Source organism: Lonchura striata, chromosome 2, assembly GCF_050655825.1.
Source record: "Lonchura striata isolate lonStrDom1 chromosome 2, ASM5065582v1, whole genome shotgun sequence".
Taxonomy (NCBI): domain Eukaryota; kingdom Metazoa; phylum Chordata; class Aves; order Passeriformes; family Estrildidae; genus Lonchura; species Lonchura striata.
In genome coordinates this window covers 102,190,070-102,478,427 of record NC_140704.1, presented here as the reverse complement: position 1 = coordinate 102,478,427, position 288,358 = coordinate 102,190,070, and the positions used below count along the sequence as shown (strand labels likewise).

At 35.5% G+C, this 288,358-nt stretch overlaps 2 protein-coding genes across 5 annotated transcripts; both read right to left on the bottom strand.

Annotated features, from left to right (window-relative positions):
- Nucleotides 1–54,513: 54,513 nt before the first annotated feature.
- On the bottom strand, nt 54,514–56,325 carry LOC146768357 (uncharacterized). Its single transcript, XM_085571894.1, has one exon. It carries the CDS (start codon nt 56,323–56,325, stop codon nt 54,925–54,927), a length of 1,401 nt encoding a protein of 466 aa, XP_085428020.1. The 3' UTR covers nt 54,514–54,924.
- Nucleotides 56,326–90,577: 34,252 nt separating this feature from the next.
- DSEL (dermatan sulfate epimerase like) lies at nt 90,578–228,253 on the bottom strand. 4 transcript variants are annotated; one of them, XR_014952851.1, is made up of 6 exons: nt 227,977–228,253; nt 224,903–227,419; nt 133,945–134,030; nt 115,941–116,008; nt 102,807–102,896; nt 90,578–92,177 (listed from the first exon to the last, which is right to left on the bottom strand). XR_014952851.1 is itself a non-coding variant. In XM_077784520.2 (6 exons), the coding sequence occupies exons 2-6, from the start codon at nt 226,458–226,460 to the stop codon at nt 113,708–113,710; spliced, it is 1,791 nt and encodes a 596-aa protein (XP_077640646.1). In that variant the 5' UTR covers nt 226,461–227,419; nt 227,977–228,253; the 3' UTR covers nt 110,636–113,707. The 4 variants fall into 4 exon arrangements, 3 of the variants coding, with proteins under 3 accessions (XP_077640646.1, XP_085428019.1, XP_021386561.2); XM_077784520.2 differs by lacking the exons at nt 90,578–92,177; nt 102,807–102,896 and adding exons at nt 110,636–113,711; nt 118,292–118,366; XM_085571893.1 differs by lacking the exons at nt 90,578–92,177; nt 102,807–102,896 and adding an exon at nt 110,636–113,711.
- Nucleotides 228,254–288,358: the final 60,105 nt, after the last annotated feature.

The following is a 288,358-nucleotide window of genomic DNA, read 5'->3' as shown; positions in this document are numbered from 1 at the left end:
ACTTTGCTTTCCAAGCCACACTCTGTTAAGCCTTAAAAGTCAGTCATGTATTTACTCATTTTAACTGTTTTAAAACCAAAACAGAGCAGTTCTACGTTGTCAATAATACAAATGGTCAAAGTGCATTACTCCAAAACTGTTTTGATTTCCTTGACCTCTAATAAATGACATGGTTTTATGAGTATTTAAGTACCATTATTTAAAAACTTTTCTAAAACATATCTTTACTGTTCATGTAAGACAGTTTTTAAAAAGAACCTTTGTGGCTTTGTGACCAGGCCAAAAGCTGGTGTACAGGCAGGGGGGACTACTTATATATTAGTATTATCTGCAGAAAATATATGTCTTTGACTGAAACATGCAATCATCAAATAATACTTCTGGGTTATACCTTTTCATCAGGCTATGAAAGTATGTTGCAGGAAGAAATAAATATAAAAGCAAGTAGGAAGAGAATAACTCTGTATATGGTGAATAGTTTTTCCATCATAATTCTGATGAGCATGGAATCCATCCATAGGGATTTTTGAAGGTTCTGCTGCTAAAGGGCTGTACAATGCAATTTAACAGTGTAAACTACTTTCATCCCTCAGCCTATATCAAATAAAAGGTTGTGGGTTTAACAATGCCTCTCATATCCATCCTCATGGAAGAATGGTTGCCTCCAAAGTTAAGTTGCTTCATCTTGTAAAGGAAAAGAGGACGGGATGTATATGCTTTTTTTCCCCGAGGGAGAAACAAGATTGCTATTGTAAATTCAGGAACACAGAGTCTGAAATTATTTTAAAATGGCAGATTTCTTACTTTTCAATATGCTGTCAAAGTATTTTCTCTGAAAACTCTCCATGACAGTCAATATCACTTGCAGTAATGAACTACTTTACTCAAAGGATGGTAAAGCACTGGCACAGGTTGCCCAGAGAAGCTGTGGGTGCCCCATTCTTGGAAGTGTTCAAGACCAGGTTGAATGGGGCCCTGGCAACCTAATCCAGTTGGTGACACTCCTACCCATGGCAGAAGGATAACTGGATGATCTTTAAGGTTCTTTCTAACCTAAAGAATTCTATGATTCTGTGATTTCATGAAATCAAAATAATATGGGGCAGAAAGAATTTCACATTCACTCCAGACACTTCAAGGATGATCTCTCCTAATTTGTTATCGTTCATCCTTATGGCAGTTACTTACTTAATCATTGTTTATTCTTTCTATTGTGTTTCAAGAAAGTTCTAATTTTGTTTTGTAATTATTCACTTTATATGGACGTAAACATTAATGATTCCTAAGAAATTAAGACTGAAAATATGATCAAAATCATTGAAAACCAGCATTCTTATGATGTTTTTGAAGGGATCTCAGGGTCAAGTTAAAAAATAAAAACAAATAAAACATGATGATAGCTGAACGTGAGTTTTGCAGACCAATGAAATTATTAATGCAACATGTTGGTGCATGAAATAAACAAAAAGGTATGACAGATAATTCAGTAACAAAATATGTGTTAATATATACCACTGTATTCATAAATTTTAATACAACTATTTATCATAGCAAGAATTGTTAAGGAATTCTGTAGGCTTTCTGCCACTGTGGTAAGATGAATGATGACTCTGATGCAATGCAGGGTTTTTTAATAATTTATAGGGTCATGAGTTATGGTTTTATTCAATTGAATATTATTAGATGGGTTTGCCCTAGGCAGTGAGCATGGCATATGAAAAAGAAAAATAGATTAAGCAAAAACTCGATGAGTTTAATCATTTCAAACAGGGCAGAGGATAAAGGCACTGGCAGATTTGTCATTAATTCAGCAGATGTTTTTACCTCCACACAACATAATCACAAGATGATAGTTGTCAGTGAAGCCCTGAAAGTATGATGATAATAATTAAATAGTCTGCATAATCTATTATTTTCACACAATTGATTTATTTTCTCCATGAGAAACAACAAGGGATGGAACAGAGAGTAGAAGGTCTTTTCAAGAATGGTGGGATAGGAATATTTTTCTTCATTCCAAATCCTTATATCAATTTTTTGATAAAATAGTGCCATTCAGCAAAATGATAGCTGGTGGTGATTTTTCCTGACGGAGAATGGAATGAATCATCATTGCTGTACTTTATCCACATTCTAATGATGTCTCACCACAGAGACTATCCATCAAATTTTTATCAAGAACCATTATTACTGGCTTCCCACTCAAAGCCTTACCTGTAAGATGCAACCAAGTTCATTTTTCTATAAAAAATATTAAGCTTCTACTGAACTATAGTAGAATAAGATGTATGCCTTCTGTACTGCTCAAAAAAGTATAGGCAGATGTCAAGGTGGTAAAAGACTGATCTTGACACCTGCAAAAATTCGATTTATTCATTGCATTATTATTATGTTTATGACTCTTGATTTATCATTGAACTGCTTTTTCAACATTAAATGAAAGAGCCATAAGTGTCTCCATTAAATAAATTTCTGTTTTCTTGATCATTGCCCCAGCCATATAAATGCTGAGTATTTTCATAAATTTCATTTGCAGCTATAATTCATCAACACTTAATAATCTTTTTTTTTAAATATGTATCTTAAACTGCTTTTCTAGAAAGAAACAAACATGCAGTTCATGAAACAACACTTTGCCTTTCACAATTACTCTGGGGCTACACAGGAAGTGTTTGACAAAGCCCAAGTTAATATTAAACTCTCCTAGTCAATGCCTAGCTACCTAATTTGCAAATTACTCTATTTTTTTTTCTCAGTTTCTTGTGGGAAATTCCAACAACAGTGCTAATCCATCACTTTATGCACATCTGACATTTCTTGAATAGTGATTCATTCCATGGCTTTTAAAACGACATCCAGACCCTCTGAGTAGATCATAGAAATAGAAATTCTGTGGACCAGTACATAGGAACTGAATCACATTTATGATAGGGGGAAAAATGTCAGTTGCTTTCCTTGGCCAGAAAAATATACTTCCTTTTCCATTAAAGCGTTTCATTGATGAAACTCCAATCCTGGTTAAGTACTTTGTTTTTAAGCAAAGAGAAGCAGGAGGTTATTATTAGGTCACCCAGAGTCAACCTTTCGGCATGTTTGATATTATATAGATAAGCAGAAAATATGACAGTTTCAAAAGCAACTTTTTTTATAAGCAATGTTCATAACCTATGAGATAGGAATATTTTTGCTTTCAAATTTTTTTATTGAACATTTTAATGACTATTTCTTTTTAGAATGGTCAAAGAAATATAAAAAAATTAACTAGTGTCATCTCTCTCTCATCAGAGTAGGTAATAGCTTAGATAGATCTGTGTTGTTGTCTTTAAGTCTCTGAGTCGTTAAACTACAGTCTGCCCTTCCTTCTCAAGTGCTGTAATAAAAATGGCAAGGAATTTGCAGACCAAAGATATGTGAGTCACAGGAAAAGAAAGACAATTTCACTGTGTTTTCCAGTCAGAATGGATGTAAGGTTTCCATACCCTGAATCTCAGAATTGTTAACGAACATTTCAAGAGCAGATTAGCTACTTAATGACTCTATAGATCACATCTGCCATTCCACATCAATGGCAGCTACTGCAAGACTGACTATTAAGAAAATATCCATACCTGCCATAATGACAAAAATATGTCAGTGTTTGCCTGGATTAAGTATCTCTGGGGATAGATGTATACTTTTAAAATGTTGCAGAAGAGCTCTTAATAAAAATAAAAATAGTAACAACAATGGTTTTAGTAATCATGATTATATATAAATGTTTTATTCAGAACTTCAAACTTTTCTTTCTCTCCTTGTGTTTCTTTTGCTGCTTTTATTTTTCTTTAAAAGCCTGTTTTCAGAATAATTCTTATATCAGTATATATCTCTTCGCTTTTTAAAAAATATTTGATGATATTTTAATTTCATAAGAAACCATATAAACATTTGTCTTGAATCTATTACCATTTTGTATGAATATGTTATTTTAAATACACTTTTTTTTTAGCTAAAGGAGGAGGGAGGGGAAAAGTACACGAATGCCCAAAGCTAAATATGGGGGAGTTAGGATAGAATGCAATGTGGCAGCTTAAATTTGCTGCCGCTGTGCATACAATGTAAAATGGTCATTAATGCTATTCAGTAAGGAGACTTGCATAAAATAATTAAATGAACCCTAAGGATACCTGTCAAACTGTCATATACTCACTAGCAAGGAAGTCACCAAGTAAAGCTGTCAGTCAGATTCTGACATTCTGAAATCCTTCAAAAAGTATTAAGCATTCAAAACTCTGCTAGCAATAAACCTGGCAACAGTAAGATAAGCTGGTCTGCCACAGCCTCAGGGTTCTTTAGCAAATGACACTGTGATATGACTCAGTACCCTTACACTGGAAAGAATGTAGTTCATTTTTTTATTTGTTCAAGGAAGAATCAAAGACATGCTTTATTGTTCCCTGCAGCAAGCACGCTTATTTTCCAATTTGTAAATAAAGTGAATATTGGCTTTTGGCGAACTGCAGTGCATATTGACCAGTCTGTGTAAATCAGCTTAGGGGACATGTAAGCTGTGGCAATTTACATCAGATAAAGATTTATCTGACATTTTTCTTTTTTTCTCTTTTATGAACAAATAAATGTATAAACATTAACAGCTATATGAGACCGTTTAGCCATTGATGCTGGAAGGTTAATTTCAGTAAACCTAGTCCTCACTGGAATTAAGGTCACTTGTAGTAATTACTTTAAACAGAGAGCTAGTAATGATCAGAAAATTGTTACTGCCTAATCTAGCATATTATCACTGTCATTTCCAAAGTGCCCATTAACAACAGTGTCTTTGTGCCAACTGTGCAATTTAGAATCATTAAATGCATAAAAAACACTTCTTGCTCTTTATTGTTCCACTGAGTAGAGTTTAGATTTTTTGTTTTCTGTTTCCACCTTTGCTTTCTTATCTTTCATCTTTCTTATTCCTTAATATTTTTCTCTTCACTTTCTCTTTTCTTTTTTCCATGTTTTTTCTTTTTATCCTTTTTCCTTTATTATTTCCTTTCCTCATTTTTTCATGCGTTCTTTCTTTGAGTCTCTTCATCTCTATCGATCTGTTTGTTTCTTTATTCTTCATAATTTGTCTCTCCTTTACTTTTTCCCTTTCCACTTCCTTCTCTTGTCATAGCTCTTCTTTTGCAATTTACTAGTCTTGTTAAATTTGAAACACTCCTAAAAGAAATGTGTGGCACACTATGCCCTGGTGGAGGAGCTTGTAGGAGAAAAAAGTCCAAGGTTAACCCATGTCAGGACACTTGGTCTCATCTGACTTTGTAAATCTAAAAGATAAAAGGTGAATGTCTAAGTCAGGACCAGTCACCTGACCTCCTTTTGTAGTCACTGAGGGAAAGTAACATCTATAGAGTTTCAGTCAACCCATCCTAATCAGGTTGTCTGATCTGGGTCAAAAAACATCTCTGAAAGTTGTCTCTTTCTTTCTTCTGTGTATGAAAAATACTTGGAGAAGTATTATAGACTCAACTGTCTAAATATAATGTGAAGTTGGGTAATTTTAAACACACCTTTTGTAACTCCTTTGTTTTCAATGGGCTGGAAAAAGAATTAAATCCTTATTCCTCTCTCATCATCAGGCTGATATTTTTCCACTCTCTTTATGCCTAAAACTGCTAAAGTAATTTTCTCTTGTATTAGCTTCTTATTGTTTGTGATGCCTTAAACTTTGAGGTATCCCTTATTAAAGAATCAAACCTTATGCAAGTTTGATTTGGAAAATATGGACCTCAAGGATTGCCCAGGATAATAGTAGAACTGTGTCAAAACAAAAGTAAGAATCCAGATCTCTCAGCTACCAGGAAACAGGAATTTTGATATGCAAGTAGCATGGAGTGTATTTGCTTTCACATCTTGGTAAGTGAATGACCCACCCACCTACCTTTAGAGGTGAATGAGTTTTCAATGATTTTTACATAAATACTTAATTCTATATCCACATATATCAGAGTGAAGGGTGAAAGAATTCACTATAAAGAATTTCTAATTAAATATCAATGCAGTATCAGATAAATAGATTGGTGGCTAGTGCATTTAATTATTTTCTATTACTATGTAATTCAACATTTTAGGTCATTAAGGGATGAAAGTTAACTAGCACTAGTAATCAGTGTTTCCATCCATAATATAAGGTTTATTACTGAATTAGAAAATTGATCAAAACTGATCCTCTTTTCTTGTTTTTTGAAAATGCATTGGCCTGCTAACATCAATATTTAGCATGTCACTAATAGAAAATAGTGATAAATTCTTTTCTTAAACTGTACATCTCATCTCCAATAAAATTTGACTAGTTTTATATCAGCAATTTTTCAAGGTAAGCTGTTTGCATTCCTTTGCAATTAAAATGTGCAGTTTACTTCATAGTGATCTCCCTAAGGGATTTTAATGTCTATCATCACTATAAATTCATGTTTCCTAGACAGTAAACAAGAATTGCATTGTTTTCTGCTGAAATAATCATTTTTGGAGAAAGAGATTTCAGTTTGTTTTAATCCGTTTAGCCTGAGGCTGTTGTCCCTCGGTCATTATCGCTCTAACTTAAGTTTATTTTGAGTAGCACATGAATCTTTCTAGTCCAATCCATTTCCACACCATTTTTCAATGGCAGTCAAGCTTAGCTAGTAGGAAACAATGAAAAAGATGTTGCTTTAAGCACTGGTGAGTTTTCTATTACATCCCTCATTAAAATAGAATTAAAAATAGATAACATTATAGATCTGTGTGCTGGTATGTACAAAGCCCTATAAATATCATTTCCAAAAACTTAAACCAGCAATTCTTGCTTTTCAAAGCTGCCATTGGTTGTCTCTTTCCAGGATATGATAGTCCTTGATCTCCAAAGTGAAATGAGAATGCTTGATCTCGTTTTTTTTAGTAATTAAATTCGAACTTTATATTGGAAGAGCTCGGTATAATCAAAGTATATACTGACTTTACAGAATGGCCATGAGGAAGCAAAACGCTGCCTGAAGAGATGCTGTGGTCTTCTATAATATGATTATCTGCTTGATGAGTTGCCTTCATGTTTGTAACCCGCTTTTTGGCCAAGTGCCAAAAATGTTGCAACACTGAAATAAAAGGCCAACTCCCATTCTTCTCAAGTTTGGATAATGAATTGTCACTAAGCCCCAAAATTCTCTAACAGACATTAATTTTCTTTGTTTTATTTATGTGTGGTTGTGGCACCAAAATATAGTCTAAAATCTATGTCTGTGTTGTAGTCTAAGGACTATATGTACCCAGAAGGGAGTGGTATGTTATCCCACAGACAGCAAAGGGAACAATCACAGCACCTATACGACTGGGCTTTAAAATTAAGCTCTAAAGCTGAATCAGGATTATAAACCCCAGAAAATGTGCATGAAACAATAATGTACACAAATCTTTAGTCTTCTTCTTTAGAAGCAAAATCTTCATGAAACAATAAGGTTTTTGAAAGCAGAGAAATGGGCAAAGGCACTCATAGCAGTGCTGCCACAGCACTGAATTCAGAGTTTGCTTCAGGGATTTCCTTAAATACTAAAGTTAATGTAATTTCGCAGGCTTTATGAGCAATTACTTTTTTTTTTTTTTTGCCAATGGCAATTCAATATTCTTGCAAGCATGTTTATTTTTCACAGGTAAAGACAGCACATTAAGTATTTAGATCAAAATAATTGCTTAGTCCCTACTCATTCAGACTAAAGCCAGCAGTAATAAAAGACATTAAGGGAAAATATGCTTTGGGTTTCTTTCATTAAAACTTCCATTAAAATCTGCTTCTTTTTTCTTTTTCCCTTTTATCATAATTCCTTGTCTAGGTATTTATCTTCACCTCACTTTGCATTTTTTGTATGTTTCTTTCAGCAGACTCCTTCCTCATGCTCTCACCCCTCTCAACATTCTCTTTCTTTCTCTCTCACTGTCTCCATTTTTTTTTAACTTTTCTTGCATATAACAAATGAGTTCATTTTCTCCTAGTCTGAACCCAGCCAAAACATTTGCATGTCACAGAGTAGAATGCAGCCTACTACACTGGAGAAAAAATGATGAACTAAAATCTTTGAACATAGGACAGCAAAACAGGCTTTTATATCATTATTTAGGGAACTACATAAGGCACCTCATTTCATAAGATTCTGCATGACCACAACAGGCATTCAGCTCTGTTTGCCAGAAAAATATGCTGAGTTATCTATGCTAGAAAAATAAAACAACTATATACTCAGTTTGCTAGAAAAATAAGCCACAGTTTTTCAAATCATTTATTTATTTATTTGTTTGTTTGTTTGTTTGTTTTATGACAGGTTTCATTATGGCATCTGAAATATTATAATAATTCCTAATTTTCTCTCTTTTCTGGAAATCTGACTGCTGGTTTGACAAAAAAAAAAAAGAAAAAAGTGCTTTGAACTTATATTTTACTTTCAAGTTCTGACGCAAAGTTTTTTCAGACTGAGTAATTATTTTAGCAATGTTCATTCTTGAAGGATTCAAAGCATTGTACCGACATATATGCTTCATCATACTTTCAATGATTAAGCATAACTTGGAGTTCAATATAATCTGGAATTAAAGTGATGACACTTTCAATCCTCTCTCATAATTATTACTCCTCTGAAATTTATACTGCTGTAGACTCTTAGGATTTCTGAGAACTTTTCCTTGGAGGTTATACAAGAAGCAGGACTGCTATTTAGATAATTCTATAAGAGATTTGTGGGAAGACAGAGAGATGGTTAATTTCAATCCCTGTGTACATATTAGCCTGCAGAAGTGATGTCAATAGCACGAAAATGAAACTGCACCCTTTCAAAAATAGATGTTCTCTGAGAGAACTACAGATGACAAACTGATGAGGGGCCTGTGACAGAAATATAAAAATACTGAATAAAACTTTTGAACTAACAAGAAAATCTTCTTAGCACGCTGGTATTATAGCAGCATCACTCCTGTACTTCTGTACTCCTATATTTGCATCAATGTTTTGCTGCCTCAAAACACTTTTTTGCTAAGAAAACAGGTCACAGCCAGTACATCACAGAACAAGAGATATCAGATACAAGATTTTCACTTGAAGTCAGTCTATCCACCATTCCATATATAAATCCCCATGATTTTTATATGCATGATAAAAATCCCTTCTACCAAGATGTTACAATCTGGTTTAAACCACCCAGAAGAACAAAGAAAATTAAGTCTCTGTGTACAAAACTGAATGAACTTTGAAGGTTCAAAATATACTCAAAAAATGTGATTAAAACCAAATGTGGTTAGATGTGTGTTCTGAAATTTGATGTTTCATATAATAGTAAAAGAGGAACATAGAAAGAAAAAGAGAGAAAGAGAGAAAGAGAGAAAGAGAGAAAGAGAGAAAGAGAGAAAGAGAGAAAGAAAGAAAGAAAGAAAGAAAGAAAGAGAAAGAAAGAAAAAGAAAGAAAGAAAGAAAAGAAAGAAAAAGAAAGAAAGAAAGAAAGAAAGAAAGAAAGAAAGAAAGAAAGAAAGAAAGAAAGAAAGAAAGAAAGAAAGAAAGAAAGAAAGAAAGAAAAAGAAAGAAAGAAAAAGAAAACTATAGAAATAAGTGTGCGTAGGGGTGGGAGGACAGGGAGAGAGTAACAGGGATTATGGTGGAAGAATATCACCTATCCAAGGGTCCTGACAACGTTTCGTTGCTCCCTTCCATCTGATCTTCTTGGTGGCGAGGTTCTCACATTGTCACTGCCATGTAGTGCCACGCGGCCACACGCCACAAGCCAAAGAGTACAGAATCCTGTGGATTAATATACACTTTTGGGCCAGGTGGGAATGCCCAGATGCTTCCCTTGCAGGAGGCTGGTTTGACACTGTCCCTTGAAACACTGAGGGCCTACTGCATCATTTGAAGTGCTCTGATGCCGAGTCTGGGACAACTTTGGGGGGCCCTGTGATGGTTTGTGTCACCCCATTTGTTACTCTGCCTTACTTCCATCAGTGAGTCGTTCAGGGCCCAAGTCAATAGGCCTGTTAAGGGGGTGGTCTTCTCTGCAGCTTTTGTAATACAGTTTTCAAAGTTCTTCATTAAAATATTTAAGTCCTGAACCATTTCAGTGTCTGACACAGGGCAGAAAAGTAATCAAAACCAAACTCATGAGATATATAATTTACTCTTACTGCTCTTTACTTTCACAGAAGCTACCAAAGATTAACTTCTGGGTTAAATGCCTCAGAGAAGCAGAAGCTGACAGTTACAAAGGGCCTTTAATTTATTCTTTTCATCTCATAAGTACAAATAAACTGTAATATTTGTATATGTATAAAATAGCTCTTAATTTTGGAGCAATTTGCACTTTCCATATAGAATGCATAGCAAATAAAATCAATCACTTTAACAAGCAAAAAATAGTGATTTAAAAGTAATTTGGTCATAAAATTAATGAATTAGCTTATGCAATGAAAAGACTGAAAAAGGAAGAATAAAGTAAAACAAATCATCAGACTCTGATCAAAGGCATGGGGAATTTACCTACAGCTTTATAGTAGCCCACAGTTTTATAGCATTCAAAGTACAATCTTTCTGCAATAAAAATAAACATGGAGGGCAAGAGGAGACGTTTGTGTTTGGTTTTTGGTTTTAGGTTGTTTGTTTTTGTTTGGTTTTGGTTTTGTTTTGTTTTGTTGTGGGTTTTTGGTATGTTTTTTGTTTCTTTTCATTTTAGTTTAGGATCTCTTATGGTCTATAAAACCTTCCAAATATCATTTAATTTCATGTGAAGGGAATAATTTTCTCTCCATTTACTTTGAAGTTATATTTACAAAGGGGACATATCTTTAATGAATGGTTAAGATGGAAGGAGAAAAAATAGTTTTCAAGATATTTAGTCTAAAACTAGTTAAATTGGTCTTTTATTTGGAGAAAGCAGAATAGATATTACTAATTTTAGTCATGTTTTACAGAATCAAGATTAAGGGCAGAAAAGCCCAAAAAATAAACCACATCAACTAAAAACCCCAAATCATCATTTTCCTTGCCAGACATATCCCTAGAGAGTTAGAGCTGCAATTTTTGCAAACTTTAAAAAAGACTTATGTTTACTGTGAAACTTTCATTGCAGATAGTAACTTTTACATCTTTGAGAATGTCTGTCTTGAGACACCTTAAAATTATACATAGTGTAATAACAATTTAAAGACATTTGGACAGGAAATAATGACTTTTACCAACTTTGGAGAAGTGAAAATAGTCTGAAAAATCAAATTTACACAGTGGGCTAAAATAATCCTGATTGTGAAATTTATTGCTACTGAACTGCAATAAAACATGTCCTGAAGAAAGGTAATTCTTGGTACAAAGGGCTTTGTGAAGACAGAAAAAGAACAGATAAGTTAATTTTAACTCAGTGTCTATTCAATGAAAAAAAAACATCTGGAACGACATTACTTATGGTATATACTGGGAAATAAACATGGATATTGATAATTATTTTTATTCATACCAGAAGAGTTAAATAGAAATTCTAGTAGATCTCTTTTATTTTTAACACCTTTTATGCATGTCTCAAAGACAAAAAATTGGCCAATATATCCCTTTGATGAATTGAAGAGGAGAAATAAACAATAACACTGGAAGCAGCTTTTTATTTAAGGCAATCAATAAATATAAACAAGAGAAATCAAGAACTTTAGGTGAACATTTCTCTTATATAAATGCAATCTGGAAATAAACACAAGTTTTGACCACAAAATATTTTGTTGTTTAAATCAGCCAAATAGAAAAAAGTCTTCAAAAGGCAAAAGGTCCCTCTCCTGAAAGGCATCACACCTAAAAGTATTCAAAAGCTAAATCTTATAAAGCTGAAGAAAGAATGAAAAAAAACTATATGTTTACCTAAACAATAAAATCTTAGTTTTGTTTACATCAATTTAAAGATGCAGTAGACTTAAACAGACTTTATATGAAACAATTGAAAAGATAGGATGAGAGCTAATAAAAAGAATCAGAAACACTCAGTTACCATTTCACTGTCATCTCCCTTTATACAATGTATGGGAGAATTAGGCACCTAAATTAAGATCAAATCCAACCCAGTGAATTCAAAAATACCAGTGTGCATCTGATGATCTCTAAGACTGACCTTTAAGTTACCTGTCTCTCCAAAGACTTGTTACTTTCCTCCTGTCAAGGCTGCAAGCCTTTCAATTATTTACCTATGATTGGGTACCTGCTCTAAAATTTCAGACCAGACCAGATACTGCTGAGGTTGCTCAAGCTTAGAAGTTAGGTTTTAGCATTACTTCACAAAATACTTCATGTCCAAAGTATGAAAGAACGTACTTTGCTCTTTTTCTGCCCGAAAGTCTGAACTGAACAAGTGATTCAACTAATCCTGAAATAGAATGAACTCTGAAGATGTAGGAATATGGTATTTTTCTGGGATGGATAATATTGCAACTGAAATTGTAAATTTTTTTTGTACACTGTTTGTTACATTTGTTTTAAAACAGATGTGATAATTAAATTATATATTCTTATTTCTTCAGCTTGAGGTCAAAGCAGAGCTGAAGAACTGCTCCAGTTTCATCAGGTAAACATTGGCAGGTCTTTCCAAGAGCTATGTAAAGCTTTTAGGACCCTGTATACAATTTAACGTATTATTTCAAAAGTAGAGTGGTTTTAACCCACTCAGGAAAAATATATAATAGAATATTTTGTATAACCTAATGAAGCATTCTGGTTTTTTGTATTTAAGTGTGGTTTCCACAAAACTCAGCAGAAAATGAAAAATTATTTTGATCACACAACTTACACTTTTGACAGCTCCAGAAACAATAGAATATCAACCAAACAATTGGAAAAAAAACATTTCAACACCATAGCATGATACAGCACAATAAAATGGTCTTATTTTTTAAACCAGCTTTCATTGAATATTTGCTTATTTAATTAACATACTGGTGCTTAGGCTTACATTCTCCAGAAGCTGAATCTATATGTTTAAGAAACTGACTGTTACTACCTGCCATCTCTTCTATAAAAACAATCGAACATATGTGCACTATTCTAAAATATCTGCTAGCAGAATGCTAAAGACATTTGGCTCAACTTGAAACTCCCAGCAGAAGAAAAATAATTACTTTTATTTAAACAATAAACACATTTGCAAGAATAACAGGAAAGTTTCACACATTTCTGGTTACAGATTGGTTAGATCACAAATATCTTCAGCTTTTTCATATCCAAAACAAAAGGGAACAAAAGGTTATGTACTTTCTCTGATCCTCTTTATTTATTGCAAAGTAAGTTAGAGAGCCAAAAATGTCAGCCACTTACAGACAAAGAAGCTGGGAAAGGAGCAAGTAGCTCCATGAACCATGAACTATAATGAATACATTAGCATTAGGGATTACTTCTAAATTCTGGAATCTGGATAAAATTTTGTTATGAGGACCAATTCTTTGACAAAAAGGATCACAGAAACACAGATTCATAGAATGGTTTGGGTTAGAAGAGACCTTGAGATCATCTGTTCCCAGCCCCTGTGCTGTGGGCAGGGACACCTTCAACTAGACCAGGTGCTGTCAGGGTGGTTGAAGTTTCCCAAGAGGACCAGGGTTGTCCAAATGTGGCTGTTCCTGTCTGTCTGTAGAAGGTCTCATAAGCTTCATCTTTCTGGTCTGGTGGGGTTGAGCAGACCTTCACTCTAGTGTCACCTATCCCTGCCCTCCCTTTAACCATGACCTATAAGGCTTTGATGCATCTCCAAGTGAAGTTCCATGCACTCCAGATGGTCATTGGCACAGAAGGCAACACTGCCTGATCATTTTCCCTGCCTATCCTTCCTAATGAGCATGTATTCTTCCATGCCAACACTGCAGTCACAGGAGCCATCCCACCAGGTCTTTGTGATACCAGCAAGATGGTAGCCCTGCAGGTGTGCACACATCTCTAATTCCTCTTGTTTATTCCTCATGTGGGGTAATTTGATTAAAGACATTGAATTTGGGCCCCTAATGAAACCAAATTACTGAACTGAGTGGGTGCAATTCCTTTGCACTGCCCTTCAGGTGCTCTCCTGCTGACCTGAGATCCATCTCCAGGCTATGGACATCTCTCATTGGCCTTGGTACCCAACTGGTAACAATAGGATTGACTCCTAGGAGTAGGTACAACTGAGGTTCCCCTCCCCCAACAACTTTCATTTAAAGCTCTCTTCACCAGTTTGTCAAGCCCAAGACTAGAGATGCCTTTCTGTTTTAGGACAGAAAGACCCCATCTTCTCCCATCAGAGGTTTCTCAAAGTGAATCCCATGGTCTAAGTAGCTGAAATTTTGGCTGTGGCACCGGTCCTTTAACCACTTGATTTACCACATTCAACTGGCCCTTTCAAACCCCTTCCCTTTGACTAGGAGCACTGATGAAAATCTACCTGCACACCAGAGTCCTTATGTTCTCAGATATGCATTCCAGATTTTTACCTTTGACATTCAAACCAGCCATACTGACATTAATTCCATCTGATTTCTACTAGGAATAGCACTGAGATCCCTCCAGTGTGAGGAGGGAATGGAATGACGGAAACAGTTCTATGAAATACTCCTATCCTGGTCTGGTTAGCCTGTCAGTGGCATGAGAATCAGAATGTACTACACTTAAATTGGCAGAGCTATGAAGAGGCATATTATCTAATTGAATATGGCCTTATCAAGCAATGAATCAAATGTAATGTCTGTTAAATCTGTGCCTCAGTAGGTTTTAAAATTTATTCAGCAATACAGTAATGAGCAAAACACAAACACTCTTATGGAGTTAAGAGCTTGCAAGTTGAGAAGAAACCTCATCATTTAATCTCCTGTGTGTTAACTCTGGTTTATAGATTCTCTCAAGCATTTAATGAAAGATACATATTAAGCTTAATTTAAGTAACCATTGTAACTGACAGAAGTTGATATTTATACCACATTTAAAACAAATAACTTTCTTCTCACTGAATGCATTTGCTGGCATCAGAATATGTTTTCATAAATCTTAATTAAAATTTTCTAATAAAGAAAAATATGCAATAGAAACCAGACATCTGGTAATACAGTATTTCTGAAAAGAAACAAAGTGAAATTAAGACAACAAGAGTCATATGATTTAAATACTTTATAAGTTTTTAGATTTCTTTCCTTTACCCTTTGATCAAAGATAAATCTTGTAGAAAATAACTGCTTGTATAAGAACAGTATCTGTGTATGGAAGCAATGTTTGTAGAAGCCAAGTCTTAACTTGTCTATATTTTAAATTGAAATATCTAAATTATATGCTAAAGATATACAATTAGTCCTTTTATAAAAACTATACTTTTAGAAAGGAAGTAGAATAAATGCATTCAACCTACTTAGATGACTGAATGTGCCAGACAGTAATAGTTGTCAATTTATTTCTATACATTTTTTTTTTTTTTTTTTTTTTTTTTTTTTTTTTTACCAAGAGCTTTTAAGTAACTTCAGGAGAATAAAAGTACATTTTTTTTTTTCTCCTTTTCTTACAGTTCAGAGACAGAGGCTTTGATACTGGCTTTTGTTGGGTTTGTTGGAAGGGATTAACTTTTTGCAGTGGCTACAATGCTTTGTAGGTAAGACTGGTTACAAAACATTATAGATTTACTATATATTACTATATATATTTTTAAAATACCAAAAGAGAAGAACAAAGAAGGAGAGCTGGATGGCAGAACATGTGCTTATGTGTTTTACTGTCATAAAAACCTATATGGCTTAGGTTCATAAACTCAGTCTTTCAAAACAAACATAAATAAACATTGATATGGTTATGATTTTCAAATAGACAAGGTTATGTTAGTGGTTCATTAAGTTTTGTTCTTGCTGCTGTTATGCTTATTTATCTTTTACCATTTGTTATTATGAGAGTATTAAAAACTCCATAGCTCTGACAGAATCATTCAATTATAACTTCTATTATGAGATACATGGAACTGTTATATTTATATTCTGTAGGGTATATTAAAATAAGTTTTACAGGGACTTTTCATGAACATGTATAACTAATATAGATGTCACTTTGTGTCGCTTTATTAATTACTCAACAACTGTAACCTCTGTTTTAAGTGGGTTTTGGGTTTGTTTTAATAAAAACCAGATTAACTTAGAGGTTGATAAGTAGGATATGCTGCTTCTACAAATGCCACTTCTTAACTTGAACTAGGAATTTAGAAAGATTTGGATTGTTTAGATTTAGAGAGGTTTAGATTATTCTCACAATCTACACTGACATAACCTGTACTTAAGAGCAGAAAAGACTGAAAAAACACAGTATAAAACAAGGAAAAAGAGAAATTAATGTATTCCTAACTTTTCCTCTTCACTATCCAATGTATAAAGATGTTAATGAGACAAAAAGGCTTGGAGTTTTAAAAGACAAAGTATAACTACATTGGAATTATTCAAATTCTCAACATTTGCTCCCTGGATCCTGCCTAAGGGGTCAATTCCTTCCCCTTCAGGATATTCTGACATCACCTTACTGAATACCCAAGAGATCAATAGACTTAATTAGAAAATAAAGATATTGATTGGATTAAGATCAAAATGCATTAAAATAATATCCTTCAAAAATTAAAAGCCAATGGTTTCAATGTTGATAAAAATCGCTGTTCCTTTTCAAATTAAGCTTTTTTGGTTTTTTGCCAGTGATACAGTACTAAAAAAGACACAATAAAAAAGCAAATTCAACCAAAATCACACTTTATGTAGATTATATATTTTAAAATTATAAACAGGACACATATGGTAGCTGCAAACTCCATAATTTTTAACTTTCTTTTTTCACAGTTCTTTTCATTTTCAAAACTCAGTTAGGCAGTAAGCACATTTAAGTTGTGAAGTTAAAAAGTCCAATAAAAGTCCGAAGCAGACTAAAAGTTTTTCTTGCAAGAAGTTATTTAACATAAAAAGTTCACTGCATGTATCTTTATTTTGCCTTTAAAATCCTCCTCATAAAGGTAAATGGAAGAGGGACTCCATAGAGCACTAGTAATGCCACGATAAAGAACTTACAAGAAATGTCCATTGAATGACCTGCACTGAAACAGGGAGAAGTAAAATCACTCCCAAAATGCAACAAGCTGATTAAGTCTTCTAAGCTCTTAGTTGCAGTGAGGAAGCAGTTGAGTTTGAAGTTGAGGAAAGATTTGTCTGAAGAGAAATTATATGCTGTGTGGCAGGAAGAGGATTTACAATAAAGTATTTAATAGCAGACTAGTTAACACATTGTGTGTTAACCAGTACTCTGTACTGGTTTGTACTCTCTGTGGCTTGTTGTGCCACAGAGAGTACAAATCACACATGAAACACATTTATTTAGGTCTTTATTAAATTTCTAGGGAATTATAACAACAAATTATCCTAAAATATTTTTTTTTATAATTCTTATGATTTGGTTTGCAATTTGCATAACATCTTGTAGCTGCTCCTGCTAATCATCATGTAGAGTGATAGATTAACTTACACTACTTGCATTCTATCATATGTCCAGAAAATCTCAGTCAGAATAGCAAAGATACACTACCACAGTACACACTCAGGACCTTTGAGACAGAAGATAACTGTTAAACCTTGGAAATCATTTAACTGTAACCATCCAGATTTGTTTTATGAGTGAGCAATGGAACAGAAGCTGTTCCAAGGAGATGTACATATCCCCACAGTAGTAAGAGAGCAAAATAGATAATATTCCTCCTGTGCATTTTGTATTAAACAAAAAAAGGGACCATTGCTCTGATAACAACATCCGTGAATATCCAAGAGGATTACACTTTCCTGCATTCTGGCCAGAGCAATAACCAATAATGGATTTTACAAACATCAGTTGGGATCAATAACAGGCAGCTCTGAATTTACTATGTAAAATCCAGGATTTCACTGTGATTTTTTGCCCTGGCTGCTTTAAGTCATTTCAGTTTATCTACTGCTTATGAAATACTGCTTTGTGTCTCAGGCTCCTTTGAAAGCTAAAATCTTATGATGGCAGAGGGAGAGAAAAATTGGGAGATATACTAGAGGAAGCAAATTGATTCAAAAGACATTTATGTTATATTCAGAGGCCAAACAAAGGTGCCTAAATGCTAAGCATTTCACATAGTCCCTGGAGAGAAAGAGTAGATAGGGGTCCAAGCTAGAAACACTTCTTAATTTGAGTACAATTACACAACATGGATTCAAAACCAATTTTCCTAGATTAACCCTTTCCTCTGAATCATTGTAGCAAAGTCATGAAAATAGATTTTTTTTTTAGTACTTCTCTGATATGAGGAGTGTTTTGGGATTTTCTTGAGTTGGTTTAGGTTTTCATGTGCCATTATGGAAAAAGCAGGTGTAAGTCATTGTGGAGACTTAGAAAACCAAAGTTCTTGCTTTATGGAGTAGGGCAGTCAGACTGCACTTTAATATGCATAATGAATTGCCTTTTATATGAAGATTTCTTCTCTTTCCAGTCTTCATTAAGACTAGGTTAACTAAAATTTGTAATGGTGGCATAAAGCAGTTTTGGAAAAATATATTTTTGTATGAATTACTCAAATATTAACTAGCTGATTAGTTTTTCAGTTAGGGAAGAATACTTTCAATCTTGAAAAAAAAAATTTAAAAATGTTTCTCTATATAGAGCTAGAGAATTTATTGTACGTGTATCAATAAATATAATTTTTATGGAAATTGACATAACAGTAATGGGATACAAGCAGATGCTGAAATTTTTCTTGGACTGTGTGTGATATTCACTGAAGTATCTAAATAAAAGACCAACCACATTATGTTTAAAGTAATGAAGGCTGTTTAAAATGATTATACACATTTTCCTGTGCCTACATCAGTCATATTCAGGAATACTGTCAGTACAAATCACTTTATCAATTATTAACAAGTCAAAGGATCTACCTACAGATTTCTCATAAAGCCTTATTGTATGAAATAGCATTAAGAGAAGCAATAGGAACTTTGACAAACTTCAGCTCATCTGTTGACAAGTGTTCTGTTTTTTCTGTATTGTGTTGTCAATAGCGTGAATCAATAGCTGAGAATGGCTGAACCTCTCAGTGTGTTCTATGTAGCAGCTGTCTGAATGCTTACAGCAGGAATTTGTGGTGCAGTTTTAGAAGGTATTTACATTACTTGAAGTCATAAAGAAAAAAAAAAATACTTAAAATTTTATTTAGTATCTTCTGCAAATGAATAATTAAAAAAAAGCCCTCACATGTGAACTGATTGTAACCAGCAACTAAGCCTACCCAGCTCCTGGGTCATGCCCTTCGGGTACTGGAAGGATAATCAAGTAATGGGGAAAACAGGTTGCTTCTAAAGAGAGAACCTCAAACTTGAGCTCAGCAGAGGTGGCAAAATAACTTCCACATTCCCTTTGTGAATTTCCTTGCAATGGATAAAACTGAGCACTGCCAACACTAACCACAGTACCACCAATACTTCATCATAGTGTTACACCCCCCAGCAGACTCTTCTACAGAAAAGATCCCAAAGAGCATCTTTGAATCATCTCTATTTGATGCATGCTGAAATAATCAGTTTCTCCCTTTTGGGAATTGTTTGAAGGCCATCTATCCCCCAGCTGCAAATCTGCCATATAAAATTAAAAACACTGTTAAAAAAAATGTGTGGAACTGGATAACAGACTAGAATAAGTTTGGTGGTTTTTTTAAGATTAATAGTATATCACAAAATTAAAACAGTATGTTTCCTTTGGACTAATGATGAAGTGGGAAGTGGGAAGGGGTATGATTTTCTACATACTTCAAAAATTACCTCTGTGAAAATCCTTGCACCCAGTACAGCACAAACTTGTGTTCTTATGAATCATTTCCCTACATAGCTAGAACAGGTAGAGAGAACAATATATCAATAGTAACAGCTCTGTTTCTAGAGGTAGATCTTTGGCTATGTCTTTAGTGATGTTCAGAGAGCAGCAACAGTTACATTTGGCTTTCTACATCTGAGTCCATGATCAGTTCTAAAATATGCTGTAAATCCCATCTACTATGTACAGCATTACAGAACAGAGACATAAATTACGATACTCTGTTGTCTTAAAGCCATAAGATTCACATATATACAAGAAATACAAATTTTATTAGGTGAACTTAATAAATTATTTTCTGAAGAAGGGAGTTCCTTCATGGATCAGACCTGAACTATCACAGCAGAACCTTTATTAAAGGCTTGGTTCATCAGAGTTCATAAATCATCAGTGGCTTCAATGTGTCTGACTAGTGCAATAGTGTAATGGAGCTTTGCTAATTTAATTGAAGTATCTGACCTATATGTCTTCCAGAGCCCCCAGCTCAAGAGACTATCCAATCAAATGAAACTGCTTAAAAATGTGCTGTGTTTTAGTCCAAAGAAATTAATGGGATCACTTGAAGCTGAAGTATCTGAAAGGCAATGAAACTATATTTCTCAAGTCCTCATCTCAAATGATAGGTTTATGATTTCACTAGCCTGTAGAACCATCAGAGACAGCAAAGACAGGACTATCTGACTGAATACATGAGCTGAACCAACTTTCCAATGATTGATTGTGTGCACAGACAAAGCAGTGATGACACAAATCCAATCTCCTAACAATCCTGTTGTAGCTGTTGAGCATTGTACAAATATTTGGGGAAAAGACAAAATCATATTAAGGATAATAAATATGCTTTCACTCCACTTCACAGTTGATGAATTATTAACAGCTTAACTTTTCCAGATGATGTGCCTATGTAAGAAAAGCTTCACTAATTTTCATGACTCTGTAGACTCACTTCCTGGCAGCAGCCTCCAGTTGCCTTCCCCTGGTACCTGAGAACCATAACTCAACAGGATAACTGTCATGGCAGAGGACTAAAGGACACTTTAAAATATGTCATTAATTAATGAGTACATGTGTGGCACAGTAAAAGCACTCTGTACAGTGACTGGAAGAAGAATTTATCTTTTTCTTGATGGAGCTTTTGCTCAATGAAGTTACAAGGGAATTAAATATTCAGGCCAACCATACACTTGCACAGACCCAAAGAGCATTATCTATGTCAAATATTTATATATTTGACAGTAGTTCAGACCAAATGGTTTACTTATGTGACTGGAATATTCTGCTAATGTCTTCAATAGTGATTGTCTATTTGAAACAGATAATGTTTTAGTTAGCCAACAAAATGTTAATCATAGTAGAAGATGGTCACAAAAATAGATATGCTGGAGCTTAGGTATAAAATATTTCTATTTCATTCGTATTTGGATATAAAATTCTTCATTTAGATTTTCAAATAACACCTCTCTTGGTAAATGCAATTATATTATTTTATGTGCAATATCTCAAATTCTATTTGGCCTTTGGAAGAATTTGATTTTGCATTCAAAATCAAGTTGTTAGGTCAGATTATGTGGAGAAAAGCAGATGGGTGCCTACAAGGTGCCAAAAACTCTACAGTCAAGTCTCCTTACTGATCTTCTTCAGTAGCCCACATTTAAATAAGGCAATAAACTAGATGGAAACATAAAGAATATTGATAAATAGCTTTGGAGAAAAAGGCTAACTGCTTGCAATTTACTCTTTGCAACCACTTGAGAATATAGCTACCCAAAACCAAGTTTAGTAGCACCCTAGTGTGAAGAAAATAATATATATATCTCATGATAGATAAAGAAAATAAGTATGATTTCTAGCAAACAAGGGGGACACCACTCAAGAAAATGAGTATTTATCAATGCAATCTGTACAGGCAGCATATCTTGTCTATGAATACTCAGGGAAATAATGCTACAAAAACATGAAATTAAGATGTAAAAATTTTGAGAGATGGCAGGGAAACTACTGGCAGCACAGCCTTAATCCAAAAGGATTATATGTATAACAAAGAATTACTTTCTTTTAGATATGTTTAACTTCTGTGTTCTACCACTTCTTTCTTGTCTTATCACTTCTGCCTGTAAAGGCAAGACAATCTCATGTTCTATAAGTGCACTTATTGATGCAATTTATTGGTTTATGTAAATCTGAATATGGAGATATTAGAAAAATGTGTCTAAGTAAAGTTGTTGCTTTAAATTGCATGGAAATCATTAAACACTAAGTATTTATCACAAGTATCATTAATAAAATATTATTTTTCTTCACCTTTTTCATAATCTATACTGGCAAAAGAGTATTGGTTAATTATATTAAATGAAAAGAGTGATAGAAATCTAAAAATCTTTAATCAAGGAAAAAAGGGGAAAAATTAAAATAATTTGTGCATTGACTAGCATCAGATCTTAAAATTTCTTTTTTCTTTTGAGATGAAAAAGAAAAAAATAAGTCTAAACTTTACCTTTACCAGCTCCTATTTCAATAAACAATGCATTAAAACCCAAATATGTTTATTTTATTTTTGATTTATTTTCTGAAACTACTTTGCTTGTTCTTGTAATATTCTATCTATCTCTTCAGAAAACCAATTTATGTGTTTTGAATAAGTTATTTCTCTATTTAATAAAAATCAATAGCTTCCTTAAAAAAGCATACTACTGGGATATGAGGATATATTTCTGTTAAATTGCTGTTACCAACAACAACAAAAAAGTTGTGTTCAACCTTGATTTTTTGAAAATTGGATAACTCGTTATAAAAAAGACATCAAAACAGTAGAAAGACTGATATTCCCTGCCACTGAGACTTCCTCCAATTAAAATAATGATAATATATTTTTGACTAAAACATATTTACAGAAATGAAAAGAAACCATTAGTTCTCAATGAATAGCTAAATGTAAATTTAGCTATTATTAGTGAACATAAAATACCAAAAGTATTAAATTACTAGTTAACATAAAATACCAAAAGTATGAAAAGCCATTCAGAGTAATTAAAACTTTTATTTTTTCTAATGCAAAGACACCAAAAAACCCAGATATGAATAAGATTATAAACATGATTATAATTACCTTCTAGGTCTATGATTAGAACACAAATACAATATAAACTTTTAAGCAGATGCTAAATCAATTTTTTATCTAAAAGATAAAAGTTTTTGATCTAAAAGATAAAAATAGAAATTATAAACACAGACATATTGTTGACTTGTATTTCTATTCATCCTGTTAGGCTATAGAGTGGAATAACACTTGTTCAAAAAGAGACACTACTTGAAAATATAAACCTTCTTATTCATCCACCTATACTGTAACTTGCATTTTTCAGCATAGAAAACAATTGAAAAATATTTTGGTAGAGTATCAGTCAAAATAGTTGGAGAAAAGAACTTGGTAATATTTTAATCATTAAATAAATACCTTGTAACAATAGAATGCAGAACTCGACTGATTATTCTTTCCTTTCTCTTCCTATGACACATTATAATTGAAGCTTTGGGGGTTTATTAAAAATGCAATGTTACCAAGAAACATTTTGTAGTCTGCATTATATAATATAGATATTCTGTAGATTTTTTGACAGTACATGTAAACAGCAAATGTTCTGGCCATTGAAAGGAGTTAAGCTATTCCTCTTCTATTCTACATTTCTAAATAGACAAGCTTGCATGCAAGTGTCAGAAAGCTCATATCCAATTATGATAGGACTCTCTTTCATGGAAATATTTCAGCTGTCTTGTCTATACATCCTTCATTTGATGTAATTGCTTATCCAGTCATGAACACAAAATATATCTTTTTAATGGTTGAGTATATAAAATAGACTGTAGTCTAATTAATTAAGTGAAAACTACTCATACCATACTGTGGAAAGATGGCTGGATGTAAATCTAGAGGAAACTGAAAAGTTACATTCATATCCTAACATAAGTTATAATATTATGGAAAGCATAGGGTAAAACACAGCTGATATTCACTGAATGGAATGTGGCTGGCGTGTTCAAACCTATTCCATAATGGTTCTCCATACACACAATCTGCATCCATGGCACCTGCACTCAAGATCCACCTAAGTACAAAGTAATTGCATAAAACTAAGTTGAGAATGGGGAAAACTTAGGAAAGACTCTATCCTAGCTACTCATATCAGTAAATGGGCTGAAACTGCCTTCTCTCCAATAGGGAAACCTATTTGGTAAGAACTAAACTCAATATGCACTGAATATTTTTATTATGGATTAGAGCTTGTCTGTGTATTGCTTTGAATACATTTTTGCAGTCAGGTATTATCACTGACAATGTTCAATTCTTAACCTGCCACAGTTTTATATTAATAAAGATTTTTATTCTGTAAACTCGGTATGAGTCCTTCATGAGCACTGACATTTGCTGGTAATGGGTAGCATACTGGAATAACGTGGAAAACAAATTGAGGGAAGGTGGGAAGATCTGCTGAGAGGTCTCCCTTAGGCTGTTGGTGTGTGTCCTTGACTAAGTCAGTCAAACTGCCCTGTGATCCACCAGGATTGGTCATTGAAGGATCCTCAATGGCAGACTGGTAAGCTACAAGGGTCTCAGCTTTTTTGGGGTGCTGACAGACAAATCAAACACTAAGGGTCAAGGAAATTTCCACTTTTCACAAAACACATGCATTTTATTTTTGGTGCAAACCATAACAAGAATAAAAAGTGCTTAAAATAGTTTTCATTTTTCCTGTGAAAGACCCAAACCAATCCAGTCTTATGTTTAGGCCTTTATTTCTTAGTTAAATATATTAAACATTGTTTAGTATGGCCACTGGGGGAAAACAATCTGTAAAGAAAAAGCCAGAAAACAGAATTTGTGTGTGAACAAATATTTAGTATGCTTGCCATAGAATAAATACCATGCATGGAAAATTAATAGTCTAAAGGGTTAACTGCAATTTTAAGGGTGACAGGGAGGGAGGGCAACTGAACAAAGAATCAAATTAGTGCCTAGAGACATGTTGATGATTTCTAATGAAGTTACACCTTCACAGATTGCAGTCAGGGCATGGTAGGTCTGGGGATAAGTTTACATTATGTGCATGACGTTATCTGTTTTATTCAGCTGCTTTAATTCTAGTAGTAAAATAAACATTACTTGTGTCTGTTCCATCACTTGTACCTACAACTGTTCACCAGCTTCTTGAGCGAAGTTATGTAGGTATTTTATGTAGCCAATATCGACTAAAGATCTGTAATTACTATAAATTGATGCAAAAATCAGAGAACTGGAAAATTCAAATTCTATTTGGTAAGCAAATGAGAAGGAGTGGCCTGAGAGAGAGCAGTAATAATCCAGAAAGACCAGTGGCTCCTCTGTAGTCATGTATGAATCTCTACTGCTGTGTAACTGGGCCTATGTGAGTTGAAATTAATCCAAAGTTTTCTATATTTTAGAGGATTTCTCTGATTAAATTACAGAGTAATTGCACATATTCTGAGATATATCTCAGGTATTGGAATAGCTTTTGATCAATAATTAGTTGGATCAGTGTTTTTCTGACTAACTAGCTCTTCACTTTCTGCTATCAGCAAAAGAATTCATAAGAGGGTCAGTGACTGTAGGCTCCAGACTACAGGGAATATCAATGGACTTTCAGTAGTTATAGTGGTGGATGAGCAGAGCTAAAATATACATCCAAACAAAACCTACTACTGCATCACAAACAAAGGAAGTAAAATAGGAAACAGAGCTCCCATGCTTCAGAGATCTCCACAGTTGTCCCCTTTGCAATTTTAATGTTCATTTGTCTGATGCCGTCAGATGCAGAACATATGTAAAGATTGGCAGAAGTTCCAGGGGCATATATTTAAAATTTATAAAGGCTCTGTAAATTTCTTTGTATACACTGCAAAGAATGCTTACACATAACTCCAAATCATAATTGAAAGGAAAATAGAATCTTCTCACCTACAGGATGTTCTTCAGCTGTGCACAGGCTGCATGCATGTTCCAGTGTAGTGAATTATTTTAATTGCTTTTGACAAATTAAGATGCACTCCTTCATTGAGTCAGCTGCAGCAGATTGGCTGAAAATGACAGACAACATGATAATGATAGCTAAGAAATTAGGCATATAAGAAAGGTTCTTTAAAACATACCCTGTAACTACTTTGTGTCACGCCAGCCTTTCTTGTCAATGTGAGATTAATTAATCAACACAGACACAGAGAAACATCCTTAATAAATGAAAAGTGTGGAAGCTACATGCTCCTCCAGAGCTCTATAGGACTGTTAAGAGGTAAAGGAAGAATCTATTTTCTGTTTTAAATTAGAGCAGATGTACTGTTTTTAACAGTTAAGGTTATGATTTTAACAGTTATGGTTAGGAGTTACCTTAACTGAAATCCCAAGAGTCTGCTTACTCCTTCTTTTTTGTTCTATCTAAAATTTGTCTGGAAATGCTAAGAGAAATCTAGAGACATTCTAAAATTCTTGCATATCAAAACATTCTTTTTTTTATGAGCTGACAAGAGGAATTTCAGATGCATTGATCCATGTTTTTTTTTCAGACAAGATGGACTAAAGTCATAAAAGGAGAGGAAAGGGCACAGAATCTGTGCAAGCTGCTAAACATTACAAGCCAGAACAGAGAGAATAGTACTGTCTATTTGACCTTCTACTGCTCTCTGTCTCCTCATCTCTGGTAATACCTATTTAAATATTTTTATATGTGTAATATGTTGTGGTTGTTTTACCCCATCAAGAGCCAAGCCTCGTGTAGCCACTTTTTCACTTTGCCACCAGTGGGATCAGGGGGAGAAGAGGAAGATTAAAAGCTGGAAAACTCAGGTTGAGATAATGTCAGTTTAATAGAGAAAACAGTGATCCATGCAGGCTAGCAAAGTAAAACACTGCTTCCCACAATTAGGTAGATGTACAGCCACCTCCAGGAGAGCAGGATCCCATCATGTTCAGTAGCTATTTGAGAAGACAAATGTCATCACTCCAAATATCCCTCCCTTCCTTCTTCTGCCCTTACTTTATATACTCAATTTATGTATTATAAGTATTATGCCATGTGGGATGGAATAAGCCTGTGGTCAGTTTGGGTCACTTGTCCCAGCTGTGTCCCTTGCTGCCATGCACATGCAGTCTCCTCACCAGCCTGGCCATACAAAAACAAAAAGGACTTGACTGTTTATGTCCTGCTCAGCAATAGCAAAAACATCTCTGTGTTATCAACCCTGTTTTCAGCACAAATCTTGGCACTGGACACCACAAAGAAAACCAACTCCAACCCAGCCAAAACAATCACATATATACACAGATATATTTTCTCTCTACCATGAAGAAGTTATTAGAGGAAGAATATTTATTGAAGTAAGAATTTCAAGACGCTCAAGTGAATTAGATATTTGAACAGAATGTAAATGAATCAAACATTCTCTAATTGCATATGTAGGAAAATGTGAGTTTAATCTAACAGACAAAATAATTTCTAGAGTAAGTATGTGAAAGCTGATGCTGGAACAATGATCTCACTTTTTATTAATAAGAAACTTAAACACAGAAAGAGCATACCAATGGCAGTGAATTTCCCTTCAGGTGAGTATGGAGAGAAGATTGTGTCAGAAAGAGGTAAAATGAGAAATCCTGAAGCTTGCTTGACTGCAACTAAACTATAATGCAGAACATATTCATTTAGCAGGTCAAATTACAAGCAGGCCTGACTGGTTATTGACCAGACAAGAGAGTCTTGTTAAATCTTTCCAGGGTACTAAGATAGGTGACATTGCACTCACTGACTGCTTAACCACAACAAAACTTCTTAGTATTAAAACATTGAATCACTTGTGGTGTTTTATGGGAAGGCTGAGAATTAACTTGGAATGCTAATGGATTCCTGGGAACTGATTTCCAGTGCAGGCCTGCAACCAGCCTGATGAAAAGTTGCTCTGAAATTTAGTTGCTGAACAGCTGTGGAAGGGGGTATATACTGGGCTGCATGTGTAATACTTATCACATAAAAACCAAGGTACTGACTTATAGAAACCTGCTATAAATCACATTTATCAGGCACTTCTGCCCTAACTGTGTTTGCCCTGTAATTCCTTTCCACAATCTGTTCAATCATGAAATACCAGGTGGGAAGGGAATTTCAGGATCATCTAGTCTAACTTTTTTTGGCAAAAAAACATAGCATAGACAAACTGGCCTAGCACTTTTTCAGTTTAAAATGCTTAAGCTCTTTCATAAATTTCAGTGAGTAAATATTGTGCATAAATTGTTTACAAAGAAACAAATTTTCTGCAATTATTGTGGGATGTAGTGAACTTTAGTGTAAACAATGTGGATGTTCTGATGCAGGTTTGAATGACTTGAAAAGAATTATCTATGCCTTGGAAGTAATCCAGCCATCCTTATCATATTGTAAAAAATCTGAGGGCTACTTTTTGTTAGTACTTCTACTCAAACCCACCATATTTTCACTTTGTATTTCTGTCTTACATTTCAAGCAAAGTAAACAGTCTCAGAGCCCAACTGGTCTCATCCACCAAATGGGAGAAAAGGACACGGACCATCACTTTCCCAGTACAGAGAGGAGAACAAAGATCCAGCGACAATATATCCAAGCTAAGAATAAATTCAGAACCTTTCTGCCTGGCCATGTTCCCCCAGCTACTACTCCACAGCAGTGAAGAGATAAGGGGATCAAACTTTTTGGAATCCAGTTGTAGAAAAAATAGAAACTTTTTCTGCTCTGGCTGCTAACAAAAATCTGCTGTCAATAGCTTTCTTTGATCCTGCTGTTGATTAATAATAATTTTCCTCTGTAGACAATAGGAAAAAAAAAACCAAAAACCTGTGCAAACTAGATTTTTTTTCCTATTCTGGATAATTTGATTAAATCTTAAATAAAGACTAATCAAAGACTATTTATGAAGCTGTAGAAGCCATACTGCCATTCTGGTGTGCTACACATTTTATTAAAATTAATGATAAACTATCAACAACACAAGTGTTTTAATCAACAAAAAAAAAAAACAACAACAACAAAAAAACACCCAACAAAAACAGTTGCTACAGGATAGACTTCTCAGTGAGAAGTGAGTTGCACAAAATCACTAAGTCAGTTTGCTGTTACATCCAATCATAAACATAGGAATTATATAGGTAACCACCAGGAGCTGAAGGCACCTGCCTAAACTTCCAGTCAATATGTTATGCTAGTCTTTCTCTCAGCATCAAAGTTTCTTATAATAAATGGGACAGTGTTTCTCAACTGAAATTTTATCTTGTTTCTTTTAAGTCAGCAACAAAATTTTCATTCACTTAAGCAATGCAAATAGCAGGCTTGATTGTCCTAATTAAATTACTTATAAGTACGAGAGTAGTACAATCTGACCTTCACATGTAAAGTGAATATATACGGACTTTCCACAGATAAATTAATTGGAAAAATGATTAAGAGGAAAAATGGACTTACATCACCCCTGCATTATGCTAATACTTAATACTACAGCAGCAGTAGAAAGCTTACCTATCATACTTACATCACCCCTGCATTATGCTAATGCTTTTTGCTTCAGTAACATCAATCTGACAAGGCATTAACATGCTCTATCTCTGAAGTGATGTACAGAAGCACTAATGATATGTTAGTTTAAATCACTGTCAAAATGATACTGCTGCAATACTGCTATGTTCATGATTTGATCTAGTGTATTGCTGGAGAAACACCATGCTGATTTCATGCCAATGTAATAGATCATTATTTTCCTGTCACTGTGAGGATACTGTACAATAATCCATGGAAAAAAAAGGAAGACAATCTGACCAAAGACATCTCTTAGAGAAAAAACTTAAGAATTCATTAAAATAGTGTCTTCTTATTTTGCCACAGAGAATTTAAGAAAAATATTTTTGCCACAATCAAGGATAGAGGCATATAAGATTCCTAAATTCCTTTTGCAAATACAAAAATATTAAAATAGAGGAATCATGTTAATTTACATTTTTATTGGTCTACAAAGCAGACCAAAAGGAGAATTAAAAGCACATGAGTTGATCAGTAGAAACTGAAGTAGTTAAAGAGTGACCCATAAAAATAACTAATACATTGGTTCTTTGGACAATACAAAGCTGATGTCCTTGGTGTGCAGGTGGATAGCTAATGACTGTCAAGAGACATTTCTCCTTGCCCTTTAACCTGGTAAAACTCAAACAATTTTTCTCTCCTTAAGCTCTCAATAAAGCAAAACAGCAATAGCTTGTGGTTCTTCAGATGCATAAAAAAGTATGTGGGAGGAGGATTAACAAAGGTCTCTGACTGTATTTGAAGTGAGTATTTTGGAGACACTTTGAATTCCTCCAGGGAATGCTGGCCCAGGAAAACCCTAATGCTTTGGTATTTCCCTTTCCTGCCAGGAGTCCAAAGGCTTCATATTCTTTGACAAGGAAAGTCTAGAGACCTGAATGACCTTACTTGAGATGATATCCACACAGGTGTCAAATTCAGGAAAGTAAAACTCCCTGGAGCTCCAAACTTTGGGCGTTCTGAAATTCCTGGCTTCCCACGTCTGTATTTTTATAAGCAATTATCTGTCATGAATCACTTTTTTAATAACTTTTTGCGCTACTTTTACCATCACTGCCTGTTAAAAAAGGTTAAGAAAAAGAAATCCTCTTTTTAGATGTCCCTTCCCCAGATGAGCTCCCTATGCATGATCAGTGTGCAAAAATCATTAAAAAGTCTATGATTTACTGTTAACACAGTCATCTCTAGTGGAGTCTTCCTTAAAATCCAGTGTGATTGCTTCTATCTTGTTGTAAAGGTCAATATCAAAATAATAAGAAGAAAATGAAAAGTAGGTATGATTGCATTTGCTGGTACAGCTCATGAGGAGCTAGTCACAACCTCAAGAGCTCCTGAAGCTCTGGGAGGTCACAAGGTCAGCCTTTATGGCAAGCTGACCTGTTCAAAGCTAGTGACTTATAGTCACCATTTTTATGCTTCTTAAGAAAAACAAAAAAAATCCAAATATAAGTCACTGTATAACAAAGTGTTTGATAGAGAAAAGAAGCTTTTTTCTCTTTCCAGGCCTATTCCTGCTTGAGTGTGTTTGGGTTTCTGCTCTCTGTAACAGTTTTCTATAGTCTTACGCCTTTACTGTAGGCTTTCTTTTATAGCAATATGTCACCGTAGAGAATTTCATTTCTAAAATATCATGAGAGTCTAAAGATTCCATTCCTACTGTTACAGTCACTGCTATGGTGACCTGTGTCCCCAGTTGAAGCTATTTTAGACTTTCTTGTTCCCTTGTAGCCAGAATGGATGTTAAGAGAGAAGACCATTGCTTGTGATACTTTTTAACTTCTTTATTAAACACCTGTTTTTCAATCAGACTAAGTATCTTTCTCTTCTATGGAGAAGCTGAGGCAGTTGTCTCTTAGAGTAATTGTGGCACTCATTGAGATTCAGGATATGGGAATATTTCTATTTAGCAAGTAATCATCAATCACCTTCTGCTGTGCTGCTGGAAGTGACATTTTCTGTATGAGATGGGAAATTAATGTCTTCATCATTTTGATATTGAACATTTTCAGGAACTTTCACAAAATTATCAATGTTAGTGCCTAGTTACTAGCCAGATTTAGGGTAGATAATTATGCCTTTCTAGCATAAAATTAATTCTTAAGTTTCATCTATATACTTTAACTTGCTGATCTGCTCAGTGCTTCTCTGGTTGGCTCAGTGGTTATTGTGTTCCCTGCAAAATGACCACCTGACAGCAGCTACAAATTGATACTTAATGTAATTCTGTGAAGGTTTTATTTAAATTCTTTCTACTTCTGATGCTTGGCTAAGATTATCTCAAACACAGTTAAGACTAAGGACGATTTTAAAGCCAAGAATATTTTTCTTCAAACACTTGATTATATTTCTACAGTATACCTCCAATACATTTCCTTGTTTATCATTCCTGTTTAGAACATTAAAAACAATTTTAAAAAATCCCTTAGAAAAACAATGAAGATAATTGACACAAGTAATAGTAGAATTTGTCATGGACTAAGTTCCTCAGGAATGTCTACGAAAGATTTTCTGACAAATATATTATTGTATAAATCTGTGCTTATTTCTGAAATATTACTTATGCTGTTTGAGCAAAAAGATAAGGAAGAAGCAGGAGGTTTATACTCTAAATATCTCCTGCTTCATATGCTGTCACATATTTGGCTGCTTGAGTTAGAGGTACACACATCAGTGGGGATCCCAAACCAGAGTCATGGATTCGTTTGATCTCTGCAATTCCTGCTGCTCACACAGGATGCAGTGACTAGAATAAAGCCTCAGAAAAAAGCTGTGCTATGGTTTAACTATAAATATAGCACTGTTGTTACTTGTGTATAGCTTTATAACAAAACTGAGGAGACAGCTTGGCAGTCTAGCAGCAGTGCATTAGGTTGTTATACAGAAATCAATGTGTCATGTGTTCCTTACTAAAACAAAGCTATTCCTTCCTTCTATAGCCAAACAAGGAATTTATTAGTGGAAAATAATTACTTTGAAACTTCTCTCCCTGTGGGCAATTTCTGTCTCTCACACATTCACTGTGGAGTTTTTCTCCAGAGCAATCACTACTTCAGTCTGCTTTCCCACTGCAAAATAACAGGTGTATCTTCATACTTTGAAACTGAGTGTAACATTAAGCTTCTGTGTGCACAGTCTGTAGATGTTCCATCTACAATAAGAAGGCAAACAAGAAAATTGTGACAGTTTTGTCCAACCACAAATCTTTCAGATAGATGAGGTATGTGTAAAAAGAATGCTCTGAACAAAAAAAAAAAAAAAAAAAAAAAAAAAAAGTAAATTATACTAATTCATTACTAATGAAGAAAAGTGAGATATCTTGCATTATATAGGAAGAACAAGAGCCCTTCAATGTTTCTTTAACCATATATTCAGTCTTTACCAACTAGTGATAGTGATTGACTAAGGAAGAATTTTAGACCAGGACAAGCATATAGGGATACTTCCCTAGTGCGTTCTCCATAATTTTAGTCTGTGAGTTAGTTTCACATTTTTGTAATTCAGGCTCAAAAATGTTTCAGTGAAATCTTCCTAGCCCTGAAGGGAAAATGGAGAGTATTTTTAATTAATACTTATCAGAAAAAAAAAAAAAAAATTAGAAGAAAAATACCCCCCAAACATCCCCATCTGCCTCTCCAAAAACTTCAGCCAATCAAGCCAACCAATACAGAGCAACCAAACACCCAAGAGTATATAACAGAAAGGAAAGATATCAGGGTCAGAGTAAATGTAAATATTTTCACTTATTTATAAAATAGGAAAGGAGTGAGGCGAGGGATATCCTTCATCCAGATGCTTCTGAATCCTTCACAGATTCCATTTTTAGGGAAGAGTCCTTGCTACATACAGCACCATTTTCCACAGAAGGGGAAACAGCATTGATCATTTGCTGCTTCCTTAATTCAACAGGCAGATATATAGAGTTGTAATAACTGAATAAAATGAAAGAGCACGCCACAATAAAACCAAGATAGAATACTGATTCAGTTCTGTAAAAAAACCTCACTTCCTTCCCTTGTTATGAACTTAATGATGGTTATTTTACTCTTCCCCTATTTTTTGCATGTATGGAATATGATTCAAACTTTGAAGTCTTGGTGAAAAAAGCAGTATTTTTAAATTACCAGTGAATGTGGTTCACCTTTTTTCCTGATGCTGGATTTCTGAAGCAGGAATCTACAGGAAGCATATTATCCAAATAATATTCTACTGTTATGAAAGGAAAGAGCCAAATCTAAATGCTTACTCCAAGAACATAAACAACATTATACCCACAACAAGCAGTCATCTAATATGTTTGGTTATATATTAAGATTTTCTTGCCAAGTTTAGTTCCTCCAGGAGACAACAAAATAATTGCTGCACATCAGCTTTCTAGTGCTGCTCAAATGAAAATATCCCTGCAGCATGCTACTTTACATATTATTTTGCAAACATTTGATGTATTTCTAACCAATAAAAAATCCTAATTAATCAAGGAGAATTTTTGGATCAAAATTAGTATAATTTATAAAAAGTATTTTTTAATCTATATGTCCTGCTCCGGTTTTTTAAAAATACTTATTGTATTCAAAACAGTATATGCAAATGTTTGCTTTAATTAAAGTAGCATTATATCTGTTTTCTGAAATTTTTGTGATGGTTGCTGCTGAAAAACTGCCCTTCCATACAGAGCACCAAGGGCATTCAAGTTTGTTGAGTGAACAGGCATTACAGGCTGATTTCAATACATTGTTTTTACCCTTGTGAGGGAAGGCATTACTTAAATTAAATGACGCTGATTGTCAATACCATGCCACAGACCTTACATTTGTGTCAATGAATAATAACGTTTTGTGGAGGGTGGATAATCTTCAGCGCTGATTCTAGTTACTGCAATTATTACCTAAAAACATAATGGTCAAGTTCTGCTCAATCAAATTTTATGGCTATCCTCGCTTGCCCTGTGGCTGCTGCTCTGCCTCCAAAGGCGGCGGGGCAGTCTAAAGTTTGGTGTGCAGGGACATCTAGCGGCACAAGGATTGCAGCCCTGGCGACAGGCTGATCATTCCAGTGCCTGAGACTCCTTCAGGACACCCAGAGAGGAGCGACCAAGCAAAGGGATGTGAATCCTTCCCGCTCTCGGGGGCTGTAGGGGAGAACAGGAGCCGCTTGTACTGCGAGCCGCAGAGCCCCTTTCACCAAACGACCCTTGCTAAGCAGGTAACGGGGCAGAACCTTGCCAGCATTTCAACCTGTCATGCTGCTCTAGTTTCTTGTATCGGTGAGCAAGTCAACACAAGGCACCGCTGAGACTGCAGTTCGGGAGTGGTGTTATTTATTCTAGTGACAAGTGTCTGCTTTTCATTATTTTATGTCCTTTCCTACACGTTTGTGTCATCAAAATAACTGAACAACTTCCCTGAATTAATTTTAAAATACGACTAACTTTGTCATGCTTTGTTTTTTCCTTTTTTCTTTTGGAGAGGAACATTGATGGTGAAAATACTTCCAGGCAGGAAAAGCTTGCTTATAACTCTCTGTTTTAATATATGTGTTACTAAACAATTGCACTACATGAAGCATAAAGGGTGATTCACTTATCCTTAGTTTGTCAAGGTAGAAACAGGTGAGAATTTGCTCCTTTGAACCAGACTTTTAAGATAGTTCTGACTTCTTAAAGGCAGTACTTGATTTAACTGCAGATAGTTCTGTTATGCTGAAAGAACAGAACTGTCATTTGTGGACATCAGTGGTTGCGCATTTTCTACATCTGATTGCAGCTTACTGCAAACAAACCTCACTGACATAAGGTGTCTTTCTGACTTTAGTTATAACCTGGTTTTAAATGAATGTGGAACATACCCTGGGGTGTCAAATTATGCTAAGCCTTTTCAGTGTAGGAAATTGTAGGAACAAAAAGGAAAAAATAGACATAATATATATTCATGCGACATATCAAATATTTGGGCTGATTTGAAAAAAAAAATGTTCAGCAATGAAATATTCATTATAAGCACACAGAGAGTGTGCAAAGGAGAGAGAAGACATAGTTGTGTTATGACCAGCTCCTTTATGTGTACCAAATAATTTAGGCTACATCAAAAGATACTACTAAAGATATGATTTTGAAAGTCTATTTATATTATTAATGTACTTTCCTTCTGCCATGCAAAATTTTCTGTAATCACAAAAGTTTCAGAATGTTAGAATGTAAAAACAAAAGGAATGAAAATGATGATAAGAGCCTGCACAACCTGTACTGATTTCTAATAAATTTATTGATATTATTTTACTGAGTTAAGAAAATCAGGAAAAGAAAATAGTCTGGGTTTTGTTGGGTTTTTAAATTTTATTTTCCAATTACAAAAAATATAAACACCATTGTCCTGTAAAGGTTAATTCTTATATTACATAGTAAAAGACTATCAATCAAATTATTTCTATCACTTCTGATTGTCACATTTTCAAAATGCTGATATTATTTGGGAACATACATCAGAAATTATCTTCAAAATGTGAATTATAAAACCAGTCCCTGGCAAATCTACAGTTCATAAAAATCCATAGCATCTCCAACTTCCAATATATCACTTTTTCTGTAACATTCCTGTGTTCATTTTGCACAGCCTGGTTTTCGGTGGTAGGGAGGCCACCGAGTTGGCTTCTGTGAGAAGATCCCTGATGGCTCTGAAGATGGGCATGTCTCTGGCAAAGGCTGGGCCAATTAGAATAATGATAATACCACTGTAAAAACATATTTAAAGCAAAACAAATGTAGTGGTGCACTTTTAATTCTAGCCAGAGAAACAAGGAGGTAAGGACATGTGAGGAAAACAAGACAGAGACACCGAGATCAGTGAAGAAGGGGAGGAGATGCTCTGCAAGCCGTGGTGAGACCATGGTGAAGCAGCTGTGCCCCTGCAGCCCATGGGGATCCACGGGGGATGCAGAGATCCACCCACAGCCCATGGGGGAAGTGCCCACACTGGAGCAGTTGGATGCCTGGAGGAGGCTGGGATCCAGCGGGAGACCTGGTGGAGAGAGAGGCCCTGCTCCCAGGCTGGAGCAGCCTGTCATTGGAGAACTGCATCCCATGGAAGGAGAGAGACACGTCACAGCAGTTCTGGGAGGACTGTTTGCCTGTGGCAGGGACTCACATTGCAGCAGGTGTGGCAGGACTGCTGCTCCTGAGAGTGGACCCACACCGGGGAAGTTCCCGGAGCACTGTCTGCCATGGGAGGGACCCCACGGTGCAGCAGGGGAAGGATTCCTCTCCTGGAGCAGTGGAAGGAAACCTCCGTGATGGACTGACCAAACCTCCATGCCCTGTCTCCCTGTACTGTCAGCCTGAAGGAGGGAGAGGTAAGGGAAAAAAAAGTTCTTTAATGGTTTATTTTTACTTCTTATTATCCTTCTTTGATTTTGTTACCAACAAGCTCACTTTTTGTCTCTAAGATGAGCCCGTTTTGCCCTTGGATTGTTTTCTCCAGGTCCTTATCTCAAATCATTAACCTTTTTTTCTCCTCTGCCCAAGTGTGGCAGAGAAGGTGAGTAAATGGCTTTTGTAGGTGCCTGGCCTTTGGCCAGTGTCAATCCATGACAGTTCTTAATATTTCTTTGTTGGCTTCAATTAGAGGCTTCATCCTCTAATCTTAATACAATAATGAATATTTGAGAACTCCATCTTTCATATTAAACAGCCATCTTTCTCCTTGACATTTCATGATACATCTGACAACAGGCAAAATGTTTTATTCCCATGCAGAAGAAATGTCTCTGACAGCTGATTATGCTGTCATATTTTCCCCTGTAACTCAACTTATCATTAGCCAGCATTCTTGTGAATCACCAAGGCAATATTCACCAGATGTAGTATCTGCAATAAACTAATTTTAGATAATAAACTAGGGGGGGATTAGGGATTGTGATTGCTGTTTCACTCAATATTCATATCATTCATATGAATAGTCTATACATCCAAATCTAGTTTTTAGAACTATAGGAAAAAAGTGGATAATGGCCAAGAAATCCAAATGAATATCATATGAATATGAATGGTATGATATATGAATATGAAGTTCAAATGAATATGATCAAGAATTGTACCTCATGTAGTTTAGAAAATTATTTAACTACATTCATTAAGTCTTCACATATGCAATTGAGCAAAGAGCTCCAATCAGTAAAGTATAAAACAGATTCTCTTCTGATGCTTGGAGCTCAGAACCACCACTGTTGTCCACAGTACTGGGAAAAGAGGATAATACAAAACACTGAAATTTTTATTTCTGCTTAAGTAACATTTTCATTTGTACAGCGATGCAAAGATTTAACAGACGCACTACAATGTAATTAACTGAGATCATATGCAATATTCAGGTAATGGACAGGTGTTGGGTGAAAACAGCTGCACTGAAGGAAAACGAACAAATTGTAACCAAGAGTTTTTCCTCTATACTTGAGAGAGGAAAAGCAGCCATTTATTCTAGCTACCATGTAAAAACATTTATAAGATCACTAGGGCCCTGGATGTTACAAGTACTGCAGTGTTCATCCTAGCCCATTCCTCTTCCTTCCCCTTCTGGGCCTTGGGAGGGAGGTCAGAGCCACTTCTGCTGCCATTTGGCAGTGACTTTGGATAAGGTCTGGGATCAGGCTCCATGGGTCTTCTCCTCCCATGAGGGCTGTGCTGGAGCTCAGTCCCTTAGCCCTGGTCCTTGCCTGGGCTGTGCTGTAGGGACACATGTAGGGATACATAACCAGCCCTTTATGATCCTTGCCTTCCTGATTTGCCCTCAGACATCCCTTGGATAGTCATCCTGGGGCAAGCTCTGTTTGGACCTGCTCTGCTATCCTTGATAAGGGCTGCAGGACTATATTCCATGTCAGGACTCTGCAGCAACCCATGCAAGGTGCGTAAACATTCATGTGCCTTTGAGAGAGTGTAAGAAGGCAATACAGAAATACTGCTGATAGAAATACTCTTTACCTCTGTTGGATAAATCTGACCCATTGGGAGGAACTGTGGTAATTTCTGCCAGCAGCTGCTGGGGAAAGTGAAAAATTACTTGTTTCTCCGGTCTCTGCAGAAGCCCATGGGCAGATGGCTAAAGAGTCATAAATGGAGAAACTAGGAGTGGAAATTTTCAAAACTTCCAAAATTATTGTTTTTAATTTTGTTACAAGCTTTTTTCTCTGTGAAGGAAAATAATTTAAAATTATTTCCTCCCCATGGAGCAAATTTCTGCACAGCTTTACTTGTTACCTAATCTTTATTAAAAAATAAAAGCCTACATATCCTGAAATTTAAGCCCAGACCTCCAAATATCGTCTCCATAGCTCTTTGCTGTTTGACTAAATGAATCATGGCTCTTGCTTCAGTGTGAAGTATGTTAATGAGTATTTATTTCCTAACATCATAAGTTATGTAAAATAACCTAAGGGTGTGGATGGTGTGGGAGAAGGGTATCCCAAGACACTTAGATTTGGCCTGGTTTTACTCTGACTGAAGTTAGTGTGAATTTTCCAGAGTTTAACAAGAGCATCAGTAAGCTAATATAACTTCCTTTTAAAAACATTGTCCTTAGTACTTCTAAGCTGCTTTGAAAGCCTGAAAAGAAAAAGCTCTTAGAAGTGCAAAACTGCAGTATTATCACTATGCTGAAATTAGTTTCCTTTTTTAAAAAAACTGTTTAAAAGAAATGTTTTCAATGCATTGGAAGAGTTAGGGCTTCCTGAGAAGAATGGTACAAGTAAAGTTTAATTTAAAAGTCACAGGTTAATATTTCTGGTTTTAGAGAAAATGAGGTTATGCACATAATTCTTTATTTTGCATACAGCAAAAAACTCGCAATCTGATATAAACTTCCAAACATAAATGCTGTTTTTTTTTCTTAACCAAGAAATTCATTTACCTCAGCAATAACAGTATTATTTTTCTATGAGAATTAGAATAAATGTCATGCTGTAATTTCAGAGATGATCAAAATGTTAATATTAATACATAATGTCGAATACACCATTTGGATTTCTGAAGAATATCTGAAGAAAGCACAATGAAATATGTCTTTAATCTGTAATGAGCCTTAGAGAAAATATTTTTAAAAATCTAAGAAGATGGTTGAAGTTCAAAAGAAATTAAACCTGAGCTTTGAAATACTGCAGGTTAATATGATTGGATAATAAAACTCTCTTAAATATAAGAAAAATATTCATCTGAGGTGCCCTTCATTGGGCTTTTTCTCAAGTTATAGCTATTTTCCATAACATTTTCCAAGCTAAATTAAAATCTGCTGTTAAATTTGTGTTTTCTAATATGATATCCAGTAACCTTAGGGCTGGATGGGAAGGAGAAAATTGCATAATTCCAGGGCTGCTCCCTTTTATGTGAAAGGGAACTATTTCAGAGGGCTGCTGAGTGTAATCCTCTCTTAAAACACTTTCATTTGGGCATCCTTAATTGCACTTCAACACCGCAAGAAGTTATTTATACTCAATTTTTGTGAACATGTAGTTTAATCATGAGTTAACAGCCATAAGAGATAGCTTAGACTAGTATGCCACAAAGTTAAACACGAGTATGTTCACTGCTTTTAGTGCAGGCACCTAATCAGAGTCACTGCAGGCCAAAGAGGTCATGAAGATGTAGGCATCTGTAGCTCCACAGTATAGACAGATCAATCAGCATTGCTGAATTGCTCTCTTCCAACTCTGACTTTTACTCTGGATTGAGCAGTAGGATAGATTTATCAAAAATGACTTTTTTTTTTTTTTTTCTGAAATCCTGGTGTTACTAATACCAGTTTAGCAATTTCACTTGTGTCACAAGGTTGGCTTTATTTGTTTTTTCTCTTATCTTGAATGTTTTTAATTTATTAACAGTCAATATCATAACTCATTATTTATTCTAGAATTCAGATCATTCACAATTAAGACACATCTTTGGAGATTCCAATTAAGTGGAGAGAGTGTCAGGAGGGGGACATAAGTTTTGAAAACCAAAGATCAAAGTCACTCATCTAGTAGGATAACTTCAATGAGAATTCCAAGAAAATTGTACAAAAGAAGTAGAATAAGCACTTGCACTACTTCTTCAGGAAATCTGAGTTCCTTCTCAAGCAGAGCATGGGAAGATGCAAAAGCAGATAATGGGAGTGAGTTACAGCTTTGTTAATATAGCCCTTAACATTTTTAATTATGAACAGCAGAAATCTCTCTAAAGTTATCTGTCATCTCTTACCCCTCTTTTTCTTCCCTAGTAGCAGGAATAAGAGTTTTCTTGCCCCCACAGAAATTTTAGAAGACACTACAGGTTATTTGAAATATGCCTATCTCCTCACAGCCTTCTTCTGCCACCCACAGCTATTCAAACTTGTTCCCTGTACTTTCTACTGTTCCCTAGTAATTACTCTTACCACACTGGAAATCAGCTGTTCTTCCTCCCACCCAGAGACATTTCCTGTGAATTGCATTTTCCCTCTGCAACTGATCAACTGTTGTAAGGACCAAACACAGATCATAAAAAGGGAGCAATCAGGACTTGTGAATATATTTCCAAGTTACAATAACTGATCAGAAGTAAGTAAATAAAATGTCATTGTGCTGCCAAGATTTTGTAATTAATTGAAGGGAACATTAATTATGATGGAACCCAGTAACACAAAATCTAAGATTTATTTACTAGGTAGAATGAGTACAAGAGTTAGACAACAATTCCTATTTTATCTCATATATGCACACACATAAGTCTGTATAGGCTGCCCACATCAGACAAGGCATCAAATCCAGCTGTGACCAGCACCATGGTCTCAGGGGCACAGGACTACATTCTACCTGCCTGAGATGTCTAAACCCTGGATGGCAAAGTGAGTTCAGTCTTTGGCAGTGATGAACACTTTCATAGGCATGCTTTTCTCAAAAGGAGCTACTGTATTCACTATTTATTGCTTTCTATTCTAAAAATTCTGTGTAAACCACCAGAGGCACAACCCAAGGCCAATCTCTTGACTTTCTCATGTTGTGTCACAACCCATTGGTAGGGAGTGTGATGTTTGTTATGAATTCTCATCAGATTGAACAAAGACACCAGATGCATGTTGGGGAGCTCTTATAGTCTACTGTTCTGTCACCTTAATTCTGGCAACAAGTCCACTTTTTAAAATCAAGAGGTATTAGCTAGTAATCCCTCAAATTCTTACAATACACTTTCGCAATAATGGTGGCTGAAAAACCCTTTATTTTTTTATAGTACCCTTCTATAAGTTCTTGACTCTCACAGCAAACTCCTCAAAGGTACTGGCTAAAAAGCCACAACAAACTTCTACGTTTCCCCCATTCCCGCAACAGATTTCAGTAAGGATTGAAAATTATGACTGTGCTCTGCCCAGGCAAAGGAAGGGGGAAGAGAAATACAGAAAAGAATGAGACAGAACAAAAAAAAAAACCACCAAAAAATATCACCAGTCCTTAATGTGCTGTATTGGTCCTGCATCCATTATTATAATGGATGGTCTGGAGTTGGGGCACTGAGACATAGAATGTGAAAGAGAAAAAGGAAAAAGAGAGTGGGAGGTCCCAATCCACTTCCCTTTATAGTTAACCTGGTGCCTAAACTAGATTTGTTTGTATTTTTTTTTCATTTGCATATACAACATATATGCATATACATATGCATATGCAGTTCTTTGTGCCCTCCTCCAGGGCAGAGGCCTGAGTCCAGGCAGAGGGCTGAGTCTAAAGATGGAGCAGGAAGCTGACTCAGAAGAGTGTTGCCCCAGTTTAACAGGACACTCTCTTCCAATCCCATCTGTCCAGTTGTGGCAGTGAGAATGCATGACAGAAAATACAAAGTCCTTTATGCTAAGTCAATTGCCTATTGATAATTAAGTCTCTGCCATCTTCTGGGGCCCTACCCTAGATGTACTACCTGGATGAAAAGCTGTTAGCACTTTATCTATGAATATTTCTTTCTTAAATTATTGAAGAAAGGTAGATATAGTCCACCTCTTTAGAATAAACCTTCTCCATAATAATCATCTGTGCTCTGTTAGTGATCCCCAATAATTTAACATGGTAGAGCTGGGCAGATATAGCCAAGGTCCTATTTAAATGATGCATTTTTATAGGCTTCAGCCTATGATATTCCCTGTCTAATTAATGTTATCTCCATTTAACATATCTGTAATTTACCTTTTTCCTCTTCACACAATGAGCTACATCTGGAAGCATAATAGGTGTCATAGGCAGTAGTTTTTATTTCATTTTTTTAAGAATAAATTCAAACAATATAGAGAAAGCCTTAACTTTTGTTCAGATTTTAGAGTGTAATGGATACACATGCCTGAAAATAGATATCAGTTCTTAAACAAATAGTAACCTGAAAATTATCCCATGGTGAAGGCTACCACCTGCAAAATGAGGAGTTAAAATATTTGTCCTCAGTTTACCATTGTCATCCTTTGAGTTCAGGGGTGTAAGGAAAGTGTTAGAAAATTATGAATGTCCACTTATCCCAGTCTATTCAATATATAAAATTATAACCTTCATTGAATACAGAAAAAAAAAAAAAGATTGAAATATTAACACTATTAAATTAGATGAAAAGCCGTATACTGGTAACTGATCTCTTGGTACAGTCATACCCCCTGTAAAAATTAAGGAAAGGTCATCTATAATCTAGTGGATAGGAGAATGTTAGAAGGATAGAATAGGCAACAGTTAATGTCTATGAATTTAGAAATATTTATTTCTGTGACTAGCAGTCTTCTTACCATTTTTACCACCACTTCTTCTTAGTCCTTACCTTTGTTCACTCACTCAGAATTATCTGCCTCATCTTTAATGCTTCTCATCTATCTAGCACTCATGTTTTTCAACTAACTTTTGGTTTTCTTCTTTTTCCTCATTCCTCACCTTAATAAGTAGAAAAGAACAGAAGGCAGAAAAAAGTGATTCTGTTGAGCTTAAGAAAGAGCACACCACAACAAGGTGAAATTCTGTGTTCTGTTCCTGAAACTGATTACAAACAGATGTTGAGAAAAGAATATGACCGGGATAATAACACTACCTCAACACTACAATTGTGTTACCTCAATGTATTTTACTTTTAGAACTGTAGAAGTACCATGGATTCCTTAAGCAGTATTAACTTTTTACTGTCTGCAGCAGGTTCTAAGGCTGTGTGAACAGATTTTCCCTTTTGTTTTGTATTGTTTTGATTTTACTGGTTGTTTTGTTTGGTTTTACCTAAGCCTGGAATTCTATATTACTGATGTACAAAAAGAATAATTCACATGCTATATGGAAGCTAGAAAAAATAATGAGGAGACAGTTTCAGCTGCTATGATTAAGGATTTAGGAAAGAATTTAGGAGAAATCATGTGACTATAACCTCTAGTCTGCTGATAGTATTTTGTTGGTGGCGATTTTTTTCCCTTATTCCTAAGACCTCTCTTAATGTTAATATGTATCGGGGAAAGCAATCTGGGATTCAACTAGCAAAATAGTTGAAGTTTGTTCTTGCTATTTATACCCATATAAGTTCTATTTTACATCTGTTTTCACATTCCTTCTCATTTCAGAAGGCAGTAACTGTTCATAGGCATGCATGACACATGGGTAATCTCTTCTGAAATTAACTCTTTAAATTCACTGCAACATGAAATTATAATTTATAACAATTAACTCATGGTTACATTTTCCTTAACTTCTGTTTTAATAAATTTCTTTATACAATTTTCATAAACTTCATTAATTTTAATCTAGCATGTCTAGCTGTTTGTTTTTTTTTCTTGGCAACAGGAAGTTTGTTTTCCTTCATCTATAGTACAACTACTCTACTCTGTACATGGAGAAGAAAAGAGATTCTCTATTGCAGCACTCATAGAAGTTGAAATGTTCCAAATTTGCAAGTATATCTATTTAAGTGGAAATAAGTCCAAGTTATTTTGTACTTGGTGACTCTTGTCACTGATATCTTGAAATTTAACTAGTCTTTGTCTGACTAATATATGTTAAGATAAACACTTTCATTTTTTCTTATTTTTTGTTTGTTTTCAAATCTTTACTTCAAGAAAAATAGGAAAAAGCACAAGAAAAAAAGCACCAGATACCAACAATGATGAAACAAAAACAGGTTAATTTTTTTATCTTCAGTATAATTTAACTTCTTTTACATAGAAATTTTTTTCTCCTTTTTTAAGCATTAGACATCTTCAAATGCATTCTTCATTTTGAAATTGCATCCCACAATACAAAGGAATGATGTCACATTGATTTTCCAATTTTAAGATTTAAGAAGCCTAAATATTGTTTTGAACCCAACTGTTTATTTCAGGGAGCCTATACTGACAAATGGAAATCTTCAATTTGTACTTCAATTAGAAAATTCCAGAGAAAGCAAGCTGAATTTCAAGGTTATGACTGCAGTTTTGTTGCAATCCAAATGAATCTCCTAGAAACTCCTAACTACTACCTTCCAATAGGTATAAAATATATATATCATTCATTGAGATTTAATATTTTCTTTTTAAGTTCATAAGTTTGTAAATATTAAAATTTATTTGAGGTGCTCTACTACTCCCGCAGAGACATTGGTGTATTTATTTAATTCTTCCACTTCCATTCACTTAAGACCACCTGAGAACTCTCACTCAGTAGGTTTTGCAGAGGGTATAGTGAAAATATATTTTAAAATCTCAGTAGTGACTACAAACAGTTTATAGGACTTTGAAATTAATGATCTGAAGCTGAAATTCTTAGATCTAACCATGTTAATATTTATTCATACCTTTCATGCCATCATTAATGCAGTGGAGCACATTCAAACAGATACCGAGCTTCTAAGACTGCACTCATGAAGAACTAACAAGAAACTCAGACTTATTCTCATTGGAAATGAGGAAACCTTGTGATGTCCTAATTAAAGTACTGCTGGTTCAAAGATGGTAAATAACACTGATCCAAGTAAGAATTAATAGTTGCAAAGAACACCATGATATCAAAAAGTAGTAAAAATCCCTAAATCATTTATTCTAAAATATTTTCTTCCTTCATATGACAGTGTTGTACATAGGAAACAAATGAAAGATGTATTTTTTACATCTATATTCAGAAAATGTTCAAGAATTACAATTATTAAAGAATTAGGTAGGATTTTGTTTGGTTGTTTTGGGGTTTTTTTCACATAAGCAATAATAAAAGAAAGTTGTTAAGCTTAGTTATGTACTGAAAGCAGATTCTGGTGCTCCTTTAATGTTTTACTGAAGAGGGCATTCCAGGGCTGGTGCAGACTGAGCAGATGATTGTGAAAAGACCCACTGTTCAAAAAGGTGTCAAAGTATTTTTGATTTAGCTCAGATCTTTTTGTAATAATGGATTTCAGGTACCTAAAATAAGACAAAAATGTTCCATTCTTGTTTTTCTCCCCATAAGTCTGAGAAGCAAGTCTTGGGCTGTTTCTGTCTTAAAATTGGGATCAGAATGAGGGACTGTTGGCAGATCTTGGATATTGTTATGAAATTTTTAGACTGGAAAGATTGCTTGGTGTCCTTTCAAGAGTTTTTAATGAGATTGCAAATTCTTCCAAGTAGTGCTCTTAACATGTTAATGACCATATTTTAAAAAAATAATTAGTTATAAATATAAATGCTCCTAAATTGTAGAGAGGTGGCTAGTCCCAGTCATTTCAAAGAGCTGAAAAAAAATATCAGAGTGTGCAAGTTCAAAATGGTCCTAAACCACAAAATTATTTCAGTATCACACAAACCAGCTTAATACATCTTTATTTTATAGGTGAGAAAGTTCAACATTAATTTTAGATGGAATTAGCTTTTTCAGCAATAAGAATACTGCAGATTGTTTCACCTGGACAACTTTGGCAAGGACTTCAATAGCAAACCTGGTGGGTCAATTAAATGTAAGTGTTACACTGAACCTGTCCTTTGAGAGAGGAAATCCTACTGAAGAGAAATTTCTCCAATACAATGAAAATGGGAAATTGATTTACAGTCTAAACGTGTCAGTTCTTATAAATACAGTTATAACGAGGGTCTATAGAATGTCAGATAAAGAAACAGAGGACTGTATGGAGGAACAGATAACACATCAGTATAAATGAAGTATAATTGTTCAATCAATAGTTTGCTTTAAAGGTTTAGGTAAGATTTCATTAGACATAGATCAAACAGGTGTCCCTTTGTACAGAGAGCAATGAACTATAGTGGGAAAACACTCACTCAGAAAAGAGTTAAAATGATTAAAAGCAACTAAAATGCACTGAAACAGATCATGGTAATGGATAGTTTTTAAAGTCAGCTAAATAGTATCCTTTATCTTTCTTTCCCTCTCCTTCCCTGCCCTACTTTTGTGTCAGCAAAGGTAGCCACTGAGGTAGGCTGGTTGCTACAAAAAGCTTTCCATTTCAAGTATTGTTGCAACATGGCAGGTGTCATTCTTTACCTATGAAGCTGCTGCTGAGATTAAAATCCGTAAAATGAGTAGAATCACATTCAGGCTCAATGCACTGCATACAAATAGATATTTGCCTACAGGGTCATTCCCCAGGTATCAATGCAAACATTTTTAACTGGTTTAAATAACCCTCCTCCTGCTTTCAAGAGGTTCAGCAATCTAATCAGGGAGCAACAGCAACACTGTGATTTACAGCGCACTTAAAAAAGCAAATACTCAAACAAATAATGGGAACAGACATGATTGCTCTCTATAAATACTCCAGGAATGAGCAGGGTAGTAAAATGCCCAGGAGGCGACAGAACTTTTTAAACTAAAGGACAATGTTGGCAATTGGCAATAAATAAATTTAGACTGGAAATTAGGAGATTGCTAAATATTAGAAGAGTCAGACGATGGAAGAGACTCCCAGAGGGAGTAGTGAAGGAAAAATATCTACTATATTTAAAGACACTTACAAACTTTTGTGAAAGCTATTAGAGAATAATAGATAAATATAATAGAGAAAACTGGGGATTAAGCCAGTTTGCCCAGATTCTTTACAGCCTTCTGTCATATTTAACAAGCATGATGAAGAGAGGAACAGCAATTCATGGGGTGATACCAATTTCCATCTCTTTCAATTGGCTGAAAACAGTATTTTAACTTGGAAAAAAATTGCTATATTCATTGAATGTGTTGCATATAGTTTGAAAATCTGAAGCAAAGAATAATTTGATTTCATAGGCCTATTTCCCATGTACACCCACCATATATTTCAGAACAGGATATGCAAATGAACTGAAGCTTATGCCTATTTCTCTGGCTAGATGGTATGATATATTGAGGGCAAAACCCCACATAGTTCCTCAGGAGCATCCCTTAAATCCCCAAAGTACAGCATTGCTTAACCTACTTATCATTCTCTAAGAGAAATAAACTGCAAGATATGTATTGAAAATCCTGACACCTACTTAAGTCACTGCTGGAATATCCACAGACTTGAATGGAGTTTCCATTCCACTTGAAGCTTTCCAGGGCAGTAGTTTAATTGCATATCAAGATTTTCAAGCCATTGAAGCAAGGTTTTGCCAACTGGATTCAACAACCACATAGTGCTGTGCTAGATGTACTTGTCTAAAAGTCAAGCCTTCCTTTTTGGTTGATTTATGTTTCAGCACAAAATCAAAAAAATGAAAAAGAAAATCATAGGTGCCTTCAAATATTTAGCAGAAATATAGAAATTGAAATTAAAAGATAGTGGTAGTCCATCAACAGAGGATGCTACTCCAAAATCAACTTCAATAGCAAAAAAATATATCCAGTGTGATAGATTGAAATCCAGCACTAATAAAATTATTATAATGTCCTTTGCAGAAAATGTCAGTATGTGATATCAAAGCAATTTTGCTGACAGTGCAATAAAGAGCACTGATATTTTAAATGTTTATTGGCATTTCATTTAGAAAGTTTTATGACATAACAATAAGCCTTATTAGAAGAACAAGCAGTTAATCATTATCCACTGACACAAGACTGCTTTAAGCCATCTGTATCCTTACATTCTTCTATATACTTTACCTTTTTTCTTGAAGTTTGTCTTAAACCCACAAATACTTATCCTGAGAAGAAAGGGAGATTGTTCTCTAATTACTGCTTCTAAAAGCCACATCCGTTTGGTGAAGTAGAGCAGTCTAATAGTCCCTTACACCCTTGAAAACCCTTGAATGGATTTCATACCTGGCAAAATTCTAAAAATTAGTTACGAGAAATTGTCTTTCTCTTAACAGTAGCAACTTTATTATTACATGTACTAAAGGATGTCTTAGAATTATTTAAATTATATAATTGGAAAAATCATACTGGATATTTATTAGTCAATCTGCCAGGTGCTTCTTGCAAACACATGAATGCAATCCCCACATGTGAAGAATTTCTGAGAACTTGTTAGGAAAAATGAAGATGAGTTTTTCCTCTAATTAAGTTATATTGTAGATATGCAAAAACTACAACAATTTAGCAACTAAAGAAAAGAATGATTTTTGTTTTGACACTGCACATTACTAGGAATAACATCTATGTATCTAATTTTCTGAAATGAACAGTTAATGGCTAAAACATAAATCATCTAATTAAAAAAGAAGTTATAATTATGATAGCACTTGGCTTCCAAATTATTTTAGTCATTCTTTAGAGTTTTTTCTCCTTCAATACTGCTTACAAAGGTGCACTATATTGCTGCTGAGTTATAATCAGTTTAGCATTTTTAATTTTTAATAACAGATTCTGTATTCATTTCAGTTTGTGATGATGATCCCAGCATGCTATAATAATTTGCATCACACTTATAAATGAGAATTGATTTTGTTTGCATGGGTAATTTCTCAGCAATTCCCCTTAATTTCAAAATGAATGTGTTTTTCAATTTTTCCAATTATGTAAAAACAAACAAACAGCCCCTCCTCCCCACCATGGCCTCTCTCAGCATTCCTAAGACCTTTATATCAATCAGTTTTCAATTAATTGTCTTTAACTCTGTGGGAGATTGTTAAACACCAGCAGGATTCACTGAGGTTGTGGAGTCTCTTTTGGTTAGACACAGCCCTGGTCAACCTGCTCCTGCTTTGAACCAGATCTACAGCAGGATGACCTCAAGTTCTCCACCCAAACTAGATCTTTCCATGGGTTTATGAATCCAATCATTAATGAGATTATATATTGGTGCCCTTTTATATTGAAATTTACAGGGAAGCAATTTGCACAATTCAGTCAAACAAGAAAATGGCAATAAATATTTTAAAATCTCTACATTTTTTAACATTTTAAAGTCCATGTCACATTTGTGCATGTGTAGTTTTTTTGCATACATATATATATATATATATACATGTATGTATATTTCTTTCTATTGATACACGTAATTTTACACATTCTATTATGTTAAAATAGTCCTTTTTATACACCAGATTTCTATGCTTTATACACTGACAGTTTTGAAAAAACATTGATATTTGTATTTTATTTCTAGCTCATTCTAATTATATTTCAGTGTAGTTTAATTAATCATCATCAAAAGTAAAGGCTGACACAACGAAGAATGAAACTAGAGCTAGTCCACAAATGAATAATTTTGTTTAAGAAAAAGAAAAAGCCTATCCAAAAATAAGAATATTTTATTTCCCTTAGAAAAAACACTTACTTGATTTAATTTCTTTTTTTAAATGCTTTTGGCTTCTTAGTTATTCTAAATAAAATTATCAGGAAATTTCTGGTCCCCATAATGCCTGTATAAGTTGAATATAAAACTATGATATATACAGAGCTACAGCTGCTGGTGTATTTATTCAAAATTCAATATGACTCATTTATACAACTAATTATAGAGAAAATAATGTTGTTTTTATAGTGAATTTCATACTATTACCATCTGTTACATATTTCAGAGCAGGTTTTTAATCCAGAAGGTGCTTTTTCTTGGAATGGTGACAAATGAATCTTTGTCTTTATTACAGGACATATTAATTGCATTACAGCCGTAATGCATTAGAATATCATATAATGTCAAATTCTTCTTTCTTGCTTCCATAAATCCATACTGACTTTATATTCATTACAAGCAAAATACCTCTGGAAATCACACCCAGCACATATCATACAATATACAGTATTGAAAGCACAATCTGTTCCTAGAAATTGTCGTATTAAATATTTCCTAAAAGTTATTTTTTAACTACAGGAATAGATTTTTTACAGGAAGTGGGGCACTTAATGAGGATCTCAATTTTGAGCAGCCTTAACACCTCTAGATATTATTTTTTTTTAAAAAAGTATTTTCCATTCTTACCTGGAGTTTGTTTCCATTGTCCCTGAGGCTGATTGTTATGTTTAATGATGAAATGATACTCGTGTCTGTAAAACTTTCTGTGTAAGTATTATCAACAATTAATATACATGTATTCAATGTACATTCAAAGTACACTGTATGTGTACATTTTACACGTGAACATACATGTGTACAATGTACACATACAACGTGCATTGTACATGCACAATGTACAATCTGTCTGCTGTCTGTAGGATAGCACTTTCATTCTTTTCTTTCTTCTTTCTTTTATTAACAACTAAACAATAATATGAATCCATTTTAAAATAATTTGCAACTTGGGATACATTTTGCATAGTTTTTCCAGGGGAAGCTCTGATTTCAGGCTGCAACTTTCCCAGCTTCAAGCTGATGAAGATACTCCACTTCTGCTCCTCAGAATGTGAACCTCCGCTGTCCTATTTTATTCTAGAGTTAATTTCCATCTCAAGGTCTTTGCGGGGAGGGCAGGGAGGGAAACTCTAAGGAATGGAGATTATTTTAGGTGTTAGAGATAATCATATTCTGCTTGACTTGTGAAACTATTTGCTTAAAACATGTTAAGACATGCTTAATTTAAAAGTGGAAGAGATAATCCTACTTGAGCCTGATAAGGCCTGAAGTCTTTATCAGCTACATCCCTGGTAGAGAGAGATCTGGGATGGAAAGGATTAACTCACCTGCTTCCTTTCAAGCAAACTATGCTTGCAAAGGAGCTTTCAAGAGAATCCAATCACATAACTGTGAAGTGGACTTCTGTCAGCTGTGCCACATTTTTCAGACACCTGCAGCATTAGTGCAGGCAGCACAGCTAGAATCAAATGGATGCTGCAGAGATTATATTTTGTCATGTTCTGCTCTAAGCATCTGCTTAGCATTTCAAGTACATCGATCCTGCATTCTAGAGAGGCTGCTTTCCTTCTGATATAAATGGTTATATTTTGCGCCTCTGAAATGTTGTTATATTAAATATGGTTCACTATATAAAATGCTTAGTTTAATGTAAAAAAACACACTGATGCTGCAGCCAGCCACACACCCCTCCCATATTCAGGTTCCACCTAAGCCAAACAAGGTCTCATTTGCAATCTAATACATGCGGTTTGCCCGGAGATGGGCTGTTCCGGGAACTGATTCTGGGACACCTGGAAGCTGATCATCCCAGCAACAACTCAGATCGAAATCTCTGGAAACCTCCAGGCTGATACAGCTGAGAGCCACAGTTCCTGTAACGTCATCAGCAAGATCGTCTACACATGGATTTGGATTGTTTGGACTTGGCCTAGAGAAAAGGACATTATGAATATGAGGAACTCTGAATGGAAAGAATAGGCAGATGGCTGAAATCCTCTCCCCGGGCAGAAAATTTCCTATAAAAACCATGGGATCCAAGAGGGTGGTGTGGGTGTCTAGAGGAACCTCGGCTGTGAGGCGCCCTGTCGGTCACTCACCCAGTGCCGATCCCAGGCTCGGCACTGCCTTTTTCCTTGTGGCTGGTGAGATAGATTTTAATCATAAATAAAAGTATTTTTATTTCATTTTTAATTTGGCTGGACAAATTTTCATTTATAACACTTCTCATTCAAGATAAATTTAAGAAATAATAATTGGTTTCTGTAAACATGTCACTGCAAATAAGAAGGTCCTTCTTCCTCTCTCACATGCATCTAGGTATGCACTTGAATGTAAGATGAATGATTGAATTTAGCACGTAAAACATCAACCTTGGATAAAATTTCAAAATAATTCAAATTATGCGGCCTGAGACTTCAGGATAATAATAAATAAATCTATGCCACATACCTAAGGTCTGGTCCATACACTTTCTTATTCCAATCTCTAAAGACATAGGTCTTCTCACACAGCTCTTATATCCATATATTTTTAATTTTTGCCATATCCCTTACCCCTGCCCTTCGTGGAATAGAATAAACTCAGACGTGCTCACGTCTGCCCCTCAGCTAGTGTAAAAACTTAACTCTGTCACAGGTTCACAAGGTCACTTTCTGTATCCCTTCTAGTATTTACAACATGAAAAAAGCAAGAATAATGCTAAGGATTTACATTTTTAGAGTCTCAAGTAGGAATAAGCAGTTGAATGTTCTTAGCAAACAGACCAGAGCCTATTCTTAAGATAAAGGCAGAAATTCACAGAAATTCCTTTTTGACTAGAAAAAAATCCTTTTTTTGCCTGTAACTTTGAAGCTTCCTGAACCACAAACATGAGAGAAACCTATCAGGCACCTCAGAGATTCCCCAGACTATTTGAGGCACCATATTAGTTCCGTTGACCATAACCTCCTTGGATTCTGGGGTTTGGGAGAAAGGCTTTCCTCTTATTTCCTGTAATTTCCACTATTAATCCTTTCCTTAATTCATGCAATGACCTACTGGCAGGACATCTAGATAAAAAAAATTAATTTAGACATTGATCAAATGAATGAAATCTAAAGAATTATATTGCCACTGCACCAAAGAGCATCAACTGAGAAATTGCAGAGCATAATAAAACTGTCAGAAATAAAAATATTCCATCACAATCCGTCTAGAATTACTCTGGGTTTTTAAAGGACAATTATGTCCAAGAAAAAAATCTCAAAGAGATATTATTATTTTCATGATCTGGGGAAAATACTAAAAAATGTAGAAAACAATTCACAAAATTTTGCAAAGATTTTGACAAAAATTGTCTAACAAAGGAGGTAGACTAAAATAAAAGTCAATATATACTTGATGTAGCATATATACTTATTGTTATTTCCCTTGCATTTAGAAAAAACTGTTCTTTGTAAATTTCAGTTCCCTCCAGCTCTACAACAGATTTTCTACTTACTTTGGGAGGCAAGTACCAGTTTTGCCATAAGTTTTATCTACCCCTTAGGCTTCAGTATCTTTGAGACACTTTGCAATTTTAAGATCACAGACAGAATATCATGAGGCAATTTGGCAAAAATAAAAAAACTCATCATTGTAATACTTGCATAAGGAAGTGTTATAAAAGACAATTGTTCCAAAAATGTTGAGGACAGTTTGCATTTGCACAGAAAGAATGAAATAGTGTTCCTGAAAGGAAACTTTTGTGTGGTACAGATTTTCATTGTTTAATGATAATTGTAATTATTATTTTTTTTTTTTACCTTGTTAGTCTTTATTCGCTTAAGGAGTATATGCAAAGCAGATTAGTGGACAAAAATAATTTCCCAAAACTACAACCATGTCTTCAGTAAAGTAGGCAATCCTTTTGAGACTGACGTCAGTGCTATCAAAAATTACAAAACTGTGGGCAGTCTTCAGTCTTCACTTATCTCATATAAAGTAAAGAGAGAGGAGGAGAAAAGAAGTTACAAACTTTTGGCTAAGGATTTTGTTTTATTCCTCTCCTCTCCTCTCCTCTCCTCTCCTCTCCTCTCCTCTCCTCTCCTCTCCTCTCCTCTCCTCTCCTCTCCTCTCCTCTCCTCTCCTCTCCTCTCCTCTCCTCTCCTCTCCTCTCCTCTCCTCTCCTCTCCTCTCCTCTCCTCTCCTCTCCTCTCCTCTCCTCTCCTCTCCTCTCCTCTCCTCTCCTCTCCTCTCCTCTCCTCTCCTCTCCTCTCCTCTCCTCTCCTCTCCTCTCCTCTCCTCTCTCCTTTTCTCGTCTCTCCTTTTCTTTCTCTCACACTCAGGGAATTTACATCTACATCTTTTGGCACAAACTTACAGAGTTGAAGAAAAAAACTAGACTGGAGAAGGTTCTGTGAGGGCTTCTGGGTCTCTGACCACTCTGCTTGTCAGAGAGCCGAGTCCTCGGAAGCCGGATAGCGTAATGAAATCTTCCTCTATGAAGGCGGGACGGCTCACAGGCGGCTTTATTTCCAGAAGGGTTTATTGAGGAACAGCAATTCAGGGAGCGAAGGGAAAACAACCTCTCCGGGAGGGAGCTCGCTCTGAGAGCCTCGAACAGGGGGCGGAATCGGGATTATAACTGGGACAAGAGAGGGAGGGTCCAGGCATGAAGCGTTCAGTGAAGGAAGGCTTCGGGGGCAGAGTCAGGGTCGAGTGGCAGGGTTATAACCAATGAGGGTAAGGGGAAAGAGCGGCTTCAGGGAAGGAACCAATGGAGGTATAAAGAACAAAGAATTTTCTAGAACCAAGGGATGACAGACATACTGATTGATAACAGGGGAGGCGGGGAACTACACACCTGTCACCTCCCAGGGTAATTCGGGGGGACAGTTTCCCAAGTCCCCTCCCACATCTCCCCCGTTCTTGTTAATTAAATAAATATTTGCCAAAGTCTTGGTAAGCGTCTTTTTGAAGATGGTTAAGGCAACTGAAATGAGAAGGACAATTATGAAAATCCAAAAGAGTCCTTTTAAAATGGAGGCTGCCCACCCGGGAATGCCCCACTGCATCAATAGTTTGTGGATGGGGTCCACAGCCGAAGTTTCCGTTTTGATGTCCTGTACTTCGGTCCGGATCCGCTGGATGTTGGCTTGGATGGAAGTGCTCCGTGATGTTAAATTGAAGCAACACAATCCTTCGAAGTCTTCGCAGCTGTGGCCATGGGCGAGCAGCAGGAAATCAATAGCCGCTCTGTTTTGTAATGTGGCTTGCCTAGTGGTTTGCTGGTCTGCCAGAAGATCGGAGAGGGCGGCAGACGAGGCGTTGGCATGCTTACTTATCCAACACTCCAGGTGAGAAAGCTCACCAAGGGCCTTAGCTGCTGCATACCATGGTAAAAAGATGGATACAGCGACCCTCTTTGTTTTTCCCCAATCGTAAATTTCGGAGTCACAATTTTCGTCGAATTGAGCATATGATCTTTTGGTGCGTGCCAATTGTCTTTCTTTTTTCCAATCTAGAATTTGAGTTCTGTTTGGAGTGAGGGTAGCAAGCTTGCCAAGGCTGCATGGGCCTCCCTGGAGCCGAGATGGAATTCCCGACCATACTCTGTCCCCACAGATAAGAAACATCCCCCTGGGCAATGTCTTGGGATGAGTGGATGAAACCGAAATCACCTGGCTAGTATAATTGCACCAGGTTTGGCTGTTATATTTTTTACTGATAGGTGTTACATCTTTCCGGTATGTGTTTTTGGCCAAGTCAATTCCGTGCCAATTTTGACTTGGCCTCCTATAATAGAATTTGACACAATATCTAGCTGTGGAGGACCCCAGTAAGTCCAATTCTTGGGGTTCCTCTTTGCTGTTGGGCAAAATTTTGGTCCACTCATCCCAAGTATCGACCGGGTTAGGCCTCCTACCCGTGGTTCGGAGCAGGTCGGAATTGGATACCGGCCAATCATCAGCTACCAAGGGGACCCCTACCAGGCAAGTGGACAGGGGATTGTCCACGTTGCCCATGGCCAGACATAGGTTATCCTGCTGCAAGGACTTTGCCAGCGTGATCCAGACGTTTTCTTTCGGCTGTGGTACCACCCAGCCATCTGCTACATGCAGCCACAGGAGGATGGAAAGCGTGGCTGCAACCAGCTGGGCGCAGTGGGACATCTTCTGTTGTTTCTTTTGGGTGAATGATGTTCTGGCAGCCATCCTAGTACTAAAATTAAACAAAACAATATTACCAACATACATTTGGTTCCCTCCCCTCCCCCAGCTCCCCCTTTTGGGTTAAAATAAAAATAAATTTCAGGACGGAGGGGTAAAGGGATGACGGGTTAGGTATGAGGGTAGAGGGAACGGCACAGGAGGGGATGGGGTGGCGGAAGTTGTTAAGTCTTGCAGAGGTAGGTATGTCCTTGTGATGAGGACCCGGGAGACGATGTTGGGTGGTCTTCCGGTCCTCTTCTTTTTTCTCCGTCGCCACGCCACTGCATTATCTGGTGGTGATTGTGATGGGGTCGCTGGGTTGCTCCTCGCTGGGGGGTCTGTGGTAGTGCTCTCCAGGTACGGTTTGACGTATTTTCCAGGAATCCATTTGGGACCCTGGGCTGTGGAAACACAAGCGTACCCTCTCCCCCACGTTATCAGAGGGTACGGCCCTGAGATGATTTTTGATTCTGGGTCTCTGATGAGGACTGGCGGACGCTCTTTCAAAACTGCCCTGGTGTTATTGCAAAAGTGTCTGAGTGCAGGGGGATTCGGCTCCTGGTCAGAACAATTTAAGAAATTAAGAACATAAAGTGCCTTGCATAATCTTTCAACTGGTGTCATGGCCAGAGCCGAATCGTGTTGTTGTTCTAGCAGCCTTTTTAACTCTTTGTGGGAGCGTTCAACTATTGCCTGTCCTGTGGGGTTATGGGGAATGCCGGTGGAATGGGCAATTCCCCATTGTTGTAGAAATTGTGCGAATCTTGTCGAGGTGAATCCAGGCCCATTGTCCGTTTTGATGGCTTTTGGGACTCCTAATGTGGCAAATGCCATGAATAGATGTTTGATGATATCTTTTGTTTTTTCACCAGTGTGGAGTGACGCGAACACGGTCCCAGAAAATGTGTCTATGGACACATGCAGGTATTTCAGGCGGCCAAAAGGATTATAGTGAGTGATGTCTGTTTGCCACAGCTTCAATGCTGCCAACCCTCGGGGGTTTATCCCCGTTGGCAGCGGTGGAAGGGCGAAGGACTGACAGCTTGGGCATGTGGCTAGTATGGCTTTGGCTTGTTCTTTTGATATTTTAAATTGTCGGGCAAGGGCAGGTGCATTTTGATGGAAAAACGCATGGCTGAGCTTTGCCTGTGCAAAGATGTCTGGTAAGGTTAATGAAAGTGCAGGTGCAGAGTAATGAGATGTCATTGCAAGGAGGTCGGCCATCCGGTTCCCCTCTGCAATAGCTCCTGGCAGGTCTGTGTGAGCCCGGACGTGCATAATATAATAGAGTTGCTCTCGGTGGGAGATCAGCCAGATTAATTCCGTGAGCAAATCGAATAACTGTTTGTTTTGAACTTCTTTGAGCAGGGCGTGTTCTGCCCGTTCTGCTACCCCGGCAACATAAGCCGAATCTGTTACCAGATTGAAAGGTTGCTGAAATTTTTTGAATGCTCTCACGACCGCAGCAAGTTCTGCGATCTGAGGGGAACCCTCAACCAGTTGGATGTCAGACTCCCACTTCTGACTCTCCGGGTCCTTCCAAGTGATCACCGATTTGTGGGATTTTCCCGACCCATCGGTGAACACCGTGAGAGCACCTTTAATAGGTGTTTTATTTTTGAATGACTTTGGGGCCAAATATAACGTGTCTTTGAATATTTTATGTTTAGGGTAATGAATGGAAATCTGTCCAGGGTAACTGTCTAAAGCAATTTGCAAACTTTCGTTTGTCTGAAGCAGGGATTCCAATTGTTCCAAATTAAGAGGTAGGTAAATGCACGCCGGGTCACACCCTGCGAGGGTCCGGAGGCGTTGTCTGGCCTTTACTATTATCCTAGCCATCAACTCTGCAGGAGTTGAAATAGTTTTCGCTGGCTGGTGCGGGAGAAACAGCCACTCAATGATAAGGAGTGGGTCCTTCCGCCCAGCGTCCCATTGAAAAAGCAGACCATGGAAGTTTGGGCACTTACCCAGTATGGCAAGGGTGACGGGAAGGAGCCGATCCACACGGTGGGCCTGACGGGATCGTATGGCCTCAGCGACTCTCTCCAGGGCTCCTTTGGCGGCAGGTGTTAGCTCGCGAGGGGAAGCTAGGTCGCCATCTCCTCGTAGCAGGTTGAAGAGCGGCGCCAGCTCCTCCGTGGTGAGTCCCAGGAGAGGTCGGATCCACGTGATGGTACCGCAGATCTGCTGGAGATCCCGCAGGGTCCGTGGGTCGTCTTTGACGGTGACAGATTGGGGCGCGACAGTCCTTCCCGTAATGTGAAAGCCCAAATACTTCCATGGCGCTGACAGCTGGATCTTTTCTTCAGCAATTTCAAACCCTGCAGCTTTAATGGCCTTAACAGTTTTGGAAAGTGTGATCTGCAGATAAGTTTGTGTTTCAGCGCAGATCAAGACATCATCCATATAATGCAGGATGATCGCTTCAGGGAACAGCTTTCTGATCGGCGAAAGCACCTGGGCCACAAAAGTTTGGCAGAGCACTGGAGAATTTTTTATTCCCTGGGGCAAAGTGGCCCATTGGTACCTCTTATAAGGCTCCGCCCTATTGATGGAAGGGACGGAGAACGCGAATCTGGGGGCATCTCCGGGATACAATGGGATGTTGAAAAAGCAGTCCTTGATGTCAATGACTGCGAGCTGCCAATCCCGGGGAAGCATGGAGGGTGAGGGAAGGCCAGGCTGCAGGGGGCCCATGTCCTCGATTACCTCATTGACCCTGCGCAGGTCTTGGAGCAGGCGCCATTTGTCTTTGCCAGGTTTTTTAATAACAAAGACAGGAGTGTTCCAGGGGCTGGTGGAGGGTATTAAATGCCCCAGGCGGACCTGCTCCTCTACTAATTCATGGAGCGCTTTTAATTTCTCCTCCACAAGGGGCCACTGGTCCACCCACACTGGAACATCGGTCTTCCAATTCAGCGGTGGGGAGGTGCGCTCCGCAGTGGCCCATACTAAAAATCCCATGCAGGGCTAGGGATATCGAGGCGGGCACCCCATTGGGACAAAACGTCCCTGCCTAATAACATGATGTTAGATGAAACAACAAAAGGCCGAATGGTGGCAATCTGTCCCTCAGGGCCCTCCACACTTACCAGGTGTTTGCTGCGCATGGAGTTGACAGCTCCTCCCACTCCGGAGATTGTGCCACAAGGGGGCACCAACTCCCAGTCGCGGGGCCACTTTGACCGGGGAATGATGGTGACGTCTGCCCCGGTGTCCGCCATCAGGTCCAGTTTGATGGACTTTCCCTGAAGCGATAAAACAGTCTCAATCATTGGTCTGGATTTGCAAACATTCTGTGTGAGGAAGACAAAATTGTCTTCCCCGGGGTCATGTCCAGCGAAATAGTCCTGTACTGGTGGATCGGTGAGGTCGGTCACGTCGAGGAGGTACATGGCAGCGAAGGGGAGCCCCTTGGTGATGGTGCAAGGTGGTTGATGGCAGACGACCGAGACGGTGACCTCGGACCCCGGCTGAAAACACACCACTTCAGGAACGACGGTAACACGGTCTGGTGTGAGCCTGCAATCTCCGAGTATTAACACTGTTACCTCACAATTACGGTAAGGGGGTTCCAGGAACCCAGCGGGAACTCTCACCAGGTCCTCATCCTGGAGAGTCACAGTGATGGAGCTTTTGAGGACCCGGTGAGTGTCTGAATCTAAGTTGCGGATTCTACGGAAGAGGCGGAGCCCGTCGTCGTGGCTCCGCCAACCCTCCGGAACTGTCCGCTGGGCCACCGGTCCTCCCGGATGGTGGGGAGGCCTGGGCGCTGTGAGGGGCCACTTGTTGTCCTTGCGCGGCCCCTCCCCGCGCTCCGCGACCCGTTTCCCGCCTGCTGATGGTAGGGCATCGGGTTCCTGGGTATTGGTCTTGGGGAGGGTGTGTACGAGTAGTGTGGTTGCTCCGGGGGCCAGTATGGGCAGTTGGCTTGTATGTGGCCCATCTGGCCACACCCGAAGCACCGGATGGTGTTCATCGTCAACATCGCCTCCCCAATCCCCTTACTTACTGCAAGGGCGACAGTGGTCTCGGTGGAGGCGGCTTTCGTGCAGGCCTCCACCATCTGTGCGATGGTGGGTTCGGGGTCCTGAGGTAAAGTCCTTAATATCTTCTTTGTCTCGGCTGTCGCGTTGGTCATGGCCATCTTTCTCAGGAGCTCTTCCCTCGCTGCAGGATGGTCTATCTGCCGGTCGATGGCCTCCCTCAGCCGGTCCACGAATTTTATGAAAGATTCCTCTGGGCCCTGGGTAATAGCTGAAAAGTTCTGGAGCGGGGTTTTCCCATCGGGGATTTTTAACAGTGCCGCTCGGCCAGCCTCCTTGATGTCATCTAGGACCTCCGTGGGTAACAGTATTTGGTCCTCTGGCTGGCTGAACTCCCCCTCCCCTGCCAGGGCTTCTATGGCTTCCTCTCCCTCTCCAATTGCCTCTGCTAAATTGTGTTTTTTCAGAAGAGGCTTGAGGAGCTTTCTCCATTGAATGTCCCACAATAAAAGCTCGGTGGGAGTGAGCAGGGACTTGGCAATATATTTAACGTCATGCTGGACCAATGTATGGCCCGAGAAAGCGAGGTCCAATACATTCTTAAAGAAAGGAGAGTCTCGACCATAGTCTTTGGCAGCCTTCCTCAGTTCTTTAATCTCCACATATGGGAGTTGCTCCCAGTGTGGCCGCTGCCCCCTGGTCCTCACCACAGGTGCTGCGAATGGCCCCAGATCTCTTGCGAATTCCAAATCCCCATCCTTAATTGCCTCTGCCCTGATCCGGGCCCACCCACCTCCCGGCCTAGGTGTGGGCCGGGGGCTGTCGCTGTCCTCATCCTCATCGGAGGATGAGGCAGGACGAGCAAGGGCTCGGACCTTCCCCTTGGCCGGTGGGCTTCGGTGGCATGAAGCCTGGCAGGCCAAGATGGCCTGCTTCCGGCCAGGCCGACTTCCGGTTCCGGTGGCGTGGGAACCAGAAGAGGCCTGAGGGGAGGCGTGGCCAGGCTCACCCACCGGGGTGTGGCATTCCGGCAGGGGGTTCCCTCCCACCGGGGCGTGCCCTTCCTGCAGGCCGGTCCCTCCCACCGGGGGCCCACCCAGGGGTGTGGCCATGGGGGCTGGAGGGGCGGGTCCCGACGACGTAACAATCGACGCGGTGGTAGGGGCGGGACCCGACGCAGGGGCGGCACTCGACGGGGGTGGAACCTGAGGGGGACTGGCAGGGGCCCGAAGGGAGTGAGGAGGTGGAGAGGAGGCGCCATTTTGTCCCTCGGTGGCGGGCTGCTCGGCCATGTGGCCGGCGCCATTTTGTGAGGTGTGGTGACAGAGATCGGGAATCGAATAACATGGTTTTAAACTGGGTACAGGGGTTTGAGGGCTTTGGGGAGAGGAAAGGCTCGCACTGGGATGGCCAGTCCCAGGACGAGGAGAGGACAGAGTGGGGCGGGGAGCAGCAGGGAGACGGTAGCAGCCCTGTGCCTGGTTATGGCAGGATCTGCTGCCCGACCCACCCTTAGGGGAAACCGGGTTAGGAGTGGGGGGGGCGGAATGAGGGTTAGGAGAACCGGGGACCCAACTCTCACCCTTTTGTTTAAATAAAGTGTAAATAGAATGAAAAAGTGGAAAAAAATGCCCCACAGAAAAATTCCCCTTTACTTGTAATGCGTATAACAGTTTCCCAATATTTCCCCAGAAAATAAGAGAAGAAAAATCATCCCTGGAGGTGTCAGGGAAGTTATCGAAAATAAGATTAACAAAAGCCTTAAGGTCCCTCTTTTTAAAAGAAATGTTACCCAAAACAAGGGAGGATTTAACGTGGAGGTAAAAATCCCGCCGGGCAGGAGACAGGCGATTGCCCATTCTCACTGCAGAAAAAAGGAAATCCCCAAAGAGACAAAGAGAGAAACGAAAAGGAAAAGAGACAGGGTCGGGTGCCAGACAGGGCACCAGGAACTCACCACAAAGAAGACCGCTGTGAAAACGAAAAAGCCTCTGAGGGGGAGAGGAAGCGCTGCAGGTCTCGTCCCGTTCGGAGTCTGCTCCCAAACTCGAAGTCGAACCAGGACGAGGTGTCTGCAGCCCGCGAGGTAGGCGATCTTCTTCAACGAAGAGCAGCCGCTCGTGGAACTGGCGGCGAACGGCGCTTTCAGTCCTCGGGCAGCCGGATCACAGAGCCGAGGCAGCTGAGGAGACGCTCTGCGGCTGACTCCTGAGAGGGGCCAGTCTGTTCGGGCGCCAGTTGAGGGCTTCTGGGTCTCTGACCACTCTGCTTGTCAGAGAGCCGAGTCCTCGAAAGCCGGATAGCGTAATGAAATCTTCCTCTATGAAGGCGGGACGGCTCACAGGCGGCTTTATTTCCAGAAGGGTTTATTGAGGAACAGCAATTCAGGGAGCGAAGGGAAAACAACCTCTCCGGGAGGGAGCTCGCTCTGAGAGCGCCGAACAGGGGGCGGAATCGGGATTATAACGGGGACAAGAGAGGGAGGGTCCAGGCATGAAGCGTTCAGTGAAGGAAGGCTTCGGGGGCAGAGTCAGGGTCGAGTGGCAGGGTTATAACCAATGAGGGTAAGGGGAAAGAGCGGCTTCAGGGAAGGAACCAATGGAGGTATAAAGAACAAAGAATTTTCTAGAACCAAGGGATGACAGACATACTGATTGATAACAGGGGAGGCGGAGAACTACACACCTGTCACCTCCCAGGGTAATTCGGGGGGACAGTTTCCCAAGTCCCCTCCCACAGTTCTGGAACATAATGCCTATGAGGAGTTGTTGAGGGAGCTGGGGTTGTTAGGTCTGGAGAAAGGAGGTGCAGGGGAAAGAACTTGTTGCTCTGTACACCTACTTGACAGGAGGCTGTAGTGAGGTGGTGGTCAGCTTTGTCTTAGGAACCTACTAATAAAACAAAGGGAAATGGCATCAAGCTAAACCAGGGGAGGTATAGGTTGGGAATTAGGAAGAATTTCTTCACCGAAAGAATGGTAAAGTATTGAAGAGGCTCCCAGGGAAATGACAGTCATGATCCCTGTGTTTAAGAGTTTAAAAAGAGTGGATGCGAAACTTTATAATGTCTCAGTGGGTATGGTGGGATGAAGTCGAAGGTTGGACTTGAATATCTGCAGATCTTTTCCAGCCTTAGTGATTCTATGACTCTATGAAAAGTGCTGACCCCAAATGACACCCGGTGACCAAGCCTTTATTTTAGAAATGTAGCATGACCAAGGGCAAACCTGGAACCGAGGCAAGAGTTTTGGGAACATTTGTTTCAGTAAAATTTGTAGAAAGTCTCAGTGGAGCCACTAAAAGTTACAATCACAAGGAGCGTTTTTCCAAAACTTTAATTGACACATAATTTTTAAAGCCAGATTTGGAAAGATATTTATCTGGAAAGAGACAGAGATTTTGTATGTGTCACTACAACTCATATAAGAGTTGTATTCTTGATATTTTATAAGCACCCATTAAGTGCTTTTGTGCAGTTTTGATGAGTAGGTATTACTGGTCTGGTTATTGTTTTTAAAATTACATCCCCTCCCCTCCCATTTATCTCAGATTAACCCAATTAAGAAAACCCAAAGTCAGACGATCTCATTGTTACAGCTGCACAAAATACACAGGCTAGATTTTCCTGTCCTATATGTGTATGCATGAGTGATTATATATGCAAAAATTCTGCACTTCGAATATAGTATTGAATGCCTTTCAGTGGTATACTTCTTTTAAAGTCAAAGACGATCTTCTTCAATCTCAAAAACATTTTTTATGTTCAACAGAGTGTACCATAAATGCATAAATAATAATTTTATTTTTCTCCCTCAGCTGCCATTAATATTAACATAAACATTCTTCAATGGAAAATTTTAATTGAACAGATTACTAAGTTTTATTGTAAGAGTGTCTGTATGCTTACCTGAGGATACATTAATTTATTTTCATAATATTTTGCAATGCATCTACAGTATAACTGGAAGGCGATATTTTCTTTATTTTTCAACAAATGGGTAAAATGAGTTAATAAAGGACCTAAAAGCCTGAATTTTGAAATCCAATACTTCAGTGTATATTTAAAAATAATAGTAGTTCAATTGATAATACTTCTGTCATCTCCTGTATTAAAAAAAATGTTCACTCAACATTATGTCCCATGGCTCTATCTCCCAACAATTTTAACTCTAATATTTCTTATGAATGTGATGTATGTTGTAACAAATTTACCCTACCTGATTAAAACTTCAACAAGGAAAACTTGCAACAGGAAATTTATTAAATTATGCCTTTTACAATCATTTCTCTGAAGGGGAAAAAGGAATGTAGGCTTCTCTTTATTCCACAAGATGGAGCTCAGTCCCTGTACTACAGTTCTTCAACACTTGGAGAGGTGGCTTTTGTCCTTTTGCCGTTCTCTTCTAGGAATAAGAGACAACCAGAACAAGTCGTGTCCTCTATTTATAGATGACAGAAATGTCTGCAGAAAACAGTGTTGTGATCCTACAGTGATGTATCCATAACCAAATATGCACTTTATTCAGTTAAGGTTTAAAGATGAAATGCTATTTTACAGGAGTAACAATATATTATTAATTAAATGACATTTAGATCCAGAGTCCAGCACTTACTCAATAGAAAACACAATGATTTGCCATACAGGGACATTTATGCTGGGTAAACATAATGATTGCATATTTGATACAAAAAAAGAACTTTTTACATGCAACTGAAGTCAAGAATATTAATTACATCCTCTAACATATATCAGCTAAAGTTTTTCTCTGAATATCATGTTTCATTAAGATATATTCAAGGGTCACCAGATTATTCTGCACACACAAATCAAAGTGTTCTTTCACAGTGATACCTGAGAACCACAGGAGCACAATTTGGCTGGAAAGGACCTGTAAGAGTTTGTCTAGTCCACCTGCTACAGCAAATCAGACCAGAGATAATTTCATATAGTTATTTTTAATAATGTGCCCAGCTTTCTGAAAAGTGATGATAATCTGTAATCCTGATTGTTCAGTAAAAAATATGAGCTTTGTACTTCCAGTATTTAAATGTAACATTTTAGTGGAAACATCCATTTTCCAGTTACAGAGTAAAGTGTTGGCACACTGTGAATTGCTGAGCACATATAAAATGTGTGGAAGTTGATCAAACTGAGACAGAAAGCTTTTCATTTTCATTAAAGGACACACCTGAAAGCCTACCCAATAATGTAAGCTGCTTCGGTACCTCTTCATTGCAAAGAAATCACATAAACAAGAAGGTTTTTAACCTTGACAATTATGTCAGTTAGAACAGCTTTATAATCCAGCAACCTCATTCAACTGACATACAACTAAGGCATCCTCATTCAACATTACAACTGATCTTGCAAGTTCTCTTCAGAGAACTTTCATGCATTCTCAGTTGTTGGATTACCAATTACTTTTGCTTCTGTGAGCACAGTGGGTGAGATCCAGAAAAAGAATTATTTCAGAAGCATGGAAAGAAATAAACTGTCAATGTTTTTTTTTCCATGAAAGCTTTTGATGGCTCACAGACGCTGCAGTAATGCCTGCCTATTCCACAGTATTTTTTGTACATCTTTCACCTTATCCACATCCATGTTCAGAATAAATACACCATATAAACTTCTCACACTGTAATACTATACCCAGAACGTTTATCTTTCTACAGACTCAAGATACACCATTTTTTCAGTGTTGTTCTCCTTTTCAAACTAGTACAAATCCAGATTCCCACATCCATTTTTTTCAACCAGCTCTCTCTGATATTTTCTTTTAAAAGTGCCCTCCAGAATGCCATCACACTTATTTATCCTCCTCAAAACCTTCACCACTCATGGGATGTTTTGTCAATTCTATGGTCACTTCTACTGTTATCCTTTTCCTTTCTCTGGGACATTTTCTCCATCCTTAGAACAAAATAAAATAAAATGAAACAAAAATACAGCCATTCACAGCACTTTTACTGACATAAAACTTTCTGATTTATGAAAACTTGAAATATTTTATATTTTCGTTTCACCTACTCACTGTAGACCAGATCAGGGGTGCTGGGTGTACTGGGTACCCCTCATCATTCCCTTTAAATCCTTTCAATTCTCCTTTCATTTTTAGCACTTGCAGGAAGTCCCCTGTCTTCTTTACAGATGCTGCCATGTCCTATCACTGCCAATCATCTCACTACGTTTCAGCTTTCCTCTCTAATTTCAGCCTCAGTTGTGTTTCCTCAGGAACCTGCACTTTTCTTTGGCTTCTTTGTTAAATGATCCATTTGATCACTTTTACTTCCTTTGCCCTGATGCCCTACTTCAGCTCCCTGATTTGCCAAAATGTTCAACCTTTACATTTCATACTTTCATTAAGCCTCTCCTTCTTTTTCTGTCTGACTTTTTTTTGCTCTGTTTTTCTCATCTAGCTACCAGCTATTCTGTCTCATCACTGATCATCAGGCTTCACCATCTTCCCTTGTGACATTGAAGGCAGTTCCTTTTGACAGCACTGATATGTGCCTTATGATTACATCCTGTTGGATTTTTCTTTTTCATTTCCTGGGATGGCACTGATGGCAGGTTTTGAGTATGCCTGACCATTTTGGTTCTTCAAAATAGGCCCCTCTTTCAGCCCCAGTGTTCAGAAAAGAGGTTCAGAGATTTAGAGTTCACTTGGAATGCATGGAACATTTTTTTCATTTTCTTCTTTAGATCTTTATCATTTTAAAGATAATTCTCTTCCCTTTGCCATAGATGTCAGATTCTGAAAAGAGTGATATTTCCAATCCAAATGAGAAAGATTGTGCAGACAATTTTTACAGCTTCTGGCCTTGATGCATGCACTATATAATAGTGAAAAATATTATTAAATTAAAACAATAAAGTTTTCTTCATAGTCAGTGAGTATACCACTTTGTGGATTACACAGCATTTTCTTCCTGACTTTCTCACATGGTTTATTTAATTTCCCAGTGCTAAATTGAGCAGCCTTGAAATGTACATGGAGATATTGTCTATAAATAAAACCAGCACATCCCAGAGTATCTTCCTCTGTGTTACTTCATGAAACATTTGAAGAGATAATCAGAAATTTTCTGTAGAAAGTGAGAAATCTGGGTACACAATAACTCAAGAGAGAAAGGAAATAAATTAAAGACTCAGTAGATAATGGGATAAAAAGTGAGTCCTGAACTGAGAAATACTGTCCTTAGATTCCTACTTCTCAGGGAATGTTGCAGAGTGAGATAGACTCATTTCAACTAATTGCACTAAGTGGGTGCCATAAAGTCAAATGCTTTCTGTCAATCTGACAGTTCACTTTTGAGATTGCAAACTTCTTCCAAACAGGGAAATTCTTCAATAAAGATAATTGAAGGTGGTGTCTGATTGCTTCCACATGCAGTTAATGAAAGAAAAATTTCTATTATGAGCATTGAAAAATAAGAACAGGGATACATTCTCTTATGGGGAGAACTGGAATAGACTCTGAGTCATCTAGTCAGCAAGGCTTCATACTGCTACTGCTGCTTCACTTCACCTGCCCAAGCAGCATTTGATACTGTTCACACTGTCACATAACTGGCATATTCTCTTGATATGGAATGCCATGAATAAAAAAGAGGAAAATAGATATTAGTATTTCAAAATAATCTAAATAACCTTTTAATACATTATGTCTTAAAGTGAAAGAAAAAAGACTTATCCAACAGAACAAGTCAGAAGAAAATTATTCAAGAAAGTAGTAAATTAAGCCCATATTTGCCCATATAGTATTGGTTACCTTAACAGCTGAAGAACTTTTATGATGTGTATGGTACCACTGTACACTGTTATCTGGTTTAGCCACTTTTCTTGCAGACATTAAAAAAATACAGTTCTAAATAGTGCCAGAATGAATTTTTTTTGTCATTATTTCTCTCTCTTGAATTAATTGTCTTTTTGTGATTTTTTTTTCTCAAAGTTGAGAAGCATCAGAAAATGGAATAAAGGGACTTGGAACGGCTCATTTGTAATTCTTGGTATTTCTTTCATTACTAAATGCAAGTTGATTTTAACATGTCTTGATACAAATGGAAATATTCTGAAATCTATGGCAAAGGTTTCAATCATGAGTGGGATTAGGCATCTCTTAAATGGAAGAAGGCTCACTGGGAGGCGACTCAGTAGCAGGTATGTGTCACATCTCACATTCCTGCATAAAAAATTGACTTAATTCCATTTCATATTCACCAAAGCGAAACAAACAAGCAAAAGATGTCTGGCGGCACTCCTTAGCTCTAGTTCATACTTAAACAGTGCAGTGAAAAGCTGTCTTAAGTGTAGGACTGAGCAGTTGCAACCTTCAGTCCTTCATTCTTCTCTCTCATAAGCGCACTTAGATTTTATTTTGCCTGGAGTATTGATCAGATCTGTTACTCGACTCCTGCAAAACACTGACTTGGTGGAAAGAGTGGAGGAAGGCAGAGGAGAGGAAGAGGCAGAGGGTGCAGACCTTACTTCAGGGGCCTCAGCTTTATAGAGATACCTCACGATGAAAGTTTTTAAACAGCATGACAGTTCCACAACATTTTTCACCCATAAATGTGTTGCCTCAGAATTAATTTGGTTAACAAGCATGTACTAAGATCCTGCTAGAGCTGAAAAACTCTAAAATGGTGAATGATTTCTTTAGTCATTAGATTCACAATGCCTCAAGGTGTGTCCTTTGATCAAGTTTTATACTTCTCAGAAGGCCTTCAACTGCTTTTGTTGCAACTGTATGAATAGAAATGAGCAGAAGCCACAATGAATGAGCTTTCTTTTGGTCACTGTTTATAATGACTTTATATGCTTGAAAAATTTCAGAATCATTCGCAGCTGAACTTAAACCACACAGCAGAAAAGGGCAGGGACAGAAAAAAAAAGACATGCACACAAACAAACAAACAAACAAACAAAAACACTGGCATTTCATTCCTTTTGATGTAAATGGGACTCTTTGTTCCAAAGTTACCAAAGTCAGGACAGTCAAGATAATGATTGCAAATTTTAATTGAGTATTCTGAGATTAAAATGAGGTGAAAAAACCCTAATAAATTGTGCCACTGCCTACAATAACACAGTAGGGAATTCAAAAGATGTAGAAGCTTTTGGAGAATTGATATATTTATATTCTCATATCATAATTATCTTTCCCTTCTCTTTTTTTCCTTTTTTCACAATTTCAAAATTTCATCTAAGTCCCATTAAATAACATAAAAATCAAGATTGCTCTTCCTCTAAATAAAGTATGATTGTGCTAAGAATGTAGAAATGGCATTCATTATTTAGTTATTAAATAAAAATCTGGCATTTTAAAAAGTATACTTCAAAGTTTTTAAGTATTTTTAGCAATTTACTTAAAATCAAATTAAAGAAGTATAAATCTAGATACTGTCAAGTCAAAGTTGGGCTGTTCAGAAACTCTGGCATCAGACTGTCACATAACTGGAGTTATGTCACAGAGCCCAGAAAAAATACTTGTCACCACAAGGAAATAATAAAGGGTTTTTCATCCTAACTCATCTTTCAGCTCTCAGACAGACAGGTGAAAACACAAGGCCTCCCGCAGTGTGTGTTTGCAAAACCAAGGTCACTCCATTTTCTACTGTGAATTTATATGAGTGAGATTAATAAAGAGAAAAAAGATAAATAGAAATATACACGAATGAGTAAAGAATAAATTAATAAGGAATTTGGCTGTTTATTCAAACAAATAATGAATATTGATATTCCTATGTGAAGGAAACAGAAAATTCTTTCTCAGTTTTATGATCATCATCTTCAACCTAGGTTTCTTGCTTCTCAGGAACTCAACATATGTTAATCGGGTTTTTTTGTTTGCTATCCTGCTTTACTATTAAATGTAGATTTTCTGTGGAGCAGGGACAGCTGGTTGTATGGAAGATGGAAGGTAAATTGGACTCTTATAAATAATGAACAAAGAACAGATTTTGGAAAATAATTATATTTAAATTTTATATATTCACCTATTTGAATGGAAGTCAAGTACAGAAACACCTTTGGAAATCTGTCCCAGAAATATTGTACTCTATAATCAGATATAGCTAAGGGGAGATTTGCTTGATTAAATTCTCAGTTGCTGTTAAACTGAGCACTGTGCCAGCCAACGTTTTTAATGAACCTGGGATTTAAAATACAAAGGGGAAACATAAGAAAAAAGAAAGTAATGTTTTAAAGGAAAAATAATTAATAACACACAAACTCAGTACTCAGTTTGATTTAAGGCATGATCTGTCTCCTATAAGATAGGGGATCCAGATAATTCATGAGACAAAATATGGAAACCAGAAGGAATTTTGAAAATACTGGAATCTGAAAGAAATTGCAAGAATGTGTGGAATTTGTCCTCTTTTAGGGTCAGAGGGACAATATTTGATTGGACAACTATGTTACTATGTTAGTTCTTGCATTAATTCTTATTTTCTTCTTATAGGAACTTATTAACACATTGGTTTCTTACAGAAAAGTTTCTTATTCATTGAAGAAATATCTATAGAGAGTTTAATTTTTTTCATTATTTTAAAATTAGAAGACACACATCTCCATGTTTTCCTTCCTCAGAGTTATTCATGTCTATGCATACATTTGTTCTTTATTTGTAATGTAAATGGTTTGCTACCGTAAAAATGTAAACATTTAACTCTGCATCACTTAATTAAGAATTCACAGTACTGGTAATTAATGCATTAATCAACTTTCTTGTCAATTTATCTCATGTAATTTAACATTTATGATCCAAGACACTAGTGATAATACCTCACCCCTAGGAATTTACCAATTCAACCCCTGCCAGCATGGGATCATTTCAATAACTATTAAAAAGAAAAAAAATCAAGGAGAATTTCTCATGCACTTGGTGGTTCATAATATGATTTGATGCCATTCAAAAAAATCAAATATGTAATTATTTAATTACAGTAATATATTTAATTGTATTCCTACTACAGAACTATTTTAAGTTAGATGAAAGAGTCCATAAAGATAACCACATTAGTGTCAGAAAACAAAAGAACCTAATACTGTTCACAATAACTGTAATTTCAGAATGGTTCAATTAGATTCCAGAGTGATGAAAATCACTATTTCAAAAAATAGGCCTGTACAGGGGAGTTAAAAGTAGCCATCTGACAGAAACTCTTTCCTGCATTTCATTATTTGTCACAAAAGAGTAGATTCTTGGAAGCTACTTGGAAGAAATTTAATGCCAAATGAGTATTAAAAAAAATATCTTCTACTTAGTAATTAGATGAAAAGTTAAAAAATAAAATACTCAATATGGTAATGTTTCACTAGCATTTTTAGTTCACAAGAGCAAAATGGGATAATCACATTTTATACCACTGTGATTCCACTATTTTATCTTTAATATTCTTTTCTTCAGAAAAACCCACTGAACCCTCACTCTTTCACCTATTAAATCTCTTTGAACATATGTGCTTTAGGACAAGAAGAAAAAAGGCATTTGAGAACACTTCAAGCAGAAAAGCTCATTTGGAGCCACAAATAGATCCATACACTTTTAATTGGGATGATGTTAATTAGAAATATTTGCATTGAGAAAATCATTTATGGAAAAGATATGGCATCTTTGACTTAGACCTCATCTGCTGGCATAGCTGTGTCCTTTAGATGACTTTTAGAGCCTGTGCATATATTACTGGTGCACAGTCTTTTATCATAATACCAGAAAAACTTTTAAGGTAGATCAAAGAGATGGCACTGTAAGAGGTGACCAGGGATGCACATATGCCTTAAGCCCACACCAAATGCATCTAAACTATCTCTGATGGCTTTAGCTGGATTGAAACAGAGGACTCAGAACTAGAACAGTATCACTGGTTTGATTTTCAGACTTTTTTGAGTTAATTGAGCAATACAGGAGGCTCTCAGAAGGCTGAACATAGATATTAGCTCAGTGACCTACACAAACTTTGCAACAAAACTTGAGGTAAAACCAGCTCACAACTTCAGAAGTAAGCCATTATATGTTGATTATTTTTATAATTGTATTTTATCTAATTCAGCTGATGCAGCAATCTGCACTTCTGAACTAAGTAATCATAAACAAATCACCACAACACTGGTAAAGGAAATACTGGAATGTGTTACTCACTGTTGTGAGCAAGTACTTGAAATTACACAGCATTTACAGGATGTTAAAATCAGGACAGTTCCCCATTTCAGGAGGAAATATTTGATTTTGGTTTTCCAATGTTTTTCTTAGATTCCTGTAAGACTGCCTATTTAACTTCAATTTTTTGTGTGTTTGTTTCATCCTACTTCACTTACTTAACACCCACTTTCCTTCATATAATTATAACTTATCTTTCATTCTTCTGAAGAGTACCCAGCATTCAGAATAATAATTATTTTTTTCCTGAAGATCAGTTAAGAAATGGATAAAACAGGGAACACGATGTACTAACATTTTCAGACATCTATTTTCCAGCAATTATTTGCCAAGGAATTGGCATTTAATCCAACAAACTAATGTAAGTTTTTAACCTCAGAGTAATACTGATACAAATATTTATATATTAAGCATCGAGCTTATCTTGCAACATAGAGATGTTTCAACATAAACATTTAAATGCCTTTTTCTGGGAGAGTAGGATAGGGGGTGGCATGTAAACTAAAGAAAAGCAAACAGCAACAGAAAATTGAAATCTTTTTTGATACCAAAGAAACAAAGAATTTTTCCCTAATTCTGAAATGTATCTTATAATTATCTATTCTCCTGTGTAAACAACTCAGTCTTTTAAATAAAAACAACAATTTCCTCCTTTGACAACATTTCTATCCTTTGATCAGTGGTTTATATGAATTTGAACTTTATATTTTCCAGTGTGCCATTCTGTCATCATTCCTTCTTTGGAAAACATTTGATCTTCATAAGAACATGCTATGGTTTGAAAATAATGACCTTGGATTAAATAAAGAAAGCAGAGCCATATCTGAAAGCGTGCAGAACAATGAAGATTTTACCTCCAGGCAATGTCACATTACTTGCTCTGTGCTCACCAGGAGCTGAAGGCTTATCCAACAGATATGCTTTGAAAATTTCACAGATAACATTAATTTGAAAAACTGCTAGTAAGCATGAAGGAAGGCAATAACAGAACTATAGTAAATGGCATATTTAAGCATGTGAATAAATATTTAAAAAAATAAATAGTCTTTTTTTTCCTGTTCTCACTAGGTTATATGTTTGGATCTGCATCTGCTTTGGCCAATAATTTATACTGACTTTAATGCTGACATTTTTGGTAAAAGCTTCTAAATTATATTCTTCTTCTGAGAAACCCCTACTGCATATCTTCTCAGTTAGAATCATTACTAAATCACTGTTTCTTCCTTCAAAAATCATCTTCCATTGACTCCAATGTACATTAAGATAATCAGAATTAATTTCCTGTAAACAGCAGAGATGTCTGTAATACTGACAAAATGTAATAGAAAATAAATGTGGATACAACTTAAGCATGCATGTGAAAAATATTGCCTGTTTTAATGTAAAAATCACAGCTCAAAAGGAAAGATGCCACATCACTAATTCATGAACAAATCACAAACAGAAGAATGTATATCTGAGAAAACTGTGATCTTCTAAGGTGCATTACAGGATCTGAGAGTCTGAACTTGCTTGAGTGAAATATGGACTGGGAATGTTTATTTCAATTTCTGTCCAGTTCCTTTTCAGCTGTCTGACAATCTTACTATGCCATACATTATATCATGGTTGTTTAGCTGGCTTTTGATAAGATACATGCCACAAAAGGAGAAGTCTTGTTATACTTTGCTAAAAGCAATTTCTGGACCTAGAAATAAAAGAGCTTTTAAATAAATTTTAAAAAATAACTTTATTAGAATTTTCAATAAACCACATAATTATACTACAAAATTATGTGTATATATACTAATTATACTATACTACTACTAAAATATAATTTTTCATTTTCTCAGGGGTGCCTCCTCTAATATTTCTGTTACATTTGTTGATAATAATGTGATGGAAGTGAGCCAGAGAAAGGGCCTGGCACAAAGTATCTTCCAGCTTTGTCTTTCCTACTGCAAATAGCTTAGATACTATAGGAAAACAAGCTTCTTATATAATCATATTAGCTTTTTATTTCTCTGTACCAGAAAGATTGGAAAAGTTACAAAAGTTTATATTTTCCTTTATTTGTTTACACGGAAAACTTCAATTAAATGGTTTCTGCTAGAAAGGCTTTCACCTGGCAATTAGTGGGACAGACAGAGAGATTGAGAGTTCCTCTAAATTTCCTAAGGGTTTTTAATTTGAAGGCATTGCTAATATCTATTTTCATATACAGCTGGATTGACCTTGGCTGGATGCCAGGTGCCCACACAGATGTTTTACCACTCACCCTCCATCAAAAGGGCCAGAGGAAAAAAGTATCATTAAAGGCTTGTGGATGAGGATAAGGGCAGGAAGACAATTTACCAACTGCCATCAAGGACAGAACAGACTTGAATTAGGGATAGTGATGTATTTTATTTCATATAATTGCAACAAAGTAGGGTGATGAGAAGTAAAACTAGATTAAAAGCATATTTTCCCTCCCTTCTTTCCAAACTTAGCTTCCCTCTGACTCTTCTACCTCCAAAGCAATGCTGGGGGATGGAGAATGGGAGTTGCAGTCACATTGTGTCTATGACTCTTCCTCATCACACTCAGGCTGCAGTTCTTCATTACCTGCTCTAGAATGGGTCCTTCCCATGGGGTACAATCCTACAGGAACAGGCTGAGCCAGTGCAGGATCCTGCAGGTTCTGCAGGTGGATGTCAGCTTCACCTTGGACCTCCTTGGGCTGCAGGGGACAGCTTTCACCAGCCTGCACCTCACTCTGCAAGGGAAGGTCTGCACCTCCTCCCCCTCCTTCCTGGGGCTGCTTCACTCACATGTTCTCACTCCCCTCTCCCTGCTCTTCTGGCACACAGTTTTTTTTTCTCTATTTTAAATATATTATCACAGAGATGTTACCAATGTTGCTGAGAGACTCGGCTTCAGCCAGCAGGGCATCCTTCTTGGAGCCAGCTGGAATTTGCTCTGCCCAACATGGGGACAACTTCTGGTATCTCGTCACAGAAGCCACACCTGCCACCTCCAGTGTTATCAAAATCTAGCCACAGAAACCCAATACAGTACTTAAATCCAGGAGTACATTTTTTTATTGTGTTTTACTTTTTTCTAATACATTTATAATAAAAAGTTTGCTAATATTACTTTATTTTGACTCTTGATTAGTCAGAAAATGTTAGAAATATATTTGCATTATAATATTTGTCATTTGGATCTGAATGATAAAAATACAATAATACAAAAATACAATAATTTGGGGGCGAGATGTGGTTTAGGTTTTATTTGGAAAAAAAAGACACCAAATAATATTAAAATAGAATGTGTGGGAAGTAAATTATGAGTTGAATGTCAAACTAAATTAATCATATCCTCAGGATAACTGAAATAGATACACAGTAAATTTGCTAATTCCTAATTTCAACTACAAATTACCAGTGCACAGGGGAAACGGAAAAATGAGAGACAACAGAAAAAACAGAAAATTGGGCCTGCAGGCTAGAAGTCAAATGATAAAAGAATAATAGAGCAAGTGGTAAATAAATGGAATAACAAAAGCAAGCTTTGCTTTTGCAAAAAAAAAAAAAAAAAAAAGAAAAATATTTTTCTTCTGTATATCTTTTAGAGCTTTTAAATTTGTATACTATGATGAGGGGAGACTCTAGAAAAAGTAAAAAGAAAAATAGACTTCTCTGTAAAACACTGGCCACTCCTGAAATCATGAATCACTTAAAAACATACAAAACAGTGTGGGGTTGGCTATAGAATAATTTGAGAAAAAAGAAAAGCCAAGTTTAAAATAGTGTATTGTGCCTCATCTGTTTGAAGGTACATATTGGCTTTTCAATTACTTGTATCTGAATTCCAAGTGGAAATTCTTTATTACTCCTGCTTAACAAAAGGTACTTTTGTAGCAAAGCTTTGCACTAACCACCATCAATCCAGCAATATTTAATGTTTTGAAAGGATTACAACACATTGGAGGATCAGAATTAAGAGAGTATTTCTCATTTAATGATTTTACCCTTGGAAAAAGGAAAACTTCTATGCTTATATTCTGATTTAGTGATTTCTGTAAAATTCAGACAAAGCTTACCCATGGCTTCCAAGAAAAACTAGATAAGGTCCAACTTTGTCTTCCTCATCTCCCATCTCCCTTTCACATTGCAATAAAAAATCTTAGTTTAGGCTGGTCCCTTTCTTGCTGATGTAAAGAAAGGCATGCAAAATTATTTGTGGTCTGATACGTGGCAAATAACTACAAGGAATAAAATATCAGTGCCTCTTACTTGTAAAACAAAGCCTAAGAAAACAACAGCCAAATATTATATCTACTATAAAAAAAAAAATATACTGCAAAGAACCATAGGAAGACTTGATCCATTATGTATTTAGTACCAAAAGGCCGATGAAAAATTACCCAACTTCATGACACTTGCAAGTTGTTTTATTTCTAATTATACCAGATCACCATAATAACAGGCAGTATGACACATAGACAGAACTTATGCAAACACCTTTTTTTAAATCTAGTGCTTCAATGCCAATTTTCTAGAATAAAGGATGCATTTTAGCCTTTTTTATTTGTGGCTTTTGCAAGACTGGTTCAAGAATTGATTTCATGCTCTTTAGGTATGTCTGAAATTACATACAAGAAATGTCAAAACCCTTACACAAACAGTAAAAAAGGTCACTTTAGCCCTCTTGCACAAAAGTGAATAGCTTCTGCATTTGAACAAAAAACTGATGGAAGGACTGATGGAAGAGTCCCTCTCAGACTGGCCTTCCATCAGAGGTCAGTGGTGAAATTTACTGTTATAGAAGGCAGACAACCCTTTAATGGACCAATAAGTTAGGCAAGTTGCATTCCCAAGAACTGTCAATCATGTCAGCACATTTTGTCTTCCATAGAACATGAAGAAGCAGTTACATCCAATTCTGATGCAAATTACAGAAACAAATGTCCAACCTGGGATTTATGTTCATTACTATCTGCTTTTATTGCATCCCTGTTTCTGTCTCCCAGTTTACTTGATACATTCAGATCTTCCTAGAAACAAATAATTTTGATGTGAAGAACTACTGTTAATATGATCCTGCCTATTATATGAGCTATGAAGATGTGAGAATTTTCACAGAAATATGCTGTACTATAGATACTGATGCAAGTTGCAGATACCAATGGGTAACACAAATAGTGATTTATTATGTTTAAAATCATTTCAGTAGTTTTACCTAGGATATAAGCTTGAAAATGTTAAGAGTTTCTTTAGGCAGATGATTTTTATAGCATGTTACATACTGTATGCCAAAACAATCAGCATCAGCAATTGTATTCTTTTCTTGGCCTGAGTCAGAACACTTCCAAAACCATATAAATTAAATCAGACTAGCCTTAGAAATTTTTAAATTTAAATCACTCTCAATTTCTATGATTTACAGAGAAATAGCTCTTTCCAATATGAAAACTTACAGTTCTTTAACTGCAGCTTTGAGAGACACTGTACGACTATGCCAGGCACCAGACTAAATGGTCCAGAAGTTTTGTACTTCAGAAGCACAGGAACCACTTTGAGCAGTTTAAGAGATTTTCTATAGTAGTTCTATAAAATTTATTTCTTACCTCTGAATTACTCAGAGCACCAAATTAAAAATATGTTTCCATTGTACCTTTATATAATCTGAAGAATTTAATTTTGTTCCTTTATTTTGAGCTGACCTTGCCTGGCATGCCTCACAATAAAATTGAAACACTTCATCTTCATTCAGCAAATAAGCATCACCCTCTGTCCAGAAAGGAAAAAAAGATCAAGAGCCCTAATATTAGCTATGTTAGCCATATGAGAAACAAAAATCAAATTTAGGTACAAAGAAATAATAGCTACTGTCTCAGAGAAATGGCTGTTTCATTCTCTCTTTCACTTGTTTGTCTCTCAGCCTCTTTTTTACCAACAATTTAAAGGAAAAAGTTTTGGAAAATGGGCTAAAATTTAGACTCTCCTGAAGATTATCCATTTTTTTTCAACTTCAAGACTAAGATGTCACCCTTTTTTGGTTTTAGAGAAGAAATCACTGAAAGGTTAAGAAAGGACCCTAAACCCAGCTTGAGTTACAGGCTAATAAATGGTTGTATTATGCAAGCTTATCTGGGTCTTGGCAATAAGATTCTTGTTTAGCAAAGTAGAGGTCAGGAAATTGAACTTATAAAATGGATCATCCATGGAGAACAGAGAGAAGACACAGATATAGACACACCACATTTTCTTCTTTCACTCCTTTCTTTCTTTTTTCTTTTTTTTTTTCATACTGAAGCTTTCATGCTTCAATTCTATTATAAATTACCTAAGATCAGAGTTTTCAGGTCAATAAATCAAGAATTTCTTTTAATCTAAAGATGAATGAGAAGAGCCAGAAGACTTTATAATTTTGTGCAATAATGCAAAGCAATATCTGTAGTAAACTCCTACTAAACACATAGTATTTAAATTTCTAAAGGATAAAATGTTTTTAAAAAAATTGATGTAACTGGCTGTTAATAAAGATGAAATAGGAGGTAAAGCTAAACGGTCATTTTCTTCTGATTTCTGGAATGGTGTGATAGGTAGTAAATTTTATTCTTAGGCTTTATTCAAGTGTTTGTTCCTCGTATACTGTCAAATAGTACATAGGGCTAGTGCTAGAGTGAACCTTAGTCTGGCTCAGCACAGCCATGAAAATAATTCTATACTTACTCATAATCATCATATCCCATATAACTAAACCATGAAAGCAAAGAACAACGTCTATAATGCCTTCACTAAGTGTATTCTGTAGAAGAATGATGTAGGGCTGACAAAAAAGCTAGCTCAGGAAAAGTATGTGGGACTGGTAAAGGGCTTGTTTGTCTAAGTAGGAATAGAGACATTTGTATAAAGATTAATCTAGAAGAGTGAAACCTATGGGAGAACAAGTGGAGAACAGAACAGAAAGCACAGTGGAGATTGTAGATCGATATATCCTGGCCTTGGTGAGACACAGATATGAGAAGAACTGGGAAAGTACAGAATATGCAGATATCAACGTTTTTGAAACTATGTAGTTTTGTAAGGCTGCCAAGTAACGCAAACAATAGGCTGATTCTCTAACTAGTGGGAAAAGTTTTGCTCAAGGATGTGACTGCTTAGAGCTGTAACTGCTTGGAGCTACAAATGTATATAAAACTAAACTGTGAAAAAAATATACAACTTCATGACTTCAACTTCGACTTCAATTTCTTTTTACTCAAACTTCAAGTTCTTTTTGATTTGACTTTTTAGTTAGACTACTTTTTACACCCCTCCTTTGAAATCTCATCCCTCAGTCATGCAGACCTGGGTAACTCACAGCATCAGTGATGCTCCACAGTGACCTCATAGGATAAGAACATTTTTATAAAGATTTATAAACCAACACTCCCTAAGGAAATTTAGAATCTTCACAGAAAGATCATTTAGGCTTTAAACATACTGTAAACAACATGATTTGATGCAATTCACCCATAAAATAGAGAGCATGTAACTTGGGACCAGGAGCTGCCCTCTCTGCTGGAGGCAGACAGCTCCAATGGATCTCTACGGGACATTGCTGAGCCACTCAGACAAGATTGTGATGCCTCTGGGAAATCATATTTACAAAATGGCAAAATGCCACTTCAGCTTCCTCTACAGGTGGTGCAGACACCACAAAGAAGCAGACATTTAAGCTTGTAGAGAAATCCATGCTGGAGTGGGTTTACCCTGAAGAATTGCAGTCCATAGACAGGATCCACTATGGAGCAGAGATGTTGGAAGAGGATGAAGCTGGTACAAGGTGACCACAACCCACTTCTCCATGTTTCCACACCAGTCAAGGGATAATAGATGGAGAAGTTAGGAATAAATGTGTTAATATGTGGTTGAAAAAGAAAAAGAACAGGGAAGAGTGATCTTTTGATTTTTGTATTTGTTTCTTACCATTCAAATCTATTTTAACTGGTAAATATCAACTAAGCTTCCCCAAGCTGAGTCTGTTTTTCATGTGAAGGTGATTAGCAAGTGATCTCCCTGTCTTTATCCTCGGCCATCTACTTTTTCATCTCATTTTCTTTCCCTGACCTGTTGAGAAGGGGGAGTGAGAGAGTGTCTGGAGGGGAGTCTTACCTTTTATCAAGTTAACTCACCACAGGTAGGAAGTCACAGCTCTTATGTCATTACCAGAGCAGAGAGTTACAATGCTAGGCTGGTGTCTATTCAGGGAGCTGCCCACCTCTAAATGAGACTGGTGCAAATATAAAACCTTCCATACATGACTAAACTGCTTGGCCATGTGATCCTGTTGAAGATTTTACAAGTAATCTTACCCTTGTTCTTGGACTCTTAACTGCAGAGTGACAAGGACAGTCTTTCACTGCAGCTGAATTCAGCTGCTGAAAGGTCCTGTTTACCATGCACACACTTCTGTCTTTTCCCTTGCAATCCTGAGCCCCCAGGATGAGTTGGCTGACACATTCACTTGATAGAAAATTAATCCTCTCTTCCCTCCCACATGCTGAGAAGTGTACTTTCTGCCATCAGTGAGCTGAACCAACTCATCCTTCTGGGAAGATGCATAAAGATAGATGATATAGGAGATGAGGAGGAAAAAAGACTAGGCAACATGTCAAAGTTATATCAGATTATGTATGAAAGGAAAATGTACCTTGGTAAAAGCCTGGAAAAATGCTTGGTTAACTTGCAGTTGAATATTTTCTTTTTTTTTTTCTATCCTTCAAAATTAGTGTCTATGTGATATTTCTGTTTTTCACATTCATTTGGAATGGAAATCTATCTGTAAATGACATAAAAAAACAAACATCATTTGCTGCCTAAGGGCAGTAGTGAAACCACATTTTTCTATTCCTGCAGTTACACTTAGAATAATTTTGCTTATTTATACATCTTTTAGGCTTAGTATTGCAGTAAGTACACAGGCATACTTTTACATTTCCAAGTGGGGAGAAGAGTTACATCTGTTTGTAGCAGGTACTAACTGGAATAAAACAGCCTGTGGGATCCATTCTCATTGTTAGAAATATGGGAAGGCCTCAGTGCTTCCAGATTTCTTAGTACATGGCAAACACTAAATGATGTGATCAGTGACAGTTTTAATTGAAATGGAGTTAACTCCAGGAAAAAAGCAGTATTTTCATCCAAAGCAATATAGTAATAGTGAATTTCATAATTTAAGAAAATTAACCATTTATCTAGTTCATTTATGACCAGATTTTCTTCAAAATAACTTTCTGAATCTAATATAATTTACTCTTATATAAATAAGATTGATATATCAAATAAATATTGAAGCTTATTAAAATTTTGTTGATGCTTCCAACAATAAGAGTACTAAGAGAAAATAAAAAAAATTGTCAGTTCCAAAAGCTGCTGATATAACTAATCTGTTAGACATGCATATCAACATTGATTTAAAGTAAAACTTAAAATTTAAAAAGAAGGCTGATGATAAAATACCTTTTTGTTTGCCAGCATTTTCTGGAAGAAACAGTATCCTGAAATTTAAAATTAGGGGCCCTTGTTTTTTATCTGGAGTTTCATTTATGCCTGTGGAAGGGCATTGACTGTGAGAATACCAAAGCTTCTTGGGTTAATAAAGGGCTCTAACTGGAATGGCCATGGCTACTACATCTTTTAAAGTGGTGGGGTTTTCTAAGGATCAGGATCATTGGTTTTCTCAAAAGAGTAAAAAATTCATTTATCAGGGAGGCTAGAGGAACAAATTAAGATTCCTGATGTCATGCTGTCAACACCAGATCATCTAACACTGGTACATACCTTTTCTTATTTTGTAGGGAACAGACTGGGAGGTAAGAAATGTCGCCTTGGAGATTCTGTAAAGGAGAAGGAGGTGGAACTCACACATCATGCACATATGTTGCACCACCTGCTCTTTGTGTAAAAAAGAAGCTGCACAAGAACTGACATTTCTGGGAAATTATCTTTTTTTATTTCTTCATAAATAATTCTCGTAAGTGGAACATGCTGCACCAAATCAAATATTTGCACTTCTCCTCTCTTCTCCTCTTCATATCTCACTTTTTTTTTTTTTTCTTTTTTTTTTTTTTGTGTATCACTAGAAAGCTGAATATGAATTTGGTTTCTTAAAAGTTAAATTTGGATTTTGTTGAGGTCTGGAATACACCAAGAGACTCTGCAGCCACCAGCCTTGTCCCTTTCTGTGCTGTGGGAATTCCTGTGCCATTTCTTCCCTTATCTTACTGATTCTTCCCTTTCTGATGTGATTTACAGGCTTTGACTTGGACCTCTTTTGTCCCTGTGGATTCACATGGGCTCCACGGGGGTGTTACCCAAGTTTGCCTTCTATGATGACTCCTACCAGACTGCACCCTTGCTGGTGAGGATACCAGTTCCCTCTGCCTCTCTTTCACCATTGGCTAAACTTACATTTTTCTTCATGAAACTGCCCAGCCTTCCTGTGCACTGGTTTATGCTTGTTGTCATTTTGTTTTGTTTTATTTATTTACAATTATTATTATTCAGTAGAGAACTGCTCAGCTGAAGCTAAGAGGTCAATTTATGGAGATTGAGTTCTTCTTATTCCCAATTCAGCAACTTAGCAAAAAGCTTATTAGATGCTTAGCGAATAAAGTATTGCTCAGTGGGATGTTGATCTGCATTAAGTCTCTTATTAAAATCAGCTTTAGGGAAGAATGGAAAAACTTGCTATTTTTCAACAGAAAACCAAAACTCATAAACATTTGCACTGCAAAAATCTCCAAAGTTTGGTAGCAATGTAAAAATATACAAAGTAGGTGAAACCCTGCCCCCCCCCCCCCCCCCAACATTGGATGATTTTGGAATGAATATAAATGGTTTTTACTCTTAAATTATAAGTGCTCCATTGAAGATAAGGTAACTGAAGTTTACTGTACAATGGGCATGAGCTGCACCAAGTCTAATGTTTTACCCCAAAATATTCTGAAAGAAGGAATAATCATGGATAAATCAAAACATTGGTTACTAAAAAGCAGTTGCCCTCCTATCACCGGTGATAATGATATGTGGGGGTTTCTCCAAGCATCAGTATAGAACAGTGCAATGACAAACTCTACTTTTATTTATTTTTTTTTTCCAGAGAGATTCTTATAAACATATTTACAATTATTGTGATTTTAGGACTGAGCTTCTGGATAAAACAGAGGATTTCAGCTTTTTCTCTGTTTTATGCCAGTAGTTTGAAAAAGAAGCAGCTCAAAATCATTCTGACATACTGCTACTGAATGAGTATTCTGCCCATCTATGCTGTCAAGCTATCTAAAATTAAAAAAAAAAAAAACAAAACAACAACAACAACAACAACAAAACTTTTGATTTAAAAAGCAAGGAGTTCTTTAAGGGTTAGATGTTTGTGTGTTGAACAGATCTTAAATACTTTCAGAGCAACAGGATGTTCACATGACCTGTTTTCATGAGGATGCACAAGACAAGCTAAATAAATTAAGCTTGTGGGGCATTAACAACATGATGCTACTGCTCAGGGAATTCAGGTTAGCTAACATATGTTTCAAATCCAAAGAATATTCCATACAGCCACTACAGAACTTAAATCACAGCAGTATGCCTGACCACAAGTAATTTGCCCAGCTCCTTGGCAAATGTGTCACTATGGCTGTGGCTGATGTTTCACACTTCGTGCTGTACATCACATAGAAATGCATATTCAGGGTTTGGCACTGGGTGGTGCTGAAGAGCTAGTTAGTAGGAAAATGTATTTGTGGGGCTCTTCAACTGACTAATATTCGCCTTTTCTTGCAGCCAATGGAACAGGATTCGTTCTCAAAATAATTCTTCTGGATCCCTAGACCCAATCAGGTACCATGATTTAGTTTGCCTATTTGCAAAAGGATACTGAGATGAAGTCTTAAGCTATATTTCTTTCTCTTATGTTTGAAGTTACAAATATAACTGAAGATACAAATATCCCGTAAGTAAAACATCCTTTTCATGTTATCACTGAAAAGTTTCTACAACCTGACATTGTCAAATTTGAAATAAAAGGTTTTGCAAAGTATCGTACTTAATCTTAATGTCTTTGACACAGACTATAGAAGGATGATGTTGTTTGTTTTTTTTTTTTCTTAACTGATTTTACATTACACAAGTGCAAGTAAACATTAGAGGAGAATAATGTGTTAGTTCACCATCACAGCATAGTATTTTAACCGCGGTAAATATACAGATCTTAAACACAGAGACCAAGTAACAATAAGAAAAGAATTAACCTATTCAATATATATCATTTAAAATGACTCTGCTTAGTGTGATTTCACTAAATAAATTACAATATTCTGCTTTTAAAGAAGACAGCATTCAATAAGAGTATTTGTAGCTATTTACTCACTATCTGAACAGTTATTTATGCATATATAACATATAAAATCATACTTATCTATTTCTATTAGGTTTCTATTATGTTTCCAGGTTAAGAGCATTTTCTGTGTTTGCCTGAGGGTTAAATTATCTTCAGGATTTCTCTTAATTTTAATTTTATTTCTAAGTATAGGTGGTCTTTAGAGTACTGATATAAAAAATTTGGAGTTTAACCCCTGGTATCTGTTCAAAGCAAGATTTCTCAAAATATATAAATATTTTTATGACTTAGAAATCCATAAAAAAATATTACTACAAAATTCGTCTCTTCATAAACATCAAGGAGCCATATTTTCAGCTGCAACAAGCTTCTTTAGCAGTCATCTATGTTCTGCCCTCTACTCCCCAATTGTACAGAATGTATTGAAAGGACTAAAATCTATCTGATTCTTTAAAATATCTCACAACTTTAAGAAGCCTTTGTTTGTTAAAGGGAGAATTGGAGTGAATATTATCTGATCTAATCACTTATCCCTAATTTAAATCTACCAGAATGAAGACAACAATAAAACTAATGACTCCCACACTTGCTTTGCATTGCAAATGATAGTGCTGAATTAGTCACCTTCACCAGGAGAGTTGAGACTTGGCCCAAGGAAAAGACTTTTAACACAAATCTGCCATAGAACTGTGGGAAGCTGCAGCAGTAGCTCTCTATCCATGCATCCATATTAAGGAAAGCCCATGGATTGTACCAGTTTTTAGAGTACTGCCACACACACTAATAAAAAAAAAAAAAATGTAAGTCAAGTTAAAAAAAAACCAGAAGAGTCAGAAGGAATACAATGAAAGCAAAAGTGGTAAACACTGAAATAAGTAACTGAATAAATAAACATCTTTGTCTTTCCAAACCAAAAAATATACATGGCAAACCAAAAAAAAAAAAAAATAAGACTTCCAAAATATTTTTATCCAACTATGCACACTTATTGCATTTGATGCATTTAAAGTTGCTTAATTCTCTCCACCACCTAATACTATGCCTTTTAATATGCAAACTATAAACTACAGTACTTTGGGGTAATTAGCTAATCAATCAAAATAATTCTCATTTATACCCATACTCCTGTGGTCTAGGGAGGTCATTTTAATATTCTGCAAATACCTTCAAGCAAACCCCAGGGACAAATCAGGTAAAAAGCACTGTATGCAGCTGTTTTCCTGTAGCCATGTGCAGTGTTTATACTCTGCTGGTAAATACCTTAGGTTGATTTTACTGAGCCTTTTGAATATAGTGAGCATAAATGTGACATGTACTACCATATGGTTTCTACACATGGACAGGCTGCAATTAATGCTGCAATCTATAATTTGTCCCTTACTTCTGTGATAATCTATGTCAAAGCTAACTCATTTGCAGAGTGTATCTGTGTATATATGTGTATGTGACTGTAAGCATAGCCACTTTGATGTCTAACTACTGGCTGTGCAGATTAAATCCTGTATGTAATATATGATCAGGACCAGAATGCAGAAGAAATATGTCAATAAAGTTGCAAAAATGCTGTGCTATAGTACTGTTATTTTTATTTCTTGGCCCTTAATGTTGACAACTACTGGAAAACCTGATAATGTTCCAATTGAACAATCATGATTAAATTGCACCCTACTGTCATATATATATAGTACGTATATATATAAAACCCTATAATACATATTCCACTCTATTATCATATATATATTTTGCAAAAATAACCTAAATTCCTTAATTAAATCTTATGCTTTGACTCCAGCCGTTGTATCTGCTGAAAAACTTCTGAAGTTATAACTATAATTTTTACAAAAATTGCATGAAACTTGCAACTGGAAAAATAAGGAACCTGTAGTATTTGTGATCTATGACTGGATAATTCGCAAAATAATTCTACAGCATCAGAACTGATTGTTTTGTCAAGTCATACTGAGATAAATATGCACACCCACTGAATAGTTTTCTCTCTCTCTTTCACCTTATTTAGAGCATGATTGAACAACTACTGTAAGCAAGACAGCATTTTTCTCCCCTTTTCCCAGTAAAGGACACCCTGACTTTCAGTACAACAAAAATCAAGATAACTTAATTACAAATTTCTCTTTCATTACAGTCTAAGTACAAAACCTTATTTTTTTTATCTCATTGGATAATAATTTTGCATATATTCTTCATACAAAAATACCAGAAAAATCAGTTTGGCCAACAGAGAAATACCAGATATTAAAATGGTATGAAACCAGTCTTAGATATTTGAATGAAAATTGTTTCAAAATAGCCTTTAATACTCACCAGTTATACTCAAATAAATATAAACAGAAGTAGACAAGAGAAGTTTCATGTGATAAATTAGATTCTATTGTTTAAATGTAAATGCTTTTTTATGCTGTTGATCAACATGTATGTTGTAATTATATGTCATTAAACTTTCACATGGTACTGGTGAAATAAGTAGTTTGACTTTAGTAGAGCAGTTGGTATCTGAAATCTCCTATATAATATCTATTTTGAAAAAAATATACAGAACAGCAAATGCAGCATGGTATAATTGCACATATATTGGCTAAACTGTGATGAAAATGAAAATGTGTGTGAAGTGCTTTCTTCTCAGGAATATGTGAAGATAGGTTAAAGAATGTTTAATAAATTCCATTTTTGGACTATATCTTATTTAATAATGTGGCATGAACAGAGTTTCCAACAAAGATGCAGGTATAAATGTATGACCTTGAGGAATGTTCTGTTTAACTTTGTTGTTTCAAATATTTTATGTCAAATGCAAACTTAGATTTCTTTTTTCCCTTAGGACATGAAAACATTGAATCCTTTCAATTGTAATAGTAAAGAACTGTGCAGCAAAACTGTGTTGGAAGTGTACTTGCAAAGTATGAAGTTTGCTATTAACTGAAAAAAATAATAAAATGGTTTGTGCTAGAATCCACCTTCAACAGAACTCTTTTGGAGCTAATGAAGTTGTGTTGCATGGACCATGTTGTGTTTCCATAAGGCTGTTCTAAAATGATACACCTGCTTCAAATATGAAAACCAGTGTCAATAGGGAAAGAAATGGAGACACATTCACCACTGTCATATCTCTCCTGCCATCTGTGGAGAATTATGCTCATGTTTTTGTAAGATTACTAAAAAAGTTTTTAAAAATAGATTGTAGAACAGTAGGTTGTGTGTTAACTGAGCGGTAGCCAGGACAAATCCAAGCACAAGAATAATTGGATATTCTCCTTTATAATCCAGCACTTCCCCTACCATTTGACTTTGATTTCACTGGCAGTATGCTGTATTTGGCCAGTTTTGTTCAAAGTCTTCATACAACAAAGAATTAAACCCACTTAATATACCTGCATTCCCATTCAGTTGCAATGTTTCATTCATCCTATGAGTAAACATGCATAGGCTGGTGATTATTTTTTCCTAAGCACATGAAATTAATACTAAAGGACAGTTTTAAAGGTAATTTAAGGGTGTAGTACTGGATAGTGCTTGTATCATACAAGAGAGGTTCATAATGTCTGTTTAATTATCACTACAAATTTAACCAAATGTACTTTTGGTCAATCAATTGCAATTGGCTTTAATTCTTATTGGTTTGTTTTCTATGCATTGTATTTTGGAATTTCACAACCTAGATATCACTGATTGAATAAAGTAATAAAATCATATATTATCCATGAAAACCTAGGTCTCTCTCAGTGTCTTAGGTAACAAAAATATATGTCAAACAGCTCTCTTGAAGCAACAACTTGGTTTGATGACTAAGTAAATAATGTTTAAATCTAAAAAGATATATCAGGGTTGATAGATTCTAACAATTGTTTGGGCAGAGTAATGTGCAAATGATTAACATTGTCAAGAGTACCCTGTATTATAATTTCCCTAGCAAAGTTGGACAGAAATAAATGTAAACAGAAAATATGTAGACAGAAAAAAATACGTAAACAGAAAAAAATAAAGATCTACATTGCCAACCTTCTGTATCAACTGAAATTATCAGGTTGGTTTTTCTTTTTTTTTTTTAATTAAAAAGCTGATGAAACCTGATGTAATAACTGAAGCATAATCCAGTTGGTCTGCAGGGCACCTGGAGCATGGCCTCCTGGGGACACATGCCAGCAACCCTCATAGCAACTAAACACTTGCACCAAAGCCTTCAGTTCTGGACATGGTCAAAAACACACCTCAGGATTTCACACTTTCCTTTCTAAATATATCTCCTCACTGAGGAGTTAGTCTATTGGAGAAATTCCACTGATACTCCTCCTGCAGGAGAAAAAAAGCAAAAGCAAGAACAAAGCAATCTTCACTTGCCATTCACAGGAGCCAAGGCTTCACAGTAGTCCAGGCTTAGAGATTGTTGTTTCCTATGACAGCAGAAAATACCCTTGAAGAAGAAAACCCTTGTACAAAGTATCAAGTTGATTTATTGCAAATCAACAGAGAAAGTAGAAAAGAACTCATTTTCAGCTGTTTCAGGGAATCAATTTGCCTCTGTCTAATAACTGAAGATCACATATTATTTTTTTTAATTCACTGATATGCACAATAAATGTGGCAGATTATTAAAATATTCAGAGGGTGAATAGAGCATCAGTCCAAGATGATATTGCCTGCAGCTTTTGGATACAGAAAAACACCTCTGCATGGTAACCATATTAGCTCCCATGAGTCTCCAGGCAAGCAAGGAAGTTATGACTGCACACAACATATAGTCCCTCACTTACCTCTTTCTTGATTTGTCCTGGTCCAGAAAAATATTAAACACACAGTCTGTTATTTATTTTTGTGTTCATTGAAAATTTCAAAAGGATGAGAAAATTAGAAGAAATTTTAAAAGGGTATTCCCTTGGTTGTTATAACAGTGCTCTAAGGGATTGAAGATTGTTGGGGTATTGGAAACTGTGAGTGTTCAGATGTAAACTTCACCACAATACTAATCAGCCAATTGAAAACTTGCTAAATGTTCCACTTTGACAAATAACCATAAATCTAAGTTTCCCTTTGCAAGAACCATACTCCTGTTTTATTCAGAAACAGGTATCATTTAAATGTACATGTACAAGAGCAGGGAATGCATGACAAGTTTTGCCATATCCTTTTAATGTATCAACTCCTGGAAGTAGCTCATTTCAGACTGTGATGGTTTCCTTTTGCCAAGAGACAAAGTCCTTATCTAAAAAGTCCCTTGCACTTGCTGATTTTATTTTGGATAACTGTAACAGTGCCACAAGCTTCAGAGATGTGTCTGACACCTACTGCCACCTTTGTATTATATATCTCTCTTATAAATCTCTCAGGCATTGTTACACACCAAAGCTGAATGTGGCCGTGGTGTGACTTTTTGCTTCTGTTACCAATTTATCTGCCATCTCTCTTTTTTTTTTCTTTTTCTTGTCTTCAGGTCCTTTAGTTTCCTATGAGCATGAAGCATCTATCTTTTTCAGACAGGTTTATTTACAAATGGGTCACTGTCGATCAGAACTCAGCACTTCCACTTCCTCTCTTTTCAGGTCTTTTTCAAAACTAACTCGTTTCTCTTGGAATTATTATAAATACCGAGAATTTTAGAGCTCTGGAATTTTTTATTCAGTTTCTCTTTTATAAATTTCCTTTTTTGGTGAAGTTTTGTTCTGGGGGATTCTTTGGTGGTTTTTTCACTTGGTTATGAAAAAAATAGTCTAAATAAAATCCATGCAGAAATCTTGTTCACTGAAACTCTTCCCCATCTTTTAAAGACGTTTTGAGACATCTACACTAAATAGGGTTGCTTCATTATTCTTCTACAGGAGGACACAGAATTACAATGGCACACCAACTCTGCATAAGAGGTCAATATTCACACACCTTGCACTGCATGTTGCACAGTAGGAAAGGACATAGTGTACCAATTAAGAAGGTACAAAAACTAAAAATAAAAGCAATAACTTTATTTTTTTTTTTTCTTTATAATTGCTAGTATCAGGCTACACTGAGAGAGATATCCTACTGCTTAAGAAGAATATGTTTCATCCAAAGGAAAATCAAAGATAGCTCGTTCAAATTTGCAAGTCACAGAGGAAAAAGCAAAGAGGAAAGAGAAGAATATTAGAAGTTATGTACGTATGTGTATGTAAAAGAGGAAAAGATGACCAAGTTGTTAAATCATTATTTTTTTCCTAAACTAAGGAACACATTAAGTCCAGAAATGTTGGCACATATTCCACTTCTCTGCATTTTACAATACAAAACCTAAGGTAATTAACAAATGATCAGGTTCAATAACCTAAGACAATACAATCTTTCATGTGAGAGACTGCAAAGTTGCATATGATCTTCAGTTTTAAAGCCATATGCTTTTCATATTTAAAAGAAATGTAATAAAATGCATATATTTTCATATTGAAAATGTACAAGGAAGAAGGTAGAGTAATAATGAGAACTTTTCCTTACTCTTTTATAGAACCCCCCCCTTTTTATTGTAAGCTTCAAATATACAGACAGAGGGAGCCCATGCTTTAACCACAGAATCTTTTCAAAACATCAATTTGTAGATTTTATACTACATAATAGAAAAAAAAGCCACACTGACAAAATATATGGCTTTTCTAATCAGTCAGCATCTACAAAATATGTAGTTCATGTAAGAAACATGATTTATGAATCTTACACAATTCTAAATATCATGCATACTCAAAACTATTCTAATGGTTTTATGTCTGCCTGGATAGTAACAGACACGACATCTCCCGTTATAGCCTGACCTCCAAATTAGTGATTCCTTACCCTGACTTCTTTGGTCTCATTCTGGCTATATGGTAGCATTTCAACCTAACAATGTCTTTTAGGATTTGGCAAGACTTAATTATGTAGCATTTTATCTGCTTCTACTTTGAGTTATCATTCTGAACTAAATCCTTCATGTCTATTTTATTTTCTGGTGGTTTGTAAATTTAAAGCTGCACTAATTCAGGCTTTTCTTGAGCTGTTATTTAAATCACAGGCTAAGAAGAGACAGTCTTTTGATGTTTAGCTTTTTCTCTCTAATCTCTATTTTTTTTTCTCTAATCTACATGTAGAAAACATATTTATTACTTTTTCATTTATTTATTCTTGCACATAAAACCTTACTAGAAGTGCATATTTAGAGCTCCATTCCTCCAGTGTACATATCCTCTCCCACTACAGAGGATCTTGTGACCTTCTGCCTGTGAAGAGGCACGTTTGCTTTTTTTTTTTCCATTTCTTTTATTTTTTTTTTCTGATGTGGAACCATTCAGGCTTCAGTCACAGTAAACAATAATCTCTTTGCATTCTTGAGAGGTCCAATGTAATTTCATTACCACTGTCCAGGATTTGTTCCCCAAACCAGTAATCTGCAAGAGGAGAATTGATACCAGACTGTAAGCAACACAACATTTTAATTTCATTTTTAATATAAAAAAATGAAGATTTAAAAATATTATTACTTAATTTGCATCGCATGCAAACAGAGATGCTAGTCTTGTATGTATGTGAGTATTCAGGGACTATTTTGAAGTGTCTTGGCAAAATTAATTGTAAACTTAATTGATAGCTGGTTGAGTAAACACCAGTTTTAACATTATTAGGGCAGCATATTGTTTATTCAAATGAATTTATATAAAAAAATATTTTTTTCTGACTTTATGAATGAACCATTTGTTTAGCAAAAATTACCAATGACAATTATGAAATTATGTCCATAAGTAGATACATTCTCAAAATCTAAAGGCTATATTTTATAGGTTATTTGGTGATGTTATATTACATAGATTATTTGGTGATGCTAAACACTTAGCTTCTACAATGAATAAAAGACTAAGACATTTTGAGAGGAAACCATGAATCCATACAATTTTTGACAATTTGATTTTTATTTCATTCTAAAAGAGATAATATGGCAGAAATCACAATGCAAATATTTTTATAAGGTCAAAATATATATGAATCAGTGCAATATTTAAATAAGCTATGAAAATAATATAATACCAATATAAATAATTTTAATTAAAATGAAATTATTTTTCTTTTAAAATCCATTATTTTAATACAAAAATATGTGGCCACTTTTCTTTAAAATCCTAAGTCATTGAATGCTTCATTTACTATCAAAATATATTCATAAAAACTCAGCTACATTGTTGTTCACCTAAACCAAAATCACACTGCTTTTATAGAGTCATTTCAACATGATGCTCTCTCATTTAAGAAGCAAAATATTTCCAAGGGTTGGAGAGTGAATTTCATTCCAATATGGAATGATCTTTTTGTCTGGGATAAAACTCACTATACCATTTTTATTGGTATAATATTTCTCAGGGAGAAATTCAATAACAGGGGAACCAAGTTACTGAGCTATGAAAGCTGTCTGTCTGGAGACATGCTATTAAACAACACTTGAGCTTTCTGTTTACTTTGGTGGTATTTATAGTTATGGCTAAGCATTCACAGCTTGCACTTGCTAAATATTTCTAATATGCAGTTGCTGTAATAGAGAGCACAAATCATCATAGCTTCAGTGGTATTGTTTTTCCAAGAAATAAAAAAGAGAGGCAACAGCGGACTTTTGTTGCTGTTCACTTTTCTTCTACATCTTATTCTTCAGTGCCCTGTTGCTTTATAAATAATGCATTGATATTCCTTTTTATAAAGGTGTATGCATTCCCCATTATTATAGCACCTGAACATCCCATACATGAAGGCTTTTATGCTGATAGATCCCTTTGACATGGAAAGCAATCCCAATGCTGCCATAGAGCTGAGGGCATCTAGTTTGCAGTGGGGAATATACTCAGGACTTTTTTTTTTCTAAAAGCAGTGCTACAGCTTATCTCAAAGCTCACCTGTTCAAGTTCCTGTATTGCAAGTTCATAGTTTAAGGACTGGTTAAAATGTCCTTCAGGCCATGCAAGAATCTGAACGTCCATGTAGGCAAGAGGGCAGGGCCAGGAAGGCAGGTGACAAAAGTCTTAAAGAAGAGGACATTACCATTCTGGTCATTCACAAAGACATGGATATAACCCAGCAGATCTGTTGATGGTGAAGGACCACCAGGAAGGGATCAGTGGAAGACCAGGGAAATCATTTCAAACCTACTTAATGCAGGCTGTCAGTTTTACTTAAGTTTACTTTACTGTCAGTTTTACTACTGGACACTACTCTATTATTATCAAGATAAAATAATAGAAATATTTTCACATGAAAAAACAACCAAATTCCAAAGCTCAAAGCAGTACTGCTATGCAAAAAAATTGTCAAAATCAATCCATCCCACCTCTAAAATTACAAAATTAAAACCATAGGCTACAAAATAACTAATGTGGCTGAACCCCAGTTGGCAACTAAGTACCATGCGGCCACTTGCACACTGCCTTCCACTTTACCTCACCCCTGCTCTTGGGGAGGAGAATTAGAAAGAAAAGACAGGACTTCTGTGTTGAGATAAAAAAAAAATAATATAAGCGCATTAAAATATTATTATTATTTATAATAATAAATGAAATTAATAATGTTAATTGTAATTATAATGTTATTGATAAGGAGAGGGAGAGAATGTAAGAGAACACAAGAGAAGTAAGAGAAGAACAACAGAATTGCTTATGATCTATTGACTGATGCACAGCCTGTCTCTGAGAGGAATTGGCCCCACCTGGGTACCTCTCCTAGTTTATATACTGGGTTTTATGTCCTTTGGGAAGGAATATCCCACAGCCAGTTTGGTTCAGCTGCCCTAGCTGTCCTTCCTCTCAGCTTCTTGTGCACCTGCTCATTGGCAGAGCAAGCACAAGACACTGAAAAGTCCTGGATTTAAAGCAAGTGCTCCTTAGCAACAAACAAAGCAATATTCTAATACTGAATCAAAAACACAGCGCAGTACCAGCTACAATTAAATCTATTCCAGCTGAAACCAGGACAATTGCTTAAATCATTTAAGATAGTCACTGACAGACAGTCACTTAAGTGGCCCCTGACATTTAAGCAATTATTTGCCTGAAATGCAACTTAGCATTTGCATGAAAACTCCTAGAGAAGAATTTCCTAGTAGAAAAGCTATTTTAAAATTATTGGGACAAAGAAAGATAAAAACAAGGGTACCTCTAAAAGGATTAAATGCCAGTACAAGAAAACATTACTTGTATCATGTTTCGAAGCTGCTAATCATAAAAACCAACCAACCAAACAAACAAAAACAACCCAAAAAAACCCAAAAAAAAACCCAAAAATGAAGGATTCCATCTATATTGTTCAGTGCAGAGAGGACCATATTTTAGAGCATTGGAGCTGCTCCTAATTAAAATTTATTTTAGTCCTGAGATACCCTTCTTTTGAGAAAAGAGAATGAAATCTTGAAATCAGAGAACAATGTTGAACAAACACTCTGGTAAAAAATTATGAAAAACAACAATATTGGAAAAAAAATTGGGAAATTTGGAAATGGGGTGACCACAACCAAATGGTCTGAGAAGTAAAAAATCATAAAATGAAGAATTTCCTTTCAGGAAAGGGAATGAAACCTTGAAATCTGAGAACAAAGTCAAACAAACCCTCTGGAAAGGAGATATGATCAAAAACAAGGATATTGAAATTTGGAAATTGAGTAACTGCAAACAAATGGAGAGGAAATGAGATGCAGTGAAAAGGACCAAAATTTGCCAAAATTACTCTAATTCAAGTCCTGAAACCAGGGAAAAAAATGTAAATAAAGACAGGGGAGAAGACGTGAAGAAATAAAATGCTAAAAAATGAAATGGGATCATTCCAAAACCAAGTGAAAACCATAAAAGTGTATGGGATGACAAGAAGTGCAGGTGAGATGTCATAATCTAAACATGTGTATCCATCAATTTGCAAGCAGAGTGATACTTCCTAAGGACAGGATTTAGCTCCTCCTGCACAGCCAGCTCAACTGAAGGACAAAAATCTTTAGAAGTGTATAGGAAGAGTTACACATCTGTTCTCAAGATTTACTGAACCTGAATCTTCAGGATTGTTGTCTAAATGTTATAACATTACAGTAGAATATTGTGGCTTCACACAATTATTTTTTCATTTATATTGTTATAGTGAAAGATGTGAATGTCTCATATATATTGGAAGAATTTTTTTGCTATTATTAAATTGCTGATTATCTTTTCTCTCTGAAATCCCTATAAAATACTCTTAAATAAAATTTGCCTTCTATATACAATTGATAATACTATGATCAAAATAAAATGGTTTATCTAATAAACACCTGGATGTGAGTGACAGTGAAAATGGACCTTGATCATAATTTGAAACATGACAGCTCTTTTCAAATTCTAGGCTACAGAACAGCTGTCTCAAAGAGTTTCAACTAAATTTTTCTTTTCCAATAAACTGAAGGGTTAGAGGAGGGCAGGTAAGAGGTCTTGTCAAAAGCTACAGTGCACTCAGTTACCTTGTGTTGAATTTTACGACCTTGGAATTCTGTATGAACACCGGGATATATCTGCTCACCTGGGAGCATATTCCTCCTTTACCACTTAACTCTTCCAGGTAAGATCTTGGTTGTACACATTGTGAGGCAGGTGTGGCAGAGTAATAAATAAGGGACCTAAATCAATTTCTGTACATGTCTGGGGCTTGCATGCTTCAGATGGGCATATCTGGAAACCAGGTGGAAGATCCTGATGGGATCTTGAGTTTTTGGATTGTGGCTCTAAGGAGGGTAGGAAACATTAACATCTGCAACCATAATACATGGTCACTCATGTTTCCTCTCTTCTCTTGGGGTGCTGATCATAGGGTGTACCTCCCAAGCCTAGGGCCTCCAGGTCACCAAAAAGGCCAAGGCCATTATGCCGAGCAGAGCCTAAAGGGCAGTCTAGTGGGATTTATGGGGATGAGTCATCTCCCATGGAAGAACTACATGTGACTACTCACCCTGTGACTTTTAGTGTTCAAGGTGATTAGCATCAAAGGAACTATATGCAAATAATATAATGTGGTGGTTTTGGTTCGCCAATCCTAGATTTCCCAACCAATGCACCAATCAATGTGGTGGTTTTCAGTGCTGGCCAAACACCAGTGAACCCACTAGAATATAGTTTATTATTTCCAGCTGTGAGATAGGAATAGGAGGAAGGCAAAGCAGGCTCAAAACTTAAAAGGATATAAAGAAAGCTTTATTAACAGTAATGAAAAAAAAAAAAAAAGAAATAATAATAAGAATTAGAATAAAACTTTTAGAACACTTCTCCTCTCTCTACAATCTTTTCTTTCCCACTCACAATGTACAGAAACAATTCAGTCAGTTTATCACTTCTAGAATAGTCTTTCTGCAGTTCACTTAGTGAGAGGAGTCCCTCCAGTAAAGTTATGGAGACTTCTCCACAAGAAAACAGTTCTCTTGTGTCTTTTCATTTCCACGAATAAAAACCTCCTGGAAAAAAAGTCTGCAATTGTGAAGTCCCTCCCATTTTTCACAGATTCTTCCACAGGTGTGTTTATGGGCCATGCCAATTTATGAGGTACTATTTTAAGGATGAGCTCTTCCAAAGCAAAGGTTCTCTTTATCTATCTCTGAGATAATCATCTCTGGGAACAAAGGTCTTCTTCTTCTCTCTCTGGGGCACAGGGTCTTCATTACTCTTCTCTCTGTTCAATCTTCTTATTGAATTCACAGCTCTTTCAACATTTGCCTGCTTCAACACAGATTTGAATAATCCATCCCCCCACAATTCTTCAATGCATTGTAGGGAAAAAAAAAAAAAAGTCTGATGGATCAATTAAATTATTCTCCATAGCTTTACAAGAGGATTTCAGACCCAAGATCAAGGCATCTCCTCATCCCTCCCATTCAGGACTCAACTTTCTCTTCATTGACCTTGGTGTCTTCATGTTTCTCTATCTGCCTGCACTTTGTCCTTTTCTCTCACTCGTGGGATGATTGAAGCACTGAAAGAGTTATTATCTCACCTGGGGCCTAGAGATGGTCACAAGACCCTGGCCAGGCTTGGTAGCTTTTGGCCCGTGCTGTTTTACAATGGAGGTTTCTGCAGTGGCTGCGCTGGGGCTGGGTCAGGATCAGCCACTCTGGGGCAGAGGGCCAGGATCTCAGCAGCCAGGCTAGAACTCAGCAGCTAGCACAGCTGGGGGCTGATGGCTTCTCCTCCCCGCTGCCCAGTGGTTTCAGATGAAACTCAACAGTGGAAGAATCTTGGCCGAGCCGGTCTGGCTTGGGGCTGCTTTCTGCGTGGGCTGCAGAGCCACCTCAAATCTGTGCAGCAGCTGCGCTGTGGGCAGGGCTGGGATCCCAGCAGCCAGACCTGACCCAGAAGCCAGTGCCCTTCCCTGTCCCAGTGGGACACAGCCTGGCCTCAGCCCCGTGGCTTCCTCTTCCCCTCTGGCAGAGCCCACCTTGCCCAGCCTGGCCCAGCTCAGATGGGGCCACACCAACTGTGTAACCTGCTCTCAAGCCAGAAAAGAAAAAGACAAAATTCCTGGGATTTTTAATTTTTAACAATGGGTGTTCATAGAGCCATATCAGCTTTCTGAGTGGTTTAACAGATTGTCAGTTCTCAAAGATAATTACTGATTGGTTATTTTTGTCAGACATGGAGGAAACTGCTAGCAGCTTCTCTTAGAACATTACTTCTGTGATGCAAAACCGGCACATTGTATTCTAATACAATTAATAACCAATAGCAATTAATATAAAATAAAATATATAAATCTATGTATGTAAATTAGAAAGCATTATTAATGTTTTCCACATATGTTTTCTGGATTATGTAACCACTTCTTTTCTTCAAGAATTACATCTGTCTTGGATTACAACTCTTTCAGTCTTCTTTGCATTTTATGAGATGAGCTTAGGTGTACAAATATAATGTTAGCCTCCCAAATCCTATCTTTGCCACAGAATTGCTGCTGAAAATATGAGGATCTTTTAGGGTAATGACATGTAAGAGAAGATAGTCTTTACCTCATCTACATATGGAATCTGACTTCTAACAAGATTTTCTTTATACATCAATCCCTGCATTTACTCCAAATGCTAGAGCCAAAATCACTTTCTTCCTCTCATCATTGATAGCAAAGTACTGAGGTCATACCCCACTATCTCTCAAAACAAACGAAGGATTCTAGCTAGATTAGAAGAAACTGAGCAGGCATAGTCCTGAAAAACACTGCCTTATTTTGCATTCTAATCCAACAAGGTAAAGATTTCCTGCACGCTTCAATGGCTTGGTTTAAAAAGTGTATCTGCAAATTGGAAAACTTAGGTAATAAGAAATTTAGAAACCTCAGTCTCCAGTCTCTCCTGTTACCTAATTTTATCTGTGTGTCTACCAGATATTCATACATGCAGACACAAATATAAATTTGAGGTACAATTAGAAATCAAGTATGTGTGGATTTCATTTTTTTTCATATCATTAGCCTTCAAATACGTCTTGTGTTTTTTTTTCTTCAGGTATTTCACTGTGTGCCACTCAGTTTGCTCCTTCCACAGGAATATCTTAGTGCAAGCTTGCTCACCACCCTTCACTTATGTTAAAGAGGAGGAAATAAATCTCTCTTAAGTGGTAATTAAATGCTCAAACAATGGGTTTGAGCATTGCACATGCACAGCAGCTTGCTGCTTGGAAAGGCTAGTGAAAAGCTAAGCCATCAGAGCAAAACTGTGAGCTGGAAAGGCAAATGTGGATCCCTGTGGTTTCAGAGGCTGCAGCTGTGTGAGTGAAGCAGCAGGCCAACAGGCAGGTGGTGCATGCTGTGTCTTGCATGGACCTGGGGGAAAGACAAACAGCATATTTTCCATTGGTCAAGATAGTTACAGAAAAGGCAAATCTGGGAATCTTAAGATGCCTACCCTACCTACCCTGCTCTTCCAACATACTGGAAGAAAGGCAAGGTTATTAAACAAATTTACACCTATGATACATGGAACCATACGGTTAATGATTTTTATTCTGGCAATCAGTTAAAAGGGCTCCATGTACTGGTTGATTGTTCAGGCTGGGAGGGTTAGTGGTGTATATTGTTTAGTATTATCAGCCATGTTCAATATTTCTAGTAGTGAAGACAGTGGAATAACAAAACTTTGGTGCAATTATGTGTGCATGCGTGATGATCTTGAAAGGTTTAGTAGGAATGAAGCTTTCATTAACCTAAGAAATAATTACATATAATGAGAAAATAAGAAACACAGAGAAAGTGTGACAAACTACTAATAAAATGTAGATTCTTATACTGACATAATGCAATAATTTGTGCCCATTTTATTTTAATATAGAGAATTGTGACAATTCATTGCATTAGCATCCAAATTATTTTCGGGTTTTTTTTCAATAAAAACAACCATGAACAATGACCAGTCTTTGTCTTACAATAAAAATATTAGCATATGTTACTGCAGTCTAATTCCATCAGATTTTTTCCTTTAACAAACATGATGGTAACTGGTTTATTTCTTATGCCCTAACTGCTGCACCAAAGAAGTTTGGTGAATCATACCACAACTGAATGATGTTATGACAGGCTCTTTCCATAGGAACAAAGCTATGGAGTCACTTTTCAGAGTCTTATATATCGGCAGCTCTTTCTACATATCGCCACAAGAATCTTGAGAATGAAATTAAAGCTGCTTTAGTAATTCATAAAGAAATTACATTTACCAACTTTTATTCTCAATTCTTAGTTTATCCCTTGAAGACTTAGCACTTCCAAACAGTAGATCAGCATGAGATAAATGACAAGTGAGTTTCTATAAAGCAGTGTGATCAGTACAATGTAAGCCCGTTTCAGGTGAAATGCAATGAAAACTCTCTGACTCCAAATCCCCACACTTATTCTGTTATTCTGATGAAAAGCCTAACTACATTTCCTTTCAACAATTGACTGTAATCACGTTTTACCTGTCTTTTCTGAAGGGCATTGAGTCCAGGCTGTTAAAACACAGATAAAGTGACATAAGCATCTTGGTTCTTGTTTCTTGAGTATGGTACAGGCTCCAGCTCAGGCACCTCTGCTCAGCTCAGGCACAGTGAGCTACAGACAAAGATGTGCATACTAACAAAAGAGTCCCTGAAGCAATGTGGTACTGGCAAAGTGAAAGGATAATTTTTGTCATCATACACTTGCTCAGCAGAAGGTATCTGGACTTAACATTTACTTTATAGGTGTTGTCAAAATATTAAATAAGAGCAGCCCTACTTAACCTTTTTCAGTGAGACTTGGGTTTATGCTTTCTGCTCTTTGAGCTGTTTCAGTGCAAGCCAACTCTGAAAAGAAAATCATGTGAGGCAAAGTGGAAGAGTTCATGAGAAAAAAGGTCATTTCTTTAGCAGTACTTATCTTGTACATAGCAGTGTGCAAATGCAACCTTGGTAGCACAAACCAGACTTGACTTCAATATTCTTTAAAAAGCTTCTGCCTTTAAAAATAAAAAAATGTGACATTTTAAACATGTATATACCATGCCAGACATCCACTTTTTAAGCAAGTGATTTCAGATTTCCTATTTTGTTGTTTAATGGAAAGAAAGTTAGAGATATATGAAAATATGTGAAAAAACAAAAAAGAGTTCAAGGTTTCAAGATGGGTTAAAATTCAGTTAATGTGTGTTCATCTAAGTTGTGTATTCTATCCTACTTTATGATTTGGGTAGCAATACAGTGGTAGAATTATTTAAAATAATATAATTTGCAGTTCAAAGGCCTTGATAAATTTTCATTAGTGTTGTACTTATTCAAAAGCTTTACACAATATTTCTAAAATAAAAATAAATTTTTACCATATAACCATACTTAGTGTTTGTATCTCAGAACAGGGATTTCAGGGAGATTAAAATACTAATTATTTTGATATACTTCAAATGAAAAAGAACAGAATTAATTTCTCAAAATTTACACATTGGGAACTAAATAAGGCATGGAAATTTATTGATTTGTTATGTATATTGTACAAGAATAATTAAGAATAATTAATATTTTGAGCTTTCAAAGTACTACATTTGCATTTCAAGAAAATGAATATGAATAAAGTTTGGGGTTTGGGGTTGATTATTTATTTATTTAGCAGCCCAAAGGTCAGGACAAAATTAAAAAATGCAAATAGCAAGACATTGTCTGTGTAAGTTTTACTCCAACACAACTGAGGACCCACCATAATTTGGTTTGTATAATTACCTGCTCCCTCCACTGTAACCAGCAGACTACCTTAGACTGCGACCTCTAAGCAGTGATAGTCCCTCTGTGTGCTCCACACATCCCAGGAGAGTGATGAGTTGTCCTGTTCTTGCACATTCATTCAAGGTTACCTTGGCAACCACTTGATAAGATGGTTCCATAATGTCTGTCCAGCTTTTTTCGCTATTGCATGAGTTTAGAAACTAGACAATTTCAAAAGATGGCTTTTCCCCCTAGGGCCTGCAGTCTCAATTTAAATTTCTTCTTGTGTCAATAAATTTGCTAGTCTACTTGCTAAAAAACCTATGTGTTTATGGTGTTACTTCCCATATATGTAGGCAGTCAATGATTCAACTGCTCTGTATTCTACTGAATATATTTACTAAATACTTATTTTTAATGTAGGTTTCTCAAATTTTGTGTGACCATAACTTTCTGTAGACATGGTTGTCTCTGTTCATTCTAAATTCTGCTTGCCCCTAACATTCAACCATGAAAAAATATTAAATAAATTTTAAGGAAGACAGAGATGGTAAAGACATAGATTTATCTTATTCTAAATTGGTATAGTAATTTTATTCAGTAATATAATTTAATATTAATTTGATATACTGACGTACAGAAGACTGATTCAAAGACAATGTTTTCTGATGCAATGCCTGAAACTAGGCAGCTGAAAACAGGAGGAAAATAGAAAATAGAATAGACTTCTTGTCATCAGTAAAGTCCCCTGGGTCAATCAGGGTCATCTGTGAGTTCAAACAAAAGTATAAATGGGACACAGGTTATGGAACCTGGAACACTGAGAAATGTAACTGGAGGTTGTACCTTCTAGAACACCAGATAATCCATTTTGAGGTTTTCCTCTTTGAGGTTTCCATGGTTGTTGATGAAGATCCAATTCACACTGCAGGTTTACTAGAACAAGAGTCTATCATCAGACACAAGAGAAATTCACTGAAAAGCTTCCCAACTGTGCTGCCTCTATTTTTACATCATGTTCATGCTTTCAAATACTTCTATATTCATGGAGGATAAACCCTTGCAAACAAAATTATTTTAGCCTGCCACAGACCTGCCTGATCAGTCAAGAAAATCCAACAGCGTCTGCAGACTGACCCCAGAGTAAACCTCAGAGTTGCATCCAGCAGCTGTTTCCTTGAGATCTGGCATAATTGTTTCAGTTCTCAGAGAAAATTAGATTATTCAGGGTAAGGATGAGGGGATCCTTAGAAAAGTAAGTCTATATGAGAAAATGTAAAATTTAATGTACTTCCTATCAACAGTAAGAGAAGTATTTGCAGTCTCTGATTTTGTGAACTGTTTCTTTTGGTAATGAAGCAGCCATAACATTTCTATGGTAAATTATTTTGATCACATTATTTTAAAGTACTTTCATTTTCACTTTTTGTGACCTGCATGTATCACCCTTGTTATTATGTTCACTCATCTTTTAAGTACCACTTACACCATTTTCTTTGTCCCACCTGATAAAAAGGGGGGGGAAAATATACTTGAAAAACATGAATTCTGGATATAAAAGCAGGTATCACAGTAAAAAAAAAAAAAAAAATATTTTTTTATAACTCAGGATCTTGTACACTGTTTTTAGTATGTAATTTTGAACTCTAAGAATATCTCAATTAAAGTAAGCTGAGGTCAGTTAGTCAGTACTGAAAACATTGTGTCATGGGCCTGTGAAGATTCAAGTGGAACATTTAAAAAGAGAAGAAGAGAGAGAATGTCTTTTTCTCCTCATTCATTTGTCATTTCAAAGAGACTCTGCTAACTCTCTGTTGTAGTGAAACTTAGAGAAGAAAAGTAGTATTAAAAGCTTGGATTGCAATCATCTGAGTTTTGAGCTTGTTTATTGCATATGGATGTGGGGTTTTTTGTTATTCATGTGTCTTGATAATTACATATTCCTTCCTGCTCTAAAGTCAGAAAGGCCCACCAGAATTAATGATTATACTCTCTCAATTCTCAAAAAAAAAAAAATAAAACAGTTACATATTTTTATTTTAAAACAGAAAAAGAGCAAGACCTTGCTATTTTGTATTACAGAGCAAAATAAAAAATATAAAGCAGCCTCTTTCATAGTCATTTAACTATTCATTCCTAAAGTCTTAATTCACTTAAGTCCCAGAGTAGCTTGAATGGACATTGTCACAACAGGTATAATTTTGCCTTCTACAAATTACAGTTCTATATTTAGTACTCCGCTGTTTAGCAAATTAGTAAAGTGTTCACTGCCCTTATTTTTTTTCCTTTTTCTTTTTGGCATGCTAATTTATTAGCATTTTATTTTCTTTTTATTGACACAGACAAGCTAATTTTCAGCCTCCTTTTCACAAACAAAAATAAAGCTTCAGTGATGTATTTTTTTATTATTATTTGAATGCCTCAGTAATCATTTGACAAGTTGTAAAGTGGGAGTTGAGAAATGCTGAGGCTGACAAATTCTGCTATAAAATTAAATGTGTAAGAAATTTCAGTGTTTGGTTTGTAAAGAGAGAAGGATGCAGTCTTGAAATAGACTAGGTGAAGCTACACCCACTCAAGCGCACTAATATGGTGCAGCACCCTGAGGAGGTACTCATTTGTCTGTGCTGAAATAAGACAAAACCTAATTTAAGGACAAGGACTAGAAGAACTAAAGCCTACATTAAAGGTTTCAGTAACCTGAACATAAGACACATTAGAGCTTGAATTTCAATGTTTTGACCTAAGGAAATTGTAGATAAGTTCAAAATTTTATGCAACATGCAGCTTATCACAACCTGAATTTCTGCAGCTGCTGCAGAACCAGCAGTTTTCTTTTTGATTTTAGAGCTGGGTCAATGTGCAACATATTCTGTTGTATTGCACAGACATGTTCTACCTTCACTTTCTGAGATCTCCTGGAAAATCTAAAGCTAAAAGAAAAACAAACTTTCAAAGACAAAACTAGTGCATTAATTAAAAAAATAATAATAATTGTAGATTCAATTTACCCATCCTTTCCACAGGTAGTATTAATATTTTTGTTTTCTCAAACATCTAGACAAAATGTTTCAAGCTCAAATTTTCTAGCATTACACATGCAAATAAGAATTACTGACATTAGCAGTTTTAATAAAAATTAATTTCAGTCATGCTAGAAGGTGGACTAATAAACTTCTAGGGTTCTTTCCAACAGTGCACTTCTGTGATTATATGAATTCGAAAAAGCCTGAAAAATTCAGAAGCCTTTGGTCTTTAAAAAATCAAGATAAAAATTATATATGCAATGCTTTCAGATCTGAATAGATAAGATATCTGATTTGGAAAACAAAAAGCAATTATTATCTATTCTTTATAGTAAGAAAACAATTTTTTGTGTCTATGTAGCAATCTCAACAAAATCTCTGAACTAATGCATATCACACAGAGTTTTCCTTTTAACAAGAAAGACATCTGGTTCTGTTAATTTCATCTTGAAATATTTCACAGTAGTCTTTGTTATGACAACCAAAGGAAATCCAAGGTCAAAAGTCACTGAGCTACTTCTTGTGGGGTTGAAATTTTATCTACAAAGACCCATACAAACTATTTTGTTTTAATTATTCCAATTTACTTCCAGCACATTGGAAATCTACCAAGGCCTTTTAAACTCGATAAATTTTAACTTTAAGCAGTTATTTACCAGATGGAGTTGTACAAGAAATTGACTTTAGCTTGAAAAATGAAATGTTTTATTAAGAGATAAAGTTACTATAAATAAAGGCTAAGATTGAGATGGGGCTACTCACTTTAAAACTTGGGAAACCAATTTGACTATATTATCACAAGACCAGAGGAAAAATTATTTTCCTCTGCCTTTCTAAATCAATAAAATTAGGCATAAGAGAAGAAGAAAACAAAACCTCAGAATCACGAGGCTTTCTATTGTAAAGTCTTTTAATGTCTAGTTTTTCTAATGCTCTCTCTAAAAGTAGCAAACTTCATCTGTCTGATGGCTGGCCCATTTGTGGTTATCATTACGTAGAATCAAGTACATGCTCTTCTCTTCTGCCCTTGACATTTTACTCTGGTTAGCTTCTTTACTTGCCTCTGAGGCATTCATATTTTTTAAGTTCTGGCAAAAACCTGTGGAGTATATTCTATTGCCCTTTTGTCAAGCAGTACCTGGTATTTTGGCCTTTTAGGGGCAGTTTTCTGATGGAAATAAAAGTAGTGACATGAAGATCTATTTAGTTTGTTTATTATAGAGTCTATGTCCTTGAATTGCTTCACAAAAAGTCAATAACACTCCTTCTTTCAGGAGTCTTAACTCAAACATCAAAACTGAGCTCTGAAAATTATCTCTAATTGAAACTTCATGGAAAAGAGCAACTTCTTCCTCCTTTTGCAAAAATGCACACTAGGAATCTGTGTCAAGGAAATGATAAATAAATGGCATTTAAGCTGATGTACAGAGCTTACATAAATTTTAAAAAAACATAAATTCATGTGCAAGATTTCCACCTGACTAGTCTCACATGAAAATTATTTCTCACTGTGCAGCCTTACTTTATATGCCAAGAGATCTCAACCAAATAACCTTCCTAGAAATATCAGAATGAGAACTCTGGAGGAAAGAGCCATGACCAGAATTGAATTGCTCAGTCACACCACTTATGTGGAAAGAGATATTCAGAGGCTTGACTGCATGAAAAACTTAAACCTTGTTTCACTAAAAGTACAAAAGGATTTTTTCTGATTGCCTACAGATACCCTTAGTCTTCTAGCAATATGTTCTTCTAAGGATGTGATTACAGTCAAGTAATGGTCACTTAGACACCTTTCAGCCTTTCATGTAAGACTGGATTTACTCTGGAATAATATATATATTATATTCCATTTTCACATAGCAACATACAAAAAGTATTTTCCTTCTCCTGATTCTTGGTTTCCTTTGTCTCCTAATATTTCACCAGCTAAACACTTTTGTCAATGTGTCAATCTACATCCATAACAGAAACACTTAGTCAAACTACTTTTTCACCTTATTTTAAACTCTGAATCTCATATGCCCTCTTTTCTCACTCTTTTTCCAGTACTATATGGAGAAGTTAACACAACACCAGACAAGCTCAAATCTGAAGGAGCTCCACAGGTGGAGATGTTTATCAAGTTGCCTGCCACCCATGAAGTTTAACTAACCCACATTCACCTTGCCATTTCCATGCTTGACTGCAGTGATTTAATGACAAGAAGAAAGATAAGGAAGCAAAGAGTTCTTTTTATCTCTACTTCTCCATCACATATATAATCTACTTTCTGCCACCTTTAATACAGATCTAATTTAATTCATGGGAAGGAAAAAACAACAATAAACCTATCTTCTCTTTTTCTCTTAGATGAAAATATGATCTAAATGGCCTAGAAACTTTAGATATCTGAAGAACTGCTCTTTAATCTGTCTCCTCCTAAAAGATAGCCCTCCTCTTGAGCTCACTGGAGTCAGTAGAAAGATTTAGATTGAATCCAATAGGATTGGGATGAATTTTTCTGAGAGCACGCAATGCATCTCAGTACTCTTGATAGCTCTCTAGTATGATACAGGATTACTGAAAATTCTCACCTACAAATAAAGATCAAGTCTACACAGAAAACCAATCAATTTAAAAATTGCTTAGGGATTTTTAAATTCAGTGTTGCATATGTGGTTGTTTATACTGGAACTTATTTTCTTTCACATAATCACTGAACAAGCAAAATTGCTAAACTCAAATTCAGTTTCTGTGAGCATTACCACACGTTAGAAAATGCTAAATGAAGATACTGGGCCATGTGCATGAAAGCTCTTTGTGGAGGTAGTTGACTTTGCCATACAATGCATTTTAAAGTGATAGTTCAACAGCTTAAAGTGATTTGATAACACTTTTTCTTTAAGTCAAACCTTTAAAACATTTTTTTTTTATTTCCAGCTAAAATTACCTCTTTTCACTTATTTTTGAGGCTATTTAATGGCATAATAGAACGACAGCCATTATCTGCTTGCTATTTCCATGCAGTGGTAATAGGCTACTTCTCTCTCCTCAAAGTGAAATGCCCAAGATGCACTTCACCAGCTCTCTATTTGTCATTCCTCATTGCCATCCTGACCAGCACCTGAGAATATATGGGTTGTTTGTTCACAGAGCACTCGTGGAGCAGGTCTATACCACTCCAGAGACACTGAGAACCATGCCTGAATCTCACTGCCCAGCTTGGTTCCATTCAGAAATCCCACTCCAGAACCTGCAGGGCCTCCCATACCCTAAACTGATGTCTGCATTCCACTTCTTTGAATTAGATGTTGTCTAGTCCAAGATGTTGATTTCCAAGGAGGAGGGGATGACCAGGTAGGAAGCAACAATTAAGATGCTTCAGGAGGTGCCATAAAAAGCACAGAAGCTAAGAAAATTGCACTTACCAGAAGCAGCAAGAAGCAGCAAGCTTCAGTCTAAGGGTGTTGTTTACAGAGATAAAGGGAACATAGAAAATGAAATTGAATAGGAATCTAGATCCTCAGTCATTACCTCAAATCTGTAAACTGTATGTTAAACAGTTAGATATAAGCCTGGAACTCATATGAGAATATTACACCATAGAATTCCTGAAGTACTGTGTCATGGTGTGGTTTGATGCAGTCAGTTGGTTTTATTAAAGTTCGTTACCCTTTATGCTCCCCCATTTTTGCCCTCACAGTTGATTTGATCCAAGCTGTTTACCCCAAAAGTTCCTGCCACTTGGCTTCCCAGTTATCTGTCAATCTTTTCACCTCTCCCTGTTTTCTCCTTATTTGGTTCCCTCAACCTGAATTTGTTGATACCCTTTTGGCTGTCAATCCTGTAACTACCCCCAGTTTCTTCGAGAAAGTTCTGTGTCAATCACCCCAGTTTAGCTTTTCTATTTGTCCCCTGACCTTGTACCCACCCCTGTTATGTTATCATAGGTTGTTATAATTTGTGTCATCTCTCTCTGGTTTATCCCCACTGGGTGAGACAGGTTTGCACCCCTGTCCGCCTACCCCCTATTTAAGTTGCCATCATCTTTGATTTCTTTGGCATTTGTTCCTGCACCCACTCAGAGAGCACCTTTGTTCTTGCCGCAGCTGGGGAAATAAAGACTCTTTGGGCTCACAGACAAGTGTCCTTCTCTCATCCCTTCACCTCCTCTCAGCGTGCAGAGCTACCAAAGCTGCACACCCATGCCGCAGCACCCAGCACCACCAGGGTGGCCGACACGGTTCCCCTGGAGTGTCCCCTCTCGTGGTGGCCACCCGGCCTCACACGGGCAGTGCCGGCTCATCCCACCTGCCCGGGGCCGTGGCAGGGAGCTGCTGCAGCACTGTGCTCAAATATAGAGATTGATCCTATTTCTTAATGGTGAATGTTAGCAGAAAATTATATTATAAAAGATCAATTTTGATGTTGTTTGCATGCAGGACTTTGCAAATGAACATAGAACAACTGTCCTGCATTTATTTTCAGGTTTACTTGGGATCCACTAAGATTGCAGAGTCACATCTTCTATTGAGTTAAACAATCACTAAACTAAGAAGTTCATAAAACATGTTTCTAGCTGGAATTTAATCTAGTTTCCAGGCTGAGTTCACAAAACCAGTTTTACACATCTCTTTTCAAACTTTGTATTGTTGAAACATCCCTGACTGTTTTACCTTTGCATTTAATCTCTCCATTATCCTAGTGCTTTTGTTTATTTTTTTTGCAAGAGATAGCTGTTGATTAAAATTTTATTAATTTTAATAATAAAAATTGAAGCTGTTTATTAAAATGTACTCTGAAGATTCTAAACTTATACTTCAAGACTAAATTTTGTAGGCCATTTTTTCTAAGCCTAGCTTTGGAAAAAGAAAATTTTTCTCCCATAACATTATGTATAGCTTAATAAATAACAATAGTAGGAAAAAAAACCCTGATTTCTCCTAGCTGATCTCTATTTGTCCATATTATAAAACATGCAGTTCAATTAACTGGGTGATACTGTCTGAACCAGCTCATGTTAGGTTTTCAAAAGAAATAAAAATAAAACTGCTTAAAAGCTATAACAGGGAGTCTGACAGAATTTTCTTAAAATTATGTAACATTTCATAAATCATGTATGTAGATACACTAAAAGGCAAAACCTACCCCATACAGAGGAAAAAAACAATTTTATCTCTCTCCTTTGGAGGTCTGAATTATGTATACCCTAAAAAATATACATATTTAGTTCCAGTATAAGGCATTCTCTTTTACCTCATTGCAGAATACCAAGCATTTGATTGCCATCTATACCAGAAGCATAGTGGTATTCTGTGAAAAAAATGTGCTCTTTGTAAATTTAGAATATCTTAAAAATTCCTCTTACAGAAACATCAGTGATTTTTGACGTAGATGTGGAGGAAGAAATTTCCCACATAAAATGGTTTGCCAAAATAACATCTTGATCTCTTCCTCTCATATTTGAACCACAGAAAAAGGTTAAGATTTGCATTAAGACACAGTAACTTTTAAGCAAATTGGAAAAGAAGTTTTCCTGCTTTCAAGAATAAATTGAAAGAAAAGGCATAAAAATCTCAATCCAGTCCAGATTTCACGATTTAAGAAAACACAGAAAGGAGCAAGGTGTTGAGGCAGGACAGGAATGAAGAGACTGACTCAGAGGACTGTGAGAGTAACTCCAGTTTATTCAAATGCACTGCTCTTTTATACAGAGCTTCGTGAGGACCAATTCCATTGGTCCTGAAGTGAAAACAACCCACCCATTGGTGCAGAGTTCTTGATGCACAGTGATAGAACTTAACTATAAACAATGTGAACAAATAAGAGATAAACCTCATATTTACATTCTTCTCCAACAGATTCCCAGGCTCCTGCCTGGTTAGAAACTTTCTGTTTCTCTCTTTGACTGAATCTGAGACCAACAACAAGGTACTCAAAAGGATTTTCAGTACAATTGCAAGGCATGCCTTTGGAATCACACTAAACCAATATGCACTATTTAATTTCCTTTACCTAATAAGTAGACTAATATGAAAATAAAATGTAGTCTTCATCTCCATTTGATACAATAGTGTCCTTTCCTACTACTTGTATACCTGACATCAATTTGATCACTGGTAGAACATCAAGCCTTTCCATTTGTTCATACCTTGTTAACATCACCAATCTTACTGCAATCTTACTGCAATCTACCTCTCTCTGTCCCAGAACATCTATACTGAGAATGCAGTGGACCTCAGTTGCATCTTCATTCACAACACTAAGTGAAAAACATCTAAAAAAGTCTTTAACTCATATACTCCTCGAGTAAAAAGGAGAGTCTATAATGTGCTCCTTTCTTACTCAGATCATCTTAACATTTCTACCTTACACTTCAGAAAACCACCATTTTCTCAGAAGTCATTGCTGCCGGCAACTGGGTGTAGGACCACGATATTTACCCATGTCTAAAGGATATTGCTTTTATTTACTCAGTCATTAAAATCAAAATTCTAAACTCTTGAAATAGCTATCAAACCTTTCAACAAAACTATTAGTATTTAAAAATATTATATACTCTAAATGCTATCAACAAGAATTTTGTTCATAATGTCCGAGGCAGTTTCCAAAATGTCTTTTTGTCCTTTATGTTATGTACTGACATAACATCTCTAATGGTTAAATCAAGGAGCTTTTGATTCTACTTAAGACATCTACTAATACAAAAGTTATTTGTCTCTTGACACCCTCTTACAAATGGGTCACCTATTCTCACAGAAAGACTCAGACATGGTTAATTCTTTAGTATTCATTGTTTTTCCCCATTTCCTTCCTCCCTACTTTGTTTCAGTGAGAAACAAGTTTTCAGTATTTCCTATCTTCCTCAGCCAGAGCAAAAAAAGCACATCTCTGATTTCCATTGGTTTTCCCTACCAATCTTTTCTCTTAGAGTCCCTGCTGGGTTTCTATGGATGGCTAATTTCTCAGAGAATTTACTATCCATACAGTAAAAAAAAAAAAAATTATATTACTTTTTTTTAATTTCTAAAAGCCTAGGGAAACATTAATTAACTAAATATTTCACATATTTTATAGGTTAAAAAAAGTTGCATATACCTCAGGTCTTTCTAGTCAACATACATCTACAAATATAAAGTCTTTTATTTAAGGAAATGCCTCTTAACACCTCTCTTGTCTAAATACTTCCTTGAAGGAACTCATAACAAAATGGTGGTTATGTATCAATTCTTTAAGTTTAACTGGCTAATTTTTTATTTTAAAATTACAGTCTAAGTTGAAATTGTGATCTGAAAAGAACAGAAAGAGCATTTAAAAAAAGAAGTAAAGTTATCAATTTCTAGCCAGCTGTATTTTAAAGATTTAATTTTCAAACATGAACCATTCACAAATGAAGATCTAAGACCTTTTTCAGAATATACCAGAACAGTTCTGCATTGCCATGAGCTGTGTAGAAATGGAAAGAGATAAGCAAAAGACTCTGACAGACAGCTGTAACAGAAAGATTAAAAATGCTCAAATATAATGTTCAAGTGGAGTGCAGATTTTGCTACAATAAATCTGCATTTGTAGACCTTTGCATTTTGCTTATATCTAGAGTTAGAGAGTCTTACTGTTTACTTCCTTGGAATGCTTCTCATTTTATTGAGAAAGTTTTTCAGAGTCTGAGATGCTTTATAATTAATTTGAGGGGTAACTAATTGTCAATTTTTTATTGATGGAAGTTCTAATTATTTGTTTCCTACCTATTTTAAAAGTTACTTCTCACTTGGTGTATTTTATGGTAAATAAAGATGAATTCTGACTGTTCAAAAGACTTCTCTCCTGTTGCTATGAGGGAAGAGAGAAGAAAACTTTTTGTTCATTATAAAAAAAAGTTTTATTCCAAACTACATATATGTCACAGAAGCTCCTCAGGACCACTCCAGGTATAAAAGTTGGAAGGAGTTTGAAATGTACTGGCTTTATATGCTGAGTCTTTCTTGAGCATGGTATGGCTCTATTTAAATCCAGAAATACTACATTTTTAGGAGAAATTATATAATAGGCAAATGGAATGTATATATTTTACAATATTTTTATGCAAAATATTTGGTGTGAGTTCCGAAGAGTCTTCCCAGACATCTTACAGTACACATCTGTACTGAGTGTGAGAGCCTACAGCTTTCAGAATTTCTCTGCTTTTCAGAAATTCAGAAGCTCAAGACATTGTGCAGTGGCATTTGGATGGAGTGCTTCAAATTATTAAAACAAAGACCATGACAGGAAGCAATTGTTTCTTCATTATTGTGGCAAAATAAGTCACACAATCAGAAGTGATCACATTTTGGGTGTTTTAGATGCTGCGAATTTTGTATTTCTCTACATATAATGCATTGTATATATACACAGAGGTTTATGCAGGTTTATATCTCCTGTGAACTACATCATATGCCTTTATGATACTTTATGATACTTTAACTATGTATACATACTGATATATAATTTTAATAAAACTAGCATTTTTTTTCCTTTCACTTAGGCTACATACTGTCCTTTTCTAAAGACAGAATACTCTGTTCTCATTTTGTTCCTCTTTTTCTCTGACTATTCCTGCCTTCACTTTGAATTCTAGGTGGTACCCGCTGTAGCCTCTTCATGCTCTGAGTACTTTTCATCTTTTCATTTACCATCTGCAGTCTTCTGTCATCTGGGGCAACTCCTCAGTTTTACCAAGTCCCTGAAAGCCATGTGGAATCATCACCTAGGATGAGATCCAGGAACAGATTGACACCTACATTCAGATGAATATGCAAGACATATCTATCTTGGTATTCTAATCCATTAAAATAGTCAACACTGAATATGGAGTCTGAAAAGTTACCCTGTTAATTGACCACTAGTTTAGGGTAATCTGAATAACTGCCTAGGCTCAGCTGAATGTATTCCTCATGACCTTTTGCTGGTTGCCTTACTGGTAATCTTTGAATCTATCCTGATTGAATCTATCCTGATTCACGAAGGGGTCTTGCAGGTTTTATGTCCTCTCTTCCAGCTCTGTGTATTTATCCAAGGTAATGACAAGTTGCCTCAAATGGTACCAGATGGCTCTGTTTGGACAACTGAACCAAGATAGATCTTAGGGATGTGAAAGGGAGTTTACAAATATGTTAAATTTGAAGACATGAAAAGTAAACAATAGATGTTTTAATCCACAGCTGTCTTGTTCTTTCATCCATAATATCTCCTATTTCCTAGGGTGTCCAAATTATTCTTCCACTTTCATATTTCACTAACAAATGCCTTGGTTCCTAATTTGTTAGAAATATTCCTCGGAAAAGAAAACAGTAAAGGTAGGAAAAGAGGAGGATTAGACACTTCTTGGGATAAGAGAGAGGAAAACAGATAAAACTTTGTGAGGGTTCATGTTGCATTTTTAGATAAAGCACATCTTAAACTGAACATGGAGAAAAGTCTGCTGCAGGCAAGCCCAGATGAAAAAGATATTTGGGAAGATTGTTTATAAGGAAAGGAATAAATTGAGAAGTAGTTAAGATTAAAAAACCAAAAATGGAATGTATTTCTGAAAACTATTGATTAATTATAAAGAGATGTTTTTGTTCTGAATTTGCTTTCAATTATTTATTGCTATCATATTTGAAAATATACTGACATAATTTTGAAATAAGGTCAAGATAGTTTTAAATAGATACATTACATTTAAAAAAATATTTGAAGCAATTAAAAAAGCAGTTATAAGTTGCAATATCATATATGTTATCATAGAAAGCCCTTTTTGTGAACACTTGCCCTACAAAAATGTCGGATAGGTTTCCACAAATATTCTTACAGCAAAGTTGACTTTATATTCCATACTTATGGAGAAAAAAGCTACATATGGATTTCCATTTCTTAAATATTTTCTCTAACTCTTCATTTTCTTCTTGTAACTTTTATCCATTTTATCTCTGGTCTACCAAGCAACTCCAAAAACAACCTAATTAATTTAAATTCTAGATCTCTTTACATATTAAGTTCATAATCTGAATCATTCTTGAAACAACCTAATGATGCCTGAATCTGTGTTAACTCATCACTGGGCTCAGTAATGAGGAACTTCATTTTTATTGTTACACAGATGAGGATAGCATGCTCTTTAGGGAAAGCAGCTCAGGGCTCCCAAACTGTTCTGCTGCAGGCCAGGTCACCACAAAAGCTGTTCCTTCCAAGAAAGCACAAGCCTTACAGTGTCTGTGTCAGTCCCAGGGTCTACCTTCTGCTTATTTTCTCTTCCAGTCAGAATAAACCCAAATTTTAAAGTTGTGGAAATTAAATTCCTTTCCTTTAGTAATACATGTTTAAAGTAATACATGGACCTTTATCTTTCTCTCTTGAAAACATTAAAAATTATTGCTAGGTAGGCCAGCTACAATTGCCAGATCTCCATTTTTCCTCTCTTCCAGTGTAATTTTGCTTTTTGAACTGTGTATACTTTTGGTCATGCTCACCCAATATTTTGACAACCTTTATGTTACTATATATCATAAAGACAGATAAACAAATACTATTGAATATCTTCCTACTGTTCTGCCTTGAGGTTCTTGCTTTCTTTCAGAGATTTCCTCTTACACAAAGAAAGCAAAAGGAATTGTTTTAATGCACAAGAAAAATATTCAAAAAGCACGTGCTAAGGGATTGATGAAATTATAGACACATTGGAGGTACAACTGACTATAAAAAAATCAGTCCCTTTCATTTACACTACAGATATGCTAACAAGTATAAATTAAATGTCTTGTAGTCTTGCTGTCAAATTACATAGAAATGTTTGCCGTATGCACTGCAATTTCAAATATTTCAAACATAATAACAGCCAAATGGGATTAAAAAGGAGCAGCTCAGCAGTCAGACAGCAACAACCACTAGCTTATACATACCAAAAACATCTATAAAAAAAGCAAGAAGAACAGTCTCATCACAGGCTCAAACTTACCAGATATTCTCCTTGGCCACCTCTTTGATCATTCTTCTCATGCCCTTCCTTTTATGTAATTTGGAGGGCTAGGGGAGGAAAAGAAGCTATAAAAATAATTTCCAACTAAACTAAAGTACAATTTAAGAAAGTTGAGGACATTCCAATGTTAAATGCAAAATGCTGAAACCAAAATCTGATTCCATTTCTGGCTCTAGATCTGACTTAGTGTGTAATCATGAATAAATATGTTGCTCCTCCTTTAACTGATTACAACATTTTTTTAAAAGAAAATGCTACTTTACTTTTACAACACTGAGATCTTAGGACAGTGTTGTAAAAAAATCACAATAAGAGAAAATTGGACACAATATGTATTAATACATTAACATAATATAAATAGTAAGTGTATATATATATATTTACGTATATATGTATAATCTAACATGAAAATTATGAGCACAAATATTTAGCATTCAGCTCTAAAACTGGTAGAAATACCCCTATGGTGAATGATGCTAGAGTACTGCTCAGATTTGCTCATATGATTAAAGATGCTACCATCCCAGGTGGTGTACTACAAAGTTGATGAATCTTTCTCCAAATCCTCTTTCTTTTGTCCATTTTGTACCTGGACTAGAAGCTTATATTTTCTCTACTTGATTACATGGAAAACATTTTAAAAATATATATTTTTGTCCTTGGCATTTTAAAACCAAAAGAGCTAGCTGTACAGGCAAAACACAAGATTAGGGAGCTAATTATTACACGTATTCTTTCACAGCAATGCAGGTGTAGGTAGGGGATATTCAAGAACCTTCTGGACACAATCTTCTCCCATGTGCTCTAGGTTGAACCTGCTTGAGCAGGGAGGTTGCAGTGGATTACCCAGTGTGGTTCTTTCCAAACTGACCCATTCTGTGCTTTTGTGATATCAAATAGCTACATTTCACCAACCAGTTCTTTCACAAATCAGAGATGTAGTAAACACTCTAAGGAAAGTGGTCAAGTTTAGTGATTATCTAGACTCTGACAGTTGTAGGTGGGTGTCATGGTTTGACGCTGGCACAATGCCAGCCCCCCCATGAAAATGTAACCTATCAATTGAATGCTGTGAAAGGCAATCAAAAACAGAGCAAAGCAGGCCAAACTTAATAACAAGGGGAAAACTTTATTACACCACCACCACTACTACTACTACTACTATAAAAGGGAAAAAAAAAAAACAACCAAAATTCAAAATGAAAACCTTTCAAAACATTCCTCCTCCCACCACCCAACTCCAATACATCACAGCAAGACACATTTGGAGCCTTAATCAAGTCTTTACCCTTCCACATAATCAATACTGAGTCCATCATGGGAGGGAGGAGTCTCCCTTGCACCACAGACCCCCAGGAAGCACAGCTGCCACCTCCTGTGTTTCCATGTCACACATGGCAATGCCCAGACACACCGGCCAGTGTAACACTCTTCTCTCCATGTCACAGTGCTCTCACCACTGTGCATGGACAGAGACTGCTTATAGGGCTCCTTTAAGGATGCTTTGCCAAGGACCAACAGGAACAACAGTCCAGTGTCTCAGTTTGGGACTACAGTCCCCCCCCCCCCATTTTCCCATGGAGCCAGAGGTCCAAGATCTCCTTCTCTTCTTTGAAGATGGAGGGCATCCTCACACCCTCAACTTTCCTCTGTTCATTCCTGAACTGGTAGTTGCTGGAGGAATTTCTTGGCTCACCATTGCATCTCCCTAAAATGCAGTCTTTCTTGGAGGAGAAATTGGTTCACTCCATGGCTGACAAGAAGAGTCCAGCCAACAGCCACTCCATCATCTCCCCCCAACCTTCTTTCCCTAACAACTGAGGTCCCCGGATGTCTCTCTTTCCTTCAAATTGAGGAGGAGCAATATTTCACAAAGCCTTCATTTAGGGAAAGGGTTAAAATTCCCGAACTCCCCGGACAGCTGAAATCTCTCAGCCCAGGGTGCTGTGCTGTCTCCCACACTGGGCATCTGCTGCCCCCTCCTGCTGGCAAACTCTGCAGGCTCTCTATCTCTTTCCCTCTAGGTTGGGGGCAGGGGGGGAACAAAGACATCCCAGATGTTCTCCACCCTTCTGTCTGCAGGAACTGGCCCAGCTCGGCTCCCATTCCTTCACCCCCTGGCCTACCTTCCCAGGCCATATGTCTTTTCCCCTCCTCCACCCAGCTCATGGCTGGGCAGGGGAGGTTTCCACTCTCCACTGACCGGAACCAAAGAGAGCGAGTTCTTCTGGGAATTCTGCTTTAACCCCTCTGTGTTCTCAGAGGCATGTCCACCTTCAATTGGTCACCCCAAGTGTCAGTATACAAACCTGATGCCTGACTGGACTCACCTCTTCCTTCCAAGAAAATTCTTTTCCCGTGTCAAACCATGACAGTGGGTTCTTTTTGTCAAAGTTAGATAAAAGCTAGAAAAAGGGGATCATATAAAATAAAAAAAATTAGAGGAGAACCCAACATGGCTGATACATCTGGAACACAACCTAACCTAAATAACCTAAATTACTCCAGAAGCCTTTGAAAATATTAAGTATGGCATTTCTGTGTGTACAAGTCTGTTGAGTACTCACCTACACTTTCATTCACTGTAGTACATTGGCAATTTAGAGTCATAAATTTTCAGAAGAAAAAGTACATAGGGAAAGGGGATGCATATCTAATAAATGCTATTCAAGATTTATGAGAACATGAAAGCAAGATTTGGAAGTACAAGAACAAACGATTCCACCAAGTACGAAGTGCAATACAGAAAACAGCCAATTCTGAACTGAAGTATTTCTGTCAACAGCTGTGCTAAAGAACAAAGAATAGTAGAAGTGACTGCATACCAGGGTCACAATAACAGAATTACATTAGTTCAGAAATATGATGATGACTTAGCTTTGGATTTTTTCCTCTGATATTTTCTTTCCTATCAGTATGTGTCTGTGGCACTTCTTTATGTTTGTACAATTATAGAAAACGCTGAGTTAGAAGGCACCAGGATCATTAAGTTCAACTCCTGACCCTGCACAGAACACCTCAAGAGTCACACCATATGCCCGAGAGATTACTAGGTCATACTTCCACCCTCAACCAAAAAAAAAAAAAAAAAAAAAAGAATATTAAAAGTTTAGGTAGAATTAAATGTTCTCTTGGCACATAGTTTTCATGCTGTTCTTGTATGTTTGACAGAAGCATACATTGAGTTTCAAAGACAAGAAGAACAAAGAAAAGATTACTGTGGCCCAAATTCACTAAGGACTTACAAAAAATTCATATGCCTATATTGGAAAATGTAATCTTCAAAATCCTTTCCTAACTTCCCAGTTACTAAAGGATAAAGGGCTTCTTTTAAATACCAAAGTCCCAAATATTTAGAGGGAGTTCAAATGCTTTGAACAGTCCCACACTGCCAGTGCTGCTACCATTACCTGCTGCTCTGGAGCATTGTCTGAGCCCTCAGGGAAGCCACAATCCATATTGCAGGCTGGAAAATGTGCTGAACACATCCATACACCAGCAAACATAGAACAGTTACTGGTGGGAGAATATTTTCCACAAAAGTATCCCTCCCTGTTTTACTGTCAATCCCGGTGCTCAGAAATCTCCACAAGATGTCTTTATTACTTTAAGATTTTTTCTCTCTTCTGACCCTTCCTTCCTCCGTCCTTAGTTAATCTCACTGTGTTTCACAGGCTATAAATAAAACTTTAGTGTTCCTTTAGAAGGAATACACAATATCAGCTATTTTCCCTTTCATAATACTTCTACTAGACCCCAGGTGTCCAAAGACTCCTTTTTCTCTTTGAATGATCTTACTGACATATTTCTAGTTAAACAAAGATCAATTGTTCTCATCTTAGACTAAACTCCTGTTGTTTCCATTTGAGATCTTAATCTCTACTGAGGGCTTTTATGCCTGAAATCTCACTTAGTATTTGTTATTTATCATGTGTCAGCTATATCAGCTCATTTAACTTTCTCCCTACATATATAACTGCTTTTTTTTTTTTTTCCAAGCCTGCGACTGCACTCATTCAAAGACACAGTTGTGCTTATGCAGGATACCATCATTCCATATGGAGCTACAGTTGGTGGACTGAGTTTTTACGGAAGCTGTGCAGAACTACAATAATAATAAATACATGGAAGTTTAAACAAAAAGGAAAATTGACTGACTTTATTCAACCAAGTTAAAGAGAAGAAAGGAAGAGAGAAAAGAGAGAGAAAGAAAGAAAGAAAGAAAGAAAGAAAGAAAGAAAGAAAGAAAGAAAGAAAGAAAGAAAGAAAGAAAGAAAGAAAGAAAGAAAGAAAAGAAAGAAAAGAAAGAAAAGAAAGAAAGGAAAGAAAGGAAGGAAAGAAAGAAATGGCAAACTTCAAATCAATATGTGACTCTGGTTATGGGATAAGGTTGCTTAAACACATATTTGCACTTAACCAACTAAAGACATGCATTAAAAGACATTTAATTACCTTGATTCTGTTTAAGACATAAGCTGGAATTGTATTTTCCCTTGCATACCTTCAATAAGGCAAAGAATTATTTCTGTATTTCAAATAGTCTTGCTACAGTTATTGTTTTCAAACTAGCAAATTTTAGTGGTTTGGAATAGAAATTCTGTTCTAAATTACAAAAGTTCCTGACAGCTATTAAATTGTTATTATTTTCAAATGAAATATGAAACCACATCTGCAATAGACAATTCTTCAGACATCTTGTTATTTGCTCAGTAGTTTAATAACCTATTAGTAGTTCAAAAATTTTAAATATGTGAAAGTGATTCTGTATCAATCAAAACAGAAAAACTACTTTCAGGATTTGACAATTTCACTCTCTGCAAAGAAAAGTGCTATCAAAGATAGTCTGAATAGAAACCTGCTGGGTTTTTTGTGTTATATTTGTTTGTCCTGTTGTTTCTTCCAGCTGTGTACTTGGGAAGTTAATTTCAGAGTATTGGAAAGAGATCTTGTGACAGAAAAAGAAACAAAACTCAAGAAGATTTGGGAAAATAAACCTGGAAATGTTGCAAAAGTAGCCTTACCATTACACAGTCATGATACATCTGTAGCAAAAGCTCTATCCCAACATTTTACTTTATTTTACTTCACATAAAAGGACATAGGATGACAGGAGAATATCTAGTACTTTCTAAATGGAATACAAGGGCTCAGTAATAAAAGGAATTTTAATCAATCCCAGGTCTATTTCATGCTTTAATCCCACAATCCATTTTAGTTAATTCACACCACAGAGTTAGAATACTCACTCCTTTAATCAAAATAAACACACAATCAGTTTAGAAACATGGTGGCTGGCTACCATGACACCGAGGGAGATGTATGTGATGGGGAAGCAGAGCCAGAACAGGCTGTACACAAAGCGCTGCTGAAATCAGAATATTGACTTGCACTCCCAATGGCACAGCAGGGAGAACATCATTGCTGTACAGACTTGCTATTAATTCTGTTGCCTACATAGGTCATGGCTGTTAAATTAACTGTCTTTAGTGATATATTAAGTTCTCTAGGTTTGTGACAGATTTCGTTCCTCATCTGTTCTGAAGCTGACAGCAGCCATTTCCGCTGCTTCTGCAAATCATACTGAAGCTTTAGGCTTTGTGTGTATGACAGTGACTTTAAGCAGTGTTATGGCTGACATAGAGTTCTCAGTTATTAAAAAAAAGTTATTAAAAGTTATTAAAGTTATTAAATTATATATTTTACTTAAAAAGGAAAAGAAACCCAGCATCCATAAGTGACTTATCACACTTCATGATAGTGTTGATTGTGACAATTTAAAACCCTTTCACTGTATAATATTGTTATATTATTTCACAGAACCACAGAATCACAGAATGGGTCAGGTTGAAAGGCACTACTGTAGTTGTCTGGTCCAACCTCCCTGCCCAAGCAGGGTCGTCCCAGATCAAGTGGCACAGATTGCATTCAGACGGTTCTTGAATATCTCCAGTGAGGGAGACTTCATAACCTCTCTCAGCAGCCTGTTGCAGTGCAGTCACCCACACAGTAAAGAAGCATTTCCTTGTATTTAGTTATAATATCTGTACATCAGTTTCTGTCCATTCTCTCTTGTTCCATTTTAATTATATTGAAAGGAATCCTATTTACATAACTGTATTGATGTAAAAAAACTCTAGAAAAAGATTTAGTGGAATAACCTGAAAGGATGAGAGACCTCCATACAAAATTCAAATTTATATTCCCATTAAGCTCTATAGTATTAAAAGAGCATTGTAGAGACTGTGGAGTGTATTTAAATTACATCTTAACATCTCTAAAAATTTGATAAAAGCAAGGGCTTTTACTCTCTTTCACTCTACAGAGTGAAAGCCACCTACAAAGACTTGCTTTCTACACTATACTCTGATGGAATATATGGTTCTTCTGTGCCAGGAATTCCCTCCAACTGGCTTCAAAGCTGGCCCATTCTAAATGTAATAGGGATGCTAATAGATTTGCAATTTGCTCAGGAATGAAAATCAAAGTCATACCTCAGGCGCTATAAAGTTGTTTAAATAACACACTCTCTATACTAGAATTTCATCATAAAATAAAAAATTAAGGAAAATTTAAAATGTGTCCCACTACAATAAGGCACCTTGTTTACAGTGCAATGCTAAGAACTCCATTCTTATCTGAATAATCAAAAAACATTATATTTTCTGTGCAGTTATTACAGAGTGAAGCATCATACATAAAGAAAACAAACTGGACTGAGATAATTCTAAGATAATATAATTGCTAGCAATGTGAATTGAACTCAAAATCCTTGTATGGAGGATTATATTCAAATTTATAAAGTATCATTTAATGCCAGTTTTTATTTTCTCACATCTTCAGGAAAGGTTGGAGGGTTTTATGCACATGAATAAAGAAAGATCACTGTGAAAATACTGATCCAGAATATGATGTATCTACATACAGTTATTTAGAAAAGTAAATATGTACATGTTTACCTTTATCTTTACCTTTGGAAACATGTACATATATATCATACATAATTTAAAAAAATTTTCTGCCGGAGAATAGTTTTGAGACTGATTGGATTATCTTTGCTAACTCAATTGTGTATAGTACATGAACATCCTATGAGGAGAATAAAAATTGTCTGCTGTTTTAAAAAGTACTTTCATCGCAGGAGATGGGACACAGAACAGCAAATTATTAGTTCCTATCTGCAAGTAGAATTAATTCTTACTGCCATTTAAGCTGATAAGAAATTTAGCATCATTATGCAAAACATAAAAAGTAAGCAGAGGAGAAAAGACCAGTGAAACAGTTGTTGGAACTTTATCACTGAGATCAGGCGGTCAGTTAGCAAAAGTGATTTAATAGCACCTGAGGTGAGCCGTGGTAACCTTGACTGTATTTCACAGAATGGATTAGTTAGAGCCAACCCATCAATGTACATTTGAATCTGTGTAATCAGATTGATTTTGAGAAAAAAAGAAAAAATACTGGAAGTCTGGAATGAAATACATATCCCCCAGGGTCATATAAATGTAGAATCATTTAGGTTGGGAAAAAAAAAAACCTCTAAGACTGTTGAAGAAAGCCATTAACCCAACACTGTCAAGTCCACTACTTTAAACCATGTTCCAAAGTGCCACATCTACACATCTTTAATTACCTCCAAGTGATTCCCCAGGCAGCCTGCTCCAGTACTTGACAGCTTTTCCATGAAGATTTTTTTCCTAATATCAAATCTAAATCTTCCCTGATGTAAGTTGAGGGTATTTCCTATTGACATATCACTAGTTACTTGAGGGAAGATACCACCCCTCCCACCTCACTACAGCCTCTTTCCAGGTAGTTGTAGAGAGCAATAAATTCTCTCCTGAGACTCCTTTCCTCCAGACTAAATAACTCCTCAGCTGCTCCTCATAAGGTTGAAATATCGTGGCATGCTAAATCTGACATTTCTGTGTAATCTTGAAATAGTGGAGAGAATTCTGCTGTCATTTAAATTGTTTGTCAACTTGAACACATCCTTAATAATATTTAACAATAAAGAAGTTTATTCAGATAAGTCACCCTGAGGACAATAGCTGTAGCTAGAATTTATAATATACTCACTTACTGTAGATTTTTAATACATAAGACCTGGTTCTTGGATATATTTACAGTGTCAATAGCAAAGCCACTGAAGAACTTGATAAAAACATTGTTTTATTTTGGAAGAAAATTGGTAATGAACTTCATCAGATCTAGGGTGAATTTCACAGTAAATCCAAACGGAGGAGGACCAAAGCAACAACAGTTGCAAATCATTAGTTAGAGCACTGATGTGGAAAGAGGGGCATACATGGGCTAGTTCTAAAATTCCTTGGTTTATGTAAAATATGCATCAGTGTCTTGAATCTATGCCTTCCACTATCCAACTGGAGTCTTCCAAACAGTGGGTCTATCACATCTTGCTGATAAAATGTTTTTTTCATTATTAATATAAAGTGGAAATAAATTATGAAATATAAAAATGTTTCATTAAATCAATTTCTAGTTTCCTTGTTTGATTTTTTTTAGTAACTGCAGGTGATCATGTAGTATCTATCTCTGACAGTGGAGAATGAACTGATTTGATTTTTTTGGCTGGCTCTTTCCCACGTGAGTATATTGGTCAAGAAGGAAACATAAAAAAACACCTTTTATTGCAATACTGTCATTTTGATAAAACAGATCTAAAAATGTCTTTGAAAGTTTGAATTCAAAATAAAATGAAAGAAATTCAATGTACTGATTATCCAGCTACTGCCCAATATCAATCATTATTAACTGTTGAAATAACTTTAAACATTTTGATGTTGTTTTTCTTGTCCTGTAAATAGTCATGGTTTATTTTGTTCACTTTATTCTACCAGTTCAGTGATAACACCAGATTCTACAGACATCAAATGAATTCACAGGAAAGTAGAATAAGGACAAAATGCAGTGACTTTGAAGCAATTTCAGCTAAACATGAAAGAAAATGAATGACACATCAAAGCATCAGCTTCAAAGACACTCCCAGGTGGCTTATTTCAGAATACGTGTTACAGAAATCGTACAATAAGGTGTTTGAACTTTTCTATTCAAGAAATTTTTGAAGAATCTTTATCAGGGAAAAAAAATTACTGTGTTGAAGGACGACTAAAAATCCAAAGTTAATGTATTCCAAATATGTTTGATAAAAGGATGAATAATAGAAGAAATATTTTGTCTCCAGCTTTTTTAGGGAAAGGTGTTGTGAAAGGGAAATAACTGTGATATTGAAATTGCATACCAATATTTTAGAGACACATTGTTTTGACTTAAAAAAAATCAATTTAGATCACGGAGTATGGTTTTTCCTTGGCTCAATTCTTGAAGCCACATGAGTGCCACATTGATAAAATTCATAGTTGAAGTACAATATTTGGTTGGAGATAAAATTCCAGAGGCAAAATTTACAGGATAAATGAACATGACACAAATTGCAGTGGAATTCAATGGGTGATCAGATGTTTTTTGTGAAGTCTGGAATAATCTACGTAGAAATAACCTATGCAAGTAACTATACTGACAGACAAGAGGCCTGAAGTGTGTTACAATGTGTAGCTATGGGTTGAACTTGAGTTAAATTTACAATTTTCCACTAAACTTGGATGAGTCAAAGAAGATTAAACATTTAAGTGAAACTTATAAATATGACACTTTTTTTTAAACTGAGTTTACAGCTATTAGATACGTGAAATGAAAATAACCATCTAGTTTAGGATGCTAGCTACCACTTCTGAAATCCTTGTCCTGATTGAAAGGAATAGGAATTAACTGTGGTAGACAGAGCCACCATCCCTACCTTCCCTGTTTTTACATATAATCTCCAGATATTGTCAATTTAAGTCTCACTGACATGCAACACAACCTACAGACAAACAAGGCACTTGGAAATCTAGGACTTCAACTTTCCAGCATTGACATATTTATCAAGTTTTTGTATTTGTATATTTCTTGTATGGTGAGAGTACAGATTTCTGTTACAGTAGTTTATGGAGATATACAGGAGTTAGGAGGTTATGTAACACCAGAACTGGCTTCTGGTTTTCAGCTTGAAACAAGATTTCCATCAAAACTTACCTTTACTTTTATCATAAAGTGTTCAAAATATAAATTATCTGCTGAAATAAAATGGAACAGATTTGAATATTTTCTTCTACTAATCCACATAATATTGCATTTTTTCTCTGCATCACAATCAAAATAAAGATACATGAAAAAGACTATGTTCAGTTTACAAAATTAGAACTTCTTCTACAAAGAAACTACTTTAATCAATTTTTAAATTATTTATGCTATATTTTATGAAATTGAGTTTGTAATTAATCCTTATAAAACAATCAGAAAAGCAAAAGTGAACTCTCTTTTAACATTCCAGGGGAGTTTACATTATTTATTAAACAATTCCAATTGTCCTTGTGAGAAAACTAAAATCTTGCTCTAAAAATGTATTTTGTTAATCTTTTTAGTTAAATTTTCACAACCACAATTCTTATTTTAAATATTTAAAATTATTTCTCAGGGATCCCTTTTCCCTAAATTTAATGACACATGTGAATTGTAATGTTTTTGTCTTATTATTCTCTAACAGCCTTATTAGGTTCATGTAATTTAGTAAACTCAATTTAGTTGCTGAAATTAAATTAAACATTTTCCATTATTTGTGTACATTTCATTTACATCTGAATAGCAGAGCTCATATACCTCAACATCAGAAAACATAAATTTGTTTTAAAATTTCAGGCATACAGAAAGTATTAGGTCTGTGACATACAGTTGTGGGCCATGGTTTTCTTAACATGCCTATGTAAATCAGGAATAACTCTGCTAGACTACTGGAAAACACATTCCAAATTAAGAACTGAGAAAAACAGTAAGGATATATTACTGATACTGTAATTTGCTTTGTCCTGGTTTGAGACAGGATAGACAGTTTTCCAGGTATACACAGAAGTTGACATAAAGCTATAAATATTATTATTGTCAAAGCAATTCAGGGCATATTCATATAAGTCACTGAGCTAAAGTGTGAAGCAAATTAAAAATCAAATCAATGTTCTGTTGAAAAATCTTGAGACATAAAAAGATTAAAAGAAATCTAGGACTAATTGAGCAATTATTTTATTAATCAAAAGTCAATACTTTTGAAGTTAAACGTGAGGTCTTCATATTGCAATTAAGACATAGCAAATCAAATACTTTCCTGAAAGAGAACATGGGGATAAAGGTTTGGGAAGGAATTCTCATTCTTTAAAATGGATATAACTCAATCTCTCCCAAAATAAACACTGCTTTTTCAGCCTGCTCTTTCCATGCTAAATTGTCAAGAAAAGGTGAATGCCCTCTGCATGTCTCTTAGGAGAACTTTTAAAAATTCCAACAGCACATTCAAGTTTAGTAAAAGGTAATTTGCATCTTTCTCTGACAGCATGTGCATGCCTGTTCATCCATTTTAATGAGATTCTTTCTCCTAAAATCTCTTATCAGGACTTTTAGTACAGTCAAGTTCAATCCAAACAAATTCACTGTCAAGTTATCCCTGACACCCCAGATTCATTGCTCACTGATTTGTCCTCTGAACTCTTAACACATGGCATCTCTGGGAAAAGGACTACCAGAACAGGAGAAGTCTCAAATAATTTCTAATTTTTCTATTTCTTTTAATTCTAATATCTAATTTTTCTGACATTTTGAATTTGTAATGTATGGCGTGATATGTGATTAATATCAACAATAGGAAAATATCATAAAAAAATGTGATTTTTCAGATTAAATGTGCCAAAGACCTTGTTTTCAAGGGGAGCTCAAAGGACCACTGTCATATTGTGTTTATTTTATGGTTTATTCATTATATCCACAGCAGTTCATTAGGAATTTACTGTTTATAATCTCTCATAATGATATGAGACATTTTTTCTGCATAAAGTAATGGATTTTCCTCTGTATGAAAATGCTTAATATCAAACAAAATTACACATACATAATTTCTTTAATGCTCAAAGCCCTGACATTATAACATCCTTTGTATGAAGGGACACTTAAATTGTAATAAAGTGTATTAAATTGTACAAGAGTGTATTAAATAAGTGAGTTCCTCTAGATTGTGTCTGTAGTTTAAAAAATATTTCAAATAGAATTAAAAACTTATCAGAAAGTCTCAGAAAACTGATTTCCCCAAATGCTAATGCGTTTTGAAGAGTCTATTTTTCAAGTCAAAGTCATTCTTATCAGTGCTAAGTGTGAATACTCCAGCATTCAAGTGCATGAATGTAAAACAGTAGATGAGTCTTTCTCTATAGTCTGTTAAAACGAAATGTGATAAATGAAGCATTATAGATAGGAAATCATAATGTGTGACACTCAGGAAAAGGAATCCACTTGAAAAAATACAAGATAAGTTTTTTCTTTGTTACCTAGCATGCTTCATTCATTCTTAGGCTGGATGAGATTAGCATTCTGGATCACATATTAAAAAGTAACACTATTGACAATCTGCACCAGTATGTTATAAAAAGGTTCAGAAATACTTTTCTGAAGTTTATGGATCTTTATGGTTTTATGGAAAGAGCTGTCCTCATCATCTCACCAGGAAGTGACCAAGTCACTGGCCTGTTGCTACACTAATGAAGTGTGACACATAAACCTCTGGACTTGGCAGGACAAGAGGCATGACCTGACAGCATGACCAGACAATAGGTAGGGATGGTGCCAAGCAGATGTTTGCATCCCTGTGGGTGGCTATAGGAGCCAAGCATCACATGTAACTGCAGGGGATAATTGGAGACCCACTACTAATTCTATATAAGGGTAATTTACCTAGGCAATGGTATCGAAACCATCAAAACTGGATATAGGTATGGAAAAATGGAGCTGACAGGGAAAAAGTAATTACAGAAAAATTATTTGCCAGGGAGAATGTTGGGGTAGAGAAAGTAAGGTGTGGCAGAAAGGAGGTCAAGTATCAAGGAAAGAAGTAGTAAAATGTGGAAATCCTGTGAGAAAACACAGGGGTCCCTATCAAGCAGCCTTGCTACTTGCTCCATTCTGCTGGAGCAGGACAATTATTCAGATCTCTTTCTCTTGGTATAAAAAAAAGTTGATGTGCTTCTAGTTAGGAAGGCTAGGATGGAAGCAGGGTGGAATGGAAGCTATCCCTCTCTTAGGGAACACTTGGATACATCCAGTGCTGGCGCTCATTCCAGGCCTGATAGCATTCAAAACATGCAATGTTATATCTGGGTATCATAACAAAACACTGCTAAACTCTGAAAAATTACTTGCTTGGATCCATCATTCGTTGGAAAGAGAAAATTTCAGAATCTTTTGGTTTAATTACAATTGTTCTCATGGTCTGGATAAGTAACATCCTAAATATTTTTTCATGTTGGTTTAATTATGGTGAGTCTTAGATAACTTTGGAATATGATATCCATCAGATTTCTTCACAGAATGTCAATGAACTAAGCAGAGTGGAAGCTGTTTTCCCTTGGTTTGGAGGAATATCAACACTACAAAAAATTCATTACTAAGAAAATAATCTTTCTTTGGATGACAAGGAAATAATTTGACCTACATAAAAATTATCAGGGATTTTTTTTTCTTTAATTCAATGCTGACAATTCTTAGAAGTCAAAGAAAATAATCAAGGGAACTGTACTGTAATGCTTGGATTTGAATGATATTTTTATTGGTAAACGATGTAAAATTTATCTAGAATATGTATTTCTTAGAGTAAAATACTTCAAAACTGAATGGTGTGATATGAAAGGAAAAAAAAGAAGACTAAAAAGAGAAAGCTTATTTTAGCGGTCAGTAAGAGCTCCCAAGAAAACCAATCTATATTCATTGTTGTAAAGGATTTAAAACCAAATAGGATCAGTTCACTCAACCATATAAATGAAGCAAAAATAAATAAATACATTAAGGGGGGAAAGGGAAATTTTTGATGGGGAAAATATTAAAGGCAATCTAGGCATTACTCAAAACAATTGAGTACCTATAGTTTTCTCTCATGTTTTTCTAATAACATTGATGCTTCCAAAGGTCCCATAGAAAAATTAAAAGCCAATAGACACAAGCAGAAGGTCATACTGGAAAAGAAGTGGTGAAAGAGGGGACATGTTTATATTGAAAGAACTAGGCAATTAAAATCACAAAGTTGTCAAAGAACATTTATAAAACATGAGCCATGTCAGTTTCTAAAAGTATATTATAACATTTGAGGTAAGGAAACACAACATTCTGTGAAGACAGGAAAGAATGAATCTCAAAAATGTCAAAACTCAAGAACTTATACTGAAGAAATATGAAAATAATGAAAGAATTTATTGAAAATTATGGGATCAAAAATATGTGGTTTTTTTTCAGATGTACCATGGATAACATAACTAGTAAAGCACTGATAAATATAACAAATCTTTACATGTTGGGTCATTTGATGCAACATTATAGGGAAAAATATTTATTTGACATACAGATGGGACTTTCCACAAGCTTTATATATTTTTTATTTTTCAATTGCCTAAAGTTGAAATGGTAATAGTCTTATTGCAAGAAAAAAATAATGAACTATGATTAGACTAACTCTGAAAGTCATAATGAATATCTTGAGACTGATTGCATTTAATATTTCCTTAATGACCTTGGTGAAACAAGCTGGAATGCATTTAAGAAATCAAATAAAAACTTGTAAGATAAAATCAATGAAGTGTGTGAGCAGTATTTAATATTGAACATTTGGATAACCTTGAAGACAGAACAATGGAAATTAAATTAAACTTATCAGTGTAACATGTAAGACGTGGACAGTAATAAGACTTAGTAGTACTTTTTCCCAGCACATATATTGATGATCCAAAAGCTTGCCTAATTTCTGAGCAGAGGAAGTTTAATTTTTAGGCTTTACAGCTTCGTAGGACTGAGCTAGGTGACTTAGGAAATCGGCCTATTGTTTGGTTAAACTCTAAGACATGAGAATTTTTCACTTCAGTGAATACTGTAGTTTAATTGCAAACTATAATTTAATTTGGTTTAAATTTCAAACTTAGTAATTAAAAAATATACTGCCCTGTTCCTGACAAAGCAATTTTTTTCTAGATCCTGTCTTGCTTACCTAACTTATAAAGAAAATTATTCCAATCTTTCCATATAAAAGTTTTACAGCTTCTAGAGGTTTTTCATCATCTTTCTTAATTATTCAATATCTGGGTTATCCTCCAATACTCCAACTTTGATATTACTATCAAACAAATGGTAAAAGGTAAATTAACTATTTTTAGCTTATATTTACATTAATTTTCATAGTCTTCTGATAAACTTTGATTCCTTTACAAGATGCAAACTTTAGGTAGTTTGCAAGTGTGGGGGGAAAAAACGAAAAAGCGTCAACCCAAAACTATTTCTTTTGTATAAAGTTGCTAACGTTGCTATGTTGTAGCAGATTTATCTGAAAAAAAAAGAAAAATTGAGAAAGAATTTGATTGTGTTCATTTTTTTTTTCTTAACAGTTGAATGCCATTAAACTGAATAAGATATCAGGTAATTTTATATCTAATCATGAGGTAAAACAAATAAATCTGAAAGTAATGAACTAAACAAATTAAATGCACCAATTGAGTGAGATTTATTGTCACCAAAAGAAGCAATCATGTATGCACTTTTTTGGGCTTCATTTCGAACCCAGATACCTGCTAGAAAGAGCTTTTGTAGATATTTGTGATTTTTTTTTACTTCATAACTTAATTGTCTCTTTGATTTAATGACTTTTTCTTAAAATTACTGTTGCAAACAACAGTGACAGCATGTGATCAGCAATTTACACTCTGATCATCATAGCCTGTCAACTATTTTATATAAGTTAAAAGCATGTTCTTCCTTTTTTAACTGCAGTGATAGGTATGAAGAACAGTCACTTTTTTTCCTATTTTGACAACCCTTATAAATCAAACCAAAACAGAACATGTTAAAGTATTGTTGTCTTCATAACACTGTGAAATTGTAGAATCTATATGGAAAAAGATCTTTCCAGGACAGACACATTCCACATTACTATAATTCACACTGATGTGTTGGGCAGATTTGGCTGGCTGATGCCTGTCCAATTTCTCTCTCACTCAAAAGGACAGTGGGATAAAATGGAGCAAAGATAAAGACAGGGGGATCATTTAATGTTTACTGTCAAAACAGACTCAACTTGGTGAAAATAAATGTAGCTTATTGCTGATAAAAATGTATTTATACAGTGAGAAACAAGACCAAATCCTAGAACAGATTCTCTCCACTTCTCATATTCAGCTTCACTACTCCATGCCTGTCTCCTCTTTGATCCCCTGTCTAACAGGCTTATGAGGAGCTGTGGAGCTGTGATCGTTCCATAACATCTTCTCTCTGCTGCTGTTCCTTCTCTCACTTCTCCAACATGGATTCTGTGCACAAACTGCAGTCTTTCAGTATAAACCTGTTCCCATATGGTCTCTCCAAGGGCTACAGGCAACCTCTGCTCCAGCATATGGAGCACCTCCTTCCCCTCTTTCTTCCCTCACCTTGTCATTTGCAGGGCTGTTTCTCACATTTTTTCCTCACACCTCTCATTGCTTCATGGTTTTCTTAAATATCTTTCCTCAGATGTATCACCACTCTGGCTGAGGTGTTCAGCTGTCCCCTGAGGTGTGTCCATTTTGGAGCCAGCTGAAACCAGTGCTTTACAGGGGTGACCCTGCAGCTCATGGGCACCTGCATCCTATATACTTGAAATGGCACTTTCAAAAATGGAAGTTTAATCAATAAAATAGTTATTTGCATTTAGACCTTTGAGGAAACCGTGACTTCCTTAATCTTATTAAGAGTAGATTGCATTCCAGTTCTTTCCTACAACCATTGGAATACAGTTAAGGATTTCTAAGAAGTTAAGGTCTTCTATGGAATTCTTTAATATTTTGTTAAAGTCTTTATATTTCAGGCATCCATCTTCACTTTTATGACAGGTTTTAAGAAAAATTAGGTCTTAATTTTTCATGGTTCCTTAAATACAGCTCAGTATTGAAAATTAATGTGAAAACATAAGGACACTAGTAAAAAAATTATTTTGCACAGTGACACTTTTGCAACAGTTCTGTTAAAGAAGAAAGGAATAAAAAACCCAATCAAATTGAGCGGCCTGGTAAGTAATGAGGTACTTTGTATACAGGAGGGTATATAGAAACTTGTGGAAATGTGTGTTTCAGTTTCCCATGGCTTTCCATGGCTATTAGGCATACACCAACAGGGACTGACATCAGACAATCCACCCTTACAAGATGTGGTTGAACTGAAACAGAAACATCAGTTCAGATCTCACCTGTAATGACAGAATACCAGTTTGCAATTTGGTGTTACCAAAGGAAAGAACATTTAGCTCCAAGGGAATACCTATCTACAGACTGAGTAGACATTGTCAAAAGTGTCACTATTAGACATCCTGCCTAGTATTCCTAGCAGAAATACAAGGACCCAACAGCTGCTGGGCAGATGCTGAATTATTTAGTTATGCTGTAAGCTGCTCAAGAGCCATCAAAAGAAAATGAATAAAGTTATTAAGGTTAGGAAGTGTTCATAAGGAAATGTGCAAGCTTAAAATTAAGTACTGGACATGATGACAAAGTTGACAAAACATAGGTTTGAGCTGCATACCTTAACATACCTGTGAATATCTTGATTTTGCAAGTCAAGGACAAAAATTTCAAAACTTGATATGTATGGTATTGACCCTTTCTATTCACCATCAATTGCATAATAGCAACCTTGTAGTCCTTTCTTGAATCTGACATCTTTCTCAGACCTTCTAATTTCATATCTGTGCATCTTACTTTTATTGTAAATATACATAGATAAAAATATATACTTATGATATGTAATTATCCAGTTATTCTGTATCTCGTGCTTATCCCCTAGACACTATACATTAGCCCTAATATTTATAATGGAAGGCACCTACCTGCTTTCCATCAATAATATTTGAAATCCATGGTATTGTAGATGATGATGAACTGTTCCCAAAATAAAACTCACGTAACTTGTCCCCTGTGTACAGAAAGAAATGGTAACAATTTAGTTAAATCAATCCTCAAATTGATTTAAATCAATGAAATCCCTTGTGCAGATGCTTTTAAATTGGCTTAAGGGTAGCTAATATTGGTGTAACTTCTTCATTTGATCTAGAATTTAATCCTATTAAATTGGCTAAATTTTTTTGTATACACTGGAGCCTTAAGTCTAGCAGCCTGAATTCAATTTCGTGCTGAAGGGTCATGGGTCCTCAATGAAGTTAGGACCTATAATGACACAGCAATTTTAGAAATTACTTCTGATGGCTCACTAATCATCTACAAAAAATAAACAAAGCTTTGCAATAAATACTAATAACTAAACAGTGTTCTGAAGATTTTATATAAGGGATAAAGTTATTTAAAACTTCTAAGCATCAAAGAGTGGTAACAGGCAACAAATTTTATGAAAATGATTACAAAATTAATTATATGCCATGCATTTTTGCTTTCTTTGCTCTGTTTCCAGCTTAAATTTTCCTGCTGATTATTGCTGGGCCAATGAGTTTTGGCACAGTACTGAAAAGGAAAATATGCATGACCATCTGTCAGCAATGGTTCCAGTTCATCAAAATTTCTAGTCTCCATTATGTGCAAGACAAAAGTACCTTTGCCTGTCTTGGGTGCAGAATGCAAGGAAATAGATGAGAGAAAAAGACAAACAAACAATCTTTTCAAATTCTCTCATCAGAGAGAAAATTAAATTATTTTTTATCAGTACATAGAAATAAATATTTTTTCTACTCTTTTATGGTTCATGTCCATTTCCAGCTGCTTCAAATTGTGACTGCATTCAGTCAGTTACATGATTATATACAGACTATTTTTGAGATTTCAGTAAAGCAGGCTGGTACTAAAATGGAAAGAAGTACCTCAAGTAAGATAGAGGATAAGAAGAAAGTAATTCCAAAAACTGATGCTCCGTCTCATTATCAATTTCAGTTTAACAAAAATTGTAGTTACTCCTCAGTTAGCACTGGTACATTTGCAGTTGCAAAAATGCTGCTTCTTTCTCTGATTTTGACTTCAGTGTGTTTCTGCTAGATTTGGATCAAGATGGAAAACACAAACCCTGTCTGGCACAGAATCTTTTGCTTACAGTCCCAGCAGCTTTGTTTCATTCTTCCATGTCAATAGAATTTAAAATATTTTTAAAAAGTAATTTCCTACTGGTTACCCTGAAAGGCTTGTGCAAAGCAAGGTGCCTTTTAAATACATAGAGATATGGTCACAAACAATAGCAGTTGCTATGGGAGCAGAGCATAGTGTCTTATGCAGACGTGAAGGAAGAGGAATGGAGAAACACAAATATGGTACAGATTGGCCCAGGAGCTCACTGGCTTTAAGCACAATATTAGTTCCCCTAAATATGCTCTGGTAAATCACATTTGTACATCAAGGGATGCAAAAGTTTATATTTAACTGAGTTGTGTTTACTTACATAAGGCAAGATTTATGGTCACTGGGAGGCTCATTAGCATTGATTTTCATAGTCCCCACTTAGAAGTAATATGTCCTTGATATAGGAAATTATCCAGTACTTATATAAAGACCTAGCTGGAATAATTCCATGTATACTTAGCAGATTTGTATTATCTTGTGGCAGAGTCAGACAAAAAAATCCAGCTTTCCTGAACAATTGCATCAACCTTATTTAAAAAATCCCTGCAAACATATACGAGTGCAGTAATGACAGTGCTAACTCTGTTCCAATTTCTAAGGTCAGAAAGGGACATTTTCAAACCAGGAACCAGTCAGCTCAAGAAGGACCAAATAGCATTATATTTCCTTCAGTAAAACATAAAAGGTATACAGTTACTTTGATGACTAACAAGGAAGCCTGTAATGTGTACATGTAACTTTCCAACGTGGCTGAAGCAAAAGGAGGTTTTTTTGACTAGGAAGATGGAGTTTTTAGCAGATTGAGAGAAGACTTGGGGATTTACTTGCAGGTTGTCCAAACAATTGCCTCAAACTGTATTATCTTGATGGGGAAGAAGTCCTTAAAAAATGTCTAACATCTTGTCTAATTTGTGTTCATTTCTTTTAATAATATTATCTCTATGAAGGAATCTTTAAAAATGGTCATTTTACTCATACAAATATACAAATTGATCAGATATAGGAACCTGTCAGAACAGCTAATTGACCTTATTATATATGTTTCCATTTAATATTCCTATTTATACCTTCTGGTGAAATTATTCCAGTTAACTCTGATTCAGTTGCCCTTAGACTTGCCAGTCCATGGAAAGCTTAACTGCTCCCTTTTCATACCATTTTTTCGCACTATCTGCTTGCATGTTGTATTTTTTTTGTCTTTTCTCCACAACATGAATACAGTTGTCTTTTTCTCTGGACTTTTAAAATTTATTTAAATTTACTTCAGAGTAAATTTGTGAAGTTGCTTCAGCAACTTTACCATGAGCATTTTCTTCTTGCCCTGGCATAAGAGCACATGCTGGCGTTATCTGGATGAGAATGCTTCCCTAGGGATGTGACATGCGTGGACACATAACTGCAGGCAACTGTCATAAAATACTGCTGCTTAGCAGCTGTGAACTTTAGCTGGGGCTACTTAGTGAGTGTCAGGACATCCTGACAGTGTGAGCACAGCCAGCTGGCAGGGATGGTGGAACTCATGAGACCTCTGGTAGCTCCACTGATTACAGTAACCAACTCCATAGGCTTTCAGTGCTTTAGGTATTTATGCACATCACTGTTGAGTGGCAAACATGTTAGTATAAACTTATTAATTAATATACAAGCGATTAGCTTTCTACAAGCTTGAGTGCTTAACTGGAATGGAGTCAAAAGAATCCTGGTTATTCTAAAGTCATTCAGATGCTTCAGAAATATTTAATTCTACTGCTTCTTTGTAATAAATACCAGATTTAAGGCCTGTGATTTTTGAAAATGATTGGATCCTGAAATGGATACTGCCAGAATAATAAATACGAAATTTGAAAATGTCGTAGCCTACTTTCAGTTCCTATCAATATTCCTGAAAAAGTGACAAAATATGGCATTCATTGTTAAGATTTCTTCTATCTCCCTTGTTGCTCAGTTACAGACTGATGTTTTTAGGCAAAGCAGCTGGTTTGAGTCTGACTGAATGTGCTCTTTTAGTCAGGAGTGGTTCAGTATTGATAAAGACTGAGGAATCACAGCGGTGCTAGCTTGTTAAACATTGAGATAATGATAGACCTAGAATTAACCAGCTGATAAACCAGCAAAGTGATTAAGTTATTTCCATCTACAGAAACTCTTGGTCTTTTACTGGAAGACTGAGGCAATCCATGCAGTCAGACCTTGCTAACAGCTACAAAAAAGGCAGCATGCTTTTTTTGGTTTTGTTTACAAAAAAATCCGAACACTGCAAGTCATGCTGGTGATAAGGAGGGTACAGAAATTTCCTTAGCTCAGGCAATAGCTTCACAGACAAAATAAATTGAAACGTGCCACCTCTATCACCAAATAAGCAATCATTCTTATGCCCTCAGCCATTTTTCCCAATGTTTGTTGCCCCCACCTTCATCTTAGCACTATAATCTCCACAGCGACAGTGAACTAGAATAAAGGAATAATCTAACATAAAATTATCCCCTTTTTTCTTTCCCCTGTAGTTAATGACAGAAAGATGAATTAATATCAAAATATATGCATGCTAACTTGTATCAAAATCCACAAATTGAGTTTAACAGCCATGGCAGAAATAATCATCTATTACATTTTTAGTTTGTAATGGTTATATTCAATACAAACCAAAAGAAGGTGAGAAAATAAAAAATAAATCAATGGTTTCAAATCTGGAAAATGTACTTTAAAATGAAGATTGAAACCAAATAATTATTGAAATGATGTTAAATCTTGTCTTTATTAGTTTTATAGTATAATTTAAATTTCAATTATATTTATATTTACTATTTTATTAAATTATGTGCTGATTTGTGGTTCAAATTCTCTTGCAAAAATAATTTTTAAAATAGATGTCCAGAAAAAGACTTTAATTACATATTCTAAAGAACTAATTTAAATTCCTTTTTTATTCTTCTGGCTTTTCTGAGAGACAAATCTTTTAACTCCAATGGCTGTGAAGCAAGACAAAATCATTGCTTTTGGAGCATGAGCACACTCCAAGGTGTTCAAACTTAGTTATCATAGTTTTCACAAACATGGTGTCCAAATTCTTGGGCATGACAAGGAATAGGACACCCAATTGTACTAGAGAAAAAAAGTAGATTGCCTATGGCATCTATCATCTCCAGCCAAAGGATGTAATTTACTAATTATTGTGTAAAGAAATTTTGAAAATATGTATTGTATCATGAAATTGTAAAGAAATAAAATACTTTATTTTATAAAGTAAAGCAGGAAAAGTAAATCTTGATAAATTTGTTTATTACAAGTGGTTTACTATGATGTTATGCTCTCCTTTGAAATTTTCATTTTTAAAATGCAAGAGAGAGATCCTATCAGTAGCTGAAACAGTAGTAGGTAGGCTAGTCTCTCATGTTAACAAAGTAATTAAAATTCACATCTCTTTGTAAGATCCAATTATTTTCCAGACTGTGATACAGTGACTATACTTTGAAATGAGGATATCTGCCACACAGTGTTTTAAAGACACATGAAAACTCTAGAGACATTTTCTCACAGGTCCCAAATTGAATTGGATAGAAGCTTAGTGATGCAAACAATGTAAAATTAGATTAAATAATTTAGTGTTTTAGCAAGCGTCCTAAATGTTCTTACTATTTCACTAAGTATAATAATGTATATTGTGCATAAAGAAAATTATTCGGACAAACAAATTAGACTTTAGATTAAAATACTGGTCATAGCAAAGGTTGTCTTTTTGTAGATGGGCCTCAATACATTTAAATTAGAAAGACATTTACTGGATATGGCAATGCTGAACCAAGTAAATGACTGACACTAGGAAAATATTATCCAGGCCATTCAAGAGCATTTATAAAATAATTGCCTGGGAGCTTAATTTCAAAAGTGTCCTAATATAATTTCCACTGAGAATGCAAAAAAGCTTTTTTTCTAAAATAAAAAATCCAACATTTTCCTTTCTTTAAAAGTCATGCCATCATAAAATCGGTCTGTTTAATGCTGTTATGTGGTTCGTTATGTCTGCTGAGGTTTAATCACCAGCAGGATGGAGGACAGAATTAGGAGGGTAAAAGTGAAAAAACTCATGGGTTTAGATAAAGACAGGTAATTAAGAAGAGCAAAAGGCACATGGACAAGCAAAGCAAATCAAGGAATTTACCACTTCCCATTGGAAGGCAGGTATTCAGCCATCCCCAGAAAAACAGGGCCACATCACAACAAGGATTTGAGAAGACAAAACCCATCACTCCATACATCCCTTTGTGGAGTTCATTGGTGTCTTCTTCTATTGGGGTATTTTTATCTGACTATCTTCAGTGTCAAGACAGATTGTAAGAACATGAGACTGTGGATGCTCCTGGTTCCCACTTGCAGAAGAATGGATTATCTTCTTTTGCCTCTCCATTTACTACTTGTTTTTTTCCCATAGTTTATACGTAAATATTTATCAATTTGAACATTTTCACACAGTATATAATTGTTTAATAACACCATCTAACTTGTTTTAATCTTTCTTTACTTCAGGGGATATCTTTGTGAATGTAAAATTCATAGGCAATATTATATTTTATTTAAACTAGGCCAATGTTAATTTAAGTCCACTTGATGCAAATTTTGTCACATGCTAATCATTCCCTAGCAGTCATAATCATTGGCAGAAGAACAAATGACCAGTATAAGGTTCAAATTTCTAATTCTAGTCCTTAAGAACTTGAAACTAATTGACTCTCTCCAGCTATGAATCATAATTAGATTAATAGGATTGTCACTTTTAAAGAAAGAAAAGGGGAAAAGAAAATTAAAGGATGCTAGTAGCCTTTTAAATCTGAATCAGCCACTGGAAGAAATGGCATATTGTACCACAGAAAAAATATCAGGTGACATGATCAAAAATTAAATTCTTCTGCAGAAAAGTTTATTTCCATTGGTATGTGTCCTTGTTATTGTGGATGCATTAAAAGTAAAGCTGCCTGAAACCCCACAGAAAAAGCACCTCTGTCAAGACTTGAGAAAAACCTCTTTGTGATGAGTCTCTAGGGTTAGACATCATATAAAAAGAGCTCAGATTAAACTGACCTTACAAACCATCCACCTGTCTATCTTATTATATTGGTTTCACCTAAACAACAACACAAAATAATCCTGAAAGTTTTCCAATTCTTCCCTTTCTCTTCACTAAAAAAAAAAAAAAAAAAAAAAAAAAAAAAAAAAAGAAGTAATTCTTTTGCTCATGGGATGATAAAATACTAATACTGTAGATGAGAAATCAATGCCATTAATTGTATTAAAATTTGATCTAAAAGGATAGACATAAAAGATTGCTTTTGTTTTTCATATTTGTGGGTATGGCAATATTTTAGTTCTTTTTAAATAGCTAATAATACTGAGAGAAAATGATTGAGAGAGTTGGTTCCTTCTGCTTGAAATTCTTCCTTATGCAAGAAGACAATGTACTAATACTTATATAAATATGCATAGAATAAACATTCCTCTTCAGAAAAAAAACATGAAAATTTCTAAAATTATTTCAGTTACTTGGTTCTCAATACCACAGAGTGCCATATTCTGATTATGTTTAATTCCCTACTCAAACCGTAACCCCTGTTATAAGTTCTGCACAATAAATCAAAGAATATCAACAATGAGCAGAACAACATAAATATTGTTTTAAATATGTGTGTTGGAACATTAGGAACACTGTGGAAGAGACTGTCCAATCTCATTAGCCTTTCACCTTAAATGCTGTACATGTTAGTTATTCTTCTTTTATTGTGCTGTTCTTATGGGAAAATTTCAAAACCATAAATGTCCTACCTAGAGCACTTGCAAACCTTCTTAAATGAGAATTCATGAGAATGGAGGTGGGGAGAGGGCTTTACCTAGAACTATTTTCCCAGACTCAGATTTTACATAAGGGAGCTTTTATGTTTTTGGTTTTGTTTTTTTTTTTTTTTTTTGAATGAAAATCAAAAGATGCAATCTAAACAAGTCTATGCTGAAGATTTTTCACACAGAAAATCAGATATTTTTCTTTTATTTTTCCAAGGAAAGCATAATGTCTAGACAATTCTAACATACTGAAAGAGGGTCAAGACTTGCTGAACAACTGTCAACCCCATTTCTTCTAAACAGAGAAAGGCCAGACATGTCTAGAGAAGAATTAGGATGCATCTAAATCAGAAAGGAACTAAAAAAATTTAAAAAAAATAAAAATAAAATCTTAGAAGATACAACCTCAGTGAAACCAGATACAATTATATTGATCTACCTTTCCAGGATCTTAATATTCAAAATCTAAATCTTAATACTCTAACTTTTTGTTTTCTCTTTTTCTCACCATACATAGTGGGAGTTTATATTATAGAATAAATAAAGGAAACATTATGTGTGCTTCGAGTATGAGGAGGTGTTTATTCTGAGTTGAAGTTTTTATTTGCTTTAAGATTGCTTGGAGAAAACTAGAACCTGAAAATTTCTAGAAATAGAAAATTGAAAATTATCTTTGTATGAAGGACCTGTACCAACCCCAGAAGCTTGTATTCAAATCCATGTAATAAAATTTGCATAAATATATAAATAAAAATAAAATTATTGGATTAAACTTACTAAATATTGATATCAATTTATTTTAAACTAAACATTAAAGTGTTTCTTCAGAGGCCAGATCCACAGAATCATGGAATCATGCATGATAAAATGGTTTGTGTTGAAAGTGACCTAAAAAATCCTCTAATTACATCTACATGTAGAAGAAAATTAATAATAATAAGAAAAAGTAGCTGCTTTGCCAAAACACAGACTAGATATCACTGAAACATATTCTATTTGAACCATTGCAGCATCCGGGTATGATGTGGGAATCTACCAAGGAATTAGTTAAGTAGGGAATTTTGAATTCTTACTAACAGGATGTTGATGTGTTCTTCACCTGTTACACTGTTTACCTAGAGGTAACAATAATATAGGAAACAGTATTTTAAGCCTCTCTGCTTCCTCCAGGGTACTCTGCCCCTGTAGTGGCAACCCTTACAGAGCTAGGTCACTACAATCCTGAAGAGCATCACGATTCAGTATATTTTGGGGAGATATTTAATTGTTGCCCTGATGTCTTTATGTATGCAGCTGCTCTGTCACTGGCCAGAACTCACAAGTTTCCAGTTACATATCGAGTTTATGTTTTCCTCAAGGCAAAAATTCCAATGGGTGCCTGTTAATTTTGTTTACGTTTTGAGAATACTTCTCCAGTTGCATTGTAAGGTCAGGTAGTTGGTTTCTTCCCCCATTTCTTCTTACATTTCATCACTCAAATAATGAATACAGCTTGTCTCTGGCACACCTTGAATTACCTAGTTTGCTTTGAACTGGAAGCAGCTATAGCCAAATCTAGGTTCAAATAAAAAATATAGTTTGTGTACAGATGACAGGTGTGTACAGATGATTTGGATAAATGCTGAATGTTGAATACACCATAAAATTAGTTCTCAACATTTTAATTTTAAGAATCCAAGGAATTTATTATCGTAACATATTCATAATTAAACTTCATGACCTCAGAGTGACTGCAAGCTAGAAATGGGTTGCTTTGCATTGCAGTTGACTCTAGGTAAATTTCTGACATTTGTGACTTACTTATGTAAATGGATCCTTCCAGAGAAATAAATTAATCTACATTAAGGATGTCTCATGTCTACACAGGGCCAGGCTGCTACAGATAACTAGGACTAAAACATGGTCTTTCCATCATAGCTATAATACTGATACCCATACCACTGCAAAATCAAATCACACTGATCAGGAGGGAACTTTAAATTTATTTATGAACCATTTGTCTGTTCATATACATTCTGTATGCCAGGAACATGTTTGTTAGATGTGTGATCTAACACAGTGCTTTTAAGGCACTGAACTTTGAAGTCACAGTAAATATTTTCTTCCAGTAATGTATTTCTGAAGAATTCTCCAGCCCCTGCTTTTGTCAAGACCATAATCCTAAGCACAAAAATAATATACAGTGCTGTCAGCCAGTTTTGAAAAATAAAAAAAAGGTTTGATTATGCTGCTGCTTGCTGTCATAACTCTGTATTTATTATTAACTACACTTGAGGATGCATTGCAAATTTATTTAGCAGATTTTGTCCAAAATAGCTGTGCTAGCTGAATAGTGTAAAAGAGCAGATATGACTTGAGATATTGCTTTTCTCCCTAGACTGAAGATTAATGGCTCCAAAAAGATGAAAGCAGGAGGATAAAAGCATGATGTTTTCAAAGATAATTCTACTAGTGGCAATCATTATCACTGGATGAAAACAAATAAGTCATTTTCATTATCATGTGTCCTGAAAGGAAGCAATATTCACTGTGAAAGAAAATAATGAAAGAGGGGAAATTAAAGGCTTTGAAAAATTAACATTGATTTCAGAGTGCACCTGGACTTCCATTTCCACTGTTTTGTCTTCAAACACCAGCTCATATTCAGAGAGGTTTTGATAGCAGACAATACAGGATTTAATGCAAAGTAGACCAGACGTAACCCAATCAAGGGCTTTTCTTGTAAGAACAAAAGCTTTTCATAACTAAATGTCCTTTTCACTTCTAGTTTTTTGTCTTGTAGTATATCACTTCACATGATGGGTGTCATTCAGGCTTTGGGAACAATTTATTTTCCCAAGCAGTAGAAGAAAAGCCAAAATGAAAACCTCCCCTCCTCCCATTGCCAGTGTCCAAAACTAAAGTAAGACATATCAATTTTTTAGCCTCACATAGTAACTGAAATAATGTATAGAAGAAAGTAAACTAATTAAATGGCAAAAGAGGTAGCATTACATTGTGTAATGTATCATATTTTGCTCTGTTGTGTTAAAAACAGGGATATGCTGCAGGGATATTCTACAGTACATTAAATCAGCCATTGCAAAACTGACTAGATCCTCTTTCAACTCATACCTACTTCTTACATAACTGATCTTGGCTTTCTGCTTTGTTTACCATTCATTTATAAACTCATATACTGTCTCTCAGACAATGCATTTTTTATTGATCTGATTGTCCTATTAAAATTGTTGTCTGACTTAGTGTCTGGCATCTTAATGCCAAATTTTAACTTCTACTTCATGCTGGCCCTGCATATATTCCCCTGACACTTCTCAAATTCTGCCTAGCCTAGTCCAACTAAAATGTCCAATCTCCCCTGACACAGCTTCATTCTGCCAGATTAATTCTTCCTTGTGTTAAAATAGATAACTCAAGCTTATTTTTCTCTTTCAATTCTGGCCTGAGATTTTTTATGTATCTGTTGGCTACCAAAAATTCATTCTCGTGTTTTTCTCCAGTGCCTCTTTCTTCTACTATTCATATTTTCTGTATTTTCTGAAATTAAAAAAAAAAGTTTCTTCCTGTTTTTCTTTCCAATAGAAGTTGTGCAGTCAGAGTGAGACAATGGCAATGAAAATCTGAAACTCTGTGATTTGGTTACTCCAACTCATATGGATAATTCTCAGATAGACTAGTATGAATATCAGGTTATGGATGATTATTTGAACTCTTATTATGAACTTTTGAGATTAGCCACAGCAGTCTGGTAAAATTTTTTTTGGTCAAAGGAGGTACATGTTTCTCAATCAGGGGACACCAAGACTTTTGTAGTAACAAGGGCAGAAATCTAATATTTTAAAGCATACAATTACTGTTAATATATCTTGAAAAAAAATCCTGGAAAATGGAAGAAAAAGTATGATTTTGAGAACCCTTAAACTAACATTAAACATAATTGCAGATTTAATTACAAAAGTTTGAAAACTATAACAGATGTTTGGAATATCAACAGATGGGCAAGAGCATATTTGACATATGAGGAGTTACTGACCCATTCTGTTTGATCTGTTCTTTATTGCAATTAAAAAAAAAAAAAAATCACTCAAGAACAGACACCACAATATATAAGCAGAAGTATTTCTAATATACCAGTCTGGAATTCAGTGTGTCTTTTTTTCCCTTAGCTGAACTTTTAAAATTTAGAAATTACTTTTTTGGCTTTCCAATGAATATACACAAGAAACTCCAGCTTTATTGATTTCTTGGCAGATTTTGATGTTCTGTTCCATTCTCTTTTTATGACCAAACAGCAGCCAGGACTAGGATAAGAAGGAATTAGCTATGCATGAATCATAGACAAAGGGATAATAATGATCCTGAGTTTATTTTAGGCCAAACATATGGAAATTTAATAGTTTACAGTCTACCAAAGATTTATCAAAGCTTCAATTAAATTTGATCTTGATATTTATTAGTAAACCACTAAACATTTCTTCATTCAGGTAAAATCAACATTTGTTAATATGCATTCATGTCAACCATACAAGTCAAAGATAAATGTCAATCTGTGTCAGAACAACAGAATATAACCTAGACTTCAATGCCATTACAAACTTTTGTCTTTATAGTTGCTTTTGCCTAAAATAATATAATATTTTACTTTTTAACACAAAATGTAATTAAGACTGTACTTTTAGTAGCAGTCCTGAATTTCCTCCCTACTTTTAATATTACTCCTTTACTTCTTGTACTTTTAGGTACAAAAGCCCTTTTATTTTCTTTGAGAGATGGCTTACAGGGACAGACAGAGATATGTGCCTTTATTTTCTGTACACCTCACCCACAGTGACAAGTGAACTCTGTTTTAATGGAGGTGTAAAATTTTGCCTGCTAGTTCCTAAAAATTGTTTATCACAGAACTTTAGCAGCTGTAATCTTATATTTCCCTGTTGACTCAACCTATTTCAGCCTGGATGAAGAGATAAAATTCTTCAAGTTCTGCTACTTCATTTTCTGGAATCTTTATTTTCTGCCCTTAAAAAACAGGCTATACCACAGAAATCTGTAACAGCAACTTCCTGAAAGAAGATCAAGCAAGGAAAATTCAACATTGAAATTTTGTCTGAGTGTCACAGATGCTTTCAACAGCTTTAAGTCAGGAGTAATACCTCCATTGTGTTAGACTTTTTACAAACATACAGAAAAATTACAAAAAAAAAAGCCCTCTTCCAAAGAGCTTTTTTGTGGGGGTAGATTTCCCCTTTGTCCTTCAGGTTTTTTGCATTTTTAAAGACTAATGAAGAAATGTTGTCCTGAAGCTTTAGTCTCCAAGTAGACTACTAAAGGCCTTGATATACCTCAGTCTGGAATACTTGCACACTGTAAACTATAACATGTCTGATAAACTGTTTATTGAAGTATAACCTACTTCCACACAAACTGTGTGATGTATTCCATAGGAATTTGTGAATCTTAAGATGACCGATACTTCAAGAATATGTCACATTATACCCTGAACTTAAGACTTCCTAACAAATTGGAAATGAAAATTTTCCTATGGGTGGCAAAACACACATCTTCTCTTGAAAAACTTTTTCTCAACTAGTGCTGGCCTTCAAAGTTCATTGTGAACTTACTGAACATGAAATTAAAAACATAAAAGCAACAGCACATGGAGAGCACTGAGGCCTTTTCCCATTCTCACAATGCCCCACCAGGGTGGTGCTCGGGGTTCACATGAAACTGGGAGGGGGACACAGCAGGGACAGCTGACCCTAATTGAGCAAAGGGTTATTCCATACCTTCGGGTGCCATGCTCCACATACAGAGCTGAACTATGAATCACTGGAAGATGACAGTTCAAAGCTGTTGTTTTGTTGCTGTAACCCATTCTCTTTACTTGTTAAGGAGTTCTCTTACATAGTCACAATCTTTCTGCTTGCAAAAGAAACACACTTGGAAATTTATCCCCCTGAGTTTTTTGCCATCTCATTTTCAGCATTTTAGACATTTTCCTAATTTTTTTGTTTATTTTTTTCTCTTTAAAATAATATTCTGTAGTAGGAGAGAAGCAGAATCACAGACTGTCCACTCAATCTTCCCCCAGTAAAACAATATGGTGGAGTAGGCTGGAAGAAGGTAATCTCACAGGCTGCCATGAATTATATAAACTTCCAAAGCAATTTTGACCATGAAAACGAAGAAAAATTGGCCTACAAAGAGCTATGACCTGCAACAAAGAAGAAATTGTTCCTAAGATCAGAATTTGTTTAAGCTCTCAGAACATTAAACAGTGCAAAGTGCAAGTATTTTTAATCTCGGTCTTGTGTACAAACTGTTTTCTGTAAGAGAACAAAAAACGTGTAGACAGAAATACATTGGTGGTTTTATTTCCATTAACAATATAAAATGACTTCTGCTAAAAAAAAACCCATATTTTTGATACTTAATTACTTCGGGAATTTTTGTTTCTTTGTTTATTCTGGTGTTGTTGTTATTGGTGGTGGTGATTTTATTCCACAGAAAATATTATTGTTTCATTTGAACATAGGCATAATTCACAAATTTTATTCTGAAATTTAGAATAGTCTAGTTTGGTAACATTGTAAAAGCTGAGTTATAAACATGAACATCAGCTTGAATTGCAATACTTTCATTCGTAGATATCAACACTTTTTCCTTTGTCTTCATAATGTCATTGTTTGTGGTAAGTCACCTCATAGAAAAGAAGAACTTTGCAGTCCCCAGTTAATTCTAAAGATCATCTTGACTATTCAAAAGGTGAACACCTTGTTCATCTTGTATATGGAGATGTGGGGAAGGAAGTCCTTGTGGCCCTAAGGACAGAGAGAAACTCCATTGGAAAGTTGTATTACCTAAAGATAAGATGATACTATACATATCCAGGTATTAGGAAATTCCCTATCTGAAAGATAATGTTGCACTGACAGCTTATTTATGCCCATCATGTATCACAAGTCTAAGATAATAGGTTTTGAAGAGGACTGATAAGATATATGCCATGGCAGGTCAGGACATCCATGCATTCATACTCCTGTGACACAGTTAATTCCTGTTCTGATATATGCCACATAATAAAATTTGAAACTAAGCTATGTAATCTGCAACCAATTGTCTAAATATAACAATAGCATGGCAAAAAGGATGTTTTAAACAAAGACATGATCATTAAACAAATACATTTTCTTTCTGTTGCTGCCAAACAAGACTAGATTTAGAATATCTTAGAAAACCCAAAACAACATGTGTGAGTCTTGCTGCAATAGTCAGGATTTGCAGGAAGGAAAACTTTGAAGGTGCTTGAGATGACTTGAGAGGTTTGGTGTCTTTAAAATATGATATTTCAGGGGGGCTTTTAATTTACACATTCATACTTTATATATTATTCATATGTTTTTCTGCATGAGGCAGGTACACAGCCTCAAAATAATACAAGTCCTTTTCCCATTGCAGAGCAATACTTTTAAATAAAAAAATAAAACAAGATTTTATGGGTTTTAAGATAATTAATAGCATTAAAAATATTTTCTATTTCCTCAGGTAAGCATTTAGGCTACAGTTTCTGGAATAAAAAAGTTCTTTATTTTACAGATGACATTTATAGAGCATATGGTGTAGCTGACATTTCTTTTTCTAAAATTACTTGCTAATATTTTCAGAGGGATGAATTATTTTTCCACATCTCAACCATTACAACTACACAGAGAGATAGATATATTTGCTTCTGTTGTGCTTTTCAAGGAATATGTGTACTATGAATTTTTTATGTACAATACTGTGCTGTATGAAGAAAGGCTAAAATTTCTGGAGTCTTTAGACAGATGAAGTGTTATAGCACCACAAGAAAAAGTAATTCTTTATTGTTAAAGTATACTCTGAGGTAAATACCATCATTAATTTGTTGCAGGTTAAATTACTGTGCAATGTTTCCACACAAAACTAAAAAAAAAGGTCTTGTTTTACTGTTCATTGTTGCAATTTCATGCAATAACTCCACTATAATGCACACTGTGGACTCCAGATTTTTTAAAAACTCTATCAAAACTACAAATCAAATTAAGGGTCTATTCTCAAGAATAGAGTTTAGGGATATAAAATCTAAAATGTTTTAACACTTAATTCCAGTATCTACAGAATTTCTGAGAAATATTGAGCAACTGAATTGCTGTCTCTTACTTCTTCTAAGCACTTTTTCAGTATATTCACATCAGTGGATGCCATAAAGGTGAAAATTCTGCTGCTTCATCTTCTAAAAATTTAATACCTCCACCACTTATGTTTTTTTTTCTCCTTATGGACGCATTGGGATTTATGAATAGAGTTTATGAACAGAGTCCTTTTTATGAAGAAAATGTGTAAAGATTTCTTAAGACCTGTGAGTCTACTACAAAAGTATACTGAGTAAAAAACAATGAAAAAAAACCCAACATGAAACTACAGAAACTTGGAACTTTCCATCTCTTTTCCATTATTGTGCAGATAGTCTGGGTGTTTGGCTAAATCACCTTCTCTGATATGAATTCCACTTACATAGAATAAAGGTAAATCTGCATATGCATTTCAGGTCAAAGCTCCAAATACACTACATATAACTAGACATATTTCTCAGGAACAGTCTTTCAATTCACAAGGGATTTTTTAATGTAAGTTTTGAAAATGCAACTGTTAAACCAAGGCATTAAAAACTGAAGTTACACACTGACACTTAATTGACAAGCCAGCATAAACAGGAGATATTTATGTAAATATTAAATTCAGTTTCTTAATACCACTCCAACATTTTAAGTGATTTATGTGTCTCAGATATCAAACTTTACACTTTAGTATTACAACACCTGTGACTTTCAGAGTTACTTGACCTTCAGAGCTACTTGACCTTCAGAGCTTCTTTACCTCTACACTGAAGATATCAGTAAGAAAGTCATCATCACAATTCTTGAGATTAGAATCTCATTTCTAGCATAATAATCAATGACAATGCAGGGATAAAATCTATACATTTGGATGTGATAATACTGGGAATGTGACTATTATAATAAGTGTATATATTACACATTTTCCATTTGGTATGTCTCTTTTCATCAAAATTTCTTCTTCTCCAGCTTGGTCAGGAATGTCAAAAGATCCAGCAAATGGGCTCCTCAAATAATTCCTCGGGAACTACTTTAACATAGCAAAATAGGGTTTATAACTTCAGAACATGCAACAAAGCAGGGACTAATATGATCTTCTAGAGGACTAAATTAAGTACTGCCTGTGTTCCTTCCCCTGGGAGCATTTTCCTTATCTTCCACACCATTCTAATAAAGGAATAATAGAAAAACCACACATAAGTAGTAGTGTATAACACACAAGACATGACATGGTTGAATTCCATTGCTGCTGTCAAAAGTGTATAGAAAGTAACTTTTCCTCTCAGATAATGCCTATTTTCCTGCTTGTAAGCTGAACAAATGATTAACAGGAGATTACAGGAACTGAAGGAGAGCAAAGAACCTGTACCTTGGGGTTTTCAGCAAGAGAAGAAAAGAAATGGAAAGGTGGAACTTGTAACAGTGTCATATAATACAATAAATTCTTCACTATTGCCACCTCAATGCTGTCAAAAAAAAGTTCAGGTTTCATTTCCACGATGCAGTGTAGCATTTGGTGCTCTTTTATCATTGTATTCAGTTCTGCATTATTTTCAGTTAGAAACCCTACTGCTTTACAGATATGTTACTGTTTTATTAATTAATATATTATTTTGTTGTTGTCAATATTCTTTTGATTTATCTATATTCCCAGTCTCCTTTAAATAACTGTTGAATTTATTATTAAGTTTAGAAGGAGCATCATTTGGACCATTCAGTCTTGTACTTTGTTTTGCTAACCAGATTGTGAGAAAAGATGGTCTTTGAAACACAACACAAATGAACAAAAGATGCAGTGGGTGCTGTTCTTTACAATTTTTTGATATTAAAGAGATACATTTACAGATAACAAGTAGTTGCTGCAAACTAAATACAAACAATTGGTGTTTCCAGTAATTTCTTTTAGTCTAGATGATGAAATTCTGCTTGATGTCTACATTTGCTTAATGCCTCAAGAAAGTTACAATCAAAGTTTCAGTGGAAAGAATATATTATAAAATTGTGTGAATTTTTTCTTCCACCTTTCACTAAAAACAAGATACAATTTTTCAGTCTAAAACTTCCTCACATTGCACTCAAACCAATTTTCATCCATTTAGGAATACGTGTACTTTTGTTAATTTTAACATTTCCATCTAAAGAAATACATGTTTTGACAAACATGGCCTTTCTCCATGCTCAAGTGTATTCTCTATCTTCCTTCTCAATGTGGACTCTTCTTGATAAATTCTTGATAAAATAGATCATATTCTTCCATCATCCTTTACTCCACTTTTAGTTCATCTGAAATTATGATATGTCATGTTCAACAGGTCAAAATTTCATTAAGAGCAGGAATAAGTGATCTTTTAGAGACTTTTTTTACATATTACTGGAAGTATAGGCTGAAGCACATACTTTCAGTTTGTTAATGTCTGTTTATTGGCTCTTTGAATATCAGAAGAACGTTGGCTATATCACAGATTATGTATGTTTACACCTCATGTTTGAAAAAAACCAACAAATTAAAATCCTTATGTTTCAGTTCTTCAGAACTGAATCAAATTTTATTCTCCCTTGACTTTAAATAAAACCTTAAAAACTGTGGTTTTGCCAAGTCATTAACGCTCATTATCAAAAAGGTGGTATGTAAGTACTAATGAGATGATTCATGGCAACACAATCCTTATTACATCAGTATGGCCCTAAAATTGATTTAGTTAATGGTACCATCTGCTCATTTCCAGTTTTTTCCTTACAATTAGAATAACGCATCATATATTTGATTTTTTAAACTATGTTTTCTCTCTTTTGCCCTACCATTTGTTCTGAATTACCTTTTTCTCTTTACATCCATTATTGTAATAATACCCTTTTGCTGATGAAGAAATTAAGTTTTGAAAGAGTTGGTTTGGTTCTCAATGCTTTGTCTTTCCAACTGATAAGTGGTGCTCTTGAGGTGATGAAATGCTGTTACTTAATGTGGAAATTATCTAGCGCTCTCTTCAGTTATAAACCTATGATGTGCCAAGCTTCAAGAAAAAAAAAATATAGAAAAACAAGCTTATAGAAAAATAATTTTCTATATCTTGACAAAAAACCTAAAACTTGAAGGGTGGGGAGAAGGAATGGAAAATTCTATTTCTGTCCTGTGACTATGTATAAAAGACATCTACTTCCCGTCTTCATAACAGCACTATTGTAATATCAACATGCAAACACAGTGTTAAAATTTTTGCAAGAAAAAAAACACACAAGATGGTGCAAGGAGAATTCCTATGGCTTTGTCTTTGAATAATTGTGGACATATTAATGTAATTCATGAATTATGCCAATTATGAACAAACATTGTGCAAAAAAAACTTTCTGCTTATATTGGGATATTATGCTGGAATAGAGTTGATTAATTACAATGTGTAGAGTTATAAAAGTAATTTATCATAGTATAATGACTATTCAGGTACGTATGGCTTATTTAAATGAACAAGATAGAACAAGAGCCATTAGAGTATTGCTGTACGTTTTAGGATACATAACCAAGCACATTTTATGAAAGGCTGTGGAAAATAAATACCTAAAGTCATGAAAATAAATGTAAAAAACATTGGACTCTGCATTTTATTTTCATTAAGATTTATTCTTTAAAAAAAGAAAATAAAGAATAATAAAGGAAGGGCACTAACTTTGAAAAGACTGAATCTTGGGGACATACTGGAGTGAAGGAACATAATTCAGATGGGTAGAGTTGGTCTTTTGGTTTCATCTGTGCCTCTCATGTCCCCTCCCAACTTCTCGTGCACCCCCAGCACACTCACTGGACGGCACAAGGGCCAAAAAAATTCCTTTACTTTGTGCGAGCACTACTCAACAGTAACAAAAATATCCTTGTGTTATAAACACTGTTTCCAGCACAAATGCAAAGCGTAGCCCCATACTGGCAACTATAGAGATAATTAGATCCATCACAGCCAAAATCAGCACACAAAGGCAGTCACTCACCACTTCCCAAGGGCAGACTGATGCCAAGCCATTACCTGAGCAGAGCTGTCCTAAAATTCCCTTTTTTCACTTTTATTGCTGAACATGACATTATAGGATACAAAACACCTTTGCAGTTGTTTCAGGTAATTTACTGGCTTTGTCCTCTCACTGCCTATTCACTGTGACAGGGACAGACTGAGAAACAGAATAATATAATTATAAAATCATTAAAATTGGAAAATATCTCCAAGATCATTGAGTCCAACCTTTGACTAAACACCATAGCACTAAGCGTTATGACCAGTCATTTCTGGAACAGTTCTGTGGATGGTGACTCTACTGCTTCCTCCGGTAGCTCGTTCCAATTCTTGACAACTCTTTCAGTGAAGAAATGCTTCTTAATGTCCAAACTGAACCTTCCTTGTCTTGAGGCCATTTCTTCTTGTCCTGTCACTGGCTGTTCAGAAGAAGAGGCTGAACAATCCTCATCTGGTCACAGCCTCCTTTCAGGTAGTTGTAGGAAACAAGGGCTCCCCTGAGACTCCTCCTCTCCAGGCTAAGCACCCCAATCTCCCTCAGATGTTTCTGATATGTCTCACTCTCCAGACCCTTCACCAGCTCCATTGCTCTTCTCTGGACATACTCCAGTAGCCCAAACACCCTCTTGTAGTGAGGGGCGCAGAACTGAACACAACATTTGAGTTGTGGCCTCACCAGTGCCAAGTACAGGAGAACAATCACTGCCCCAGTCCAGCTGCCCACACTATTTCTGATACAAGGCAGGATGACTTTGGCCTTCTTGGTCACCTTGGCACACTGCTGGCTCCTGTTTAGTCAGGTGTCGACCAGCAGCCTCAGGTTCTTTTCCTCTGGACCTCTTTCCACCCACTCCGCCCCAGCACGTGGCACTGCCTGAGGTTCTTGCGACCCAGCGGCAGGACCCAGCACTTGGCCTTGTTGAACCTCATCCAGCTGACCTCAGCTCATCCATCCAGCCTGTTCAGATCTCTCTGCAGAGCCTTCCTACCCTCCAGAAAATCAGCACTCCCACCCAACTTAGTGTCATCTGAAGATTTATTGAGCATACAGAAGGCACTCATGCTGTGCAGGCACTGCTCATAGCTCTATCAGCACTATTTTGGTCAAAAATCTAAACCACAGCACCTTATGAATTGCCATGAAGATTAACTCCATCCTAGGGAGACCCAGTACACCAGGTTAGCAATTAGCTCTCATTGACTTCATCTAATCTCCCTGCACTTACCTATAAGGCTTGCTTACTTTGGAAGTGTCTGCTGTATATTTCGTCCCTTCTGTAATTAATTTTATTAGGAAATACTGACCACAATTTAATATGAACATTAATATTAGGATGTCACCTGCTGTCTACATTGAACTGATTACAGAACAGAGGTTTTGGCCACAAATTTGTGATATTTGGTCCCAGAGCTTAGGTTTTTAATATAGGTTATGTGGACCTTACTGCAAGTGATTAGTCAGAATGACACAATCTGATAAACCAGATGGTAAGAGCAAGCATGGAGACAGGGAACAATTGAGATAGTAACATGAGGCAAGAGAGTTTTGAAAGGAGATTAGGTAAGGTATATATTAATTAGGGTAGAAAGTGATTAGTAGAACACAATGATTAAGAGACACAGTTTTGAAGGGCATATGTAGGGAAGGCTGGGCTCCAGGAAGGCTTTGATGGATGGAGACAAGAGACCTCTGAAGGCTGCTCTTAGAATATTGGGGTTTTTAGGGATGGTGAAAGGTCTTGCTTGGAGCTGCCAGATGCAGCACCTGGCAAGGCTTGAGGGGATAGGGGAGGGGAGAGACAAGGGGTAGAGAGGATGCTCTAGGAGAGGGTGGAAGTTCCAAGAGAGTGGGGATTCCAAGAGAGCATCTGGCCCCTCGGAGACCCCTTATCAGGGGGCTTCAAGGTGGGCTGGAACAAGACTTGGGCCAATGGGGTTACAGACACCTGATGTTTCAGGGGAGGGTTACAGGTGTGGGATGAACCATACATTTTGGGGGTTGAGATGGAACAGTCCATATGACTTTTTGACCTATCTGTAGGTAAGGGTATTGTCCAGCCAGTAGGGGGGATTGTTTTCATCCTGGCTGTACTATTGTGAATCTTTTGCCAGGCAATTATATCTATCCATCCTTTCCAACAGGCATATAGAAAAGGCAGATGTCCTGAAAACACTTGACAGAATAATGGGCTGAAAAACAAGGGGCATGAACCAAAGCTAAGGAAAGATTGATCAGTAAGGGACTTCAGGATAAATTGCTTCACAAAAAAGGTAACTAATATGTAGCACTACAAGCTATTAGGTCAGGGAAAAACTAGTTCTCAAATGATAATATATCCAAGAAGAGATTGGTGGATGATCTGGATGGACTAATTCTGTGTATTACCTCTGCCACCGGAATGGCAAAGGTAAAACATCGCTTAAACTAGCACAATAATAAATGAAGTTATTTCAATAAGACTTAGAGTGTTGAACACTAAAGGAAAAAAAGTTTATCAGCATGGTTTTCAAAAAAATAAACAAAAGAAACTAAATCAAAGCAAAAAAAACTAACAAAAAAACCACCCCAAAAAAATAACAAACTACAAAATCACACATGCACCAAAACCCAAAAAGACCCAAATCAATCAAAAACAAAAACAACAAAAAAAAAGAATGGACAAAAAACCTGAAAATAACAAAACTTCTCTTACTCAAAAATATTTTAAGCTGGATTCTTCCTGGATTTATTGTTAATAAAAGAATAATAATTGTGGAAACACCTCCCATGGAAGTTTTGTTTCCATAAAGAGGCAAGAAAGAACAATTCTTCCTGAGAAGCCAAGACCAGGAACTTTAAAATGCACAATTTTCTCCCTACTGTTCGTTAGCTGAATTTCCTGCTTGTGGATCCAACCATGAAGCAAACTGAGTGTGTGTTCAAGAGATCTATAATATATTTCATGAACTTAGAAGCAGCAGCTGAGTGCTCAGTCAGAAAAGCAGAAAAGCCCATGTGCCTGTTCAGCATTGAACATAATTGTGTTCCTTCATTCATTAGACACAGAAGCCCCAAACAAATTCTTCCACTTTTACCTGCTTCTCTTTAAACCTGCACTGAACAGTCAAGCCAAAATTACCTTCTACCACACTACATCCAACTCTATCTTTAAAGTTTACCAACCTTAAACTCTGCCTTTTTTTCACTTGCAGCATACACTGCAAGGGGCTTGAGGCTGTGCTGCCACTGTGCCAGCATGAGCTGGCGGTCCCAGAGGAGCATTAATCAGCACTTTGTGAGCACATTTGTGGACATCCCATGCCAGCAGTGCAAGCTTGCCATGTTGCAATGTCCCTTAAAAGCCAAGTAGCTGTGTACAGACAGTAAGGACCTGCTGCTGCTAGCAGCTGGTACCCGAACTACATCCTACTGCTGGGAACTTTCATCTTAGATAGCTGAATCTGCTCTCACATAACAGACAATTATCAAGCATGGAAATACCAGTACCCAGTTTTCCACTGGATAAAAACCTGCCATATGTGAGAGCTTCATCCACAACGTGCAGTGACACAGAAGATGACTGTGAATTCTCACTGCTGTCCTCTGTGCTTTCAGCTGCTCCTAAGAAAAGACAGGACAAGTTAGCTGACACCTGAAGCAGCATATTCCTTTCTAAGCATTGATGCACAAACATTAAATATGCTAGTCTTGAAGCTTAGTTCAGAAGTGTATCTGAAGATATACAGCCATGATATTTAACAGTTTAAATTTCATGTTGTTCTACTTTTCTTTAACTTCCCTTCCCACTCAAAAGAAAACAAACGAAAACAAACTATCAGCATTGGATTTTGTACATTTAATATTTTAAAATGCTTCTACAAGATAAAAAAATTGAATCTTTAAAATAAAATTAATACATTTTACACAACTGTATACAAAAATCCAATTTTTAAAGAAATAATTGGGGGTTGTATTTCTATAGAATGTATTCACCCAGAATTCAAGTGATGTAAAAATAACTGTAATAATTTGTCAAGTGAAATGGATATGTATATATATTTCAACATTAACATTTTTAATATCATTAATGGAACTTATTTCCACATTGCATATATTATAACTCTTAAAGTTATCTTTATGTAATAAGAGGTTGTAGATCATTCTATAAAAAGCTTTTAAAGAGATTTATATACTAAGAAATCAAAATGAGCCATTTTCTTACTCAAATGATTGGCCTTTATTACATTTAAGATCATCAGTCAGCATGATCTATGATTTTGAAACCTGGATCCTCTCCAGGATGATACAGAATTTGGGCCAAGAGTAACAGAACTTAAGTTGCTGTATAAATGCAGGAGAAAGTACGGAATTTAATTTACAAGGGTAATTTCTGCTATAAACTTCCTAGTTATACTGTTCCCAAATAGCATGAACCAATGGAACACAACTGTCCTCAAAAGAGATCAGAGAATGTCAAGCTTATGCCTAATCTCATTTTAAACCAGGAATAGTCCTTGTAGAGACATCTCATACCAGCAGTAAATAGTTTAGATAGATTCCTATATGCAAAAGAACAGATTAGTGATGCTGACCTTCTTTGTATGGCTCTACAAAGGAAGGTGGCTGGGAGGTAGCAGCGAACTGGGAAATTACTGACCTGACAAGTGCTTTGTTTGGACATAGAGCTGTAAAATAATTTTCAATCCCAAAGGTTAAAGCAGACAGGAAATGTGTTCATATATTCTTGATTCCTTTACACAAAGTTCTTAAAAAGTCAAATTTCTGCATATTTCTGAATGATGTTTTTGCAGCAAATTCTAAATTTGATAGAAATTTATCACCAGAAAGTGATTATTACAGGTATAAACATCCTTTGTCATTCTTATGAACCAGTTCATGAACCAGTTATATAACAAAAGAGATTGTAGGTCAGTGAGGAAACAGTTTGACCACTTTTTTTAGACTGGGAACCACACAAAAGTCTGAATTATTGTTGTACCAAAAATTAACGGAGAGACAGGAAAAGGGGTGTATTAGCACATTTAAGGAACTGGCATATGTATTTTAATGTGACTACAGCAGTTCTAAGAAAAAAGTCTGACCATTGTTTCTTCTTTTACACTGATCTGTGACATGCCAAGTAGACAGCATGGTTATCAGGAAATATTTACAGACTATTACTTTCCTCACAGGACACTACCATGAGATGTCCCCTACCAGCATAGTTGAAAAATTCCCAGTCACTAATCTGGACTCTGGCTGGTAGAGACAGAACAGAACAAAGCAGTTGAATGGAATTTCCTTACTGATAGAATTAAAATAGGACAAAATACAAGCACATCCTTGAATTTGTCTAGTTCTTGTAATACTAACATGGGCATAAGAACAGCCTCAGGCTCCACAGCCAGGAGAACAGAGGACTTATTTTCCCCTGTCCCACAGTAACGTATTATATATATATAATTATAATAATATATACTATATAGTATATAATATATATAATTAGACTATTATATATACCAGTATATCATAGGTTTCTTTCCCCAAAGGTACTTCACCCATATGAAAATAGAGAACAGATCTGTAAAGGCATCTTGCTTTCTTTCCTCTACCAGTCATTCAGACTGTATCTTTCCCAACATTCGTCTGTGTTTAAGGCTTTTGCATTTGTGTCTGGAAAGGACTAAGGCAACTTTCAGCTCCCTAAAACAGACCTCCCTGCACAATTGTTTTTCTTGTAATAGTTGTGGTAGTTTCACTCTAAATATTTCACAGAAAGCACAAATCTTTTCTACAGTTGAGAGTTCATGTACTGGAAAGACATTTTAAACAAAAAACATAACACAGCTTTGTTTATCTACAGATGGGAAGAAGCCACAGCATAAAGAAGGTGTCACATCATTTACTCACATAACTAGTTTATGTCCTTGCTTCCAGTTATATTACTACTAATAATAATATTATTAAGCAACTTTAATTTCCTTATTCTTAAACATTCATGTTCAAATATTTTAATTGTTTTTTACAACAAATGAAGTGTCTGCAGGAGTATAAAATATTCTGTACCTCCACAATGTAGATTCAGACTGATACTCATACTTTATTTGCAACAAGATTTGCTCATTCTAATACAAATAGAACTCCTGGTTAAGCATATTTCAATAAAAAGATAAATCTCACATTAATTAAAAATAGATGTAAGCATCTAAAGATACACACACAGGAACTTTGGTATATTATGAGCAAAAGAGGGGAGATTAGACCACCACGTAGAGACTGAGTCAGCTCATAAAATATGAACCTAGAAATGATGTATTGCATTACTCCTTTTCTCTAATTTACCAGCAAAATGGAAAACCCTAGAGGAAAATAATCTCTGACATGACTACTTCATGTACTGAGACCAGAGGTGGTTTAAGGTTGCTAATCACCTCAGAATTTATTCCTAGATTCACTCAATTTTCTTGGATACATTGGTTACATTGAGTCCCCTATGCTAAGAATTATTTAAAGTTAACAATTTGCTGCATAACTGAGATAATATAGTTTTGTAAGATATCAGTAGCCAAGTAATCACAAATATTTACATACATATATATGTAAAAATACACATACACGTACATGTAGGTACTATGGAAAAAATATAAATCAGTGGAAAACAAGAATACTGCAGACTCAGGAAGTAAATAAAAGGCTACTCCTAGATTCCTCTATGGATGCACATGCAATAATCAAACAAACACAATGGTCTTTAATTTGATTTCTTAATGAAAAAAATTATCAGCATTTTGACTTTTAATACATTGACCCCCCTAAACCTAAATAATTTTTAAACTTATGAGCAACATCAGAATTTAAAAATAATTTACAATTGGCAGAAAAGTAATCATTAAAGACAGCAAAAGAAGCCAAGTATCTTAATTCAGGATGCTAATTCAGACCTGCAAATCTAATCATCTGTATCCAATTCTGACCAGCAGATGCAGCAGTAGAGAGCAGCCAGCAGGCTGGCCACAGGCACAGGAAATAGCAGTGGCCTTGTTAAGTCACACAGGGAGCAGTATACAGAAATATAGGGTGGAGATCTGTCCCATTAGTAATGCAGTGTTTGAAGGGATAAAGAAAGATTTTGTTTGTGAATAAGGAACTGTAGAAAATAAAGATTTTGAGAGCAAAATATAATACTTGTGTTTTTGGGGGATGCAAGAACAATTTAGTGTATTTTAGAAAAGAAAGACACAGATAACTTACTGAAGTCTCTTCCTACCTAAAATATTCTATAATATAGAGGCAGAAGAAACTACTGTACAACACTGTTTCATCATGAATGTGACTCCACTGATTCTAGTACTCCCAAAACATAATTTTTTCATTAAATTCTGGGTTTTTTTCAGATCACATCAGAAGATGCATGCCTTAGCCCATGTTCGTGCAATACAAAGATGCTTAGTACTCAGCTTCTTAAGGTTTTCTAATTCTTTTGGAAAAAAAAAAAGTATTTCTTAAAAAAAATATATATTAAAGGTACACTGTCATTGGCATTTCTGTAGCAGTAAGTTCTGGTGTTTAATTTCAGTACTTTGCAACATGATAATTGGAAGACATTTCTCTAGGTGATGCTGATATCAGCCTTTATTAGATGCAGAGTAATTAGTAAAGAAGACCTAAAAACTTTACAGTGTCTTTTTAGCTTCTGACTGTAGGAGGATTTGACTTCCCCCTTTGAACACCATTACACCTTCATGATTCCTACAAGGTGCTCTTGCTCATGTGAGAGAGTGTGCTTAATGCTTTATTGCAAAATTATAAGTATCCTTAAAACATTTTTTCAGGTGTTCTTCTGTTAATTTAGCTTATGCTAGCAAGCAAAAAAAATTTAAGTAAAAATGTCTGTTCTGAAGGCTGAACAAAATAGCTTTCATGTTCCTTAAAGATGAAAAGGTGGTAATTTATAATTTCTGCTCTAAACATCTTAGACTGATGATTTATGTAGTCTCCATCTAGAAATCTTGTTTTAGATAAACACAACACCACCCAAGGTTGACTTCCACTCTGACAGCTCCAATTCTTAGCTTTGAGGTACTTGAAGCCTTTAACACATCAATTTTTTAAAACTCTGATTGCTTTATTAGTAAGGTAGTTTTCCCATTAGTCACAGATCATGTACACTGACATTTCAGTTTTAAAATCTTTCTAGGATACCGAAGATTCAGAACAATAATTAAAAAATCTCATTTCTAAGTCTGGATCTAGCATGAAACGTGGAAACCATAGTCCTGATTTAGCCCCAAGAATCCACCACCAAATCTCAAAAAGAATTAAGCTTCTTCACATGACAAGGCCGAAAATTTAGAAGAAGGAGAATTCAGTGTAAAGTCAGACATATTCTGCCTGAATATGCCTGCAGCAGGCCAGGAGGAAACACTGACTCTTAATCCTTCCTGGTGTTGAAGTGTCCTCTTCTACTTGGCATATGCATCTCTTAACCTTCACTCTAAATTAAACATATTTTCCTTGAGAAAAAAAAAATATAAAAGGGTTTTCTCTCTATATGGAACATAAGTGATACCTATCACCTATAAAATAACAAGTAAAAACAGTTCAAGGACTAAAGTTTTTTCCCAGACTAGAAGAATTTGACCGTATGGTCTTTAAAGTAGGTGCCTTAAACAAGAAACTACAGTTTATTTGCTTACAAGTTTTTTCAGTTGAATCTTTGAAGATATGTAGACAGAACTAAGTCATTGGGGGAAAAAAATCAAGCGATAAAAGGCTAAGTGGAAGGTATGCTGCAAACTGGAGTTAGAGTGGTCACTTGCAATGAACTATTGCTGAGTCCCTGCTCTCAGCCTCATATTTATGTTTTATTCAAGGATTTTTTTCACATACAAATAATTCTGAAGAATAAATTCAAATCCATGGTTCTGAGTGCTACGCATTCAAGGTGTTAGCAGCAAGAATGGTGTTACTCCATGAGGCAGGACAGCCCAGGGATGACACCAAAGCAGGCAACAACTTCATTGACCCATGTGCCAGCCTGCAGAACTCAAGCAGGGCACTGATGACCATGACCATCAACAACCCCAGGCACATGCAGCGGAAAATCCAGAATCCCTTTAGAGAGTCAAGTCCCAAGGAATACACCTGGGAGATGGGCCAGGAAGGAAGCATACCTAGAGCCTAACTCAGGAAGGGATTAAGGCCCCCAGATTAAGTTGAAATGCAGTTCCTGGATCCATGGAGAGGTGTAGCAGGAGGGGCAAATGGATCAGGGCTGGTACAGGCTGGTAGTAACCTCAGTGCTCTGTCCCAAAAGCCTGAGCCTCAATCACCAAACCAGGTTTAAGCTGCATAGTAACTCAGGACAGCACTGCCTTGAGTATTGAAATATTCTGATCCAGCTGCCGTAGGTCTGGGACTCAGATGCCATATCAGTGTGCAGCCAGGTGAGAGAAGAGAATTACAGTGGACATGGCTCTATTTGTATGTAGCCAACCCACATTTTTATCAGATTTGCCACAGAGCTCAGAATTTTGAATTGAGTTTGCTGTTTGGGTACTACTTACCATGTAGGTAACATTCTGCTTTCTGTTAAAAAAAATAAAAAAAGAAAAAGAAAACCCAAACTAGAACAGTGAGACTAAAGAAAAACATTTCACCTTCAATTTTATTCAGTTACCAAAACAACAGAGAACTATCATGATGCTAATTCTCTGTAATAGGGATTTTGTGGCCATTATGTCATTTCTGCAATTAATTTTACGTGAACATTGTATTCATCCCATGAAATTCTTCCACTAAGTAGCTTGATCTTGCAGCTTGATCTAATTAGACAAAAGTTTCAGGATTATATTAGGGTCAGACATAAGAGGTTTAAAGAGAAGGAGGTCAAAAAATTACACATAGTGGTTAGCAGCAGAAGTCGAGGAATGATCGAGCCTTGAACCAGGAAAGAATGTGGTCTTTTGGGATGCTAAAGCCAAAACTAAATAAACCCTTGAGCTCTTGCCGAGTCTACAAAAGCTGAGCAAGAAAGAAAATCAAACACGCTAAAAATTATAAGGAGTCTGCTTGATTTTAGGAAAGTGTAATCCTACTTCTTGTTATAGATGAAATAAAATATTTCTGGCAAAAGCTACATTTTTAATAAAGTAGTCTGGTCACTAGGCTGAAACTTCATTCCAAAGTGGAGTTCATTCTGCTGGGGATATACAAAGCTATTTTTCTTAACTACTCAAGCCACTCTGCCTACCACAAGCCCACTCCAGCTCGATTGAAGTCAATAAAAAGGTTCCTATTGATTTCTACAAGCATGGGATCAGATGTAATGCCAAGATTGTCCAGGAGGTAGAAAAAATTGAATATTGAAATAGCATGATGAATACCTGCCATTTTTAACTCTGCCTTTACACAAAAGCTGCTAGGTTTTCTTTCAATTGAGCCTACTAAGGTGGAAATATTTCCCTCTTGCTCTGTTGCAGTAAAATATTACACCAGGAGCTGAAGAAAAGTGCCCAGACATCGGCCTCCAACACTGCTTCCTATTGAGACACTGCTTAAGAGATCTTCCTCGTTTGAGTAGAGTTTCATGAATTGAACAGCTTTTGTGATACATGCTTTTACTTTGTGCTAGTTTCTAGCAGATCTCATACAGCTGCATTGCAAGACATCTGTCCATTGCCAGAATTTCCCAGTTTCTTCTGCTTGCATTTTGAAATACATCAGTAACCAAAACAATGAAAACCTAGCATTTTTATTTTTTTTTAACCAAGACAAAGTGAAGAACAGTGTGGGATAGACATCTCCACAAGAGCAGAACATTCTCCCTTATTGAACAACTTGTCTCTGAAATATAAGCCTTAAGAAATACCAGTTTAGAGAGACAGGTGATGGAGAAAACTTATGTGAAGCTAAAAGACAGCAAAGAATAACAAGGAGAAGCGAGCAAAGGTTGCAAATCAGTGTCATCATAAAAAGCAACAGAGACTGTTATAAAAAATACATCAATATAGTGACATTGCTTATTTTTTATACTATGTTCATAATTCTTTTTCATCATAGAAATATTTAGGTCAAATGGTAGACAGGCCTTATTGCACTAGGGGCCTCACAAAGATACTTTCAGAAGAAAAAGTCCCCTGTTGAAATAGGAATTTTTATTGTTATTTGTGTAATCTTACTTATATCTGCATGTTCAGCTGATGTACAATACACCAAAAAGTGGTGTAAGTCAACTATTATTTCACATGCCTAAAAAAAATCACTGATTTTTTAATTTCACCACTGAGCTAGCAGAAATGAATGTGTGCCAACAGTTAGTTGAAATGTTAATAGGACCAAAATCATGCTGAATTAAGTTTATTGTCTACATGCCCTAGTGCTTTTCAAGTACATTGAGGTTTCCTCAAAGCAAAAAATAATCCTCTAAGACCCAGTTTTGCCTCTTGAACCTACTATCCTGTTTGTCACTCAGGCACAAAATGTTCTCCTATAAATTCTACCTCCATTCCACAAATATCTTCAAACAGTTTGAAACTGCACATTCTTCTGTGTAGGTTTTTAATTTGATTTTGTACTTCATAATAATGTCACATATAGAAAAGAGACAAAGTGGGAAGTAACAATTTTCTTTGATAAAACCCTGATTGGAAGACACTGTAGGCACAAGTAATAATTGCAATACACATCCAACACAGGTGCAATTACTGTTATTGGCCAAAATTTTTAAGATGCTATGAAATCTGCATGAACAAATTATACATAATAGTCTGAGTTGGAAGGAGCCTAGAGGAATTATCAAGTCCAGCTCTTAAGTGAATAGCCCATACTGGAATCAAACCCACAATCTTGGCATGATTAGCACTATGCTCCAACCAGCTGAGCTAATCTCAAATATTTGCTAATGAACGAGAGGATCTATAAAGAACCTTCACTTTTCTGTTGTACTGTGCTGTTCTTACATCATGGATTTGACAGAACCCTAATAGCTGTGTTAATAGCTGCTAAAGTACTGGGTATGTATATCTACACTGCCAATTTTGAACTACGATCTATTTCTAATGACAGTATGAAAGGCTGTAGAAGACCCTCACAGAGAACATCTTCCTGACATTTAAATGTCACTTGACAGATACAATATTAATGAAAAGCTCTTTCATACTGTCCTCCAGGTTTTTTGTTAAAAAACATTCCTAGAAATCTTATGTGCTTCTCTATTTTCACCTTAGTTTTGGAGAGAAATATCTACCAACATTGTCTCTCTAGTTTATAACATCCTATGGAATAAAATAAATTAGGATTTCTTTAAAAAATATCTGTGTAACTTTTGCCATATGAAACAATTTCTAACAGTTACCAAATAGGACAAGTTCCCCTGGAAAAAAGTGATAAATATTAAGAAAAAGCAATGTGTGTCCATGACTTTTTAGCTTTTCTCTTGTTTGGTTAATGCTCATAAACTGAGCTCCTAATTTATGTTCAGCTGAGCTTGAAAAAGCACAGTTAAAGTTCCAGTTGTATTGCTTACTGTTGGTCATAAGCTTTAAAGTAAACTTTCTTCCCAAGATATTATCTCTTATCATTAGCTACCAGGACATCCTTTATCCTACTTTTGCTGGATCAAAAAGAGAGATAAGACGGTAATACATCTTTGCAGAAACTAACTGAATCTTCTTTTGAGCAAAGTTCATCAATATTTAACCTAGTATATACAGCTAATATGTTTGTATTTTAGGTAAATGTGACTTAGAAAAATATCTAAATGTAAGAACCCTAAAGTTTTTTACCCTGTACAATTGCACACTTTATCTGCATATCCTGCAGTGTGCTGACTTCAGCTTTGACATTATGCTGAGACAGTGGCTTGCATTTACAGACATTTTTAGGATTTCCTTCCAGAACTCTCCAGAGATATATAGCAATTTCTTATACCACAAATTAAACCTGTGGAGTCAATAATTCTTTCAAAATGTTTCTAGCACATCAATTATTAATTTCACTTTTATATTCAGTGGCTTTATACTGATGGCTTTATAGATATATGTTGTTGTCGTGGAGAGGATAGGAGGAAGTGAAGAGGTATATAAAGCACAGAAAAATCATTAGAAACGTTTAAGTTGGAAATCGTTGTCTCTTGTAAATTTCATTTCAAATATTGACATCTCATCTTCAGAAAGGTAAATCTTTGATAAGACACTGAGAGCAGGTTAACATGCAAAATATTTTAATAAATAGTGTGAAAAAGTATTGACTGCTGGCTTGCAGTAAGGGAAAATGACTTCTAAGACCAGATGTGTGAGTCACCACATGAAACCTCTGGCCACTGAGAAGTGCTTCATAAGCAGTGACTAGGACATTGCACTTTACAGTACATTTCTGAACAGTATTTTTGGTATTAAAATCTTTACCCACAAATTCAGTGTTTTTATTATCACCTGCCTTTCTTATCCAGAAAGTGAAATACTGGTCCTTGACCACTGTGCCCTAACTCACAGGAATATCTGTGTTTCAAAAATTGGCTGGGATTCTTGTGCAAAATTCTCATCCTAAACCATATCCAGCATTTTTTTTTTTTTTACTTAAATGAAAAATTACATAGAAATACCACAAAACAAAGGACTGTGGTTTGGTTTTGCACTTTTATTTTTCTTTCTCAAGAGTGGACCTTCATAAAAATTAAGGGCCAAATTGCAATCTGGAATCTCTCTAATACTGAGGAGAACATAATAGGATCTAACCCTTTTTTTTATTTTTAATGTAACATTTTATTTTCTTACTAGAAAAATATTTTAAAATAAAATTCGCAGTTTAAAAATTATCTCTCTCTCTATATATATATGTGTGTGTGTGTGTGTGTGTGTGTGTGTGTGTGTATGTTTGTACATTTACATTTGGAAAATATTTTGAGGGTTTTTTAATCCCAAAGAGAAAAACATGCTGAAAATGTTTCCTTTTCAAGAATAATATGTGGGCTTCCACCTCTGGTATTCAAAATATGGTAACATCTGATTTTATTTGTCTGTAAAAGAAATAAAATAGAAGACAACTTGGAAATGAAAGAAAAGGCACTTTATTTAAAGTCTCTTTAGGGAAGCAAATATAATTCATAACAAGATAAGTGCAGGGAAGGTACACAGAGGTCAAGTTTAAAGAAGACATAACCATAAAACATGAATGAATGACACTTGTCTAATTTATGTCAAAGGCTCAACGCAACAACTTTGAATGCATGTGGGAGAACAAAAATGATAGATACAGAGGGCTTAAGGTTTCTTATGACGTTTCTTAAAATAAATTGTGGAGGAGTAGAAAGATGTGCAGTGTATTGAAACTCAAGGACCTGAAAGTATCACCCCTCTTAGAATAACCTTAGTTAGAAATGTTCCAAATCATTTCTTTACATGATTGTCCTAAAAAACAATATACTTGAAAAGTTAAAGTGAAAAGCTGATATTGAAGATCAAGTTTTTCTCCTTTGGTAGCTGTTAATTGAAGAACACTTTTTATATTGCTTTCTGTTTTCTACAGTCATTTTTTTCATGCCCGGATGGATGTGCTGATAATCATTTGTACTGGTTCCAACTCAGCTGACAGAAAAGCAACATTCTTATCAGTTTGCACACCATAAATGCATGTCAAACCTATGAAAAACATCAAAAGCACTAACACAGTCCTGACAAACCCTCAAAAATACCCCTTTCTTCACTAGAGTAATTTTGTACATCCTCCAAATAGGAGACTAAATCTAATACACCTGCAGAGCTGGTCAAAACCAGATACAATTGAATTTACTCCCTCAATGTTTCTATCTAAACATTTTTAACTTGAAGAAACGATGGTTTGGACTTTTCTATTCTAAATAAGAATGATTTTGTCTTATTATTTTAGAGCTTTAAAATAAATACAATAGATTACTAATAGTTGACTAAATATATTTAATCTGCTTTAATGTACAAAAAAGATATTTTATGCTATATTTGATAATATTTACAGATATGAAAAAATTATCATTTTTATTTTTCTATTCCAAACACTGATCTGAAAAAAAAAATGTAACACAGGTGTGGGAACCCCAGGCTTGGTCTGGGGTCTCATGTGGTGGTGAAATTTCTCATCCAACCCGTGCTTCCAAAGGAAAACTCCACAGGCTCTTGTTGTTCGGTCTCAAGGCAGTTTATTGTGAGTTATCTAAAAGATTGACTTCCTGGGCTGTGGCTGCTTGGTCAGCAGCCCAGGCAGAGGCACACACACACCCTGACACCCTCACTGTCTGCTGTCTTCTTCTTCTCTCTCCCTGCCCAGGGCTGCTGCTATCTTTTATATGATATATTACGTATTACATGTTTATAGTTTTCCCCCAATACCTACTACCTGTATTACCAAGTGCTTTTCTACTCTAAACCAATCTGTGAGTGCCAACATCACCAAGAACACGGAGGAAAGGAAGAAGAAGGAGGAAGAACAGGATCAGCCCACTTTCCTCCATCTTAGAACTTCTGACCCCCATGTACAAAGTAAAAACCCCCCTGTACAGGTGCTAAACCCCCCCTGTACAATGCTAAAAAAATTTTCCCTCTGTTTTGTAACTACCTTTACTATGCTATCTAACCCTTTGTGACTGCTTGTTCCACCTTCAAAGTTGGTAACTCATTCCATGGATCAAACTCAAAATCACAGCTGTTTCCAGCTGCCTGTCAGGGTCTAAAATGCTTCTGACCAAGGCCTGGAACCTCTAAAAATGTCTGAGAGACATTTTGAGTTCCAACACACAGGCTATAAAGTAGCAGGTGTTTTTATCATTTGTTTCTATACAGCAAATTGCAATGGTCTTCATTTCAAAGTATACTTATTATGTTAATTAGACAAATCTTTTCAAATAATAAAATTTCAATGTTCGTAACCAAGCAGCTTTGAAGTTTACTCTGACAACTTGCCAAAAGAGATTTGTGAAGTTGGAGATATATGTAGGCAAGAACTACAGTAAATTTAACCTTTTAAAATTATTTTGCTCATCAGTAATGATTTGAGTCCTGTAGTACCATAGGCAATGACATTTATCAGTCTTAACCATAATTCTATGAAGATCCATCCTAAAAGCAAAAAGATGATGATTACACCCTTTTTTTCCCAGTGTTGATTATATTGTTTTGAAGGTATAAAGCTGCAATTTTCCTTAAGACCTACCACAGAGCATAGTTCAAGTACAAAATAATGGCAGGGTGTCAAAACATAGGATACTGAAAGATTTTACTTTTCAAGAGGACAAAGAACAAACAAGTCTGTCCACTCTTTTTGTACAGAGTCAGTTTTGTTTCTGCAAAGAGGCAAAGTTATCCCCCCAAAATAATTCTTTTTATTTCCTTCCATCTTAGCTTCACATGAGTGTTCTTTCTTTGTCTCACATACATTTACATCTCTACTTGCCTACTACTTCCCCACCTATATCTGACTGTGTATTCATTGATGACAATTTTGGTAAATTATAGTGACAGGCTACTCATCATCTTCTGCAAAAGCAGAAGATATAGGACACATTTTTTCCCAATAAAATAATTAACAATATAATTGTTTTATCTCTAAAACTCCCAATTTCCAGACTATTGGTAAGAGTTAGGGAAGATTAAATATCTGTTTTAATTAATGTTCATTTTATAAAAGTGCTCAGACTTAAAAATACGCAGAACTCCACTAGCCTCTGTGAGGGAATAGATGAAGGCTTGGTTCTTGTCCTGAAGATCTTATTCTCAAAGAAAACTTAATATTTAAAGACAATTAATGTGAGAGAGGATGATTAAATTGTCTGCCAAAAGACTCCCTAAGAATCACTTAATATTTAAATCTACCTAAATAACCAGAAAAGAAGGACTGGTTGAAGGCTGCCACATTCAGCCACTCTATTCCTGTCCCTTGAGCTACAACAAACCTAATTTATACACACCAGCCCACCTATCCCCACGCCACCGACCTCAGCAGCTTGCTTGTTTTTTAGGAATTAATATTTCATTAAAATAAAGGTTAGCACCATAGGGTGTTAATGGCATTGTATTTCTATTCAGATCACTTAGTGTAATTTGAATCATCAATAGAAGAAACAGAAGGAACAGAAGGAATGACCTTTCTTGAAATGTGCTGCAGGAAGAGAAATGTCAATAAAAAGCAAACAGTGTTTTGCATATCCCCTTACAAACAGCCAATTCCTGTTTATGCAGTTAGGAGAGTAGGATTTTTCTGAGCCATCAGCTTGGCACAAGGGATCACTTGACAATGTGGGAGTGAAACAAGAGCTCACACATCCCATGCAGTGTCCTGCTGCTCAACTTCAGCAATCAAATATACATGAAGCTCTTTGCTTCAAAATGGCAACAAGTTTAGGACCAGCAGATTAGAGAAATCAATGACTTTATCTTGTGTTATCCTCTTGTCTTTAAAATTCCAAGAATGTCAAGCAAACAAATACATGACCATAATACAAATGCTATAAAAGGACCATAATACCAAAACCTTTCACGACTTGAAGAAATAAACACTATTAAATGTTGATTAAATGTGAATATTTTTATACAACTATATTGCTTCTGAATAAGGCATCAGATCTTCTGGTTCTCCCAAAACTGTTATAAAACATGGGGAAAGCTCTTTTGAATTATTTTCAAACTCCCTAAAATTTCTGGAGTTTTCTGTAGTAAACCTGATTCCAATCACTTTGTGTGAGAGACATCAAAAACAACAAAACCACCAAAAAACCACCAAATAAACCCCACTGTTTAGACACCACCAAATAAACGTGAAACTTTAAGCATAAATGTGACAGGAAAAGTTTGCAAAGTCGATAATTTAAGAACATATCCATTCTGCAACAGAGAATGCTTTTTGAAAGCAGTTTACGAAGTTGAGCTACAGATCAATCTCTCTCCCATGCAGTTCATACCTCTGCAGGAAAGAACTGCCAATTAGAACAGCTCTGAGCATTTTAAATCTGTGTTCTTTAACCTCTTAATTTTCCCTTTACCCTCTACAAAATAATATTATGATCTGGATAGAACAAGTGTATTAAATGAAGTAACTAAATATGTTAGAAAGATAAAGACATGTCATGAAAGAGTTATTTGATAAAATGTGAGCTAAATATTGTCTTCAGTTTCCAGTCTTCTTAACCAGCCTGTCAATAAGCCTCAGGATTTATTTCTGAACCTTCAGCCATGTTACTCCATGACATGCTCAGTATGATGTGGCCCCATCTTCTGAATTCTTACCAGAACTGGGGATGATGAATCATCAGTTTAAGCATTTAACACAGCATGAGTTTATATATCAGCACAGTAAAAGTCTGTGTAACATCTGTGGGACAGCAACTAGAGAACTTGGGTAAGCAGTTTGACCCTCATTCTGGATGTCTTGGTCCCCTTCCACTCCTGCTGTGCTCAGGGACCAAATTTCACATGAACTATACCACATTAAAAACTGTCATTCGTATGGTTGTATACAAAACAAAAGCCAGATTTCTGGAGGAATTGAGCATAAACGTGCATTGTCATTTTTACTTCCCCCACAGAAAATTGATTATCAGTAGTTCTTACAAGAGAAAAGAATTGCCTGCCTGGAATTCATTGAAAAAGAGAAATTCTGAATTATTCTTTGGGGAACAACTTGATCAATTTTATTCATACTTTCAGGATGGTTTCAATTCCCTTTAAAAGTTCATCTGGGAAAAAAAAAATAACACCCAAAGGTAAAAAGAAGAAGGGGAGGGAGGAGAGGAAGAAAGAAGACATACAGGATACTAATGGAACTCTTATTGAGGCCTTAATTAAAAGGAGGCACTTGATCACTCTGTAATCACTGCCTTGAATTAAATGTCTCAAGTTCAATAACTAAAATATAATGGGACCGTTCAAAGTGATATAATGGAACAACATATCTTTTTTTTGGCTTATTCTTGATTCCTCCAGTTCTCTTTTTATAAGTATTATTAAAAATGCATATTTATATTGCTTGGAGGCAACCTCTTCCCAAGAGTTCAATCACGAGAACAACAGAAGTGGCAATTGCTAAAGTACTTCTCGGATTAAGAATCTCCTACGGGTTCAACATTTGTATAGGCAGAGTAACAAGATCTCTGAAGCTTTGAATAATTAGCCTTTCTGCAAGGAAAATGAGACCACTTTCCTTCACATCAGGGTAACCTTGAAGAAAGTTTGTTGAAGTTAAGTTTTCACTAATTAAAAAGAAGAAATAAGGGACATTAAGGGGAAAAAAAAGGATATTTTATAGGGTAAAATTTTAAAGGCACAACAGGGAAAAAAATGTTAAGCAGTATACAGATGAAATGAAACAGTGGAATAATATCTAAAGATAAAAACAGATAAAAAATAAAATGTTTTTAATTTAAATTTTTATTGCCAATCAACTTAAGATACCCCTGTATTGAGGGGATATAACAACTACATGTGTAAGCAAATTTTCAAGTCCTACTTCTGAGTTCATATTCATGCAGCAAATTTAGTACTAGAGTTAGGGGTTTTTTTAATTTTTGACAAGCACTATAGCAATACCTGGGTGTATTATTAAGGAAAAAGAAACAATATAGGAAGAGATTTCATTAGCAGGATACCTTGCTGTAAATTAAAATCCTGCAGGCAAGCACATATGGCACATCAGGTATGGGACACAGAGACTTATTAAATGCCCAAAGCATGTTTCTGACAAGAACTGAAGCAAAATCCAGACAATGAAATGCAGGAAGTTTCAATATAGTAAAAATATTATTCAATTTCTAAAGCTCTTATTATATGTATATAATGAAAAATGAATAATAAAGCATAGTTTTTTGTACTAACAGATAAAACAACAAAAAAGAAAAATAAAGAAAAAAAAAAGAAAATTATGAGGAAAACCAGATCTTGCTTCAAGTGTAATAGTAGGACTCTGGTTTCACTGTACTGTAGGCTTTATTTAAACCAAATTTGCTAAATACTGCTGCTTTCAGAAGAGGAAAACTATTAGTTTCCAACTGGGTATCTTTCAGCAGGCTGATTCTTGACTTTTTACATGTTTAAAAACCAAACAAAAAGAAAGTGCTAGCTTTAGAGTCATAAATGTCAGCATGATTAACAAAACACGATAGACTTTAAAAAAATAAAAGTGAGAAATGCAAATTCTTAAGGCTTTTACCAGCCTTCTTGTAGCCAAGGTGTGAGGTTATATTCCCTGTTTAAGGAACATTAAAGGACTCAATGAATTTGTAGGCCTTTCTGATTATACAGATCCTGCTGAAACTTATGTCTCTGTGTTGTGTCCTCATCGTAGGCTCCTGGGATTGTAGTGCCCAAGAAATTGTTGCCTGTAATAGCTGAAACATGGAAGAGAACTGCAGCTACCTCTGCACAGTCCATTTCCCAGGTGAGAAGAAGGTCACCTAGCTCTTTCTGGGAAGATTTTTCCCCATTGTTAACAAGGTTACCCAAAAAAATCATCTCCTAGAGCCCACAACAGAGCTGAAAATCCTGCAGAAGCTGGAGTCTGCTCTGCACCTCCTGGGTTAATATCTGAAGGGCCTTTCACTAACTCATACCACACAGAACTCAAGCACAATGTGACAAACAGGCAAAGAAATTAATGTTGTGATTACTCCAGTTAAGCATTTTTTAGAATTGCTTATAGCTGTATGATTGTTTATTTATTCTTCTACTGGCATAGAAATGTTACCAGTTTAAATGAAGAGAAGCCTGAGTAAAAGTTGAATCAATACTGACAAAACTTGCTAAAAATTACACATAAGTTGACACATTAGAATGACATAGAAATTACGTTAATTATCTTTATAGGTTTGGGTAGTAGTTAATATATTTCACATTATTTAACTTGGAAAGCCATATGTGGTATCACTGGACCTGAAGAGTATCTCTAAACAAAGGGGAGCCCATGGGCCTGAATTGTAAGTTATGCCTTATATAGCACATTTTTAATGTCACATGTTGTTTACACTAAAGTCAAAAAATTACAATTAGAAAACACCAAAAATTTGAATTTCATGGGCTGAATCATTTGTTGTGATGGCTCCACTTGAGTTTATAAAAAAATAAGGGTCCTCAGTAGGATATAGGCAGTAATGTAATAGAATGTTTAATTCATTAACCTGAATTTAATATTAGGATAGAAATCCATCAACTGAACTGTGAGGGCAAAATATTTCAAATCTCTAAGGTATATAAGAGTCAAGTGCAACCCCTGGCAAGGACACTGCAATAATAAGTGTTCAGGGTTTATTCAGAATAACAGCAGGGCAATGTACCACCTTCTCTAATCCACCCTCTAATACACATGGGGACAAGATTTCAACTTGGATTTTTATTCACGTTGATTTTCATATTATCAGTCATGCATGGAAATAAGGGATCTCTTTGCATTCTGCCATTGGAGGAAAAAATAAGGAACTTTCCTTCATAAAAGCTAACCATTGTCAAAGTTTTGCTGACATCCCAAAAAGAACTGTATGCACCTGCCTTTGCTTTTGGCTGGTACTCAGCACCTTAAAGAGCTGTGTCCTCTACTGAAACAATTGGCAGATCTAATTTTTGCATTTACACCTCATACATGGAAGAGGTAAAGAAAAAATGTTATATGTGGGCTTCCTTTTTGGGAAAGTTTTCTTTGTGGAATTCTTGAAAGGAAAAGCTCTAGATCTTTTCTAACACTTTATTATTTCTTTATGATTGTGGCACAGATGCTGTTTTTGGAAAATATGTTTTCTCACAGGCAAGAAATCAGTAGATTGACAGGGATGACTCACTTTTGTGTTGGCTGGGTTCAAGAAACAAAGCATTTAATGTGGATTCTAGTTATGTTTTTTGGAACACCTGCTTCTAAAAAATAACACAAAGGTTGATGAAAGTATTTCAGCTTACTTTTGAGTGCCAAAAAAATTCTTTGAGGCAAAATACAGCATATCAATTCTCAGAGGGCTTTTTACACTATTAGAACACAAAATTTCAGCTTCACAAAATTATTTTCTAAGACAAAAATAAGAGAAAAGCTTACACACACTTTTCAAATTTCAATAACATAATAAAATTAGAAAAATTACATTTTTAATATAGATGATTCATCTTCTCAGATATGAAATGATATGTATCATATACAATAGCATTGTTGTTTCTTTCAAGAAAAGTGCTGTCACTCAAAAAGTGTGCCAAATTTCTCAGCATATATCAGAAACTAAATGAATAAAAACTACTCTAATTTCACTTAATTCAAGTATTAACTAGTTAAGCAAGTAGTATAATGCAATGGAAATTTATCAAAATGGTTTTAGGAGAAGATTATTTTATTATGGTATCAAACAAACATTTTCCTAACATTTCCTTTCCCTTTTGTGGTCTCACATAGGTGTGTAAAGAAAACGCGATGTGATGCATTCTGACCCCTGAATGAGATTTGGAGAGCATAGAATAGAGAAAATTGCAACCTCTGCAAATATGCATAGCTATGAGTCAAGCTTTTCTTCTTATTGCAGCATGTAATCCCAAAGAAAAATATGAGACCAACTAGACAGCTGGGAAATTCTACCATCCTCACTAGTGGGAAACAAAGGTTACCCAAAAAGGAAATATGGAGATGCTCCTGCACTATAAACCAGGAAGTGACAGAGGATATTCAAACCATTAAATTGTGGTGGAATGAAGAGTATTTATCCAGAGCCAAAATGCAGATATACCAAACCCCTAGTGTTTGTTTCCATAATCCAAAGCCAAAAAATTCTGGTTTTACTTTTTTCTCTTATACTGGAAAAAACTAATATTTTTAACTTTCAAATATCCTTATAATGACCAAATTAATATTTTATTAAACTTTATGGATTCTCTCTCTGAGAAACTATACAGCAAGCAAAACATTTTGCATCCCAAAACACTATTTCTTTGCAAAAAAATGACAAATAAAAATGCTATATTCCACTACAACTTTAAAATCATTCCAGGTTGCTATTGGACTTTAAAGGCTCTTTGTTTCTCTCCTCTTTGAGAGACTTTTTGCAAATCTTGTAGAAAGCTAAACATAAACTCACTAGCAAAACTCAAATGCTGTTTCATGTATTAGAGATGACTGAACTGACTGAATTTTTAAAAAAATTCTTGACTTAAAGTTCTAAAGTAAACTTTAAAAGAATGATGTATCCCTCTAGCTCAATACAGTTTGAATCTCAGTCACCATTTTCCTTTGATAGTCTTTGTAAGTTGCAGGCACAGCCTCAAGCAAAGACAAGTAGAAAGGGATGTAAGGATATATTTTTCATGCCAATAAGTAAGGGAAAAATTTAAACTCAAGTGCTTGCCATACAAGAAATATACTAATAATTACAGATACAAACAATTAAATTACAAGGTATTATAATAAATTATATATTAATCTTGTTTTGTAAGTTAAATAATATAATTTGTATATTATGTACTGCATAGTGAAATAAATGATATTTAATCTTCTTACAAGTATAATGCAAATTTTTATCAATGCTGTATCATGATCCCACATTGTAAAGCACTTCAGGGTTTTTTCCCTGTCACTGAAAACTGCAAAGGTTTTCTACTCAAAATCTGACCCAGTCCAGCCTTTTTTTTTAATTCATATGTTCTAAATAGTGAGAGTTAGTTGCCTATTTCAAAGTAGGATGAGCAAATATTTTAAAACAAACCACAATCCTGTACTAAGATATTGTTATGATTGAACCCCTTTAAGTGATAATAATATGGAAATAATAAAGATTTGAGGTCCCAAGGGCAACTTTTACTCAAATGTGTTCTATGTACATAGCAATACATTTGCTACTTAAAACTGTAATAGTATGAAAAAGCTTTATGGCAGCTTCTTCTCTTGTGGGCAAGGACACCTCTTAAAATGATAAAGACTCATATTGGTGTACACAAATCACAGTACATATTATTTTAAAAGCCTGATCCACTGATGCTTTGTAGGACTTATGCAGCCAATTAAAATAAATACTGATGGTACTGACAGCTCTTCAGAAATTCTGAGAAACATCTGTTCACCAATGGGGTCTATAGTCTTACAAAAGATAAATCTGAAGGGATACAAAATGGAAAATATTCCTTTGAGTCTTAGAAATACAGTTTGGCTTGAACTTCAAGTCAGTTTCCTTCCTTCCTTCCTTCCTTCCTTCCTTCCTTCCTTCCTTCCTTCCTTCCTTCCTTCCTTCCTTCCTTCCTTCCTTCTTTCCTCTCCAAGTTGTTATGTTCCATTATAAATTATAATAACCTCTCAGCTTTGAATTTCTGGCACTGGAACACTCACAGCTGCAAACCTCTGCAAAATACTCAAAGACATGGAAAACTGGAGCTTGATAAAGCTGATTTTATGTTTAACAAGAGTTCAAAGAAATGGTCTCTAATGTGTAATGGGTATATAGTAAATTTGGATGCAAAAAGAAGTTGTGGACCAGTGAAGGAAGCAAAAAAATGTATAAATGTATGTTAATAAACATATAAAAATTATACAAAGTAGATTGAAGAGTGAGGAATAAGAAAGCATCAACATAAATATCATATTCCTCCTGGCAAAGGACTTGCATGCTGGCAATTAGCTGCTAACATTGGCATTCGTCACCAGCACCAGAGTGAAGCCACCCAGAGGAGCAGAGGAAGGTGAACATAACTGCAAAAAAACAGGGTAGGATAATATAACTTCATTATATAATATATAACTGCAATTTCTAAGTCACATTATTATTCTTTCTTTTCCTATGAGGAAGAGATTTGGACTAATAATACTGAGACTTTCAAGATATGACTTGCATTAGCAATACATTCTTGTGATTATGTGTGCATCGTGTGTTCTTTCTCTGACTATAAACAAGATTTGAATGTTACATGCAAAATTTGTTGTATAAAATTTAGGGGTAACTATCTGTAACATTTTTAATGTCACCTTAACAGAAAACAGATAAAAAGGAAGAAAAAAACACTGAAGAACATAATTTAAAGGATTAATTCCTGCTTTTGAATGGGTTAAATTACATCTGGCATCTGTAGTAAAATGAGGAAATAGTGACTAGACTGAATTGTAATTACTAGCCTATGATATCTCCCATTTTATTTTGTTGTTTTTGCAGAATGTTTGAATAACAAGGACCTGAACAACAGAAATATTAAGGAATGGATATATTGTCAGCAATTACTATGATAGCATTTACCCAGCAAAAGATAAATATATTCCTCTGTCCTCTCTGTGTAGAGATAAGATTACCTCATTCCCACACTCTGTATCTCATATCCATCAGCTCTAACATTCATCCATCTTTGAGAATGCAAGTCTGTGAACAGAGATTCCCTTCCATGTGCAGACATATACAGAAACCATAGGAGGACTCAGCCTTGCAATACTTTTAAAGGATCAAATCTGTCCTTGAGGCAATCCTGAGGTATTCTGGGAAGGTATGTGTCCTGATTTTACCTGAGATTAATTTTTTTTCCACAGTAGCTGCTAAAGTGCTGTGTTATTTATTTAGTATATACAGAGAAAATCATGCTGATGACACACTGGTAGTTGTTTTTGGTAGTTCCTCAGTGGTGCTTACTCTAAATAAAGCTTTTTGCACTGTCTCATGCTCTGCCAGTGAGCAGATGCACAAGAACCTGAAGGAAAGCACAGCCAGGACAGCTGGCCTGCCCTGGCCAAGGGAATATTCCACACCACAGAATGTCATGCTCCCTATAAACTGGGGAGAGGTGGCTGGGAACTGCTATTGCTGTTCAGGGATGGTCTGGGTCTTGGTCAGTGGGTGGTGAGCAATTGTGTTGTGTATCACTTGTGTTTCTACAGGAAAAACAAGAGAGGAGGGTTTTGCTCCTCTCTCCTCTCCTTTTCAATACAATTATTAGTAGTAGTGGTAATGTATTTTGTTTTAATTATTAAATTGGTTTTATCTCAACCCATGATGTTTTACATTTTCTTTACTATTCTCTATCCTCCCCTATGGGGGACGAAGGAGATCTGGTAAGCAGGCAGCTTAGGGATCCTTATTTGTCAGCTGGGGTTAAACCATGATGGTACCCAATAGCAGATTTTCATTGTTGGTTTCGGTTTTGGTTGCTTTGCTGAACAAACATATTAATTGATTTGCTGTCCTTTCCTCAAATCCATATAACTGCACTTCACAAACGTATTTGGAATTCTGAGTGCAGCTTTTTTCATTAAAATCATCCTTAAAGCCAAACCAGTGGCTGAGTAAGGACATAAATGCATTTGCAGAAATTGGACAGATCAAAGACTTACATAGAAGTCCCCAGGTTTTATTTTCCGGTTTTGTCTTTTCCAAGTAGACATTATGTGTGCTGAGGACTTTCTTTCCACAAAGCACCACTGTCTGACACTGTATAAGAAATAGTGAATTAATTTCTGGTTTTGCTTTTCTTTGCTTGTTCAGGTTTGCTTGACCTTTTCTTGCTTGACCAGTCAAAAGGTGCGATTATTCCCCTGTATGCCAGACTGCTACAGCCTCTCCTTTAGCACTGTGTGCAGTTCTGGGGCACACAATTTAAGAAGGTTGTGAAGGTCCTTGAATGCATCCAGTGGAAAGCAACAAGGCAGGTGAAAGGGCTGGAAGTCAGATCTGTGAGGAGTTGCTAAGGACTTTGACTTGTCTAGTTTGGAGAAAAGGAGGCTCAGGGGAGATCTCATTGCTTTGTGCAGTTTCTTGAGGTGAGAAACTGGGGAAGTGCTGAGATCTTCTCCCTGGGATCCAATGGTAGGATGCATGGGAATGGGTAAATTTGAAGGGTAGTCAAATATTGAAACAGGCTTCCTAGAGTGGTGGTTGATGCCCCAGGTGCCAAAAATGTATTTCCATTCCAATAATGGTATTGCTGTTCTCAGCCTCTGGTAGCCTCTGATCATAAAGTTATTATTTTCTAACAAGCTGATTTTTCATTTTTTTACTGACTTCTGTAACAGAACATTCAAGAATCAATAAAAAGTTAAGCCTTATAGTTGCCTCCTGATAGGTTAGTATCGTGAGGGCTAAGAAGATGGCATATATCATTAGTGACAGCTTCAGTTACAGATTTTTATCACTGGCAGAATGATGTAACCCTCATTACAAAAGAACATTGTTTAATTGATCCATTTTCTCCCAGCAGTCCTGTGGCTTTTTTCCCCTTAAAACATAAAGGCCAAATTGCAGTTCAGCTTCAATCGAGTGAAAACATTTTATTGCAGCAGGAATAAGAAATACTCCCTACACAGTTTAATTACCATGGTTTAAATATGAGAAAATCATTAGACAATTAATGTTACAAATGCTGCCAGAGGATATTTTAAATAATAGTTAAATTAGTGCAGAGAAACCATGAAAAGATTTTTTTTAATGTACTGGCCCCCAACCTTTTCCTAGTTCTCAAAAAATTCTTTAAGCTTGCCAAAGTAAATATGAATACGCTGCATAGAATTTCAACAAAATGCCTATAGCTTCTAAATGGCTTTAATAGGCAATCATTTTGGAAAGTGGAGCTAATAACTTCCCTCACCACATGGAATCCCATGGGAGAAAAACAAAACAAACCTTTTTATTTACAAAGGCAATTGTAAGGAAACAAAAAGTACTCAAAGAGCATCCTCTGAAACTGACCAGAAGCCAAACTGAGAACAAGTTATTCCAAAGGTCTAATTAGGTATTGGCAAGAATAAAGTGGTTTCTGCTGCGGCTTATTTCTCACCACTTACGTTTCAAATAAAAGAATCTGTTGGCTTAAAGACTGAATCTCTTTAAGCACTTAATTTTTTTTGCATCAAGCTCTACACTGCTACCTCTCCCCAGAAAAATAAGAACCCTGGGGCCTTCCCTTGCTAGAAAATAATTAATTTCCTCCCTCTGCAAATTGTACCAAATCGTGGACCGAATAGAATATATAAGAATTTATTGAAGCGCTTAGAACATTTCTACGTCTTCCTATCAATTTCTAAGAAATCAAACTTCTTGACATCTGCAGTGTCTATATCTTAATAACTGTTCTTATATCTTAATATTTGGGATAGCAGGAGACAATTGCAATGTAGACACAGTATTTTTCCTTTCCTTTCCTTTCCTTTCCTTTCCTTTCCTTTCCTTTCCTTTCCTTTCCTTTCCTTTCCTTTCCTTTCCTTTCCTTTCCTTTCCTTTCCTTTCCTTTCCTTTCCTTTCCTTTCCTTTCCTTTCCTTTCCTTTCCTTTCCTTTCCTTTCCTTTCCTTTCCTGCCCCTGCCCCTGCCCCTGCCCCTGCCCCTGCCCCTGCCCCTGCCCCTGCCCCTGCCCCCATTTTTTGTTAGACACCTGACTGAATCAGGACATGACAGTAGAGAATTGTGCTTACAAGTGTGCTATAGAATGGCACTAACTACAAATTACAGAGATGACATTTCCCTGTTCCAGCAGCCTGCCAAGCACACATTCTCTTGTTTTCAAAGTGCATCCTATTCTTAGTGTTCAATTAGGACTACTGCCTGTCTGCCTTTGCAAATGCCTGCGTAAGTGTGCAGCTAAAGCAAAACATGTCAGATAAAAATGGCAATGTTTTCCTGCTTAAGTAAAATAAAATAATGTTAATGAAATCTGCATAACATGTAATATTCATGGCCATTTAAATGCATGTTTTAAAAAGCCAACTTTGTGTAAAAGAGGCTCTGGCAACTTTAAAAAGCTATAGATCTTCTGATGCTGAAAATACAGATTTTCTGGAGGTTCTTAAGGATTTTAAACCAGTGTGTATTAAAAGAGTACTTCTCACATTACTGCGTTTTGATAGATTTATACAATTTTGATAGATTGATATAATACCTGATGAAAAGCATCCAACAGTTTAGCATCAAGACAGTAAATTCATTAAGAAAGACACAATAATAATTAAGTTGTTTGAAATATCTGATGAATTCAAAAGCATATAGAAACTTGGCAGATTTAATTAAGTTAATAGATAATAGTAACAATTAAAAAATGGTCTTGAACTATGAAGATGATTACCTCAGATTTTTCCTGTTAACTGCATAATAAAGACCAAGAAATTGACATGAAATTACAATTCTGTGGTTTTTCCTTGCCTAAGACTTTGACTTTTCAGAAGCAAATCCACTCAGATTCAACAATATAAATTTTTAAATTGAAGCATCCAGAAGCAAACAAAATGTTTAGCTCTTATTTATAAGAAATAAAATCACTATCATCTCCTCATAATGCTTGCACAGTTTTCAATTTGTGTCCAAATATTTAGGAAAGGGTGTGCACATATGTACATTTCCAAATCTGATGTGGATGAAATTTTACAATATTGTCAAGTGCTGTTTTAGTAAGAGTTAATATAAAAGTTTAATAATTTTTTTCTAGCAATTTGCATTGTGTGTGTCACAGAAAAAGATCAGAAGTCATGGAAATATTTAGTATTTGAGTTGCGTGTAACTCATTAAGAAAGCTAACTGCAAGCAAGGTTTTTCTGATTCCAAACACCATAACATAAATTAGTCCAGAAATGAATCTTTATCTCACAGGAGGCACAGAAGCAGGTGAGTATTTGCAGACCAAAATTCTACTTGGGCTTAATCAAATGCTTTTTTTTTTAGTTAGCTCAAAATATTTTGATGCCATTTCCTGCCTGTTCTTACTTAGAGTTTTAGGATGGAAGGGGATAAATATTTTCTCTTATTCTGTAAAGGCTTTGCTGAGGAAAAGCTATCTAGGACTTACACAGAGAACTAATTAATATTTCAACATTGAATTCTTCAAAGGAAAGAACTGCATAAAAAGTACATTATTCATTGCTGAATTTGCCTGCATGATGTCACTTGAGGTTCCCAAAGTAGAAAACATAGAGAGATAAAGAGAATACAGATAAAGACAAAATAGTACCTCGCCAATAACTACGTTTGCATATTTTGCCCCTTTAAAAAATACTGATTTATTTTTGGTTTTCGTATTTTGTAGAAAATTTGGTACAGCTCAAGACATTGGTTTCAAACCACTTTCTATATATGTGCCTGCTTTTATGTGTGATTAATATGCCTTCCTACCAATGATGGTTTTTTCTGCATGTTTGTTTTTTTTCATTATATATTGTTTGTTTCAGTACTTTCTCTTCTATAAAGCACATCTTTCACATTTATGATAGAGGAGGCAACATCAAAACATATTTTTTTCCAAAGTACAAGCATTTTGATTCATTTCTTTATATAGAAATTATATTTCCTTTGTGTTTTAAATACTAAGCAGTATATAGCTTGGGTCAAATGATGTTTTAGCTTTAAACAATATTAATATCAAAATATGCAAAGAGCTACCAGATTGATATGAGAGCAGTTAATTATCCATAGTATAGTTTAATAGATATGTTTTATTAGGTCCACTGGCCTTCTTTTGGAAGCAGAACAAATATAACTTCATTTACTAACTAATTTTCCAAATGTGATAGCTTTTATTACTCAATATCTCTATAAAATATCCTCAGACATAGCTACTACAAAGGCCTAATTAACCCTCACATTCACAGAAGTTATTGAGGATATTTTCAATTCCTTACTCTTTTATTTGTTTTTTTTTTTTCCCAGACATCTTAACTAGTCCAAGTGAAACAAAAGGACAAGTAAATTCTGGTATCATTGAAGAACACTGCATAAAGAACCTTATTCTACAGGCTGCAGTTAACTAGTTTTAGTGCTATTTTTCCACTTATAAAAAGTAATACTTGGGGTTTGCTTATGTCTTAACTGCATCTCCCTCAGCTTTAGAACACTACCTTTTAGTAAGTGTGGGTATTTTTTGCTGATGAAAGTTAGCATTTTCTGTAAAGAAATGTCATCCTCTCTGGAGTTCCAGGCTTGTTTCTTTACATTGCAACTTATGGAAGTCACTGTGATAAAATTCAGAGTGAAAGATGGAATTCCACTGAGTGAAGATAGATTTTATATTCTTATATACAGAATTATATACAGAAGAGGTTATATGTCATTATATAGTGAAAATCTTTGTGAGGAGGAAAACTATCTTATTCGCCATATTGCAATAGGCTTAGGTAGTATTCAAGTAAATAAGTGAGTAAGTAAATCAATAAATATATATATACATACATATCTAAAATTAAATGATTCTTCCCCATTCACTACAATGTAAGCATTCAAAACTGCATACTGGAAACATTTGAATAAATAGTCCTTTCAACTGTGCAGGATAAAATGTAAAGGTGTCTGTTGCCCTGATTTTTAGAAGTGTAAGGTTTTCTTTTATAGTTCTTTTGAAAGTTTTAAAGTTTTCATAAAACTTCTTTAGCCTTCTGATAATGTTTACGTATTTGAGAGTCAGAGTTCTCACACAATTTCATGTATAAATATAATAGTTTACATATTTCTCTGTAGGTAGAGAGAAATACTTGATTAATATTAGGACTAGTGTGGTTGGAGAGGTAGTAATTCCATCCTCCAATCCACAGTCACCTTTAGAATTCTATAAATACTAGATGTTTGAATAAAACTAAGTCTTTTCTCTTTTGAACTTACCAAGCTTCTGTGTACTCATTTTGTGTCCAGTAGTGACAGCTGTCACTGTATGAAAGCAGCAAAGATGTTCAGGACATTCTTATTCTTCTCAAAATGTGTTAAACATTTTCCTAGTGCATTTTTCAGACTGTACAAAACTCTAGTCCTAAATTGTCATTGCCTTAATATTTGAAAAATTAATATTTTGCAATAGTATTTGTCAGCCTTGTTAGGTAGGAGAGCTATATAATCCTCCCTTTTACCAGAAGAACACTGAGAAGAAAGAGACCTTTCTCAATATACGACTGAAAGTTCATTACAGACTAAGTAATTGCTTCACAGATGCCAAGATAATTCCCTGTTTTAAGCATTCATCTATTTTGGGTGAGTATTTAGTGAGCCTGAACACTATTTTATCCAAATTAAATTTAGTTGTGCTTTAGATGTACTCCTTTAGAGTGGGGAAATCACTTCTCATTATATTTTCAGACACACTGAAGACATAAGTCCTTCTTATGGACTTTTTGTTTCAGAACTTACCCTAATTTATACAGATTTAGTTTTGTATAGCTTTAGTCAGGGCTTTTGGGCTTCAACTGTTTTTTGTTTTGTACAGACATAGCAACAGCGAAATGTGCAGAGAACAATAGGAAAAAATCAGTAATACAACTATAAAGCAGTGAAGAACTAACACTGACCTCAGAAAATGATACAATTGGGGTTTAAATCAATATAATTTTGCTCAAATACAGCCTTCAGTTCTTTGTTCAATACTGCTTGGGAAGGTTTAACATGAACGTAATTATGGATAAAGACTCCCTAAATCACCATTAATTATATGAATAATATTCCTTGTACTTGTCATTCTCAGCTTATTAACCATAAAAAGCTTTGAGTGAATCAATATAAAAATCACAGTCAGTTTGCTATACTGCCCATTGTAAGTAGTTCATTTATTTCAGGGCATAAGCTATTTCCACTTCCAGCTTCTTTTAGTTTACTGATAATTAGTGATGGTTCTAAAAAATCATCTGCACACCATAGGCAGTTACCAAAAGAGGAATATATATGTGTTCATTTCCTCTGAAATCTTGCTTTATACTATCCATACCCTCCATCTGCAAGAAGATTGCTGCATCTTCAACTAGAGGTTGCAGAAATCCATAGGAAAAAGGTCAAACTCTAGTTTTGGGATAATGCTCTTGATTTTTGTTGTGTACATGAAGCAAGTGTCTGACAAGGGGCTTCCACAAATTGAAGTTTTGGTAAACTTTTATGACAGACTGTATATGCAGAGGTACTTCAGTGCTGTCATGAACTTGCTAAGCATGTGATGTTTTACTTTCAAGGCTGTGCATTCTGAGTACCTCAGCTGAAATGCACAATCCTTCCACTATCTCATTCTTATACAAAATATTCTCAGTTATCAAAAAACAAAAGGAAAAACAAAACCCATCCATTTAATCTGGGCCAAATAGAAGAATTGTGTACAAACTTACACACTCATAGGAATGTTAGGGATTTGAAGAGAGTCACTTGTCAGTGCAAAGTTATAACCATAAATCTTGCTGATAGCAGATATTAATTCTCCTCAGAGGATATGTTTATGATTCAAGGTGGACCTTGTACTACTAGTAAAAGTTTGAAGAAGCCATGAGCATCTTCTCTATCCTTTGAAGTATGCTCAGGGAGAAACTAAACCCTGCATCATGAGAAATGGGACAACTTCCAGGCTTTCTACCACTGATTTGGGCTTTCACAGGAAGTAACTTAGCATATGTCAGTTTATCAATGTCAGGCAGTTTTGTGTGCATCAGATGAAAATTGGTACACAGTGTATAAAGCTATGTCCCAGGAATTCTTCAGTCCCTGTCTGCCTTTGGAGCCACTTATGAAGTGGCACCCATGCCTTCAAATAAATACATCTGAATATGACCATCCATGTGACCTAGTAAAGCTTCTAACTTAGATGTGGAGGACCAGTTTATGACCTGATGCTCAGTAATGAATTATTTCTTAAGAAGTTTCTGTTAGGCATTAAGGCTATTTCTGGCATAAGAATCCATCCAGTGAAACTAATATAAACCTTTAATATACTTAATTTTTTTCTTAAAATATAAAATAAAAAATTCTACTAATATTGTTTGTGTCTGTAAATGAAATTATCTACAAAGGTAGAAAGAAATGACAGTTGTGAGAGTTTCAGCTCATTTCTGGAAACATAAACTGTGAAGAAAAGAAAGAAAACAATACTTTACATCTGACAGCTCAGATTATGGTGCCCTACAGACCTTAACTGCCTACTCCAAATCTTCCCACATCTTTTATTAAGGAATAGTGGGGTGATAAATACTCTGAGAGGTTGTCTTGTTTTTCTAAATACTCTATAAAAATAATTCTGTTTATGGAAAAATAAACCCACAAGAATTTAAGCCCTTTTCTATCTTACAAAAGCAAAAGTGCCTTTGAAACTAACTTTTTTTCATCATCTAAATATACAGTAAGATATCAAACAGTATTGATTTGGGGGCAGGTATAATTTTGATATTTGGTATGGCCTCATATATCCAAATTTTTCTAAAGTCTTATTTTTAATATTTATTATTAAAAGTTCTGAAAAAACCCTACTTTAAAGCAGAAAGGCCACCAAATATTTCAGCAACATCTTAGCAAAGTATGTTCTGTTCCACTAAGAGCTCTGCATTACAAGAATATTTCAATACACCTGTGGACTTTGGCAAACCCCACTGCAACAGCAGAGTAACAATAGATTCCTTATATTTGAGGCTGCAGCCATTAAAAAAAAAAATGTTGTAATTCACTCAGGTGATGAGACACTCTACAATGTCACAGTGTGACGTAAAACTTAACAGAAAATCAATAGAGAAGACCCTCTCATACCGTCATTATGTGTACTCAAACAGAAAAAAAAGACCAGAAAATACTCTTTTTTTAAAATACTTTGTAAAGACTTTCTAGAATAAGCTGCAACAATGTTGAAGGGATTCTTGTCTATAATAGCTAAGCAAAATAAAGACAATTTAGTAACATCTATCAAGTGTATACAAAGGAATGCATATACTGATAGTAAAAGTATAGGAGATATAAATGATTCTTTATATTATCATTGAAGGCAAATTGTTCCTTGGTGTTTCTAAATGAGGGCTGTTTTAAGGGATTACCTGGACTTTGAGTTCCTGCTTCCAGTGGACTGACATCTCTATTTAGTTCTGCTTGATTTTTTTTTACTCGGTTCCCAGCTTTTTCTTCAAAAATAATAAAATTTAAAATAGGTGGCATTCATTAACAAAAATCATAAATAAACAATTCCATTTTTAAACACTGCCCTTCAAGACTGTGGATATTTTCCTTCTTATTATTCCTGGGGAGGAAGCATTGCTACATAAAGGACACATCAGTCATCTGACTATGAAAGGGAACACTAATCAATCACTAACTTACTGCATGACTCTAAGCAAGGTAATTTGCTGCAATGTCGATTTCCTTTCCTTTGACTACACAGCTAATAATTTCATATAGGAAATAAATCTGTGGGGAAAATTGTCTGTTACTGGAAATACGTTCAGTACGGAGAACAAGACCCAAGCTTCATTTACGTGGCTACATATTATAAATAAATGTGTGTATATATGCGTATGTATGCATTCATATACATTTTCTTCATTTACCCTCCCAATACTCTACAAGGTCTTTGTTTTTTTATATCTCTTAGATTATATATATGTAAATATATTTTTATAATGAGTTAATTTAGCACAAATAACTGTATTAAGACTTGCCCCCCAGCTGATTGCAGACAACATAAGAAAAACTATATCTGTGCTTTCAGTTTCTATTTTTCACTGCCCTGGTATGGAAAATGTAATAAAAAATTAGCAAAATTTAAAAAAATGCAGAATATAATTAATTCTGCAAAGGCTTCTGAAAGATGCTTTTGAGAATATACATGGAATCATGGAATAGCTGGTGTTGGAAGGGCTCTTTAAAGATCATCTAGTTTCAACACCTGCTATGAACAGAGACATCTTTCACTAGATCAGATTGCTCAGAGCCTTATCTAGCCTGGAACAGTTCCAGGGATGGGGCATCCACAACTTCTCTGGGCAACCTCTTCCTTTCCATTACCTCATCACCCTCAGAGTAAATAATTTCTTCCTACTACCTAATCTAAACCTACTTTATTTCAGTATTAATGCATTCCCCCTTGTCCTGCCACTATATGCCCTTGTAAACAGTCATTCTCCTTCTTTCTTGCAGGATCCATCAGTCCCGTATCTTCTCTGCACATGTGAGAACCCCGGGTTTGGTCTGGGGTCTCGTGTGGTGGTAATGTTTCTCATCCAACCCGTGCTTCCAAAGAAAAACTCCGCAGGCTTTTGCTGTTCGGTCTCAAGGCAGTTTATTGTCAGTTATCTAAAAGATTGTCTTCTCTGGCTGTGGCTGTTTGGTCAGCAGCCCAGGCAGAGGCACACACACACCCTGACACCCTCACTGTCTGGTGTCTTCTTCTTCTCTCCCCCCGCCCAGGGCTGCTGCTATCTTTTATATGATATATTACGTACAATATGTTTACAGATTTTCCCCAATACCTACTACCTATATTACAAAGTGCTTTTCTACTCTAAACCAATCTGTGAATGCCAGCATCACCAAGAACATGGAGGCAAGGAAGAAGAAGAAGGAAGAACAGGATCAGCCCACTTTCCTCCATCTTAGAACTTCTGACCCCCATGTACAAAGTGAAAACCCCCCTGTACAGGTGTTAAAACCCCCCTGTACAATACTAAAAAATTTTCCCTCTGTTTTGTAACTACTTATACTATACTATCTAACTCTTTGTGAATGCTTGTTCCACCTTCAAAGTTGGTAACTCATTTCATGGCTCAAACTCAAAATCACAGCTGTTTCCAGATGCCTGTCAGGGTCTAAAATGCTTCTGACCAAGGCCTGGAACCTCTAAAAATGTCTGAGAGACATTTTGAGTTCCAACATGCACACATACAAGAAGTGTGGAGGTGTCTTCAACAGTCATGGCCAAGTCAAAATAAATGTTCAAACTCCAAATGTCAAAACAAAATTTGCTGTTTGTGCTAGTAGATAGTTGCGTAGAATGATTTTCTTCATCAAACAGGTCTTAATATTTGTTCAAAGGATTAGAAAACACTGCTAAGGGATCATCACATTTATCCACATAATCACCAACACTGTCATTATTAGTTGTCAAATCTTTAATAGAAAATACAGGCTATAACTTATTTGGTTTTCTTTTTCAACTCTTTTTTTTCCCCATTAATTTTCCATTGTCACCAGTATTTTCCATCTCCCAAATAGAAAAAATATTACAATTTATTATTATAATTCACTGGAAAAAGTGAGAAAGTCATTCAAAACTTATATTCTTTACAATAAACTTCAGTATTTGTTGAAAAACTCCAATTACCTTAGATTTTCATTTTGCAGATGCTCTCTAAACTTATTTCCAAAAAGCTGAATTCTAAGATGAGCAATTTATGCATTATTTTATCTAAATATCTGTATATCTAAGTAATACAATTTAAGGATATCACTGCAAAATAAAATTAACAAAATACTCTTTGAAATCTAATACAGTCCAATTAAATCTGTTAGAATGAGAGTCTCCTTTTCAATATTATATTCTTTCCTACTGAGATACAAATCATTAAAAAAATATGGTTTTCAAATTATGGATTTTTCAAAGTGTTAACTTAGCTTTCCATATTTATGTCATCCTAGTGAATGCCAGCTAAATTATGATTCATTTTCTAGTGAAAAGAAAGTTTTTTGACCAGCTGTACTTTTGGGACCTGAAAGGCAGAATATTTTTCTCTTTCAAGAAAAACACAAAGTACAGTCATAAATTTCCTGGCAAGTTGTGAATGAATAGTTGTAAATTTACTAAATTCTCCTGACAGATTTTACAGCTTTTTCTTTCTATATACATCTATATAAAATACATATAATAGTAGTATGCGTAAAATTTGTACATGTACACAAATTTAAAAATAATTAAAATAGTTTTTCATTTTGAGGATTTTTTGTTTGATTGTTTTTATTATTTTTTGGCAGTTTTTTTATTATTTCACCTTTTGTCCCATTAGGAATGGAACCAGGAGTTTCTTTCTTATTCATATGTCAAAATGTCTCTTAGGTCTTATGTATTATTGTTCTAAGATCAAGAAAGAAATCTACATTGATATGGAAAAGGTATTTTTTTTCTTGAATCAACTTATATGAATCTATGTCAAAATTATGTGTGTCTTACTGTAGAAACTGCTTTTATAGAAGTAGCAGGCAGAATCTGAAGTGCACAGAGCAATATATATAGAATTGCAACAAAATAAAACCAAATATTTAAAAGTGCAAGGGCAGGGTCAAGAGAAAGGCAATCAAATCTCTTATTTCAAAATACATATGTTATCCCCTGTTCAATGAGTCAAATGATTGCAGGTCTGTTGCTGATTTACCTTAATGAAAAATGAACTGCGATGTTTCTGAGCTCAGACACATGACATCAATTTAAATGGCAATGCAGAGACAGGATCTGATCAGCAGTGCTCTTACCACGGGTTCATATGGAACTAAATCTCTAAAAATTATAGGTGTTCTGTATATACCATCAGAACTGGTATTTCTCTGGAAAATTATCTCTGGTTTGAATATGCTAAACTTGTGAAAGAAGATAAAACTAAAATGTTCAACATTTAACCTTCAGGTTAAAAGTTTGTCCTTTTCATCTTTTAGCATTCCCAAACTTATGAAGCTTACAACATGAACCAGTGTCTCTGCCACAATCAAAAGTGAGAACAATACCTTTCCTTTGACTTCTCATGAATCTCTATCATTCCTGAAGAACTGAGGGAGGAAAAGAACCCATATTCTTACAACTGATCAGTAAAATAATATTTCTGGAAAATCATAAATTTAATAAATAGTCCTTTATAAAGATATTGATACAGTAGGAAGCTAGAAAACAAAATGACAAAATATGTACAAAGCATCCTACATAAGTACTCCGAATTGCATCCCTCAAATGACCCTAAACTGCAGTAGGAAACCAGATTGATATTATTATTATCTCCACCTTTCAGTTTTTCCAATATTAACAGTCTGGCATCACTGATCCAGGCCTTATCGAAGAAGAATAAAATAGATAACCCTTTTCTAGAACACTAAGAGGACTTACCTGCATATTACATGCACCTTTGTACTGAGCACCCCAGCCCCTTTAATCTGCCTTGTTCTCTGCACATGCAGCTGTTGGTCACTGGAAGACCTGGCCTTCTGTCCTCTGACCTTGACCAGCCTCTCTTTGGCCAAAAGCATGCTACCAACAACCCTGATGCTGTGTTAAATGTATTTCTCTTGAGAACTTGAATGTCATGGAAATCAAATATCTGCCTCTCTGACTAGATGCAGAACTAATAACTTTTTCAACATTGTCGAACTTTTAATTCAAGGAACTTTTAAGTGTTTCACACAAAACCATTAGTTTAGAAATAGGATGGATGTGACATTACATGGAAAAAAAGAAATTCTTGCAGTAGGAATATTTAATGTTTTCTGTATTGACAAAGACTAAGATAAATGTTAAATCATCCTTGCATTTCCTGTATGCTTCCTCCTCCATCAGGATGGAGAATATCCCTGTAATCTAGATCTTCAACATTCAGGAGTGCTGGAGTCATATCACCATCAGCAGCAGCTTCTCTGCACTATATCAGGCTTTTTTTCTTTCCTGAAAGTTCTACCTGCGATAACAGATGCCGTGACATGCAGCATTTTCTCTGCTTTTCTCATCGATGGCATGACTGACGCATTTTATAATCCTACTCCACAGAGTAGCAGATGGTGCCTACCCTTTCTCATCCTTTACATGACTTGGTATTTCTTTTCTGTCAGTCATTAAGCTAAGATTTTAATTCTCTTTTTCTTTTTTTTTTTTTCTGGCTGTACAAGCCATGTTATTTTATATGGCAGCAGTTACTTCTCCTGCCAGTCTCATGTCTCTTGAGGTCCAGACTTAGCAAAAGTCTTGAACTCTAGATGAATCTTTTCTTCCAAATGTAACAAGCCCTGAGTGATCACTGAGTAATGCTATTCTTTAAAAGGACTGACTCTCAAAATGTGTGAAATGTAAAGGTGGGGGTGTGCCATAGCAATTCAGTGCAAAGAGCACTCTTCTTGTCACTAAGAGCAAAGGTATAAATTAGTAGAAGGTCTGCTAACACTGCAGAGAAACTTCAGAAAATGTGTGCATGGTCATCCACCTTTCCTGCTCCACCTCTACATGAGATGACAGTCACATAGCACATGAAAGCACTAAAATCCTCAAAGTAATTCACCACACCACTCAACAGAATAAGTTCATTTGTGTTCAAAATAGTGTTCAAACAGTGCTGCTCAGTGTAATGTTTCTTCCCTGCCCCATGCACATGAAAATATGATCAAACATCTGTATCTTCCTGTGTGATTCCATCCTCTATTTTTTGGGGGTACACAGTCTCACTGACTCATATGCTCATGATCAATGCAATGAAATTTGCCAGGGACCTTTATCAAGCAACAACACTTACCACGTAAGAACTGAGGCAGAAATGGATATCTCAAAAAGTAAAAGTGGCCAGGAATAGAAAGTCCAATCATTTGTGTTTTAAAATGCCCATCCAGTCTGAATGAGACAAAGCTGAGGAACCTGCACAGAATCTGTAGTTTTCTGGATATTACTGAAAGATTCCATCACTGATTACTGAGCCACAGATCTAACTTACTGCATTTGGCGTTTGCAACAGTAGTTTCTACTCTTCCCTTTTGCTGTATTTCTTATAGTTGTTTTAGAAAGCAGGGACTTTAAAATCTTTAATTTTAGAAGTAAAAGCATTTTCCTCAAATGCACATCAATTTCCTGATGAAGAATGTCTTGCTTGTCATTTTTATTCTTATTATTCTTGCATTCTTACATGCCAGTAACCACCTTACACCATGAACACATTATTTAAAAATAATATTTCTTTGCCACAATGAATACCATATTAGTCACTAGTAAAAACAGCATTCAACGCCATGCATACCTTATAGTTTTGTACTATCTCCCTATTGCAGAGTGCACAATGAAGATTGTGTATATAATTGCATGAGAGACAGCTGCAACAAAGGATTAGTTATATAGTTTCTGTTAGCTAAATATTGAAAAATTATGCAAATATTAAATTTGTGCTAAATAAAATTAATGCGTTAAAATAATAAAAATAGAAATTTGAAAAAAGGGTTGTGAGGAAAAGAAAAAAGGCAAGCCCCATTAAATATGTTCCCTCATTGCTTTTTTTTTTTATAAACTAATAGAATAACAAAACATAAAAAATATACAAGTAATAAATGCTATATCATTGCTGCTCCAACAGAATGTCTTCAATTTTCCAAGATTTTAAGTTGCTATAAGAAATTAATGTTATGAAACACTGAACTTGTGCTTGAGGCTTGAGGTCTGATCAGGCAATTGCAAATGAGGCAACCATTACATCTCTCATGTACATCTCTCATCTTTGAGGGATATGCCTGGAAGGCATTCAAAGATCTGTGCATTAAAGATAGCTGTTAATGCAAAAGGAAATGAGACTGGATGAAGTGTTTCCATCCAACCTTTTCTGATTAATAACTGCGCTTTGGGTAAGGTGATTTTCTGTGGAAAGAGTTTGCCTTTCTTGGAATAGATTTCTCAGCAGAAACCTAGGATCTAGCTTGAAAAAAAGCTGGGCTTAGAAAGTTCTCGCCTTCTGGCAAAATTAAGAGTTCTCACAACAAAAAGGATAAAAGACATTTAGAGCAGCATTAAACAAATCATCCTTTTCACAAATGTCCACTAACATGTAAACACATAATGGTGCTGAAAATATGTTGTCTATCCAAGTCACCATACTAAGTGTAAACAGGAAGAAGTAAACAAGCAAGAGAAATTCAAAAGCACAGTGCTTTTGCAGGTGGTTTTGAAAGAAAAACATGCAATAAAGTATTTTTTCTTTCACATTGATCAAACAGAAAGGTAGGACTAAGTAAAAAACAGACTTGCTGAGTGAACTGCTCTATCCTGCCTTCAAAACACATAATATTCAGGAGATCATAAGAACTGCATAACCTGCATCAATTTTGTGACAGCACATAGCTGATGTCAATGTAGGTTCATATTTCCAAGGCAGTTTAATTGTCATTGGGCTGTTTGCCTTAAGCAAAAAATTGGTGGGAAGGGGGTTCAAAAGGTTATAAGATAGTTTTTGTTTATTTAGCTAATTTTTTTGTTGTTGTTTCTTCTGGCCACGTACAGTGTGTGCTGTATTTTATAACTAAACAATGAAGCACAAGCTGTATGGCAGCTATTCTTGAGGGACTCAGCCTGAAAGAAGTTGCCCAAATAGCACACTTCAGTGCATCTGCACTGTATGTTGCCTCGGAACAGGGAATCAGGAAGAGTATTACGCATGAGACTAGAAGAAGAAAAGCTGAGACCTCAGCAGTAAATGTCACCAGAATTCATTTGGTGTGTTCGGATTTACCAGCATGAAAACAACACTACTGCTCCGCTGTCAGCAAAAATGATGTTCTGCAAGTATTCATGGCAAGAGTTGGTCACACTGCAAGAGTTTCTCTCGTTACATTCTTGCACAGGAGATTTGCTCTTTCTCACCTTCAATTTGACATTTTACAGGGATTAGGAACATAAGTCAGAAAGAAAATTGTATAATGCATTGTTTTCTCCCTGTTCCTGACTGCTGCTAATCTTAAGTCAACAAATGTCAGATTTCAATTTTAGTGAATTACTGCATCACAGACAGCAAAAAAAATCAATTTTCCTAGCTTTTATTTTTCTAATTCTTTCCTATGCAATGAATGAAGAAAAAAAAAAAACATTTTGCTATACCTACCTGACACCTGCTTACAATCATAATTTTGAACATCTGAAGCAATTAGAATTGTCAAAATATCCTGGTTATGCAAAGGTTTGTTTTTCATGGCAATTTTAATTTTTAGGAAGGAAGATGACCTAGTGTGACTTCAAGCATTTTCTCTCTATAGAAAAGACAAGATTTCTCTGGACATTGACTTTACATCACTAAAAAGATATAAAGAAATAAAAGTCCTAGAAAATACTTTTATTATGATCAATCTTTTTCATGGAAACAAATGTGAATATAAATAAAAACCAGTTACTTCAAAGATATATTAATTATTTAGAAATTATTCTAAAAATAAAATTATAAGAAAATCCCAATCCTTTGCAAATTAAGATTTTGTTTTAGAGTTTAATGTTAAGTACTTTTTACCTTCAATGCTTCATAGCTGTAATCCTGTATAACAAGGATATGTTTACTGAGTCAAAATAAACATTATTTAGGTCCATCATTATTCAACAAATCTGAGCAAAATGTTAAGCTTTCACACTTAAAACCACTACTTAATTGTACTTATAATGTTGCTGTCCTAATTAATGTGGATTAAGTTGTTATTGATTCTTTGTAAAAAGGGTTTTTTTTGAGAATTTTTCCTGCAAACCTTCCCAGAATTTTTGGAGCTAAAGCTCTCTGAAATCTTTTATGGACTTCAAGATCTCTTAACCATGCTGATTTTTTAAAATTATTATTTTTCCCACACCCAGCAGTGTAATTACAATGTTAGTATAGGACGAACAGTTGAAATGTCACAATCAATCCCCAGAAAGTATTTTTAAAGCCTTTAAAAAAACATGTGTCTTTTCAGTTGATTTTGCATGGAGATGAGTGTTGATTATCTCTCAAAGCAAAACAAAACAAAAAAGGAATTAGTGTTGGAAGAACAGAGTAAACTTTAGGCACAGACAAAGTGGGGGGCTGCTTCAGACAACAGATAAGAAAGCGACCCCAGCCATGGTGCAAATATCATCTGTACTGGCAGCAAACCTCAGACATAAACAGGTTTGCTTCTGTCACTGATAAGGCTGAGGTAGGCTTAGGCTGTGATCCAGGGCACCTACTTCCAGCCTCCCTCAAGCCAGCAGACTCAGCTGAGACATCATCCTTATCCCCTTCTCTCTTTTGCAGGACAGAGAAGCACCAAAACCTCATTTTCTAATCTTGTCCTTCTTTTGTAGGCAGCACTGACATTTCTCTCCACTTCCTATATCAAGAAAAACCCAGGTCCAGACTAGATTCCACTTCTCACTCTCAGGCTTGAAAAATTGCATTCTCACAATATACTGTGGAGAAGCCTTGAGTCAAGGGATCAAGGTGTTTATACTGGAGCAACTTCAGAGTGATTCTGAAACTTTGTTTTCTCTGGGTAAGCAAATCAGAACATTTCAGATTAACACCTAGTAGAATCTAGCACCAAAAGAACCCCAGAAATACACCAGCAAAATATTTATTGATTAGCTAGGCATTAAATATGGTTAAGGAGGTTAGCCAGAATTTTTAGGCTATAAAATTTTCAGTGGATTTTTAGGTTCACACTTGGTTGGCCAATGTGATTTGCATATTAAGCCAGAATGATGTACAACAATCCCATAGCTTAGTCCAAATGTTTAGAAGACCATGTATTAGTTTCACACAGCAGATCAATATCTGCTTTCACTTTTGAAACAAACTCCACTAGTTCTCACTGAATAATGAACTTGGAACTCCTTTTCACCTTCTGATCCAAAGCCCATGGAAGCATGAATAAATATTTATGTTGAATGCTAGGACCTCTGGATTGGATCTTAAAAGATGAAAGATGATGAAGTTGATCTATAGAGCAATAAACAGAGTTTCTCTAAAGAAGAATTCACATTCACATTTCCCACTTCATATTCACATTCAAACACTTTTTCCAGGTCAGTATGATGGACTACATATAAAAACCACATCTCTGTTTGACTGAAAGCATTTGCCTGCAGCTACTGTATTTCTTACTTACTTGTAGTAAAAGGTTTTCCATTATAAAAAAATATGGAGGGAACACTCAAAATCTTACAAAAACATGAGGCTATGAAACAATTTTTTCTCATATTGCATAATATTAAAATAATTCTAAGAAATTCTCTACCAAAAAATTCAACATTTCATTCTGAAATGTTCTGATAGTTTCTTTTTGACCTTTCTAGAATATCTTTTTCTAATATCTTGAAAGTTTCTATTTCTAAAGGTATTTCTAAATTTTCTGTTTCTAAAAGTATTTTCCTTTCTAAACGGACAAAGAATAGTGGGCTTTTATACCTTACACTGTGTATGACACAGCAGTTCTGCTAATAGTCCTATTTTTTATTACTGTTACTCTTTTACCTAAATTATTATTGTGAAAATGAAAGAATTACCAGCTGAAGTGATACAACATATGCCATTCTAAACTCCTTTATTGCTTAATATTTTTATCTGCAAGTTCTTCCACACACTAGATATGAACAAGCTTTCAATGGCAAACATTCTGAAGCAATAGACAGAGGACATAATCTCTTTTTCCCTTGTTTGTAGCATTTGCTTATATAGAATCATAGAGCCATTAAGGTTGGAAAAGACCTCCAAGTTCATCAAAATGCAAACTCTGAGACTCTGAATCTCCTTCATGAACAAAAACTGCATTAGTGATAAAGCAGTATACTGTATCAATGCTAAAATACTTTTAACACTGTGTCTAAAAAATTGCTCTCTGATACTGAAATAAAACTGATCTTTTTTTTATAGCTACTCCTCATTAATTAATGGGAGGATATCAAACACTAGAGCAACAATGTAAGAATGCTGGACTTGAATCCACAGGTGGTGATTACTGGTCTTTTGACCTGCATATATTTTTTATAAAATGATGATAATATTTTGTTGTTTAGATTTTTCCTGCAGCTGTAGGTGTGTGTGTGTGAAGGGATACACAGAGTTGCTTTGTTTCATTTTTAAATGAGTGAGGAAAGAATACTGAAATTCTGTTGGATGAGGGAAGGACAATTTAGAGGCTAATATTGAAGTAATAAAAATGTATCTATATTTCAAACAATTAGACAGAAAAATTCACATAATGATTTAGTCTTCTGTATGAGATGCTGACCTAGAAAGCAGAGAAAAACTGATAAAAATAATCAATTTACCCTTACTTTTTTCTTCAGCAAGTGTTTTGCTTTCAGTCTTCATTTTTCCAATAGTATTAATAGTTAAACCATTGTAAGAACCCTTTTTTTTAAGATTCTGTGTCTGCATGCATAAATGTCTTATATTGTTCTTGCATTACTTAATGAACATGTAAAACCTCAGTAGCCATGAACATGAAATGCAGCAATAAAGGATCTGAGGAAGGGAAGAGGCTGGGATCACTGCCAGCCATCCATCTAAAGTGCAGAGCACAGTACACATCGAGAGCAAAGGCAGTCAAGTGCCCATCTGCTTGCTTCAGAAGTATTTTTCTTGCAGAGTGGATGAGAACACTTTAGTTAAGCTCAGTAATGAACTGATTAGGCTGGTTGTGAAGCCAAAAGAAATGAACAGCCTGGAGATTAACAATCAACTCACAAGCAAGAGCAAACCCACATTGTCACAAAAACGATAACTTCTGTGTTTAGGGACTGATTTGAAGTAGTATTGTTTCTCGAGGGCTCCTGAACTAGCATAGCAAATGCACAGAAAAATAAAACCACCAAAGACAAAACAAAGCAAGACAAAAAGAAACATATCTCCTCTCATCCCTGAAATAAGAGACTAAGTCCTCCACTGCTGTTCTATGGGAGGGCTGGCAGACAGCCCTAGTACAAGGCCAACATAACTTCCACTGAGATAAACAATTAGTGCTAAAGACTTTGTCTCATGGTTTAACACAACAAAAGAAGAACAAAAACAATCTGCTCTCACACTTTCCTCTTACAGACATAGAAGATAATCAGAGCAACTATGATAACATTGGGCACTATTCAGAATGAGAGATGGTGTTGGATGGCTCTTTGAAATGTAATGGTTTTCTATCACTTAGCCTTGAGGTAGGAGACAAAAGCCTTTAATGACCACACATCTCAAAATCAGATATTTTCATTCCACCTCAGTGGCCTGGCGTATGTGTGGCTGCATGAGCCAGCCCTTCATGTTCCATGAGGGAGGATAGCCCCAGCCCTTCTTTCAGAGATCTGAGTCAGATGTGCTCAGTGTTCCACCTGAATGTCTGACACAAACACCCCCGGATGACACTTTGCTGGGTGCTTAAATTGCTAAAAATTAAGTAAGTCACATTTCATTAAACTGTGCACTGTGAAATATCTGATACACTTTGATCTGTGTTAGCACTAGCTATTGCACAGATCAGATAGAAAGAGCTTGTTGAAACATATTGACAAAAAAAAAGCATTATACAAAGGCAAACCATTTTAATGGATGGTGAATTAAAAAACGAATCAATAGTAACAGCTTCCTATTAAACACATAATGCTGAATATATCGATGTTGGGGGAATACTATTTTCCACCTATTGATCAGGTATTCTACTGTATCTTTTTATAGTTCTCTCTCTTTTTTTTTTTCCTGTGAACTACATGCAAAATAAGAAACTATATAAATGAAAAATTTTCCACAAAACTACCAAATTATCTGGCTGTTGAAAATCAAGAACAACTGCCTTCTGACACACTGGGCTGACCACTGCTCAACTGGCAATTTTCAGCAGCAGTTCCTGTTTACTGCGAAGTTAACACCATGTTTCTTTATTCTCTCAAATAAAAGGAGTTGTCAGCTAGCAATATTAAAGAAAAATCTCTTACACCAACTCCCTAAACTACCCACAGCCTCCCTACTGGTAAAAAACTCTCTAGCAATCAGTGCTCAGGACTGCATAAGAGATAGAAAAATTACTAAAGACAGGGATATGGGATTTTGACTTACTTTATATCTTTCCTTTAAGAAGAGAAAGGGGGCACTTCAAGAATTACAAGTAAACCCTGAATTTCCCTGACTCCCATGTGTCTGAAGAATTTGATCAGAATTTAGTCACCTTATGTTGTGAACAGAATCACTCTTAGCCTGAAAATATGAATTAGAGAATGCAGCTGTACCCTGAAACCAAAGAAACCACCTCATTTTTTTTTGAAAACTGTCTGTTTTTCAGAGAATCTATGTAGATATCGATTAATGAAGCAACATATCAGGCTGGGGAGTCCCTGCAAAGTTCTAAGATTTGAGTTTTAAAATGAGTTCCCCATCTCAACACTTCCCATCACCTATTATGTGTCTAAACGGAAAATAAGGAAGAATTGGTTTCTGGCAGCTCCTTACTCATTTTGCTGACTCAAGTGGATCTTGTTAGAAAGTGCTAATCTTTCCCCAGGCACTGTCCAGAAAGCCTAAAATCTATGTGCCTTCTTTATAACCTTAAAATTTTGTAGGAACTTGCTTTCCCTGAAAAATGTTTCTTTACTATTCATAAGCTGTTACAATGCTGAAGTGTAAGGAGCTATTGTCTTCAGCTTCTCAGTTTGACACAAACATTCTGCCAGACCTTGGGAACACACTACATCTTTTAATCTTATCATTCATACTTCTAAATATTTTAAGTAGGATGAAAGATTGTTTAGATGTTTATTTGATTTAATGTGCTCATACAAAACAGAGTACAGTAGTGTCACCTTGAGTTGAGATGAGAGCTTTCTGACAAAAGAATTAATATTTTTCTCTCCATTCTAATACACATTAGAGTCTTTCCACCACATGTATAAAGTCAGATATACACATACTGCTATGCATTTATGGAAACCGATGGTTTGCCTCTCAGTAATTGGAAGCTTAATATTGTTTAAAAATGGGTTTTCTACCCTACATATGGCATATACACATATACACACACTACACATAGAAGTATGCATGCAGATACTAGAGCATGAAAAGTTTAATCAGATTAAATAAACCAATAAAAGGATTAATTCAATTCCTATGGGCAGTGAGTTAACTGGGAAGTTTTAATGCAATTTTGCATTTTATGGAAGTCTTTCTTAATAAAGGTTATGAAGCATATTGCATCCCTGTATACACTACTGCTAACTGCTGCCAGCCATCATAGACTTATTTGTAATTCAAATGAACAACAGACTAATAAATGGGGAAAAAAGAAAAAAAAAAGCAAAGTGACACTAGCTAGAACTGACCAGGAGAGAGTTATATACATTTTCAGGCATTACCACAGTAAGCATTTGCAGATGTTCTTTAAGGATTTTTTAGGAACTAACTCTCATATCATGCTGATTTTTGTTTTCTTGCTCTGACAAATTCTGCAGATTGACAACAGAAATATCACATCTAATATTGCATCATAAATTACTGTGAAGCTCAGTGCCTAAATAATATGCCTTTACATTCATATCTTCTATCACTGTGTATCCATCATAAAACTAGAAATTGAAGTGGTCTTTGACTCATGAATTGCTCCTTATTCAATTATTACCTTAAGCAACAAGGAAAATTGAACCTGAGAAAAAAGGAAGCAAAACCCACATAATGCACATTTTTATTAAAAAGATTTTTTAGCCAGTGAGAATGGGTAAGTATAACCTTATTTATTACTCTCAGCTTCTCTGTAACTGATCATTCATAAACAGATTTTTTGATATATTACAAGGACTTTTTACATGCTGTGATTCTAAGATTTTGATAATTTCCTACTAAGCTTTTGCATTAATTTCACATTTCAACATTTTATTTCTGTCTTGGGCCATAAAAACATAATCGTTATCACTGAAGTTGTAGCTCTTCTATTCCCAAGAGGCCAATTCATTTTACAAAGCACGTACCCTGTACAGCTTATTGGCCTTCATTTTCCATCATCAAATGTTAACACTACTTGAAGGAAACTTTAAGTTATACCAATATATACCAATGAATAATGAAGATAGCTTCTATAATATGGATTTGCTGCCCAGCATAAAAAAATGGAGCTTTTATTGGAACCCTGAGTTGAGTTATTTGATCTACAAGCTATTAAAAAAGTAGATTATGTTTTCCATGGCACTGTAGGTATTGGAGAGTTAATTTCCACTCCAAACAATAAGAGGAGATGAAGTAGACAGTAGCTAATATGAATTGCTTCCCAGCCAGCAAGTAGCCCAATTTCCTATACATCCTCAGTATTTCTACACCCTGATCCATTACAAAAAGTAGCAAAGTAAAAAACAGTTTACAAATAATAGTCCTTTGAAAGCATACATAGATTCAAAATAAGTTGCTGGAAACATACAATGTAAGATACATTCAATTTGACTTTAGGGGAAAAATGGGTAAGATCCATTCTTTGGACCTTCTTATCAATAGATTAAAATATTTTAAATATTTTACTTTTACAGTTGGTCTAAATCTGCATAGCACTTTGGCTCCAAGGTCCTAGAAGCATTGGGATGTGAGGAGATGTATGTGTTTGTGGAAGTGATATGTGAGATTTACTAATACAGAAAAAGAATAGCAGCTTTTCTCAAAACATTTCATAATCTCAAATGTGGGTAAAGGCTCTCATCTTCATGATGCACAATGATCACCATATATTTTAAAAATAGTCATCATGAAGCATATAAAAAAGCTAGTATGTATAGAAATGTGTGGTTAATTCCTTTAGAGGGAAAAAAAAGGTGCAGGCAAAGAAAAAAATGGCAATTGATAACTGAGGTTTACCATGGTGTACAAATTTTCAAGTGACTTTAAATCTTCTGACAAACAGCACCAAGGGAAACCCATAAAATGGATGATCTGAATTTTAAAGTGTACTTGATTGACTAGTACAGGGTTTAAGAATGACTTGCACCTCAGGATAAATTTGGATAAACTAAAACTTAGTTAATGTTCTGTGAATGTCAGTGATAGATGATGTATAGTTTTGTTTGTTAGAAAGGAAATAATTAATGCCTTAGCAAATGCAACTTTCAAGGCTCATGCTTTGGTTAGATAGAAATTAAATGTGGGAAATAGCAAAAATATGAAATAGTCAAGGTCTCAAAAGATTAAAAAAATCAACAAAACACTGCAACAAAGATGAAACCCTAAATGTTCTGCCTACCTAGTGCAGCTTCTGCAACTGTTACAGGCACTAACAGTTTCAGCAAAAGATGCAGCACTGTGCATTAGTTATTTACAGAATAGTTTTTCCTCAAGTAATATTTCTTCCTATTTTTCCAATGCTACAGGTTAGTTTATGACCATGGAGAATTTTAGTTAAACTTTGGACTCTCCCTCTTTCTTTAATACTCTATGTGGTTATGTTTGTATAGATAGATAGGAAAGGTAAGAGAGGAATCCAGTTAAATAATTTAAAAAGTCATATTTCAGTTTGTTCTACATGTAGATCCATTTCACATCCCCCAGTTCATGATTTCACGGGATATTCCCATAACAGCATTCATCATTATTTTCAGAACTAAACCACTTATTTTTATCCATTGATATGAGCAACATTACTGTACATAACCCACTACATTTTCCAGCATAAAATTGGCATTTGTATCTAGATACAAGAGGCATTTACTCATCCAACATACATTTATTATCCAAAATAGGAAACCTTGGCTTGTGTCAAAAGGTCACAAGTCAAGTGAAATCCTCTAGGTCTATTAAAACAGTGGCATAAACTGTACAACTCCTCCTTTCCCTGATGTACATTTTTCCATCTTCAAAGCTCTTTTCATACTATTGGCCTCTTTCTTCTTTTTCATTTTTTCTTCTTCTATATTTTTCGCTGGGGAATAAAAGCATCCTGTAAGCTTTTATATCCATTATTTTCTTCATGCCATCTACTATTAAACCATTAGTTACCCTTTGCAAGCATAAATAATTTTCCGACTTTTCTTGCCAACCTTGCTACATTCACTTTACAAATCCTTACTATGACAGCTATCCTTTTCTTTTAACTATCCATAGCCTTGCCTGGTGGGCTTACTTGGGGAGCTTTTTGTTACTTATAAAAAATATTATGAGAAAATATAAAATGCAAATCCTTCATAAAGCTAGATTAATGCACACAGTGAAGCCCAGGAAGACTAAAACACACTGCAGACACTGTTCCCATTACAAAAGCAGTCGGGAATGAAAACTCGAGCAATTATAATCCCGACTCAATTAAACACAGCAGATAAGCAAACGCCTCTTTTCCCTCTTAAGAACATATATAAAAGCTTTCCCAGCAGTGTTCTTTGCTTCCTATCCAAGTCATCCTGGTGTTGCACATAGAACCAAACAGATCCAAACTCCTCTGCTAGCTGAATTCATGCTCCTAGGAAGAAAGCAGAATAAAATCATTTAACACTAGGTCTTTGGGTCAAGTCAAGAGGCATAACCCTCTAACACTGATATTTGATTCCTTTCACACAAATATATCACAGTGTGGTGGTAACCATTCAGTCACTCTTGTGCTCGTAAATGGGAAAAGAGATACATTTAAAGCAAAAAATATTGCCAGGTGAGAAACACTGATTTAGTTATTCAGTTATTCGAATCACACTGCTGGGGTGGTTCTCTGTGCATAATGTGTGCTGTTTACACTTTGCCTAAAGAGCTTCAGTTCAGAAATTAAGAATGCTACCTTAATAATCTGTGCTTTCTTTAATTCCTTGGAACCATATTTTCCAGAAGGCTTTTAACAGCAACTCCAAAATTTAACTCTATTAAGAAGTGATCATGCACTTGCATATACAAGTATTGTTAAATACTTTTTAAATACTTTTGCAAGAGGATTATTTTTGCAGTTAATTTTTATTAAATCTTGTTTCTAACCACCAATCAGTCCATGAAGGAGTGACGCACTAGTTGATGTTCAGATCAGAATTCCGAAATCATCAGATAAAAGGGGCATGCTTGAGTTCTGCAAGCAATCACTGGCTTCTTTTAAGCAAGGAAATGTTGATTTCTGTGTTTCTTTGACACTAGATAATTTTTTTTAAAATATAGTAATTTGGCCCTGAGCAAGATATTACATTTGTCTTTATTTTTCTACCCAGTTTAGGATGTCAACCATTTCAGAACTAAAAATGATGCATGAGACTTCTTAAGAATTTTAATTTTCTGAAATTAATATCATAGGGATAGTCACAAAATGAAGCATAAGACAATATAGAAGACTAAAGAAAACAATTCTCAACTGTTAGATTATTATAATTTCACAAACATGAGCATAAAAAAATACCCACAATTTTCCTTAATGTTGCATTTCAGCTGACTAAACAAATTACTGTAATTGAACATTAATATGGCCACCTCAAATTCTTATTGTACCATCTAGCATTGCCAACAAAAATTAACTGGTGACCTTAGCTTACATTTTTAAAGAGCTTATAATTAGTGTATAACAAGAATAACCTGGAAAAAAAACCCAGTTATTTTATAAAGAAGATGCTGGGAATTACCGAGATCACAGCCTGTAAGACACATCCAGAAGAACCTATCATGCTTACACTTACTTCAGTGTGGATGATGCTGGATCCCACAATGCACCAAATACTGTCTCCCTGCTGTTCTTTGGTTTTCTCCCTGGGACAATAAATTGCTACAGAGAACAGCAGGGGAAGCAAGAGGGCACTGGATGGTGGAGGGAGCTCTAAAAAAATAAAAAGGAGAATACAACACTGAGAAGATGTCCCACTGATCATGAGGGAAGGTCAGACAGGATGATGCCTTTGTCTTTGCTGGCAGTCTCACCTTTTCTTCAACTCTCAGCACCCTCTCCTCCTTCTATAAGACTTTCAGCTATGACAGAACTCTCTCTCTCCATCTTTTTCTTCAAAGCTCATTACTTCAAAATAAATTCCAATGCTTCAATCACCTCTGGAGACATGAACTGTTCCTTCAATATCCCAAATAGACAAAAACATAGATTCCTACTCTCAATAAAGCACAGAAGAAATTGCTTGGGAAATGGATTTTTGTTGCTGTTTTGCACTCTGAAAATGGACTTTCTAATATATTTTGAAAGATATACGTATGGTAATGAATTTTATCCTGGACTTTCATGCTGCAAGGCCCATATTGAGAATAAATATATATATATACACACTACTTTCTGATATATGCATACATCCTCCATTCTTTGCAATTTCACAGTAGAAATATGGCATCTTTAACTTCCAACCTGAATGGGGGAACAAGCTGTCCACTGTCAGACATAAAGGAATTTTCTAAGAGACTGCTACCCAAGTAATATCCTTTCTGACCTCTTTCTTCTAATCCAATATTTGATTCTGGATTTTTGAGTCTTTTCCCTCTGCCCTGACTGAAGACTTCTCCAATCCTGCTAAGAGGAATTGAGAAGTTCTGTCTTCTATAACTAGCAATTTTTTTGCTGCTTCATCCTTTACATTGAAGAAGTTAGGGTCCTCTTTATCACTGTGTGTAATTTGAAAAATGAAGTCTTTTTCAACACATGTGATAGACTTGAAACAGTCTATCACCCCCTGTTGAGCCGGAACTCAGCTCTACCTTCGCACATGCAGTTAAGCAGCAGACGTGATTTGTCACTGTGGTCAAAACCATTGGTACAGCAACAGTAAACGCAATGTGTTTGCTATGTTAGCAACCCATATGGGGTGAGAATTCTTATATGATGACCAGTCAGAGGATGAACCCTCTCCACTACACCACTTCGACAGCCACGTCACAGATGGATCCTTCGGCTTTCTTGAATCCAGTAGGCTTTTTGAAGGTTGAAGGTTGCCAAATGCATATAGACTGCTGTAATCATGTGGATAGATGATTTGTAAATTTGGCAACCATGCATCGTTCTTGTGATCTAGAGTTTACTTTGTTTGAGATACAGGATTTTTATGTGATTAAAAACTGGACGGTCTCATTCTGTGTTGTCTTGTCAACTGTATGTCAGAGAGCCAGGAACTTCAAGCCATCACATTCAAGCCAATGTGAAAAACTCAGATTACTCAAGGATCTGTCTTTCATGGCATCACAGAGGCCAGAGATTTCTGCATCCCCTTCCTTACTGTAATTCTTATGACACACTACAAGTATCTGTGACTGATCTGTACACAGTCAGGGAATGTGGACTAGATGTCTAATCTAACTATTTGGGAAATAGTTATATATTTATAGTTAAATATTTAACAGTATCAAGTGCATTCAGTGAACTGCTTAATTTGGAAATAGGGCTTAAACATCTAAGCCAAACAACTGAGGAAAAGTTGTACATAGGTAACTTTAAAAAGTGAATCTTTTCAGGTGTCCGCCAAAGTCCACAGAGCGATAAAGCAATTTTTAGGGAGCATATTTTCTCCTTTGTATAATCTCCTCCTTTCTATTGACATACAGTTATGTGTTCAGAAACTAGACTGATTTATTTTCTTCTTGATATAGGATGATTACACCAGATGATTACACAGGAAACAACACTAAGAGCTCCAGAACAGCATTCTAAGCAGAAAATGTTCCTTGTCAAAGAATATTAATGTTTGCATAGACAAGGAATCTTAAGATCAAGTGTATTTTACCCTCATATGTGTGAGAAACCTTTCTATAAAGAGAGAAACAGAGACAGGGAGCACAAATCTCAGCAGTACACGGCATTTAATATATTCCTGGAGCTAGGTAAGAGCTCTTGAATATTTAAAGAGTTAATCAGATCTTTTAGATCTTCTAGTACCTTTTTTTTCCCTGTTTGTCTTTGTGCAATGCCATACAAAATCCAGAGGTGATTCTACTTTCAGATTTAGCAAGCAACATCTTGTGCAGATTAAAAAACAGTGTAAAAATTTCAGAAGTACACAGCTGACTCTGAAGCAAAGTTGCACTAATGGTCAGAATAGAGAAGCTGCTGCTGCTCTGTTACTATTTGTGTCGGTTTACAAGCTATTAATTCCCTATTTTGTCTTGAAAATTTGCCAATTTTTCTTTGTGACAGAGTTGAAAACTAGTATCAAGTTTTGATACTAAGAAAAAAATAAACTTGATGCTGACAAAATTTCAATGGAGTGCTTATTTGGATTCTCTTCTTTGTAAACAGAGGCTTTGCTTTGTAGAGCAGTGCCTGAAGATTTTTGCTATGACTTGTAAACACTCAGTTAATATGCTCGTAATTTATTTATAATATTTCTGTGCTTGAAATGCAAACTTCAAAATCTCTCTCTGAGAATCAGAGAACTAAACAGAACCTGTTATAGTTTCAGAAAAAGGTAAGCATCTTTAAAATATGATTACACAACTTGGATTCATAAGTTAGTATCTAAATTTGTGTCTGACCCTATCTTCAACACAATGAGCAGCTCTTGTCCCCCTAAAAAAGATAATAACAAAAAATCAGATAAGGCAAGTGAAGATGATTACAGGAGTGGAATGCTTTCAAGAATAGAATAAGTAAGTAAACAAGGACTTTTCAGTTTAGAAAAGAGATGACAGGAGCCAGGGTGAAAAAAAAAATGCTAAAAATGGCACCTAAAAAAAAGACTAACAACCTTGTTGAACTCCTTGCCAAGGGACATAATAGATTCTAAATTTTACATGGACTCTGGGGAAGACTGAAAAACCTAATGGAAAAGAAATCTATTTAAATTTGCTAAATGCATCTAGCTCAGTCCTGAGGCAGAGAAAGCGATTAGAGGAAGAATCCTATTTTTACACTGTTTGTACCCTTACCTAAGTGCTCATATACCACAACCACTGGAAACAGCACACTGAGCAGAATGGTCTTTTGCTGTGGTCAAGTACAGCCTTTTTCAGTTATAATTTTAAACTCACCCTTCCTTTGTATTCTATGGGAAACTTATTTTGTCTGCACCAAGTTATATTATTTTTTTCCTAACTTACGTCCTGATGGGATAATTTCATTCTTGAAGGGACAAGTCGCCAATAGAAAGTCAGGCATTTCTTTGAACTCCTCTTTTTTCTTTTCTTCTTCTTTTTTCCCCCTTCTCCAAATTATTAATTTGGAGGAGGAATTCCAGTGGAAATGTGGTAGCTCTGGGGCTCCAAAATATCATGCTCTAATTCATCTATGTTAAGGTATCTGCTTGGGGAATAACAGGCTAAGATACATGTCCCTCAGACCTGTAATCTCAGCTCTGTTTATCAAATGGGATAGAATTTATAACTTTAGGGATCTCAAAAGTAATTTTCTCATACTCACCCTTCTTGCTGATGGCCTAATGTTAGCTGTAGAAGGCTGGAGGCAAGAGAGCTATAAGCTAGCTCATGCACATTAAAACAGACATAGATTAGCTTTAAGAGCCAGGGAGAAACTCCACTGTTTTTAAAAACCACCTATTCATTGAGTCTCTGGGGACTGAGTTCTAAAATGTCAATATCAAATTTGGGCAGAACAGAAGAACACCTGTAATTTTGTGGCATTGTAATTTCTCTAACATCTGCTACAGAAAAATTGCCAAGAGTAAGAAAATCTTACTTTGTATGATGCAATTCAGAATCCTGTTTTTCAGGTGCCACTATCATAAAGTAAGCCTGTGATAGGAAATCAGCAAAGCATTACAGCTGATACATCTACAGATTCAAGAAAATACACAAAGAATGCCTCTTTCAGAACATCTCAGCCCTCACTAAGGAGTCAACTGTTTCCACATAGACAAAAGCCCTGCAGTTTTATGCAGGTAAATGCATTGCAATTCCATCTAAAGGTTAAGCTAATTAATTCATTCTCTTATCTTACTTGAAAGATCACTGTGAGTTCAGGTCACGGTTTTTTGTTCACGTTACTTTTGTCTGTTTGGCTTACTTGGCTGGTTTATATGATGTTTTCTAAATAAGACCTAATGTCATTGTTGATCTTAGCTAGATGTTCTGTTCAGCTGGCCTGTACTGAGGCACAAGCAGCACTGTGAGTTCGTACAGCAGAAATGGCAGACATGGGCTGCTGAGCACTTTAAAAGAAAAAAGGAAATGAACCTATTGGTAAAAACAACATACTGCAACTACTTGTCAAACTACCTCATCTTTACTTTCTAACATATGGTATGACAATCAACTTCGATACTGTCCGATGTAAATATTTATTTCAATTTCGCTTGTGTTTCAAATTCAAGATTATTGTTTTTAAATTAAACTGAGTTTAAAGTGCTGGTGATTCTTGATTTCACCATTTAAAAAAAGAAGAGGCATAATCCTTTCTTATACTGCTGTGTAAAACAAAATACCACCACTGTTGGCAAGTGGGTAGAAACCAGCCCCAGGAATATGCTGCCATGAGTTCAGAACAGAGGTATGGACAGAGCCTAAAATACTTGATGTCTGAGAAAACCGTAGCAGGCATGCTAAGCAAAAAATCCTTTATCATTATGATTTCAGTCAGGTCTTCAAAGACATCTGTAAATCTAAAGCTTAGCAACCACTTGGCCTATCTTTCAATCTTTTAAACCTCTGTGATCTATTTTGGTATTAATAGGTTTTTCAGCATTCAGGCACCCAAAGCACAGAAATAGGTACACACCTAGTTCTTGCACAGCTTTTAGACAAAGATTCAATAGCCTTTTTTATTTATTACCAGACCAGAGACAGCCATACTGCCTTTTAAGAGAACAAAGAATATGTAATTCTTTGAGAACTTGTAGAGACAACATGTAGTTCAAAAGCCAGTCAGTATTTTCCTTTTGTGTTTCTGATTGCAGGCTGATTACACAACACTAATGGGAGCTTTTATTTATTTATTTATTTAAATGAACATTAGACAACATGCAGAAAAACAAGAGGTTAAATCTTTAAAGAGATCTCTTTTCCCAGTTGTAATGGGGCTGTTGGCAGTGCTCCTTTTTCAGCTACAGAAGGGAAAGAGCAGAGGGGATATGGAGGGATTATAATGCTTTGCACAGGCTGAGTTTTACACTGGCTGTCTTCTGGCTCACATCCCAAAACGTTACGCCACTCTCTCATCAAGATGAAGTCCCTGTCCCACACTGACATTTCTTTTGAACAAAGAAGGGTATCTAATCTCAGCTGTTACAACCCTGCTCAGCTTCATTATCTTCAGTGGTACTATGCTAATTTACAGTAGTTTTTAAGGACACATAAATATAGCTATACTCAGTGTTTATTCATAGAAAACAAAACCCCTAATGAAAATAAGATAAATGACAAAACTGAAAACAAAGAATACACACGATGAGACATAGTAGGTTTTTGCTACAAACTAATTTCATAGTACTGAGGCAGGAGACCTAGACATTTTGCCAATGGCATCCCAGTTTAAAAGTATTTCATTTTAAATGCTTGGAAATAGCAAAGCCCTCATATCCCTCACTGTTGCATATTATTTTTAGTAGTTCACGGAGGTACATATTTTATTTATCTATTCCTAATGGAAATCTGTGATTAAAAAAAATAAATTAAAACAAAAACTCTCAAGATATTAAATTCTGAGATCTAATTTGTCATTAAACAAAAAACGTATGATGCTAGTAATTGTCACTTTTGTAAAATGTGTTTAATTATAAAATTAAATTAGGTTTCTTTACAGAACCATGAAGAAATCTGAAATGATAGCACATTCCACAGCAGCTAATGCAGAGAAGTAGTATCATTACAAGAATTACAATAGGCACTTTTTAACATGCCAAAATTTTGCCTCCTTGCAGATGCCAAGGAATCTGCAGACCTCTACAAATTATTCATATCTCACCATTTTTCCTTCCTGTTGTTCATCTCAAGCTGTCATTGCCTTTTCATCTGCACTACATGCTTCCCTCCTCTCATCCCTACTGTCAGCCTGATTCCTAAACATGCCCTTGTACATGGCATGCCTGGCGCACACCCTGGCAGATTTCACTCAGAACAAATGCATTGAGTACCTACAACAGCATCTTTGACTAACATGGCCAATTAATGGAGTGAAGCCTCTTCCCTCTTAAGATACCTGAAAGAGGCCAGACAACAGCATTTTAGATCAATATCTCAATCAGTGCCCAGCCTTTGTGCTGACTCCAGCCACAGTGATTGATCTGAACCAGCACTAGAAGCTGTCCAGAAATCTGTGCTGACCATTTACTCGTCTGCTCCTGAGTTGTGCTGTGTCTTACTCTTAGAGCCTGATGATCTAAATTATTGTGTTTCTTACATTCCAGGGAATTTTTCTTTTACATGACTACATACCCCCATCTGAGCATTTTCAATCTCTTAAGAGCATCAGTCAAGGTCACCGAAGTTGTGTGATTATCTCAGACATTATGACATTAAAAGTACTTTCAAGGATTATTTTTAAAATGCCTTATCATTTCTGAGTCTGTAGGGTGCTCAAAAATAAGAGACTTCCAAGAATTTATCCATGAGTTAGGAAAAAGCAATAGGCTTCTAGTTTTTATTTGTGGCTGCATAACCAAGGTGACACTTCTGAGGGCCATCACATTACAGGGACATCTTGGCATACATCTTCTCCTCCAGCTATGTTCTTTTGCTCTGCTGTTCTGGCAGCAATGAAATACATAGCACAAAAAAAAAAAAAAAAAAAAATCTGCTAAGCTTCCAGTGAAGAAAAAAAAATAATTCTTTCCACAGATTGCAGTATGCCCTGTGAGGAAAAAAAAATATCCTATTTACAGTATATTTTTGGCAATACCAAAATGCAACAAATTAAGAGCTATAGGCTATCCTGCATTGACTACTTCTGTCAATGCATAATATGAGCTAGAATATCATCATGTTTTCCTAGGGCCAGAAGATACTGACCTCAGAGATACAGACCCCAGTAAAATGTGATTCTATATACATTCAGGCAAGAAATATCACTACATACTGATCAAAACTACTATTTTTCATTCATGACACAGCTTTTTTGTTGGTATCAGGGCATCAAAGAACATTATATCACTTCATCCTAAAAAGACAATCACATAACAGCAGGACGAGAAGTCATGTTGTGCCTTGATATTCATGGTCTAAGAAGAGTTCTCAGTTTGATGTGAAAAGCAACTATTTTTTATTTACTAATATCTTGGGTAAAGATCTAACAACCCTTTTACAACCACTTTGCAGTAAGAATTGAATGGTCAATGAGATAGATTTGAGATACCACTTCTCAGAATTTGTTTTTTTGAGAGGTATAGTTGCAACTCACTGTCAAAAAAGATGCAATCAGTACAGGCCACTTGCAAAAAACATTTGGCAAATTTACAGGAGAGATTACTTAGATGAGTGAATTTTATATCAAACTGAACGCAGAATATTCAATCCTCATTTGTAAATAAAATATACTAGACTAAAATATGATAAAATATGGTTAATTATTTTTTCTATATGTGTTTGCCAGTGTTTTAAGTGCTATGAACAGACTTTGCCTTAGAGCAAGGGACCTGTTAAGTAACCTTTGTGATAGCTGAATTCACAAAGGGTACAAGAGTTATTGCAGATTTGGTTTACCACAGAATTCCACCTACAAGCTATTTGTAATATATTAGTTAAATCTGTGCACTGTATGTATTTGTTTTGATGAAGACAGTTTTTATTTTAAATAAAAAGGGTGTACTTTCAACATAGATGATACAATTGTACCCCTAAAGTTGCAGCAGAAAAAGTTAATTCTTATGCTTCTTCTTGTTGGTGTAACATGACGTTTTGAAATGTTTGTGGAGTTTGCACAGTCATATTCTGACTGCTTTCTCTAATTTCTGACTTTCAGAAATTCTAACAGGTTCCTTCACAAAATGCCTGAAAGTAAGATTTGTATTTTTAAAGGAACAGAAGGAAAAACTAGTGAAACAGTCAAATTCATTCTTGATAAACAAATATATCTTTCTGAAATAGAGAAATAGAAGTCTTATATGGAAACTACACATCCTGAAAAAAAATTATTAACATATATGGTCAATCTCAGAAAACTTTCAGCTAAAATGCCCCACTGAGAAAAAAGAAGAGATTGATTTTCACGGAAAGCGAGCCACAACCTAAACACCTCCCAGTAAGCTTCAAATATCAGCCTGTTTTAAGCTCTGAATTCAGAACAAATTTAGTGCATATGCTGAGAGCCTTCATCACTTTCAAATCTCTCTGCACTTGACTGCATACATTTTCTGTGAAGACCTACTTCAACACCATATAGACATTGCTTGCTTTCCAGCATTTTGCCTCTTTCCCAAAATTATCAGGATTTTAGGAACCTGATGATATGCATGCACAAACATACATATTACACTAGACTCTATTTAAGACAAAAGGCTGAGAAGCCCCCAGAAAAACACTGAGGAGCTGAAGTGCATCCAAAGAAGAGCAATGAAGCTGGTGAAGAATCTGGAACATAAATCTGATGAAGGGTGGCTGAGGGAGCTTGGGGTATATAGCCTGGAGAAGAGAAGGCTGTGGGGTGACATTATCATTCTCTACAACTATCTCAAAGGAGGTTGTAGTGAGCTGGGATTCAGTTGCTTACCCCAAATACCAAGTGATAGTTAAAAGTCAGTTAAAAGTCATTTGTGTATCTAGCTGATTCTGTTTCAGAAATGCAACAAATGCAAATTGGTCATTATCTGTCTGGCAGGACATATTATAGACCACAAAGAGGAATAATTTAACAACACAATTAATAGCAGTTTTTTCCAAATTGGCCTTACAGATTTTTTGCTAAACTTTAATAACATCTGAATATTTTTTAATTATATCTTTATTTACCTGTCACAGAAACGTTATTTTCTTCCTTTCATTTTCTTTGCACCTTTAAATCAGAAAGAAAATTTCACCTACATTAACTTAAGAGGCCCTAGAGGAATGATAAATACATTTAGCTGTTTATAACTATACCTTTAACTTATACATTTCTCAAGGGAAATTCTTCAGAGGGTGCTATGAGTCTGTTGCTATGCAGATCCAGCTAAACTAAATGCAGATGAAGCAAATTGCTGACAAACACTCCCAACAAGATGTGAACCATGAAACCCAGAAATCTTTGTTTATTGTCTAGTTGGCTCTTTACTAATCATTCTATTCACTTCATGTATTAAGGGTACTAAGATATGGCTGTTGTCAGAAAAGGATAGAATACAAATAGGTAAATTCCTGATGCTGAAATCAACAGAATAATTCATAACATAGGATTTGCAAATGTACCCTAAAGAGATTGAGAGATACAGACATACATTCAAGTGATAGCAACTTCAAAAAACCCTAGCATATCAACAAAGCCAGGGCATCTTCATGTAGGCTTGCTCTTTTGTTTCACCAAATAGAAGGCAATTCATCTTCGCCTAGCCTTCAAATAAGAGTCATGAAGGTTAGTAATTATGCTGAAAAATAGATGAGAGCTGTATCCATACTTTTAAAGACCTGATAATGTGACTAATTTAATCATGACTAACTGATTGTGCTCTGTCTGTAATATGCAGTTTCCCATGTCACCTCATTTTGATCAACAACAACATGGTCCATTTTTTAACATGAAACAATTCATTTTTACAGAAGTAAAATTTTCTTTCAAATGTGTCACCAAAGGATGCTGGCAGTTGAGAAACTATCAATACTGAATCTATACCCAGCAGGTAAAGCTGCCTCCTGTCACTGAAAAGCATCCTCTGGTATCAACAATGCTGTTATAGAGCTGTATTGGTTAATAGCTATTTTGTTGCAAATGAACACATCTTGGGAATACAAAAAAATAGCACCATTTCAAAGAAAAAAAAATCAATATATATAAATATATATACAAACAAAACTTCCTTTTAACTTCACTTTCTATCAGTACTCATATGGTAATTTAAAAGAGACAATATTCAGCTGATCAGTTAAAGTGAATAATAAAATCTATTATTCAGGCACGATTTGTTAGCTCATTAAGATCTAAATACTCCAACACACATTTTAAAGCCTGTTCTCTTCAGCAATGTAACATTTTGTTTATTTTGTTTTTCAGTTCATTTCTGTGTAATGATATCCCCCACTACCTTTGAGATTATGTTTCTTCAAATCAATTGGCAGCTGTAGGATGCAATTTATAAAGAGAACAAACTTGAAGATCCTGAAACACAACAAAAGGTTCAAGAAAATGCAACAAAATCAACTTTTTAAACTAAAATCTAGGAAACATAGAAAAAAGCCTATTTCTAGGCAAGATGTAGGATGAAAACAGAAAAACGTTAAAAAAAAACCCAAAAAAACAAAGTATAAGCAACCAGTTAGAAAATCAATTAAGAGTGGAAATATTAATGGCTTTCACAGATACAAGTGTGCCTGTATTATCTCTGACAGCCTGCCTTTTATCATGGTATTAGTTTTCTCTCAGCTTTGTACACAGCATATATTCCCTTTGAACAGCCTTTCAGAAAATAGCTGGAAATAAATATTGTCAAAGAATTTGCAATAAACAGCAACTTTTTTTTTTTAGAAAACACATTTTTGTTCCTATCATAACAGGCATTTTCCACATAATCTTCTCAAAAGCCAAGGTTGGGTTCAAGATTCAGAAAGTTAAAAAAAAAAATTACTTGTACAAGTAGTGACATGACCTAGGATGAGCTACAAAGCATAAGCACACACTGCTCACTGTAAAGCATTCAGCAAAGGCACTGGGCTAACACTCTACAGAAAAAAACAGCCAAACAAAACCAAAAACACCCCCACAAACAAACAAACAAACAAACCCTACCAAAAAACCCCCCCAAAACCACCAAAAAAAACCCAACAACTGCAAAATCAACAAAAAACATGTATCTACTTCACAGTCAAATATCATGTGAAAAAGACTGAAAAATATGCAAACCTTTTCTTTATAACTGAAAGCTGAAGTTCACAAGAAAGACAGAATCGGGTTCTTGCCCCTGAAAGTTATATCCCAAACACAAATTGCAAAACTAAATGAACAAAAAAACAGTTAAACCTGCAAAACTCAGCTGCAGAACATTAGATGCAGCTCAGCTGCACCTCCTGTGGGTTACAGGTCTTTGCAGTATTAGCGAGGCTGAACTACCTGTGCCTCTGGATCTGATAGATGCTGCCTGTACCAGCCCACATTCAGCAAAAGATATCCAGAGGGCTTCATTTATTCGACTTATGTGTCTTTAAAAAGAAGAATAAACACACTGGAACATTCATGGCTGCTGCAACTTGCTTACCTACTTACATTTAAGAATGGTTTCTAGGCCAAATATCTGTCTCTAAAAAACTCCTGTGTATAGTTCAGGAACTAGAAGAAGACTACTCTGAATATGCGGTCTGCAAGTAGTGTTTATAGACTTCAAATTTATGGATTGCACTAGTTGTCTAGCTCCCAAAAATCTGGGTGAGAAATCACCTTTTCTGTTCTAGAAATATAGCTAATTTGTGGTTTTTTGCTTAATAACAAATGTGCTTACTGTGCTTTTGATGGCAGATGGAATAATGTCTTGCTACCAATACTTTGTGAAAGATAAAAATTGTTCCCATATTCAAACAACAAGAATAGCAGGATAAGTTTTGTGATATCTGAAGTGGCAAAATAATATAGAAGAAAAAAGAGGATAACACAAATTCATTGTTTTACTAACAGTAGTTTTATTTTATGCAGGATGTTTCAGAGAATTTTGTTAGGACAGTGTATACACTGAAATTGCTGAGACACAAATATCTACTTAAATGTAAGACCATACACATTTAAATTCAAGTTCATCCTACTTCATCTGAGGTCTGTCAGTGGGCATTTAAATTAAGGGTTTCGCCACTCCTGGCTTTTGAGTATTTAAAAAGATAGCAGCAATGTCTGATTTACCTTTGAGGGCAACACTCATTTTCCATTGATTCTAGGGTGACAAGACTCTCTATTTAGATGTGAAAGTTGAATTACCTAATGTGACATAGATTAATTCAGGTCATGTTCTTAAAACTCCACAATATCTTTCTCAGTAAAGGCAGTAAACAAAGCTGAATTTATACAACCATAAATTAAGCTTTCAGAAATTATTCTGGGTGAATGAGATCAGACTGTCGTTGTTCTCCTCTATCACAAATAACTCTCAGCACATTGCCTGCTCAAAAGATGTATAGTTTAATTTGAAACAGCATCATTTCAGCAACATGAAACAGCACTTTCCCATTATTAAGTATTTTCAGAGACAGCATGAGATTATCCATTCACATCCCCTACGAGAATAATGTTGATCACATACAAGCAAAAGTCTCCTCACTAAAGAAAATCAGAGTCCTGACATTTGAAAATTGTGCTTTGTAGATTATTTTGAATATCTGTTTGTTTCTATACCTCCTTTTATGGGCTTATAAATTTATCAGGCAGCCTACAGGTAGTTTTGATTAGAGTTACAGAGCAATTTATATTTTTTAAATTATTGGACATACACTTCCTTTTTTCAAGGAGAATAATCAAGAAGAATAACCTTTAATAAAGAAGATTATTCAAGAAGAATAAACTCTAATGATCACTTAAGGTATTTATTTCCTGCCATTTCTTCTGTTCAGAAATATTCAGGCTAACTAGTTGATAATAATTTTATGACAGTAAATGACAGTATTTTGTTCCTGTTGAAAGCAACGGCACAACAGTCACTGAGGTCGCCTAGACGTCATGCCACTTATGGTCCAATTCTGAACAGCTCACAATTTACAGATTTGATCCATAATTCATGGTCTGTATTCCACACTGATATATGGTATTTGAGATGGTAAGTTTCCTCTTGGAAAACAGCCCTTTCCTCATGAGACTTAAGCAAATCAGGTTTTGTCTGAACCAAATCTATAAAGGAGTACAGAAGAAGAAATGCAAGCTTATGCCCTGACCATAGAACTGTTAGGATCCAGTACTTATCCTCTTGAAGAAAATTTATACGTAAATAAAAAGAAATAATTTTGATAAACTACTAAGTCACCTAAACAAGTATCACAGCTTCTAATTACAAAATATTCTAACATATGGAACCCAACATATGGGCCACTTGAAAAACTGGTAATTTTTGTAACTTACAGGAATATTGATAACATGTTTTGATCCTTTATCCTGAACTGTGCACTTCAAATGTTTTCAGAAAATGCAGCATTATGTTCCAGTTAATGTATGTTTATGTTAATAAAATAGCGTCTCTAATGCTACTAATTGACTGTAGGATGGACAGGAGTTTGCTACCAGTTATACAACTTTGTTTCAACAGCAAATGAAACCATTTTTACAGTTTAAAACAAATTCTGATCCAGAACTGAAGCTTTATAAATCACTTAACAATAACTTTATAAAATCTGAAAAGCAATTTTTATTTGAATTGCATTCTAGCTCTAACAGAATAGTATTACAGTGTCAAATGAGTTGTGCCCTATATTTTACATAATTGAGGATCTTATGCAGAAATTAAACTCTTGATCTGGCAATCTCAAACATAAATCTGATGAGGACTGAATGCCAGCTGTGTGCAAAAAGGATGAAGGAACCAGTCTGAACAGCTCCACAGACATTGCTCTCGGAAAAAGCCCACTGGGAGCAATAGAGGCATTTAGATGTGCTCAAAGACTACAGATATATCCTATTTGATAGAACTCTGAATACCAAGACCTATGTGCGTCTCCTTAAGGACAATGTCACTTACTTGCAAAGTAAATAACTGAAATGTTTCCTTGGTATTTACTTTTCTTATGCTTCCAAGTATGATTTAGAGATAAGCATTTAAATAAAAACTGCCTTTTAAACAAATACCTTAGAATCTTAGCTGTGTCATAATTGGACAGTTCAAACTACAATACAGTACAAATAATTATCAACATTTAACAGAGGGAGAAAAAGGAAGAAAAGATAAGTAATGAGACTAGTTTTCTTAAGTGTATTTATGAAAGTGTAATTTAAAGTCTCAGAACACTTTTCAATACAATATACCTAAACAGACATGCTTTCAAAAAGTTCAAACAATTCTCAAAGTTTATTGACAGTCTTAAACATTACTATATGAAGAAAGGGGAGGTTAAAGTTTGTGTCTGTGTAGTGACCATGCTTCTTCTGAATTCTAGTAACAGAAGAGAATTTTAAGAACAACTCTGTATACCTACAAAATCTTACCTTCAGCTGCCATAAAACTTCTGACAGAGAAAAACCTTTTCTATTTGTTCTTATTCTAGACTGTAAATCCTGGAAATAGAAAGCAAATGCTGAAATTTATTCTGTCAAGTACAAACTGTACAGACATCAATACTTTCTTTTAACATACAATCAAAAATGGCTGCAGAGAGAAGGCAATTTGGGAGAACAATAGTTGGAAACAAAAGTTTCACTAAAATGCCAATGGATATTAACTTGTTTAATATTTCTTTTAACATGCTACTCCACCTAGTCAAAGGTGAAATACAGTTTGAAGGGGAAAATACAGCTACTACTAGTAAATGACAGGTAATTTACTGTGAGTGACACCACAAATTATAGACAGCTTTATCATGGTAGAAGCCTGTTTTGCCATACTAATGACTGTCTGAGAAAGAGGTACTTTTATCTAGGTTATAATGAGATATCTCAAGGAGATGAAATGTACAAATGGGAGGGACAAAACAGCTGGGTAAGACAGGGACATAATGGTAAGATTGGAAGAAAAAAGAACTCCTTTATATTGAAATTTAGCAAGGGTATCTGTGATCTCTATGAGGAAACTGACTGCACTTTTGACATTACCCAACGCTTACCACCTAAATGAATAACAATTACACACATATTTTAATATAATAAGCTCTGATTCCAGCTCCCACAAACCAATTGAAGCATATTTCAACACAATTCCAGTTATAATAAAAAACAGATGGTCAAGGAAATAGATGTCTCTTTGTGATCTGATATACATATCTGTAAACATTTACAATATGCATGCATTTCCAGAGAATGCTGAGCAAGTTAAATTGGGAAATGTTTTTTTCTTAATGGGCATGCGCAAACAAAGAGTGTGAGATTCAAGAAAAAAATACGCTGTGACAAAGATGCAATTATCCTATCAGGCCTATCTGTTTTCAAACAAGTATCACATCACAGCATCATGTTAAAGAAACACTAGTCAGATAACTTTGGAAATAGTTTTCTGCAGGGAAACATCACTCAAATGTGAGGTGGCTGAGGGTGAGGTGATTTTCAGATCTCTCTCCTCTCTGATGGAAGACCTGAGGTTAGCAATGGCTGGCCTTCAGAAATTCATTATACAGACAAGCAAAACATCCCACAGCAACACAAGGTTAGAGATTTATTTGAGGTCTTCTAAATCTCAGATTGCATTTTATGCAGACATCAACAGTAAGCCAATGCCAATGGCATCATATAGCTGCATTGGTCCCAGGGAAATTATGCACAAAAATCATCAGAGAAATGTGTTACAACAAAGATGGATGGAAGAGTCTCAACTCAAAAAGAGAATATCTTTGCAGGACCTCTAAGACAAGAGGTATAGAATAAAAGAGTTCAAGAAGTCAATATGTTAACAACATTAAAAATTAGGTTGAGGAAGATTAAAACTACACAAATTTAACCATTAATTTGAGGGGTCTTGCTAGTTCCTTGGATTTCATCCCATTTCTTTTCCTCTATATAATTTACTTCAGGCTTACAAAGGGTACCATATTGTCAGGAATGGAGAATTAAGACTTCTCTTTTGTGAAACATCCAACCCAAATTTAAGTACCACATTTCTGACATGCGGGAACCATAATCTAGAACGAGATTTAATATCCGAGTCCACTCCAGTCCTGGACCTGTCTGCTCAAATTTAAATAAGAAACTAGATATACTTAAGTGTTCTGTTTTCTCCCACTAAGGGGATGCTGAACAGCCCTAAATCTGTTTATGCTTATTTTGTACCACCATAGCAACCAGTGAGACATTGACAGAATGCATCAGTAAACTTGTCCAAGGGGGCCAATAATGACCATTGGGAACAGGACCAGTTTGACAAGTGTAATTTCATATAAACCATCATGCAATCATCAGATGATAAATACTTTCTGGAATTAACCGTTTGGGCTGGAGTCAAACTGGTGAGCTGGAGGTGAAAAGCTCTCTGTTCTATTACTAATCCCCTGAGCTATAGAGGCCCCAGCTGGTGCTTCTGCAAAGGTTCACACAGCTTTTTTTGAAAGGCCACAAAAATAGTTACAATATCTTTTTAATGTAAACCAAATCAAAACACACCAAAAAAAAAACCCTTCCACAGTTTCAAGAACAGTTACATTTTTCTTAAAATAATCTCTCTGAAAGTAGCAGACTGTACACATTTTACAAGAATAAACAAACTTATCTAATATTTATCCACAAATTGGGAGTCAGAGATCATTAGTGCAAATTTCTGCTGACCAGCAGCATTTATTCTATAAACTTTGGGTATCCTAAGTGGTCCATCAGTGAACAACAGATATCTTCAATCTGTCTAATCTCTTCATGGGGCATGTTTTGTTTCCAGGCATGAATGCTACTTGGTGAAATTTCCCCTTCATAAGGAAGATAGAAAAGACTGGTGGAGGTGGCAAATAAAATTTGGTTTAAGTTAGCAGGAGGAAGAGGAATACCAAGAAAGGCAAAAATTGTTTCGGCTGTCTTCTGAGGAAAGCTCACAATATCTTCAAACTTGACCAGCTGATAATTTGTTGGCAGCAAGTCCCTGTTTATCCTCATTGCTGCTGCTGTGTTTGCTAGCCATAAATAAGACAACAGAGAAATTGCATTTGAATTAGAATTTAAAATTGCTTTTCTTAGTGATTCAAACTCAGAGGCATAGCCTTCATTTAAACTACATTTTTCTTTACCATTCTCCCCTTTAAACATTGCAGCCAAGCGTTGTGGAATATTTTTCAAGGAGTAAAGGCTCGGCTTATTTTTGTACAACATTGAATAGACCCATGCCCGTGGGTCCCTCACTATATATAACGCTCTCATTGATGGTCCTAAGATTTCCTGAAAGAAGGGAAGCTTTAATGTCCAGCTCCCACTGGTTAAACTAAGCACAGGTCGTGCATTAGGGTAATAGACAAGGTGTCTTCTCAGTTCCCTAATATATTCAGCATCTTTTTCTTGACTCCCTCTTGCCCTGCTTCTTTGCTCTAACAGGGAGTCTCTCTTTTTGGACCTTTTCTTTTTGTCTTTGTTTAATGCAGAATGCTGAGAAATTTTACTTCTGCTAGCTTCATATAAATGAATGTTTTGTAAATGCAACTTCGTGTCTTGAACTAGAGACTGGAGCCACCCTTGGATAAGACGAAAATTACCATTCTGGACATCAGAAACCTTCCATTCACATGGATCTACAAAGGAATCAATTTCAAATTCAGTCTCAGGAATTTCAAGATAGGGTGTAGGTATCCTGATGTATAAGAAGTCACTGGTATTGAAAAACAGCTGTTTTAAAATTTCTGCACCAGAAGTGGGAAGTGAAGTAATTATAACATCTGGCAAAACGACAGGATTTCCTTCTAATTGTTTGGCTTTATTGCCTTTATCACGTTCTAGCCTTGTCATGTCAGTGCTCCACTTTGCACAGATGGGCTGAGTACACATGCTCCACACATCCACCAATTCAATAAGCCACAGTGTAACAACCAGTATCAGGATCCAACGCAACATTTTGCCAAAGGATATGTAAAACCTCCACTGAAAAGCCAGTATGACCAAACTGACACCCAAAATTAATCCTGCAATTATGTTCACTTTGAATCCAAATGGGAAAACTACCCTATTATTTTTCCTATCTTTTTTCACAGATTCAGTACCAAGACCAAACTTGGTCACTTTATTTTCATGAACTACTTTAGCAAAACCACCAAATCCCAAGTAATCAAACCTTGCCTTTAAACTCTGATACTCAGTCACAACAGAGATGGTATTTTCAGTGTTGTTGACACTGAGCGAAACCTGAAATCCAGATTTTGCATTATCCATGAGTCTACAGTTAGAAACATTGACATATGGGCCATAGAAAAGGTAAACAATCCTTGTAAGCATGTTTTTCATTGGAAAGGTAACATTTACAAACTGTGTCCATCGCTTTTTGAATTCAGCAGCTTGCTCAGCCTCCTGTATCCTAGCAATAGGACTATTCCCATGATGATCAAACCAAAACATCTTGTAGTGGGCATCCCACACATCCATCATAGCTCCATTGTACTTGTTCTTAAACTTATAGGGTATGTATTTAAAATCAATGTCAAGATTATGAAAAAAGGCACTGACTGAATTAACAGGAGAGTCTTCCTCCTTCTCGATATGGTCAACTACTAGCAATGTCTGAGAATTTAAGAGCAGCAAAACGCGATACACACTTTTCAGTTTCATAGCTGATGTGTAAGCAGATACTGCCTCACCACCCACAAACATCATGTCACCAGCCTGGGAGGCTGTTATAATTTCTCCAGCTGAGTCTCCAACCTCATCACCAATCCATTTCAGCCACTGGGCACACTCACCAAGCTGTCCTTCCCAAGGCTGGTTGCACTGGCTTGTAGGAGATGGAGCAAACACCAAGACATTGTTCAGGTGGCTAAGTTTAGGACCATAAAGAGCCTCAGACACAAACACCTGTCCATTGGGAGCAAAAGTAAAGGAGTTCTGATCAGGATGTTCATGCCCTGGATTGAAACTTCTCCACCCATCAATCCATCTATAGGGTTGAAAGTGAACAATATCATAGACAGCACGTCCACCGAGTTTCCCAGATTTGAAGGATACAAAGGTGTTTGTCTGACTGTTTGGCAATCCAGCCCCGTAAGTAACAACTCCCCAGTTAGGAAACACATGCATTTTAGCAGTACCATAGTCTGGAGGTGGCTGAGGAGTGATTTCAGCAGCATACCATATGAATTCAGTATGTAATGTACTCCACCTCTGTGCAGTGGATGGCACCATTGGCCCATCCTTGGGTCTGTGTTTTCTAATTTGCTGTGCCAGCCAGTTACCAGCACCATTCTTCATGATGAACTTATCCAAGAAAACCAGTTGGCTCTCAGGACCATAAAACCAGTTGTAATTAGAATCTGCAACACCCACAGTTCTCTGGAAGCCTGGTAGTAGGGTGGCATAATAAAACCAAAAGTGCATTTTCAGCCAGTTATTCTCCAAGTTGTTAATACCAAAGTGCCGCTGAGCCAGGAAAACATACTGGGTTACTGACTTGGCTGTGTAACTCCCATAAGCTACTCCCTCATCCAGAGATCCATCAACAATATGATTGAGGAGAAACATTGTTTTCTCCATCACATCAACAACAGTGTGTTTCCAAATATTCGCCTGAGATCCTTTGTCCACTCCAGCTACTAAAGCCCCAATAAGCAAAGCAAGCATATTGGTTGCTTGGTGATTATGGAGAAGCTGCTTTCCCCAGGAACGAACCTTGGAGTACTCATACATTTCCTCGCTCACAGACCATATCTTCTCCAAGTATTTTTGCCTTCTCTCATTTTCCAGTGAATTATACAAGAAGTCAAAAGCAGTGGCAAATCCTGTTAGGGAGTGACCGAGTGGCACTTCATCTCCAGGAGCATTCTCAACCAACCAGTTTTTGTATCCAGCCATTCTATCCATATATTCTAGGGCAAAATCAAATGCAGCTTTATCTTCGGGGCACAGCAAACAGTAGAAGGCTAGAGGGGGCAGGTTGTTACCATAAATCTCATTCCACTTGGCCGCAAAATCAATGTGCTTGGGTGGAGGTAGGTAGTATAAAGGGTTGGACAGCATAACCATCACTGCACTTCTGATGGCTCTGAAGAGATGCAAATGGCTTGTACGAGCCTTTTGCCTCAGTGCCTGAACATCCTGAGCGTCAAAATACAAGCTTGGATGAAGAACTGTTCTTTTCAGGTTCTGCTCAGCACTAAGACCTTCAAGTTGCTGTTTTTCATATTGATCTACATTTTCTATGAAAGTCACCCAATCAGAGTAATTGCTTACAGATTCTTCGAAAGTGAAGACATCAAACAACATTAATGCTAGAAACAGAGTATGCCCCGTGAACATCAGAGCCATGATCCATTAGGCAGCTCTTCTTCCCCAGACATACATTTCTTCAAAAAGCAGTATTCAGATATCAAACTTTCATCCAGTTTGTTAAAAAAATATATCTTAAGGCATATTTTTATGAGAAAAGACTTATTGTGTACTGTGCATTACAACAAAGGCTCAGACTACTTGCAATCTGAGATACAACATTTAAATGACAAGGCTCTTGGAAAATTAAATCTCAGGTGCCCTGCCTGTTCACACTTTCCTCAAATACAACACTACAATCATAAGCACTAAAATCGGGGAAAAAGTAAAATCTCTACAATATGCATATAAAGCACAGATCAACTGCACAGTAACAGACTGAAACACTATCTCTTGGTAACTTGAAAAGCATGATCTAAAACGGGAATTGGAGTAATATGTTTGCTTTTTTAAAAAGCTTTCAATCAGGCCAAATTCCACTTTTAGAGCTGACGAAAACTCCACTGATCACAAAATTATATAATTTATTCAAATCAATGTGTTATATTTTATAAAACAGGGAATATACAGCACTTGGAAAATAGATTCCAAAACTGAAGTTACTGTCTTCAGTTTTTGCCTTTTTTCAATTTTCTTACACACTCTTTCCATCTTTCTCTTTTGGGATTCATGGAGGGATGGAAAGGAAAAAAATAATTTAAAAAAATCAACATAGATTCTCCATTAGATCCTTTTGATGAAACTGCAATGCTTTTAACCACTATTCCTCTCTGTTTGTGAAAGATGCATCTGAATTAAGAGTCATATTGACATATTTTCAAGTCTTTTAAAATATTTTCTTCAGCTAGTGATGCCCGAATTTCGGCTCGATGATTCAAAAAATCCTGTTTTTTTCCATTATGATGCAAAAGCAAAACATGTGAAAGAGGCAGAAAGCCAATACTTTCTTGCAAGAAGAGCAGTTTCAGGTTTCCTTTCACTTCGCATGTAGGTTCCTTCTGTGGAAACAGAAACAAAAGTTCTCTGAAGCTGTGTAGATGTCAGAACATATTTAAAATAGTTTGGTTAACAAATTGCTGCTAAGTTTATAGGAAAGATGAGTTCATTCACCTTTTCTTTTAAGGAAATCAAGAAATAAAAGAAGGAGCATTTTTAAAGTTCCACAAAATTCACCCTTGGCAAAAGAGCAATTCAAATTGGCTACTCAAGCCGCCTTTATTTCACCATTTCCAGCGTGAACATGAGGTCCCAGGGAATATTTTCCAGCTACGCTACCAGCTACTCATGGAAATAAATCTGACACACGCCACCGAAATTCAATTCAGCAGGAATTAAAACAAAGCACAGGCGAGCGGCTCTGCGGGCGGAAGGAAGCAGGAGCCCGGCAGCCGGGACCGGCCCGGGAGCGCCGCCCGCCGCGCGCCCCGAGCCCGGCAGAGGGCGCCCGCCGCCGCCGCGCCCTGCCCGCGCCGGGGCCGCACAACTTGGACAAGTTTCGCGAGGACCGCGGGGCCGCCGCCCCCAGCCCGCCGCCCCCAGCCCGGCCCCGGCTTACCGCGCTGCGTCCGCGCCGGCTCCCGCGGGGCCGCGTCGCTCTGTCCCGGCCGGCGCGGCCCGGGGCCAGCCCCGGCTGGGGGCTGCGGGTGGCGGCCGCCGCGCCGGCCCCGCTCGGCTGGGCCGGGCTGCGCTCGGTTCCGGCCTCGTCCGATCTTGCCTCTACTTTTCCACCCGGGCTGGCCGCAACTTCTGGTCCCTGCCCTCCGCCGGCGGCTCCCAGGAGTTGATGGAGAGGGAGATGCGGCGGCGAGCGCCCAGCGACGGGCGCGGGCAGCCAGGCAAACTCGCAGGGATGTCGCTCAGGAGGGGCGGGGAGGGAAGGAAGGAGGGGAGGGAGGGAGGCGGGGAGGCGGCGGGGGGGGCTGGCAGAGCCGCCCCCGGCGGAACGGGGATGCGCCGATCCTCCGCGCCGAGCTCGGCGGCGGGCGGGCCGCCGGTCCCACCGTGGCTCCCGGCGGCTCCTTCCTGCGGCTGCGTGCGCTGCCCCGCTGCTCCCGGAGCCCAGCCCGGCCCCGCTCCCGGCCGCGGATGCCACCGCCGCCCCCGCGCTGGGCTGCCGGCGGAGGGGAGCGGGGCTCGGCGGGAGCGCCCGGGGGCAGGGCCGGGGTCGGACCGGGGGCCGCGCCTGGCAGAGGCGCAGGCGGCGGGGGGATGCGAGAGACCGCGGTGACCCGGTGCAGCGGGTCCCGGTGCGGGAGCGGGGAGCTGGGGAGGTACGAGGCGGCTCGTGAAGAAAAGCTGCCGCCGTGGGTCACCCCCGTGGCCGGCCGACAGCCGCCGCCCCGCCCCGGACCGGCCCCCAGCTCCCGGAGGGGGCAGCGTCAGGGACACGGTCGCGGCGGCGACCCGGGGAGCGGCGAGCTCGGCAGGGCAGGGCTGGGCTGGGCTGGGTTAGGTTGGGCTGGGTTAGGCTGGGCTGGGCAGGACAGGGCGTCAGGAGCCGCCCCTCCCGTGGGTGACAACTTTGTGAGAGCGGAATAACTACCTGGCATTGCCCATGTGTCAGGCACCGCGGGGATGCGCACCTTCCGCTTTTGTTTGTGCCCGTCACACTTCATTATTTAACAGCGTTCCTGCGCTGGCACTTCGTTTTATGCGACGCATTTAAATGGTTCTCATTCAGCTTTAGCTGAAGGCTTCTGAAGTAAAATACAAAGGCGGTCACGAGGAGTAAAATCCTCTGCCGCTCGTGTCGTCGTGGTCGTGGTGCGCTGAAGGGCCAGCAGAAAATATTGGCCTGCCACCCTGGTGCTGTGGTCTGCCCACAAAATCCAAGAGGTATAGATAGCACCGTTATCGGGTTTGAATCAGTTCGGGTTGACGGTGATGACTTTCAGAGCCTGATTTTGTGACCTCATGTTTGTGACCAAGCTGTTCTTCAGTAATCGAGTGCAGGAAACAAAAGGTTGTGAGATTTTGGGTGTGTTAACACTTACTGTGTTTATGATCTATACATTAAAGTATGTGGATTTTAATAATCTCAGTAAGCATAACTTTTACCAAGGCATAGCCTATATTCTATTTTTTTTTTATCTGCACCCATACCTAGAAATGCTGTTGCATATTTAAGTATTGTTTAAGCTACTCATTCTGTAACTATCTTGAAATGAATACATGAATATGTAAAGGCCATACATTACGGATACTGATTCTGTTTCTTTGTGATACAGAGTGCACCTTAGAAGGATTAAATTATTAAATTATGCACATTTACATTAGTGATGAACTATGCCTGGAACCATTCTAATGTCTCAGATGTGCCCTATAGCCTTGGTTTAAAAGGAAAAATACTGATTGTTGCCTGGATCATATCTTCCCATCAGAAGAAATTTGCATAATGAACAAAAATCAGCACATAATTCCCTGACCTTGAATCTTTTACAGTTGTGTCTTTTTATGCTACCAGGGAAGTTATTCCGGGAGGAAAGCAAAAGGAAATGTAAAGCAACAACAGAGGCCACATTCCCCTTTAAGTCTGTAGAAACTGAGTGGAACACACTACAAATGAAAACCTCCCAAGTCTTTCCTTCTATTCTCATTGTAGCCATTACATTTTTTTCCTGAGACTGGCTGATTCTGGAACATATTAAAGTAACTCAGAGAATATTAAAGTAAGTCAGAGAATGACTTTTCCCATAAATTGTCAGGCAATTCAGAATGAGCAGAGTATGTGTAGGACTTAGGTTAAAAGCAAGAGTAAAACTCTCCCAAGAGCTTTTCTTACTCCCTGGAACCAGTGCTGAGATCATTACATATACAGTGTTCAATTGTAGTGTGATATTTGTGGAGAAACATGAACGTGATTTACTGACTGGCCTCATATATTCACAAATGGTACCATTTAGAAAAAGTCTTATTTATAAGGCAATGAAGGCATTTGTATGGCATTTTAGTTTTTCTGTGGCAGCTTTTTTGCGTTAGCAAAGATGCACTGGCAAAATAGTTCAGACTTATTTTTTGCTAAGTAAATTAGAAAGTGGGAGTGTCTTTAACCATGTGTGATTTCAATCACACATGGGCTTTAGTGACTGTCATTTTCAAGCAACTTTGCTTCGAATGAGACCCATCTAAAAAAAACACAAAAAACCACAAAAACCCAACCAAAAAAACACCACAAAACTCAAGTTCAGATAAAACCCAAAACCAATAGTGGTAAAACTAGTGGTTTTTTTTTTTTTTTTTTTTTTTTTTTGTTCTATTGGTAGTTTTCAGAGTCAGCAGAGACACATAGTAACTGTACTATAATTCAAGAACAAAAACAAAAACTTGGATACAGTTGGTATCTCGGATTAGCAATTAAGTGAAGCAAACTTCAAAGGAGCTGGATTTAGGTAATGAATCTGGTTTGTAACCAACTCTTTTGCTCCAAATGAGTCTGAGTTGTATTGGCATTCCGCCTTACCTGATTGCATAATGCTGTTTAAAGACTGGTCACTAAAATCAGAGTCACTTTCAGAACAACTGTTAATTGTGAAAGTAGCTATTAAAAGTTACCATTTACATTTTTATTTATAGAAACACTGACCATCGGGCAACAAATTGCATTATATTATTACATTTTCAAATATTCTTCATAACTGTGAATAGCTAAAAAGCAAGGCTTATGGTCTATCAGCAAGAAAAAGATACTGTAACAGAAAAATAAGTTTTGAGGCATGGGAAAGTGACCTCACTGTCACATCAATTTCTTAGTGCAAAAAATCATGGGTCATTGTTGGTGATATGCTGTGGTGTACTGCTTCAGGGATAGCATTCTGCCCCGATACCAAGATCAGCCATCTGAATGATCTTGAAAATGCTAGTAGTGCTATTTATCTTGATTACAGGCCAAGTGCTAACAGATGGAAGTGAAGAGTAGACCAGTCAGCTGGACTGCAACAAAAATACTTGCCAGTGTCAAATAGAATAATAATTCAGAAGTTCATACATGAATGAGGTGCTGGTGTCAAATATGAGACATTAATGAACATTGGCAAAAAGAGCAGGTATTTAGAAAAGGTCTGGATTGAGATAATTAAGTTCCAGTGGTGGTAAACTCTTGAAACTTCTTACTCCTCACGTAGCTCAAGTACATAAATTCCTAAGTTTAAAGTAGAGGCTTTATTTCAGAGGCATCACAATTCTGGGTGGTAGTTCTTGACCAACTGGAAGTCTTTCTATATTGGTGGGGCTTGGTGCTTATTTCATTACTCAACCATACTATAGATGAAAAGATAGACTTTCCTGAATCAAAATCTACTTGAAGACCTAATTCACTGTGAATTCTTGAAACACTCATTCACAGTTTTTTCTTTTACAACAGCAAATGAAAAAATATTGGAAAATAATGAAGTGGTGATGACGATCCACATTAATGCATTAGTCTGTTATTAGAAGAACCCATGTTTCACAAAAAAGAATATAATGAAATGGACTTTTCCCCTTTAAGGATGATAACCACAATCTCTCAACTCTCAAATGACCTAATCTCTTGTCTATTTCAGCAAACAGGATATTTTTGTCTCAAACTAGGGGCATCCTGTGAAATCATGTCACCTTTCAAAAATGTAAACACTCATAAATGTTTACCACATTCTCAGAGAAAGGAACATTCTTCCAAATTGTGTCTCTTGCTTGACTATGACACTTCTTGCAATATCCAGACCCATTTCCTCTTTGCAGAGCCCCACCTGACAGGAACAATGCAAACTCACATTAGGAGACCATTAGTTTTGGAGGGACAAATCTGATGTTAATGATGAAGATGTGCCAAATAAAGGGGGTGAAGGATTAAGTATATAAATAATTAATATAAAAGTTTCTGTCTTTTGGGGCTCAAGTGATTTCAGGAAAAATGGAGAGTAGACTACATGGAAGAGAGAGCATGTGGTGACAGTATTTTTTGTAATATATTACTATTTTATTTATGTTGCTTTTTTTTTTTTTTTTTTTTGCTTTTAGGAATGGTAACTAGCTATAAGCAATAGTAACGAAACACAGGCAGGCAAGAATATCCTGGTTTTATTAAAACTGAAAATTAACATGTTTATCACACCATGCAAACAAAGTATAAAAGTGACATGTTTTTCCATATTGCAAATGCTCTTGTCAGTGCAGTTTTCCATCACTGTATGACTGGAGAGGCTGAAAAGTACCCAGTGTCACTGTCAGCAGAGAGAAGGAGGATGGAGAAACTGCCAAAAGTGTGGTGCTGCACTCCTCTCCTGTCCAGGCTGTGTGCTCCTGCCAGCCCCTTTGTGTCCAAGCAGTGGGCAGTCTCTTTGCTACAGAATTGGTACTGCAGACTCAACAGGACAGCAGTTTTAGGCCAGCTTAAGTAGACGCTAAACTGTCCCTTCTAAATGTCAGCTGCATACAGGGGTAATTTTAAATCCATTTGTGAGTACCTCAGATGCCACGTATGAAGCAAATGGGACTATTTGTACTTTATTAGCATTTTAATCAAACAATCTTCAGTGGAAGAGGTTTAAAAGCATCAGTGATGATGCTGTGTGCAGTGGTGGGATCTCGAGAAGGTTCTCAGTAGTTGGTGAGAACAGCACAAAGCCAAATTCTTAGGCTATCAAATTCATTGGAATAAAATCTGCGCTGATCTACATCAAAGCAAATGTTTCACTATGAAAACTCATCAGCAGGCAGAGAGAGAAAATTAATGTTACAAATGTTGTATTTGTGGAAGCATTTAAGTATTCAAGGCTTGTTGATTGTATTTTTCAACCTGCTAGGTATTGACATGTTAAGCACAGTATGTAGGTAAATTAATTATAACACAAAACCCAAAAGAGTGGAAGAGGAAAGAGCCTCCTTTTCATTGACGCAGTGTCTTGACAATCTATGAAGTTCTTGACATTTAATTGTCCGCTGCCAAAGAAAACCCAGAAAAACAAACCAACATTAAAAACTCAACACTAAGTTTACCAGGCATTAAGTTTTGAACCTCAGTGTGGTACATTCATCAGACATAAGCATGATCAAATATATGCTACAATCTAGGCCAGAGAAAAACTTAACATTGGAATCTTCTGAGGTAGATAAGGTTTATATAATATTGCTGTAAATAGGGTTGTACCCTTGTAATGCAGGTAGAGGTTACATGTGAAGAATCAATGCATGGAGGCATGCTTTCGGTAGATTTTGGTATCAAAGTAACAAATACAGGTATCAAATCCCATTTTTTTTTCATTCATTTCAGCAGAGATATCTCAGCTGTAGTTTTGTTATCCTAATATAAGCCCCATTGATAATGTGAATGCCTTTCTACTAACTTCATAAGCTCTGCATTTGGGCTTGAGTCCCAGTATCCCATCGCTAGGATCCTTTCACCAGCAGTTATTAATACAGTATTCTTACTCACTAGCAATTATAAATTAGAATTAGCCCAAACATATTTTTAAATATATTGTCCAACCCATGAGGAATATATATGAAAAATGTTCTTACTGGACAAGCAGAACCTACAGAGGCAGCAATTAAATCATGAGACTGAAAACAAAAACTCTTATGATCTACACCATTGTCTCCAAATTATATGATTAAGGAGATACTAAATTATACACTATAGTTAAATAGTACAACTACAAATCTTAACTAAGCATATTTTTTGTGGTTCTATTCATTATACTAATGTACGGGCTTATATTTAGCAGCTTTAGAAGCATTAGAAAACAGAAAAGCTACAGATTACAGCCCATATGGGTATGCTCAGGTTGGCAGCAGTGATTAAGAGTATCTCCTGGGTTTGTTTTTTATAACTTAAACAATATTTAAGACAGATTTTAAGATGATTTACGTCACAAAGAATTCAAACACTGTATTTACTTGAACAAAGCATAATATATTATAAGGAATGTCAGACAAAGCAGCATGTATTAGTTCAGTCATCATCACAGGGAAGCAAATAAGGTCTCAGGTTGAAATGGGGTGTCTTGGTTTTGCACAGCACCCTGAATTCAAATTATACTTAACCCGTTCTGCCTAAATATCCTAAATACTTTTATGTCATAACAGCCACATTCATCCACTTCAGTGGGATATCTTACTTTACACTGTCCTATGAGAATTAATAAAATTACTAGTAAGTACTACTTAATGGAAAAGTGTGTTTCTACAAGAATTTTAACATTGATGAAGTGATCTGCCACTCTTGTCATACCTGGCTGCCTATTCCCATCACACCACCCTTTTCCAAGAATTAGATAGCCATGATGAACCAGGCAAGGGGACTGTTTTTGTAAAACTCTTACTTGACAAAATAACTACTAGTTTTCAGCTAGAAAATCTCCTCAGTTTAGTTCACCTGGCATAGAAAATAACATATCTGAAGGTAGGCAGTAGTAAAGAGCACATCTTTGGAGATTACTTTAAGGTAAACAATTTTGTAATTTGGTTGAATCCTTCCATTCTTGATTCTGATATTTTTATTTGTAGGAGGAGAGGTCTAGAATGCTAAATATTTTTAATAATCTAAGGGAACATTAAAAATTTGAGCGTCGGACATGTAAAAATATTGAAAATATATACTGTCAAACCTTTGAAGTAAGAGCTCATTGTTACAAATAGTTTTCTATGTTATTGTAAAAATTACATTCTCAAGTCCTTAGAGTTACCACTCAATTTTAACATTTGTTTTGCTAAATGTTAAATAGATTGTAACTGGGTTTCTTTGAGTCTTGTTAGGAAAGTAGTGCAGAAATATTAACATCATACCAATATACCAGTACATATACCAGTGATTTAGGCTGGATTATAGATAGCACAGTGACTCTCACAACCTAGAACACAGGATTTACATTAAATTCCTTTGGATTTTTCCCAGATCATTCAGACACTAAATTTTAGGAAGTTTCCACTTTTATTGCCATTTTGCCTGCTAATGTATTTTGGCCTGTAGGTTTGTTTCCATCTGTTATTCTAAGTACCTTTGTTATATTTTTTTTTTTTTTGTTAATTAACTTGTTAATGCTGCCAGAGAAGCCAATTATGTCGACATAACACTGTGCACCTCTGCACACAGGTACCCAAGCCAGTTTTAACAAGCCTAGCTAACTGGAATAGATAACATGCTCTATAAATGAGGGTGTTCCTCCTGGGATCTAAGCTGATATACCAAAAATTTGCCTGAGTATTACTTCAGGGCAGTGGATGGTTCTTAGCTGACCTATATTAAAGAGGTCTTTAAATTTGGGAGGATAAAGTTAGGATGCAAGTTAATCAGTCTATATATCCCTACACAGAGAGCTCACACTGGAGAGTTTATATATTAATAGCAAGAGGAATGAAATTATCAGACAGCTGAAACCTGAAGCTTGAACTTTAATGATATATGAGTTTTACATTATTAACAGTGTTTGTAATTAAGACTGGAAGAGTTTTTCAAAGTATATGATGGATTAGCTGTAATTGAAGTCTTTAATTAAGACCAGATGTACTTCTCAAAAGATATTGTCAAATTTGATGCTTAAAAGAACTATCAAGAGAAATTCAGAGGTCTTAAAATATGAATCTTTCATCACATCAGACTTTCTTTTACAACATTCATTCATCTAGAAAAGTGGGAAAATACAGTGGACATTTATAAAGGTCATATAAATAGGTTTCTTATCATGGCACTGGAACTGCTTTCTGTTCTGCCAACATAACTGGTTTGGGAAGCATCTCAAGACCTCTCAGGAACATAAGAAAAAATAATTTTGGCACTTCTAAGTGTGGGTAGGCAAGTCTTGCATTAAAAAAAGACTCAGGGAGAAGAAGCAGGGCTGAAATGTGACAACAGAATTTCATGTCAGTCTTACTGCCTCTTATCTCTTGTGCTGCTTCTGAATAGCAGTAACTCCTAGCTTATACACACTGATCTTATATTAGCCAACCAAAATGTCTTTGCAGACATGTAGTATAGCTATATGAAGAATGTAAATAAAGATCTACTTAAAGAAGATCATTAAACTATGGATATTTTCCTGCCCATTTCAGTTTTACTGCCTAAGCAACTGCCTGAAGTTGGCCTTGACAATACTAGTGATTCATTCATCTGTCTTGGGCTTATTCAGAATCCCACCTTAGTAACCATTATGAGGGCAGTATAACTTCAACAATTTGCTGCATAAAAACTTTGTTTTGTTTAGGGGGCTTTATGAAGTGACAAACTTCTATACATAGGTGGTGTATGTCAACTGACAAATTTTTTTTTTCACAATACATACAATAGGTATCCTTGGCACAGTATTATTTTGACTTACTGGACTGAAGTATTTACAGAAAGATAAATACACTCAAGTGCTTTATAAATAGCACTACTGAAAAGCAATAAACGTAAGAACAAAAAATATTCATCCATTGAACCTGTGATACTTACTGTCAAAAATGCATCAAAGAAAAATTCAGCAGTTAGCACATTTCCAACATTTTTTCATTCCCAGAAAACATGGCAATTGATAGATTTCTTTTCTATCTAATTGTCAACAAAAATGGAGCCCTCAGTTTCAAATATTTTTCCCCCTTTGCTTTTCTAGTGCACCAAAAAACTCTATCTTTGGATCATTTGTAATATATTTACAGTCATAAGAGCAGCAAGCAAACAACAGACAAGGCCCACCAAAAACCAAGATGAGTTCAATTGCATCTGCTGAACTGTGTCTCTCCCACAGACATGGAATTACCTCTGACAGCCAGGAAGATGCTATAGCCTTCTTTCTTCCTCACAAATCCACATTGTTTTGCAATATGCCCAGAAAACTATCCAAGTCCCAGCTACGACAGCCCAGAGCTCATTAGGCTTGTGACAGATAGGCACTGCTGCTGCCTAGAGTTGCAAAGAAATTACTGAGAATTGTTCAAAATTTTCCTGACACTTCTCTGTAGAAGTGAATGATTTATTGATATCACTCATTGGTGAAATCTAAATGTTTGAGGTATCATATCAAATAGTTTGAAACTGTGACAATAAGTGAGCAAATTTCTAGTCATCCTAGCACTTATATTCCTCATCCCCTTGTCAGGATCAAGGTGCCCACCCTTCTCTTAACCTCTGATTCCTTAGCAACCTAATGAATAAGAAAATAAAAAATTTCAGTCTGCTGTTAAATTAGCATGAATGCTTCAAGTATAGTAGAAAATAGCACAAACCTCTTCAAGCAGCTTTTCTATCTTTGTTCTGCCACAGAATAAGCCTTTTTTTTAGGCTTCAACACATTAGGTTGCCTGGGAACATCAAAGAGGACAAATTAAATAAAAATATGTATTATTTCCAGAATATAAACACGTATTACTAAAAATATCAAAAAATCAAAATACATGCCTTCAAAAATATAAGGCATAGAACCATAGTCAGAAAAAGAAAATTATCAAAAGTTACATATTTAATCATGTAAATTTTAATATTTCAAAGCAAATTTAGCTTTTGTGTTAAACTGGAAAGCTTTCTGCAAACTTTGATGTATTAAAATTCCTTTCTGTGTCCAAAGGCCTGCTTTAAAAAAGGAACAAAATAGGAAAGGGCGCTGTCAGATATGTCTCCTAAGTCATCTATCTTAGAATATATTAAACACTATAAAACAAATACCTCTTTTGATCTGTTGAAGAAGCCTAGGTAACAAGTTGAGATATATGTTACTGGTTTAGATATGTGGGTTTAGATGGAGATGAATCCAATATCTGGTTCCCACTCCAGCACTATCTGAAATCTGAAATCAAGAAGAATTTATTGTCTACTTCTCAGATGTTAACTCCTTGGTCATTAACAGTGAAACAAATCAATGTCTATTTCAATCTTGTGATATTACTATTTAAAATGTGTGACATCATTTTAGAAAAAACATAAAAGATTCAAAATGTGTTTAAAGGTACAAGCTAGTCTGTAGGAGTGGGATTTCTGTAGCATCAGAAATTTGGTAAAATAATGCAGTACCTCAGTCATACACAGTGCAATATTTTAAAGGTTTTGATATGCTGCAGCAAATTTATTTTAAAATGGAATAGTGAGAGAAATATCCTGCCATAAAAGCAGTTTGTTTTCATCCTAACAATAACATGAGACTGCAGTAAAAAGAAATAAAATTGTGGTGACATAATGTAGGACCATCATCATTATTATTGTTAAACACAGCTTTATTTGGGGCTGTGAGATTTGCTAAGTACCCTTCAGTGACAGCTCTATAAACCCATGTGAGAAATAGGCAGGAAAAAAAGAGGGTAAAAATGTTGGAAAGAATTCTTTAATAAAAATGCTGAATTGTAGGAGAGACTACAGTAAAAATCAGCTATAACATATACAAACAAAGCTGTATGCAGTTAAATGTATCATTTGATTGCTTTAAATATAGGACATTTTTGTTCACAAGAGTGTAGGTGGCAAATCTCCATTGCCTGTGGATTTTTTTTTACTCAAATTGAGAAGCAAGAGTAAATCATAGTTTTCTCAGTGTATGTGAAAAAAAAAATAACCAAAAACAAACCACCAAACCAAAAGCTAAATCATCAGCCTTCTTCATAGGCAGGTTTATCTGCTTTTCAAGTGGAGTACCACTGAGAGAAAGAAAAATAAGGTAGCATATTCTTCTGAAACAGGAAACATCTGAACCTCAAGTACTCCACAAAATATTGTTGTTCATTACATTGGCTTTTCCAGTCAGCTCTCTGAAGAGAACTTCTGTAGTTTTTATTCTGAAATTCCAACCAAAGTACAGAAGCAGAGAGTTTGCTATGATATTTAAAAGTGAATTGCAATGGCTTTCCTGAAGTGGGTCTTGTTTCCACTTATGTGGAGGCTTTGGTATGGCTGGAGCTTTGTCTTAGTAAGCATGTATTAATTACACTGCAGTTTTGTAGTGGACTTTGAAGCATTCTAATTTAACACAGAAATTGATCCAATTCAGTCTATTTTTGAAATGAGGAGTGAATTTCTAGAGGATATGTAATGTGAGGAGATTAGAGCACAAAACCAAGTTTCTTTCTTCCTGAAGATGGATACTATTGAGAGATAGCATTTCTCTATCTTTCATAACAAATCTGCAAGCAGGTATTGAAGAAATTGCAGCAATTTTATAATTATTTTTGCACACAACTGCTTTCTGGGAAGATATGTCTAAATATGTATATCAGAATTTCCCCCTGCATTTTACTCTAGCACCGAATGTGCCCTGCTGTTGCAAAATGACTTCTGAAGTATCCCAGATAAGATATGGTCATACATCAAAATGAAGAGACTATAATAATCAATTTCAAGAAAACAAAATCAGCAATAAAAGAGTGGTCTCACACACACACACACACACACACACACACACACACACACACCCATATATATTTAAATTACTTCAGCAAGATATAAACTGCTACACACAGATTTTCATACTTTATTCCTGCCATATGTTTTCTCTGTCAAACTAATTACTCTATTGTTTCTTTAGAAATTTCCCAAACTTGTTTACATATTTGGTAATAGATTTCTGAAATGTTCCCCATAATGCTGGACTCTTGGGAGAGGGTGTCTCAGAGCTGTCAGTCTAAAGGGTAGGATCTGCATTCAGACAATAAGCACAAAAACAAAATTATGGCATTAACAAGCATGAGGAAAAAAGTATCAGATGCTGACAAAATGTTCTATTTTACAATTAATGATTTTAGGGTTTCCTCTTGCATGGAATGAGTTTGTTCTTTCCTTCCTCCTCTACCCTTAGCACTAGAGAGAAAAAACATACTGTGGCATGGTGTGGAGATAAAGTAGTTTTTATTCCAATTTCATAGCTCTTACCTAACCCTGTTGTCTTCTATTCCTCAAGGGTCCTATTTTCCAACATCATAACATCTGCTTTTTGTTTCTTGACCTTGCACTCTCCCACTTTCCCTCTTTCCCTCCAGGCTATTCATTTATTTCCATTCCACTTCCTCCTCCTCAGCAGGACATCAGCAGGGGGAAGTGCAGGTTAAGCAGAAGGCAGAAGCTCTGTGTTTGTAGTCTTGATGTTTCTTTGGCATTCCAGACAAACTTCTGTCTTCACTCCTCTTATTACAGTAGCTAAGTGCTATGCAGTTTCAACTTAATATATGAAAAATCCATTTTTTACAATCATTATTTTGCTCTTGTGTTTCCCTGACCCCTGTAAGCTTAGTCCAACCTTTTAATTCCCATATGAAAGGACACAATAATCATACTAGACAGAGAGCACTGTCTCAGCCCTGGTGAATTCCTTTTCTTTGTTCAAAATAAAGGAAATGGTGGAGTTTTGTAATGGACTTTTTTAGCATAATTTTTTTTCTCTGTTAAAGAAAACAGTCTATTTTAGCTTAAAATTCACCCAAAATACTCAGCTTGAGGCAGACTCCTCCTATAGACACCTTTTGGTGCAGATGTTTAAGTTCAGTGATTATGAAAAAGTGCAGATAGAGCTTTATAGAAACCGTAACCTCACAACAGTTAAATACAATGGAGATGTGACTGTTTTAGTGTAATGAATTAATTTGAACTTTTCTCCACTATTCTTTTTCATATTGCATATTACTTTAGGGTCCTCCAGCTTCAATAACTGTAGGGGTAAAACTGGGATGTGATTGATTTTTACTTGGCTTTTTTTGCTTTTCTAAAAGTGGAAAACACAAGGGGAAAAAAAAAAAAAAAAAAACAACCCAGAAAAACCCAACGCCTCCCCCCAAAATGTGTTCCAAACCAGTTATAGACCAACTTTTGCTCATTGTAAGTGGAATGATTTCTACCTCACAACATCTAATGGTAGAATAAGTAATTCATTTCAGACTTCTGTGAAGTTACAGTTGTAAGTGACCATAACATATGTTCTAGTGTACTTGTTTTGCATTATCAAGATCCTGTCTAAGTTTTTGCTCCTATAGCTGCAAGTTAAGGAACTGTATTTAATAGATTATTTAATAAACTGGGAGAACAAAACTGAAAATTGCATGATAAATCAGATAAAAGGTTAAACTAAATGTTAAATTGTCTTTCTTCCATGTCTTCCATTAACCTGGCTTAATACTTTTTCCCTTGTTCCAATGTAAATACATATCTGACAAAGCAACATTTTCAGAATTTTTTATTGAATTTATAGTCATGTATGAAAGGAAGATGATAACCATATTCTTAACTGTTTGTCAATGCTTTTTGTAACAAAAACTTTCTAAAAATTTGGGAACTACTTGGGAAAACTTTACTTGATATAACAGAAATAATTCATAGCTGGGAATTGATTGATTGGTTGATCAATTGATTTTTAAACAAGAAAGGGTAAGCTTTTACGTAGTACATAGTGACTGTTGAAATTGAAATAATCTATGCCAAAATAGTGCACCATTTTATATTTAAATATGTATCTTTGAGATTCTCAAAATGCAATGGAGTTATTAATTTGAAAGCTGTGAGAATACCTAGAGAAAACTAGAAAAAAGCACCCCCACTTTTAAAACACAAACATTTTGTACCATATTCCTTAAGAATAATAAATATTAGTAGGTATCTTTAAATGAGGTGTCTTCAGACATCCATTTTGTGGTTAATTGGTTATGAGTCAGACATGAACATCAAATTTTCAGAATCTTGCTAACAGGGGAATCAGGAATTCCCTAATTGAAGATAAATGTCTACAACCCTTAATCAGCTTTAGAAATTGCAAGATCAGATGTATGTTCCAAATGACTAGCACTACATCATGTTGGAAATGCTGGTAGGAAATTAATGTTTATCACAGTTCTTGTTGACTGTATATCTCAGTTTCTTCAAGAACTCTGGAAAACCAGCCTTGCTCCTGATGTTGCCATTGAGGAATCAAATGTCCTGGCATGTCAGGAGCACTCACTTTGTGTAGTCAGGCAGCCAAACCAGCAGTAGTATTCCCCACTCATACGTATGACAATCACTGGCAATGTCTGTGACACATCCCTGGAAATGCATTCCCAAGCAGCTACAGGAAAAGGAAGCCTGGGTATCCAAGGATCTTTTCCCAGATTAATCATCTTAGCTTTGCCCTTTTCCTCTGCCCTTTAGCTTCCCTGTGACAGAACAGCAAAATTCAATTTTGCCTGCCCTGCTGAGAATTCATAGTCTGCTCTGAGTGCTAAGCAGATTCATGAAGAATAGCACCAAAGTATTGAACCGGTGCATAATGAGTCTTTCTAATCATGCCCTTGCCCTTCATTTCCAATAGTCAACAGCTCTCGGCAGTGTGAAGTGTGAAGTGTACAAACACATGAAGAGCTTTCCATAATTTATTTCTGTTTGCTGTGAATAAAAAAAATAATGTGGCATCTCCATGGCAAACAGATATTGCCCTTTTTCATTAGTAAAGTATTTCCAAAAGGCTAATGAAACAAAGAGAAAATGCAGTTCAGCATTTAGACACTATATTAATACATTAATTATGTCTTAATGATCAGAGTCTCTAGCATTTCTGGGGGATTAATGACCATCTGGGAAAGTTCATAGCCCAAGTCTTTTCCACAAGTCATTTATTCCATCTATTTGTTTATTTTCTAATAAATGATCCAGAGTCAAGGTCGTCACTGATAGGTCACCAGTATAAAAATGAACTGCAATAACAAAAGCCCCCACCTTGTTATTTTTTTATTATGGAATGTTTATCCAAAGCAAAATATATACTGTCTCTTTATCAGTGCTACTTCTTCTGACAGTGAATATTTAAAATGGTAGGAAGGCAATTACACAGATAAATTTTGAAAGTCATTTTTGTTGTCACATAAAGACTGTAAAACTTTTTTCTTCCTGCTCACTCTGAGAAAAAACGGAAAAAAAGTCAAAATCTACTCTTGAATTTTTTGCAATAAACCATCTTGTTATTTTATGTATGTAGAAATAACTCAAAAAGCTAAAATTCATAAACTCATTAACAAAATTAAGTCACCTGTGAAAACAAACAAGAAAAAGCCATCAATATATCTCTCCCAATTACTTCTTTTTTCCAGTTGGCTATCCTGCAAACACATCCTGTAATATGAAAATCAGTTATAGTTTTCTTGTTTGAATGCACGAATATCAAGCTGCAGTCTGTACTGAGGGCTCTGGGGTCACAAAGTCCACTATCAGGAAGTTATTATCAAATAGAAAGGAAGGCAAAGCAGCATTCACTGTCACAAAATTACCAATCTGATAAACATTTGTTGGAGACATTATTCCTCACATCAAGTGATCTTGTCAATTTGTAATTTCAGCTTTCTTAGGTAAAAACCTAACATGATTATTTTTCCAAGATTTAGTCTTATTTATAGTCATCACAAACTTTTTTTGAAATTACATAGATTTTGAATGCTACATGATGGTGGGTATGATCAAGAGGCTTAATGTTTCCTTGATAAATGAAAATAACAGTGTATTTTTGGGGTTTTTATCATTGGTAGTACAAAAACTACATTTATTTGCAGATATAAAACTCAAAATAACATTGCATCAGGAACACCATTTCAAAATGCTTTGATGCTTTTTAAAAAAAATAAATTAATGTTACATAATCCTTAATTATTACATAGAGCTTAACATTCTCACTGTCCAGAGATTGTACTAACTTCCCATTCATTTCTGGAGGTAAATCTGTGCCATTTTTTATCTCTATAGTTATATGTGGCTCAGGACCTGTCTTTCCCCCTGATGCCATATTTTTGAGGCTATGTCTGCATCATGACAGCAGGGATTTCTGAGCTTTCCTGTAGCAGCTGCAAAAATGGAAGCTTGGAGTAGCAAGATGGTGGGATTTCTAAGGCTGTGTTTATTTGGTTTATAGGGCCATGCAAACAAGGATTTTTCAACTTTCACAACTGAGCTGTCTGTCTTCACTGACCCTGCAGTTGTCATGATTTTGGAATCTCTGCCACCAAGAACTGTTCCCTAATGCAGACTTGGCGGTAGCCATTCCTATTAAGTAAGAAGATTCAATGATATTTAGATTTGTATGTGAATTCAGCTGATAACAATGGACTCAAAAATGTCCAGATACTTAATATTTGATTAACTATTGTTTAATAATTAACTAATGTTTTAATAATTGATCAGAGAAGATGATCTGAGCAAAAAGAATATCTGAACAACAGTGGAAACTGGGCAATGTCCCTTGACTGTAGTCAGTGTTAGGGCCTATGACAGTGCTTGAATGTGTGCTTATTCTCTTTATTTGTTTTCTTTTGTGTTTCTTAAAAAGGCTCTCCATGAATATGAAATAAGCTTCTTTCATATCAATCAGAAAATGTTTTTAAAAATGAGTTGACAGAGCTCAGAGCTCCTCAGAGGCTGAACTATTTTTACTTCAGAGATACTAGTAATGAAGCTTGAAATTCAACCACTGCATTAAAATATTGTGGAGTCTCCCACCTTTCCTAGGTTCACTTCATGTGTGTTTTACACAGAAGCTTTCTCTTCTGTGATTCCAAGTCTTTTTTCAAGCAAGGCTTTGTTTCTGTAAGCTGCTATTATGGTCTGACAAGCCAAGGGAAGCTGTCAGATATTTTACTTTGATCCAGATCCAAACAGAGGAAGCCTTCAGTACAAATATATCATTATCATTTCCTTGCTGCCCTTTGTCACTGGTCAGTACATGTACTAGTGGAACTAAACAAACAGAATATCATCTAGTTTTCTCTGTTTGTTTGGTTTTTGTTTGAGTTTTTTGTTTGGGAGGTCTTTTTTGTTTTTGTGGTTTTTTTTTTTTTGTTTGTTTGTTTGGTTTTTGTTGTTGTTGTTGTTGTGTTTTATTGCTGTCTGTTTTTTGGTTGGTTTTGGGTTTTTGGTTATTTTTATTTTTTAAAATTTCCTTTTCCAATAATAGGTGAGAATGAAGTATCTATTTGCTTTTTCAGTCACAAAATTGCAGTTGTTAGAATATTTTGCGTGTTGGGCCTCATGATGAGTCTCCTAAAAGTCACATATTATTGCTTTAATTTTCTCATACTTGCCAAAGTATTTAGAATACATTTGCAGTTGTATATTCAACTATGATTGGTTTCTGGGCTGAAGACCAGACACATTTCCTTCCAATTCCTCTATGCTTTCTGTTTAGTTTTTATCTTGTGAATATACTGTCCAGTTGTATACTGAATTCAGATTTTACAAGGAATTATATTTTGGGTCCTATGATATGTTAATGTACACATATAGTTCAATACATCATATGTTCAAATAAATTTTTGAAATCAAAGCGATGATATTTGGTATTTTTCATTCCACTACTTTGTCTATTAGGTGTTATGACGTGCTTTTTTAAAAATACATCTACACCAGAAAAAAAAAAAAAAAAAAAGCAAAAAAACAGAAACCCACAAAAAACTGTTGAAAAAACATTACTTTTCATTTGTAGTTAAACAGAGACAGAAAATGCTTCATATTTGCTTCTGCAGTCTCCATTCAGTCTACATTTGCATCCCCTTTTAGATACTCCAGTAATTAACATGTTCCAATAAAAAAATATCCTACAGAATGGTGTCAATAGAAAGTTCATATTGTGCTTGCACCAAAAGAGGCTTATTCAGCCAGTGTAAAGAATATAACATCCAGTATTTCTGAATTTCGAGTACTTCATTTGCAGCCTGAGTTGGAGTGAACCCAGTGTTGCATCGTGAGCTGACATAAACCCATAGGAATCTTCTCCATCTGTCTTTTCCCCACAAAAAGGAAAATCTCTGTTAAGGAAGAAGTACTGTGCAAAGAGTCAAATGGCCTGTTCTACATCTGCTAATAAACCTTCCCTGAGAGAGAGAGGTTACTACTGCTTCCATCATACTGGAAGGAATGGTGAAGGAATGTCTATCCTAACAAAATCCCTCTGAGTCACTCAGAGCAGCCTGCTGCTGCTTCTGCCTCCTGGAAGGCAGAACCTAAGGGAATTGTGGCACTTACAAAATACCTGGCTGTTCCTGAAGCTGGGAGCCAGTTCTGAGGTAAATAATATCCTCTGGTATAAATATAATTTAACTTATTAGTTTTGAGAAAGAAAAATATGATCAGAAAAATCTCCATCATATTATATAAGGATAATGCCTTGGTCTTACAGCACAGGTTTTATCATACAAGATACATGGCTGAGAACATTAGTTAACATCCAGATACTGTCACAAGAGGAAAATATGCTACTTAAGCCACAGGCATTGATCTGATTCTTTCACAACATTGTTCCATACCTCCTGGCTCTTCCTAGGATGGCATGTTGCTACAGCTATATTGGTTGTCAAGGTAGTCCTGTCTAGAGTATCCTTCTTTACTATTTTCATACAAGCCAAAATGTTTGGGATAAATGCAGGTTAGAGAAAAGCTATAACACATTTCAACCATTCACATTGCAACAAAAAGCCAAGCAGAATATCTTTAGTTGAAAAAAAAATCTCATTTGGTTTTGGCTGAAATAGAGTTAATTTTCTGCTTAGTAACTGGTGCTTTGTTTTGGATTCATATGAGAGTAGTGCTGATAACACACTGATGTTTTGGTTGTTACTAAGTAGTGCTCACATTAAATCAAGGTTTTTTCAGTGCCACATGCTGTCAGTGATGAAGTGCACAAGAAGCCGACATGGAGCATGGCCAGGACAGCTGATCCAAATTGGCCAAAGGAGTATTCCAGACTACTGAATGTCATGCTCAGTGTAAAAAATGGGGCAGATGATCAAAAGCCACTGATTGCTGCTCGGGGACAGGCCAGGCATCAGTCAGTGGGTGGTAAGCAATGGTATTGTGCATCACTTGGTTTTGTTTTTTTTTTTTTTAACTTGAGTTTTATTTATCTCCCTCTTTTTGTTATATCAATTTTAATTAGAACTAATTTTAGTAGTAGGAGTAGTACTTCTTTTCAATTATTAAAACCTTCTTAACTCAAGCCCTGGATTTTACATTTCTCAGATTCTGCTCACCATTCCACCAATAAATGAATGAGTGCATGTCTGTATGGTACTTAATTGCCAGTTGGAGTTAAACCGTGGTGTAGGGAAACTCCTCATTGTATCAAATCAAATAGATACACTGAATTTCTCACAAGAAATCTGTAGTTTTAGATAGTATTTTTGTGGGTTTCTTCCTATCCAAAAGGTTTCTTCCTAACCAAAAGAGCTGTCTCTAGCTTCAATTAAGTTCTAAGCACTATCACAACAGGATATCTTGTTTGCCCTTAAAGAACTAACTAGACAAAAGTTTTCACTAGGTCATTATTTTATAGATAGCAACGAAGAATCATTTGTTTCTTGGTAGAAAAACTGGCATAAAAATGCCTCTAAGACCCATTTATGCTAGTTTTTTAATACATCAGGGTTAAAAAAAAGTAAGATTAAAAATTTTACAGTATAACAGTTTCAAATTTTTGACAGCAAGGGAATGCAAAAGGTTTACACTATCCTTTAGCCTATGGTTTACTATCAGTGAATATTTCTAAACTGTGATATATGCCAAAGTCTCTCATTAGAGCTGAAGACATGTAGTTTTCCTTCATGAAAGACATCAGCTGCTTTTCTGGGAAAGAAAAGCTTGGACTCTGAAACTGTAGAGTATAAAGGGAAAAAAAATGTGGAAAAACATCCAGAAAAACAAAATCTGCCTTCTATATATTTATCTATTGTTTATGCATTTTCCAAAAAATATTTACTGTAGGAAAAGCTGTGACTGCCATGTCCTGCAAGATACAATTAAACAAAATTAATAGAAAATATGATACCTGCAAAATAGAAAGATATACCTTGCTGCAGACAGCTACCACAGTAGAAATAATTTCATCTAATAGTGGCCGATGCCAAAAAATCTGAGCTTGTAAGTTAACTTAAATGTCAATATGTCATATTTTTCTGTGCCACTTCATAAAAAAAAAAAAAAAAGTATTTTACCAGATGTAAAATTACAAGATTACATTTGGTTTTGCCTTATTGTTGGGAAGATGGATATTGAGATTTGCAGTAGCTCCTGTTCTCAAATCACTTCAAATCTCAAATTCCTTAGAGGGTGTAGAGACTCTATGAAATGCACAGAGCCCAGACAATGCTGTCAGCTAATTCTGGGAAGCAGCCAAATCTTTGACATTGTTTCTGCATTAGTAGAACTCTGCACTGTGTTGAACATATGCTTCTCAACAGGCAGTATAGTACTGTTTACAGCAAAGACATGGTGCAATTATTTGCAGAACTTTACTTTTGCCCAAAAGAAAACATATGATCATTCTGTTGTTATCCAAAAGAATTCTGAGGTTCCAGTACTTTAAAAATCAAGCTGTTTAACTGCCCTAGTACAGGGCAGCATAGTACAGATTTAGAATCTTAATTTTAGGTACACATTAAAGCCTCCTGACTTCCTTTATTTATTCAATTTACTGAAGGTTTTCAAATGCTTTCTAGAAACTGATATACAAAGTTTCTGAAAGAATGTACTGATGTATTGTAAGGTCTAAAGTAACTCTAAACTCATTAAGCCATTTAAGTAAACCCATTAAGTAATTTGAAATATACTAAATACACAGAAGCAAAATCTATGTGAAACATATGGTTTAATTTATAAAGTAGGTTTAATTCACCTTAACAAACCAAATACTGACAATTCTAATTGGCTTAGGTTATGAAAGCCATATACCCAAAGTAGACACCTGACTCCCTAGATCAGATAATACTAGTATGACTTTTCTCCTCTGCAATCTCCGTCAAAGAGTTTTATTGTCATTGCAGGTTTGCTTTTGTTTGCTTGCTTGTTTGTAATTATTTCTTAATATTCCCATTACAACCTGTGATAGCTGTACCTGCCTTAGAAAGAACTGCAGATATTAAAATACATCACAACACATAGCCTGCTGTGCACAACTCCTATGGGGAAGGATTTGGCTTAAATAAATTCTTTTTTTTCTTGATGATAGAAGTGCCTCACTTTATGATGTGTTTGAGGATCTGGTGTCTCACTGAAGATTTAGAAACTTCATTTGGATTCTGGAATCTTGACTTCCTTTAACAAGAGGTAGTAGCTTTCTTTCAAAGTACCATGGTGAGAGGTGTCTTTAGAGGATAAGTGCACTCATTCAGAATGTTGCAAACACTAACTGTAGTTGTTTCTTTGTTGAAATGGATATGGATCTGTAGTTATACCCTTTAGGGAGAGTGTCTAATCCGGAAAGAATGGAGGTCTCAAACCTTTTTGTTCAAGGTTCAGTGGGTTAATTTTAAGGAAGAAGTTAAAAGGATGCCTAATTTGATACTTGAGAAATTTACAGTTGAATAGAGAAACCTCTTTTTTTTTTTTTCCTACATTGATGACTGTTAACAGAGAAGAGCCTCAGGTACAAATATTTTTACAGATAGGAACCAGAGTCTTTCACCAGCTGCTCTTGATTTTCTGTCTCCTTCCAATGCCCAGTGCTACTGCAATTAGCTAAAATTCCTTCTTTACCATTCAATTCCAACTCACCACCAATACCTATACTCCTGCCCACAAAATGAGTAAAAGCTTCTAGGCTTTTCATGATAGGTAATGGAGAAGCAGAAACTGACTGTCAGAGGGTTACAGGACCTCTTACATGAATACACACACTGAATACATGAATTTGTGTGTTGAAGGGAAATGCACTTTACAAGGCTGTTTCTTTCTTAACAGCAAACTAGGTCATGGCTTCATCCTATTGTAGTTAGTAGAAGGTACCAGTAAGAGCATGTCATCTTCTATATCTAGAAAAAAAGCTGAGCACTGAACTTTAAATTGCTGAGAGTCTAATTTTACATATGGCCAAGGAAACACTTTCTTATCCAGAAACATGAGAACACTACATCAGGAAAACACTTAGTTTAAAGGCCCCATATCAGGCCCAAGAGGGTGGCCATCCTCATTCAAACTGACCAAATCCTGACCAAATCCCTGCTAAGTGGTTATATAAAGTAATTTCAATCAATCAATCAATCAATCAATCAGCTTGACTGCAAGTTGATAAATAGTCATAAAAAGGCTCAGCAGCAGCAACCCAAATGCCATTATCACAATCTTGCTGTAGTGACCTACGGAAAGTGACCACACTGCTTGTACAGAAAGAAACACAAAACATCTGTGACATCTGTGAACTACTTTTCCTTTTTTTTTTTTTTTTTTTTTGCTGGTGCACATTCATTTTTGTACATCTGGTGGACACACTGACTGTTACTGAGACAATGCTGATTTCATGTTTTAGAAGTTTAAATGCTTGAAATTTTCCAGACATATGCAAATTTCTCAAAGTTTCTTAAAATAAAAAATGCATTAAATTGTGAAAACATATTGTCTCCTCAGTCCTCTGTGCACATATAAGGCAAAATGTCTAAATCATGGGAACACTCAGGTATGGGATTAGATATTGAGTTACTCATCACATTCAAAAATGAGACGATTCTACATATTCAGTATTCTGGTTACTTGAGAAATCGCCATGCAAAAGTATAAACTTTGTTTTCCAAAAGAGTCAGGGTTAGGAAAGTGTTAAGCAAGGATTAAAATTAATGAAAATCTGGAGTCAAGAGGAATGGGACCTTCAGTCCTAGCTTATGTCCTTTGAGGTCTGAGTTCTTTTATCTTCTTACAGAGCAATATCTAAATTTATTTTCAACTTTAGAAGGTATTAATATTTTAATCTATTTGATGTATTTCTTATCTGTCTGTAGAAATTTCATTTAAAGCGTTTCTTCTCCTACCTGCTATAGAATAATGATCACAGTCATTAGAAGTGGAAAAATAATTGACTAGTTCCATTTTTTAATATTTCCATTTAAACATTTCTCTGTAGTATCTGTGTCAGAAATACACATTGATTCAATATGCTTTATTTTAGTCACCTCTGTTTTTAGTAAGATACATTAGCAGTTGGGAACTCTAGAGAACCTTCCACCCTTATCAGTTTCAGAATAGTTTCAGCAGGCTCTAGACCTTGAAGAACTGCTGGTATCTAGAATCATATTATCTCTTATAGAGCTATAATAGCTGAGACACTTGTCCATGTGTACTTCTAAAATTAAAAAATTAATTAATTCCCAATCTCATTTCCAGGTTCCCAGGGCATTTATACCTCAGGTGGCTGAGTCTGTGCATAGACTCCTTTTTCTGGAGTTCCAGTTCATGTAGAATAATTCTTGGAAGAGTTCTGTTTATGGAGAAATCCCAACGGGTACTTTGAACATGGTCCCACAATGTATGGCAGCCTACATAGGAAGTCATCCATCCTTCAGAATTTTAGCATATGTTGTGCTTTTCATGCCATGCACCTTCATGCATTATGTCAGGGAAGATATGTAAAGCTCTTAAGCTTTAAGGGTTTAAAACATTGCCCTTGATAGGGCTATGCACTGTTTCAGACATTGTGACCTGGACAAAAAAACCAAAACCAAAACTAAAGAAACTCTTACTGGAGTAAGAGCACCCCATGTAAGTCCAGACCACAAGCTATGCAATGAGATCATAGCTGTCACCCCCAGGCAGATACAGCTGTTGGCTGAGGATGAGAACAAGAATTGCTGTGTACTACTGAGTATTGAAGACCAGGAATCTTCCTCTAGGGTGATAGTTTAGCAGCATTAAAGTAGATTGCTATTCTTAGACATGTTCCAATTCCTAGCAGAATTATGTTGATCCCTTTGTGTGATCATATCCTACAAATTATTTTCTTTATTAATTTTATTTTCATTAAACTAGATACTACCCAAAATATCATATTGGCCACTCTATTTGTTGTTTGTTTTGATTTTTGGGGGTGAGGGATGAGGATTCAGGTAAAAATAAATTATGAGATAAGTAAAGGAAGCATTTCAAACAGCCTTCATTCTATTTCTGCAGCATTGTGGTTTCATATAATTGGGAGCATTTTTGCCTGACCTGAAGGGCAGTGGAAATTGCATATTAGGAATAAAGCAAAATATGTTATATTCATGCTGGATTTCACATAGGCAGAAGGAAAGTTTGTAAGAGTGAGTTATTACATATAATCAGGAGATATTTGTGTTTTAGGTCACCTTGTATTTCTTAGCTTAAAAATATTTGAAAATACTATTTTCTGACAAACACATCTTTATTTATCCACACAAAAGCTGTATAAACAAGCAAACAAAAAAACTGAAAAGACCTCCTTACTAATACACCAATATTAAGAACTTCAAAGAACATAGCTCAACTTCCTGTAAGTTAGCTTTCCTAATACTGTTTTTTATAATTTTGTTCCCTTGAGACTCTTCTCAAGATTCTGTTACAGAAAAATATTTTTTTCAATTAAGTTTTTATTCAAATTTATTCTATAAAGGCTCTTGCATTTTTTTTCCCTTTAGTCTCAGAAGTCAATTTCTTCAGAAATTATGGTCAGTTATGCTCACTAGATGAGATTCATCATTCAGTTTTCCCTTTTCTTTCAGAAAAGGAGAATGCTCATTCAGTGTATGGATCACCTCCTGTGGTGTGTTCTGCTTGCTTGCTAGGGTGCTTGGTAATTTTATCTGCCAGCAAATGTATACATATGACTGTAATGTATTTGTTGTATTATCAATGTCTCTCTAAGCAATCAGCTGTAATATCCCATTTGGCAGTTTCAGTCTACTTTAGTTTTGTGGATAAAACTCATGTGTGATTTGAAAATAAGGCAAGTATAATTTTTTTTCCATCTATTCTTTTGTATTGTCTCTACTATTGGGTTTGGGGCAAAATTCTCAATATGATATGTGAATGCTCGTGTTTTCTAATACAACATTAGTTTTTTCTCTTTTCCCTGCAACTTGAACCTCTTTCATAGAAAATTCTGAAAATTCTTTCCAAGTGTGTTTAATTTTTTTTCAGGGAATTCACATATGCCCCTTTCTGGGATAATTTTTCCTCTGAGCATTATTGTATTTACTTTTTCCACTCACCCAAACTGAGGCAAGCAATTAATACAGCAATATATAAGCCAAACAAAAGAAAAAAAAAAGAGAAAGAAAAGAAAAAAAAAAAGACAAAGAAGAAAAGAAAAGAAAAGAAAAGAAAAGAAAAGAAAAGAAAAGAAAAGAAAAGAAAAGAAAAGAAAAGAAAAGAAAAGAAAAGAAAAGAAAAGAAAAGAAAAGAAAAGAAAAGAAAAGAAAAGAAAAGAAAAGAAAGAAAGAAAAGAAAAGAAAAGAAAAGAAAAGAAAAGAAAAGAAAAGAAAAGAAAAGAAAAGAAAAGAAAAGAAAAGAAAAGAAAAGAAAAGAAAAGAAAACCAAGCAGAAATGCAATAGGTCACATGGAAAAACAATAGTTCTCGAGTGATGATTCATTGACATTTAGTCTTGAAATGAAGGCTTACCATTTTAAGGGGGAAAAAAACTAAGTCACTCTATTCATTAGGAAAATGTTATTTTCTTAAAATACTACATATATGCTCTAAATAACCAAATTAGAAAAAATAAAAAGGGAACTTTTTAGTAATGTATGTGATTCTTTAAAAATAATCTGATGCCTTAGGCTTTATACTTTCAGTATTTTGAAACCTGTTTGCAAAATTCAGCCAACTGGCGTTTGTTCAGAGCATAATTGTCTATTGACATTTACATGGGAGACTAGGAGAGTAAAAGTCTGCACTGCTCTTTGTGCAGCATCTTTCATTTTCAACTAGTTGCTTGAGTGTTATTGAGGAGGACAGTCTGTCACAGATTAGCACTGTTCAGTAAGTATATATCTCAGCCTCACATTTTTTGAATGAAATATAAATAATACATTAAATTTTTTTTTCTTTTGTCACTGTTTAGGCTTTTGATTCTTCCTGGACAAAGACTAATATTAAAGAGCATTTCACTAGGCTGTGGTGACATTAAAGATTAAAATAAAGACTAAAATAAAAAAAAGAAAGAATACACAAGATAGTGAAGGGAAAAAAGGAAATAGAAAACAGAAAACTTGAAAAACAGTACTCCTTCTAGCATATTAGGCACTGTTCAAAAGAACCAGCTGATCCTTCCATCTGCCAGATGAGTTGAACCAGCTACATTTTAATTATCAGATGGGGTTCTCTGAGTAACCTAGTAACTGCAATAAACATTTTTACTTGTTTCTGCTTCTCATTTTCTCTGAGCATAAACTGCACCCAAAATAAGTTTGAAAGCTGCTTCACTAGACAGAATTGCAAGGTGGAATGGAAACATAATTTCAGTATTTTAAGATTATTCATGTTGAACAGTTATATTAAAAAAATACACAAAATATGCAAGACATTCACCTTTTTTCCCCCCTCCTCCTTCCCCCAATCTCACAAAAGCTACATCAAACCTTTAGTGGTGCTTTGTAGTATTAAAGGCACTGTTCATGATCCATCAATAAAGAGCCATTCCTACCTGGAGCATTCTAGTTAAAGTTTATTTAATTATTTGTGTCTGCCAGAAAGTCCCAGTGACTAGAAAGTGGAGAAAAAAATCCAGATGAAGTAAATAGAACAATTAGTTAGGATTCATAAAGTTAAAGTAGATCAGTGAAACAGAAAATCACCATATGTCAGCATTGATCTAATATTTTGTGGGAACCTTTTAACTCTGGAATATTCATAGGCTTTGCATTCCTTGGAATGGTGCTTTTTTCTCCTTACAGCATGTAAGTATGAATAGAAAGAAGCAGAAGTACTGAAAATCAGAGCCAGCTTCAGCATGGTGTTCTGGCCAAGGTTCTTTGGAGCAAAGAGTAAAGATAAATGAGAGTAGAAAAGAAAATCTGTTCTATTTAGTAATCCAGGATAGAATTTCAGAGTCTGTGTAGGTTTGCACGGATCCTCTTGTAGCTTTATAGTGAAGAACCAAGGTGTATTTTGAAGAGTGGACTGAGAAAATTTTGTGGATGTTGGTAGAGACTAAACAGCCCTAAAGATCTAGTGATATAAGGCTAGAACCTTTTATGCACAAAATAGTCCAACCCACTCTAAATTAATTTCTGAAATCTATACTATATATCATAAATATAAATACAGTAAATCTTATAACACAAGTTATACTGTAGGTTAAATAATTAAAGATCCTTTAAAAGTATAAAAAAAAAGTAAGAAAGGAGGATTCAATATTAGCATCACAACCTAAGATAACAGTCAAGAAAAGCTGGGGTTTTTCTCATCGAATGTTCTAATGCTACTGGAAATTTCATTGTCAGGGATTTTTTAAACTGTGTGTGTGTGTATGTGTGTGTGTGTGTGCATTTAAAGGAAACACAGTATTTTAATATTTTAATTCAAGATCAACCCGAGGAGTAAAGATGCTCAACATACTTGCAGATATTTTCATATCAGAGTTTAAAACTGAGTATTTCTTTCTTGCTATTATTGGACTCCAGCAGATAAGAATGCAAATATTTTTAAGAGCTGGAAAAATTAATCTCTAACAAAATCTTTAGAGTATTTTGGCAGAATATACTGAAAGGAAAATATTAATAAAGAGTAGGAGAGCTAGGTAAAAGGAGAAACACAGGATTAAGGATGATTTTTTGGTGTTAAACTATCTGAATTTCATCATAACAACATATCATGTATCATCATACCATATCTATGGTGATATATACTATACTCATACCTAAATATAAGTCTAAAAATGAGTTAGCACAATTTCTTATGTTCTTTTCTTCTGCTTTTCTTTTTCTTCCTGTTCCAAGATTCCAGTTGACTAGGAGGTAATTTTCAAAGAACCTACAGGATAAAACTTCCTGTTCCAGAAACTACACCCCTAGAACATCTTTATTCAGTACAGGAAAAGCCTCAAATTGCTCTGCAAAAGACAGTAATTTATTTTAAGAAATCTAAGCTTATATATAAACTTTCTTTTTCTCTCAAAAGGAATTATTTGGCAATGTAGCAATAACACACCCTTTAAAAATATAAATTTAGACAAAGAATAAAATATAATTAGCCTGATCAATATACATATTATTCTCACACAAATTTTTATCAACGTAGTAAGAGTTTGCCTTTACACTGCCTTTTATTAACTCAGAAAAAAATAAACCAAAGCATTTTGTGTTGAAGTGCAAGTAGAAATACAAGAGGAAAATTATCTAAGAAAACACAAGAAGGTGCTCCAGCAGATCTGGAAAAAACATAGTAATATTTTATTTTTCTCATACTCAAAAAAAAGTTTGAACCAGAAAACTGTCTTCTGAGACAGTGAAAAAGTTTCCTGCCAATTGAATCAGAAATGGCCACTTGAAATTTTTAGTAAAAAATATTTAATCTAGTTGGTATTTCCTATCCTTCTGGAACTGTAAACTGTAAGAAAAAGTGCTTCGTTAACTAATGTAAAGCCATATGTAATTGTGTTTTTATGGAGTAGATCATCCCATTTTCTGGAAGAAGTGTACAAAACTACACAGAGGAATCACCACTTAGGTCCAATTAAGTCTTAGTAGAAACTGAGATTTTTGACAGAAATCTTCTACAAAAAAGGGGCAGTATTAAATCCACATTTTTGAAACAACAAGCAACAGAACAGCTTCAACAAAAGAAGATCTGAAGAAAGGAAATAAATATTAATATACTGTTTCAGAAATACTTCACCCTCAGAACATTGATAGAATTCTTTTTCTTCAGTGACATTTCATAGTTTGTTGTCTTGTGGCTAATTATGCCATTCATTTAGCCTTAGAATACAAACTTTTTTCTATAAAATGTTTAGATTCCCATGAGAATTCTGAACTCTGGACATGCTTTGGATTTAATTTGCTAAGCTTTAATTAAAGTGAAAAAAAGAATTTGTTCTCTTTCCTATTATTCTATATTTTTCCTCATTGCCTCGTCTCCACACAATTATCCTTGTTCTAATCATGAAGTTATTTAGAAATACTCTCCTTCAACTAATGATCATTATAGTCTCCATTTACTAGGTAATTTTTTCCATGCCAGGATATGTTTTTAAGTCAATTAACTATGCTTAGAAGGGACTATATATTTTTTTAAATAGTACCCATTTTGAGGCTAATAAGCAAAATGCTAACTGTCCCCTTTTTGTAATGAGTCATAAACAAGGTACATCAGGGAGAAATGCACCTCAGACCTCACAGGCGGCTCTTGCTTACAGTAATGTCCCCAGAGCAAACATTGCAATCATTTTTCTAATTCTCATAACATATTTTCCTGATAATATGACCTAGGACAGTGATCCAGTACTGGCTGTTATATTCATCATTTCCAAAAGAAAAAAAAAATCAGAGTTTAGACAAGCAGAGTCTGCTTATGTATCAGTTTAGGGCATATGCACACACATATACACAACACACAACATAGGAAGAAATATGTTTTTACAACTTAAAGATGACATCAAACTTCACAATTAATTTTCATGTGACTGGAAAATTTCATGCCTTTGTACTATTAAACCATGAAATCTGGGTTGTCCCAGTTATTATCCCTGGGTACTGATACAAAGAAATTATTATGCACCAGCACTGGAAACATGGAGAATGTGACTTCTGATTCAAAACTAAAATAGAAAGGGACAAAAGTATGTGAGCAGGGTCTTCCTAGAGCACATGGTGCAGAATTGAACCGGGATGTTCCTGGAATATCTCCAGTGAGGGAGACCCCACAGCCTCTCTGGGCAACCTGTTGGGCACCCACACAGTAAAGAAGTTCTTCCTCGTGTTCAAGTGGAATTTTGTGGAACTTCCTGTGCATCTGTTTCTTTCTGTTTCCTCTTGCCATGCTGACTGGCACTGCCAGGAAGAGTCTGGATCCTTCCTCTGGGTGAACCCTCCTTTAGATACTTACATACGCATAGGTGCGTAGGGTATGTATATTTATACTTAGATAGGTTCTGGATTCTCCATCTCTGGGTTCTGGTAGAATACAAAGAAAGCAAGGCGTGGCTGGGGTTTCTAGAAGAAGAAAACCACAACACTTGCAATAGCACCACCAAAGGGTAAATGATATAAAAGCCAGAAACTTGTTCTGAGGGCAACTGGCATGCAAGATGTGACAGGTGTCCCATCCTCAGCTTATGAGAGAAGTCTGGTCCCTCTCCCAGCAGCATCCCAGACCTGGAAAGACGCTACAAACATATATTAATGCTTATGTTTATTATAATGTAATATCATCAAGAAAGATTGGATGAAGCCAATTCTTGTAAATAAAAACAAGAAGTGTTTCAGAAAAATCACATCTGCATACAGAGAAAAACAGACTTTGGTTTTAGAAAATTAGTATAATAGCATTTTAAAAGGCAATCAAGAAAAGTAATTCCTTTTATGTGTTTGAAAAAGATGGCTATAAAAAAATAAAAATTTTATGTTCTCTAACATCTACTATGTGAAAAAGTAGTGCATCCTGAGCAGAAATAGGTAATAAAGGATTTTTAAAATGAACAGCTAAATCACTGTAACAGCCAACACATGCAGTCTTTTCCTGGAAGCCTGACTATAACCAAAATCTCATTCTGAAAGTCCTGAAGCCTATTTTACTAAAAAAAAAAAAAAAAAAAAAAAAAAAAATACTAGTTAGAATATTTATAATTTTATTTAATGCAATACTTGATGTCTATCCTGTCATATATGTTATTAAAAATGATGGCTATTTAAAAATACCCAAATAAATTCAAGTAATAGTTTCTTTCCTAGGAACAAGTGTGACTAAAATTCCTTTGAAAATTATGATTTGCAAAAAACTATTTTCTTCTTTGAATAATAGAAGGGTATAGAAACTAAATTAAAAATTATCTGTTACTGCTGATCTAAATTTTTTTGAAATTAACAGTGAGTTATACATATATTTTCAGTCTACTTCAAGAGATTTTGAATGACTCTCCTTTTAGAAACAAAGACTATCTTTCATAATAGGATTTCTTTTTCAAAATACTTGGTTCTCCAGCTCTAACATTAAAAAAATGATTCTGATTCAGTGAATATTTGGGTGCAATTCAATGAAATCTGAACAGTGTCAGAGCCAAGAAATTACAAGAAAAATATCTGCAGAAAGTGTGCTACTAAGTGTTGTGCATTTGCACTTGAAATGAAAATAGATGTACTAGAGGTGCATGTTACTATATATTTGCACATGCATTTGAAGTGTCATACACATATTTGAAATATATATATATTTGAAAAGTCAAAACAAAAATGAAATTAACAATAATAATGTTTTTCATAGTAGTTGCATTTAAAAAAGTGATTAAGAATGGCCACAGTAAGGCACAGACAGTAAGATGCTATAATAAGATACATTAAATACACTAGTGGGAGAATGTGTTGAAAAAAATTCATAAAGTTTACTTTCCAACTACATTTGCTTAAAAGAGTTTAAGGATATGATGACTAATAAAGGTCACAGACACTGTCATGAATCTCTGATTCACAAATTAGTTTTGGAAATTCCTATTTCAGTGTAAAAGTATTAACACAAATATTTACTCAAGCCAGAAAAATAGGTAAGATTTATACTTAACAGGAAATTATTTTCAAGAGGAAAATTGCTGTTATAGCTAAAGAACATTTGATCTCAAATTGCTGTTTTCTAGTTCCAAAGTTACAGAGTCATCTGGGAACTGAATTTCCATTCTGTGATTGTAAGAGAATGTTAAACAGCAATAACATATCAGTACAAAACCAGCTCTCCTTCAGTTACTTTCAGAAACTTCATACTTGTGTCTTAAGTAGGAAATTACTCCAAAGCAAAACATAATTATAGCCAATTTTTTTTCATAAACCCGAAGTCTCATACTGTTTGGAAACACTGGTGTAGAATCACTGCCTTCAGCAATAAAAAGATTTCAGCTTCATTCCATAGCTACCAGGGTTTCCAGTGATAGAGACAGACTGTCCGTGCAACTGCCTTTGAAGTAAGACTTCAGTCTTAACTGGGCTTCTACTCAAACTAATTTATTTTCTCCAATGTTTTTGCCAGTTTTCCTGTATTTTAGAAAGCCACTGTTGACATCATTCAAACACTTTATTTTTATTCATAAACAGAAGCAGGGAAAATTGTGTATGGAATTTAATTTGACATAAGCAAATAAATTGTAAGAACACTGACAGAGCCTAAAATATGTAACAGCTGCTGTGCTACCTAAAATGATTGCAGAAAGCCAATTTTATTCAAAAGAAAAAAATGAATATGTGATTATTTCAAATTTGGAATGTCTATGCTATTTTATGGATTTATTTTAGTGTGGTAAATAAATATATAAATAGAATGGAATAATATGTAGCAATAATAGTATGATTCTAAAATAGTGAAGTAAAATTGACTAAATAATTTGTGCAGTCAGGAAGAAGCATGCCCTGGACAATTAATTAATGAAATTGAAGTATTCTTATGAAAACAAATTTATTAAATAGATAAAATATGTAATGCTTAGACCAATCACCCAGAACATCCTATTTCATGTCAAATTAAAGTCTAAAATATTTTATAAACATAATGCATTTAATAAATGCAACTTTCCATAAATAGAACACATATATGGAAAACCTATATATTTGAAGCTATTAGTGACATAAAGTTTTGTGTCCATCTTTCTATGTATACTTAAAATAGAGATACCATTGTCATCATTGTCATAAATATCATTGTCATTTCACACAAAAAAAAATGTCAGGACCTTATAAGAACGTATTCACCAAAGCATATTTCACACATAATAAAGGATATAATAAAACAAAACCAGACCATCATCACTGCCTGCATGTGGATCCCCCACACCTGACCAATGGAAGCTGCATCTCCAGTTAGGATGCCTAGGGACATAGTTTTGCTGCCTATGGGTTTAAAAATATAAACATAATTATTATACAAATACTAATAAAAAAAAAAAAAAGAAGTTTTTTTAGTGTTTCTAAACAGAATTACCTTCAAATTTTGTGCAACGATGGTGACATGTAGGACTGATGCCTGTAGGGAAGTACTGTAGCTACCAGCAGAGCTCTTCCTGCAGGAATTGTTTGTTTCAAGGTGGTCAAGGTCTTCTCTACATTCTCTACATCATACAGAAAAGTGGATACTGCAGATATTTAAACCTTTCAAACCATTTAAGTAGCATTGAAATAGATTTTTAAAAATTAAAAAAAACATACTGGATAATAAAGATGATACAAGGTTGTTGTTAAGATGTTAAGACTAACTAATAGAGTGATTTTATGCCTATGTCCTTGAATTTGAACTTTTGATGCAGTTGAACTTTATAAAATCAGTTTAAGTTGAAAACCGTTTTGCTTTGAGGTTTTTTATTTGTTTTGTTGGGCTTTTCCCCCCACAGTAACGCCAAGATCAACCAAGAGAGTTTTGTATTTCTTTACCAAATCTTATTTTTCTTTTCAACAGCAACATATTCTTTTCCCATAGTGTTTAGGTGAAGCTTTCTGAGCAGTGGGAAACTGACCTCTATACCAACTTTTCCCTGTGGCCACTTGACATTTCAGGTACTTGTTTTCTCAGAGCAAGCCATTCCACACTAGCTTTAGTGAGCTTCAGATAATAGAAATGCTCTAAGCAGAGGACTCCACAACTGCAAGAAAGATCCTTCTTGATTTTTTTTTTTAATATTTACCCTTGAAATTGTGTAATTCCTAAACCTTTCTGAGAGAGAAACTGGGTCTTGATATGTTCATCCATATATTCAACAAATTACATCACAAAGAATAGATATTTTACTACGAAGTTCTTAATTCTATTTTATTCCTCTCTGTAAAATAATCAGTCATATAGTACCTATAGCTAATTGCTGATCTTAATGATTTTTTTTAATTAAAAATGTCTTTGCCTAGACTAATTCTGTTTTCTTCCCTTGGGAATCATAAAGTATCAGGAATACTATATAAAGTACAGAACTTTTTTGCAACAACTGTGAATTCATTATATATTTTTTAGGAATTTTATTCTATATTCTCCTGTGTGTTTTGGGGTTTTTCTCCCCCTTAGAAGACAAATGTAAGTTGTCATTCACAGAAAGGTGGCATGCTGTTAGTAGAGTGTTCAGAACAGAAAAACAGCTTTGTATGGATTGTAGTGCACAGCAAATGGGCCAGACAGAGCCCCATCCATCCTACTTCAGTGTCTCCAACAGCAGTCAGTAGAAGAAAGGGCTTAGGAAAATAAAAATATAAACAGAAAACACAGAGGATAATTATTTTCTTAGTACAGGTTTCTTTACTTCAGAAATAGCCAATAATTTCCTGAGTTTGCTGCTGAATTCACACTGTTACATTTGAAGTTTATCCAAGTATGTAAAGTGCATGGATTTGCATAATACTTTTTTAACTTCTGAAATCTTGTGCAGTCAGATATCTAAGTATATGGAGGCACATAGGAAGACAGAGATTTGATCTTTTTTCATCTTTGTTTCTAGATGCTATATGCTTGCTTGGAAAAATCAGTAATGGATTTCTAGAGGAATTAACACAGGTTTAGACCATGTAATTTCAGAATTTATGCATATAAATATTTTTTGAAACAAAGTTATATTTAGTAAAAAGTTCAAGTGAAGTGTGTTGATTCCAGTATTGCATCTCAGTCTCAAAACAAAATAAAGTATATATATATACTTATAATAATAAGTATCTATTTCCAAATGTCACGTTCTATGGTTAAATTTAATGTTTCAGATCTATAGGCTAACATTGCTTCTCCAGGTTAGCAAGGATAGGTGATTACCTTATCATTTCCATAATGGTCTTTGCTATTCCTGCAAGACAAGTTTATATCTGCAGCCACTGAGGAACCTCTCCAATGTCTTTCTTTTCCATTTCCATATTATTGCTCTGGCTTTTTCTTATTAAAAATAAAGCTTAAATAGAAGTTACAAGGGAGAGAAGGGCAATTGCTTGGGATTTAGGTACACTAAGATCTTTTAAGGCACTGATGGCAGATTTTGTGCTGTAATTCTTTCTCTCAACTGAACCATAGCTTGGAACGAGATCAATGCTATTCTTTTTTTGTTGTTTCCTTTATTTAGGATTTCCTGGAGGTCATTCAACGGTTTTAGGTTTGGAGGATGTTTCTGTTAGTTAAAAGATTATCTCTTATGTAAATATATTTTGCTTTTATGAGACCTACAACTACCAATCTCTTTGAAAACAGATTTTAGATTACTGCAAGAAGTATTTGAATGCATTGCACTAGTGGCATTTAAGGTGTTCAGTTCATTGTATTTTATGCTCTTTTTATTTGAAGAAGTTATTTTATCTCCAACTCACAGCAGACTTTTCTATTTTATGGTTGTTTTTGTTACCCCTGAAATATTCTGTGACCTGTGGGTAGTAATATTCTACTCAGGACTGACTAGGATTGTGTTGATACCTGCCATGTACCTGCCTATTTTTAAAGCATTTTAAAGTCCTTAAACTTTAAACATTGGAGTATTAAAAGCTTGAGTTTAGCTATTTTTATTAACTTAAAACAGTCATTTTAGTTGATAATTTAAAATAAATTTTAAATCAATTATGTTTCAAATAATATCTTTTGTAACCTGGACTAAGCAAGAAAACAAAAACAAAAATCAAACAAAAACAAACAAAACAAAACATTGCATCACCATTGCAGAAAACATTATGCCTATTATTTTTTTTTTATTTATTTATTACTCATTTTCTTCTCCCAGGAGCATAATATAGTAGTGGTTTTCCGTTCAGTTTTTATAGATGAAGTTGTAAAATATGGACACATTTAGAAAACTGTTTGTTTGTTTTTCTTTCCCACTTTTCCCTATTATCAAGCAGCAGAAATGGCAGAAATTAGAACAAAAAATCTTAAAATGATAGTTTAAATTACTTCTGATATTTTGTAGACATGGCATTAGTCAGTTGTTTATCATTTTAGCCAAAATCAGTAAAATACTATCCCAGCAGAAGTGTTTTGTATTTCATTTGGTTTATGATACACATCTTCTCCTAGTATTGTTATTTTTTTTTCATATATATCCAGCTCATAATAAAACAAAAATGAAATTTTGTTACTTTGATATACAGATTTCCTCTTACACTGATAGTCAAATCCAAAGCTCTCCACCTCCACTGCTCTTGGGAGTGTTAAATGTCCGGTGTGATGGGAATCACTGAATTGCCACGTATCACAGTACAGCAACCGTAAACCCTGTAATAGCCTCAGAAATTAACTGTGCCTATGTGATTATTTGCCATACTGGCCTAGAAGTTGCTCTTAGAAAAAAAAAAAAATATATTAAGTTACAATATTGAAAAATAAAAACAACTAGTGCAAATCTTTCCCAGGATTTTATGGAGATCATGCAACATGCATAGCAGAAGGTAAGGAGGTATTTTATATTACACATAAAAAAATTTATTGACTGGATATTGAACAGGAACTATGAAACTGCAGCTATTTTCTGAAGACAGATTTGGGCTGGCCTAAGCAGACGGAGACAGAATGGAGCTAATTAATGTCAAATCTGTCCTAGAGGTAGGTCACTGACTCTACCTATTTACTAGTTACTGGAAAGCAGTCATGAAGGAAAATGTGAGTTGAAGAAGAAGAGGAGTGAAAATATGATCTGTAGAGCAGCCAAGCATCTGACACTTTGCCCTCAGAGACATACAAAGCAGGTACCTGCCTGCCTGTCTGTAGACAGCTGATGCGAACAGGAAGAATTAATGCAACAGGCATGTCCACCAGAGTCAAGAAGAAAATTTTATGGCTGCGGCAAATATGTCAAATCCTGTTTGGTTTGTTGTCTTTTCATAGCATCAGCAAACAGAGAGTATGTATTCTTGGGGCAATGTGCCACTACATTTGTTTCTACCTAAGATGACATGAGCATTTCAGGCATAGACTTGTGTAATAAACAAACCTTGAAATAGCTGCCAAATGAAAAAGTTGTGACAAAACACTGAGGAATTAGAAACATAGCTGAAAGGCAAGTGCAGGACAAAGATTTGACCAAGGGTTGAAGAGAAAGAATAAACCTGAAGATATTTATTCCTTTGTTTAGTCATTGTATATGGAATAGATACATTGTTCAGTACATTAAACTATGCATTAAGCAGTGCATGTCTTTATGTAGCAAATATTTATACATAATGTTGGGTTCTGTCCTGTCAGCTTGGTATCAGGTGTCCATGCCATTCATGCCAGGTCTATGGTCAGAGACAAAAAAAATAAAATACAGGTAAAAGTGCCTTGGGAAGCGATTGATTCATCCATTGATATCTTATATAGCTATGAGGAGTTATAAGCAACCAACTTCTCACCATAATTATCTTCTGTTTGAAATACACTAGTGTATACAGTGTAACTAAGATATATTGCTTCCTATTATTTAACATTTATTCTACACTGTTCCTTCTGGAGCTTTTCAGATGAAGCCCAGGGACATAGTGGACGTGCTTAAGGAAAGACTGGCACTTAATACCACAGCTTATGGCTGAACTAAATTATCTCAGAGGTCCTTTTCCAACCTAATTGGTTCTGTGATTCTCTTTTGCTGAAGTTAATGAAGGTATTTCAAAATATCCAACCAAATCAATGTATACTAATTATTGTGAAATAACCCAAAAATATTTTGAGCTTTAAGTTATCAACTGACTTGCATTTCACTGAGTTAAAAATGTTTATATTGTGAAAGATTCAAAGTGGCATACAAATCATAAACAAAAGTAAGAATTGAGAAAAAATTAATAAAGCATCTTGCATAGAATAAACAACCCAAAATAACAACATAAACTATAAAGAGATAGATTAAATAAAGAGATATAAAGAAAAAATCAGAAAGAATTTTTTATTTCTTTTATTCATTTTACTTCATGTCATGTGCAAATTATTGCTATTTTATAGTAGAGTGTTTAATGCTTGATAATGGAGTACACAAGAAGTAGACATTTCTATTTTAAAGTCCTTTTCCTCTTTAGTCTTAATCAAAAGCCACTTCACAGATTGTAAACTTTTTCTCATAACTTCTGTGTCTGTCCTAATAGGTAGAAATATGACTGAAGTTTACTGTGGGCTCAGCCAGGCAAAGAAAAATATTTCACTCTTAAATTCAGCAGGATCAGTAGTCAAAGCACTATATAATAATATAATATACTGGCCTTTAACATAAAAACTTTCATTTGTTACAGAAGACACTTCATGGCAGATTTTCTCAATATGCATACTGAGACTTTCTACATACTATTTCAACTAGAACAGACAACAGGGACACTTTTACATTTAAATGTAAAGTGCATTAGAGTCATTTATTGTCAAATTTGACTTATTCCCCTACAGAGAAAAAGTCCAAGGACCATATAGCTTTCTATAGTATGAAAAAAATAGCTATATTTCCAGGGCTCCAGATACCCATCACCTAACAATGAAAGTGTCTCAGCTGAGAAAGTTTTTTCTAAAAGATGAGGATGAGGTACTATGAGATGTTACCATAAGAAAAGTTTTTGATAGAGCTTCCTTACAAAGATTCTACTGAGAAATTCATAGTTGTAGTGTGAATAGATAGAACTAAGTGTGAATCAATAGAACAAAGGCCAAAAACACTTCTGCTTCTTGATTTACTTTGTCATTCAGGTATCTTTAATGATATTGACCACCAAAGTAAGTACCATAAATAAAATCAGAATTTTTTTCTCATTCTCCTTTTCAATAAAATATTGGCTTTAGAGAATGCCATCATTGTCACTGTTACTAGGGGAAGGATTGTTTAATGGGAATGGTGATGAACAGAACCATTAACATTAGGAAGAATACAAAGAGGAAAAACATTCCTTTTCCATAAAAAAATAAAAGTGGGCATTTATACCTACACCAAAATATATGTGAAATTAAAGGTCCGAAAAAAATTAATCAGTGTAAAAGCAACAAAAAAATACTTTGTGCATCAGCAATATTAGGTTGCAAATAACTGACAACAAAGGCAAAAATTTCAGCCATTACTATTCATATGAAAATCATATCAGATTTAAATTTTAACATAAGAGCCAAAATAAACTTGAGGGCTTATTAACTTGATATCCCTATCCTTTTCATGGCCACAAAATACAAGGAAAAATATAACTATACATTCCAAAGATTCACTTCCAAGTTGGGATAAAGTGGTGATCCCCTTGGAATGAGAGCAAAACCTGCTGCTATGATCCAATGATTGCAAGGAGCAGCACACGTTTCCCGTAAGAAAAAACATTCAACTAAACAAGCACAGTAGCTGCAGTCTTTTAGTTCTCAGGATACAATTTCTTATTTAGGGAGTGTGTCAGGTACAAAAAACCCCATCCTATTAGAAAGGTAGTATGGCACTAGTAAAGGAAGACTGTCCAGGAATGAAAGAGGCGGAACATTCCTTGATTTGAACTACTCTTCTGAGATAACCACATTCTTTTCCCCAGCACAAATCCTGCAAAAACCTAGCCAGGGCCAGGTAAAATACAAAAAATCCAAACCAGTTGGTCTATCAAATTTGCATTCATGCAGGCCTGGGAGAATACTTCCTTCAGAGACTGTGTTAGGAAGAATGTTGTTCAAGACTGGGGGAAGAATATACTATTTAACACATGGTTAATGGCTTAATTCATATGAAAATATGGAAATACATAATGAAAAGTTTATTTTAACATGCCAGACATAGTTATAATTTTTTTTAAGGCCAGTCCCTGTCTAATAGAAAATACCTTCAACATAGCCATGCTAAGATTGCTAAAGCAGAAACCAATAAAATAAAAAGGAAATAAATTAGGAATCTATAGGAGTTTTTGAATAGAAAACACTAAGTTACAGCACTCGTATTTTATCAGTATAAATAAATAAAATATAAAAAATATAAAACAAATTTGAAAAATAATTTCTTAGATTTCTATGAGCATAATTTTCTATGTTGAAAACAGATTTTTGCCTTATGAATTTCCTTGTTTCTTCATTTTTATTTTGCTCTGCTTTTCTTCAAGGAATACTACCCAAGAATGTAAAGAAATCTGGTGAGTACTAGAACCATAGTCACCTTAGTAGCTACATAAATGGGAAACATAAAATAATTAAAGATAGTGGAAATAAAGGGAAAATTATAAACTCTTTATGTAAGTCCAAAGAAGGAACCTATAAGAAGAACAGAATAAACATACATGATATTGCAATACAGAAGTTAATAATGATTTCTTTCATACCTCTTACAAGGGCAGAATGCTTGAAATTCTTCACACAGTGATTGTGAAGACTTATCATATGATTTTATGTTCCTTATTGCAATACTTAAGAAATATTTTAAAATTTTGAATTTTTGAAATTTTGAATTACATAGAAAACTAAGAGTATATCTATATATCTATTTTTATATATATATATATATATATATATTTGTGTGTGTGTGTGTGTGTATTCCTAAAACTTTGAAATTGATGTTTGAGTTTGCTGCTTTCAAGTTTAGCAAAGACTCGCTTAATCTTTTGGTAAACAGAAAATAAAATCCAAAGTCCAGTAAGTCTTCTTACACTTAACCATTATAAACCACTTGAAGACATATTGTCTTGAAATAACTGCATTAGGAAATTAGTGTCTCTGAATTTCTTTTAGAGCTCTCAGTAGTCCTTTCTCAGTTAATACAGTAGAGAATTAAAGCTACCTAAGCATGTCAGAGGGACTTCTGACTTCATCTTCTGATTTCAAATGCAGAATGGACAAACTCAATTGCTTTAAAAAAACAAAAAAAATGGATCTTGCATGGTATATACTGTAGCTCCTCAGAAATTTTTTGTAAAGAAAGTAAGGAATAATAATATTTTCATCTTTTAAAATTACAGGAAAGTAATGTTGAAACAAATGGAAACTTGAAGCCTTTGTAACAAATGATGGAAATACCAGAATGAAAATTATTGGGAAAAATCCTACAAAGAAATAATAGATTACTAAATATATGCAAAGTAGGAAGTTGATAATTAAACTACTGTAACTAATTTGATAAATATTTGTTACCATTATTATGATGTATTTTTATCATGAATCATAAACTTTGTGAGAGGGGAAGTTTTTGTAATTTTAAATAGAACTGTGTGACTGGCAGTCACATAAATAGACTGGCACTGATAGGAGAGTGTGTTATTTCAAAAAAATTAACATTAAAAGTAAAAGCTTTTAAAAATTGAGATTTTCTCAATAAGCTTTTACTCATGAGAAAATAACTTTATTTATTTTAAATATTCTTCTCTTCAGTGATACAAAATATGAATGTATTCAAAAGTGGAAACTGTATAATTGACATCCTTACAAAATGTTGAATTGGAATGAGATTAAAATAGCCCAGTAGCAACTGATGATTGTGAGAATACTATCTGATCACACATTCCATGTAAAAATAAAGAAACAAAAAAAGGAAAAGCCATAAGAAAATAACAACGCTAAGACCAGGTTTCAGACTAGTAAGTGAACATTGGTAGTGTTGATTGAGAAAAGGAATCAAAGCAATTTTCCAGCACCATTACTCATCCTTGAGTGTAGCAAAATCATATTTGGTCTAGGAATATGAATGAATAATTAAACAGGAGACTTTTCAAACAAGGTTCTTAATATGATTTTTAAAAGCCAGAGCTTTCACAATTGAGTATAGGGAGATATTCATTACACTTTCCTTTGTGTCTTTTACAGAATTTTTTTTTCTTCACACCTTCCACATAAAAAAATGAAGGAAAATTTGTCTATGGGAGGATATCCAGAAATTACCATTACCATTGTTAAAAGACTTTCTGTCTGTTCTCTGAACAGTAATACAGTACAATTTGTTCTAAATCAGTGACATGTTGATGAAAGGAGTTGATTGAACCATTATCAAACTATGTTGTTTAAATTTCTGAGCTCTCTTATGAAGATGAGTTTCTGAATTTCCCATTTGCTGGTTTGTTGGCACTGCTAAAGAGATTCCTCATTTCTTTGGATTGTTGTTGAATTTAATAGAAGAAAGAAGAAGTCAGGGGGAATAAATTACTATGAAATTAAAAATGCTTATGGAGGAAGGAAGGAAGGAAGGAAGGAAGGAAGGAAGGAAGGAAGGAAGGAAGGAAGGAAGGAAGGAAGGAAGGAAGGAAAGAATACTTTGAGCAGATTGCCATTTTTGAAGCATGAAGCACCCTTGCATCTCACAAAAACCTCTTTTTCTTTGTATTTATGCACATGAACAGCTAGGATTTAATCAGCTTTCAAAGAACAAGGTGGTCTTTGAGCTATCACTTTACTCCAAGACATTCAAACTAGGTCAAAACTTTATTGCTGCTTTTTGAACTTTGGGTTCTGCCAATTTTTTTATTTTGTTGTTGTTGTTCTAGTTCCTGAATATTAGTTTGATTTTACAAATAAATGGTTCTGAGGCATGCTGTTTTGACGCTGCTGAACAAGTAGAATTCAAACATGAAGCCGAATTAGGTTTTCTGCATTGGAGAGCTATTTTATTCATTCCATAGAAGACAACATAGAAGTAGCATATAGACACTGCAATAATTAGGGAGTTTGAGCTCAGTCATGAATTTGAATTTGAATATGGACCCCAGGCCTCTACTTATTTAATCTTGTGTCTTTATTCTTGTTTGCCTTAAATCTTGGAAAAATATTTAAAAAAACCACAATGAGAGAACAGGAACTCTATGCAGAAAATTTCAGAATTGGAGTACTGTATCTGCTGTAGAATAAAACTAAATAACATTATGGCAGTGTAGTGCCCTGTATCTGGTAGACTATGGTGTGTCACACAATCCCATTTAGAATGTAAAAGAAAATCGGCAAAACCTGAAAACATTTGTAAAAATTTTCAGTCAGAAATGGTAAGAAGATAGTAATGTTCAATGGAAGAAAAAGTATCTTTCTTCCACCAGTTTCTCACTATAGAAAAAACCCTAAAATCATAGTACAGAATCAAATTAATCTTGTAGGGTCAAAAGTCAGGCTCTATCCTTTCTCTAGGTCTCTATTAGTTCAAAGCCCCTTGAGATATATTTAAGATATATTCAATTTTTTTCAGAATTTTTTGCTACACTTTTTTTTTTTTCCATTCAATAAGTCATTCTGTTAAAAAAATGTAACAATGGGAAATACTCATTTTTTTCCTCCTAGGTCAAGGGTTTGCAGCCACAGTGACATAAAGAATTAACTTCTATGTGGCTGCTTATGTCTTACTTGTAAGTCCATCTAACCATCAAACACAGCAACAACCAATCTGCAAAAACATCCTCAGTACACTCTTGTTAAACTGTGCTGCAAATTTTGTAGTCATTAGTGGAAACTTGTGCACAACTATTTTCTTCACTAAGTAAAAAATAAAAATGCTCAGAGAAAATAATATAGAGAACAGAACAGAGGGAACATTCCAGTCTACAGCCTTCTGTCTTTCTGTGTACAATGATTAAGTAAAATATATTAAAAAAATGCACATGAGTAAAGGGTCTGTAATAGCAAGCACTTGTAAGACACACTGCTGCTGCTAGGATTATTTATAGAATTTTTGTTTTCCAAAATCTTGGATGATAATTTAAAACGTGTGATGGTTAATAAGAGGAATAATAATTATTCAGAGGCAAATGACTGACAGGATCAGATTTTTCCTGGACTTTGTTGTGGTTGAACAGGCATATTTTTTTTTCTTTCACAATGTAAGTGCAAGTCTTTCAGCCTCATACTACTGAAAAATACAGTCTGTGTGTGTTAATGCACAGAGCTTTCTAGGATAAATGGGATATCTAGGAGGGAAGGAAAAATGATACACTACCCCATCACAAACAAAACAGTGCCACATTGTCTCTGTCAGTGCCATGTACACTGTCTGTCAGATCCATAACAAACATGTCCAGGCTATACCAGCTCTTTACACCCACATTATTTGTCACAAGGGTGGGCAGTGTCACCTATAGCAGAAAGAGTCCTTTACGGGATCATTAAGGTACTTTATTCTTGGTCAGGAAGGCATGAATGCCTTTTTTTGCATCTGTAAGCAAACATGAATTCCAAATGCATATTTTCCCTGAGCGACTGAGAGCAAGAATTCAGTTGAGATAACCTAATGGCTTTTAGCTTCTTGCAATATACATTATCCAGGTAAATCTTCTCAGGCTGTGGCAGTGTTTTTGTGGCTCATATTACTTATTCTTTTTAGATGATTTATGTCAAGATAATGTTATGCTTTAGCGTAGAGTATTTTATTTTGAGAATAAAATTTTTAGACTGTATTTCAACTCTGTTTATACATTTGTATATATCCCATGTGCACATATGCTGTAAAATATGGGATTTGTTTCCATAGTTATAAAATGTATACATACATAGGCAGCCCCTAGAAATGCAGATGGAGAGATCATAGAAGTTTTTTCATATCTTCCTTGTCCCTCCAGTTCCTATTCCTATTAAGCATACAGCTATTCACTTATCAATCCTGCCACATACAACTAACATGTTCTTCAAGTTTTCAAGTGGTCACCCATCTACTCCAGCACCTGTTTCAAATGGAAAGATTGGTGCTTTACTATGCTTTATAAGTGTTTTTCCATCTAACTAATCTCTCTTAACAAGAGTTTGATGGTAAGTGTCAACAAAATAGTTAAATCTTCTTCTTGAAACCTTCTGAAGTTTTCAGCGAACTAAATATGAGTAGAAAAAGAGTCCTCAGTACGTGGCAGTTTTCAATAGGAAAATTATATCCTTAAGCCTGACTTTAACAGCACTTTCAACTATTCTTCAAGCATTTCTCTTGAATAAGCTGCTTCTTTTTGGACACTTGCAATTCAGTAACAACAATTCAGAACAACAATAGAAGGAGTAATGCAAGACTCTTACACTTCAGTTTTCTCAATATTTTATTCAATCATCATCTCCAGTTAAGACCCATATATATTTTCAGAACTGTAAGGGTTTTTTACATAATTTTTTTGGTTTTGAAGGAAACAGAGGTTGGTAAATTTTGCTTATTCAAAATAATTCCGAATTTTTTAAGTAGAGTCATATTCTTTTTCCTCTGGGATTTATTTTCTTCATTGCACCCCAAGGACTCCATTTTTATTTCAGTAACTTTCTTCTCCAGTCATTCAGCTAGAGTTTAAATAGCTCCATCTGACAAATAATACTGAAATCTGTAAAAGTCATCGATGATTACAGAAGAGAGTATTGTATAGCTGAATCATTGTAATTATGTGTCTCTTAGCAATGAAAGAAACTTTTAAGCAAAGAAGTGTATACTGGACAGTATATAGATGCTTTGATCTCTTTTCCCCAAAAAATATTGCATATAAAATTGAGGTAAGTCAGCATTTGATCATACTGTGGACCTCCACTTTGTGGCCTGTACGATCATCCCATATTAGCCAATGTTACACGGAGTAAAAATGTACATTCATATTCTCTTTTTATTCAGCTTTAGCCTTTTTCTTGGTTACATTGCCTAACACAAAATATTAGCTCCATCTTTAAAGTTTTTTGTTCAAAATGTACTTATTTCTTTGCAAACAGTCATTAAAAGTTGACTTTGAACAGTGACTACTACAGAACTTTAAGATAAATGTTGATGTTTGACATTGTTGTTTACATATCCTAGTATTATGACTAATTTTCTATGTTTTCTGTAATGAAATGTAATGATTTGCTCTGCTGTTGCCTCCCAAAAATCAATAAAAGATGATCCAGAATTAATGTACTCTATAGACTAGTTGAACACTTAAAAGAAGAACTAGGCCTTGAGCACTCTGGGACATAATCCAAATGGTTGAACTTTAAATGTGAAATAATTACACTGTGAAAGACATTTTTCTCATAATTGAGATAAGACCATAAATACACTTCAATCTTATTATAAAACTATTCTCAAGAGGGAAAAAATTCATGTGGTTAAATAACATTGTGCAATATGGATTAAAAAAAAAGAGAGAAAATTGTGAATTTTCATTCAGCACAGGAAATGGTGAATAAGCATTAAGTAAATGCCTCAATTTCAAATTAAGTGATTACTTGTAAGAGTCGCTGAGAATTCATTAATGAATCCTCATTAATAGGAAGCAGGTGGAAGTGAAATTCATTTGCAAGCAGTCTCCCTCATGGTTCTTCATGGTATAGGTGTAGGTCACAGCATAACTGAGCAGTGCAAGGAAAAACTGAAACACCCTTTTAAAGTCTTCAGAAATGGATTGCAAGCAGACAATTTCTTTTGAAGTCTTCAGAAATGGATTGCAAACAAACAAGGTGGAAGAAAACTGATTGATCGTGCATGAATTTAGAAAAAACAAAGGTGTGAAAAGGGCAGACAAACTTTTTTATCAGCATATGCTCACTGAAGGTGAAAACATGAGAATAGAATTTGTAGAATAGTGAAGGGGGGATATCACCATTTACATTGAATATTATTGTGCCTTTTCTGTTTTTGTGTATATGTTGAACCTCAGTGCACTTAAGGATTTCTCTTCCCAAATACAGACTATTATTTTATGTTTGATTTTTCCTGTGATCACAACATAATCATATATGAGGAGGAATAACTTCAAAGGTGATTGCAAAGAATATCCTGCTAACAGTCCTTTCAGAGCTATTAAAATTGCATTGCATTATATTTGGGTAAGGTAGAAGAGAAGGAAAACAGAATGATCTGGCAAATCATGATTGTGTAGGTTTTGATAAATAACTTACAACTCAAGACTTTTTAGTGTGGCACTCAAATTATGGGAATACTTGTAATGGTTGTGTGAGTCATATGCTCTTTTTTATGCTTTGGGTTGCAATAACTATTTCAAACATGAAAATAATACCTGCCTAATGATGTAAAATGCTGCACAGATTATTAACTTTCAGGTAAACATTTAGAAAAAAAAAAAAAGAAAAGAAACTCAATGAAGTAATTACATAACAAATAGCACAGTTACATTTTTAGCAGGACCTATTTATTCAGAAACAGACCATTTGCTCTCTCATTTCTTCAGCTCTGTAAAATAATATTTCAGTGTCTTTGCTCTATGTAGGATCCAAATTTTATTTTAAAAAGTCCTGGACAACATAGAATCATAGATTTAATGAATTTAGAAGGGACCTTGAAGGTTTAACCACCTTGGAAAACCAGAGCCAAATAGATCAAGTTGCTCAGGAGTTTTCAGGTTATTTTATTTATCTCTGAAGATGTAGGCTTCACTACCTTTCTGAGTCCCTGCTCCACCCTCACATTGCACCAGCCTCATGAGTAAAAATTACTTGTCTCTGCCTCTCCTTGTTTAATATGTGTTCCTGTCTCAGTTGTCACTGTGGTGCTCCACTAGACTCACTGTGGTATAAAGACATTGGGATCTCTAAAGTATGAAAGAACAGCACTTTGGATGCTGCTGGCATTCAGCTTGCTGTTTACCATGACTATCAAGTCCTGCAAAGGTCTTTCTGAGCCTTGTAGAGCTACTCTGTCTCCAGCCAGGGCCCAGCCCTGTGGTTATTTCAAACCAGAAGCAGAAGTTTCCATCAGTCTTTGTTGAACTTCAGGGCCTGTTTCACCAGGGTCAAGGTCGCTCTGCAGCAGCCCTGCTCTATAGAAGGTCGATCACTTTTTCAACCACATCCACAATCCATATGCAGTTTGGTGTCAGCCTTAAAAATTCTTCAGGGTGCACTATCACTCTTCAACTCTGTCATTAGAGACACTGATGGTATTGACCCCTGAGGAACACAGTTTATAACTTCCACAAGTTTGACTTTTTACCACTTGTTGACTTCAAACATTGGAGCCCAATAGCTTAGCAGATTTTTAATGCATTTGCCAGCCAAGCTTCCCAAACTGTATTCGACTGGCTGTAAAGATAGAATGGGAGATCAAGTCAAGGCAAACAACATCTGCTACTCTCCCTTCATTCTCAGGAGATGTCATTTCATTCTAGAGCCTTATTACATTAGTTAGACACAAGCTGCGGGTTTCTCTTCTGCTGGGTACCAGTACACAGCTTCTAGGAGGATGCATTCCATTATTTTTTGGCTCACATCTATCATGTCACCTTTAGTTCTCTGGATCTCCTTTCATGCCCATTTGAAGATGATATTAAAGTTGTCTCAAACATATACTTAAGAGAAAATTTGTTTATAGTAAAAAACAAACCCTGTATTAAATAAATAAATGTTATATTTATACTGCAACAAGCCAAATATACTTTGAATATGTGAGATAATAATCTCAGTACTGGTCAGCACCTACTTTGAGCACTTACTTGCTAATTAGTGTGGTCACTAATATTTAATGCCTAAATATTCTGATAGAATACAATATGAAAACAAAAAACAATTTGTACACCAAAAAACATTAGTCAAACCTATTTAGTGTCTCCAGCTTCCAAAGTTTCCTCTTAATGCTAAGTATAACAGCTCATCCAACATAACTAGTCATCTTCAAATGTCTTGATACCAGAAAGCAAATGGAAAAAACAAACCTAAATAATTAAGCCTATCAGTATACTCTTTCTACTGAATGAGGGAAAAATTTATTATGGCTATAAGTTCACTGTTAATTTATTCTTTTTAATTGCACACTGGTTTGTCTCAGATTATTCAAAAACATTTCTTTATCTTTTGTAGCTCAAACAGTTATATATTGCAAATAAAAATTTATAAATATAGGTTTATGGAATGTAACATACAAGCTTCACACTATCTTCATTCAAAGAATAAAATATGCAGGCTAAACCTTCATATAGAGTGTCTAAATATCCTTTTCAAAGTGCTGGCTTCTACAACAGTACAAAATCTGCTCAGACAGTTAGCAGAGCACATAATCAACTGAGAATCTTCCTGTTAGCGATCAAATTCCTGCTTGGTGGCATACTACCTTTAATTGCAAGGGGAAATTTCTAATGTGTAAATTCCTAGCTACGCACAGTTTTAGATATAGTCAGTTGTACTGGAGGTGGGTGAACCCACAGAAACAAATCTTTATTCTTGAAATCTTGTAAGTTCACATATCTCTCTATGCAGTTTTACTTTGCTCTCTTAAACAGGTGTCAGTAAGTGCATATCTAAATGGTATTAACAATCTGGATTAATTTTTAATTTTACTGACTTTTTATATTGTGGGAATGATTCAGAATATAGTATGAACTGAATTTTGCACCAAGATGGACCAAAGTGCTCATTAAGCCTCATTACTGAGTTGAGGAATATTCCAGGAGCTGGAAACTGAAAGAATGAAGTTATGATCTCCATTCTTTCCTCAGAAGTGAGGTGATATATATACTGAATTATATATGCCAAGTGAAATATGATGCTGAATTGTTTGTTTGTTTTCTGTCCTATAACTTCTTCTTTGCTAATAGTAAATGTGAACAAGAACAGTATATTACAGTTAGTTTAAAATGTAGGAATTGTTCCTGTAGTACATAATGCACAAGATGTTCTGCTAGCACAGGAGAGTGATATGAGAACCCTAGGGGGAAATAAAGTGTTTTCTATTTAATTTTTGTTCTTTTTTTGATGTCTCAATACTTGTTTGAAGTATACTGAAAAATACTGCAAGTTATTTTCAAAATGTTTGTGACTCATACTTAATAGTATTTTGTAACAGAATTTAGAATACAATATCCCAAACTCCAGCTGATACAATCATAGTCTTCTGAGAAGTTCTGCAAACCAGTAATTCTGTCATTAGAACCAGCTGTGGACACCTAAATGTAAAAAAATTAGATTCAATCCCTGCAGTTTATAATGAAGCATCAAACTATTGTTATAGCTAAGTTAGTAGTATAAGTTTATCAGATCTTTTGAAAGATTTTTATAATCCAAAGTTTTTGCATTAGTATACACATATGTATTTTTCCATAGGTTTATATATAGGACAGTTCTCAATTCAGTCATATTTCTGGATATTCTTATTTCTATTTAAAGAAATAATTATAAATTACACTGTAATTAATAAAAGAATAGTAGACTGCTGTAGGGAAAAGAATCCAGATCTTCCCTATGGTGAGCAGCAAAAAGGGACACACAAGATTTGGTCCTGTATACAGGGGAATGTTTAAACCTGAGGAGTTTTACCTGCATTTTAGACCCAACGAAAAGGTGTTTTTTGATGAAACTCTCCTAAACAGAAAATGTATCAATTTTTCCTATTGGGTCTGTTCCTGCTTAGTTTTTCTGATATCACCCTTGCACTTCAGAGGCAGTAGGTTTGCTTTTTATTTGTGCATTGACAGCTGCGAATTAAGTGTCTTCCTCCAGTCAATGAGGAGCTTAATGGTCACATTGGTTCTGTACTGAACCTGTGAAAAACCAGAAGACTGCACATTTGCTTCTGCACACCAGCAGCTTGTGGTCCCATGGCAAGCAATTTAGACTTTAGCTCAGCATTTCCACACATTAATGATGTGGTGGTATCTTTTACTTTAATGATAATGATAATTTACTTTAATGAAAATTTGGAATAGGAAATGATGAATTTGAAATCCTTAGGTTGGTAATGCAATGTTTTGAGTAATATTACAACATTTTTCAGTATTTCTAGACTTGAACTTTTGGCATGTATTACAAGATTTAATTCCTGGTTAATGGCATTTCCAAGATCTGTAATTTTGTGTACCACAGTGTATTGTAATATGGAACTGCTTCACCTTCTCCAAGTGAAGTTCAGTTCCAAAATTAGGTTTCAAGTGCACATTAAGAAGAACAGAAATTAGAACATGAAATTAATGTTCATTACAAGATCTTCACACAAATCAGTGCCACTGACGAGTTTTGAGCAGAGTGAGAATGACAGGATTTTTGAAAGTCAGGCAATTAAATTAACTGGAAGAGATATATGAAAGAATTTACACAGCCCTTTACAGTCCATTTGAAACCTTTAATGCTTATCACTACCATAAAAAGCACAGTTCACTTAGTTTATTTCAAAATCATGCATTTATTTTATACAAAACTAAAGTGCAGAACAGTTCATTTAAATATGCATTTTTTTTGTTGACATGATCAGCCTTGTAGAGAGTTAGTAATATTTAAATAAACTCATAAAATTGTAAATAAATAAAAGTGATCCAGTCTTAGTGGCTTATGTAAAATATATCACAATTATTTTTCTTTCTGCAAAAAACTACAGAAGACATTTGGGTGATTACTCATATAGTGGACTGGATTTGTAATACAAAAGATTGAAAATCTAAAGCAAGTATTCCTGAAACAACCTTGTGATTTATTATTACTTTCTGCTGACTAGAACTGCCATATTAAAATTTCACTACTGAAATTTTTTGTGTCTATATATATTGCAATATATTTATTGCAAAACAAAAAGTATTGTAGGTTGTATGCCTTTAGCTTTGCAAAGAACTTTTGCTGTTACTAAGGATTTACTTACAGCTCCTCCTCTAAAAAGTTTTATTTTTCATACATAAAAAATAATTCCTCACACAGAGCACATTGGCATACTGTAGTGGAACATACATTAAGAAGGTATATTTCTGGAATCTGCTGTCCTGTGGCTGCTGATGGTATCCAGAACACCCACTAAACCTTGTCCAGTTAGCTCTTTTCATGCCATGTTGAGTGCCTACTGATAATGACTGGATTGCTTGTCCGTACTTTACTGATCACATCACTCTCTGGAGAATAAATTTATTGATTCATTGATGATCCTTTTAATAATGCAATTACATTTCATGCTGCCTAATTGATTCACTGCTTCTGTTGATTGTGCATTTATTGATTTCATTTGCTTAGCTAATTTTTAATCCTTTAACTTTGCCTGTTTAATTTCACTCCATTACCTGTGTATTTTACTTATAATGAGTTTTACAACCTAATTGACTCTGTACCTACATGATTTTCCCACTTAATTAATTGTGTGTTTATACAATTAATTGCATGGATTATAAACCCCTAATTAATTGATTACTGCTTAATCACATAATTTCCTGGTACTGAGCTGCAAAAAATTTGGTGGCCATAGTCACATTCTCACAATATTTGCCCACATTTAACCATGTCGTTTTTATCCTGCCTATTTTTCATCATCTATCACCATCTACTCTATCTTTTTAATGACCCCATTGTTTCACTTTCACTTTTTACTTTTTTATTTCAGTTAAATACTCATTATTTTCTAACACTGTCAGAACTTGTGTTTATTAATTCCATCATAAGCTTTAATTACATTTTTATTCAAATTTTGCTACTTCTAATTAGAAGCTGGAGTATGTTTCTGCAAGGAATCTGAATTTAATCCCAGATTATCATATACTATTCTAGAATAATCCTGGAAAATTAATTTAAATCATTCAGAAAGAACAAAACAAACCAAAACTGAAATAGATCGTAGGCCTATGACAGCATAGTCAGGAATCCAAGTATTTTTCCATACAGAACTACCCAGAGGGCTATAAAATGCCCTCTGCTATCTATTTACTCCTACAAATCTTAAAGGGAGCTAACATTATAGAAGTACTTCACTAAAAGTGATCTATACCACAGCTCCTCAAAAGTTTTCTGAGAAAAATAGATATGGCTTTGAGTGTCTTGAGGAGAAGACAGGAGCCAAGCTTTTAAATGTCTTATAAGTACCTCTTCTTTTTTTATTTCTTTTTTTTTTCTTTTCTCACTACTTAAGGGATCATAACATCAATGCTTCCTTCCCAGTTTCAGAGCTTTTCACAGTTATGCATCTCACTTCTGGGCTGAGCCTTGTCTTTGAAGCCCAAAGAGACAAAACTCTGTTATGTGCAGAAAGAATTCTATGTGCAGACTGCTGCAAATAGAAAATGTCTTGATAATATGGATGGGCTCTGTGGATGTCCCTTTCAAGGTCTGTAGTGTACAGACATAATATTTCATGCTTTCTAAACCACTTTGGTGCAACCAGGAAGAGGTTAAGAAGCTGCTAAGTAGACTTGCTGACTGCCTCTGAGCAGAAAGATTTTACTGGGTTTAACTGAGTGGAAATTGAAAAGGATTTGATGACAGAAGAATAAAATTACTCCTCTATAGAGAATATCCTGATGCAACTGTGTTTCAAACACCTTTAAATTTCCCTTATGTGCTGTAGTAGGCTAATCTATTTATGAAAGAGTGAAAAAAAAATTCTAAATAGAAATATTATGCAGCTAGTGGTATGTCTACCAAGTTTCAGATTCTGCTATAAAATTAAAACTTCTGTTTCTAATTTACTTTAAAAGTATTGTAAACAAATATAGCTGTACCAGCTGGCAACATATTATTTCCCCCACATATAACATAGATAAAATAAACATTAAGTTATAGCATTGTGCCATAGGGATACACACACAACTATTGTATTATTTAGTGAAAAGGATGAAATGTTACATTCCATTTTGATTTTTATAGGCAAAAATTATGGTAATGTGGGTAGACACAATGAATGCCCTAATTTAATGTAGCAGAAATTAGACTAGGCTAAAGCAAAAGGTTAGAAACTCACCAAATAAAATTTTTGGTATCTGATGGGCTCTGTGAAATTTAACTTAGAATACTTAGGGAGATGATGTGGCTCAATTAAGCTTAGAATCATGTACTGTTACCTTTGAGAAAATGATGAGGAGAACTGAAGAACCAAGCTTTTGCAAAAGCAGAGATATGTGTTTAACCTTAAAAAGCGGAAATCTGTAAATGTATAAACTTAAAGATAGTTTTCTCCACAGTGAAAGAAATAATTTACAGTCATCTAGAAGGCAATAAGGAGAAGCGTGAAGGACAAAACATTTCAAAGAATATTTTTTGCTTTTTGTAAGAGGATAAAAGACTGTGGATAGAATAGTACAATGATATCATGCATATTGGCATATCTATTAATATGTAGTCTCCATAGTAACACTTTTGAAAATGTATCTCACATGATTGCATAAGCATATTAGAAGCACATGGATTATTTGAAATTACTACTGACTAGTATATTTTAAAATATATATTCAAAATAATTTTGTGATTCTTTTCCTGACAAAATGTGCAACTGTATAATTCTTTTCCTGCCAAACAAAAGAATTTAGAATATCTCCTATTCTAAATCTGAATGCTTTTAAAGACTTAGTGGTGTTTATATTAAATCTGCAGATGCCAGAGAATCCATGTAGGCCTAGTGGCAGACAGGACTAGTCTCCAAAGAGATATCCCTACATTGGAGCAATAACATAAAAAATATAATTCCAATAAGATTCAGTGTCCTACATGTAAAAAAAAAAATTATTTAAATGGAAGGACTAAGGATGGCCGACACCAGGCTGGCAGAAATTAACTTTAGGTCATAGTAAAGTTGAGTATGAAACAACATTGCCACAATGTTATGAGAAAGAAAAATAAAATACTAGGTTGTACAGAAAACTCTTTATTTGTAAAATTGGTAATAATCTGGAGTTCTGTGAACAACTTGAGGTATAAACTTTCCAAGAAGGCTTAGAATAAAGTGAAAAAAATTATCATACATCTATCACCTGTAGAAGACAACTAAGGAAATCTTGTAAGACTTTAACTTTTTAAGTCTAGACAGAGTGAACCAAGGCTCTTAGCTCTAGAACATAAACTGCTCTTCATGTGCTCACCTGTGAGTCCAAGGAACTATGGCTTTATATTATAACTAAGGAAATTTAGATTAGATTCAGAACAGACTTTCTAAATTGAAAGGCTTGCTAAACCCTGACTATGATTCCTTTGTCACAGTAGAAAATTCAAGTGACAGCCAGATGTGTTTGTATGTCACATAGGCAATGGACTATTATCAGAAGATTCTACCTTGCTCAGATTGCCATAGAAAAGACCTATATTTTCCATCTTGCAATTTTGCTTTTCAATCTTGTATATGTTTATTTTTCCTAATCTATGTTCTAGTCTTATAGGTTATAAATACAGAGAAAGTCATATTTTTTCCAATTAATGCTGGAATATATCAAAAAAATTCTATGATCTGGGATTCAGTTTAGTTCAAGACATAATTTTTAATCTCACTAACTCACTAAGAATATTGTTGCCATTTTTAGATGACAAATGGTCATTATAATGGAATTATAATGGGAAAAATTGAAAGTGTTTTGTCAAGGAAATACTAGTCACTGAATCTATTCTTCATTCTTTGCTCAAGTGAAATAATAAAAAACTACTTTTCACTTCTAATTTAATGGGGATTATCAATTTTATGTTTGAGAATATCTAAAGCAGACAGTCTGTGTAAAACATTTTCCTCCAGGCCAAAATTTGAAGTGCTTACTTTTTTCAGCTGACAAGCAAATCACCATGATCTTTTGAAGAAGCAGTCTTACAGAAAATGCCCGGGTACTAAACAAATGCTTTTTAAATTTCCAAGATCAAACAGAGATGGGCAATATATTCTGAATGCTTCAGAAACCTGTTCATGTATGTCTTTCCCAGCTCTACTTCTAGCAAAATCAGCAAAGCTTCATATTCTGCACAACTGACTGGAGAAATAAAATAACAAATCAAGGTCCTAGGAAATATGTGTTTAGGCAAGAGAGGGGCTGGGGTTTTTCTTTCCCCCAGTCTCTACAGAGTCTGTAAATCCAATTGCACGCTCAGAAAGTATAAGGACAACAAAAAAGACAAAACATATTTAGGGAAAGTAGTAAAATGCCCTTGCATTTTCTCATGCAGCAACATTCCTCCCAGTACCTGAATACAAATAAACATTTTAAATACCCTTATTTCTAGTTAATCCATAAAAGCTTGGAATTTGCCTTTGATCACTGCTGAAATCTTTGCTCAAAAAATAGAAATCCTTCAGGATCCCTTTAAAACTACTTAAAAAGTCTGAAACAGTTTGGGTTCAGAGTGCAAATCCATGCAAGCTCATATGGACTTCTGGTTCTTTGTAGATATCAGAAAATGTTGTCAGATTATGAGATGGAAACAGCCAGCAGTTTTCAGTACACAGAGCCCTGAGATAAAAACAAAACACAGTATTGTCATTTTGTAACAGCTTTAATCATACATAACAGTTTGTTCTTATGAATATGCATGAGACACTGATGAACATGAATGATTGATATTTATGATTCTCAAAGTGAAGAAGCTTATCTATATGCAGATTAAGTACCTCCAAGAAAACTATTCTTCCTTTTCTCACTCCTTTTTTGGCAAAACTTCTGCACCACTGAATATTCAAAACTTATATCTTTCCTGCAAAAACAGCTTAAAGCTCATAGGAAAAAAAATCTAATCTATTATTTTCAAATATTTTGCTCCAAGATTTTTCAGAATAATTTGAAAGAATATATAACAATTATTATGCAGAACATTATTTTAAGGTATTTAGGAAATGCAGCAAGCAAGGGACAAAGTATGATGGATTTATCTTTATATTAAAGTTAATATATTTAACAGAGATAATATTGTAAATAGAAAGATTATGCAAAAATATTGTGAATTAATTTTACCAGTTATGATAATGAATACACATATATGAGATTAAAACTATTGGTTAAATATACTTAGCCTTGGAAAAAATGAGCCTTTCTCAGTGCAACCTGAAATTTCCCTTACACCATATTAATCCATAAAAAGCATAAAACTTGGCCTCTGAAAAATCCCTGAATTTTACATATTTTAGATAATACAAAATGCCTAATATTTAAAAAAACTCTTGGTCAATGTTATGAGATTTGTTCTATATTTTCCATGTGGTTTAGATATTAAGCTGCCTCTCACACAAGTGCTGCAATTAACATACAGTGTCAAACTCTGTCTATTATTGCATGTTGGCATAGAAAATGAAAAGTCTATTGAAATATTAAAATCATATAGGTTTGTATTGCATTTAATTCATGCAATGCATTAAATGCATGCAATTAATATGTGAAATTTATTAAATGCAATAAAAACCTATACAATTTTAATATTACAACAGATACACAATAGAAAAATATTGGAGGCAACAGTAAAAAATATTCAATGATACCATGCTGTCATGGTATCATGATCATGATACCATCATGCTGTTATGATCTGCTAGGACAAGGGGATGTCATGATGGTTCATTAAAAAATCCCAAAAGTGCAAAAAGGCAAACAGCAGGGGACCATCAGTTTAATCACAAAAAATGCACCTTTATTAAATGCCAACAGCAAATGCAATAGAAGGATCAGAAAAGAAGATAAATGATAGAAAGAGAGAGAGGGTGAAAGGTTATAGCTACCAACTCAAACTAAATTCTCACTGGTCCAGACAATGGAGATCCGTCTTGTCATGTCAGGGAGAATCTCGAAGTCTTGGTTAACTCAGGGGTCTTTTATAATCCTCTGTCAAGGGAGGGGAACAGGCAAAAGACAATGAAAGTCTATTGAAATCATTGAGGGAGAGCAGGTACAATGAATATGTCCATTGAAGCCACCAAGGGGAAACAGGTCATATTATAAGCAGTGAGTGAGAGCCGCTGTCTCTTCAACGACCACACCTGGGCGAACATCGATCAGGACAGCTCTCTGCCCTGTGATAGGGGTCTCAGTCCCTGGGAGGGGGCTTCAATCTCTGTCTGTCACAGTGGTCATGAGGCAGATGAGGGGTCTTTCATGGGAGATCACCAGAGTAACCCCAGAATGTTCATTTGGCCAAGAGGTGGGAAAATTTGTGGGTTGAGCAGGTATCGCGAAGCAGGTATAAGCATGTAGAAAAAGCCGCTCCTTGCCAGGTCCTTGTCAGGCCCTGCTCGAAGCAGTGTTCCATGGTGGCTCAGCAAACACACCTGCATCATCCTCTCTCCAAGCCGGAATTCCAGCCGGCGTCCCCAGGATCTCAGTCTCTACCATTGCGGTAGAGGCAAAAATGAGGGGAACTTCGGACCATCTCTTGCACATGCTTTCTTTTGGGAATGAAAAGGAAATTACTCCTTGTCTATACAAACAAGAAAATATTTTTTAAGTGGAAAACAATGGTAAATCTTTTTAAGTCACATCGTAATAGCAGCCCATTACCTCTTAGCATCTTTTGAATGCTCCCTCATGGTTTCAGCATTTCAAGGCACACTCAGCTTCAGGAAGCTGGTTTAATAATGTAATGATGCAATTAAGATGAAAAGAAAGGGACCTGCTGTTCAGGTGATAGATACTGTGTGTGAGATTTTGCTGTACCAATATGTGTCTCAAGATGCACAAGTATTTCTAACAGAAGTTATTATATCCTCAAAGTATATTTTGCCTTAAACATGCCCAACAAATTAATCTAGATATCTGAATTAGTTTCTAGTGGCACTTATCTTAACAATTAGGCATTTCATTTAGATTCATGTTCTAGTCCAGATCTATGAACAAAATTTAAAAATGAAGTAATGTGTGAATGTTCAGAAAGTGGCAATTTATAGCTGTGAGCTTTGATTAAAAACTTTATAGGCTTCTTTAAATATGATCAACAGATATTTCTTCTAAATGTGGTGGATGTTAATGCAATGTGTTTTACTGAGGGAACAGTTTTTGGTATCTTTTTAGATCTTTTATTCTTCAGGTGCAGATTTAATGTTGTTAATATTAGCTGAATAATTTCATCGCAAAAAAGCCCAAAAAAGTCCCTTCTGAAAAGCACTTCTAAGCTCCTGGGGTTTACCTTGATAATGGTTTAAGTCTTGTTCTGGTTGTCAGTGACAAGCATTGAAGTTCAAAAAAGTGTAAGGAAGGTTATTAGACGTGAAAAATTAAAAAGGTGTGAACAAAACAAAACCAACCAGAGCAGTCAAAACTCAGTTATCATTAGAGCAAAGAAAGCAGGATGGAGAGCTGAAAAAGAGGGAAGAAAGAGTTCTATTTGCTATTGGTAATAAAAAATTGCTATTTGTAATAAAATTGCTATTGGTAATAAAAAATAAAACCTATTAAAAATTTCCACATACTGTATTCAGTACAATAGTTGCAATATTCCAGTCTATTACATGAAATGGTACTTTCCTTAATTAAAAAAAATAAAAAAACACAATTTTTTTTAGCTTAATACCTCTGATATACTACAATGAAACAACATTATTGTAATCTTCTAAGGCTGATTGTAATTAAATAAATATACATTACATTTAAAGTAATTTAACATTCAAGACCTGGACTTTGTGGCAGAATTAATCTTCCACATGAATGGTCATTTGCTTTAAAGTTTTAAATATTAATATAGAATGAATTAATATTGAAAGAATGTTAAAAAAAAGATAAGTTTTCAATCTATTTTATGAGAAAATATCAATGGATGGTTTCTTTCTTTTACTCTATTTTAAGGTTTTTCATTACTTTCTGGATTAAATTATATGGCAGAATTGTAATTTTTATCATTATATGGTAGAACTATGAGTTCAAAAAGCATTTGGACAACACTCTCAGGCACAGGGTGTGATTCTTGAGGTGTCTGGCACAAGAACGAGAATGGGACTCAAGAATACTGACGGGTCCCTTCCAACTCAGCTTCATCTATGATTTTAGCATTCTAGCATTCATACAGTTAATTAGCAAAGCTAAAATATCTAGCTATTGTAATGGAAATATGCTGTACTCTTTCAATCAGAATTGTCAAATACTGATTCATATAACATATTCAATAAAAAATGGAGGATTATTTTTGACTACTTTTTATTAGATAACAAAATGGTGTTATATTTGAGATACTATGAAAACTGTGTATCAGAAGAAAACCACTAGGAAGATTAATTATACAACTAGATAGTTTTTGTCTTCTTGATTTTATATTTCCTATCATGTTTAAAGATTATATAAACATTCTAGTAGCTAACTGGGACAATGCTCTTTGAATGGGCTTTTAAGTCTGTGTGTTGCAGTTAGCTGTTGCAAAAAATATTTAATGTTTTCATTCAGTTCTTCTCCAAAATTGTTTATATGCATATATATATATGTATATATATAGATAATGCATATATATATATGTGTGTATAAATATATATATGCCACTGTACTTCAGTCTTCCATTAAGGTTTTAATAGAGCCAGGTGGAGTGAAAATACAAGAATGAATTGTCATTCAGTGAGGAAGGCAAAGCTTTAGTGTATAATGAAATAAGAGTTAAAAAGCAATTAGAGAAATACATCTTATGTTTTTATGATGTTTTTAATTTCTTGTTTTGTACTTATATATATTATATATATACATGAATATGTATGAATATAAGCAAAATCTCAACACTGT

Coding starts and splice junctions, on each gene's coding strand:
- DSEL (XM_021530886.3), bottom strand. CDS start 226,460: ATGGCTCTGATGTTCACGGGGCATACTCTGTTTCTAGCATTAATGTTG.
- LOC146768357 (XM_085571894.1), bottom strand. CDS start 56,325: ATGTATGTTGGTAATATTGTTTTGTTTAATTTTAGTACTAGGATGGCT.